The sequence below is a fragment of the Marmota monax genome, unplaced genomic scaffold (genome assembly GCF_021218885.2).
Source record: "Marmota monax isolate L192 unplaced genomic scaffold, Marmota_monax_Labrador192_F-V1.1 WCK01_AAM20220418_F8-fsc00322, whole genome shotgun sequence".
Taxonomy (NCBI): Eukaryota; Metazoa; Chordata; class Mammalia; order Rodentia; family Sciuridae; genus Marmota; species Marmota monax.
The window spans coordinates 814,589-1,102,946 of record NW_026692168.1 but is presented as its reverse complement, the minus strand read 5'-3'; the positions used below and the strand labels follow the sequence as shown (position 1 = coordinate 1,102,946).

Here is a 288,358-nt window from a genome sequence, read left to right as displayed (position 1 = left end):
GGAGAAGCCCATCCTGAGAAGCAGGTGAACTGAGAGATGGGAACCTCCGCGGGCAGCGGCCAGGTGCCATCTCGGCCGGGTTCCCAACAGGCTGCTTTCCAGCCAGGCCAGTTCACTCCCGCTGTGGGAGCCCAGACTCAGGCTTCGGGGAGTCTTGTTCCTGGTGCTTGAGGCAGCCAGAGATTCTGGGAGGCGTAAAAGGAAGGCGAGAGGGAGTGAAGGGAAGGAAAGGGAGGAGAGCAAAGGGCAGGGAGTCTGGGCAGTGAGGAGCCAATGTGTCCGGGAGGGACAAGGTGTCAGCTACCGCAGGAAGCCTGCTGCAGCTGGATGCTGCAGGGGAGGGAAAAGGGGATGGGGGAGAGTACGGAGAACGAGATCCACAGGCTCATTTCCGCACTTGTCCTCCCATTCATTCATTTGTCCAATAAAACGAAGGAAGCCAATACTGAGAGATGATTGCTAATTGAGGTACATGGAACAGGTTAGGAAAATAAAAAAAGAGAGAGCAAATAACTATTTGATGGGTGGTAGGAACAGAGATGTAGCGAGAGTGGGCAAATTTCACTGGAGGTGTTTAAACCAAGATCTGAAGGAAACAGAGAAACAGCCAACCCACTCTTCCTCCTCAGCTCCGTGGTCCATCTCTTCCCAGATCTCCAAATCTCAATCCAGCTGTTGCCATCATTGAGTTGAATCCAAGCCATATACTTGCTGTGTAACCTTAGGGAAGTGATTTAACCTCTCTGAGCCCCAGTTTTCTCATCTGTTAAGTAGGAACAATGCCAGCTTGAGCGTTGTCATGGGATCAGACACAGTCATGCACAGGAGAGGGTCCCTGGCACCTTACTGTGGCCAGTCAGTGGCAGCAGTAGCACCACAACTTCATGTCCTGAACTGTGGGCCTCTGTGGGCTGGAGAAGAGAGCTAAGGCCATTCCCAGCGGTCCCCACCCCTGCCCCCCACCCCGCCCTTGGGGAAACATGAGAAGCAGAGCTTGAGGATCTCATGTGTGCCCCCCACACCCCTTAATCCTTCCTGAACTTGGGGGTGGGGGGGCAGCCCTGCTGCCACACCTGCATGGCTCTGACATCTCCTGCCTCTGGGCAGAGAAAGCAATTTCAGAAATGACATGTTGCCAACAAGCAGAAATCAGCTTGTGAATTAAAATGTGTCGGCGTCAGGTGACCCCAGGCGCGGAGGGCTGGCTGCATGCAGACAGCTGAGATTAGAGGCTGTCAGCCGGGGGAGGCTGTGTGGGAAGGGGTGGTGCAACCCGGGGCTTCGGTTGCTCTCCAGGCTCTTGGCCGCCCTGGACTTGTTCAGACAGGGGGGCAGGAATTCGGACACCAGGTCAGGTCTGCCATGGCTCTGACCAGTCTCCATTTCTCAACTGGCCACTCTCCGTAGTGGGGGGGGAAGCCTGGTGGGGGGTCGGCTTGGCTCCCCTGAGATGGCTTCAGCGTAAACACACTAATGGGCTCGAGAGTCAGGGAGGAATGTGGGCCCCACAGCCCCTGGGGACTCCAGAGGATGGGAGCAGGGATAAGACACCCAAGAGGCATGCAGGGGGGAGAGAGAGAGAGAGAGAGAGAGAGAGAGAGAGAGAGCGCAGGAGAAGGAAGAAAGAAGGAGAAGGACCAAGCCAGAGGGGAGGAAGATGCCACCAGTCACACGGATCCTTGCCACTCCCTGGTGTCCCCTTCTTGTGGCCCCAGGCGTTTGCCCAGCTGGGCCCTGCACTCCTAGGAACCAGGCTGTTCAATTTCCAGCCCCGCTATCTGTTGTGGGGCCTTGGGTACAGCAGGGGACTGCTCTGAGTTCAGTTTCTGTGAACTGGGATTGTGGCTGTATGGATCCCCAGGGGTTTTGCAGCCATTAAAACAGGAAACAAGGAAAGGGCCCAGCCCAGGAGTACCCAAATATCTAGTGTTTCGAGAACAGCAGCACTGCTTTGGCTTTTCCAGATCATCATAAAGAAGCTCCATATTGTTTGAAAGCTTCCTAAGACTCCTTGATAGCTTTGCTGTGTGAAAGGTAGCTCTCTCAGAGTGCCGAGACCCTGATTCTGGGGGTCTCTTTCCTTGTCTGTGACCTCCCTGAAGGCCAACCTAGGTCTCATTGCCGCAGCACCCCGGCACTCTGCCTAGCACACCAATTGGTTGCATGAGCGGTTAATGAAGGAACAGAATGTGAGAGGGTGTGGAGCAAAGAATGAGAAATAAAGGGGAAGGGTGGGCATAGGCACAGGACCCCACCCGCTTTCTCCTTCCTAATGTCCCCCGCTCCCAGGTCATGGCTCTGGAACCAGGCCTGGGCAGGCAATGCTTGGTGTTGAGCCAGAGGCCACATTTCCCCACCTAGAGGTTGGGCATGTGGGAGGATTGTTCTGTGTGTCTTCAGGAGCCTGGGGAGCAGAGAAATTGACCTTGGGGGCCATCTCCGTAGCTCCAGGGGTTGGAACCACCACAGTCATACTCCATAGAGCCTAGAACATGGCAAGGGCCATGTTCTGGAGCAGGGTCCACAGGGATGGGAGTCCTGGGGGGGGGGCACAGAGGGGAGGGAGACAGAGGTGCTGTGTCTCTCAGGTGGGAGGTGAGCTGGGTGGGGGATGGGCGAGCCTAGAGAGGAAATTTCCTCCCTTGCTCCCACGAGTTGCTCCAAATGCCTTCCCCTTCCCTACAGGACCCACAGAGAAAGGACATGCTCCTCATCCCCTGCCCAGAGGGAAGTCATCAGAGAAGCCATCTGAGAATTCAAGGGGATTCCAGAGGGCAGGGGTGAAAAACTGACCTAGGCATTTGAGAAGTTTCCTAGAAGGCAGTGGGCAAGAGCTCTCAGGTATGAGAAAGGCCTGCATTTGAATCCTGGCTCTGTCGCTCAGCAAGTGCTTTAAACTCCCTGAACCTCAATTTCCCCATCTGTAAAATGGATGAGATAATTCGCATCCATCAGTAGAATTGCAAAAGTTAAAAGGAATACCACGGGAGTAGAAGAGAAAAAAAATAGGTCTTTTTTGATAGAAGAATATTGACTGATAAACAGAAGGGATGATGGAATCAGAAAATCAGTACCTTGCAATCAGTCTGGGCAGGGACTACCAAGGGTTGCTGAGGCTATTAAAGTGTTGTTGGGCCACAGGATATTCCCACAGTCTCAAAGCACCACCCTGCAGATGAGTCATGAGCAAAGGGACAAGGGTGACTTTGCTTTGAGGAGATCTGGCAGAAACCACCTTAACCAAGTAATGAAATTCAGCATTACTAGTCATGGGACAAAGCAACATCCTGTGGCTCCTGACCAGACACACAGGGAAGGACACACATCACCCAAACAGCCTCTCGCCAAAACATTTAGCCTGAATCCAATTAAAAAAAAAAAAATCAGACAGATCTCAGTTGAGAGATGTTCTACAAGTCACTTGACCAGAACTCTCTCAAACTCTCAGTGTCATGGAAGTCACTGAGGCAGGGAATCTAGATTACAGGGGGTTGCAGAGATGCGGCAACAGAAGGCAATGCTTGATTTTCAAATTGGATCCTGGGTCAGGGATAGAGTGTCATAAAGGGTCGGTTCAGGGCCAGATGGAGATGTCTGAATATGGACCATGTCTTCGAGAACATCGTGTCAATGTTAAAGCCCTGGGAGGTGAGGATGGCCTTGTTGTCCTGTCAGAGAATGTTCTGATCTTAGGAGATCCATGATAAAGTATTGGAGAGTCTTGACGCCTGCCAAGTTCTCACAAAAGCCTCAAGAAAATAAATATGGAGAGAGAGAGAGAGAGAGAGAGAGAGAGAGAGAGAGAGAGAGAGAGAGAGGAGAACAGAATGGGCAAATGTGGCCAAATGTTTTTGAAGGGGGGAAGCCATGGGTAGGAACCCACCTAGTGTTTGTCTCAACAAGCCCTGATCCCTAGGAAGAGTGGCAGCTTGGAGCAGCGGAAGGTGGAGCGGCCCCAGGGCCTGTTCAGGAACCGGTTTATGGGCAGGAAGGTTCAGATGGGATGGGGGAGGCTGAAGGCAAATGGGGTGGAAAGACCCAGGGCTCATGCTCGAGATGCGGCCCTCGGTGTAGCCCTGAACCATGCTGTGCCCCGGATCCCCAATCTGTAAAGGGAAGGGGCGCCTGCCATGTGAAGAGCAGGTGAGAAATCTCTTGATAACCTGGAGCCTGATGTTTCTGTGTCTGTTGCTGCTCAGAACCAGCTGGAGTCCGGACCTCAGAACATTGGGCAGCAGAAACATGTTAGGACGGGATGCTCAGTGCCTCAGGGCTGCCTCTCTTGCCAAAGACCCCCGCTGAGGCAGTGAGGTCCCCACCCAGCAGGGCTGAAGAGCTGGGGCAGGGCAGGTCTGGGCTGGGAGTTAAGCATTCTTTGCTGCCCTTGCTCAGAAAAGGGCCCCCTTGCACCAGACCCCCAAGAGCAGCCGCTTCCCAAGCATGCTGGGAAGGTAGTGTGGCTGACAGAGGGACTCTGGGGTTGAATATACAGATGGTCCAAATCATTGCCTGGCCCTGGCTCTCGTTTCTTGCATTGAACCATGAGCCCCAGAAGGCTCCTGCTTCACCTTATCCTACCCCCATCCCTCATGCTGCTGGCCACAGGGTGCCGGGTCTGGAAATACTTATCAACTGCAAGGCAGACCCAAGCTCTGGCCTGGTCTAACTTGTGTATAAACTGGGATGTATCACATCTTTCCTCTAGGCCTCAATTTACCCCCAAACTGTAAAAAAGAGTGATCTGTCCCTGCTTTACCTGCTCCCGAGGAATCACAGTAATGTTGAGGAGAAGGATGTGGTGTTCAGGAGGCCAGCAGATCTGGGTTCAAATCTTGGCACTGCTGCTTGCTAGTGGTAATAGGAGCCTTCCCATCCCAAGCCTGCATCTTATCCATTGCGGGTGTTAGCAGCCAATGGACAGAATTATCACAGTAAATTGAGACGAAATAAGTACAAGCAACTGGCATGTAGTTTATTGGTTTATTGTCTTTCTTCCCCACCAGGATGTCAGCCTCACAACGCTAGGATTTGGTCTTATACGCTGCTGCACCCTAGCACCTAGGGTGGAACCTGGTATTCTGTAGGAGCTCCCTAAATAATTGTTGCTTGAATGAATGAATCCATCAGGCACTCAATAAATGCTAATTCCCATTGTAATTCTAAAAATGTGCTGAGATAAAAAGCTTTGGAAGTTCATGGTTGTTGGGAAAGGAAACTTTAGAGGGCAAGAAATAATCTCCAGGGTTGGCATGGGTCTGTGCGTCCTCGTCCTTCGTCTGACAGTGGATGCCAGGGTTGCTGAACTCATCTAGACTAGGAACAGACTCTACTCAGGAGAGCCAGGCAGGAGCACGCATGATGAGGAGGGCTGGGGCAGGAAGTGTCACAAGTTGGGGACCCCCCCCGCCGTGCATCCTGTCTAATAGGGCTCCCTCATGCTGGCTGACTGTGGCCAGGTGGGAAAGCAGGCCTAGTTTCCCAGTGTAACTGATTCTTCAAGAAAAATCCAGAAAGCAATTCCTTTTTAAAGGAAAAACACAAATGAGAGCAAACAAAACACATCTGTGGGCTAGGAGGGGCCCAGTGGTGTAGCCCAAACTTCCAGGGCAAGAAGGTTCCCCTGGAATGACCTCAGTGGGGTCCTGGTCTCTCAAGGCCTCTCAGGCAGTCCCAGTCTCTGAGACTTGGGACTCAGCTTGGAAGAAATGCTGACATGACATCCAGATCCAAGAGGTCAGGAAAGAAGCCACTTCCTGGGTCCTTGGGCTCAGGAGGGATCTAGGCTTTGGCTCCCAGGCTCAGGATAGGTCGGCTCCCACAGCGCCTGGTCCAGTAGACATTCACTAACTATTCACTGAACAAGTCTTTTCTGGAAAATAAGATGTGCCTCATCTGGAAAATGGGCACAGTAATGTGGCCCCCAACGACCTCACAGGGATAATGAGGAAATCAAGGGGGATTAAAGAGATAGAAGTATTTCTGAAAATTGAAATTGCTTCACAAAAGCCAGGTGTCATCATTCTTGTCATTATTATGAACAGAACACCTTTGCTCGAGCAGAAGAAGGGGTTTGGGACTCAGAGGGGCAGAGAATCTGCAAAGACATCACAAGGAGCATCTGGATCAAGTCCAGCAGGACTCATCACAGAGGGGACACATGCTCACCAGCTCCGAGACGGACCATCATGGTCATAGGATACAGGAGCTTATGTGACTTCCTGGCCACCTGGTGTCCAGTTGAGTGGGGGGGGGGACCCAGTCAGGTCAAGCCATATCTCCCAAGACACAGGATTTCAGGGGAAGCACAAACCCCATATACGCTGCTCATGAAATAGAGAAACTATATAAATAACATAAATACTTTCCCATATATCTTAGCTATATAAATTATTCTTGTTTGCTCTAAAAACTATATATGTGAGGTAGACAATAATACCCTGTGAGCTTTTTTCCCTTAAAGCTAGTGAAGGAAGGGACAGTGGCTGCTCTGGTCCCTTGGGGGTCCCAATTGGGCTGAGGTGGGTCTCTCAGGGTAAGTGAAAGAGAAAGGGCTGAGATCAAGGAACGAGAAGGGAAGGAGAGGGCTGCACTGAGAGGACCCTATAAACTGAGGCACCCTCAGAACCTGCACCCAGACCCACGGCCTGAGGTGCCAGGGTCAGTGGCCAGCCTTAGCTGAGGTCCTCTGAGTCTACCCTTTATCCTCCTGCAACCCCAACCCTTCCAGCCATAGAGTTGGGGTGCAGATGGTGGGGGTGGTAGGTCAGGGAGCCCTGGGCCTCAGGTTGTTTCCAAGTCCCTCTTCCAATCTGTGCAGCCTCTGCTGCCTTATGCCCAAGCCTGAGCCAGGGGAGGCAGAGCTGGGGTCACAGAGGAGCAAGACAGATGGGCGGGCAGAGAACAAGTCTCAAATCAGCAGGGAAGTAGAAAAAAACTAGAAAGTGGGCCCTTGATGGTTTTTTCCTCCTCCTGCCAAGATGTGGGCCAGCTGCTTGGGTCAGCAAAGTCAATCTAGTGAGTAGTCTCAGGTCAGTTCAGCTTCTTATTGGAGCCTCTGCCATCCAAGATCCTTCTAGCATCCCCAGGCTGCCCTGAGCCACTGGAGACAGGGTGGCTCATGCAGGCCCCTGGAGGTCTCGGGGAGGCTGCTGGGCCCAGCCATGGGGCTTTCTTCCTGGAACTGGCATCAATGAGGGTTCTGAGCACTTGGCTGATTCTGAAGTTTCCTGTTTCAGCAGAGGGTCAGGAACCCTGGGTTCAGGAGGAAAGGAAGCTTACAGGAGGGGTGCGGTGGGGCTGGCCAAGTGTCCCAGAGCTTCCCGAAGGAGGTCACTTCCTTCTGGCTGGCCTCAGGCCCTACTGTGGTGAAGCACATAACCTCCAGCAGAATGACCCCTGTGAGGTCTTCATCCTGCAGCAGAGGAGATGTGAGCCGCTCCACGGGACTCCCTGCCTGGTTCCAGTGTCAGATGCGTGTGGGTTGCCTGTGCGCGTGAGCCAGTTTCTCTCCTTCCACACAGAGCCTTCGTAGGTGGCCCTGGAAATGTCCACAGCACCCAAGGAAGTTAGCAAAGTCACTTCTATTCCTCAGGTAGAAGCCCAAGTGAGGGGCCAGGCTTAGCAAAGTCTCTGCCAGAGCAAAAGCCTGAATTGGATAAGCAGCCACGAGAGTAGAAATGGAACCCAAATCCCAGTTCACGAGCCAACAGCTCTTCTGCATCACCAACGTCAGCAGGTGTGGGGGCCTCCCAGCCCAGGGCACCCCAGCTGTGGGGAGGTGGCCAGAATGAGTGCTATATCAGGCTGGAACACTGCGCTTCTACTGGGTACCAGAAAGCTGTCACCCTCCTCTGGGCTGCAACTAAAGGTCCCTTTGACCATCAGGGAAAATGAGGAGGGGCCACTGTCTCCCATCCTATCTGCCTTGCTGGTCTAATTGAGCAGGGTGAGCGGCTGTGGGTAACTCAGCTGTAGAGACAAGCATGAAGCCTCAATTCAGGCCTGTTTGAAGAACCTGGGGCATGTACCCAACTTGGGTCCACTCAAGCAGAAAGCTTTTCTTGCTCTAAGCAAGTAGCTCCCACCACCATCTCCAGCACAGCAAAGCCCCTGGTGCGGTACAAACATAGGGCACCCAGGGCTCGCTGCAATCTGAGTAGGGCCAGGGGACTGGACTGGCCCATCCCAGACAAAAGCCTAAATGTGCTTCCAGCTGGCACTGCCTCCCCTGTGTTCCCCCAATGGCTTGCTGGCTCCAGGCCACACATCCGGGGAATTGAGATGGCCAGATAACCTCTCCCCGCTGCACAACCTATTCATGCCCTCCTCTTGCTCTCCCTTGTTTTCCTCCCTGTCCCTTCCCAGTCTGCCCTCCTGCTTCAAGTCCTCAACAAGGTCAGGGACCCTTGGGTTCAGGGGCAAGGCCCTGTTTCTCTTTGCTGAGTGTTGAGGGAGGCAGAGGTAGGCCGAGGGTCTGTGGAGGGAGGAGCGCTGAGCCGCACACGGTGTGCACTGGTGCGTGTATCGGTGTGTGCAGGCAGTTGTGCAAGCGGGCCGTGGAGGTCCTGGCAGTGCAGGCGGGCTCTGGGGCAGCCGCCTAGCGCTTACAGGTGTACACGAGCTCCTGCTGCGCACACTGCTGGCACTCCACATAGCAGCACCACTGTACCTGGCAGTGGCAGGAGAAAGCCACCAGGCGGCTCTGGGTGTCATAGCCGCGCCCGCAGCACAGGCTGCCACAGCTGGCCTCCCGGGAGCACACCCTTCCCGCTGTGCCCGGCGAGTACTTGCTGGGCCTGCAGAAGCTGGGGGAGTCCTCCATGTACACCAGGTCCCCGGGCCGGGGTGCCAGGCCCTTGGTGGGGCTGCCTGGCTTGGCAGGTGCCCACAGCTCCAGACGGCCCAAGGCCTCATTGGTAGCGCTGGACACCTTGACGGCCGAGTCGTAGCGCAGCTTCAGCACCTGGCCCGTCTCACGAAATGGTGAGAGCTGCTTCCAGCAGGTGCGCACGGCACAGGAGCCCGACACGCCGTGGCACTTACAGGTGGTCCTGAGGCCACTCTTCACGGCCTGCAAGGAGAGGCAGAGTAGAGGCCTAGTCAGAGACCTGGGCCCAGCAGCCCATACCAGCCCCCAAGTGCCAACCCAGACAGAGGAGTGTCAGGAGGATGAGAAGGGGACAGGAAGGCTCATGTGAGGTCGACAAATGGCAAGAGGCTCCCATTCCTCTAGGAGGGGCACACCTTGATGAGAGCAGTGTGGGCCAGATCTCAGCCCCAGCTCCTCCCTTGGCCTTGGCCTGAAGCTTTTGTGGCATATACAATCTGCACAACTGAACACAGAGGCCTCAATGATAAGGACACAGAATACAGAATTCAGTTTCCTCAAGAATTGGAGCACTGGTCTCTGCCCACCTTCTCCCTCCACTAGAGCTAGATACTTATTACCCTCTGTTCTCCCACTACTATTGTGACTTTGGCTAAGTCCCTCCCCTCTCTGGGCCTCCTGCATCTTCCTATCCATGAAATGGAGGAGAAGCAGGGGTTACACAAGATCAAAACTAAGGAATGATGTTGGCTTTGACCTTGAAATGAAGGCCCTTCTCCAAACACATTCCTGCTTCACCAAAGCCTGGTCCCAGGCCTGGCTCCTACCACTGCCCAGGCATCCATTGCTGCTCAGGACCCTCCCAACTTCTACTGTGGTCCCGGTGTGTGGTCATGGACCAGAGTGGATGCTCAGAGAATGTCAGTAGAGGTCATGAAGTCCGTGCTGGGACGGCTGTGGGGTGGGGTGCTAGCCTCCTATAGACCTTGCTCTCTGACTCTGCTCCCTGCCTGTGGGTGGTACTTTGGGCAGCTGGGGAGTGTGCTCACCTTGATGCCCACGTGGGTGTTGTGGGCATCAGCCCGTGCCCTCAGGTCCTTGCTTCCTCTCTTGGGCCCCAGGAAGTTACTCAGAAACTTGGTGCTGTACTTGAGATTGTCACCACACACACCCCACTGCCAGGCCTGCCGGCTCTCCAGGCCAGGGGAGTCATCACAGGTGCAGCGCTCCATGCGCCCAGCACTGCACGCTCGGGCCAGTGCATGGGTGAGGGCGGCCGAGGACACCGCGTACAGGAAGGCCGTCTCCTTGAAACCTGTGCCAGGCACCCAGGGGGCATCAGCAGGAAGGAAGAGAGAAGCTCAGAGGTTGTCCATGCTCTCTGAGGGCTGGCAGGATATGCCCTGTGGGTTCCTTGTGCTCCCTGACTCTTTTCAATCAGAGTGACCTTGGGTCTCTTGCCTGACTTTCCCCAACTGAGCATCCCCCTCACTTCCAGGACCACTGCTATGCTTATACTGTTGGGGAGTGGCCCCAACTTGGCTTCCTGGGGGGCTCATTGTCTCCTGCTCTCCAATGTATCGGGGTTGTGTGACACATGGAGAGGCGGGAAGCAGGCTACTACCTCTGCCCCAGACCCTTCCCTACCATCAAGAGCAGCTGGCCTAGAAGGAGGGGGGGGATGCCTGCCCCATCACCATCATGGAGTGTTGTAAAAGTCCCCGCTGGAGCCCTTTGCACTTGGCAATGGAGTCACCCAATGACCTGTATCTCCCTTCTAGACCCCATGCTTTCATTGGGCAGATGGGACACATTTGGCTCTGTCCCTCCAGCATCCAGCACAGTTCCTGGGTCGCTGTGGGCCTCCATGCTTAGGGGGCGATGGGTGGGTGGAGGCACAGAGGGATGGATGCAGAAAGAAGGGAGGGAGGCAGAGTGGGAGGAGTGTCAGGGGTTCGTCCAGGGATGCAACGAACAGAGCCAGATGAATAGTGAGTTGGTGAATCAGCGGCTTCGTGTACTCCACCAGTGACTAATGCCTCTGATCCTATACGCTCCTGTGCCTGCCTCACACGCGTGTGGAGAAGGCCCCGGGAGGTGGCTGGGGCTCTCTGTCTCATCTGTGGGCTCCTCCAGCAAAGGACTTGTGTCTCCCTTCTTTTATGTCTTCCTTGATCCTCTTTTATCTCCAAACCCGTAGTTAGGCCACAACTGGCCTTTAGTAGACCCTCACTAACTCCCCAAGGCCCTTCTCATTTGAGGCTGTTCCAGGAAACCCAGGACGGTGTGACCTGCTGGGTCCCCCAAGGCCTCCTCCTCCCTTGTGATCCTCCCCACCCTCCTCCCCACCTCTCTTGAGCAGGCCGGTCCTCCCCTCCAGGCTGCAGTTCCAGCGCTCATGCCGGAACTGGAACTGACATTCCAGCAGGCCAAGGTGGGCCGCGTCCCGCAGGGTCTCAGCCAGGCCCGGCTCCCTCCGGCAGAGCTGCTTCTGTCTTCGGGACAGCTTCAGCAGGTCGCACTGCTTCAAGTGGATGCCGCTCTGTGCTGGGGCTGCCTCAGTGCCCAGGCCTGGGAAGGGCGTCAGGACCTCCCGCCCAGTCAGGCTGCACAGGACGAGAGAAGGGAGACAGGTGAGCCGTGGGGTCTCGACAGGGCAAGGCGAGGGATGACCATCCCTGTGGACGTGGGACAGGTGACAAAAAGGGGCTCTGTTGGAAGGGTCCTTCTTGGGAGCTTCATTTATTGCCCTTGGGGGCAGCAGGCCACACCACAGTGGGTATGGCCCCATAGGAGACCAAGGTGCTTGTGACAGGATTAGTGCAGAACCTCCAATTCAAGTTTTCCAGAGTCCAGTTTCTGCTCTTACCTGTCCTATTTCCCAAATTTGCCCAATCAGAGAAATCACCTGGGTACTTTTTTAAAATACAGATTCCCAGGACCCACACTTAGCAATTCTCATTCTATGGGTCTGGAGTGGGGCCCAAGAATCTGTAGATTTGTCACATTTCCCAGGCAGCTGATAAGATTGGGGAAGTTTGGGGAGCATTGCACATAGCATTGCTGACCTCCTAAAGGAGGACATCTTCCTAAGAGGAGCAAGCATAAGAGAAAAAAATCCCTAGGCACAGTCCCCCATGTGCCCCTCTCTTGCATTATATCACTGCCCAGTAAAACCTGGGTTGTTTAATCCCAGGTACATTGTCAATCATCTAGCCATTCCAAGCCTCGTATATACTTGGGGGAAGGAGGAAAGGAAGGAAGGAAAGAAGGAGGAAGGCTGACAGATGGTTGGATGAAGGCAAATCCCAAGACTTCTTATTCTATATCCAAAGTCCATTGAATCTGGAGTTAGGTGCCAGATTCTAAGACTGACTCTGCCACTTCCTACCTGTGCAACTGTGAAGCCTGGGTTTTCTCTTCTGCAAAGTATAAAGAGTGATCTTCCCTTCTTTCCCAGGGTTGCTGCGTGGATTACATGAAAAGCACGAGCCTCAGCCCTGGGGACACATACAACTTGCCTTCCTGCTGGCTGGGTCCCAAGCTTCTCCCTTCTGCAGAATGTCTTCCTCTCTAACTGGGCAGAGTCTCCCTTTGTCCAGAGGAGGAGACAGAGGTTCTATGAGGAGATGGTGAGGGCTCAGGTATACAACTGCTCAGCAGCAAAGAGGGATCTAGAAGTAGGGCTCAACCTCCCTCCTTCCAGAAGCTTTCTGTGACATGGTGCTACTAGTTCAAGATGCTTGCTGTCCCCTGGTGGCCTGCCCCCTACCCCGTGTGGGTGGATTATACCCCATTCCAGGACCCAGCAGGAGGAAGCACCCCTTCCTGGAACATGCCAGCCTCATAGCCACAGTCAAAAGGCAAAGGCGTAACCAGACTATGGCTCCTAAAGCTCCTGCTTGAAAGGGGCACTTGCCACCTTTGCTCATGTGTCATTGGCCAGGTAAGCCCTGTGGCCAAGCTCCAAGGGGCAGGAGAGGCCATCATCCCACTGAGCCAAGGGCACAGGCTCTCCTGTTTGGAGTCACCTGCCTTCCCCAGGACATTTGGCTGGATGCCACACCCTCCCTGTCTGCTTGGGGAGCAAGCAGCCTCACTAGAGGGTGTGGATCCTGGCCAGGCCCCAGGTGCTCTGTAGATCCCAGATCCATCAGGTGCAGCCAACCAGTGTGGAGCGTATCTCTGAAACCTCCGAGCAGAGACAGATGCTATCAGGCTCCTCCAGGCCCAGCCTGGCCCTGGGCTCCCCTCCCAGACAGGGTGAGGGCAGGGGCCCGTTAATCATTAATCTGGGGGCAAATGGGTAAATTTCCAGTCCACCAGGCCTACACCTGAACCCCTCCCTGCAACCCTGCAGGAAACCTCAGAGCTTGACCCTTGGCAGGCCTGGAGCAGAACCTGAGGTCAGCTCTGGCTGGGGAGGACGCACCTTGACTGACTTCCAGCAGAGTGGGAGGCTTGGGGGCTGCTGGGAGCAAAGGAAACAGCTGCAAAGACCCCAAGTATCCTCCTCCCCACGACGGGGGCTGGTGGGAGGGGAAACTTTAGCTCACACAATTCCTGTTTCAAAAGTTGGGACCTTTCTTGTAGAAGCTGATTGACAGATCAGAGAACACGCAGGGAGTGATGGGAATCTTGATCAATGGGACTGCATATCCTTCAAGGCCTGTCTCAAATGCCATTTTAAGAATCATAGCTGCTGGGCGTGGTGGCACAAGCCTGTAATCCCAGTGGCTTGGGAGGCTGAGGCAGGAGGATAATGAGTCCAAAGCCATCCTCAGTCAAAAGTGAGGTGCTAAGCAACTGAGTGAGACCCTGTCTCTAAATAAAATACAAAATAGGGCTGGGGATGTGGCTCAGTGGTTGAGACCCCCTGAGTTCAACCTCCAGTACCCCCCCCCAAAAAAAGAATAATATCTATTATTATTCTACCATTATATCTATATATGTCATATTATAAAAAATATATTATATATTTATTATATTAAATGTTATACTATATGTATGCTAGTATACCTACCATTTTTTAGTGCCTATTACTGAGTCATTAAAAAACTATTGTGGACATCTAATTGGGTCAGCTGCCCACACATTCCTTCTATCTACATGGCTACCATGGGGTCCCTATTGGCCATTTCATATTGCATGACCTTGCTGCTCTGATCTGTTGATTGGGTCAGTGATGATCACATGACCCACGCAGGGCCAATCAGTCCTTTCTCTGAGAATTTGGAGTTTGAATAAGAGCACATACAGTTGCTTTCTCTCCCTTTCTCTCATTGGGTGACTGAGCGTGTAACATGAAAGAGGAAGCTGACCCAAAGAGGGAGAAAAAGAATGAACCAAATGAACTGGAAGAACCAGAGATGAGACGAGGAAGAACATTTCAGGCTCTGGTCCCAAGGTCTTCCTGAGGCTTTTCTTTTCTCTTGCCTAAGACACGCCTTCCTGCAGAGTAAAGGCTGAGAGTTGGTTTGTCTAGCTAAGGACTTTAAGCTAAGGTTTGTCTAGCTAAGGCTTTGTTTGAGCTGCTTTCTGCAGCTTCTCAAACCGCGTCAGAGTGGTCCTAAGACCAGAAGCCTCCATCCTACACACACAAAAGGTTACACTTTTGACAGCTGTAGAGCACCAGAATTGCCTCAGCTGCACTGTGAGCAGGACTCAGTGAGACCCTTCCACTAATTGACAGTCACTGATTTTATAGTTTTCATGTAATGGGTCCTGAGATTGATGGTTCCCAGGTCCAATATCAAGTCGGTTAATTTTATTAGTGGTAATGATACTTAGTAGCGTTTAATGGTCAGGAAAGGCAGCCAACCGCACAGAGGCCTCAGGCCACACTGGGCTCTGGTCTGCCCAGGGCTGCTCTCCATAAAGGTTCTCTGGTACTGCTTTTGGGGTCCCTGCAGCCTAAGGGTATTTCCAGAAATGAGTTTTCCTTTTATTTGTAGATTGCGGTTGTACTTCCTTTTAAGTAAGAGTACCATAATATCAAATTTAGAGAAATGACTCGACATGTTTCCTTAAGCATGGCTAGTGACCTCCCCTCTGCCTGCTCATCCTGTGGCATCTGCCAGGGAAGGGTTCTTCCTGGACCCCAAAAGAACTCTGGGCATGACAGGCTCCAGCCTATTCGGTGGTCAACAGCTGTATTTCCCTCCCCTGGAAGTACCCCAGGCCTGAGAACCCTCCCATGGGACCCTTCGAGGAAGTCTCAATTACCCACATGTTAGCTGAGCCTCATGGGGGTAAGACAGACAACTGGAAAAGTTCAAGTGAGCTTCGTGGGTCTTATGAATCCAGACAAACTGCAGGTTTTGAGGAAGACACTGCCCTGTGGTCAGTCCTTCACTATCAACCACCAAAGGAGCTAGCATTTGGAACCAGAGAAGAGAAGCCAGAATTTGTGATCTTGCTAATTGATCTTGGGGGGGGGGGGAGGACAGCAATTCCTGAGGACCTCTGCTTGAATTGAGTGCTCCTGTGCGGTAGGTGCCCATCACTCCATCAGGCTGCACCTGGCTCAGCTCATCTGCGCCCTTCCTTTCCTTATTGGCCTCCCCCAGGTGACTCCCAGCCTCTTTTCCCAGTAAGAAAGCAACAACCTCGTGACCTTCTTTCTCCTTCCTTGCTTACCCCCAAGCTGAGCCCCTCTGCTTTCTGCAGCTTCTCAATCCACGTCAGGTGGTCCTAAGACCAGAAGCCTCCACCCTACACACACAATGAGATGTCCTCTGGCTCTGACCCCAGGGCATCCACAACCACATCTACCCCTGGAAAGAGAAAAGCCAAAGGTTCCCTCAGGACTTATCTCACAGACACCCACTCCCAGATCCCCTCTGTCCACTCCTGGCCCTTCCCGACTCCTCCTTCCACACTCTCACACTCCTAGCTGCAGATTTGGTTCCTGCTGCCCCATCAGGGTAGCCTTGGGAGAAGCAGCAGAAGGTTCCCAAGGCCCTGGGAAAAGCCTCCTAAGAGATCACTCTGCCTGATGTCAGCAGGACCCCAAGGGCCATTCAAGCCCCAGACTGGGGCTGGAGTTCAACCTTCAACCCTGCCCGCTGGAGGATGGGGACCCAAGGACCTCATCCCCAAGGCTGTTGTGCCTGGGTAGTCTGGTTCCAGGTGTTCCTATTACTCAGGAGTGACATTCATCTAACAAACACGAATTGGCTTGTGAGAGAGCCTGATGGAGCCAGACTTCCCGGGTTCAAATCCTACCTGGACTTCTCGCTGGCTGGGTTGCCTTAGGCAGGGTGCTTTACCTCCTGGGGATAACAACAGAACCTGTCTTGCAGGGTTGATGACAGAATTAAATAAGTTAACTTTTATAAAGCTCTTATAACAGTGCTGGAAACACAGTAAGTTACAGGTGTCATTATTGAGCACCCACTGCCTGCCAGGCACTGTGTTGGGCAAGGACACAGTTCTACCCTCAACAAATTCAATAGTGTTGGGAGGGACTTGATTGGATTCAGGAGCCCCCCCCCCCCAAGTTCTTCCAAAGCCCCAAGAAGCTGGAGAAAGAACAGTCTTGAACTGGCCTGGCTTCATGAGGAACAACCAGTAGGTGATCTCCGGGCACCATCTAGGTGACAACCTGACCTTGGCCAATCCCATCCTGCCATCCTGCCTGGGGGTTGCAGGGAAGCAGGAGGAGGCTCTTGGGGAGCACTCCAGGCTGTCTGGGGAAGACTGGGCCAGTGTGGAGCTTTTCTCATCCCTGGGGGAGCCCCAGGCTGTTCTTCCAGGCTAACCCCCACCCTGTTTCTGCTCCACTGAGTCTGATGGTTCAGCAGAGGATGTCCCCAGGTTGTGGGTGGACAAGTGTGGCAAGACAAGGTGGGCTGTTTCCAGGGAACCAGGCAATGCCAGCATGTCTGGACCTCTAGCCAGGGGGGCCAGGACCTGTGCCCGGCACCAGGGCCCAAGCCAACTGCAGGCAGCTTCCTGGGAACCAGGAAAGCCTGTGCTGCCTGGGGCCTCAGCCTGGTCAGCAAACCCCATCAGATGCTCCTGATAGCAGGCTTCCGCTGCAGAGCCATTTGCATGGTCACTGCTCCTTTGTACTTTCATCTTCAGCATCTCAGCCCACCTCTCCCGGCCCACGGAGCCCCCCACCCCCCACCCATCCCGCACTCTCCACTCCCAACCTCTCCCCTGCAGGGCAGCTTGGTGTCGGCAGCACCTGCCCAGCCAGAAAAGGCACCATAGCACTGGCCCGTTGTTCTTCAGAGAGGGGAGCTATTGACACGCACCTCCCCAGGGGACCTCTCCCCTCCCCTCATCACAGAGGGGCCCCAGGTTTGTCTAGCTAGGGCAGGGCATCCCTTTTTCATCTCTGGACCCCTTTCTCCTCTCCAGGATTCCCAGTCACCTTGCAACTCCCTTCCTGGGCAGCCTGGCAAGGTCAGCGCTGCTGTTTCTTACCTTTACTCCAACGCTCCCGACCCCTCCTTAACTCTCCTGCTCCTCATTTATACCTGTATGCACTGACCACCGGCCTCGTGCCAGGTCCACTCACAAACACCAACCACTCTCTATGTCCCAGCCTGGCTCAGTGTCCCCCTTCCTGGATCAGGCCTTTCCGCCCTCCCCAGCTCTTAGCCCCAGGGCCCCATGATCCCCCTCCAGGGACTGAATCTGGCCACCACCTTCCCCACTCCAGACTCTCATCCTCCACCCAGTCCCTGCTCCAAGAGAAAAGAGCCTGGCCCAGCTGTGGGCTTTGTCTGTCCAGGAACAGCTCCACTTCCTGTTTCGCCCAGGCTGCCTGCTAAGGATGGCACCAGGGAGACACTGCTCCAAGCTGAGTGGCAGCCACAGCCCGGCGCCAGCACGCTTTGCATCCCAACAATCTCCAGATTTACAGGGTGGCTGGATCGACATCTGTGGAGGAAGTGCTTCTCCTCCCTCCCTCCCTTCTCCCTTTTTGCTCAGGCTCAGACTGAAGCTGGGAAAAGGAGACTTTGTCCCTGGCATGCATAGTTCTGGTGGCAGTGACCATAGAGAGTCTCCAAAGTCAGTCCTGTGCAGAGGGGTCCCTCACCTCTCTGAGTCTGGGGTTACAGCATCTCCCCAGGCCCTGGGCTGGGGCAGAGGTTCACCACGCACATCATTACATTTGAGAGCTGGCCAGGCCTGCAGGATTGCCCGGCAGAGGTTTTGCCCTGGTGGCTCCTGGGAGACAACTTAGAAGCTGCTGGGGGGAAGCAGAGGACACGAGCCTTGCCAAGTGGGCCGGTCTCTGTTTGGACCCATCTGGTCCCCTGGGAGTTCACGTAGGATTTATGGCCCAAGGTGAATTAATGGCAGGGCTGAGACATGCCCCAGCCTTCCTGGTTGCTTCTACCAAGCCTGGCAATTTCTGCTTTCAGTCTCAACATAACCATTCAGGGAAGCAAAATCAGCTGCCGTCAAGGCAAATGTCTAAGGTGATGGGAATACAAGGCAGGTTTTAAGGGAGGGAAGCCTGGTCTGGACTTCTCTGAGCCCCCTGGCAGCCTGAGAGATAGAAGCTCAAGAAGGGAGAGGAGGGTCTTCTGTTTATTTATTTGTTTTGATACTGGGATTTGAACCCAGCTGGGCTTTAGCACGGAACCACAGCCCCAGCTCTATTTATGTATTTATAGATAGGGTTTCCCTAAGTTGCTGAGGCTGGCTTTGAACTTGCTATCCTCCTGCCTTCACCCTCCCCAGTCACTGGGATGACAGGTGTGTGCCACTGTGCCTGGCCCTTCTGTTTAAAGGCTGCTTTTCCCTGGTCTGACACTCAACATCTTTTTGGCCAAAAGTCAAAAATCAGAAGTTAGGCTTACAGATGTGGCCTTCATTTTCAAACTAAAGCGTGAAGGTCTGATTCAGTACAAGGTCTGAGAACGACTTTGCCAGATAGAGGGAAGATCAATGGTGAGGATGGTGAAGAGAGAGGAAGGAGAGCCCAGTGTAGTGAGGGGGAGAAGAGGAGCAAAGGGGGCTGGGAAGCCTTAAAGGCAGCCTCCCCAACTTCTTGGGTTCGCAGAGCCAGCCCTAACTCAGGGTAGAAGCAGCCCCAGGGGCAAAGGGCAGGGGGGAAAGAAGCATCCAGGGGGAAGCAAGGGCCAACAACGGAGCCCCAGGACCTCTGCTAAAGCACATGAAAGTCAGGTGCAGAGGTGCACACCTGTAATCCCATGAGGCAGGAGGATCTCAAGTTCAAGGCCAGCCTGAACAACTTAATGAGACCTGTCTCAAAATCAAACTTTAAAAAAAAGGCTGGGATATAGCTCAGTGGTACAGCATTTGTCTAGAATGCATGAGGGCCCAGGGTTCAAATCCTAGCACTGCCACAAAATTTTTAAAAAGTAATGAATCTGGGCTGGAGCTGGGGCTCAGTGGTAGAGTGCTCACCTAGCACATGTGGGTCACTGGGTTCAATCCTCAACACCACATAAAAATGAAATAAAGGTATTGTGTCCACCTACAACTAAAAAAATAAATATAAAAAAGTAATGAATCGGGCTGGGTCTGGGGCTCAGTGGTAGAATGTTCACCAGGCATGCGTGAGGCACTGGGTTCGATCCTCAGCACCACATAATAAAATAAAATAAAATAAAGGTTTTGTGTCTACCTAAAAAAAAAAGTAATGAACCAAGAGTTGAGGACACATAGTTTCAGAATTGCCCCACACATGCTAGTGAAGTGCAGGGGCGACGGAGTAGGCGGGGAGAGGGATTGAAGGAAGAGACAAGCCTCAAGCTGGCATTCAACAGGCAGTATAAGGCAGGGGTAAAGGGGTTGGTTCTGGATTCCGATAAGCTAAGATTCAAATCTTGGCACTGCTAGCCACTAGCTGAGTGACTTCAGGCAAGGCACTTGGTCTCTCTGAGCTTTTTTCCCGCTCATATATAAGAGAGGCTAATCATGTCAGCACCTATCTCCTGGGCTGTCACAATGGTAAAATTAGATGATGCATAGAAAGTGTTGAGCATGGGAAAGATTCAATTTGTTTTGAATTGTACACAGTTGGGACAAAAATGCAGAGAGAAAGGAACAGATTTTAGCAAAAATATTCCTTAATTTGGAATGCGCTGAGGCAGATCACTAGATTTCTTGGACTCTTATGTAAAAATAGCATTTTTGCATACATATATAATATATAATAAGCATTATATATTACATATTTTATTTACTTACTTTAAAAATGTTTAGAGATCAAATCCAGGACCTTGCACATACTAAGCAAGCTCTCTTCCACTGAGCTATATTTCTAGCCCTATATACATTTATCTAACCTGCAAAACAAGCCTGAGAGATAAAGATTATCCCATTTTCCTGATGGGAAAACTGAGGTCAGAATGGTTGACTAACTCACCCAGAGTCAGTTAGTAAGTGATAAATGGAGGATACGAATTCCTCCATTGCCCCTTATGCCAGAGCGAGGCCTGGGCCACCTTCCATCCTGCTCAGATTGACCCCAGGTGAGGATCACCCTTATAGATGACCTGGCCCACCCCTCTGGAGTTCAGCTTCTACCTGGACACACAATCCCAGAGGCACTGGGATCTCCTTTAGGCAGTTTCAGCCGGGAGGACACCTGCTCTGTTTCCTTCCCTCCTCTTTCTCCTCCCGAGTCACAGAAACTCCACCACCATCCACTGAGGGGGCTGGTTTGACCCTGAGCCCAACTCTGGAGCCCACGTCCTCAGGGGTTACAGCTCAGCCAGGGACAAGCTGGCCTAAATTCCTTCCCAAAACACAATGATTCTTATCAGGAAGGTTTTGGCTTTTAATCCACCACCCCAAAGCAGTCAAGTTTCTTTCACCCTTTCTTTCCTCTTCTGCTGATTCACTCAGGACCCAGTACAATCTCTAAAAATTTTTAAGTAAAAATAATGATATCAAAATACATCAAATGCTTAGAAATATTTTTTTTTAATATTTGCAAGATTGGCACCCTGAAAACTACAAAGCTAAGGGAAATTTTAGAAGTCCTAAATGGATAGAATAAACCTGTTCATGAACCAGAATATTCAGTGTTAGAATGTCATCTCCAGTCGATTGGTTTATTGCAATTCCAATCAAAATCCCAGAAGGCTTTCATAGGCATGTTGACAACTTGATGCTAAAGTTTATATGGAAGCACGAAGGACCTGAGTGGCCAAAAATATTTTGAGAAAGAAGTACAAAGTTAGAGAACTCAGAGCACTTGTTTTATAGACTTACTACAAAGCAACATTAATCAATACTGTGTAATATTGGCACAAAAAGACAGGCACATAGATTAGGGGAACAATACATTGAAAGTTCAGAAATGGACACACACATATTAGATCAATTAATTTATAGAAATGATGCAATGAAGAAAGGATCATCTTTTCAACAAATGGCACTAGAACAAGCCCCATGTGGGGAGCAATATTCTTCAATCCTTACCTCACACCATATATACTCAAAGTGCAGCTTCAGCTTTTACTTCAGTGTAAAAGCTAAAATTGTGAAGCTCCTGGAAGAAACACGGGAGGAAATATCTACAACTTTGGGGTAGGGCTGCCAAAAAAAAATCTCTGCCCACCCAAAATTTGCAGATATTTCTTAGGTAGGACACTCAAAAACAATCCATAAAAGAAAAAGTTGACGGGTACCCTGAGCTCCATAAGACACCAATGAGAAAATGAAAAGGGAAGCCACAACCAGGGATAAAATAATGCCAAGATTTTCTGACAAAGGATTGATTCCAAAATATATAAAGAACTCTTAAAATTCATTACCAAGAAGACATATAAGGGCTGGGGCTGAAGCTCAGTGGTGGAGCACTTGCCTGGCATGTGTGAGGTGCTGGCTTCGATTCTCAGCACCATCTATAAATAAATAAATTAAATTAAGGCCTATCAACAACTAAAAAAATATATTTAAAAAAGACATAGAAGCCAATGGAAAAGTTCAAATGACCAAAATACTCGTGAAAAAATATCCAACGCACCCTTCACCAATGGAGCAATGAGATAGCGAGGCACACCCACTAAAATGCCACAACAAAGATGGAGGATAGTCAGCAAGAATATGGAGCAACTGGAACTGTATAAGATGGTACTGTCACTCTGGAAAACCGTTTGGCCATTTCCTGTCAGTCAAACATATTCCTACATCTGATCCAGCCACCCAGCCCTAGACAATTCTGTCAGAGAAATTAAAACATCTGTCCATGAAAGAGGTACACATGGGTGTGCATACCAGCTTTATTGAGAGCAGCCTAAAACTGGAGATAACCCACATAGGAAGTGAAGACACAAATTGTGGTACATCCATCTAACTGAATAGGAATAAAGAGGAAAGAGGTCTTGAAATGTGCAACATGGACAAACCTCAAAAATGTCATGTTGAGCCAAAGACTCCATGCACAAAAAGCTTTGATTCCATTTACATGAAATCTACAACAGCAAAACTAATCTCTAGTGACAGAAAGCAGGGAATTGACAGAAAGCTGGGGCTGGTGGAGATGGGAAAGGTTGGTTGATCACAAAGAGGACCAGGGATCCTTCGAGGTGGTGAAAATGTTCCATAGAATAATTGTGGTCAGCACAAATGAGTTGCACAGGTGTGTTCATTTGTTAAAACTCGGTGTACTTAAAAGTCATGCATTTTAGGATGTGCAATAAGAATTTGGAAAAATTAAAGTTGATGCTTTCTTTCTGCGGTGGAACCCTAATGGAGGCACTGGCACAACCCGCCTGGGAGTCAGGATGCACTGAGACCGCCAGGCTGTGAGGTGAGCTCTCAGAGGACGCCACAATGATGGGGGACCAGGGCTCAATGGCCAAGTCTGTTCCAGCTCTCTGTACTGTCCTTAGTCAAGTCATCTGTCTCCAGTGTCTTCAGTTCCCTCAGGCCCTTCCATTTCCCAGCCTGACAGGCCTGGTCCTGGCACTGAGGTCTAGGATTTCCCAAGAGTATGTGCTTTGGCCCGGAGAACTCAGGGATTCTGCAAATATTAACTTCTGAGCCGTTTTATAAGCAAGTGCCCTGCTTAGGTGATAAGCCAGGCACATGCCAGGTCCTGTCACTCAGCCCAGTTTTTAGCCTTACCAGTGGCTTTGTAACTGGAAATCATTCCTGTAAAAGCAGATTTTCAAATCATAATCATCTCTGGTGATGCTCTCTAAATGCATGGCCTCTGCACTGGGTGCATTTCTTTCCTTTCTAGGGACACTAGAAGAAGATTATGAAAACATAGGCCTTTGGATCCTGGGTTTAAATCCAGGCTTTGCCTGTGGCTAGCTGTGTGACTTTGGGCAGATGTTTTAACCTTGCTGAACTTTGAGTGATGACAATACCTGTTTTATAAGAAGGTGTGAGGCTTTATTGAGACAGAGATTAGCTGTCCTCTGGGGCATCACACAGTAGTAGCTCAGGAAGCCATTTTCTGTAAGGCATGGAACATAGGCTCAAGGAAGGACCCAGTTTCTATCTTGCCCCCACTGATTTGCTGTATGACATCAGGTGAGTCACTGGACCTTTCTGACCCTCAGTTTCCTTTGGAAATCATACTTCAGGAATGGCTTTGAGGATCTGAAGAGAAAAGAGACTGCATGAGGAACTGGTTTGTAAATTTCTCTGCAATTTATGTTACCATTACCATCAACAGAATGGGATCTAGGCTGGCACAAAAGAACCTAAGGCCACTGCTGGCTCACTGTGCTAGGGGTTTGTTCTGAACAATGGGGATGGGGGTCACTTCCAAATCTGAAGCCCGTTTGCAAAAACCCCCAAGAAGATTGGCCTCACCAAAATCAGCCTCACCTGCACTCCTGGTAGCTGAAATTTCTTTTACTAGGAAATAAATGAAAGTACTCCAAGTTATAGTCAGAAGTGAGATTTAGCATACAAACGGCCTGGGGAAGAGAGAGGCATACTGCCTCACATTCTCACTAGAGTGTGAAGACTGGTATCAGATTCCTTCCAAAGAACAGATTCATATAGGAAGCCAAAAACCTGGTATCACTGAGTCCAAGAGGGTTTCCTCAGTGAGAGTCCCGGCTGAATCTTGTCCATTCTCTGGGACCATATACTTAAGAGATGATGCCCTAATTTTAGCTTACTGTCCAAGCATATGCCCTGCTCCCCACTGGGATGGTGGTGGTTGAGGTATACTTTGCCAGCCCTGCCTGCTGGGGCTCCTGAGTATTGAGGTGGGTTTCAATACTCAAACCTCTTGGCCTGGACTCAGCCCTAGCTGACCAACTTCGTCCTCCTTTCCAAAGATGCCCTTGTTCACAGCCCTCAGATTCTAACCCTGTGCTGTTGAGAACTATTTTCCTTTCCAATACACTAGCCAGAGTGGTCCATACCTCCTGGAACCTCTCTCTTCCTATCCCACCTGACCTCTGCTCTATCTCCAACCATAAAGCCCAAATAAACAAAAGAATCGGGAAAATGAGGTGATGTCCAAGGGGATGTCCTTCTCTTCTCCATTCCAGGTCAGAAACCTCTCAGATTTCCTCTGGGACATCAAGATACTGTACCTGGTTTCCTTACTACTACTACCATCACTATTAATAATAATCGTTAACATTAGTTAAGCATTTACTATGTGCTAGACATCATTCTAAGTGCTTTACATGTACTAACTCACTCCTCTTATGAAATAGGCACTGTTGTTCTCATTTTACAGATCAGAGACTGGTGGACAAAGCCAGTCCACCAGTAACTTGAACAAGAGCATAGAGCTAGCAAGTGGAAGGGTCAAACCTGAGTTTGTGTCCACCTATATGTCTTTGCTGTTGGGGACCCTCAAGCTTGAAATCCTGGGAAAACAAATATCACATACATACACTGGTCTTGGGGTTGGTTATATCAAATTCAACTCCTTCATTGTACAAAGGAAAAAGACTGAGGCCCTGAGACCAAGTGATCATCAGAAAGTTGGGCCCAGCACTAAGATCTTGGCTGACAATCTTTTCCATATATTTCAGGGGAGGTCACTGCCTACAGCCCAGACATGTAATTTCCAGGGGTCATGACCTGGAAATTAGCCTGCAGCCCTTATTCCAGTCTGCAAGGGACTCCTCAGACCCTTGCACACCCCTCCCTGGTGGATTCCTAAGAGCAGCCTCTGGCAGGTCACTTGCTGGGTGTTTTCTTGCCTTTGCTGTGGTCTGACAGTAAGCTTTGTCCTTGTGGGGGTGAAGCTCACAAAAAAAAAAAAAAAAGGTGGGGTAAAGGAAAGGTTTAAAGTCACCGATGTAGGTGATTGGAGTCAGCTTTGGGTGAAGGTCAGGAAGATGCCTTCTCATCCTTGCATGATGTCTGCCTCCACCCCAACCCCTCCAAATCCCTGCAATTCAGGGTCAGAGAAGAAGAGACTTGGAAATAATTGCCCTATAACTTTTGCTCCAAAAAGTCCCCTCGTGGTTACCGCCCACTCGGCAGGTGTCACTCCAACTGCGATCCTCCTTTTCCAACCATCCTCTGAAATGGGGTTCTCTCCCTTTCCTTGTCATTCTCCTGAGCATTCACTCGATGCCAGGTAGCGGACAGTTCCCTTCCAGTCTCCAGCTGACACCCCACCACCCACGTTCCCCATCCCTCTTGGATCAGCAAGATCCTTCAGCCTCCGCAACGATCCACTCCCACCCATGCACCCAGCCCTCCAGATCTCTCCTCCGCAGGGCGAAGGCCGAGAGCACGGAAGGAATTCGAGGCAAGGACTGTGACTGGCCAGAGCCCAGGATGGGGCACACAGGGAACCCGAGTGAGAATCTAGAAAGGGCATCAGAGCGCGGGACAGACGCCTGGACAGACAGGGACAGGGGGTGCTGGGGCGGACAGGGCCAGGATCCGAAGCGAATGCAGAGCTCCGGAGTTTGGGCTGGAGTCTGACACCCATCGGGGTGAGAAAAACGGAGGCGCAAAGAGACCAAAGACTTGGATTCTAGAAAGGGTGATTTGAGTCTGAACCCGGGAAGCCGGAGACCAGCTCAGCGAACGAATTCCAGCCTCGAGGTGGTCTGGGTCCCATCAGGGAGAGGCTCTGAGTTCGAGGCCTCCCAGGGGTCAGGGACAGTGGGCAAGGGTGCGGGGAGCTGGCCCTGCCGTGGCGGGAGGGGGCGGGTCGGGACGCGGCGGGCACTGACCCGAAGTAGGCGGCGGCAGCGGCGACGGCGGGCAGCGCCAGGAGGCAGAGCGCGGCCAGGGCCAGCGTGGGCGGGGGGCGCATGGTGCCGGCGACGCGGCGCCCTCTAGCATCTCCCAGCGCCGCTCAGCACTCGCAGCGCCGCCACCTGCCGTCCGCGGGGCTTTAAACCCGGGTGGGGCGGAGCGGGAGCGGCGAGGGGAGGGAGCGGCGCGGGCGGAGCGGCCCCCAGGCGGCGAGCCCCCCGCCCCATTGGCCCCGCCGTCCTCGCCCCGCCCCGCCGCGGGTGGGGCCGCCGGCCCAGGACCGCCCCTAGCTCCTTCTCCCACCGCCCCAGGTGAGAGCTCACCTGGCGCCGCGCCCGTCCCTGGACCCGGCAGCGGAACTTGAAGCCCCTCGGACCTGGAGAGGCGGGATGGGGGTACCCAGCCGAGTAGATTCTGCCTCTCCAGGGCGGGGCGGAGGGACGCGCGATCTCTCCAAGCTCCTGGGGCGTGCGGAAAATCCGTGTTAGTTTGTCATCTTCCTGCCCAGAGGGTGCAGGTCCCCCTCCGCAGCCCGGGCACTCGCTGAAGGCAGGGCGCGGTCCTGACGCTGAGCTTCTCTCCTGTAGCGGGACAAATTCGTACCCAGTGACTGGGGAGATCCTCTTGCTGAGCAATAGGAGTCCTTGGTCAGAGGGGAGGGTGAAAGGGTGCCCTGGGTGTTTTGTTTATTTGGTTGTTTTTTTGAACGGGGAGGCAGCTTGTCACTGGCAAGGTGCATAGCGTGGGCCTCAGTGGGCATTTCACAGAATGCTGTTGATGTTTGCCAGGACAGAAATTATGATTCTGGGCAGTGTGGCAGGCAGAGCCATAGAGGGAAGAGGGACCTGCTCTCTAAGGTGTGTAGATGCCAGTAGTTCTATGCGATGGGTACCCCCAAAGCTCTGTCTTGCTTATTCTTTTTAAAAGTTTAACTCTGAGCTGGGTGCGGTGGGGCAGGCCTGTAATCCCAGCGACTTGGAAGGCTAAGACAGGAGGATCACAAGTTCAGAGCCAACCTCGGCAACTTAGTGAGACCCTGTCTCAAAATAAAAAAAGGAAAAGACTAAGGATATATCTCAGTGGTAGTGTACCCTGGGTTCAGTCTCCAATAAAAAAAAAAAAGTTTAACTCCAATTCCTGTAGTGAAGTGTGCTGATCAAAGCAGAGAGTGGCACCTCTAGGAAGGAGACATACAACTAATCACCCAAGCGAGATTTAAAATGTTTTGGGAATTGAACACTAGATCAAATCAAGAAAAACAAGGCTTTACTGTGGGCATCAGCATAATTGGGGGGCTGGGAGAGGTGTTGGGAAGATAACAGTTAGGACGATAAGTAGTATTAACAGAGGAGACCCCTGCCACAGTGAGCCTCTTTGAGCTGTTTGTATTTCAAATGAGTGGAGTGACTAGAGGACTTGTTGATCTTCAACAGCTCTGCCAGCCTTATCAAATCAGAGGCTGTGTGGCCCAGTAGCATGTGCAGAGAACTGGCTTCCGATTATGTAAATTATGAGCCCCAGATATGAAACCAGAATGATGACAAATAGCTCACAGGATTTTTGTCCAGATGAGATGTCATATGCCTAGCAGGTGCTAACACTCAATACCAATGGCTGTTAATGCCTGCAGGCAGGAGCCACAGTACGGTGGAATTTACTATGAGCTTGGGAGCTGGGGGAACAGGTGTCTGATTTGTATCATTTGTTTATTTTTGTGCCATAAATGTAAATGTCCCCACTATGACCGATTTCAAGCTACCAGTGTGGTTCTTTTTTTAAAATATGTTTTTAGTTGTCAATGAACTTTATTTATTTATATGTGGTGCTGAGAATCAAATCCAGGGCCTCACACATGCTAGGCAAGCGCTCTACCACAGAGCCACAATCCCAGCCCCCAATGTGGTTCTTACTTACCAGAGTTAGGAAAAGATGTGCACAGTAGGCTCTGCAAGCCAGCTGGACCTGGCTCCAGCACACCGCTGGTTAGACCTTGAATCAAGATCAAGGAGGCTCAGAGGAGGAGGGGTCTGAGCAGCACTAGTGAGTCAGAGAGGAGGATGAGCCATGGACTGGAGTGGTGGGGGGACACCACCAAGCCCCAGCCATGTCCATGGGCACCCAAGTGTGGGTAGGTGAGAAGGGAGTGGGTCCATCATGGGCTGCCCCAGCTGCCCCTCCTGTCCTCAAGTCCATGAGCACACACCACAGGAACAGCACAGTAAGGCAGGCATGTGCAGTGTGTGGGGAGGAGGGATTTCCCCCGAGGTGACATATCTTGAAAATTTCATGAAAATTACATGTTGATGTCTGATGGGAGGCTGTGCTGCAGAGACAGTAGAGGAAACAGCAAAGATTTGATGCTTGGAGAGTGAAAAACACATAGAAAATGTTCAGATAAATGCCCTGAGTTCCCCCAGCCAATGGCATAGACCCCACTCTTGGGCTCCTTCCTTCTGAAGTTAGAATCGTACCTGAAATCTGCTGCCTGGGGTCATCCCAAACTTGCCCACAGAGCCCTCAGAGTTCTGTTCCTGCCTTCTTAGTCAACGGGCTTTACAGATGGCCCAGGTGGCAGCTCCTCATTGTTGAGAATGGGAATTCCTACAGCAGTTCCAGGGTGTGGAGCTCCAATGTGCACAAAACCCTGCTCAGTCCATGGTCTCAGTGAGGCCTCAAGTGCCCTAGGAGGCTGGGGTGATCCTTATCCCCATTGCATAGATGAGAAAACTGAGGCTGGGAGAGCTGAAATAGCTGGTGCAGGTGGCCCAGCGGTAGTCGTGGAGATAGGAGTTGAGCCCAGTCCCAGGAAAGTTGCCATGGCTCACAACTGACCATGGCTGGCTCAGGGATGCAGAGGCACAGCCTGACTTATGGCAGTCTACGCATGATACATCCTCTCAGAGCATGGTGTACCTCCTAAGTGTCAGCCCTCAAGGGGCTCATAATATGGAGGGGGAGACGGTGGAGCAGCAGATCATCCCACGGTGGTGGTATTATGGGTTCCCTAAGGAAGGACGTAAGGAGTGGTCCTTGGTATGGCTGGTGTGCTCCCACCCTGCCCTGCCTTGCAAAGTCCTCAAGGGGCAGGCCTGAGTTTTACTTCTCTCTGTCTCCAGAGCCTGGCCTAGGGTCCAGCAGATAGTAGGTGCTTAGGGAACAGCTTATAACCTTGATCTGTGGACTTTTTATGCAGCTGCAGAGTTATGGAGTGTCATACAAACATGACACATGCTCACAGAAGCACTCCCTCCTATGCTGACACACACTCCATTGAGCACAGGTGCTTGCGCTCACACATACAAACACACACACACACACACACACCAGCACTACAGCACAAGTCCAGATATTCAGTGACTCACAGACCCCCCCCACATCTCCCCCAAGGATGTCTAAATTCCTAGGTAGACCCACAGCTGCTCTGTACCCACACGTCCACACAGGTCCGCGGGAGGGACATTCTTAGACATACACATGCAGCTACCTGTCTCCATGAAGCAGCCCAAGGCAGCCGCTGCTCAGGGATGCGTCTCCCCTCCTCTGTGGGTACGCACCTGCTCCCAAGTGTGCTCGTATGCATGTGCACACTCACATACACGACGCATCCCTTGGAGGTCACAAGCATGGAGCGAAAGGTCTTGTAACAGTTGAATCAAATTCAGCTCCAAAGGGTCTCCAGAATCCCTTTCTTCCTCCACCTGCTGCCAAACCCCAAGAACCAGCCTTCTTGGCCCCAGGTTCCTCACACCTCCAATTTCCAGCCAGAGAGCACTCAGAAAACCCCCTAAGTTCCCCATGAGGCCATTAGTGAGTAGAAATGTGGCATTCAGGTGACTGTCTCCCTCTAGTCTCCCTCTCAGCTGCACCAGCGGAAATGGACTCTGGACCCAATTGGAAGCAGGGCAAGCAATGCCCCAACAGTTCTGAGGGAGAGCACCAGAGCCCGTGAGGTTGGTCCTGGGGAGGCCTAGATAGGATTGGTGCTGTCTGTTCGCTTGTCCCTCTCCTTGTCCTTCCCCACCCTCCCTGTGACCTGGCCTTCTCTGCCAGTCATTATGACTAGTTCTCTTCTGACCACTCCATCAGTCCTGACCCCACACATTTGTGTGGTACTGGCAATACCCAGTGACCTTCATTTGTGTTCTTAGACTTTGGAGCACTGTGGGCTAGGGCATCAGTCATCATTGTCCTCATTTTACAGACAAGAACACTAAAATCCAGAAAGGTCACAGAACTCACTGGCACTTGGTGGTGGGGAAACTGATGTTTCTAGAACATGGAACTGGAATTAGACAGAAGCTATGTGAGAAAGAGGGCTTCAGAATCCCTACACAGGAGACTCACAGCTGAGCCCAAAAATGACAAGGAGGGCAGAAAAAGAACAAAATGTTACAAGTGGGTGGGTGCCGTGGAGGATGAGGGTGTGGGAAAACTGTTTTTACCCTCTGTGTATTTTCCAAGTTTTCTTTTACAAGCATTTTTGATGTTTATAGTGGGGGGGGGGCTAAAAGCAGGAGGAGACACATACTTAGGAGTAAATCCACGAGACACATACTTAGGAGTAAATCCGCGATGTTAGAACTTCAAACCTTAGCAGGAAAGATACTTGGGAAGGGAGTAGGGAAGTATTCTTGGAAGATGTCACCCATGGTATCCATTCATCAGTCCTTCTGTAGAAAGGGTCCCCGTCTTCTCTTGGGGAGCTCTGTCTGGAGTTGACAGAGTTCACCCCTACCGTGGCAAATCCAATGGAAGCCCTGTCACCTCTATTTCTCCCACTCCATATTAACCCTCTAGCTTGTGTTGTGTGGGGTGTTGAATGACCATCCCTCTCTTGCCTGCTTGAGGCCTTCCGTCAGCCCTTGGTATATCCAGATTTTTGCACTTAACGAAGGACACATGCCCTTTGGCATCCCCCACCTGTCGCCAAGGCCAGCAAGCTTCCTCCTGGAGGCCTGCCTTGGCCTGCAACTTCTGCCTCTCTCTGCTCACTCATCACCTTGGTGCTAGAAACTTCACTGGCACAACTTTATTTTGTACCAGTGACTATGTTAATGCACACCATCCTTGAGTTAGGCACCTTGGCTAAACCGAGACGGTGTTCCCTGGTTTTTTGTTCTTGTTTTTGTTTTTTTAAACTTGTAGTGCTAGGGATTGAACCCAGATCCTCTCCCATGCTGGGCAAGTGCTCAACCACTGAGCTCCACACCCAGCCCTTCCCCTGTTTCTTTTATATCCCATACATCTTCCCACAGATAGAGCTTTAGAAATGAATAAATAACACCAGACCCTGGACAATCAGACAAGATTTACTGATGTCTAGAAATCCTGCCCTTGATTTTATAATGTTCATGAGAGACAAGGTGATTGCCCTCTCTACTAGCATAGTGGAGCTAGGGGGAGTGTTCTGAGCAGTCCGTCCTGTGTAGTAATTGCAGATACATAGGCAGGTACATAGGTAGGTAGGTAAATTGATAGTAACCTAGAGGGAAACAACCTGCTCCGTGGTTCTCCTATGTCCACTCACAAAAGGCAGGCAACATACATTTCTTGCTCTGCCTGCAAACCGGACTCATGAATAACTCCCCACCCCACCCCCAGCTAGCATTTCCAGAGGCCTTGGAACACAGTGAGATGACTGGGCAGGCAGCTCGGAGCAGCAGGTGTCTTTCTTGGACTACTGTGAGAGCACCAAGGGATGTCTTACAACAGAAAGGTGAGCCTTGCAGGGCCAGCACGGGATTCTGCTCACAAGAAAGGAAAATGAAGGAAGAAAAAGACGGAGGAAGGCAAGAGCAACTTTCTTAGGAAACAGAAATAAAGAACAATTTCAGAGCCGACCACACATAATACCCTGAAGATCCACCGTGCACACAGGCATCTGCAGCATCTTTGAGTTTATTTTCATTGGAATCACTTCTTACTTTTGGTGAAGGAAGGTGAGAAGAAAGGGATTCCATCTTGAAATTCAGAAGTTCCCTGGTGAAGCGCAGTCTCCTGGCAGTTTTAGAAGGTGGCCACCATGCCAATTCCTCCAGGACACATTTCACAACTATAGATACAAATAAATTTACAGGAAGTGTGGGCTAACTGAGCCCTGACTGGTAGACAGTTGGACACAGCATGTTTTTTTGAACCCAGTGAGGGACTCCAGGGACCTAGCCAGTCTCTTTAAACTGGGGAGAGACTCAAATCTGGGCCTATGTGGCACATGCCCAGCTACTCAGGAGGCTGAGGCAGGATCATGGCAAGTTGGAGGCCATCCTGGGGAACTTAGTGAGACCCTGTCTCAAAATCAAAATGTGGTTCAGTGGTATAGCACTTGCCTAGCATGTATGAGGCCCTGGGTATCACAGAAAAGAAAAGAAGAAGAAGGAGGAGGAGAAGGAGGAAAGTAAAATGACATAATATTTGCATATAGCCTATGCACATTCTCCTATGTACTTTAGATCATATCTTGATTGCCTAAAACACCTGGTACAATGTAAATGCTGTGTAAGTAGTTGTTATACTATATTGTTTAGGAAATAATGAAAAGTCTGTACATGTTCAGTGCAGACAAAAACTTGTTTTAAAAAATATTTTTCAGTGGTTGGTTGAACCGTGGATGTGGAACCCACAAATACCGAGGTGCCTCTTACACCTGGAATAAGAAATGATTTGGTTCCTGTCGTTGAACGACACACAATTTGTTGAGAAAGACATATAGATAAATATTTAATGTATCTGATATTTCTAAATAAGTGGAAGCTAATTACTGAGTGCTTACTATGCTACTATATTAATCCTCACCACATTTTACAGATGAGGAAACTGAGACCCAGAGCCAGTTGCAGAACAAGGATTAGAACCCAGTAAACTTGCATCAGAGGCTATGTGTTTAATACATGTACAGCAATAAAGAGGAGAAAGTACCAAATAAGATGGGAACACAGGTGGAAGGACAATCGGCTCCTTGCCCCTGGGAGGGCATAGTCAGGACAACATTAAGATGCAGTAATATTTGAGCTGGATCTCTCAAAGTGATTGTTTTTTCAGTCCTTCTTTCCATGCTTTACCAAATGTCACATTCCATCCTAATTTGCCACATGAGTGTTTAGAAAGACACCATGTTTTCCCACTGGTTGCCATTCCCATTGTAAAAGGTGAGCTCACAAAGCATGCTTTTGCTATATTGAGTTCAACTTTGGAGTAGAAGGAGATTGAAAGGGTGTTGGGGAATTTAGAATATGAAATGTCTTTTGAAACTTGCTAAACCTTTCCAGTCTGTGTTGTGGACTCTAGAATCTCATTTTCAGGCCCTGTCCCCAGCTTCAAAGTTAAGGGTCACCCCAGTTTCTCCTCTGGGCTTAGCAGCCCAGTGCCTGCCTACCTCAAGACCCGGCTGTCAGTGTCTACTAGGACCTGGCTGTACTACTACATGTCTCCAGTAGGGGTCACTGACTCCAATAGGTGGTCCTATGCAGAAAACCCTAGGTCCTAACAAATTGTCCTTGACTTGCTCTGTGAAGTCGTCCATAAAATGGGTATAACACTCCCTGTCTGACTTCCTCCCAGAACAGAGGTGAGAAATGTAAGGATAAACGTAGACACCTTCCAGCGTGATTCAGAAGCAGTACACTGACTTTCTCCCACCTCCTGTCCAAAGGATTTAAAAAATAAAAAATGAAAAAAGCCATTCCATAACGACATCTTGAGTATCAGTCACAGTGCCAGGTGCCATGAACGATTCAGAAATTATTTCTGCTTTTGCACAAAAGGATTTCGAACAAAAGTTTAAAGCAAACTGTAACCCTGACTATGGGTGGGGGGCTCTGCCTCTCCTTGGTGAGCGGTAGACGCAGCAGCCCCTGCCCCGAGAAAGATGAGGGGCTTTGAAAAGGAAGCATGTTTACTTTCCCTGTGACTGGACATCTCTCCCAATGACTCATCTGTCCCTCCCTTACACAACCCGGTGTGCTAGGGGGAAACTGAGGCACAGAGAGGCCAATTGACCTGCCCAAGGAGCCGGACTCCAGGAACTTCCCACCCAACTAACCCCACAACGTGGAGCGGGGAAGGGGAGTGCGAGAAGACTGGTGGCCAGAGCGGGCTGGGAGCGTCCGAGAAGGGAGCACCTCCCTGCCCCTGACTCCCTGGCAAGTGGCGTGAGAGGAGGGCGGCCGGGCGGCCAGCCTTCTGCAGGAGCGCCCCCTGCTGGTCAGCAGTACCTAGGCTCTGGGATGGAGGCATGCTCGGTGCTGGAGGGGTGGTTCCTTTGGAACCCAGAAACTCTCCCAGAGTAGTGTAGGAGGGGCTCTTTCACTTTGCACACGGTGAATGCAAATCTCCAGGAGAAGTGACCTGCTCAAGGCCTCTCAATGAGCCCGCGGGTTGCGGATCTCGCAGCCCACCTGTCGCTCCATCTACCCTGCCCTCCTCCCCACAGTCCCTCGCTCTCCTTGCACCCTGCCTGCGCCAACCTGCCTCTCCAGCCTACCTACCCAAGGAATCCTCTCGCACTGCGACCCCAGAGCGCTCCCCTCTCCAAAGCCCTATTGCTTCCAGGGACCTTAAGGTAAAAAGGGCTCTCGGTTCTAAGCATGGCTTTGCCTGCTTGTTGGCATAATCTTGGGGACCAGGGATGGCGGAGGAAGGGAGAGGGAGAGGGAGTAGGGTTCTTTCTTGTGGATTCTCCACCTACCTCCCAGCCTCTCCCGACCCAGAGATGCCTGGTTATAGGCTGAACTCCCTAGGTGATAAATATTGATGCAAAGCAACCCAGCCTAGTCCCTTGTCCTGGAAAACACAGATACAGAGGCTGACTTTTCAGCTTTCCTTCTTAGCTGGGTGACCTGGGCAAGTCACTTAAAATCTCTCAGAGCCTTGAGTATCAGTCACAGGACAAAATAGGAATAAAACTACCTTCCCTGAGGACAAAAATAGGAATAAAACTACTCTTTGGGCTGGTTGTGAGGATTAAACAAGATCCCTACATATAGTAACACATACTTGCTTAGTAAATGGTAAATTTGATTAGTCAGATTTCCAAGGAGGCTTGTGCTGATCTCTCTGCCTGGTCCCTCTCCTTTTTGGCAACCTCTTTTCTAGGTGTAAGTCTTCCAACCCTAACCTTCCCACCCTTGCCTCCTGTTGAAGGCAGCACCCTAGAAGTGGTCACTCAGTGAACATATATGGGCCATAGGGAAGGACAGCTCTGAGTGCTGGTTTCCTCACCGTGTGCTCTTTCCAAACGTATCTTTCTTCTTCCGCTGCTATTCACTCTCAGTTCTTGGGACTTATAGCTGGCATGAGACCCATCGTGGTTGCTCTGACACCCTCACTGTGGCTTGGTCATTCAGCACTGGGGCTCAGTGGCATCTACCATAAATTCCAACACAAGTGTCTGAGAGAAAGGGGAAACCCACACTGGTGCTGTCGGCACCTGTCAGAGGCTGTTGGTCAGCCCTGGGGAGGAAGCCTGAACACCAGGAATCCAAATCATGTCCATTCAGTTGGTTGTGGTCACGGGGACAGGGTATGTGCCGTGAAGCACGGTGGCAAACATATTTGCATACCTAATAGAATAAGCATTTAACTGCCATGGTAAGTAATATTTGAAAGTCATGAAAATTTGTTTAAAATTGTGTAGAAAAGGAAATTGCCCCCTTGTGAACTGTTTTGAGTCTTGAAGAATCTCCTCTGTCTGCCCAGGCCTCCCTGCCAAGTTGCCCTGCTTGTAAATCCACATCTGTATGGACAGCTGTTATGATTTAGGTGTGGTGTCCTCCAAAAGCTCACGTGTGAGACAATGCAAGAAGGTTTAGAGGAAAAATGATTGGGTTGTATAGTCTTAGACTTATCAGTGAATTAATCCCTGATGGATTAACTGACGTGGTAGGGTATGGCTGGAGGAGATGGAATTGGGGCTTGGCTTTGGAGTATATATTTGTATCTGTTGAGTGGAGATTCCCCCTCTGCCTCCTGGTCACTATGATGTGAGCTGCTTTCCTCTGCCACACTGTCCCGCCATGTTGTTCAGCCTGTCCTCGAGTCCTGAGGAATGGATCCGGCCTTCTATGGACTAAGACCTCCGAAACCATGAGCCCCCAATAAACCCTTCCTCCTCTATAGTTGTTCTGGTCAGATCCTTTAGTCATAACAGTGACAAAGCTGACTAAAACAACAGCATCTGCTAGGCACTTTGTATATTTACACATTTGTTGCAACAAACATGGCCCCAGGTCCAGTGTCTGCAAACCTCCATTGATGGTATTGGGAGAAGCACATTCCCCTTCCCCAAATGATCTATAGGGGGAAAATGTTTTCTGTTCTTCTTTTTTAAGATAGGCTGCTCCATCTCTTCCCTTCCGCTCACTCACTGGGCTCTTCCTCATCCTCCCTCTTCCCTCTCCACCTCACCCTCAATCCTGAGATCCTGCTCCAGCAGGGACAGGCAGAGCCTGACTCTTCAGCCAGATATCTCTGAGAGGAACAGCAAGACCTGTGACAGTGCTGGCTTTCTCCTGTTGTCTCTCTGGTGACTTCTGGAAGGAGACACCAGGAGAGGGCAGAAAATGAGAAAGGTTCCTCCACCCCCACAACACAGGGGATTGGAACTATGGCCTGGAGTTTCCCGATGCCTGCTCATTCTCTTGGGTGGAGGAAGATGGGATGTACACAAGAAGCCAGCAGGCGCTGCCCTCTGGCCCAGCCCCTCTGAGTGACTTAGAAACAGGTCCCTCCTTCATACATTATTTCCAGCCATCAGAAAATGACTACTACAAATATCCCCGTGATGTGACTGGTATCCTCTGATGCCCAGTTCCCTTTTGCAGTACACAACATGCACAGCTATGCATGTGGGCCCTAAAGGCATACACCAAGTCTGTCCTCTACCAGCTGAGCAGAAAATGGAGCCTCACTGACTGCTAGCTGTCCCTGCAAGCCTCCCATTCATGTCTCCGGTAGGAGTGTGACCACCTAATTGCACTTGGCCTTGGCCCTTTGATGTTATCCCTGACCACTGGCTTTGAAATGAGATGGACCTGAGCTCACATCTCAGTTCCAGCACTTGCTAGGACTGTGACCTCAACACACAGTCATCCTGGACCACATATCCCTTATTGGTGAGGGGCAGGTGTCACTGGCTCTAGAATTGACTGTAGTGAGGATTATGAGGAAATAAAGGTAGTAAACCAAGGCAGGCCTGAGTCCCCCGCATCAGACCCACCCCAAATGTTCTCTCATTTACATTTCAAACCCTGCTCAGGGACATCAGCTTTGCAGGTTCTCGATAGGCAGCATTAAGCCCTGTCCTTGGAGGTGGAGATGGATTCCACAAGCAGAGGGAAAAGGCAGTAAAACAAGTGCTACATGAAATATGTATGTCGGGTGTGGTGGCGCACACCTTTGATCCCAGCAACTCAGGAGGCTGAGGCAGGAGGATTGCAAGTTCAGAGACAGCATCAGCAACTTAGTGAGACCCTGTCTCAAAATAAAAAAATAAAAAGGGCTGGGAATGAAGCTCAGTGGATAAGAAATTCTGGGTACAATCCCAGTACCAAAAGAAGAAAAAGAGGAGGAGGAGGAGGAGGAGGAAGAGGAGAAGTAAGTACGAAATATTTGCAAGAGTCCTCTACTGAGATCTTCCCAAAGAGTTCTTTTACAAACCCAAATCCTGAGTTCTGAATTTCTTCATTCATACATTTGATTTTAAATTATTCCAGAGAATACTGAGCAGCACATCTCTGGGTTAGAAGAATAGAAGTTAGCAGGTGGCTTCCAACCAGGACATCACCCATGACCCTGGGCATCTGCTCACCTCCATCCTGGCTCACCAGGAAAGCCAATTATTCTCTTCACTGGTCATTTCTTTCCTCCTCCTCCTCCTCCTCCTCCTCCTCCTCCTCCTCCTCCTCCTCCTGTTCCTCCTCCTCCTCCTGCTCCTCCTCCTCCTCCTCCTCCTCCTCCTTCTCCTCCTCTTCTTCCTCCTTCTCCTCCTGTTTAATTTGGTGGTACTGGGGATTGAACCTAGGGGCTTTCTACAACTGAGCTACATCCCCAGCCCTTTTTATTTTGTATTTTGAAGTAGTGTCTCACTAAGTTGTTGAAACTGGCCTTAGACTTGCCATCCTCCTGCCTCAGCCTCCCAAGTCACTTGGATTACAGGCGTGCACCATCACACCCAGCTTGGGCATTTCATTTTATCAATAAATTGTCCTTAACATATTGAGTCTTTATCAGATAGCAAGCACTGAGCTAGTTCATTTCATTATCTTATCTATCTCTCCCATTTCTTCAGCAGTTGACATGCAATGACCACCTCAACCCATTTTTTTTAATTTTTAATTTTTTAGCTGTAGATGGGCACAATACTTTTAATTATTTATTTTTATGTGGTGCTGAGGGTCAGACCCAGTGCCTCATGCATGCTAGGCAAGCACTCCACCACTGAGTTTCAACCCCAACCCTCCAACCATTTTTAATCATTGACATTTCAAATGTGACATACTGTACTTTGCTTCCTTCTATCAAAGCAATAAAACAGAAACATACAAAGTGTGTATTTGTTCTTTGATCTTGAAACCCCATTTCACATAGAAAGGCAAAGAACAATCTCATACTTTCTTCTGAAAAAGAGAAACCATCCCTAGAAACCATACTTTATGGGCGAAGTTCAAAACATAGCTTCCGTTCCAAGGAATGTAGCTCATGTCCGCAGGGCCCTGGTTTGCCCTGGAAACCCCAGTTAGAATCCCTATACCCCCATGTCCCCTGTACCTTTTGGTGCTTCTCACCTGGAGCGGGGGGTGGGGGCGGATGAGGGTTCAATATCTGAGGTGCATTTCAAGATCTGTGGTGTATTATTAATTTTCGTTTCCCACACTCATGGTGGGTGTTTTCCAGTTACTATTCTTTAAAAAATATTTATTTTTTTAGCTGTAGTTGGACACGATACTTTATTTTATATATTTTATGTAGGGCTGAGGATGGAACCCAGGGCCCCACAGGTGCTAGGCCAGCGCTCTACCACTGAGCCACAACCCCAGCGCCCACCCCCGTTGCTATTCTTAAAAGTCCCAGCAGATGGCACTGTGACCCTGACCATCCTCCCAGCCTCCTCTCCCAGTCTCTGGGTACAAAACCTTTGAGTCCTGGGGCCTCTCAGTGGTCCCAAAGGAGAAATCCCCTAGGGAGGGTCCTGTCTGAAAGAGAAGCACCTTGCCTCACTCCCCCGCTCCATCATTTTAGGGAAGGACCATGATTCAGCAAAAAATGGTTCAACCTCATGGTCGAGGTGCTGTGCACAGGTAGAGAAGGTGGGGGGAGTTAAGGGGCCAGCTAGGGCCTAGACCCTCCCTTCCCTCTAATCCAGCTGGGTCTCTCCATCCTGCATTAGCGGGGACACTCCTGTTACAACTAACCCCACTCACCTGACCATCAGCCCTGAGCACTGGGGACAAATTTTGGTAACTAACAAGGGCCACTTTGGGTCGGCAGTCACTCTATTAAAAGAATCCGGAAGGCACAAAGGGAGTTGTGAGCCGGGAGGCTTCCTGGAGGAGGAGAGCGTGAACCCCAGAGGTTGGTTCATGGTCCTGCCTCACACGTAGAACAAGGGAGGGGGCTGGGGTGCAGCTCAGTGGTAGAGGACTGCCTAGCTGAGGCCCTGGGCTCCATCCCAACACCCACAGGAGGAGGATGAGGCAGATTAGAGCAAATTATATTCCATGCTTTTACTAGTATGTCAAGATGGATCCTAATGTTATGTATAACTAAAAAGAACCAATTTTAAAAAATAATAAGGGAGTATGGGCGCCTAGTTGGGGCATTTGGCCCAGTCTAGGGGAGGAAGAGAAAAGACAGGTGAGTTTGTCTATGCCTATTTAGCTGCTTCTGAGGCAGAGTGGGCTTCTGGGACTCTCCCCTTACAAGCCAGAGAAGTGGGGCGGGGGGATCCTGGGGGAGCTGTCTGGGGGCCGTCACGGAACAGCAGAAGGTAGAGCCTGAGGAGGAAGGGGTCCTTCCAGGCTAACACTGGCTCCTCTGGATGGGGGAGGGTGTGACAGGGGAGGGGAGGCAAAGAGGCAGCTGGGGAGGACTAAACTTCTGTCCGGCCTCAAGGCCAAGGCAGCTCCTGCCCAGAGCCCGCCAGGTAGGTGCATTTGCTCTCCTGAGCCCTTGGCTCTTCCTGGGATGGAAAGCGAGTGACCTGCCAGGAAGATGGGCTTTTCCGCTATGGGGACTCTCGGCCTCTTGTGCAGAGCTCAACCCAGCTCTGCTGGCCCTGCCCAACTTGCCGGGTGTCCCCAGTGCACTCCCTGGTGACCCACCTCTCCACCTCTCCCTTCCTGGCAGCCTGCCCCTCCCCAGAGGCTCTCTGTAATGGGAACCAGTCACCACCTGCCTCCCTCCCAACAGCCACTGCCTCTCACCCAACTCCCCGCCCCTGACAGTGGGCAAATCTGCCCTTTGGGTAACTACTGCCTAGTGACTAGGCCCTTCTAGAAGCAAGCTTTGATATGTGGGGCGGGGCTCGACCCAGGGATGGAGACAGGAAAGACTCCGGAACTAGTACATCGTCTCCCCTCAGCAGGAGAAAGGTGTAAGGAAGACTGGAGGAAAAGCAGGTCTCCCATCAGGACCCCCAAAGCGTCTAGAGGCCCACGACCCTGCTGCTTCCTCAGGGAGTTCCAGGAGCCTCCTCCCGTGGGAACCGCCTGGGTGCTCAGGTGTGCACAGAGTGAGCTCTCTCGGAAGACCCAGCAACGTCTGATTTTGTCAGGTGCTGGGCTCTTTCGCATGGTGGGGCAGTCCTGCAGGACAACCAGGGAAATGGGGCTGTCCAGGACACCAGCAGAGGTGCACACAGGGGTGCGAGCTCAGTCAGCCTCCAGCAGTTCCCCAGATGGTCAAAGAGAAGTCAGATGCCCAGATGGAGAATGGGGTGGGCTGCTGGTCCTGACACTGATTCTTACAGGGCTGGTAGTTCCCAGGGTGAGAACTGGGACCTCAGTGGCTTAGCAGAGGATCGGAGGGAACAGCTCCTCCTCTATCGTGACGGAGGAGCCCTCAGCCCAGGGTGGTCATGCCCCTTGCCAGGCGAGCCTCCATGGGCTCCCGCCCAGCTTCCACGCATGGCACGTGGTGCTGCTTCCGGCTCATTGACAGCCCCTGGGCCAGAGCACTGTTGTCACTCACTCAGTTGCCATGTCTCTCAGTTGACAGCCAGGGCCGGGGACACTCCAGTCCTTGTTTTGTCAACAATCCTCCCTATTTACTCTCCTGGCAGTGCGGTAGCTCCGCTTGGACTCAGACGCACACTTGCTGACTGAAGCAGCCACAGCCCCCAAGTGCCAAGGTGCAGCGTAGAGTGGCCTGTTCCCTCCATAGGATCTGTGACAAGGACCAGGGGGCCAGAGTGTAAGTTCAAGGACTTAGCTCCTGAGCCCAACTCTTCTGAGTTCCCTGTTGAGGCTCCTTAGGACTCTAGACACCCCAGGCCCCAGGGGCCCACCCAGGGCCAGCAGAAACACTCTCCCATAGACATGTCACATTGGAGTCCCCTGAGCTCCTGCCCCTGCCTCTGTTAGCTTCCAAGGGGCCCTGGCTGGTGAGTGTCACCCCAGAGGTGGCTGTGACATTTCAGCGGCCAGGGCCACTGGTTTGCTGAGAGCTTTTCCGCAGCCCAGTCTCCCTCATCCATAACCCCCAGGAATGGGGGCAGCGCTGGGGGCACAAGGGGCTCTCTCGGGGCATTGGTGGGGGTGGGGCGGGGCCTCCCCTAACTGCAGAGGCTAGCCTTACACACCCAGCAACACATGTCCCCCTTTATGGCCCAGGCTTTCTCTCCCTGCTTAAAGGCAACTGTGAAAAGAGCAGGGCTGATTCTGGCTGCCTGGCGGTCTCCTGGCAACAGGCCTGGCAGGAGGCCTTTCTTTCTCCCCCCAGCCTCCCCTCTCTCCTCCACCACCCCCTCTCTCCTCCCCCTGCGTCTTGTGCTGTGTATCGTTAAAACTTCCCTCCCAGCCACTTCGCAGCCAGCAGCCAGGCCCTGCTGGGGCCAGTTCCCTGGGGGTAGCTGAGCTGCCCCTAGGGGTGCAGGATCCAAGGGGTCAAGCCCCCAGAGAGGAGGCTTTGTGTTCTGGAACTAAGGCTTAAACTCAAGTTGGCAACCTTCACGAGGGGCAGCCACGAGTGCAAGCCCACTTACATGTGTGTGTGCACGCGCGTGCGCACACATGCACACACACACACACACACACACTCTGTCTCTTCTCTCCTTTCCTCCCTCACTGTCAGGACCTGTCTCTCCTGTGAGTGTGTGGAGCTGGCCAAGAGTGACACTAGGCACTGGCCTGCCCCTCCAGCACCTTTCAGGGCTGGACACTACCACCCTCACCTAGAAGGATAGGCCCCCACTGAAGACTGGGCCAGCCCAGCCAGAGGCCTGAAGCCAGTCCAGCCTAGTGTCCTGGTCTACCCTGAAAGGGGACAGACAACACAAAGGGTGATGGCCACAGGGATCCCCCAGGGAGGCAGACAATCCCACCACTGATGGTCAGAACCAGAAGTTGGTTGGCCACTTCAGTTGACCACTTCAATCTAGAGGGACCCAGAGACCCAGAGAGGGTAGATGCCTTACCCAGGGCCACACAGCAAGTGAAGGGAGAGCTGGGGCTGGAACCCTGGTTTCTCATCTCCTTCCTTTGGGTCCTTTGCACTCTTACTGAAGGGAAACAGCTAAAGGCCAAAGCCCCTTCTGGGCCCTGATCTGCCCACCTAGGGGTAGGTGTCTGACCTTGACCCAGCCACTCTATGACCCTCTCCCTCTCCTTCCCCATCCCCTCCTACAGAAAGCCTCTGACAGGCCTTGACCAGAGGGGTGGCCCAGGACCTGGCCCGACTCTCTGGACATATGGGAGAAGTCAACTTTCCTGTCTCATCACAAGTGTTTGGGTCACAGAGGCCCAGGTGCTGAGCCACTGTGTTACCCAGCACAGTCCTAAGGCTGGAGAGGTGTTCCCTAATCTCCTGATGCCCCAGGACAGGGAGAATGCTGGGGGGATCTTGGCTCAGGATGATCCCAGATGCTACCTTGGGGATCCCCAGTGGTGCCAGCTCAAGCCTCACTCACCTCAGTGTCTCCAGCAACCAGCAGGTGCAGGCCACCAAGAAGATGCCCTGATTGCACCGGCAGGCACTTGTGGGGCGTCCTGACTGCAGGTACTCAGTCCCGCTCTCCCTCAAGCCAGTGCTTCCCAGACTCCAGGCACTTCCTTGCCACCCTGGCCCACAGCTGCCCGCAACCTGTTCTGCTATTTGCTATTTTTTTAAATTAATTTGCACTGCACTTAATAACTTTGATTGAAAAGGAAGCTTTCGATGACCACGATGCGTTTTCATCCACATGTGATTTCGTTCTAATCAGGTACCACTGCCTCCCAGAGGCTCTGAATGTGTGGCCGTCTGCCTCTCAGGAAGGGATTTTAGTGACACTGGAAGAGTCGTTAAGGTCCTAATTGCACCAAGCAGACCCTCTCCGTGACAACTCCCAGAAAGAGGGAAGGACAAGGGGAAAGGGAACGGCGTAAAGGAGCGTTCTCAGTTCAAAGTCACCGAGGACACCACGCTTCATCTCTCAGGGCACCAGGGTCCTCTCTAGCTGCTGCAGAGCAATACCGTTAGCCAGAGACATGTTCCTGAAGTTTCAACCTTTGACCAAACTAGATTTCAGATTCCCTCACATTTTGGAGAAAGAATCATGTAAAAGAGCCATTTTGATTGTGCTGCGGCGTATGGATTTGGGATTCAGAAAATATGATTTCGCCTCATGACACCAGCAACCGTGCAGCTGGGGGAGGGGATGAGGCTGAGAAGGAAGGCTTTGGGCTGAGCAGAGTAGGAGAGCTGGGGACATTGTCACTGTCACCATCATGGTTGATCTGCAATCACTAGGACAGTCTGGGCAGAACGTCACCATTTTGGGGGGGAAGGGGAGTCGCACACTAATGGTAAGTCTTAGGGAATCAGCTGCCTACTGTGTGCCCTGAACTCTTTAGGTAAATCATGCCACTTAATCCTGCGAGCTGCTGGAATCCGTGTCCCCATTTGCCAGATCAGGGGATGGGCCCTCAGGGATGTCAGTAACAAGCCAAGCCAGGGCTTAGCAGTGCAGGAGCCAGGACTGGAGACGGCCGGTTCTGATCACAGGCCCATGCTCCTGCTGCCACCCCAGCCTGAGGCTCTTTGGCCCCGGAGGAATAGACCTGAGGGATACAGTACCCTGGAGCCACAGGGTGAGGCTGCAGCAGAGGACTGAGAGTGGGTGAGTGGAAGTTAGAACAAAGCCCCTGTCCCAAACAGGACTGCCACCAGTGTCCCCCACAGCAGCAGGCCACCTTACGAAGTGCTTGTAATGGGGCTTCACTCATACTAGGGGAGCCCCAGGAATGGAAGACTGGAGGAGAGGGTGGAAGGAAGAAGTTGAGCTTTTCTTCATCTTTTTTAATTGATACAATTCATACATATCTCACTCTTTTTTTTTTTTTTTTGGTACCAGGAGTTAAACCCAGTGGCGCTTAACCACTGAGCCACATCCCCAGCCCTTTTAGTATTTTATTTAAAGATAGGGTCTCACCAAGTTGCTTAGGGCCTCACTAAATGGCTGAGGCTGGTTTTGAACTTGTGATCCTGAGCCACTGGGATTACAGGTGTGTACAATTCAGTAGTGTCTGATATATTTAAAAAGATCTACATCCCTCACCAATCTGTAATTGTGAAGCATCTTCATCTCCCCAAAAGATCTGCTATAGCCATTAGAAGTCGAGGTGCTACTTCTTAAGGAAAATGAAAGGCAGCAACTGGCAGAATATGTTCTGGATAAGCCCCCACTCAGCCCTGCAACCTCTTTTTGTTGTTTCCTTCTCCTGTAACTTGGCTCTGAATGAGTTGCCCAGCTCCAACCTCACCCCACCCAGATAAACCCCCACTAAGAAAAAGAAGCCCTAGCCCTCTCCAGCCCTTAAATTAAAACAAGTCAGTTTATAAATCAATTAGCAGCATTTAATCCAACTGCTCGGAACCAGACACCATGGATGAAGAGGCTGGAGATGCAGTCAGAGGTCTTGGCTGCCAGGAACAGCCTCCAGTGGCCCAGACAATAAGGGAGATGTATTTTTTTCACATCACAAGAAGTTTCAAGGCAGGACTCTTCTGAGGGCATTGATTTCTCAGCAATGGAGTTAGAGACCCAGTTTCTTTCTTTTTAAAAAAAAAATTTTTTGTTTATTCTAATTTGTTATACATGACAGCAGAATGCATTTCAATGCACAGAACACACATAGAACAAATTTTTCATGTCTCCAGTTGTACACAAAGTAGAGTCACACCATTTGTGTCTTCATACATGCACTTGGGGTAATGATGTCCATCTCATTCCACTGTCTATCCTACCGCCATGCTCCCTCCTTTCCCTCCTTCCCGTTTTCCCTATCCAAAGTTCCTCCATTCTTCCCATGCCCCACCCCCCATTATGGACCAGCATCTATGTATCAGAGAAAACATTCAGCCTTGGTGTTTTGGGATTGGTTTACTTCGCTTAGCAAGTAAGTATTCTCCAGCTCCATCCATTTACCTGCAAATGCCATGATTCTATTCTCTTTTAATGCTGAGTAATATTCCATTGTGTATATATACCACAGTTTCTTTATCCATTCATCCCTGAAGGGCATTTAAATTGGTTCCACAATTTATCTATTGTGAATTATGCTGCTATAAACATTGATGTGGCTGTGTCACTATAGTATGCTGTTTTTAAGTCCTTTGGATATAAACCAAGGAGTAGAATAGCTGGGTCAAGTGGTGGTTCCAAGAGACCCAGTTTCTTTCCCACTCTTTGCTCTGTCTTCCACTGCTTCATCCTCAGACAGCTCTCTTCATAGTCATAGGATGGCTGCTGCAGCTCCAGACCTCCTACCCAGACATAACAATGTCCAAAAGCAAGGAAGAAGGGTCTCTTTTATAACATCTTATTTTAAAGTCCCAAAAAACTCTTCCCAGAACTTCTCTTATATGCTCCAGCTGACCTCTCCTCATGTTTCACTGAGACTACTTGGGATTTAATGTCTAAGCCAGGTGGAAGAGGGATAGATAAAGAACAAACTGGGGGCCTCTGCCAGTCTGAAGAAACTAACCCTAAATAAAGTCTTTGCCCTCTTGAGGCTCAGAGAGGAATAGCCGATAGTCATAATGGCATGGAATGGAGGATTCCCTATCAGCTCATCCCAGGAGTCATTTCAGACAAGGCAGTCTGAAGTAGGCAACGTGTGTTATCATACCCATTTTGCAGTTGAGGAAATAGGTTCAGAGAGGTTACGTAGTGTGTCCAGTGCCACACAGTAAGAGGCAAAACTGGAATTTACTAGAGTTGTGGTGCGATTTGTGGGATCTGAGGCAACCACTCAGAGGGGGTCTCTCCAGCCAGATCTGTGAAGCTCCATTTGGGTCTCACCTGGACACTGAGGCAGAGGCGCAGAGGAGGTGGCCCTGCTGGGATGTGAGCATCCCCAGGCAGGTGACCCTGCTTTGCCCAAGGACCTGCCCACACCTGTGTCGGCCGCAGGCCTGTGGGTCTCTGCGGGTGAGTCAGCTCTGACCTCATTGCCAGCCCACTGGGCTCCCATCCACGAGTCCAGGCTCCAGGACCCAGGGCCAAAGCTGGCTTACACAGGGGCTTCAGCCAGGGCTGCCCCTGCCATCCTGGTCTGTGGGGAAGGGAATTCGTTAGCAGAGCTCTGACAAGTGCAAACCAGGGCACGAATGGAAAATTTCTGCGCCATTTCCCAAGATAGCATCAGGCCAGTTGTATCCCACCGAAGTCTCCCCACTAAGAAAGAACCTTCAACTCTTACCTCAATTTTTAGAAACATTTATTCGATTGTCCGATGAGTGACTGTCCCCAGCAGATGGCAAGCTCGATGCAGGCCAAACCTGGGCTTGCATTTGCTCATGAGGGCTTACCTGGTCAGGGGCTGCCTGGGCACAGAGCCTCCGTGAATGAGCCGTCCTCCCGAATAACATGCTAACTGCGTGCACCAGTGACTGATGAAGGTGTAGACAGACTCCTGCAGGAGGGACCCATTCATTCCTCCCTGGAGCTTCACCTGCAGCAGGCACACTGTCAATGTTTGCAGGTGACAGGAAAAACGGAGACATCTTGCCCACAGAGGCCAGGCAAAGGTGTGAGGGCTAAGCTTGGCTGAGGCTGCAGACAAAGGAATCAAAGATGTCCCCTAGCCCTTCTTGGGTTGCCCCTGGGGCTCCCTTCCTTCCCACTCCTGCTGATGTCTCACTCACAGGGCGGCACTGAAGGAAAACCCAAGGAGCTTGTGTCCTGTCCAAGAGACACCACAGCAGCCACACACAAACAGACAGAGGTCTGGACTTCCTTAGCCAGGATCACACCTAAGCCAAGAATGGGGCTTGGGTCAGAGCCCCAAAGGCCTCAGACAGGTCAGCCATCTGTGGGGATCAAGGTTCTGAGATAAGGGCAGGAGAGGGGGTGTGGAAGAAGACTGAACAAGAGCAGAGAGAGGGAATGCAGCATGGTTGGGGGGGCACTAAGCCGCAGGTGCCCGTATGATAATGACTTTTTTAAAAAATATATATATATTTTTTAGTTTTAAGTGGACACAGTATCTTTATTTTACACTTAGGTGGTGCTGAGGATCGAACTCGGTGCCTCAAGCATGCTAGGTGAGCACTCTACCACTGAGCCACAACCCCAGCCCCCCACCCCCATAATGACTTTTTGACAGACTGCCAATCCCTGATCTCATCCCGCTGAAGCATGCAGGCCTCATCCTACCCTCACCCTACTGAGGGTAGCTGGGGTGGGCAGGAGTTCTAGGGGCCAAGATCTACTCCAAGGAGGGCAATGAGGACTTGGAGGACCATAAGGAGCACCGACCTGTGATCCTCCTGCCTGAGACCTCAGTCCTGCTTCCTGGCTAGGCCAGTCATCAACAGTGTGTACAGGGGACCACTGTGTGTGGACTCTACTCTAGGTGTGGGGGTTCTGCAGCCTACTAGGGTTTAGATTTCAGAATAGGAAATGGGCACCGTATGGCAGGTACGTCTGGAACATCATACATGTGATATCGTGTCAGTGTAAGGGGCTATGACGGGAAATAGAGCTGGACAAGCCACCCAGAGTGACAGGGAGGGAGCACTGCCAGGAGTATGTTGGACTTCCCTAAGGAGATGTTGAGGTCAGTCTCAGGCAGGGATGTCAGAGATTTTCCTGGATAAATCCTTCGGGAGAAGGCTTTGGTCGCCTGAGGAGGGACCACTTAGCTGCATGGAGGGAGAGATCGGAGCTCAGTCCTCAGGTGGAAAGAAGAAAGAAACCCAATATTTCTTACTCACCCTCTGTGGTCTGGCATTCTGTTCTCATTTAACGCTGACGACTCCCTGTAAGATGGAAAGTCTTACCTCCATTTCCTGATGGAGGGGAACAGGCTCCCAGAGGATGGGCAGCCACAACGGTACCCCATTTTTTTTTCTGTTGCTCACCCCCTTCCAAGGACTCAAATTGCTTTCCAAAATTCTCTGGTGACCTGGGACTGACTGAGACAGACAGGAAGAACTGCTGTAACCTGTGGTCCTAGGGTCAGGGTGGGCCCAGGCCATGAAAGACTGGTGACCGGACAGCTGTTCTCAGGTTCCAGCATCTTGGTGGAAAGTCAAGGTCGTCAGTGCTGGGCAGAGGCATCCTGCCGTCCCTGCTTGCTGGTGCCAAGGCCAACTTGGGTCACCTGGGCCTAGGTCCTGCCCTCTGGGGGTCTTCTGGGCCCTCCCAAGGGAACCACCTGGGCAAGGAGGGGAGGGGAGCCAGAAGCCACACACACCTTATCCTCAGCTAAACTTCGGATTGTTGTGGAGATTTAAGTCACTCACTCAAGAGGATGCCCACTTAACCAGGATCCCCAAAGATTTTGACAGCTCAGTACCAAAGGCACCCACTACCCGCTGCATAGAGCAGGCAGGATGGGACTACCTCGCTCGCCTGCTGACTTCCCGCCTCACTATCAACTCCACCGCCAGGGGGCGCGCCAGGGTGGCGCAGGAGAGGCAGGGAGCCCTGGAGAAGACACCTGTTTGCCTTTGTGTGTTCGATTTGTCGCTCACCTACGTTGTGCTTACCTGGTGCAGGTCATGGGTTTCCTGCATGTCCAGGACTCTACATTTATGCCAGAGAAGGGAGCTGGACATAAGAGAAATCTTGTCCAATTCATTTCTGTGCCCACCACTCACTGTGGTCCTCCTGCTTCCAAAGTGCCCACTATTGTCCAACCTTGCAGTGACCTCCAAGGAGCTCGTTTAAAATGTTCTGGAGTTCTTATACCGCTTAGCAGAAATTTCAAAGCCCCTCTCTCCGGGTGAGCGGTCTTGGAGACCCCTATGCGCCCCCCTCGTGGTGTTCCGGTGAGTTCCTGTTGTAGGCCTTTGGACCTTGGCACTTGCCGTTTCCCTTGCCTGCAGTGTCTTTTCCCTCTCCCTTCATCCTCCCTAGGCTGGTAGGCTCCAGGCTCCAGCCCCTCCAACGCTTCCCCCCATATGCCGCCCCTCGCAGCCCCTGGGGATATTCCAAGCAAAAATGAATGGCACTGTCAGTGCCTGGATTGGCGACTTCCTTCTCCCTCCCAGCGACAGACGGGTAGCCCTTTGAGGGCGAGCGGGCCTGGCCGCCGTATTCTTTGTCTAGGAGGTGCCGCGGCAGGGGGGTCCGGTGGAGCGGCGCTGAATACGCTGCTAGCGGCAGACTGCGCGCCCCGGGGAGCGCACATCAAAAGGAACCACAGGCCAGACACAGAGGTGGGGGTGGGATGGGGTCCCCATCCCAGGTCTAAGTTCCACGCCATTCACACACACTACATGAAGTGCTTCCTACGTGCCACCTTTTTGCCCCCAGGTCCCCGGCCCTTGTTGCCTTCTCCGCCCCCATTCAAGAGACCATCCTCCCATTCCGGGCGGAGGCCTCCGGGTCCACCGCGCTGACTCCTCCACCCCGCCCACCCTTGCTGGCTTTGGAGTGGATTTAACTCTTTCTCCACCAAGTGCAACCTACCCTGAGGTTCGGGGCGCCTATTAGATGTTTCTATTTGTGACTCGTAGCTCAGCGGCGCCCTCCCTGCCCGGGGAAGGGACCATACTTCGGTTCCCACCAGCAGCGCTGGGCGGGCAGGAGGAAGGAAATTAAGCTTGTGTTGAAGGAAGGACACCTGGCAAGGGAGAGGAAGGGGCTTAGGAATCCCCTCCTCTGGGGAACTTTCAAGTTGGGGGAAATCCCCACACAGGCCTCCATTCTCCCAGCCTCCTGCCGTCATGCCTTCATCTGACAGGTTCTAGTCCTCTCTGCCTCTATTCCCCAGGCTTCTGGGCCAGCAGGCTCCTGGATTCACCCTCTTATCCATTTGTTCCTTGACCACTGAACACCAGCTGGGTGTTCACAGTATTCCAGGCAGCCCAGAGGAGGCATCTGAATACACACAGCCCTTCATGAAATGACCAGTTTTGCCAAGGCCAACCAGGGTGGCTTGCTGGGCATATCACAATCAAACCACACACCACCTAAAGCCACTGGGATCTTATGCTCTTGCTTCCTAGGGCTGGCAGTTGTGGAATATCTTGAGGCCCTAAATCACTTCAAGAGCCCATCTAGTTCAACCCCTGCCTTCCCATTACATTGTATCCACGGTGGTTGGTGTCTTGGTGGTCAGGGAAGGCAGTCTCCCCAGCTCTCAGAAAGTTGGTTATGGGGCTCTGAAACTCCCCAGGTGTTTTTTGATTGTTTGTTTTGGGCAGAATTTGCACTCCAGCAGGCAGCTCTTTTCAGAAAACCACCTGGAAGCCCATGGGAAAGACAGCACTCCTCCAGGTAGGTTCTAACAGGCTTTGATCCATGAGGGGTGTGTAGAGGGCTCTCTTCCTGCAGCCCTGGTTGTGGGGTTCTGCATTCTGCAACAACGGCAAGCCCACTACCACCTCCTTTGCAGGTGAATCCAAAACAGGGAGCCTCAGAATCAGCCCAGCCCTTAGGGCAACTGTGGAGATGCCCGTCTCTGCAGCTTCCACCATGCCCCCTGCTCTTTAGTAGGTTCAGGAATTTTCTTTCCTTGCTGCTCCTAGGCCCTCTCTGCCTTTCCCCTTCTCTTTTCTTCCCTTTCTTCCTTCTGTTGGTAGCTCCTCACCCCCGCCCCAGCTCTTCTCTATTTTTGTCTCTGGGGCGTCTATCTCTCCACTTGGTCTCTCCCTTTTCTCCCCTTCCCTCCTCTCTTTCATCTCTCCCCCCACCCCACCCCCTCCAGTCAAGTACTGGGTTAGGAACGCAGCAGAATCCGTGACAAGCCCAGGCGGCTCTCCCGACCCTTGGTGCCCCCAGGGGCCAGTTCCTTGCTCTCCCCGCACCAGCAGCGGCCCTGTGCGGAGATTGGGCCAGCAGCAGCGGGTTCGAGCTGTGGATACCAGCAGCCCAGATCAAAGACCAGGAATGTCTTGTCCTCCTCCTTCAGCCTTGCCCCCAACCTCCCAGTCCCAAGGAGAGCCCACCATTCCCAGCCTGGGCAGGATTCAGGTGGGCTTCTTCCCTGCCCTTTCTGCCAGAGTTCCCCAAACTTCCCTGCCTCTCATCGGCCATATTTCCTTCACCCCCAAGTCAGGGCTGCACTAGAACCCTGAATCCTCCCACAGCCCCAGGGAAGGGGTTAGGTGGAATCACCCAGGTGATGGGATGTGTCCCCCAAATCTCACTGCGGCCTGAGACCTAATTCCTCTGCTCTGGAGAGGAAAAAGAAAGAGGACCCTCCGGCCCTGCAGGGGAACTGGAAGGATCCCCCCCCCCCATTGGGAGGGATGGGGTATTCGGATCAATGTGCTGTCAGCTCAGGATAAGAGCTTAATCATCAAACCCCAGGATACACCTCCCCATCAGCAGAAGGGCCCAGGGATCAGGACCGGAGAGTTGGACTGAGGGGGGGGGGGTCCTGGAGGCTCCCAGTAGCTCCTGGGCAGGGCGGCCACGTTTCATTGACTCCAAATGGTTCGACCCCAAGATCCAAAAGAGGCTGCGGGTCGGGCTTCTGAGGTCGGGCCTGAACGCCTTGAGGAGGAGAAAGTGACCCGACTCCGCGAGCAGGAAATGCAACTGGCCGCTGGTGTCAGTTGCAGGAAATGCAAAGGCAGCAGGAGGTCCCGATACCAATCTGATCCCTGACAAAAGACTCAAATGACACTCGGCTCTGTCCCCCGGCGCCGCCCGCAGCCAGACCTTCGAGCTTCCGCGGACTCTCCCGCGTGCCTCTCGGACACCCGGGAAGCGACCTCCTGCGGCCGGGTGGCGGGGCCGGCTGGCTGGCCCGCGGGCTGGGAAGGCTGGAGACTGGGAGGGGTTGCATTTCCCAATCTCCGGTCCTGACGGCCCGAGCTGGGGTTCTGGAAACATCCCTGTGCTTTCTACTGTCGATTCCTCGCGGGCCTAAGTCCCAAGGGATCAGGGTCTCCCCACTGAAAATGTGCCACTCAGTAATGCCCACACCAACCCGTCACCACGTGAACGCGGGGTCAAAACTCGAGCTCCCTAAACCTGACTTGCGGGGGATTGCGGCCGTCCTAGGCCAAGAGAAAGTCCGGTGTGCCGTGTCCCCTCAAGGCCCCACTGTGTCCGGGGCGCGGGCTTTGCCCAAGTTTGCTGGGCGATGCCCTTCCCGGAGCCGGAGTTGTGGGCCGGGCGGGAGGGGCGCGTGATTGACAGACTGAACTACAGACTCATCTCTTACCTTAGGCCGCGGGCGCTGATTGGCTGCTCGCTGACATCCTCAAACCCGGCTGCTCCGCGCTGGGCTCGGGAGGGGGGCGGCTGCGGGTGGAGGTGCGCTTCTGACAAGCCCGAAAGTCATTTCCAACCTCAAGTGGACTTTGTTCCAACTATTGGGGGCGTCGCTCCCCCTCTTCATGGTCGCGGGCAAACTTCCTCCTCGGCGCCGCTTCTAATGGAGCCCCACCTGCTCGGGCTGCTCCTCGGCCTCCTGCTCGGTGGCACCAGGGTCCTCGCCGGCTACCCAATTTGGTGGTAAGACTCGCCTCTTGTCTGCCCGCGGCCCGATCTCTCCGCCGCGCCCGGGGGAGGTGGGGGGCGCTGGTTCGGGGGTGGGCGGCGGCAGGGCTGGGGCTCCTTTCTCCTTGCCTCTCTCCAGTCCCCCAGCTGCCCACCCCTCCTGGATTTCTGCTGGTGTCGCCTTCAGAATCCAACTCCTGGTTTCTCCGATAATCACCATTTTCCCTGCTACCCGCCGCAGAGGCTGGAGGACTTTCTCCGTCTCTGAAGGTCTCTCATTTATGATTCCGACCCTCCACCCATCCCAATCTGAGGGTGGCTGAAGACCCTCCATTTGCTTGCAGTTGGGTTTCTGGAAATCCAGCGCTGTCCCTGGGGCCCAGCCACTCCTCTTCTCCATTTTGGGGTCTTCATGGGCAAAATCATCCTGTTTCTTCATTGCCACCCTACCTCCGCAGCTCCTTGGTCAAGAGATTTCCCCACAATAACCCCGTTTGCTTTCCTATTTCAGACCCCAAAAGCTGCCCAAGGGGGTCCCTGGGGCAGAGGAGTGGGGGGATTTCATCAGATCCTCCCCACTCTGCACCAGATTAATTTTGAGCTTCTGAAGTGAATATGGTATTTGCTGATCCGAGATGCCATTGAATTCGGTTGTATTCATTTCTTGCCTGACCATCCTAGCAAAAGGGGGGCTCCTTGAAAATGTAGTTGTCTGGGAGGGGTAGGCTTGTTGTTCTTTGACCAAAAACCAAATTCTCCATGTCACATTTGTTCCTTTTGGAAAACCGAGGACCGAGGAGAAAGGGAGAGGGAAAGGAGAAATCTGTCCCTGAGAAATGCGGATACAAAAGGCATTTTAGTAAATAAGACTAGGGAACCAGGCGCAGGCAGGGCTTGGGGGCTGTGTGTGTGTGCAAAGGGACTGACTAGGGAATAAACAGCCTTTTGGGAGCCCCAGCTCTAGGGAGTCCCCTTGTTTTACAAGCCGCCCCATCTCCACTCCCCCCTTCCGCAGGTCCCAGGGGCCAGCGGGGAAGACACTGAAACCAGTTCTCTAAATTACACCCCGCCTCTCCCCAGTCTCCAGCCCCCTGCATTCCGGAAAACTTTAATTAAAGAATCTTCCCCTCCTGGACTAGGAGAGACTCGGCCTGGGGGTGGGAGGTGAGGAGGAGGAATTTGGGATCTGTGAGGAAGAAGGGGGCTGTGGCCCCTGAGGTGAAAGTCAGAGGGACGTGCCGCCAGGGTACAGTGCTGCCCGCATGCCCCACTCTCCCTACCTGCCACCCTGAGCCAGGAGCAGAGCCAGGGAGATTTGGGGGCCACACCCTGAGTCTTTTCCCAGTTGTTTGGGGGTGGCAGCATTTGTGTCTGGGTGTTTGGGGCCCCCAGGAAGAAAGGAGGGACAGAAGCAGGAAAAGGGTATAGCCAAGGGACTCTATTTAGAGGGTCCCAGAAGTTGCCCAGCCTGTCCTTCCCTGTGGCCTTGGGCTGGCCTGAGGCCTCTTGTACAAAAAGAAGCCCACAGGGTGGCCAGGGCAGCCAGGGATTCCAGGGCGGGGGAGGCTGCTTCACTGGCCATTCCTGACCCTCTTTCCATGCCTGGGCCAAGGCCATGCTGTTCTTGGCCTTCTCAGAAGACCCTGGCAGGGGAAGGGAGGGAAGAGGCTTGGTGCCCCAGAGGTGGCAGGGACTGCAGGAGAGAGAGCAGGCTCCCTGCCCTGTGCACTGGAGGAAGGCACTTTCCGGGGCAGTGCTGAGGGGAGGTGGTGGTGGTGGGTGTCCTTGTGTGATGGTGTCTAGGGGGCATCTGGATAGGGCCCACCCAACAGACAGAAGCTGTGGGAAAACATGGAAGGCCAAGACATGGGCCATAAGGTAATGCTAGACACAGGGGCAGACACGCTGCTTTGTCTGAGCCAAGGAGAGATTTTGTGTGTGTGTGTGTGTGTGTGTGTGTGTGTGTGTGTGTGTGAGAGAGAGAGACAGAGAGAGAGAGAGAGAGAGAGAGGGTGGGCAAGTTCAAGTGGACCCATGTGCTTGTCAGTGCCTGCGGCACCTGTGTGTGTGTGTGTGCACGCACGTGTGTGTGCATGTGTTATGGATCTAGGACCCTATGAAGTGTGTGGTCACTAGTGTGTTTGTGTGTGTAGGAGTTTTTGTGCCAGAGACTGGAAGACTGTGCATGTGGAATCGCGCAGGGTGTGCCTGGGGGATCCGTGGCCCGGGACAGGTTATGCTTGTGTCTCTGCATACAAGTGTCAGCAAGGGGCCGATTCTGGGATCCATGTGTATATGTGTGTGACACACAGAGAGAAAAGTCTAGAAGTATCTTTGCCCATGTAAAGGTCAGTGCCTGTTTGTGCTTGTGACGCTGTGCATGACTGTGTTGGTGACTGGGTATGTGAGTATGGTTCTCGTGTGTGCACGCGCACATGCTTTCACAGCAGTGTAAAGGGGAAGCCCCACAAACGTCTTTGTGTGTGATATCAGTGCTCATGGCCATGACCTGATTGTGTTTGTAAGTAGGAGAGTGAGACCTGTGTCCGTAGCTGTGTGAGTGCTGTGGCTAGGTCAGCTTGTGATCCTGTCCCCAAGTGACAGTGATGTGGCTGGACTCGTGGACTGTGTGTCCGTGGATGAGTTTGCAGATGTCTGGCCTGTGGGTATGAGCGACACCTGAGCTGGTGTGCATGTTGGAGATCAGTTCTTCTAGAGGGAAGGTCCAGCAGGAAGCCAAGGTCTCAGAAGGTGGCTGTAGGGCACAGCTGACCTGGGATCCCATGCTGGGGTGGGGGGACAATGTTCTTTGACATCAGCTTCTCCTATCTGCTTGTGGACTGCTGTCACTGGCCCTGTTCTCTGGGGTAGTTTGATCTTGGGGTTGGGGTAAAGGATGAGTCCCCTTCTTAGGGCTGGGACTGGAGAGTGGATGAGCCTCAGATTCCTGATCCCACTCTGCCCCCAGGCAGTCAGATTCCAGACCTTTGAGGATGGAGGCCCCTTGTGGCCTGCCCTCTTTGGCTCACCTAGCACAACATTCCCCAAGAGGGATTTACAGGGAAGTCACTTAGCTGGGATTTCTGTCCTTGCAATCCTGGGGAGAGAACCCCATTCTCAGGAGCCTGCCTTATTCAGGCCCCAGCCTTGAGAGAGGGTAGACAGAAGGGCCCCGACAAATGCTTCTGAAAGGAAGTGGTATGCTCCAGGCCCTCCCAGCCAGGTAGTTGGGGGCACTGGGACAGGAGGCAGTGACAGCAGCTCTGATTTCTAGAATTCTCCTTGTCAGTTCCAGTTAGTGCCTAGTGGAGAAACTTGTCTTTCTTCTCCTTATTGGGGGAAAAGGAACCTACCTTCCCAGGGCCCAGCCCAGTCCCTGCTACGTTCCAGAGCAGACACCCTGATGGAAGAGGCCTGGGCTGGGTGGGGTCAGCGGCTCACGGAGCTGTCACCGTCACTCAGGGCCACGACCCCTCACCCCACCTGGCTTGGAACTGTCTTCTCTTCTTTCACCCAGGACCACCAGCACACCCTGCCTGGAAGCTTGAGGGAGGGTGTTTTGCTCAGGACACGGAGTGAGCTGGATAATAGGCCACCCGGGTTTCATTCCACCACCCTGACACATGCCCCCACTCAAGCGCCTGCCCCATGCCCTGCCTCAGTTTCCCCATGTTTCAGATGTCCTGCTGCCTTCCCCATCCATTCCCACCCCCACCTGTCTCTCAGAGGCTTGTGAACATGTTCAGTCAAACCCCGTGGGGGTCAGTGGGCTGGGCCCAGGGAGGCACCTGGAGACTGCGGGGGAGGAAGGCCCCAGGCCAGGTGTTAACACTTGTAACAGGCAGGAATTACAGCTGGCTGGGGCTGGGGCTGGTGAGGAGGAGTGAGGCTGGCTGGAGGCTGTTGATCCCACAGACAGACAGACAGACAGACAGATGGGCAGATACGAGATCGGATGACCAGGGTTGAGCAGGGTGGTCTCTCTTCCAGGACAGACTTTGCCCTGGAGGGATGTGACAGGTAGGTAGAAATGAATGAAGGTCTCCTGGAAGTGAATTCATGGCCCTCCTGCCCACCCTACCCCCTGTGGTGGGAGGGGCTTTGGGGTCCAAAGGGAACAAAACTGTGGTTAATCTGTTGATATTCTTCCCATGGGATCACATTTTGCTTAGGAAAGAAAAAAAGGAGGGGGGAAGGAAGGAAAGAAGGAAGGAAGGAAACAGGTCAAACAGTAAGAATTCTGGGAATAACAGCCTTGGGAAAACTTCTTCAATATATGGGGGCAAGGATGGATGAAGGGGCAGTTGTCAGGGCAGATTCTCTTTAGAGGCCAGAGGTGAGCACTGGGTAGAGCCTGAGCCCTCTGTTCTTAGCATTACCCCATTTGCAAGTCGGGGATCCTGAGGGTCTGGGTCTGAAACTTCTGCCCTGCAATTAATCCTGCCTGTGGGAAGACCTTGGGGGGCCAGAAGAGGCAGGAGCTGGACCTGGGTGCCAATCCTTCAGCAGGTACTTGCCACAGCAGCAAACCCAGGCAGACCTTCCTATACCCACACTCTCTGGCATCTAGGTATCTGCTCAGCCACTGAGAAGTTGGAGACTCTGAGGCAGACAGCGCCAGGTGGAAATCCCCAGAGAATAGACTCCACCAGGCTCACGTGGCCCAGCCCACTTGCTGCAAGCTTCACACTAATAGATACTCATGGAACTTTGGGCAGATGTAGAACTAAGAAGGTGGCATGGCAATGGGGCGGCAGGGGGAGGAGCTGTGACACTGGGGTTTTCTCTAGACCTAGAAGATCACTCTTTGGTCTGGGTAGAGGACAAGGAGCCTGGGGACGAGGCAGGAAAGGTGGTTTTTCTTAGAGGTTGCATCTAGCAAGCCCTTCCAGGGAAAGGGTGAATTTTTTGGCCTTGGAATGGAATGAGGTGAGCCAGGCACTGAGAAGGACCTTTTCCCACCACCCTACAGGAGCCTGGCTCCTTCCAAAGCCACGGAGGAGAGAAAGACACTGTCACCTCTCACTGGGTAGAAAGAGGAGGTTGCCTAACACCCTTCTCAGACTGGGCCATCCGGACGTCACATCACTCATGGCATCTGAATGACAGAAATGGTTGTTGCTAGGAGTAGAGAGACCCCTGAGTTTACCACCCACTGACTGTGTGACGTAGGATGAGTCCCTGTCCTTCATCCACTTTAAGCCCTGTCTCCCTTTGGGCTTCTTTTCCTTTGACCACAAGGAAAGAAAGAGGGGTCCCTGCAGCTTCTTAGCATTACAGGGCTATGATACGGACTAGACTCATTGCCGGGAAGCATGGGCTTCCACCACAGATGCCACGCACCTTCTATCTCTGCAGCTCCCTCTGATCTACACCCCAAAGCCTGCTCCCCTGCTGCTATGCTAACCTGCCTGCACTACCAGACCTGCCCCAGACATGATTCTCTGCAGCCAGGCTGTTCCGTTCCCATCCAGCTTCTTCTTGTACTACCTGGATAACCTAGGGCGAGATAACCTCTCTGTACCTCGGTTTCCCAGTCTGTCAAATGATTCTAGTGATTGCCGCTACCTCACAGGGTTGTGAAAATCAAATGCAGGAAACCCATGTGAAGCTCTTAGAATGATGTCCACTGTACAGGAAGTACTATGTACGTGATAGCTATTTTCACCCCTGGGGTCCGCAAAATATCGGCTAATTTAATTCCTGGATCTAAACTTGCCTCTCCCAATCAGCCCTCCCAGATTGGCCCTACTTTGGTTATTTTCTGCTTAACTTCAGAGCCAGCTTGGCCACAATGCTTGGTACAGGTGACCACAAGCCTGTAGCTTTATTCTTAAGTTGAAGGAGCGTGGTCAGGCTGACTTAATCTCAGCTCTTTGACTGCCTAGGAAGGGTAGGGCAGGGTGGAGAGGGCACTGGATCCTCCCTGATCCTCCCCTGACCCCACAGTCTGCCACACTCTTGTGGCCACTGCTACTCCAGCTGAGACCTGGAGCCTCCTCGGGCTGGTCCTGGACGGGTGGGAGGCAGGCTCCCTGGGGAGTGGCACCCAGCTGCTGGAGCAGCCTGAATTGAAGTTGCTGCTCCAGGAGCTGAGGATGATTCAGAATGTGATTTATAGACGGAAGGCAGAAAGCTTGGCTCCTGGCAGAGGTCTGCTGCTTAATTACATTCTTGGGGGGGCAGGGGTGGAGGTATGCGTGGGGCTGTAGTAGGGGAAAGACTTCCACCTCCTCCCTGCCACCTCGTCCCTGTGCTGTCCCAGCTCCAAGCAGGGTCCTTTTTTATCCTGCTGCCAGAGAGGGAATTCCCCGTTCTCAATGAGAGGCCAGACAGAGCACAGGGAAGGTGGGAAAGAGGGGGTCACAGAGGCTCCTCTGGGACTCCCCTTAGCAGTCTGCATGGAGCTGGGCTGGAGAACAGGATGCTGGAAGAATCACTGGGTCTTCACCATGCTTCCGGGCAGGTGAATAGTTGACCACCTGGGCAAAGGGTTTCTAGAATCTTCCAAGTATGGCAACTCTCCATTTTCTGTTGCTACCTCTGAGGGCCTTCCTTCAAGTTTATACCTTTTCTGCTTCTTAATTCTCAGTGGACCAAGGGGGCTGGACATTAAATCCCCTGTGCGGGGGCTGAATCCCGAGTGTTGGTGGTAGGTGACTTGTCATATGTGAGCATAGTGGCTGACTTAGATTCACAGAGGTCCTCCAGGAAGGCTCAGCCTTGTACCAGAGGGGAGGAACTTTCCTGACCCATGTTAAACTATTATCTCAGGGAGCCATGACAATTCAACTGGCTCAGTCTACATCACCAGTGGGCACTGCTGACAGGCAGGCCCCACTCTGTGGAGTTACTTGCTGTTACCACTGACCCGGGTGGGGACACTCTAGTGGTTCTTCAATCCCATGCTCCTGTGCTACGCTTTGGAACCCAAATGCTTCACTTCTAGTTCCTGAGGCTGGAAAGGTGTGGGGTGGGCAGGAAAGGGGTTGCTGAGGCCCATAGCATCTATTTATCTGTTTGCAGTTGGGTTAGTACAGCTGGGAGGGGTTGGCAGGGGTCAGGATGGGGACACTAGACAGCTCTCCGGTTCCCCCTGAGGCAGACCTGCTCAAAATGGCCTCATTATGTGTGTGGAATAAATTCCAGAAATGTCAGGCACACCCATACGTCTAAGGGAAGGATGGAGACCCAGAAGTGTGCTCAAGACAAGGGCAGGCAGCCTTGAGGGGTGGAGGTTTCCGGGAAGGGAGTCAGGGGACCTGAAACCCAGCTCTGCCACCAGAGCAGATATGATGTCAGGTAACTCCCAGCTTCCCTGGGCCTCAGTATATAGGGGAGCTAGACAAACTGCTGGCCACGAACTTGTACCTCAAAGCTATGTTTTGTTGTCCAGTCATTTAGATTATCTCCTGGTGTGGGGGGGAGGCAGTCATTGAGGGCCCATGTCAGGGCAAGGTGGAGGGTGCGTGGATGAGTGAGTACAAACCACTAAAGCTTCCCTGGGCCTTAGTTTTCTCTTCTGTGAAGTAGACCGTAGCAACACATCCTCCCTGTCTGCAGGGTTGGTAAGAGTGTCAGATGGAATCATCTTCATACTTTGAGAAGGGTCAGTTCTTTCCAGAGAAGTCATCTGTCATTGATACTCCTAAAAACAGGAGTAAGATGGAGCCCCTACCTGGTGAGGGTGCTAAGAATAGACACAGCAGGACCCTTTGAGCTTCTGGGCTTGAGGAGCTGGTTTTTCCAGACGAGGAGCAAGAAATGGGTCAAACTGGGGAGTTCTCTGCTCCTTCTTGTAGGGTTGTAGGGCTAAATGGGGAGCGCCCAGGAGAGGGAGCAGAGGCCTCAGATTGGAGGCCAAGAGGTCTTGGGGCATGACTGGGTGTCCATCGGGGCATGGGGCTTGGTGAACCTCCTGGCCTGATGCAGAACCCACAGGCCTGTCCCCAGCTGAGCCAGATATGGAGTGGGATTTTCAACCAGGGATGAGAGTGAAGGGCTGGTAGCTGAAAGGGCTCTTCTGAGACCCGTGGTCATCGGGAAATCCAAAGGAGAGGATAAGGCCAGCCAACCCAGAGAGGGACCCAGGTCATTGCCTCAAGTTGGGCTGGAGAAATTGGGAGGTCTGAATGCACGTCTGTGTGTGGGGAGGGGGATGGGAGCAACAGGACCCAGTGCCCAGGTCTGAAGGAGGGCCTTTCTGCAAAACCTGCCCCTGGGCGCAGAGTCCCACTTATCTGCCAGAGCCAGCTGGGCCAGCGAGGAAAACCAATCTCACGGGGCCTGTTAGGAATGCAAATAGGGGCTTGTGTCAGTGCAAGTGAACAAGCATCCCGCCTCCCGTCCAGCTCCTCATCACTTATCTTCATCACGGATTTCTGAGGGTGTCACTCCCCTGCTCTAAAATCTCCCATGGCTCCCCACTTCCTGTCTGGCACGGAGGCTCCCTGTGCTTTGGCCTATACCTACCTATGCAGTTGTGCTCTGCATTACCCCTCTGAAGTCTCCCAACATCTCACTTCAGTAGGAAATAACTGTCCTCGTGCTTATTCACTGAACTTCTTCCTCCTCTTGTCTCTGACTTTGAAAGGCTGTTGAACTTGGTCCCCAGGTTGACCAGGGATCCGGCTGCCCTGCTGAGCTCAGGCCCAGTTTGGCTCAGGTCATGTAGCTGCCAGCCCTGAACTATGGAGGGCACCTAATAGAGTCACCCATGTCAAGGGGACCGTTGACCTGGGCAAGTTGCTGTCCCGGAAGCTGAGATATCTCTAAGATCTCAATTCCCCTGGGTTTCTTTCTTCCATTTGCAGATATTTTCTATTGGTGTATTATTATTATTTTACTGGCTCACACTGTGCTTAAATGTCCAAGCCCTCAGTTTGAAGATTCCAGTTGGCAAGACTTGTTTCTCCTCCCAGGAATAGTCTGTTTTTCGACCATGTGCTATGTGCGGTTCCATCAAGCTCTGGAACCTAAGTCCCTCCACTTAGAGACGAGGAGTCACATCCCGTAGCCTGTACATGGTAAAGGAAAGTTCTGAGTCCTTGTCCTTTTGGCCCAGATCCTTTTCCTTCCACCACCATTCAGGTTGAGATGGACTTCTTACTTGGGGTAGGAATTTGCTTATTCATCTAGTACCCTGTTCCCCAAGGGATAGTTTTGAGGCAAGATTCTACTTGACCTTCAACTTCAAGGCTTCTACTTCAGGTTTATGGATACTGTTTATGAACCTCTGGCAGCTATCTTATTTGGGGCTATGCACTAGCCACAGGCAAACTTTCTGCATGTCATACGCTGTCCTCTAAGTGGGATTGTGAACTATGGCAGTAGCAGCCATGTGAGTATTTCATTGCCCTTGGAATGAAGATGGGGTGCCCTTGGTTAAATCACTGCTTCCTGGGCCTCTGTCTTCTTATCTGTGAAACAGGAGGGAGATAGAGCAAGGGACCTCCATGGGTAGCTCCAGCTAGAAGCTTCATTATTCGTCTTGGTTCTTTTGGCTTCTTGGCATCTGGTCTCTATCAAGATGAGATGCACATGCCAAGATGCACCTCGACAGAATCATCTTTCTCTCCCAAGTCCTATTCTCATCTTAGCATCTCTGATAAAGCTGATCTTCTCTTGACTTTTGCAATTTGAAATCTAGCTTGCTTTCTTCCCGAGGAACTCCTAGAAAGGAGATGAAGCATGTTTACATCCTGGCTGTTGGAAAGCCGCAGCCAAGTACACTGTTGGCTTCTCTGTGCCTGGTGTGTACATGGACATGGTGGATACTCCAAAAATATTTGCTGTCTATGAACTGAATGTTTCCTGCCAGTTGTGTCCAGTCTTTTCTGGAAAGAGGCAAGACACATGAGAATTTAAAAACAAAATAATGTTTTTTTTCCCTCTATCAAGGAATTGGCTCTGAAGGGATGGTTGGGGTTGGAGAATTCCAGTCAGTTATTGTCCATCATCTTTCCCCCAAATCACAGAAACCTCGACCTCAGGGGAATCACCATCTTTTCTTTCCTCCATGATCTGCTTCATTCTAACCCTAATCTTCCTCCCAGGGATCTCGTTTCTGGCCATGCTATGGTCTTCCTGTCCCCTGACTTCCACCACACCTGGCTCTTTCTACCTTCCTTTGCCTTGAAAGCTCTTGCTGGCATTTTGCAGGTGAGCCAGGAGTGCCCAGGTAGCATTCATGTCTCTCCAGGGGGACTGCTCTTGCTCCCAGCAGCCGTGGTGACAGTTGCTATCCTGTAAGGCTGAGGAGTGGGGAAGGAGGAGGAGGAGAGCAGAGGAGCTGAGCCCAAGATCACTGCCCCTGGTTACCTGGGCCTCTCTACCAGCCCAGACTCTTCCCATTAGCAAAGCCCTAGGTGGGGCCCGGGTTAGGTCTGGGAGTTCCATCGGCGGTTGGAGCCTCAACAAGGAGCAGAGGAGAGCATCCATAACCAGGGGACCAGGCCAGCTTCTGCCATCCACCCAGGAGAACATCTCACCTCCTCCGTTTCTCTCCTTGGGTAGCTCCCTGAAGACCACCCCACCAGGCCCCTTGACTTCAGCAAAGAGAATGTCTAATCTCAAAATGGGTGGTTCTCTATCTTAACTGAAGCTTCTGCAAGAGAGAGATTCTGGAGTTTTCCAAGGATGGAATCCATGACATCAACACCATCTTTGAAATAACTTTTTTAAAAAAAATATGTATATACTGGGGATTGAACCCAGGGCCTCACATGCACTAGGCAAGTGCTCTCCCACTGGACTACACCTCCAGTCCTTTTCTTGTAATTTTATTTTGAGGCACAGTCTCATTAAGTGGCACAGCCTGGCCTCAAACTTGTAATCCTCCTGCTTCTGCCTTCTGAGTAGCTGGGATTCCAGGCGTGAGCCATCACGCCTGGCTGAAATCAGCATTTTCCCTTCCAATGTACTTATGAGAGCACTGAGCTTGGAGGCTTGTCCAGGGTGGGATCGAGCAGGGGATGAACAAACTGTAGGATCTCCCATGTTACCATTTTCTAACATGCACTCCACAGAGAACCTTCTAGGTGACAAGGTATTTCACCAAGACAGGAGGACAGAATGTTTTTTTAACTTTTTCTCCAAATACACATACATACAGGAAAGCACACAACTCATAAGGGTCCAGGTCAGTGAGTTTGACAGAATTTATTACATTTGTTAACCTGATATGAAACTTAAATATTGGAGACTTAGTGAATAAGTCTTGGTTTAATAGCCCCACCCCAGGTCCTACACATGTTCCCAGGCCAGTCAGATGGGAAAGCAGGTTTGGCCAGCATCCGCCTAGCCCAGAATCCTAAAGGAGTCCTGCTCCCCCCATTGCTGGGGTGTGATCTGACGTCCCTGCCTTGGCAGGTGCCTCTCCTGCCCATCAGCAACTCGGCCAGCTCCCTCTCAGCTTGTGGTCACTCTTACCTTCAGATCCCCTTCTTGTTAAACTTGAATCTTGTCTTATTCATTCTTAGCTGTAAAGGATCTTCCTCTTGTTTGGTCAGTTTTGTCATTTTTAAATGATCTAATCAGAAATGCATTCAGGTAGCAGATATGACCACGTCGTCCCTTGCTCCTCAGGCTGGACTCCAGGCCCTGCACCATCCTGCCCCTGCGTGACTCTCCGTCGAACTCTCCCCAGCCCCCAAGCCTGCCCTCCAATTCACTTTCATTTGCATGGGTAACAGGGTGGGCTCTGGGGACCGCAATCTTGAGTTCTGCTTCTGTTTTTATAGCTGGGTGACCTTAGCCTGTGTGAGGCTCAGTTTTTCTGTCTATAAATTGGGGATCACAAGGGCTACTGTGAGGATTAAAGGATACAACACACATGAGACAGACAGGGTCTGGCGTCTACATCGTGAGTAATCCGCCCATGTGCCATCATTAATCTGGTTGTACGGTTGGTACGACTCTTATTCTAGAGCTCAGCTCCAGGCCTTTGCCCCTTCCCCTCTCTGGAAAGCCTCTCTGGACTCATGTCCATTCTTCAGAGCACAGTTAGGTACCACTTCCTCTCTGCAGCCTTCCTTCAGCACCCAGCCCCAGCTCAGCCTCTCTCAGAAGTCTCTGCTCCAATGACTGGACTTGAGTCACGTGCAGGCAGGACCAAGTTCTCAATCATCTCTGTATCCACACCATGAAGCAGAGCATGTGGCTCATGGCAGATGCTCAAGGACAGGTCCCAGGATGAAAGAACACTGCCGAGAGTCACCTGATGGGCCGAGGCGCTGTCTTTCTGCCTTGGCTGGATTTCCATTGCCTTTTTGAGGACTTGCTCCCCTGCAAGAGGGACTGGCCCTGGGCATGTTTTTTTCTTGTGTCCCTAGTTACCTCCTCAAGGGCATCTCTCTTGACTTCGCAAGGAGAGGGTCAGCCCCTGGGGGCAGGGATTCCGCTTGTGTCTGTGTATTCCTGGGGAGCCTTGCAACGTCAACCCAAGTGTTGCAGGAACAGAGTCACCCAGTCTGTAGGTAGGTTGGCCCATGAGTCAGGCTCCTTCCCAGGAAAGTTCTGGGGCAGGCTCAGCTGGTTCTCACTGCCTGAACAGCATCTTCTCCCTCCACCATCTCCCAGTGGGTCCAGCCCTGAGCGCCCAGCCTGTGTGCTTGGGAGATGGCATAGCCTTTCAGAGAGAGGGGTGCTCTGGGCCCCAGAGACTGGAACTTTGGGTGGTTACTTAAAAATATCTGAGGGAACAATTCTTCCTCTGCAAAATGGGGTTGAAAATTACACTCTCGGGGCAGTTGTGAGGATGACCGGAAGTCACTCACAGGGACTGAGTGGAACATGAGTAGTCAAGGGTAATCTGAAGATCATTCCAGTGTAGCGAGGATTGTGCCAAGTCTCTCCCAGGCCAGGTTTCTGTAGAGCAGGAAGATCTGAATTCCTTCAAAGCCATATGATTGATGTTGGTTTGTCTCAATAATTAACCTATCTGAAGACCAAAGTAGGGGAGGGGTGTGGGGCAGGAGTCTGGTGATTCAGTGGGAGCCACTGGCCTGACCTTGTGTCCTGTTGTCCTGTTTAGCCAAAATCCTCACAGGGGCCTCTGGTTCTTGGGAAGGGAAGGGTAAATCAGATGTGGTGGCTTCAGGGATTTTACTGGGGTTCTGAGGACTGGTCTGTGCAGGTTTAATATGGCTCTAGTTAATGGCTGAGACACTGGCCATTTCAGCCCTGCTGAGCAGAGTGAGTAAGACTGGCAGGGGTTTCTGGGAGGCCCAGGTCACTGTGTGCATCCATCTTTCAGGTGAGAGAGGCCTGCTGACCTTCAAGGAGGAATTTCATGGGAAGGGCCAAGGGCATGCAGGTGGATGGCTGATATGCACCTTCTGCAGACACCAGCTGCTCTCCTCCAAGATGGCTAAAAATATTTTTTTATTATATAATACTTGACACTCACAAGCGAGTAAACACACCATATATAGGATATAAAAACAAGATGAAAACTTGGACCTTCCCAGTCCTGAAGAACCAGAATACCTGTATGTGTCCATGGGCTCCTCCCTATCCCAGCCTCCACCTCCTCCCAGATGTGAGCACATCCTGAATTTTGCACATTTGCTCCTTTGCTTAATAGTCTGGAATAAATGTCCAAAAACTAATAATAGTTTTCCCAGATAAAAGAATGCCTAAGTGTATTTTTTTATTTTGCTTACTTTTAGCATTGAAGAAATGGCGTTTTCCTGTATGTGGTGTTCTGTGATTAGCTTTTCTCTCTCTGCGTTAGAGTTCTAAAGTTTCGCACTGTTATTGCATCTTTCTATAGTTCCTTCGTTTTCTACGAATATATAATAGTCCATTACCAGAATATTCCACCATCTGTCTGGTCCATGTCCTGTTCATGGACATGTGTCTCTCAGGGCACTTGAGGGAGAGCTGCTCCTGCCTAGAGCAGACCCGTGGGTCATGGGGTGTGTAAATGGTGGGTGCCCCTCTTCACAAGTGGATGCCACACTGTTTTCTAAGTAGTGATTCCATCATTCCTCCACCTGACCATGACCTTCCCAGGATTTTTCCAAAATCCAGCTCAGAGCTGCCATCATCCTGGGTCTGTTCCCAGTCTTTCTTCTGCTCTCCTGGCTCTTTTGCATACCTTTTGGGTCAGAGTGTGACCTCACAAAGTGTGTGACTTGCAACATCGGTCTCATGTAATCCTGCTGAGAAAAAAAAAAGATCTGGGGTCAAATAAATTTAGAAATTGCCACCTGCTCCTGGGAGCTTCTTGCTGCTTACTGTGCTCATTGGAATCTTAGTGGCACAGAGGGGATTGTTGGGGTGACTGACCCCTGTTTTCATTTGGTTAACCTATTTTCCAAAAGTAGTGAACCCCAGAGTCTTTTCTTCCCCTTAGGTATGAATTCTCACCCATTTGGAAAATGTGGTCTAGAAGACGCTTCTGTGTCTTTCATATTCTACTCTGTCCTTGGGGTCTTATTTTTCTCAGCAGCCAGGCTGTGATCATTTCAACTTTTTTTTTCTTAATTCCTCCTATGTGAACTAGCTCAGTCCAGAGCCCCCATCCTAGAGGGACTTGAGCTGAATTAACGAACTTAGGCCTGATGCTGTTGGCCAGTCTATCAGTTCTCTAGCTGAACCCCCTCTACCAGGAGGCAGTCAGAAACTGGGGACTGTTCAGGCCCCACTGAGTTTTGCACCCTGGTGACACCTGAGGCTGCCTGATCAGCATCAGACCCTCTGCACAGCATTTCTGCTCAGGAGGTGAGGTCAGTAGGCAAGATTCCCCAACAGGTAAAGATGCTCATGAGCCGAAAGAGCCAGAGAATCTAGGGGAAGGAGGCTGGTAAAGGGAAGGAGTTCCCAGGAATCTGTAGCCTGATTGGTCTTTCAAAAGTCTGACTATGTGAGAACCTGTTAAGGTATTGAAGTCTTTATTTGTATGGTCTCCACAGTGGTGTAGATTCTGCTCACAAAGGAAAGTCTGAATTCCACAGAGATTTGGAAGAACTCTATATCACAGTTGGCGCCTCAGCCCCATAGGATGGCCTTAGTTTTGTGCCTTGAACAATACGTAAGCTGGGCCAGATGACCCTGAGGATGCCTTCCAGTCTGACAATCTCCTGTCTTGGGGACTTCCTTCAGGCCCACAGATGGTCCCCACTTCACTCCCTTGTCAGGGGACTCCTTCCTTCCGTGTCCCTTGTGTTTTGCATTGTGTCAATTCTCCAAAGTGCTTTTTTCTTTTTCTCTGAGGGCATGAAAATCTAGAACACATCTTTTGAAGGCTACCCATTCTCCATCCTGATCTGTGTCCTCCTTCTCTTGGTCTCCCCTGCTCAACCAGCATGGTTGTAAGCTGTCTGGCCCCTTGCTAACCTCCTGCTGCCTAGTAGAGTACACCCTCCTCTAGGTTGAGGTCCATGAAAATGTCTTCGTTATCCCCATCATGCCCAGTTCAGTGCGGAGCACACAGTGGGTGCTAAATAAATGCATTCTGCTGGAATGAACTGGCTATTACCAAAGCATGGGATCTAGACCAAAAAGCAAAAGAGCAATGGTACAAAATATGAGCTCAAACTCTGCCTCCACTTCCTGACTTGAGTTCTCTTCTGAGCCTCAGTTTCCTCATTTATGAAGGGGAAACAGTATTTACCGTCTGGGCTTTTGAGAAGACAAAACAAGGTGCTGTGTGGGGAAAATCTGCAAAATGGAAGGTACCAGAACAGGACGTCAATCCCACTGACCTCTCTTAGGAGCTCAATGTGCACACTGATCAACATCTGCTGGGTTTGGCATCTTGGGAGAGGTCTTAAGAATCCCTGTCCCCTGGAATTCTCTGTGGTCACCTGAATTTACATACCCTAACTCAAACACAAATTCCTCCACCTATAGGAGAGGAGTCTCTTCTTCCTCTGAGGATGCTTTGGGTGTAGGTCTGGCTCTGTCTGAGACACAGAGAAATAAACACAAAGTGGGAAGAACTGTGCCCACATTGGAAAGTAGAAAGATCAATGGGCAGGGGTCCTGGGGTTGGGATTTACAGGGCTGTTAGCCCAGTGGGCAACTTGAGCATCTCAGCCCTCACCAACAGGCCCCAGGCAGATCTCTTACCCACAGAAATCACCTCAGCACCACCATCTCCCAGCTGCATGGCCCCAGACACATTTCCTGTTCTCTCTAACCCATGTCATCTGTCAAATAGGGATAATAACATCACTGGGTTCTTTGGCTAATTAAAGGATATATTCTATGTAGAGGGCTTTACGTGGTACCTGGCACGTAGTCAGGCCTCTATAAATGTTAGTCATTATCAGGAATAATAACAGCCGTCCTGAATGCCCTGGAAAATAGGTTCCCTCACTCCTTATTTACAGCAGAGCTCAATAAATAATTTCTTCATGACCTTATTAACTACTGTGTACCCAAACAAACACACCCCATATTTTCTTATTCACCATTGAGTGTGTACCTGTAAAAGTATTCCCCTGGATTTCTGAGTGTCTCCATAAAGGTGCCCCCATTACCTCATCTCCCTCGGTTTTGTGGGCACCTCCTTCTGCCTGTGGTGACTCTGGCCTTCCCTGAAGCCAGAGAGAGTAATTGGCTAGTCTGTGCTGATATTCTGACCCTCATGTTGAAAGTAAGCCCATTTGTACAAAAATGGGAAATCAAAAACTTTGATTTTAAGTGTGTGTGTGTGTGTGTTTGTGTATGTGTGTGTGAGAGAGAGAGAAAGAGAGAGGTGTTGATTTGTCTTTCCTACCCAAAGTGTGTTTACCCCAGAAGAAAGGCCCCCCTACTTTTGTAATGAATATGAATAAAGATGAGATTGAAAACAGAAACTCTCTGGGGCACCAGCCCTCTGCTGGGATATGCTGGCTGTTTGGGATGACAGTGGGCAGAGGTGAGGGAGTAGGAGGTGAGAGAACCCACTGGGAGGAGGTGAGTGGACAGGAAGGGCTCAGCAAGAACAAGGGACCATTTTATGGTCAGCCAGAGGGAAGGAAAGGTCTTGTGGGGTTGGGGGAGTGGCTATGGGCAAGAGACTGAGAGAGATGTGGAACCTCAGTGGGAGGAAGCCCTGAGACCTTGAACCCTGAGAGCATCTGGTCATCTTGCAGATCTGCTCAGAGTTTCTTAGACTCACAAGCATATAGGTCCCATTGCAAGGCTAAGAAAAGGGGGTTGGAAAAATCAGGGAGAAGGGAAAAGAAGCCCAGAGAACCAGGAGGAAGGGAAGATTAAAGGCCTGAGCAGGGGGTCACCAGACAATGCCTTGGACTGGTGGAGGAAAGGATTTCTTTTGAAATGTATTTCTTATCTTGTCTTTCCAATGGATGGTAGTGTGCATTTTGTAATGCACATAAAATATGAGTACAGAGGCCTGTGTGTGATTTATACCTACGTGTATGTAAATGAGGGGCATGCCCAAACACTTTTTGCTCATGTGCTGCTGATCAAAAACATTTTGCTGCTGTGGCTGTAAAGATGGAGATGGAGAAGCCAGGAGAAAGAGAACTAGAAAACACCAGGGGTTGGAAAAGGAGGGAAGGGCTGACCTGGCTATTTAGAAAGGATGCAGTGGTGCTGGGAGCAGAGGAGGCAGCCAGGAGAGGCCAGGCTGAGGACCCAGGTGTGGGTGGGCAGGGCTCCAGCCTTGTCTGTGACCGCGGGTGCTGCTTCTCAACCTCGCCTGATCCTTAAAATGGAGGGGCTACATATACCACCGGGCGCCTAGACCATTTAAATCCGTTTTCAGGGTGGGCATTACTTTTGAGCTCAGCCAAGACAGTTCCCATGCAGCCTGGGCTGAGAACCGGTGACTGGTCCCTCCGAGGGGGCTGGAATAATGAAGTCTTGCTTGGGTCTGCAGAGGCCGAATACGGGTCCTAAGAGCCTCTGAGTGGCTGCTTTCACAACCCAAGCACCGGTGACAGGGAGTCCCCTTGAGAAGAAAGGACAGAGGGTGTGAATGTAGGGACATTGCAGAGGAAACACTGCAGAGGAACTGGCGACAGGGCCTGGGGACTAATGAATTGGGGGTGAGGGTGGGGCGGGGGTGCGAAGGAAGATGTTGAGGCTCGCTCGGGAACGGGCTGGGAGGGAGGGCAGCCAGCGCTTTGAACTTGCGTGGAGCCTCCCTAAGGAGGGCGGGGGAAGTCCAGGTGCCGAGCAGGGCTGCCTTCACCTGCGTCCCAGCGCCGTGGGGGGACGAGGCGCAAGGAAGACCTCCTGGGAATGTGGTGGAAATACCCACCTTGAAAGGCAGGGAGCGGAACGTTGCCCTGAGCGCCGGGTGTGGCTCGGACCCCCACCGCCGCCGCCGCCAACTCCTGTCGTTCGCACCTGCCGCTGTGGGTGCTGGGGCCTCCCCGGGTCCCAGTGGTGGCCAGCAAGTCGGCCACCGCCGGAGGCCATGGGTTCGAGCCTGTGCGGGTGCCATTAGAAGTCCCTACAAGTTAGAGGTTTTGTGGATGTCCTCCAAAGTTTTATTCTGAAAAGCGTTAATCAAGGCTGGGATGTGGCTCAGTGGTAGAGCCTTTGCCCCACATGCCTGGAGGTCACATGTTCAGAGCCACAGCACTGTAATATTAACGACAACTAGAAAAAAATGGTACAGGAGGTATCAGACATTTCCTGGTGCAGTTTTGCAAACATTTTGGCAGAGATTTTTTTTTTTTTAATATTGCTGTAATCTCTTTCCTCTGAATACTTACATGTATTCAGTTTGTTTTGCCGAACAATTTGAAAGTAAATGATAGTGGTGATCCCCGAATTTCCAAAATGTAAGGATGATCCCTGACCACCTGTGATCACCAGGAAATTATTAACGATTCTTAATAATTCAGCTTTCCAGGATGGGGTTGTGGCTCAGAGGTAGAGCGCTCACCCAGCATGCACCAGGCACTGGGTTCGATCCTCAGAACCACAAAAATGTAAAATAAAGATATCGCGTCCACCTAAAACTAAGAAATAAAATAAATATTAAAGAAGAAATTCAGATTTCCCCAGTTCCAATTATTTGATTGTTATGTCTCAATTTCATTTTACTCCAAAACAGTTCTCCCTGTATCCCTACGCTTTAAAAATGATGCTGGTGGGGGCTGGGGATGTGGCTCAAGCGGTAGCGCGCTCACCTGGCATGCGTGCGGCCTGGGTTCGATCCTCAGCACCACATACAAACAAAGATGTTGTATCTGCCGAAAACTAAGAAATAAATATTAAAAAAAAAAAATGATGCTGGTGGTTTGAAGAGTTCCCGCCTGTAGTCTTTCAGAACGTCCGCCTTTCTGAAATGAGCCAACTGCTTCCCCACAGTGTATTTGATTTGTCCCTCTATTCTGTTACTTGTCCTGATAACTGAAGGTGACCTCTCCAAGTGGGTTGGAGTCAGACTAAACATCTTTGGCTAGTGAGCTTTATAGGGGCGTTGGGTACCTCATATTGCGTCACCTCCTATCCCCTTGTCACTCCTGGGGGAGGTTTTTAATGAGCCAGTTTCCTGGACTCCTCCCCAGATGGTCTGGTCCAGCAGGTCTGGCGTTGGAGCCCAGGTGTCTGGATTTTTCAAAACCACCCTGAGTGGTCTGGCTGCTGAAGCTCACCACCTGCCTCCCTGACCCTGGTCAATGAGAGTCCTTTATCCCTCAGAAGGCATAGTGTAAGGGAATGGGTGGGACAGTAGGGGTAGGTGAGGTCCTAGGGGCTCCAGCCCTGGTGGTCACTGCTATCTGAGTGTGAGGTAGGGCAGGCAGCATCTAGGTCTCCCTAGGGGAGGAGGATGGGCCACCTCAGAGAAGCTCGTAGGCTTCTCTTGAATCTGGGAGCTCCTGTGAGACCAGGAGTGTCCCCATACACAATTCTGGCTCCCAGCATCCAGCGCAGGGCCTGGCCCAGTGTAAAGGAAGATACGCAGAAGTCTGGTGGCCTTCTGGGGAGTCTTGGGGAGCCAAGCAGCAGGGTTCTCTGTGCGCCCTACTGGGCTTCTCAGAAACAAAGGATTTCCAGATGGAAGAGCAGCTGTGTAAAAAGACCCAAAGAACCAGCAGGGACATTGCCTGCCCTCAGCTTGTTAGGGTGGCAGCCCACAGGTCTGGAAGATGAAGACAGGCCAGGGTGATTAGGTGGAGCCAGTTGGTACTGCAAAAGGAGGCAGGGAGGCCCTCACAGGGTCCTGCACCCATTGGTGAACCAGGCACCCAGCTCAGTGTCTACACATGACTGAAGGAATTTCTCCTCTCAAAAGATTCATCCTTAGTGGAGAAAGAGTCAATGGACAATTCAATTGAGCATGTAAGTTTATCCTAGAGGTAGGCATAAAAGCTGGAGATGGGGCTTGGGGCTATAGCTCAGTGGTAAAGTGCTTGCCTCGCCTGTGTGAGGTACTGGGTTTGACCTGGGAACCTGTAGACTTGGGAACCATTAGACTTGGCTTCTTAGAACAAGCAACCTGACTCTGTAAGGCTCTCGTTTCCTCGTCTGTAAAATGGGAGACTAACTCCTGCCATATATAACTCAAGAACTGGAGGGCCAGGAAGTGGTATAAAGTTAAAATGAGCTAAATATGATGCAAATATGGGTTTAGGAAAATTTTAAATTAGACTTCAGTTGGTAGAGTGGGAAGCAAAGGAACAAAGATGTCTAAGGAGAAAAAAAAAAAAGTCTAAGCTGAACTTGACTTCAAAGCCCAGATCAAATGTCAGTTCTCTGAAATCACTTCTCCCAGCTCTTCTCCCCTCAGCACATAACATGCAAGTACTAAATGAAGCCCCAGTCCTCAGATGGCAGGTCTGGGAGGGCTCCAGAAGGATCTGTCCATGTGAAGGAGATAGAGCTCTGGCTGGGAGTCAGACACCTGAGCTGTTCCCGTGCATTACCTCTAACCTGATGAAAACCACCTGGGTCTCAGTTCCCCACAAGAAACTGGACTAGATGGTGCCCAAGGTCCATCCATCTTTGCCATTTCAAAGCTGTGATGGAATAACTGGCATGTGTGGCCTTTACAAAAGCCTTCTGGTTCCTTTCCAGGCCACTTCTATGTCCTACCTAACCTCCTTCAGCTAGCCAGAGGCCAGCAAGAAAACCTGCTCAGGCAGAGACTTCTATTTAACAGGTCTTTTTTTGCCTACTTACTTGTACCCAATGAGACATGTAGTCCTACCAGGGTTTCTGGAATGCTCAGCATCTCTCTTAGAAAGACTGGACTCGATTGGAGGAAACTAGGAGAGAGTCATCAAAACTGGTGGGCAGGAATGTTGTGACCCTGAACATGTCCTTGGTCCTCAGTGCCTCCTCTGTAAAGAGGCCTGACTGCTCACCTGTGGACTGCTTGGCAAAGTGGAGAAACCCACCAGCTCTTGGCCTGCACCCTTGGGAGCTGTGTCCCCAGTACATACTTGAACAGCTGTGGTCTTGGCATCTCCCAGGGAGACCCTCTGCCCGTCCAGGGTATGAGGCGTCTCCTGGCCCTGCCATTTCAATTCTCCAGACAGCCTGGGCTCGCCCTTTTCTCTGCTCCCAGTTGAGTCTGGGTGAATCCTCTGGAAGCTCTCTCTAGCTTGTGGTATAGGGGATCTTCAGGGGGTCCCTGTGGGGGACCAGGCAGAGCCCCTTCCTCCTCCTTTCCCTAGTCTTTCTCCTTCACTACTACTGCTCTGGGCCCATTCCCCATTCTTCCCCCCAGGTCCCACCCTCCTTCCCTCCTCCCCAGAGCCCACCATCCTGCTCTTACCCCCACCCTCCAGTTTGGCCAAAGGGGACAGTCCCTCTCTCCCTCCCTGCTCCACTCTGATTAACTCCACTTTCCTGTGAGATGGGAGGGGGGCTTCATGCTCACAACACCACAAAAAACAGGTTTCAACATTTCACAGGTTTCAACATTTTTCAGACCGCCTTGTCTCATCTTATCAGTTCAGGAGCTGCAGGCCAGGCCGGGAGCTGTTATGGAGATGTGGAGAGCAGAAGCCCAAGCATTCCAGCCTGGCTGCCGCCCCCCACTCCACCCTCCCTTCCTTTTGCTTCCCAAAGAAAGGCCTACAGGACTCCCCGGGATAGAGGCAGGGCTGCGACCAGACCAGCGCCTCCTGCTGTGGGCGGGGGTTGGGGGGTTTCTGCCCATGCCCTTCTCTTCCTGCCAGGGGTTGAGACTCTTCTGGAACTGAGGGGTCCATGGCTTCCTCTAATGGCCCCATTGGCCCTGAAAAGGACTCTCTACAAGTTGAGGGACACAGGGAGTTAGCAAAGTCACTCATAGGACGTAGAAGTGTCCCTGGGCCAGCAGGGCCAGTGAGGTCCATGGGAAAGCCCAGGGAGGGCGGGAGGGCAAGCTGTCCCCTAACAGGCTCCCGTGGCCTGTCCTCACAGGCTGCTCCCCTACAGGAAGGAGTGGCTTTTTGTTTTGATTTTCTTCATGCTTGTGACTGCTGGTCTGGAATATTCTTCTTTCCCTCCATTTTTCCCTGAAGCCCCTGCCTTCCTGTTCCTGTCATGTTTATGGTGATCTTGGTGACACAGTGCAGGGTGAAACACCCGGGAATGGCTGGACAAAGCCCAAAGGCCCAGAGTTCAACCAAGTCAACCTAAGAGTCAGACCACAGCCTGGTCCCCAGGCCAGAGGGCACTGGGGCAGCTCATGGTCGGGGAGAAGTCAGGGCTGTAGTCAGAGAGGTGTCCCCACAGGAGGACTGGCTGAGGACTAACAGTTTAGGACATGCCCGAGCTCTCGCCCAGTGAGGATATAAAGTGGCAGAGGGACACAGCAGAGGAAGGGAAGGGCAGGGTGACTGCACACTGACTGTGTGTCCCCTGGGAACCTGTCAGGAATACCAGGAAACCAGGGCTGGGTTACACTAACTGCGCCTCCTGTGGAGTTTCAAGGGCGCTCTCTCCACCTCTTAGCCCAAGGTTCTGGTCCATGGTGTGAGGTTCAGGCCCCTGAGGCTGGGCCAGCCTGCCAGGGCCTCCCTGCCTTGGCATGTGGTATCTGCTGCCCCACCGACTTCCAGTTGGCACAGCGTCCCCGGGGACCCAAAGGGAGATCAGGCCTAGTATCATTCGGCTCTAGCTCCTGGCCAAAAATCCCCCAGTCTGAATGTCCAGCCTCTGACTTCCTCTTGGCTGTAGCTCTGCACCTCCCCACTGTCTGGACACAGGTGCCTGCAGGTGTCTCTGCAGGTGACTCTGCAAACTTCCTTTCATCTTTGTTCTCAAACTGCTTTGTGGGCTGGGCTATAACTCAGTTGGTAGAGCTCTTGCCTTGCATGCTCAAGGCCCTGGGTTCAATCCCCAGCTCCAAAATAACCAAAAAACAAACAAACAACAACAACAAAAAACAAAACTGCTTTGCTTCTTATGTTCCCAGCCTTGGTTGACACCCCCGTCCTCCTGGCTCAATGCCTTCATTACACTTTCTTTTCCCTCTTGTGTCCCTGATCCTAATTGATGGCTTTCTCTCTGTTCCCAAAGCCACTGTTCTGAGAACCTAGTCCGCCCAGCTGCACAATTGGCTTACCCCAGACCAGTGACATCTGGGCCCCTGTGTGCTTGCAATGTGCTGCCAGGACCAGGACTCCCAGCTTTGCCAGCCTTTGGTCTCCAGTGCCAACCCTTTGTCCTTTTTCACAGGTGACTATCAGATCAATAGTCCAAAGTCCATCTCGGGAAGCTTCAAGGGCTGCCAGAAGGCCTGGTGTACCCCGCCCTGTGTAGCCATTTGTTCCCCCTCCTCTGCTTCTCTGTATGGCTGGAGCCGGTAGCTGGGGCAGTGGGGTGGGGGGCGGAGACCAACTGCTGCTCCCTTTTCTGCTTCCTGGCCTGAGGTTGTTCCCCTGTTGGGGGTGCCAGCTCTACAGCTGCTCCTGATCATGGCAATAGGGGCCCCCTCCAGGAGATGGTGCCCTCTTATTGTGGCGGTTACTCAGCTTGTAAGTGACAAGAGCCTTGAGATTCTTTCTCACTCACTGATGGCACCCACAGTGCCTGGACCTACTAGGTGCTCCCCCAAAGTCGGTTGGTCTGTTCCTGACAGATGCCTCCAGATCTGGGCCTCCTGGGGCATGGCTTCACTCATCCCCATGTTCCTGGTACCTGGAGCTCTGCCAGATTCAGGGTCATCACTCAATAAGTGCCAGTCAAGTGAACAGACGGTGAGTGAATGTGTTCATCAAGAAAGACTAACCTGCTCTGTAAGGCCAGGCCCTTCCATTTATGGCACATGTCTGTGTCCTTGCTGGGCCCCAGTCTGATGGCTAGGACTCAATCAAGCTGGGACCCCAGCAGGAGACCTGGGGCCCTGTGGCTCATCAGGCCTTCATGTTGCTCCTGCCTTAGCTCAGCTCTCTTTCCTTCTTCCCTCCTGCCTCCTGCCAGAGACAGGGACAACCCGAGGGCCCCTCCGTGACTGTGGAATGAATAAACCAACAACGCACATAAGAGAGGTCCTGAGCTACCTCTACTTCTCTGATGACACCCTCTGTGGGCCACCAGACCAGAGAACCACATGAGCCCCTTTGGCTCAGAAGCGACTCCCTCCCTTAAGATTGTTTTCAGATCCCTCCATCCTACTGAGACATCAGGAAGGGTGTAGACCTGTGCTTGACACACACAGGGCCCACCTGTGCTCCAGACAGGACCAGTGGAAGGCAGCCTGGGAGACTTGAGTGAGTTCCCTCTTCTCACTTTCTCACGAGTGAGTTGCCCAAGTACCAGGCCCGGGGCCTCTGGTGTCAGGGGCAGCTAGCCATGCTGCATTTCAGCTCCTTGGACGTCCAGAAGCTGGAGGCTGCAGGGTCCACCAGGCCCATCACCCTCCCTGCTCCACTGACATGGGTCTACCTGAATTTGTTGAGCTCGTCCATCTCTAAATGGCCTCTTGACCAAAGTGGAAAGGTAGTGTGGCCTTAGTTCCAAGGCTAACCCTTGGCTCTTTAGTTCCTGCTGATTCCTCAAGACTTTTCTTCCGTTTTTGGAAGTATCCATCTTGTCCCAGGTCAGGATGGAGTCCCTTTGGACCCAGGAGCAGGTTGGGCCTCTTCTCAGGATTGCCTAGGATCCAGTGGGTGGAGCACAGCACACTGGGTGGGCCACCGTGAGCCTAGGGAAACAGCATGGTTACTGCAGGAGAGACAAGTGACCGCAAAGGAGTGGTTTCCAGTTCCCTCCCCTTTAGCACCTAAGAAGTGATTTTAAGAGATACTAGGTCTTTGGATCAGAATCTATGGTGCCCTCTCTTTGGCGCTGGCAGAGATGTTAGGTCTCCCTATGGGAAAAGGAGAGGGCATGGTGCCCATGATTCCATGAAAAGCATCATGGGTGGCTGCTTGGCCATGGAGCTCACCCCAAGACTGGGGAAAGGAGAAGGGGAGCCCTGGAACCTTTCTGGGCTGCAGCCCTGGGGTCCACTTTCTAAACCCCTATCCATACGGGGACCACAGGTGGTACCTCCGTCTACTCTGTGCCAATCCTAGAGAAGCTTCTGAGAAGCATTTATCATCCCTTATGTTAGGGGCCTGGTGGGTCATAGAAGGGTGTCATCTGCCCCAAGGGAAGGAGAATGTTGTAGGAAGAAGAGCCCGGATATCAATTGAGAATCCTGACTTCTATTGTTGCTCTCTGCATAGCCAGGAAAATGACATGCCCTCTCTGGGCCTCAGGTTTTCCAGAGGAAACTAGAAAGGGATTAGACTAGCTCCTTGGCTTTCAAATTGTATCCTGCAGAGGGGCCCTAGGTTGGGGCCAAGAGGGAAATTGAGGGATCCAGGTAGACACCCCTCCTCTTTTTTTTTCCTTTTTAACTGTTTTTTGGGTATACACATCAGTGACATCAAGTACTTCCCCAGGTTATGTAACCATCACTCTATTTCCAGAATTTTGTCATCCTCCCAAACTGAAACTCTATTCTCCCTGCCTTCCCCCAGTCCCTGGGACCCTCTAATCTCCTCCTGTCTTATGAATTTGCCTGTTCTAAACATTTCATACAAATGGAGTCATGCAATCTTTGTCCTTTTGTGACTGGCTTACTTCACTCAACATTTTCAAGGTTCATCTGTGCTGTAACGTATTTTGGAACGTCATTCCTTTTTATGACTGAATACAATTCTGTCACCTGTATATATGGCAGTTCCATTCATCTGTTGATGGACACGGGTTATCTTCACCTTTTGGCTACAGTGAATAGCTTGAGTACTAGTGTGCAAGTATTTGTCAGGGCCTCCATCTTCAGGTCTTTGAAAAAAAATATGTAGCTATAGATATAGATATAGATATGGAATTGCTGGACTCTATGTTTGTGTGGGTATGTGGGATTGGGGATTGATCCCAGGGGCATTCTATCACTGAGCTATATCCCCAGCACCCCCCCCCCCTTTTTTAAGTTTTTTGTTTTATTGAGACAGGGTCTTGCTAAGTTGCCTAGGCTGGCCTCAAATTTGTGATCCTCCTGCCTCAGCCTCCTGTTACTGGGATTAACGAATGCACAGCACCACACCTGGTGCTATGATGATTTCTTCTTCTTCCTCTTTTTCCATGCAGGGCTGGGAGTTGAATCTGGGTCTTGGCTCTCTCCCACTGAGCCACTCCCCCAGCCCTATGATAATTCTGTTCAACTTTTTGAGAAAAGGGCTCCTCTTCGTATCTGTTTTCCATACAGGGGCGAGGAGGGTGGTTGGGTATGAGCCCATTTGGAAACAAATGGCCAACAAACAAGAGAGAACCTGAACTAGATGACCCCCGGGGTCCCTCCAATCTCTAAAATTCTATACTGGAAGGTTCTAAGGTAAAACAAGCAAATAAAAAGTATTTTTTAAAAAACCGCCAACTTTGGGTGCAGGGGAGGCTGCCCAGGTGGGCAAAGGACTCCAGACCTTAACGGGTCATGGAGCGGAGTGTGGTGACAGCAGCACAGTGCATGGCCCATGCAACGCATGGCCAGCATGCCCTCACTGCTCGAGGAGGCAGAATCTGTGTCAGCAACGCCAGCATCAGGCCAGGCAGCGTGGACACCATAGGGTTCTGCTCAGTGTCTCACTCGATGTTGTAAGTGCAAGTCAATCCCACGCCTGCGCCCACCTGACTTGTTTGGTTAAACGTTTTGTCTCTGCCTTGTGCTCACTGGGCAGACCTACCCTCCACCCTCTGGTCACAGAAGGTGTCCTCCATGTAGTGACAAAGAACTGGGGTGACAGGAGTCTGATAAGGCCAGGGGACATATTTTAAGTCTGGCCTATTTGACGGGGGCCATTTCACCGTGGAGGTCAGCATCGAGGTCTCCAGCAGCAGCCGATGGCTTGCTGGCACCTGCTGCCCATCTGCCTGGCTGCCTGTGTCCATCCTGGGTCCAGCTGGGCGGTGGGTGGTTGGGGTGGAGGATGAGCTGCCCCAAGGGAAAGGCCACAGGGCCCTTGGGCAGGGCAGGGCAGGGGCTGGGTATAAATAGCTCGTGGCCCAGCTGGGAAGGCCTGGCAGGGCCCTCTGCCTCCCCCTCACCAGCTGCTAGTGCCAGGCAGGTCCTCAGCTCCCCTTGGGAGCCTGGCCATCATCTTAGATCCTAGCTTGGGACTTCCTTAACGGCACTGGGGAGTCTCGTCCTGTGTGTAGGTGGCACCTCCGGATGCCTGGAGCCTGGGGAGTGGGGGGCACGTTCCTCTCCTTCTGGAGTATCAGCAAGTGGGTATCACGTGCACAGCCCCGTGGAAGGCCAAGTGTGCTGGTGTGTGTGTGTGTGTGTGTGGCTTGGCCGAGGAGACACACCCCTCCCTATCCTTAGGGCAGTTCCACTAGCCCAGGCAGATGAAATTGGAAAGAAATCAGTGGAGCACTTTGTGATAAGGTTTGAACATGGAACAGAAAACCTACAGAACAAGGACAGGTTACTTCTGGCTGGGAGCCTGGCAGAGTCTTTAGAATGGAGGTGACCCAGGAATCTGGTTTTGAAGAATGGGGAAGATGTTTGCCCAAAGGGCGCAAAGGTTGAGGTGGTGAAGCCCTGGAGGTGGGAAGCAGCAGGTGAATCTGATCATAGCCCCTCACGCATGGGTAGGAAGCTTTGAGGGAAAAGAGTCTCATTGTGTTTCCTCTCCCAGGGGCACATGTGCTTCAGTAATGGCAACCAGAGGTGGCCGAGGTAGAATGTCACACACAGCAGTGTGTGGGCAGGAGCTCAGGTCAGGGGTGGCGCGTGATCCTGCAGAAATCAGTCCCATGGGCCACAGCTAAATCTTCATCCCCAGAGGCCCTTGCTAATTACCGGCAGGATGTCCAGATCCGAGTTAGAACTTTTGAGTGGAGCATCCTGGAAATGTCCTCATGCCCTTGCCCTTGGGTTACCTTTAACACCCAGCCAGATCATGAAGGTCTTTGTCCAGCCAGCCCTGTCAGGACGGCGCTGCTGGGGCTGGGCCTTTGCTTTGATCCAGGGCGTCCTTCCCAGGGTAGATGGGAAGGGGATTTGGAAATTCTGATGTCAGAGATTCATTGATGGGAAGAATGTGGTTGGTGACAAGGCAGGGACACACGGTAACTGACCACCATTTCTGGAGGGCTTCCTATGTGCCAGGCACTGGATTATACCATTCACTCTTCCCCCATTAGGTCTATTTTGTAGATGAAGAAACTGAGGCATGGAGAGGGAATCGCTTGAGATGAGCAGGCTGGAAGTGGCAGGCTGGATGTGACTTGTGGCAGACTGTTTCTGGGCGCACAGTTGGTTGGAGCTGGGCAGTAGGAAGGAAGCAGGGTTTGGAGGGAAGAAGGAAAACAACTCGGGATGGTGAGTTATGGAACCGTGCTGTGCCAAGCCCACTACCCCGAGCCCTCATTCGGTTTTCTTTTCTAGTGATGGCCAGTTGCCCCTGCAGGGCAGGCTGGACACTGGACACGCTGGTCAGGAGCACCAGGATGGATTTGATCTGAAGCACTGGAGGGAGGCTCAGTTCTGGTGCTTTACAGTCCTGCAGACCCAGGCAGATTACTTAGCTCCCTGGCTTCCGTTTCCTCATCTATGAAATGGGATGATGGTGATGATGCTGACATTCCCACCTCACCAACTTGTGAGGATTAAATAAGGCAACAAACACAAGCACCCAAAACTGTCTGGCCCAAAGTGGGCACCCGACAAACAACAGATATTTGATTGCTCTGGTTATTAATATAAATGGGGCGGGGGAGGATGATCTGCAGCACCCTGTCAAGCGCTGCATGGGCCACATGCCCATCAGGGACCTGGGCTCCCCTACTCAGGTGTGGGCTCAGGGCTGAGGCCCATGGTGCAGACAGGTAGGCCCAAGGCCATCCTCAGCCCTCAGGACCCAAGAGGCAGGGTGGTAAGCGGTTTGCCCTCAGGACTTTGGAATCAGGCAGCTGGGTTCCAATGGGTGACTCTTTCCCCCCCCCCCGACATTTTTTATTGGTGCTTTAGTAGTATGTAAAGGTGGACTTTGATGTTCTTATGTGCACACAGTGTAATATAATTTGGTCAATATCATTCCCCAAGATTTCCCCTTTCCCTCCTCTCCTCCCTCCCCCTGGTCCCTTTCCTCAATTCTACTGATCTCTCTTCAATTTTTTTTTAGTTGTATATGGAAACAATACCTTTATTTATTTATTTATTTGTTTGTTTGTTTGTTTATTTATTTATGTGGTGCTGAGGATTGAACCTAGTGCCCCACGCATGCACGCATGCACGCATGCGAGGCAACTGAGCCACAACCCCAGCCTTCCCTTCCCTTTTAATAAGATCCCCCCACCTGTCTTTTCTTTCCTCCTCTTTAGCTTTCACATATGAGAAAAAAAAAAATCTGACCCTTGACTTTCTGAGTTTGGCTTATTTCACTTTACATAATGTTCTCAGGTTCCATGACTCTCTAGTTGTTCTGTGGTCTGGGCTAAGCCGTCGGTGAAAACAGGGCTGCTTGTAATGACCCTACTCTGTCTTAGGTTGTTATAAGGATTAAATGAGGTTTACCCAAGGAAAGGGCTCAGCCTGGCACAGAGGAAGTCGGTAATTAGCCATTATCAATGACAAGCCACAACTTCTGGCTCCTCCTTCCTTCTCTTTGAAAGGGCTCAGTGGTTGAGATCACATCAGTGCCACCATCTGAACTCCCAGACTTCATTCCCTGGTTTCCTCCTCCAAGTTAAATCAGTGGAATAATTGAGGGCCCGCTTCTCCCAGAGGCAGCCCAGGGCGGATAGGCGCACACCTCTGGGGTCCTGGAGAGCCCCTTCCCTTAGAATCTCTGTCAACTGACTGAAACCAGGAGCTAGCCCAAGGTTAAGGGAAGGATTGGGGAAGGTGGCAAACAGCATAATCTGAGCTGCCACAGACTTGGCACCAAAATGCCTTGGGGGAGCTCGTTCCTCTGCGAAGCCCCGTTTCTGCACCTGGGAGAGGAAATGCTCCTCTCACTCAAGAACTGACCGCGTCTGTTGCATCCCGACTGCCAGGCACATAGCAAGAGTCCATAGATGGCAGATGTTGGGTTCTTCCTGGTGCCACGCCCAGAAAGCTTTTGTGTGCTTTATCCTGACCCACCCCTGGGGTCTTCTCCTGGACCCCCTTTCTCAAGGCTTGGTAGGTGATGCACTCAAAAGAAGAGATGACCCCTGGCTGCTCCTTCTTCCTACTCACTCTGCCCCCATCACAAATGACTGATCACAATTGACCTTGAAACACACTGAGACCTACTGATCATTTTCTTTGCTTCTCCCTCAAAATGTTGTTTCTACTGTTCCTGTGCTGAGGGAGGGAATGGTGGAGATTCCCACAGTTCCTTGGCTTTCTAATATATTCTATTTGCCTATCCACCCCTTCCCTACAAGACTCTGAAATTCGAGAGATTGACAGGATACTGATTGAAAAATGAGGGGCAAAGACTGAGGTGGCTTGATTCATGTCATATAGTATGGGGGGAGAGCTGAGGTCTAAATAGCCCAGGTGAGAGGAGAGGTGGCACACTAACTTCCAGGGAACTGGAAAGATGGTCATGTATTCCCTGGGGAGTCACAGGCAGGAGTAAGACTGAGCATGCAGCCTCTAGGGAAGAGGCTGACTTGAGCACTGCAGCGGGGTGTGTGTGTGTGTGTGTGTATGTGTGTGTATATATGTATACTGACTCCCTGCTGGGACTGATGCTTCTTTGATTTTTCAGAGATAAATTGGGGTCAAATGAGCCTCTGTGGTTTCCTCTCTTTAGTTTTGGCTTCTTTTCCAGGAATCTCTGGAAGTTTCCATGTGGCCCTCAAATTCTGAATTCCCAGAAGAGCGCAGAGTCAGACCCCTTCAACACCTGTCAGGGAAAATGGGTCCAGATCTGGGTCCCAAATTCCATCTTTCCACTCCAGGGTCCTTTTTGTGGCTATGATATGTCTATGCTAGGAGCTGACATTGCTTGGATCAGAGCTCTGCCCTTTGAGGGGCAGTTTTGCTCCCAGGAAGCCAAAGGTGGCACACGCAGATGCCAGGTTTCTTAGGGCCTTAAGTTGAGGCCCACAGGCCCTCCATTCCTCCACCTACCCCAGAGGGTCATGAAGTGAAGCCCATGCTGGGCCATGTGCTTTGTGTCTACTGTGCTACCTCCCTCTGTCTGCCCACAGGTCGCTGGCCCTGGGCCAGCAGTACACATCTCTGGGCTCACAGCCTCTGCTCTGCGGCTCCATCCCAGGCCTGGTCCCCAAGCAACTGCGTTTCTGCCGCAATTACATCGAGATCATGCCCAGTGTGGCCGAAGGTGTGAAGCTGGGCATCCAGGAGTGCCAGCATCAGTTCCGGGGCCGCCGCTGGAACTGCACCACCATAGATGACAGCCTGGCCATCTTCGGGCCCGTCCTGGACAAAGGTACTGTCTCCAGGCCAGGTGGGAGGTGGGTGAGGCTCCGGGGAGGGGTGTGGAAAGCATCAGGACCCTCCTACCTCAGGGTGCTTCAGGTTTGAGTGCAGTGGAAGGCAATAAAACTGGTGATGATCAGTGGCCTCCATGGAAAGTGGGAGTGGGTTGGGTCCTCCTCTGGGCTGTCTCCAAGTCCCGCCACAACTTTCTCTAGTGTTGCTGGGGGCTGGGCAGCCCTCGGATGCTGCAGGATCCAGGAGATTTGAGGGCAGGCACTAGGAAACCCTGCAGCCTTCCTTCCTGTCTTGCACAGCAGGTACTCCAGGCTTTGATGTGGACATTTGGGACATTTCCTTAAGGCTGTGCTAAGTGCTATGCAAATGCCCCTTTGGGGAGGGGGTGGGGCTTTGCCACCCCACAGGGAAGTCCTCAGGAGCTGAGGAAGCTGCCTGGTGCTGAGAACATTTTATTGCCCCCAGGTATCCCCTAAGAGTTTCTGTTAGTCCCATGCCCTGCAAACTAGATGCGCCCACAAACCACGATGGGCACACTGGCTTTTAGGTAACTTTCCAGCAGTCTTGTAACCTGGGGTTCTAATTGGCTGTGCTTCAGGTGGTTAAGAGTAAGGTGATTTGAGATTGAACTTGGGGGTCCCAATTCAATGGAGGGAGGGCTGCATGGGACAACTACTCCCAATAAGGGGCCTTTGGGTCTCTCAGGCTCTGGGCAAAAGATGGGCAATTCTTGGAGGAATTGCAGAGTCCAGGAAATTAATAACTAGCTGAGCCTTGCCCTTCAACTGGAGTTTTTCCACCCAAACTGTTCCTCTCCTTTTAGAAGAAGGCATTGAAAGCTGCATTTACACCAGAAAGAAAAGGTATCCCAGTGCCAGTCCTCAGGGTGCCCAGTGGCTGGATGGGGGTGGGGAGACTGACTACTCCCATTTTTTGAGTGTAATACCCCTTTACCTGTGCCTCAGGTGCACAGGGTCTATCAGACCTACAGGCAAAATGTTGGCTAATATCACAGGATAGGAGGGCAATTAGCAAATCAATGGATGATGATTCTGTTTACGCTTCTATGACCAAAGCTAATTATTCCTTGTTTAGATAAAAGGTTTGGTCTCTAATTGGGGCCAAGTGGCTGCTGCTTGCATTTCAATCCCGATCTCGCTGGCGTGTGGGTCTCACTGGCTTCCGCTGCCCCACCTTGGGCCAGGTAGCGCTTAATCAAACAGCCTGGCGTCGCGACGCGCTCCCCAACCTTCTGATTGCTCTTCCCGCTGCGGACATTAGCCGGTGAGAAGCGGGTCTTTGAGCTTTTGGCCCGCTCACATTGTTTGACGTTCTAAATCACCTTTGTGGGTCTGGCACATGCCTTCGTCCCTAAACTGCAAGAGGGCGGGTTTGTGTTGCGGGGGCAAAGAGTGTAGGTCAGAGATGCTGGGACTTTGATGAAAGCGGTGGGGTGAGTCTCCGGGAAGCGCCCACGCGCCCCAGAGCCTGGCGCGCGGGCGGTGAACCCGGGCTCCAACCTGCCTCCACCCCACGTTTGAACACCGCCCCCCCACCACAAAAAAGTTTGCACCCGTTGGCAAGCCCGCGGCCTCCGGCTATGTGGGCAGCCAAGGTTTAATCTCTGCCCACCGCCTTGAGATCCAGACGACCTAGAGTCCGGCTGCTCAGGGCGCGCGTCGTAGGTGCCAGCCGAGTGCAACCCCAGGGTCTGGGCCGGCCCGGAGGGGAGCCCTGGGGCTCAGGCTGAAGGCAGAGAGGAGCGGCCTGGAGGGTCTGGAGGGGTCGGCGGCGGGAAGGGACGAGGCCGCCATGGTCGGGTGCCGGTGGCAGCGCGGGAGCCCGAGGCCTCTATCCCTGCGCAGCTCCCAAAGGGCGTGAGCGCCGCCCCCCGCCGCGCCCCGGCCGGGCCCGCCGCGGCCGCCGCGCCATTCACACGCCCTCTGGCCACTCGGCGCGGAGCGGGGGCGGGGGCCACCAGCTCAATGGGGATCGCGCGGCCGGCGCCGGGGCCGGGGGCGCGGCCCGGCCGCGGGAGCCGCCCGTTGCTACGCGGTGGCGGCCGGCCCGGCGGCCCGGGCCCGGCGGCCGCATTATGCGGGTAATGCGGTGTGACACCGCGCGAACAAAGGCGGATTGAGCGGCCCAGCGGGCCCCGCCGGACGGGGACCGGCACAGCGGGGCTGTCAGCGCCGCTCCCAGGCTAATCCCCGCCCCGCCCCCGCCGCCCCCGCGTTCCCGGGGCTGGGAACCGAGCGCAGCCCCGGGCCGGGCGCCGCCGCCGCCGTGAGAGGCCGAGGGTCGCCGGAAGCCAGGGGCACCCGCCCGCGAGCTCGTCCTCGGCCCCCTCCCAGCGGGCGCCCAGGCCCGGAGGGTCTGGGATGGGGCGGCGGGGAGCCCGAGACCGGGATGGACGCCGGGGCCCACAGTCCCATGCCGCGGCCGTCGGGTTCGCGGTCGCTGCGCGGGTTCAATGTGTGGACTCGGGCTCGCACTCCCCGCTAGTTGTTGGTGCCAGTGGGACTGTTCTGCAGGTGGCCCTGGAGGGTGTCGGGCCCCAGGGAGGCAGCAATGGCTTCAAGGGCTACTTTCTCATCTGTGGAGCTCCATCGCTCCCAGCACTCTGGACCGTAGCCGCGGCCTAGGAAAGGAGGCAGGAGTTCTGGCTCCGAGGCCGGCCTCCTGTGCAAGGTTGCCCGTCCCCTTTCCCCTCTAGGGTCCTCATTTACAAGGAGAGAGATGTTAGACTGCAAGTCTAGCAGCCCTTTGCCTCCCTAACCATCAGCGTCCGAATCTATAAAGTAGCGTTAAGAACATTAAAATGGAAAACAAACACGAAGCGCAGCATTTGTGCATACCCAACATTTGAAAGGGCTAGCCTTGTAATAAGGTTCGCCCCTGAGAAATACCCGTGGGGCAGAGCCAGAGTAACTGACCTGTGCCTAGTTATGGGAGGATCTTGACCTTCTCAGTTTAAAACCTCGGTTTTGGGGTGGGGGTAGGGAAGGGAGAGGGGAAGACGGAGGCACCAGCCCCTGCTGTCCTGGTGAGAAGGCAGGGAGAAGCTGTACCTATTTTACAAAGAGTGTAACGGAGGCTCAGCCAAAGTTTAAAACGTCTGCCAAGCACATGCAGGTGGGAAATGGGTGGCTTGGGTATGTTTAGGCTCAAACTGTCCTGGAGTGGAGGGCTCAGGACTGTGCTGGCTTGTCTGGAGTTTGGGAGGGTGAAAGGCAGGTGGCCAGGGGCAAGATAGCATGGCTACCTTACCCCCTCAGCGCCCGCCAGGAGCTCGGTTTGTACAGTCTGCTCTGCCTGGTAGCAGCATTTGGGACCCTGGGATTCAGGTTGCTCATTGGAAAGTTGGGGCTACCCACAGGGTCTGGACCAGACAAAGAGGAGGTTAGGAAGGGCACCGCGGTTCCTCATTCTTCCATAGCGGCTGGTGAGCTCTTAAACGCTCCACCTCCCCAGCCTCTTCCTCCTCTTGGCTGGGGAGGTGGAGGCAGGGCTGGTGCATCCCAGGCTCGGACCTGAGCGCTGCTTCCCTACGTCCTCCCCGCAGCCACCCGCGAGTCGGCTTTCGTGCATGCCATCGCCTCAGCCGGCGTGGCCTTCGCTGTCACGCGCTCCTGCGCCGAGGGCACCTCCACCATCTGCGGCTGCGATTCTCATCATAAGGGGCCACCTGGCGAAGGCTGGAAGTGGGGCGGCTGCAGCGAAGACGCCGATTTCGGGGTGCTAGTGTCCCGGGAGTTCGCAGACGCTCGTGAGAACAGGCCAGATGCGCGCTCGGCAATGAATAAACACAACAACGAGGCAGGCCGCACGGTGAGCCGCGGCTGCCCTCGCCCCAACCCTGCTGGGATCGCACCTGGGACCCCAGTCTTGCCCTTGGCCTGGCTTTGACCCGTTTAGAGGCCCTGTGCATCTGGCTCCCCTTTCCCTTTGGCCAGGCTTGGCTCCCAGCCACACCCCACAGCCACCCATTCTGTCCACCCTCCTTCCTCCTTGGGCTGTTCTTGATCTCTAGGGGATGAGTCGGCTGGGAGGTGTGGTCACCCTATAGGAGCAAGAACCCCAGCTTGGGTGTGTAGTTGTGGAGCTGTCTTGGAATTCTGCCTCCATCCTTTCCTGTGGGTGTATGACCCCAGGCTAGTAACCAAAGCTCCCAGCCTCAGTGTCCCCCTCTGTTAAATGGGGATAACAATGTCTATTTCCTGCCACTTTGAGAAATGAACTGTCATGTCTGCTTGGGGTGTGATGAGGAAAAGTAGAACCTTTGGATCCATACCTCAGTCCCCATCCAGTCTCTTCCTGGCACAGAGTAGTAAAGGAGGCTGGGAGAATGTGGGTGGGTGGGGCAGAGTGGGAAGGTGCTCCTGGATGGGGTCAGTTTGGGAGCCAACTGCTACTCCTCTTCCCCAGACCATCCTGGACCACATGCACCTCAAGTGCAAGTGCCATGGGCTGTCGGGCAGCTGCGAGGTGAAGACCTGCTGGTGGGCCCAGCCTGACTTCCGTGCCATCGGGGATTTCCTCAAGGACAAGTATGACAGTGCCTCAGAGATGGTGGTGGAGAAGCACCGGGAGTCCCGAGGCTGGGTGGAGACTCTCCGGGCCAAGTACGCGCTCTTCAAGCCACCTACCGAGAGGGACCTGGTCTACTATGAGAACTCCCCCAACTTTTGTGAACCCAACCCAGAGACGGGCTCCTTTGGCACCAGGGACCGGACTTGCAATGTCACCTCCCATGGCATTGATGGTTGTGATCTGCTTTGCTGTGGCCGAGGCCATAACACGAGGACCGAGAAGCGGAAGGAGAAGTGCCACTGCATTTTCCACTGGTGCTGCTACGTCAGCTGCCAGGAGTGCATCCGCATCTACGATGTGCACACCTGCAAGTAGAGAGCCAGGTAGGGCTCAGAGGCGGGAAGGGGACACTTGAGCTGCCCTGTCTTTTTTTTTTTGCTCCATCCCTAACCCTTTTTATTTTTTTGAGACAGGGTCTCTCTAAGTTGCTGAGGCTGACCTAGAACTTGCCATCCTCTTGCCTCAGCCTCCCGAGTCACTGGGATTTCAGGCATAGGCCGCCTCGCCCAGCAGCCCATCCTGTTTATGAGCTACCCAAGTCACAAAAGTTCCCACAGCCAAAATTAGGAGCCAGGACTTCCCAAGTTTCAGTAGAAATGGTTCTTGGGCAGCAACTTGGTGGATTATATAAAGCACAGATAACCAAGTAGGCCACAAGCAATTGATTAAAACTCTTATACAAATTAGTAAATTATGAGCCAGATGAGATTTTTGCTTGGCCACTGGCCATCGTTACTGAGCCCCTGTGGAGCTAGAAGAGAGGCACTATGGGCTTGGGAGCTGGGAGACCTGATGTCTGGCCCAACTTTGTTTCTAACTTCTGTTCTTTTACTTCTTGGGCCTCATTTTTCTTGCTATCAAATGAGGAGGTTAAAATACCTGAAATAGTGGGCCGAAATCTCTTCTAACTGGGGTAGAATCATTTTGTACCTACCTTGAACTTAGAGGGCAAGTTTTTGCACAAACATAAACCCTTCCAATGTCAGGGAGGTGGGTGGGGAGTGTCGGATAAGCCCGTATCCTGACAGATCTGAAGCTTGGGTGGAGCGGGGAGCACGCTGCTCATGGAGTTTATGGATGATGATGATGGGGAGGAGGAGGGATTCAAGTTCAGAGAGACTACGATGAGTAATCTAGGGATCAAAGGCTGGTGGACTGTGTTCCCAAGCTTCCCAGAGGTGGTCTGCGTGGGAGGCCTCATGCCCTGGCCCTCGGACCCATAGGACACCAGGATAGGTCACCACGAATGCAGAGTGGTCCTGGAGCCTTGGCCTGGCAGGTTTCTTAGGCCCGCGAGGCCTTTCTTCCTCTTCTCTCCTGAGAAGGGCTCTGGTACATAGAAGCGTGAGCATAGGCTTTGGAATTAGGCCCAGCCCTGGACAAGTCAACCATGTGACCCAGACAAGATCTTCCTCATTGACCTGTTTCCTTATCTGTCATCCTCCCCAGAGGTGCCATGAGCAGCAGGTAGAAGAACACCAGGGACAGTGCTGGGTCAATTGAGAAGCACTTGCCTGCTTGGTAATGGCTTCCAGGGCAGGTTTGGGGGAGAGTAGCCCACTCGGTGCCAGGTGCCTTGGAGCTGGTGTGCTTGTCTGTGCTGTGTGGGGCTTGGAGGGGGATGGGAGGTACCTGACAGCATGGGGAATAGCTCGGTTGAGGGGTGACCCTCTTCTCAGGAAGTCCCTCTGGGAAGGTCAAGTTATGCCCTGACAGGGACAGAGCCCAGGAAGGCAGCCAAAGGCATGACCTTACTTGGCATCAGGATAAAAGCAGTGTGGGGAGGGGAAGAGGACAAAGGTGTGCTCTGGTGCCACCACTTGCCAGCTGTCCAACCGCAGATCCCCAGCTTCCTCATTCGTATGGTGCTGGTGATACTGGGGCCTAACCCAATTTATTGGAGGCTCAAATTAGCTAACAGATGGGAATGCTTCTCTGAACACAACACTAATGAAGGGTGGTAAACACTCTCAGAGCCTTGACACAGGGCAGGCATTGTGCAAAGGAATGGCAGCATTACTTTGGCAGCCTCATTTACTGCTTTGCAAAACGATAGAAGAAGAGTCAACGAGGAGGAGGACTCACCAGCCAGCTGTAGCCTGTCGAGGTGGAAGGAATGTTTGAAAACCACAGTGACCAGCTTCTGGTGCTCACCAGGACCAGAGGCAGCATGTGTCCCATCTATTAAGTGAGACATAGCTCTGGTGATCCTGAGAAGAGGCTGTGGGGACAACAGGGTTTCAGAACACTAGTACTGGATGGGGCCCGAGAGGGCCCTTGGTCAGCCTGCCTGTTTCCCCAATGGACACAGCGAGTTATGGCTGCAGCGAGGCCACAGCAGCAGTGCCCAGTCCCATTGGTGGCTCCAGGGGGCAGGGCGCAGCTCTGTTCCTGCCCTTTGTGGCAGCCAAGATCTGCCAGGCGAGGAAGGAGGTGTTGGGTTGGCCCTCAGTGTCCAGAACATCCCCCAATTCCACGCTCTCTACTAATACTGACCCTAAGAAGAAAAGAGTGTGGCTTGGTGAGGACACTTTCCTGGCATTCAGAGGCCCTGAGTTCATCCTCTGCACCGCCCCCCCACACACACACACAGAAAAAAACAACAAATAAAGTAAGATAAAATCTGTGCTCTTCATCAGGCCTCTTTTCTCCGCACATTCTTAGGCCCCCCCTACATGGGGACAAGTACATAACATTTCCCACTGTGGTGGCTTTTTCATAAACACTCAGCTTGTCAGGTGATCCAGGCAAGCTCTTTTGCTCTCTCAGTCCTGCTCTCCTCATTTGTGAACTGAGCCACGTCTCGCTGGACCGTCCCTTGCACTCAACCATGTACATGAAGAGTTTGGCCCATGGTCCTGTGTTCCTGAAGAGGCAGCTGAGATTCCCAGGCCAAGCAGGGTGACCAAGAGTGGCTTTTTGCTGCTTGGTTTGGAGCCACAGGCCAAAGATGAGCTGAGTCCTGGTTACTTCTTCCCATCCTTTCATCCATGTGGACGCTGCTGTGTGCCCAGGAGATAAACTGACAGGGACTGCAGGGGACAGAGCCTCCAGATTTCTCTTGGCTACCCTGTGAGTGTCGGCAGTGCAGGTAGAAAAGGTAATCATAGAGCCACACACCCTCTTCACACTTGGGGGAGAGCCCCAGTCACATTGGCTTGGTCCAGGAAGGGAAAAGTCCTGCCTGGGTCCTTCCTGTGAGGTGAACACCTTTCCTATCACTCCTAGTTATGTCCAGTGCCTCCAGTTAATCACTGGTTGGTACCTTAACACTGGTACCACAAGTACCAGATTTATTCCTTATAATTCCCATGTTGGGACCACAGAGAACTAGAAAGACTCTGGACATGTCAAGTGGCCTGACTGACCCTAGGCCCTGCTGTGGGACCTTGGGCGTATCTTTGTAATCCTGCTGAGCCTGTTTGACCTCTGTAGAGTCTGGTCCTGGCCCTGTCAGCTCCCGGAGGAGCTGAGGGTTGGCTGGGAATGCCTGTGAAGCGGCATTGTGCCTCCATGCTTTGTGAGATAGAACTCCACAGGTGAGTGAAGTGCACGTACCCCTTGGTGCACGCACGGGAAGGAAGTATGCATAGTTAGACTTTCTGCCATTTGGACAGCTCATCATCAGGCTACCCAGTGCCACACAGCACTTTGTGTGTGGCACTTGCACAGCCTGGGAGTGGACTCGAGGTTGGGGACCAGCACTCAGATGGGCGAGGTTTCTCCATCTCTGCACAAGGCGAGTTCCTGCACTAGGGTGGTCACCTGGCCTCCTGGTGCCCAAGGCCCTCAGCTGGCAGTGGGGACATAGGATTTCTGTGACCTCCCTCCCTCTGGCAGGCTGGAGGTCCGAGCATGGGGAAGCCAGGGCCCCTCCTCTCTAAGCATAAAAGAAGTGTCGAGATCTCCTGTCATTGCCTCTGATCTTTGCACCCCTAGGGGTGGTCCCTCTGGGAGAGGAATGAGGTTTCTGACTCTTCCCATTTGTTTTCCCAAAGGACACTGGCAAGGGGTAAAGTGTGCGGCTGGGCGGATTCACCGAAGTCCCACGGGAAGCAGGACCTAGAGCCGGCCAACCCTTGGCATCGGCCAGCAAGGAGCGTGGACTGTTGCCAACTGCACGTGGGAAGTGACCTGGACCCCGCCAGTTTGCCGATGGGAGGCGCTCCCCCCTCTCCCATCTTCACATTTCTCACCCTGCTCTGGACGGTGTGTGGTTTTTACAGAGGGGCTTTCTTTTTAGTTCTCCAGGGTCTGGTAGGAACAGACCCGAGGCTTACCTTTGCACATGTTAAAGAAAATAAAAATGAAAAAAAAAAAAATCTACTCCAACAGAACAGGCTGGGCTAATGTGAGCTCTCGGCCTGGTGGGAAGGACATGAGCGTGGGCAAGAATCTGTCTCCAAGCTGCTTCTGATGGTGACATTCCAAGATGCCTGTGAGGTGGGAGTTACAAAGTAGGACAAACCCCTGCAGTCTCCTTTTCTGTCGACTCCCATTCAAATCTGATACACTTTCACATTCTGATAAAAGCCATAGGTTTAGCTAGGATGGAGTGGTGGGGAGGTCCCGGCGATCGTTAGAGGAGGATTTTGAGTTTTGAAGAACTAGTTCTGGTGCCCTGGTAAGCTGTTTGAAGAGCAGCCGAGTTCTTCTCAGTCTCACTTTCTCTATAACCCTGTTCTGCATGAGAGGCCGTCAGATCTCAAAATCTTTTTCTACCATTCTGCACTTTCCATCGTTAATGCAGTAGATTTTTTTTTTTTTTTGGGTAGTGGGCATTGTAAATAGGTCATGTAGGGGGGCAAGTCTTCTCCAGCTCAAATGGCTTCCTACAGCAACAAGCAGTGTCTTTGGAGGGGACTTTTCAATCCTAGTCCTGCTTACCTGCAGATTCTCCATAAAAAACAATTCCAGGTAGAGCAGTAGGACTTCAGGTCATCAGAGAGAGAGAGAGAGAGAGATATCAGGGTTTCCTCTCTAATCAGACCAGGTTCTCCTGCCACCTTCTCTCTATGGTCTCTGTGAGTAAACAGAAATGCAGAGTTCTTTAACACGCTCTTCCCTGTTGCCTGCATGTGAGATAGTACCAACGCTTATGGTTTCAAGGATCTAGATTAGGTGTTCAAAGTGGGCAAGCAGTCACTTGCTCCCGGGGGGAGATCCCCCAGCAGAGTGCTCCTTGATGCACACCAGTCCTGGTGAGTGTCCTGGAGGCGGCGAACCAAATGGAGGCAGATGGCTTTGACAGTCCTGATCAATCTGGCGACTCTCTTAAGGAGAATCACAACAGGGAAACAGCAAAATAAAGATTTGTCTTTCCTTTCTCCCTCTCTCTTGGGTCTATCTAACCCTCACCTAAGGTACCTGGTCAGTGATTCCCAGTTTGTGCAGGCAGGCTTGCCAAACTGTCATCTTAAAGCCTGCCTGGCCTTTTGCACCTGCCGGCCATGAGGCCTGCTAAAGAACCACATCCCACCCCTCTAGAGTCCCAGACGCTCCTCCCCATCTCATCTTAGACTGAAAAGTTTTAAATCACATCAACCGGTTAATGCTTGCTTTATGTGCGAATATTTCAGCAGAATGGATACAAATTTTTAAAACAGTCTTTTCATATCTATGTATTCTATATTAAAAGTGATAAAGTCATGTTTTGGGGACGTATTCAAGTAGCTGACAAGTAATTATTTAATAATAGTTCATGAGTGCATTGTAATTATTCTCGCTGTAGTCAGGTCATAGTATCCAACGGAAATTTCCTACCAACCTGCTGTATCCAAAGTTTTGTAAAAAGTTGTAGAAGTTGTTGATCTTTTTGATTTTATATTCAAAAAGTCTCTTTTTATAAATATTATTTATTATACAATGTATATACCTTTGAGTTAACTAAGATTATATATTATATAAATATATATATATTTGGAGAAAATATATTTCATCATGCAGTTTTTTTCTGTTAAGCCATTAAAGAGAAGGTAAACAAACTTAAAATGGATACATTGTACCATGTGTGGAGTTTCCAGATTCATGCTCAGGTCAAGAATATGACATTCTGAATGTGGTAGCCTAAGCTAATTAAGTGACCAAATTAAGATCTTTTCCTCTATTCTCTAAGTAAGATCTTCTGCGATGTCATGGATAGTAGGTCTGATGTACTTCAGGACTCTCTTAAGGGCTTATTTTGTTGTAAGTCAACTTCTATCAAGGAATTTGGGCTGAAATTCATTTCACTGATTCAAATATTTAAAAAAAATTTTTTTGGTTGTAGATAATACTTTATTTTGTTTACATATATATTTTTTTTATGTGATGCTGAGGATGGAACCCAGTGTCTCACTCATGCTAGGCAAGCAATGTACCACTGAGCCACAACCCCAGCCCAGATTCAAGCATTTTTGATGTAGACATTAATGTCCCAGATACTCCTAAAAGAAGTGGCCCAAGGCCAGCAGATCAGGGGGCTGGATACTGCCTTAATTCTTTCCTCACCATATTTTCAACTCCATTTGTTGGAGTTTGCGCAATTGAAAATGTAACTTGACTGGAGATGGCCCCATCCTGCTAGTTCTCCTGCAGAAGCCAAGCTGTAGAAGTAGGTTGGCCAGCGAGAAGAAATGGTGTGCCCTGGGCTCTGGGTGGTCGGGAACAAGTGTCATTTGAAGTTGTAGGCTAGTTTGGGCAGAAGGACGAACAGGTGGGTATGCTCCAGGGAAATGGTTTTCTCTCCTTGGACTGGGGCTTCCAAAGGACTCACTCGAAGCTCCCAAGTTCTGAGTTTTCGATGGCAGAATGCTTTCACTCAATTTTACAACAATACACAGTCCTTTAGTTTCAGACCTGCCCATAAAATGCCACCTCTTCAGTTTGTTAGGCACATTGTTTGAGAATAGCTGAATTGTTTTTTCTCTCTCTTCATCTACCTCTATTAGGAACAAATGTTACCTCACTTCATAAAAACATAATACCAGGAAACCACTGTCTACTTTGGGCAGTGGAAATGGGTTGTCTGTGCCCCCCGCCTCCACACCTATTATTGCTATTTGTTGTTGTTATTATTTTGGAAGCCTGAGGATTGAGTTCAATGTGCACTCTACCACTGAGCCACATCCCCAGCTCGTTTTTAAATATTTTTGAGACAAGGTCTCACTAAATTGCTGAGGCTGGCCTCAAACTTGAGATCCTCCTGCCTCAGCTTACTGAGTCACTAGGATTACCGGTGTGCATCACTGTGCCAGGCCAAATCTCTTAACTTTAGGAACGGCCACTCAAAGTTCATGAACTTCATACACACACACACACACACACACACACTTAGTTGTAGATGGACATAATTTTCATTTACCTATTTTTATGTGGTACTGCAGATCGAACCCAGTGCCTCATGTTTACTAGACAAGTGCTCTACCGCTGAGCTATATCCCCAGCCCTCAAGCAATATTATTTTATGAAGAAAGAAGGGAAGAGTGCATGAGTTTAAGGAGGAGGTAGAAACATAGGCAAAAGGAGAGAAGGTAAGGAAGTAGAAAAAGCCGAGAAAAGCAAGGGGAACCCTGATTGTGGGATTATTCTAGATGCATCTCCTTCAGTCTCCATGTGGCCCTGGGTATGTGGACTTGTGCTGATGTGGCAGCTGCTTTATACACAAGGGAGGTCAGTTCAGCTAAGTATGGCTGCTCTGCTGTCCTCAATTCCAGCTTAATGGAGAACTTTCTAAGACCACTAATCACTCTCACAAAAGAGCGAGGCAGAGTCAGTTATGTGGAGACTGTGTGCTGGGAAAATCTCAAACCTGAGTCCTCCTTGCAAATTCCATCCTCGCCTACTTGGGATTCGAGCCGATCACAGGTGCTATCTCTGCATCTCAACACCATGGTGTCCGTGTGGCACATGCCCTTTGTGGGCTCATCCCTGGGACCCAGTCTCGGCACAGCCTGCCAGCTGATGAGAAACTTTAGATCGTTTTGCAATAACTTCTGAAATTTACATTCTTTTTTGAACTCTCAAACACACCTAGCCTAGTCACTTCTTTGAAGAGGCTGCAGACCACGTTGCCAGGCAAGGAAAACGAAAGCCTGCCTCTGCCGCTGCCCCGTTCAGGCTGGGCGGGTGATCAGAATGGACTCAGTGCTTCGGCAAGGCTTCTGACCGGGATCTGATTATTATACACACTTGAATTTATTCCACGATTTTGTGATACGTGGCCAAAACTTAGAGGGCTGGCTATTGAATAATTTTTAAGCTATAGAAAGACAGCCTTAAAGCAAAACTTACATTGGATATTAACTACAATTAGTGTTCTTATTAAATTTTTTTTAAAAAGTATCACCGTGAAGATGTCAAAATCTAATAAGGATAAAATACCCCTTTCCCCCTTTTAGTGACATCTTTTGGCAGCCCAGTGGCTGCTTAAGCCACCCACAGGCAATGGCCTCCAAGGCAGTGGCCGGGTGGAGTCTGCCTGTGCTCACCAGCCACGCTGCATACCCACGCACTTCCAGAACCCACCTTCTGAAGGCAAGGTGGGGACCAGCCGGCCTCAGGGTCCTCCCCTCTGAGGTCCTGGGGAGCCAACCCTGCTGCTGAAGTTCCTGCTGATTTTCTGAGCTACCCCTTGCCCTAATCTGGGCCAGTGTCAAGCATCAGGGATCAGCCTGGAACATAATAGCTCAGAAAAAAAATGTAAAAACCATGAAGGACACCAAAATGACCCACGGAAGAAATCTCACTGAGGGTGCTGGGGTGCACATCTCACAGGAAGGAGTGGTTCTAACAGAAACAGCCTTCTCTGCTCTGGTTTCTTGCTAAAATTTGTTTACGGCTCTGTTTTCCAAGATAAAATAAGCATAAAGCACAAGTATATAGGTTCTTGCTGTTTTTCAGCATTTTGGTATGCTAGTGATCTGTTTTTCTTTTCAAATAACTGTACTAAATAAGAGATTTTTAAAACAAAAATCCTCCACCTCCTTTGGCTAGCTGTAAGAAAACAGAGAGGTTTCTTTTTGGACCTCCTTCCTCTTCATAAGCGTCTGTCGGTGATTGTTTTACATGAAATACTGCCTACGAACATTTTCAAGTATATTTACTCTTTATTGCATTCCTTCATTTGCATTAAACAATATAATATTTATCTTTTTCAATATAGTTTTGGACAGAACACAAAGACATTATCCTCATTTAACAAGAGACATAAGTTAATACAATGTGTGCTGCTTCTCGGGAGGAGGGAAGAGGCAAGATGGCAAACAGGTTGGGGATTCAGGACATGGGCCACCAGGGATCACAAAATTCCACAATAAATTCACTGTCATAAAAGCCACAAAATGAGCCAGGGATGAAGACTCAAAACAAAAGTATACAGAGAACAAGATTTGGAGATGATTGGCCTTCTACTTGCCACACCCAAGTGCCACTGTGGCAACAAACTGGTCAGAAGTGGTGGCTTCTGACCACCTGTCCTCGTGTTTTAAGCAGCAGTGGGGAGAGTCGTGCTCCATATGTCTCATCACCATATGTGATAACCTAATTAAATTCCTTCCAACTCAGTGATAAGACAAGTCACCCTCAAAAGGACTCAATGAGTTCTCCTTCCCTTTGGAAGAAGCATGTAGAGGATGAGGGAAAGGATCAGACGGGTGTTCAAGGGCTGAAGGGAGAGGGTGAGGACGTGGCTTATTTCTCTGGATAATAGTGTTTTATTTGCATGCTAGATAGTACAGATAATTTAAAATAAAGGAAGGACAAATTCTAAGTAAGTCATTAGGCTAAGGAAAAGAGAAAAGTGGTGATACTAATAAGCCTTTTATATTATCCTAAGGAATTGACCCACTTAGAGTTGGACACTAATTAGTGCTGAGAGGTTTGTAAATTACTTTATTTTAATAATTCCTTTCTGTTTAGGGGTGTACATTTTCCCATACATATCTTTCATAAGTTTTTAACAACATCTTCTGAGTGGTAATAATTAGCATATATCTTACCACAGAGCAAATTAATTATATCAAGGGGATGTCACAGCCACCACAGTGACAACTGGACTTTCTAATAAGAAAGATCTCCTGATTGCAACTTGAAAATATCTCTGAAAATGATTAAGAACAGCATCTTAGATATTCAAAGCCCTGTTTCTTCAGGCAGTAATAACCAGTTCCATGGGAATACCTTTAACCAAATACCAATTACCGTTAGTGTAAGCGTAGGGGAGTTGTACAGAGTCCCAGAGAACCCACGCCTCTGCTCACTGCTCTTGTTTTGCATGCAGAAAGTCGACCTTCTAACAAGGTCAAGTGTTGTCCTGCAACATTTGTTACCTTTACTAATAGTTTTCAGGTGGTGCGGAGCTTCAAATGTGTAGTGTGCACAAATACAGTACGGCTCCCACACAGACTCTGAGTAAGAAGGAACCACCTCAGCTCAGGGGAAGGTAAGCACAGCATCTTAAGCAGATTTACACTTTCCACAAAAACACCAGAATATCTCAATAAGCATGAAGAGGGGAGTGTTTTTGCACTAATCATGCAGTGAGCGCAGGTTGAAGGTAGAGAATGTTTCACTTAGTCCAGTATCTCCAGCAAGATGAGTGAAGATCCCAGGCCATCTTCACCTTGGTCATGTCCCTTGGTCACCGTGTGTTGCAAAGAGTCCATTTTCAATCAAAGTCAAGGGGGCTACTGCAAAAGAAACACCAAACACATACACATAAAAACAGATGAGCACCTGCAAAAAGCCATTCATAATGGAATCACTAACAGCTTCTTAATGTTTTTGCTACATTTTCCACTATGCATTTGCTATAGAAGGACAACTGACAAAAGAAAATGGTCACAACTCCATGCATTTAAAAACAGGTTCCAATAAATATGTACCATCAAGTTTTTCCCTGCATTGTGACAAGGTAGTTTTGCGAAGCAGGACAGGGAGAGCAAACCAACAGAACAACCAACCTCCTTGCTTGGTCTCTCATACCTACAACACAGTGAAGAATTCTAATAAATGAAAACAAAGTTATGTTGGAAAGAAACTGTCAAATTCATATGTACTGTATGCAACTCTTAAATAGTTACTGGGATTTGACAGAGTGAAGTTTAGTCTGTAGTCTTAAGTGCTGTGTGTACTTACGCTCCTTCTTCTCTTAAGAGGGCCAAGAATTTTCTCACGCGGTATTCAGGATCCATCTAAATACATCAGAAGAAATAAAGAAGACAAGTTAATGGTGCCTTCTAACAACTATGCACTTACTTCATGCCAAGGAAATGCTTGGTTTCATACTTCCAGTAGCACTCTGCTGACTCACAGGAATGTGTCAACTGCTCCTTGACCACTGTTCTGATGCACAACAAAGCAGATTATATCATTTAGGAGAGTGGGATTTCCCAACATGGAGAATGGCTGATTGCTGGGTTCAAATGACCTGACCCAGGGTCATTCATGGTCACCTCAGCCAAGTGCTCTCTCAGCTGGCGCAGCATGGGGAGGCACAGCACACTTGTGAGGCATCATTGTGAACCAGACGGTGGTCAGTCCAGGCAGTTCAAATGACATCCAATTCCCAGGACTTCTCTAAGGCATAAAAGTCTCATTAGATAACCCAAATATGGCTTATTACCTCTATGTCAATCAACCATTGAGCTTTTCTTAGCCTCAGTGCCCTTGCACAGTTTCTTCTTTGCAATTAATGGAACAGTTGCACTACAACTAAAACAAGAATACCGCTGACTCTGATGCGCTCTCTGGGTAAGCTGTCTCTCAGGGACCTGGAATATGTCATGGGTCTAAGGAAAGATGGCGGGATTCTGATTCAGGTGTTGGTTCAGGTTGTTGCTATTAATTATCTCTCCTGGTTTATTCATATGTATAGTAATTTGTTAAAATATATTTTATTCTTATTGGTCTATCAGAGATGTGAAGTTATCTTGATAACGATCATTAAAAACATCCTTTAATTCTTTAAGATGAATTTTTTATTGTAAGAAACACACCTCACTTTTAAAACATGTTCTAGGACAGAAGTCTATTCCCAGAAGGGAACTCCCTACCCTCCAGGAACGGTTTTCAAATGCTCAGTGCAGCTGTGGGCAAGTGTGCAATTGGATTCCCCCCTCCAAACACTTAAAAAAAATTCTCTTCTATCCCAGAAAAACATTGAACAGAAGTTTCAAATGTATCAAAGTTAAGAGGTCAGACTACAAAGGACTAAGAAAAAGTGTGAATAGCTAACAAAATAAACATTTTTCCTCTTTGGGAATAGAATTACATATGAATCAATTGTCAAGTTCTTAAAAAAAATGGAACTAGCTGGAGCTCAGTTGTAGTCAGTACTTGCAGGTCTTTGCCCATTAAATATATTTAATATGTGTGAGCAACGACTTACTGACTTGCCTGTAGCTATGGAATTAAAAGTCAAGAGAAAGGGAGGAAAAAAGTAATCTAGATAAATGACTTTATTCCCTCAGGTGACATCCAGTCAGAGCAGATCCTCAGCACTGTGCAAGTTTTAACAGAATCATGCTCGGGGAACAGAGAGGGAACATGACTTACATTCTGCTAAACTACATGCCTCTTCACTGGGGCTCAGTCTCTCTAGGCAGATCTAAAGAGAAGTCACTCAGCTGCATAGAATCCATTTGACATGAAGGGGCTCAAACTTGGAGGCCTATGAAGTGTCAGTCGCTGAAGATTAGGCCTGAGCGCCCCACTCTCACTTTCTACCCCACGTACATAAGAAGCATTAACTTGATCACTGACCTCAGGCATCAAAGGAAGAGGAAGGGAAGGGGGCTGGGGCGAAAAACCCACAGAGTTTCTTCTGTGCAATTATTGAAAAAAAAAATTGAGTTGAAACTAGAAGAAGAAGAGGAGGAAGAAGAAGAGCAGAGCTGGCTTTCCGACAGGTTTGTCTTTTTTCAAGGAAAGCGCCAGTACACCTGTATGGGAACCTTTACCAGGAATAAGCCTCAGCAAAGTGCTTGGTCTGTGACTCTAATTTATTGCTCATAATGGAAAATAAATTAAAGTTTCAGTAGGCTGAACTTTAGGTTTCTAAAAACCACAAAAATATTATTTTAAACTAAGCTTATCACAAAAGATTAAAAAGTACTCACTTCATGTTTCTGATTTGTTATTGCTCCAACGGCCCCCTCTGGATATAACTGAGAAGCTGAACTCCCGCTCTGCCACCCACTCTCACACTGGTGGATGGGTAAGACCCCTCAGCAATGCGCCATGCCTACAGCATTCCACCCAGGACCAGAGATGGAATCATTCATTCATTAAAAGTTCACTGAGCACCATACTCTGTGTTTAGCTCTGTTCTAGGGCTTTAGATAGTGCATCTGAACTCACTGAGCTTGGTAGGGAGAAACTGATCTAGTATGTCAGATGAGGGCCAGGAGACAGGATGGGCATGAAGCATGGAGTTCCAGAAAGAGTAAAGGTAAGTTGCCAATAGTTGTGAGAAAGTTCCAAAGAAGTTTCATCTGTTTCTGCCCAGGAAGCAGAATAGGGCTCAGTTTTCCATGAGATCCTAGATGCTTTAACCCTATAGTAGTTTGCATAAAATTTCTAGGAGTCCAGTCAGGGAAAATTATACACAGCCCAAGTCCACTCTATGCAATGTAACCCACCTATTCTTTACAGAAGTCTCCCAGGCCTCCTCTCATATACATGTAGTAACTTACTGATATCTGATGTCAATACATTCTTCCTCCATCACTAATTAGCTATGTGATTTTGACTAATTTGCTGACAACCTGAGTGATACACAGCTTTCTTAAAACAAGGGGGCAGCAGAGCAATTGCTATTTTTTTGGTGGTTCTGGGGCTTGAACACAGGGCTTCATGCATGCCATGAAAATACTCTACCACTGATCCATATCCCCTGCCTAAAAATCACTCTTTGAAGTCCTTTCTAGTTCCAAGATCTAGTAATTCCTTAAATTAACAGCTTGAGTTCAGAAATAATATAAGAGAATTAGAACAAATGAATTAAAACCTTAGTGAAGGAAATATTAAAACCTCTTGGATCTGGTGCATGGTAATGCACGCCTGTAATCCCAGTGACTTGGGAAGTTGAGGAAGGAGGATCACAAGTTCGAAGTCAGCCTTGACAACCTAATGGTGCCCTAAGCAACTTAAGAGACCCTGTCTCAAAATAATAAATAAAAAGGGCTAGGGATTTATTTTAAAAATAAAAAATAAAAAGTGGCTCAGAGGTAAAGCTGCCCCAGGTTCAATCACAATCTCAGAAACAACAAACAAAAAACTCTAGGTGTATGGTGAACTTGTTTCTCTGGATCATGTGGAGGAAGCTCCTTACCTGCAAGGACATCTCGATCAACATCAGTAGCTTCTTGATTCCTATCCAGACTTTCTTCCCTTTGACTTGTTGTGCAATTGTGGTGCGTTCCTTATCCTTAAAATTGCCCAAAAGCTACAAAACAATAAACAACAATGAAGTCCCTCTAACATCAACAACATTAATTAATTCTCACATTCATCCTGAAAAGAACAGTGGTAGGAAACATCTGACTGAGTTAAGCTGATAGGATTCCCTCCTATTTTAAATCCAGTCTGACCTTCCTGAACCCATTAGGTACAAGCACAAAAGCAAAAGCTGGTATCTTAAACCCTGTTTGTCTTTGGATCTCCATTGTTACTCAGAGATATGTTTGCTGGGAAAAAATAGCTCCAATCCATAATAAATACAAGTTAAAATTTTTAGCATTCCTTTCTGGGAATAATCTGTATGTTGTCAAAGCAGACTAGATTTAATTCTCTTGCCCAGCCCTGCCACAAAAACTGCTCAAACAGACAACCTGTAAACATTTGTCGTAAGGATGATTTTGTTGGGAGCACTCACGCACCATGGATGGGGAAGGCTGTGAGAGCTTATGGCCTCCACCACTGCTCAGCAACTTGCTAAATCACCTTTTCCAACAGATCTCGTCAAGTCATCTGTGCACATTAATATTAACCAAAGGTTTACTGCAGCATGTATTTTTTTTTTAAAAACTAAAGACTTTATCATCCTCAAAAAATTTCAGAAGATTTCCATATTATAAACTCATGAGGAAACTTCTTTTTATTTCTGTAGCTTTTTTGAAGTTTTGAAGGCTTTAATTACTGTTCCAATCTACTAAATGCAAGGAAATGTGCTGATGGCCACTCTAAATAACCAGGTTTTATCTGCAATGATTACCTTACTCCCCACCTTACAGCTTCACCCATCCAAGTCCCTGGTCATGGACTCTGTATGCATTCTATGCCTGTGGGGCGCAGACTAACTCATTCCTGCAGTGAGTGCTCTGCCTACCCTGAGGAATGGGGAATTAATGCCCTGATACTTGTGTTCCTCTTCTTCCTCTAATTTCTGAGAACAACTGAAGGTATTATCTCAGGGTTCCATGTTCTAGGTTAAGTTAGAAACCAGACACCAGGTATTCTAGCTGTGCACCCCTCAGCATGATCTCCAGCCTCAACTCCTTTCTTATAAACAGAGTGCAACCCATTGACTCATTTTCACCTCCAAAGCTTCCAGCAGCTGCTCTCCAGTAGCAATGTTGGGCACGTGGATGGTGGTGCTGAAGGCATTAAGCATTTCCATTTCCTGAAGGACATCTTTGCGGCTAGTGGTCCCAATGATAAGAAGCTTTCGGCCCTGAACACAGGAAGAAAATGTGTTGGAATGCACAGGTTAAGACTATTTAGGAAACTAGAGTACTAAAGACTGAACAAAATGTGCAAAATCTATTTATTTAGTTGTGCAAGTGTGAGTGCTTTGGCAGGAAAAGAAAAGATCAGGAGTTCCCTCATGAAAATCTGAAAAAAAGATGTCTACAACATGATTCAAAAACAGCATCTAAACATCTTCTCATTCACAACAGTAAAACAATGGATCGTTAAATCAGAGAGACATGCAAACTGAACAGAAAGACACTGAAGTGGGTGTCTGAAATTCCTTCCTCAGAGACAAGATGGCACTATATGGTGGGAACTGGGGGAGAAAATGAATGAATAGAAAGTCGGTATCTGCAGTTTAACAAGGCTCTATTAGGTTTTCTAGAAGAAGCAGGATATGACAGTTTACATGTGAGCAACACTTAACTGTGAAACGCAGAGACTAAGAGTTCTACATAACTGTCTCATTTAACATTTTTAAATCTCATTTTTATTTTACCAAGATTATGTGAAAAAAGTTTAAAAACCATGCCAGGCTTGTGCCACATTTCTGACTCCCCTTTCCAAGTCAATCATTTCCGGCTCCCCTAGCCTTTTTCTTGCATTTGCTCTCTTCTCTTTTGATAGCAAGGTCACAGTACTATTTTTAGATTTTTGTGAAATACCATTTCTTGATGTCTTACTATGGGAGACGGGGCTTTTCCGGTTACTTGTGCACACTCCTCCCACTGCTTAAAAATATCGGGTAATTTGAAATTTGGGGTTTTTTTTCCCCTCCTGGTGTCCACTGTCTTCATGGTTCAATCTGAAATGCTCACTCTGTACATGTGCTGTACATATGTAGTTCTAGAACTTTCCTCCTTCCTCTGTGAGATCTCTTGTGTCCTAGACTTCCTTCTCTTCATTTATTTCCCTTTTTCTGAGGTGCAGATACCCAGAAAATTCCAGAGGAAAGTTGCATAAAAGGTAAAAGCGTAGACATTGCATTTCTGGAAGTTCTTTATTCTGCCCTTTTCTTTTCTTTTTCTGTTTCTACTTGAAAATCATATACCTTGAAATGGGTCTTTCTTCACTCATTTTGCTGGCAACTAGATGAGCCCTTTCTCAAGTGGAAATTCTAATCATTCGGTTCGAGGAAATATCTTGGATGGTTTATTTTCTCTGTGACTCACCCTTCCCACTCTCCATTGGGAACCTCCACGAGTTGGATACTGACCCTCTAAGAAAATCTTCTAATTTTTTTTCTTTTTGTTTGTTTTTTACCTCTGGTTTTCATTTCTCTAATATTTTTGGGGTTAACATTATCTTCTAATCTTTAAAATTCTTTCTTGTTTCCTGAAAGCTTTCCTTTTTAACTATACCCTATTATATTTCCTTCTTCTCTTTATTATTATTATTGTTTTGCAGTGCTGGGGATCTAAGCCAGGCCATCCTGCATACCAGACATGCGCTCTACCGCTGAGACACACCCCCAGCTATTCATCCTATCCTATTTCCCAGGTACAGTATCTTATTTTAGGTCTCTATGAATATTGTAGATTTTTTTTTTAAGTCTTCTTCTGTTCCCTGCTTTGTCTGTTTCCTCTGAGTTCCTGCTCCCCTACGTGTTTCCTGGAGGCTTTCCTCAAGCATCTGGTGATATCGGGCAACTGTTCAGTTAGGCTAATAACTGGAAGCTCTGTGTTTGAGGGCCTCACTCCAGGAAGGTCAGGAAGACTTGGTTGATTATTGTGGTTCTCTCAATGATCAGTATGTATACATTTTTCCCAGAGAAGAGTATTCCAGTCTCCTTCCTGAGGGCCACCAAGCCTAGATACCAGCATGCTGGAAGTCGATGGGGCCAGGGGTTTGAGAACCTCGCCATTTAATATGGAGACTGCCACTTAATCCTATTTGCTGTATACTGTCTCTTCAGATCCATTCTCATTTAGTCTTCCTGTAATCACACAAATTAAGTACCAGGACAATTCCCGTTTCACTGATGAAGCTATTAGTCTCGAAGATATAAGTGATTTGTTCAAGGTCATATAATTAATAAATGAAGGAGCCATAAATAGATACCAGATCAAATTGTATGCTTATGCTCTTTATGAAGAAAAACACATTTTAAAAGGTTTGCTTAGAAAATGGAAGATAAGTATTAAACTTATATGAATTATACTGTTCTTTCTTCTTCTTTTTCTTCTTCTTCTTCTTTGAGTAGGGACTTGAACCCAGGGCCCCCTTCATGTGCGGCAAATGTTCTGCCATGGAGCTGTACATCCTATTTATTTCATGAGTACAATATCTCATTTTAGATTTCTGTTATTATTTTTCTTAAAAAAAATATAATATATGTGGATTTATGGTACATACTTAGTCCATATATTAAACCTATTTGTGGATCTTAGAAACTCAGGACGTTAATATTAATGTGCTAGTAGGGAAAGACCTTAAGAAACCAAAGAGCAGATGCCAAATAACTTGTTTGGGTTTGTTAACATTACCTCATTAGCTGTCAATAAGGCATGCTACCCTTTCTCAATGTATTTGCTTATCTGTGCAAGGACAGAACAGGGTACCACCACGAACAAACCTATAAGAAACCCAGTCAGGGTTCTCTGGTACAATCAGCCACTGGTATAATAGATGACTGCAAAGATTCTGAGATGGAAGTGGTCTGTGAAATATACAGATTAAAGGCTAAGCATTAACAATATTCAACCAGCCAAAAATCAAATGCTTAAAAACAAACATTTACCAAGTTCCTAGATGAGAATGGAATGACTATACAGAGGGAGATAGATACAAAAGGAAACCACAATGCAGTACAGAAAGGCACAGTGTCATGCGCAGTGATGTCAGGCAGAGGGAAGAAACGTGTGGCAGAGAAAGCGGCTTTCTCTGGAGGAGCTAGGACCTGGATTAAAATGATGAGTGGGCTGATTAGGAAGAGGAAGGGGAAGGACATTCCAAGCCCAAAGTAGCAGAAATATAGACACTGGGGTGATTACAAACATGTAAAGACATGTACATTTCTACTGTAGCAACATAAAAACGGTGGCTATTTTTTTACTCAAAAGTTTTTTTTATTTTTTATTTTTTGTTTTGTTTTGTTATCAGGAATTGAATTCAAGGGCATTTGATCACTGAGCCACATCCCCACTCCTTTTTTGTATTTTATTTAGAGACAGGGTCTCACTGAGTTGCTTAGTGCCTGGCTTTGAAATCGCAATCCTCTTGCCGTAGCCTTCTGAGCCACTGGGATTATAGGTGTGCACCACCCTATCGAGCAAAAGTTTTTGTTTTTTTTTTAAATACTAAACTGTAATGGCAAGCTTGGGAACACATCCCTGAAGGCTAACAGGTAATAAATGTACCATGTGCTGGTATATTCTCATTTCAAAAGTAGTAATAATAATAATTATTATTATTATTTGAGGTAAAGGGGATTGAACCCAGGGCTTTGCACATGCTAGGCAAGTGCCCTACCCGAGTTACATTCCCAGCCCTTTTTATTTTATTTGGTATTGAAGACTGAACCCAGGATACTTACTACTAGCTACATCCCCAGTACTTTTTCTTTCTTTCTTTTCTTTTTTGTTTTTTTGAGACAGGGCCTCCCTAAATTGCTGAGGCTGGCCTCAAACTTGCAATTCTCCTGCCTCAGCCTCCAGATTGCAGGCATGTACCACTGTGCCTGGCTTATTATTATTTTTTGAGATGGGGTCTCTCTGTGTTGCTGGGCTGTTCTCAAACTTCAGGGCTCAAGTGATCTTCTCACCTCAGCCTCATTACAATTAAAAATAGATGATACTTCTCTTTTCCCTTAGGCTTTTAACACCCCACAGTTCTAATTCAAACTCCCTCATCTTGTTCTCTCTGGCAGAGGACAATGTATGGCCCTGAGGAAGAATCTTCTTGCTCATTACAAAAGCTGAAACTTTCTCTCACAGTAGTAACAGTGACTACACTCTTTATAGTGTTGAAAGATTGGGAAATGCACAGCAACTTATAATGGAGACGCTAATTTATGTTTTGCTTTTCTTCTTGTTTAACAAGACTGCAAACACTGCAAAGAGGTCACGACCCAGGCAAGTTCAGGCCTTGATTTACAAACATCATCTTTAAGAAAACACCGAAAAACATTACTGAATAATTAAGTTGTGCTGGGTCATTTTGTATATTAATTAGTGGTAACGCTCAGATGGAAGCTTTCTCATGAAGAAGCTGCTCTGAATGCACTCACGCTAACAAATGCCACTGGATAATGTGACGGGAAAAGCCAGCAGTAGCACGCAATGGGGGTGCAGCTCTAAACGGGGCTCGACCTAAGATGGGAGATTCATCTTGTTCATGTGTGGCTACTGGTCTTAAGTCCACAGTGCCCAAACATGCCCCTGATGGAAAGAAGAACAGCAGTGATAACCCATTTTGGGGGGGGGAAAAAAAAAAAGTCTCACCCAACATACTCATTATTGAGATTAGCTAGTCCTGATGCTGTAAAGAAAGGACCTCAGTAAAATGACTATCTGCCAATCGGATTATGATAAACATTGTTCCAAGGTTAAATAAGTATTAGTTAACTAATTCTCAGTTCCATATGAATTAACTCAGGTGAAAACATTACCATGAAAAAGGCAGGGCTCAGTTAGGTGTTGATCCTTCAAAAAAAAACCCACTTCTTTACAGGATGAAGAATGAGCAACATCTAAGCCTTTTGCCACACAAAGGACTAACCAGATAATCCACACCCTTTCAGAGGTCTTGCCCATTGATTGGCCCCAATAAACTGATTTGTAACAAAAGTTCATGTGGAAGAAAGCTCCCCCCTCCAAATAAAAATACCACCAATATAATACCGCAGTGAAATGGAAGGGCTGATTTCAACCTATGAACAAAAGTAAAGTCAGTTATGCAGAAAAGAAAGGCCATTCTTTCCATATCATTCAATGCTGAGCAAATGTAATACACCCTTGGTAAGAAGAATTAGCTGAACAATTGGAAACCCTGAAGTGGATTAAGAATCGAGTTTAAAAGTGCAACTCAAAACTGCTGTATGCCGTGGGCCTTAAACTTTGTGTTCTGATTATTAGAATCTGATGCTTTTGAAAACGAGAGTGAAAAATGACAGACTGCTAAGAATTTTTAAATGAGAGTGAAAAATGACAGAATGCTAAGAATTTGTAAATGAGAGTGAAAAATGACAGAATGCTAAGAATTTGTAAACTTAGTAAAAGATAGAACTGACATTAGTTGATCGAACCATTAGCAAAAGTTTCCTCTTTTTTAGGTACTTATGGAATTAAAAGATTTGGTGGGTACCTTCAAAGTGTTTATCATTTAGCTGGGAAAATGTGTAAGTATTCAGTAGCCACTACCAAGGAACATATCAGCAAAATGCAAAACCATAATGGCTGTGGGGACACAGCCACTGGGAGTTTCTTGGAGTAGGGTTATCTAGGAAGAGTCCTGTAGTGGTGCAGAGCCGCTGGCAAGGGGAGGAGCTGGCAAGGCCCTCTAGGAGAAGGCCAAGTCCCTAAAGCTACTAAATCCCAGGTGGGTGGTGCAAACAGCTGAGCTAGAGCACCAGGGGCGGAAAGCCAAGTCTTTTTGGAAAAATAAGAAGGGGGCAGCCAACAAAAGGAAGACCCAGAACACTTAACTAAGGAAGGAGATTTAATATAAAAACCAACAGGAAATCAAAGAAAGTCCTTGAGGAGGAAGAACTGTGATGGAGAGAGAAGCCTGGCAGCTGCCTGCAGGAGGGCCCCCTTTCTCCTGGCCTGGGAGGAAGCTACTGCCTGATGCCGCACCAGTTCTGAGTGAGCATCCCCAGGAAGGATGCTGCACCTTTAAAGCAACATCTTACACAAATGAAGTCCTTTTAATGCAAGCCTAGGGAGGAGAGAAAGCAATGGGGGAAAGACAAGTCCCCTGATAAACAGGGGGCTTGGTGCAGTGGAAGAAGTGCAGGCCCCATCATTCACAGTGTGTGATTGGGGTTAAGTTAACTTCTTATCCTCTGTTCTCTCCTCAGCCCCAAAAATGGAGTTTAACAACTCCTACTCGTGAGCTAGAGCACGAGGTGAAGGATGTTGGGGAGGGGGCTCTTTGCCATAACTGTCAGAATAGGCAAGAATGAAAAGAAAGTTGACAGGGATGGTCTTGAAAGAATCCTGAAAAATCACCTTCTGTCTAGGGTATTAAGATCCAAAATGTGAGGTCAGGTGAGTGAGCAACAGGAGCCCTGAGAATTCTCTTCCCGAGAATGGAGCAAGTGATATGCAAAGCACTTCTGCCAGAGGGCAAAGGTTTGCCCTGTGCTGGAAGACAGACCTCCAACCTTCAGCCCATTAAGGGCGATGGTGAGACTCAGGAGAGACCTGCAGCCTCCGGTTAAATGCTGGGTAGGAAGGAGTCATGGCAGTGGGGGTCTGGGGGGCCTACCTAAGAGGCAGCAACTTCTTGGGAGAAATGAGTTCAGAGCAACAGCCAGGAGGAAGATCTTCTGGCAAAAGGTACTTCCACCCCACCATTTATTCTGGCTTTAGCCTTGCAATGGGAATTTCTTATATGCATTTTTTTTAGTTTGTATCATTCACTATGGAGACTTTTAGAAATACTCTGGCTGACCATAGTGCTTCACTGCATTTATTTACATGCCTGAATCTAGTTTCTAGTCTGTCTCCTTCCTGAGGGTGGGAGTCTCACCTCATTCCGTGGTGTCCTTGCTGTACTCAGCTCAGTGCGCCTGATGCAGAAGGTACGGCATGGTTCGTGTGCCTGGAATGCTCTTCGCATCCGTGTCCACATGGGCACTTCCCCCAGTCAAGGACCTGCTTAAGGTCAGCTTTTCTGAAGACCTACTCAACATTGTCCCCATTCAAAGCTGCAGCCCCTACCCTTCCTCTCCCTTTGTCCTGTTCTTTCCCCCAAGTTAAGAATCACCTTTTTGTATATTATGTACTTGACTCACTCCCTGTGTTATTGTAATTTCCTGCAGGTCTTCCTTCAGGAGGCCGGGGCTTAGGTCTGGTTTTACTGATATGTTCAGGGCGTGCACTGGGCCTTGTACAAAGTGCAAAGTTAATAAGTATGTGTTGAGTGAGTGATGATCCCAGTGTAGGTTTCGAGGTAGGAGATCACTCCTTCATTGTTACATTCTTTCTTCTGGCCCTAGAAAAATGTATATTATACTAAGTGTTCAAAAGGAAAACATTTACCATTTCAGAGAGCCTATATCTCTGAACTCCAAGCGTCGAATGTTATGATAGCAATAAGTTTTAAAGAAACTACTCTAGAATGAATGGCATGTGTGCTTCATTTACCATATAAATTGATGCCGAAGGCTGTTATATCCCTTTCTTTTGACTAGCTATTGATTGCATAATACAGTCTTCTCTAACAGAGGGAAGGGAAGATTCATGGGAAACTATTAATTTAAGCTAATGAAATAAGTATTATTAAGTGTCTTCTACAATTCTCGTTTTCCCTAAACCAAGGGAAAAGATTGACTAATGTTAAGAACAACACAGAGGGGAGTGAGGTATAGCTCAGTGGTAGAGCACTAGCCTAGTGTGCATGAGGCCTTGGGTTGTTATTCCCAGCATCACAAAAAACCAGCCATGGGAACTATGAGGGAGAAATGAGGCTTCTCTGCATGTCTTGCCTGCATTTTTCATTTCTTGCTCAAATGTCTGTAGCTGCTGCTGCTGTTTCTTCTTTTTATGGAGTTAAATGTTTCAGTTGAATACCAAAGGAAGGATGTTTCAAATAAATCATGCTACAACTAGGCAGACAACTACACTTAAACTCTCCATTAGATTTTACCCTGAAGCAAATTCTTAGTCTAACTCTTTGCAACCATCCTCCTGGTGCTGCAAGGAGAGCAGAGGAGAAAAAGAAGGGGAATTTGTGGTGCAGATGGGATATGAAATGAGAAACTTAACCTCAAATAATCTTAAACAATTACTATAGGCAGAGTGGATTACTCTGTGATATTAAAGAACATTGAGTACCAATTTATGAAAAAGACTGAACCATCAGACTTTACACTTGGGACAGTTCTTAATGATTGCCTTATTTTTCCCTTTGTCCCTTTCCTCTCTCCCTCATCCTCTCATTTTGTAGTTGAGGAACCAGGGGTGAGAAGTGAAGGGATCTGAGGCTCTTACATCAGGTGAGGAGATGAAACTAGAGTTCAGGCCTTGCTAGTATTTTCACTGTTTCTGTGTCCATTGTTTTCATCTGCATAGCATAAGTTAGTTAATTTTTGCACTGCTGGGAATCAAATCTAGGGCCTCAAGCAAGCTAGGCAAGTGCTCTATCATGTGTAATTTTAGACTCATATAAGCAATGGCTGGTCTGTCTGCCCCTCTCTCTCTCTCTCTTTTTTTTTTTTTTTCTGGTTCCAGAGATTGAACCTAGGTGCACTTAACCACTGAGCCTCATCCCCAACCCTTTTTTTATATTTTATTTTGAGTAGGTCTTGCTGAGTTGCTTAGGGCCTTTCTAAATTGCTGAGGCTGGCTTTGAACTTGCCATCCACCTGTCTCAGCCTCTCGAGCCACTGGGATTAAGGGCGTGTGCCACTGTGCCTGGCCTGATCTCTTAATTATGAGTTTGGGAGATGTATCACTGAAAATGATGACTTTTGAGCTCTAAGGAGAAAAGGCTAAATAGGTTAAAAAATTAAAATTGTATGACCACACCATAGTCTTCTTAATGCGGAAAGGACCAGTTTGGTTAAGTGCTTTTTCTCACTAGAAACTTAATTAAGATGACCACAGATTAGTCAGCCAGCCCAAACTCTCTAATCCACAGACTGTTCCTACCTATCTCAGCTTTTAGCTTGGTATTCCCTGAATTAGCCCTGATGCTCTAATCAGGTCACTATTCTTTCTAATTTATTATTTCTATCTCTGTGATTTTTATCCACAGCATTTCTCTTTATTACAAAATCTTCCAAGAGTTTTCTACCAATGTGCAATTATTTCATCAAAACGTGCCTTCTTTCCACACTCTGTCCTCATTTAACCCTACACAACCCACCGTACTCCTTTGGTCCCAACCTTTCAGAACATGGATTCAATGTGCCAGTGATAATACTGTTATCAGGGGATCAGCTTACTAAACAGTTTCAACTATCCAGAACACAGACAAAAAAACAAGAAAAAGTAAAGCCCTCTTAAGGCTGAAAGATCTAATGTGAGGTTCAGGTAGCTTTACTCAGTGACTTGTCCATTAGGCACAGTGTCTAGGCCCATAAGACTTCACAGGGCCCACAAAACACTTTAATTTCTCTTAAAATCAGAAGCGCAGAAAAAATCCAAAATCTTTAGGTTGAAGATGTTTTACTATAGTAATACATTAATATTCATATCAATAGAAAATGTCATTTAAAATATTTTTCATGGGGGCTGGGGATGTGGCTCAAGCGGTAACGCGCTTGCCTGGCATGCGGCACTGGGTTCGATCCTCAGCACCACATAAAATAAAAATAAAGATGTTGGGTCCACAGAAAACTGAAAAATAAATATTAAAAAATTCTGTCTCTGGGGCTGGGAATGTGGCTCAAGCGGTAGCGCGCTCGCCTGGCATGCGTGCGGCCCGGGTTCGATCCTCAGCACCACATACAAACAAAGATGTTGTGTCCGCCGAAAACTAAAAAATAAGTATTAAAATTCTCTCTCAAAAAAAAATATATATAAAAAAATTCTGTCTCTCTCTCTCTCTCTTAAAAAAATAAATATCCTTTTCTTTGGAAAAAAAATATTTTTCATGGACAAAGGGGCCCACGAAAATCACAATGTAGCCTGTTCATACAGCAGCCCTTGGTTCTCATCACTGTAGAAATGGCACATGTGTTCTGGTGGCTGCCCTTCTTAGTTCATGCACATGGAAGCAGCAAATTAGAAGAGGGAATTGTCATGGGCAGGCAGACTGACACACTCACATGGATTCTGTAGTAAGAGCTGATAGCAAGATCATTAAAAAAGAACAACGGGGGCTTGTGACTCAGTGGTAGAGCACTTGCCTAGCACATGTGAGGCACTGGGTTCAATCCTCAGCACCACATAAAAATAAATCAATAAATAACATACAAAAAAACTGAAACACAGTGTCTCCCTAACAACTGCCATGGCACAGTCTATCCATTCCAAGTCCTTACTGGGTGCCACTGACTAAAGGGACCCAAGGTTGGTAATGATGATCTTCATTCATTAACAAACTGTTTATTATACTTTGTTTTTGGCACCAAAAATGTATGCAGCAATTCTTTCCTTTTTAAAAGGACTGAATTTTAACAACATTTGATATTTAAGGTTATACTTTAGTTATTAGGAAAAAAAATGAAGCCTCTAATATCTTATAAATTCCTGTTTTTCCCTCAAATAAAACTGAGCATGTCATATGAAGACTAAGGTAGTAACTGTACATAAAAAGCATCCTCCAGCTCCCAAGTATCACTCTGAATGAAAAGAACAGAAATGTGCTAATCTGAGTACTGCCACATGTCCAGTATCCAGGGCTGCAGAGCCAATATCTCAGCAGGGCACAGCTGCCCTGACAACATTTCCCTTTTATTAGGCTTTCAAGATCTGGATCAAGAACTACTTTTTGTGAAACATTCTCAGGTAATGTTCCACTGGAACTGTTTAACGTATGAAGCCTAACTACATCCATCATATTTTTACATCTTTTCTCCACGCTGGTGGTCACAGGGACACCAGTTACCCTCTGCATGAATCAGAAAACAAAACTCAACAAACCCCTAGGTGGATAAATTAGAGAACAGAAATCTAGGTGAATTCAGCCACCCTTGCCTCTGGTCCCCCAAATCTCAGCACCTTTGTAGGAGCAAAAAGGTACTTCCTTACCTCTTTCTCGGGACTAGGGTTGCCAGATAAATCCCTATGTATTAATATCTTTCAAATATTGCATGGGATATGCTGACACTAAAAAAATTTTGACATTTTTCTGAAATTCAAATTCTACTGGGCATTCTCTATTCTCATCCTGTAAATCTTGGTAACCCTGCTGGTGGCAGATCCAGTCCTGCACCAGGATGAACTGTTGGTATGAGCGAGATGTGGGCTGGATGTTGATCTCTACCTGCCACTTGACCTGTGTACATCTCGTGTACAAACTGCACCAAGTGAACAGGTGGCCTGGATTGTGAGGCCTGGTCCATCTTTTCATCTTTGTATTTCTATAGTGTAGAGTAAAGGCTTACTAAACATACGTTCTAAAAAGGCAGATGTTCCTTAAAGTAATAATTTAAAAGAAATATTCTGGATAAAAAAACTCCCCATTCTCCCTTCCCGGAAACTTATAATTGTCACCATTTATCCGGGTCAACATTTGTCACACTGGCACTCAACCACAATAGGTTGAGACCAGAAGCATGGTACCCAGCTGAATTCCAGGTGGGTTTCCAAGGGCAGGTGTGATAGTCATGAGGCACTCTTGCCACCTTTACTTTCCGGATCACAGAGTGTCTTACAGGCATTACATTAAATTAGTTTTAGAAGAAAAACCAACTGTTAGAAATATATGTTACACATGGACGAAGTTTAGATACAAAGTGGACTCTAACTCCAGGGGGCAAACTAAAATTTAGTAGCAAAGCAATGGGATTAAAGAATTTTGACATGGGCTGGGGATGTGGCTCAAGCGGTAGCGCGCTCGCCTGGCATGCGTGCGGCCCGGGTTCGATCCTCAGCACCACATACCAACAAAGATGTTGTGTCCGCCAATAACTAAAAAATAAATATTAAAAAAAAAAATTAAAAAAAAAAAGAATTTTGACAGTTGTGCTGTTGAGTTAAAAATAAACATAACTGGATACATATTAAGTTTTCATATTATTAAGGTAACATATGCTTATAGTAGAAAATTTGTAAAACATGGAAACAAAGCAGAAAAAAAATCACCTATAATGCTACCATCTAAAATAGAGCAGTTGTCTTCAAGATGAAGAAACAGAACTTCATTTTACTTTCAATACCATTCTTTATAGCATTTATTTTTTGTATAAGTTTAAAAATGAACATCACATGTACACAATGTATGTGCAAAAATATTGTGATTGGCTCATTTTTTTTAACTTGTTGGGGGTATGTAATCAGGAAGTTTGGAGGCCAGTTGATAAAAAGGCAGTTACAGGGCTGGGGTTGTAGCTTAGTGGTAGAGCGCTTGCCTTGCACATGTGAGGCCTGGGTTCGATCCTCAGCACACATTAAATAAATAAATAAACAAACAAATAAATAAATAAAGCTATTGGGTTCATCTACAATTAAAAAAAATTTAAAAATAAAAAGGCAATTACAATAAACCATCCTGGCATATATCCTCTAGTCCTTTAACTGAAATCACACTGTCAGAATAACTGGAAACTGAAGTGATAGGCGATTGGATAGTATACGTGCAGTTTCTGACACAGGTTCAGTTTATACAGACACAGGACTGTGAGCTGGGTGGCCACAGAGCTTCCCATAGCACCCCTGTCACTTAGCACTGCTCCTTCTCTTGCCTTTCCGCCATTACTGTTCTCATTCCAGGGTCTGGCTCCCTGCTCCAGGGCTGGCTAAGGGAGGGTCTGCAGGAGCTGGGGCAAAGGAAGTGGCTGTGCTCTTCCCTGTGACTTCTGGGGGCTGGCTTCATCAGCAGCACATCTCTTTTGATGGGCTGCTTACTTTGTTGCCTTTTTTTTTGTACAAGGAGTCAGTTTTCTAAAATTAATAATAAACTAATCACTGAGTTGTGCTTTGCAGTATATGTAAAGAACCACAATGAACATTTACTTAATTCTCACAACTAAAATAAACAATTTGGAAGATTGTTCCTACTTTACAAATGAGAAAATTGAGACTCAGAAGTTCAATGATTGGATTCAAATTCAAGTCTTCTGATTTTAACTCTCTCCTCTTATTTACATGCCAATGACAGTTCTATGTGCATGCAGTAGAGATCTACCATCTTCAAAACAGACGTTAACTAATATCATCTACATTGCTTAAATAGGTTAAAAATAGGTGGGGGTGAACTAGGAAGATTTTTTTTTCTGCTTTATTGTTTCCAGTGTTTTACACTTGTTAGAGGGCACTCTTTCTACTCCTTAGTGTAAGAAGTAGGGCTACCACAGTGATGTGGTTACAGACCAAGTTGTGACTTTAAAACATTAAGTTCTAGTTCCACCTACATGCCAATACACACAGAAATAGTGAAGGATTGTTCTGGGCCTTTTATAAGTTTTCTCTCTTACCCCATTGCTATTATGCACATATTACATAGCATAAATCCTAGGGAATCTCCAAAGATCTGTGTTCTTACTTCAGGTATAGGAAGATGGAAAAGAAACTATAAAGTGACCATTTAGTTGCACTTGGAGTCAGGAGAAAAGAGCTGTGGTTATACTCTATAAGTCGTTGCAAGGGAAAGGAAGGAGGTGGGCCAGTCTCAAGGCTGAGGACAAGTGTGACTAGGGAGCATCCTCAGGGATCTCACAATGACCATCTGTCTATGCTATTGAGCTCTGAAATTCCTGGGTCTCCCCTTTATTCTTCCCTGTATAACAGAAATCCCCAATCCCGGTATCAGAGTATTTGTCTTAGGAAGCTTGTAAGTCTCACTGAATGTAAGATGAGGAGGCAGGGAGTCCCATGTTTCTTTCCCTGGTATTACACATAAAGGAAGTGGTATCTGGGCACTGGAAATTGAAAGTCTGAGTTCACTTTCTATGGAAACTTGCTTTGAATAGCAGTTATATTCTTCAGTCATCCTATTTTACAAACTGAAAAGGTCCTATAGACCATCTACAGGCATCTCTTTTCTTTAATACCTTATACATGTGAAGTCCACAAGTTTACAAAGGCCTTCACTATATCATAGTTGACCCTCAATGGTAGGTAAGGCAAAGAAATTATTGACACTTTGTAGATGAAGAAACAGATGCAAATAAATTAAGGGACTAGTTCAAGGCAATAAAGCCAGGAGATAGGTGAGCTAAGACTTAAACTCAGGTTTCTTGACCCCCAGTATAAAGAGTGGGATCTGCCACTTCATAACACCATAGAGTACTAGGAGAGTGTAACCAAAGCTTTCTAAAGCTGATATCATATCATGGTAATTACCTAGGGCAACAGAGGCAGAACATGACATTCTGGCTGTGAGAAAATATTTTGTCTTGACACTATCAACACTTCTCTGAGATTCAGATATTTTGAATTATCTGAAAATAGCATTTATATGCCATGTATATGTATCTTATAACTTATTTTGATATGCATTAGTGCCTATTGTAAATGTGCTCTTTCAAAACCAAAACAAGCCAAACCAAATTCTTTTTTTGAAATATTTGCTGATTTTACTTAGCAGATGTGCAGATGTTTGTAGCAATGTTTTATAAAAGGATTCTTTTTTTTTTTTTTTGATGTATTAAAATTGGTCTAGGGCTCGGGATGTGGCTCAAGTGGTAGCACGCTGGCCTGGCATGCATGAGGCACTGGGTTCGATCCTCAGCCCCACATAAAAATAATAAAAAAATAAGGATATTGTGTCCACCTAAAAAAAAAAAAACAACTAAAAAATAAACGTTTAAAAAAATTGGTCTACATAAGTGTATTATAAAAATATGCATATATCCATATATATAGAACTTTCCAAGAAAATATGCTATACTAACCAAAGTAAACCTAAAGAAATTTTATAAAATATAGTAGCCATCTAACTTCATTGACTTAATAAGTGGGAAAACTGGGCCACTGTCAATCATCACATATTTTTTTTTAAATAAAAAATGAAGTTCAATGCAGAAGTCACCACATCAGTGATTACAATTAATGTGTCTGGCAAAATGACTAACCCTCTTTCCTAAAGTGGTTATATATCTTATTGAGTCATATTGTAGTCATTAGCCAGAGTTAATTTTAAACAGATAGATGCAGAGATACTCATGTTTAGGCCTGCACAATTTGGAGTCTCTTCATTATCTGCTTATTTCACTAAAGCAACCCAAAGCCTGAAGAGTTGCTTAATATTACCAAGTCTTCCTAATAACATATATGAAGTAAGACTGTACAAAGATGTATCACACAGAAAGCAGCCTGTCTATACAGTGGTGATGTTGAAATAAAACTCATGGAGAAACAAATATGTCTGCCTAGTTGAGCCCCGCCCCCCCCCCCCCCAGTACTCTACAGTTTCCTACTGGCTCACACATTATACCTTCCCCAGCTCTAAACCTGTTTCTTTCTTACTTATTAGGCAATATTATTAGTAGGTGCCAGAGTAGTGAGGAAGTTTTTTTCAACAATTTTATAATTAAAACAACAAACAACTGTAAGTTCTGAGCTCTTCTTCAGTAATACTGCCAGGGATTTCAAGTAATATTCTTCTTTTATAGAAGTGTAAGTGTGTAAGTTTCCAGAGTATTCCACTGGTATGCTGCCAATGAGGGATATGTGGATTAAAATAGCCACTCCTACCAGCTGAGGGGAAAGCAGGAGGTCCTGGGGTGGCTGGGCCAGTTTTGGGTGTTCTTGTCCACTTACCCAAGTATATCATCAGATGTTATCTTTTTCTATGTATAAAGAAGTTGGAAAGCACTGAAAAAGGGTTGGTTCTCCATAAATTACCAGATTATTCTGTTATATTCAGATGAGGTCTTCCAATTTGATTTCTACCACTACCAAGAATACCCAGAATTAAATAGTCAGGTTAAAGGGTTTTGACTATTCTTACACTTGTAGAAGAAACTGGGAAGTCACATAATTTTAAGTCTGAGGTGCCCCTTTTTGGGCAATTTATTTTGCCTCAAAAAAAAAAAAAAAGTGGCAGAAGAGACCCATGAGGGAAATAATAAAGCCCTGGTGCTGCTGGCTGCAGGATCTACCTGGCCTTCCCTTCTTTACTGCTGCTTCTTCCTTGACATTAAGACCAGAGGTTTCATCCTCCTGATCTGGAAAAGCACATCCCCCTCAACTTCCATAAATCTGCAAAACTTGAAAAGAGCCCCAGTGTCATCAAGTAAAAGAGAAGGCTTTAGGAATCTCATGGAAGGAGGGGTGTCTTCAAGCCTCTCACTCTAAGCCGGACATTTCCTAACACTGGACAAATTGTACGTCCAGCTCAGGGAGGGTGAACTGCAGTGGTCTTTTACCCTCCAAGCCAATTGTTAGCTTTTCACAGGAATCAGCAGGGAAGCACATGTGAAACCTCTGTGTGCCGGTGAGCGCCCCCATGCCTTGTGTGACTCTGCATGTAGATGAAGCAGGCCGGGAGCTTTCTGAGCTGCTGCTGCTGAGTTCTCAGAGAAGCCTTTTCTCCGGCTGGGCTCCCTGCTGGGACAGCCCTTTTCAATTTTTCTATCCCCCCTCGATCTCTTCTCCTGCAGAACACAGGGAAACTTGATTGAAATAAAGACCTAGGGAACATGTTTTATTTTCTCCTGTTCAATCCATTTTAGAAAAGCTTTTAATTGGTTTTAAAAAGATGCTAAACAAAATGTGATGATGTTTTTCAGTCTTCATGAACTATGGATACCACTTTTTATACTTTCAAAGGGCTAATAAATCAATCATGAAATTAACTCTCCAGCTAAATTTAAAGCAAATCCACTGAATACCAGGTTCATTAAAAATCTATGCATTTACTTAGAAAAATTTAAAATTCAAAGAAAATTATCCTAGTAACTGAAATCTGACTTGAATTTTTAGTTCTACACTGAAAATCCAAGAGCAAGGCAATCACAAAGGGAAAAAAGGAGGGCTTGTGAACCAGTTTTAATAAGCCAATTTACAAGAAGGGAGGGGTGGGGGAGGGGTGGAAGTGGAAAAAGAGAATATCTTGATACATAACAACATAGTGCCCCTGGAGGGATTCTTTTATTTGAGCATGTGCACACATGCACACACAATTTTTCTGTGTGAAAGCTGGATTTACAACAAATGCAACATTAAGGATTCTGTGACTGATATGATTGCTGTATTGTAATCCATGTACAGTTCTCTTTTTAAAGAAAAATGCCCACATCTTTTGTTTTCTTGCCAGTGGTAAATAATAGTTTTCTACCTTTATGCACCTTACAACATTCAGATGCATATATATATTTTTTAAACTGAAAACATCTGAAAAACCTACGTGATAATGGACTGGTGAAGTGAATCCGCCCACTTTAGAGTTACAAACATTCTTGATATTAGATCAGCCTGAACATTTTTCCTTTATATTCTTGAGATAATAGAAACTAATTTTACAAAACAACGTGGTACGGAAAAGGCATTCTTCATTTTCTTAAATATGTGCCAATTAAAAATATTACAAATATTAATTTCTCCTGCTGCTTATACCACAGGTCATCTTAGGCAGACCAGGTCAGAGTGAACGCATTCTGGATTAATTCCTTTAAAAGAGAATCCCTGCCATTTCCCATCACTAAGGCAACCAGATCTCTTACTCCTATGTTTCTTATATCCTTTCTCTTCAGTCCTTAGAGAAGTTTGTTCCACATCCCTTTTTAATGATCTAATTGCTGTTTCTAACCAAGCTGAGCCATGTACCTTGGATGCTCACCCTTCACTTCTAACTCTCCATATAATTCTCCTTTCATCATTGAAGTATCATCTGAAACCACATTTTAAAAACTGTGACCAATTTATTGAGATGTAATTCACATAGTACACAACAAACAGTTTTTAGTATATTCACAGATAAGTGCAACTGTCACCACAATCAATTTTAGGATATTTTCATCAGTCCAAAAAAGAAACTCCATACCCATTAGCAGTCACCTCCTAGTCTCCCCATCCACCCCTCTCAGCCCCAGGCAACCACTAATCTACTTTCTGTCTCTATACATTTGCCAATTCTGAGCATTTTGTATAAATGGAATTGTATAGTGTGGCCTTTGGGACTGGTTTCTTTATGTGTTTTCAAGGTTTGTCCATGTTATGTTGTAGCACATTCAGTACTGCATTTTTCATTGGTAGATAGTATTCCACTGTAGGGATACATTAGATTTTATTTTATTTGATGAACATTTGTATTGTTTCTACTTCTTTTATGAATAATATTACCATGAACATCCATATACAATAATTTATATAGGCAAATATTTTCTTTTTGGGTACCTACCTGGGAGTGAATTGATGAGCCATCTGCTAACTTGATGATTAACCTTTTAAGGAATTACCAGATTATTTTCCAAAGACCGCACAATTTTTACATTCTCACCAGTAGTGTTAGATGGGTCAATTTTTTCACTGTATTATTATCTGACCTTTAGACTAGATCCAACCTAGTAGGTATGAAATGGTCCCTCACTGAATTGGTTTTGATTTGCATTACCCTGATGATGAATGATGTTAACTCTTTTTGTGTACTTATTGACCATTTGAACTTTACTTATTTAATATTTCTACTTTAATCATACTCTGTCTAAATATAAACTCAAACAATACTAAAACACTTAAGCCCACCAAAATGAGAAGATATAAAAATTTATATTTAATAAGATATATTTTTGTTGAATAACTTACTCATGAAGCATATATGTGTAAGCCTCTATGCTAGATGTAAGATTTAAAAGCATTAGATAATGTTCCTTAAGAATCTTACAATTATTCTAATAAATATAAAGTTCTTAAGTTTTTAATCAAAATTTAAACATTTTCTGTTTATTTCTATATTAGAATCTATTTTGGATTACAAAAAACTTTTGGCCAGAAGATGTATCTTATTTAAATCAATGTATGTAGTATTTAACCATGTAAAGAACAAGTTGTTCAAAATAGCAATGAAAATTATTCTTCCTTCTCCCAAGTGACTCTTAGCATATTTTTTAAATAAAAAACCTGAATATTACAAGAAATAAGTTTAAATGCCCAGAAGACATTTTTTATTCTAATAATTTTAAATATGCTAACTTCATTAAAAAAGGGATTTTTGTGGTTGTGATACCTACATAGGTATTGGGTAGAAATTATAAATAAAAAATTTTAAAATTTATTCTAATTAGTTATACATGACAGCAGAATACATTTTAGAGATTATTTTTGTTTCAACAACCTTAGACATATTTACATATTTATAAGAATATTGAAGGAACCAGAAAAGGGAAAAATAGAGTCACTTCTCCAACTTAAGCCTTAGTATAAGCTCAAATTCCAGTCCTGGGAATAATGATTTATGGAACGAGGGTTTAAGAATCCTCCCACAGTGCATATATGTAGCAAATTTTCAAGGGTATTGTAGGTTAGATTTCTTTCACTACTCTAGAAATTTTTAAAAATTCCCTCAATCTAGAAAATCAGGATAGTCCTTTATCCTTAAATGTAAAATATACATACACATTATTTTAACTGTTAAATTAAAAATTAGATTCATCAACTTAACATTAAATATTTTCCCTATAGATATATATATTCATGTATAAAATTCCCATATAGACACTAAGATGTTTTCCAAATTAATGCTTAAGCCCTTTGAATATGACTTGATTGGCATTTTGTCAAGGTTATAACACAGAGAATCAATCAAGAGAATTTATCTTGAGACATAACCAAACATGCTCTGGCAGCCTCTATATAATTACAATATTTAACCAACCTATAAAGGTTGGTTTAAATTTGTTAAGTTAAGAAAATCACCAGTCTCTAGTAGCCACATCAGTAGAAATGCAATCACAGGAATCAAGAGCCTATCACTGTGTACCCCATAAACGTGTAGAGTCATTTGGAAATAAATAATAAAGAGAAAAAAAAAAAGAATCAAGAGCCTGACTATAATATCATTCCTTAAAAGTACCATGTGACTACAGAAGTCATCATCTTACAATGATGACTCAAATCTGTAAAAGTTAAAAAACAAAACAAAACAAACAAAAAGCCTTGCCTATAGTAAATAAACTTAAAAGCCCTCAAATAAAAACTCTTAAATGCAACAAACAGGAACACATTTTGAATCCCTTCTACATTAATATCATCATCTCTCTTGGGAGGTAGAGTGGGGAAAGATGTAGAATATGTTGGAGAATTTATAAAGCAAGATACAATACTAACTGAAATTGTCAGATTTTGATATTTTAAGAATTGGAAAAGAAAAAAAATCAGTTAATAGTATAATTTACCTTTAGACAGAATGCCTCTGGTATTCAGAGTAGGTTTTTTTTTTTTTTTGTCCCCTCCTTCAAGGGGAAAGGTATCCAGATGTTTTTAACAAACATTTCTAAGAAATTGCTGCAAACCATGGCAATACAGATGACCTTTCAAAATCCTTTCAACAACAGAATTTTATGTTTACGACAACCTGGCTTATTCAGAAACAGTACACCACTAAATGGAATTTACTGAAAGAGTCTGTGAAAATATTCCTTATTATTATTATTATTATTATTATTATTTCTTTTACCTGAGGAGGTGCCTTTTTCAGTAACACAAGAAGAGCCTGTAATACCAGATTAGAAAATCGGGGGCCAATGGGGACATAATCTGGAAGAGAATCATGGTTATGATTAGGCTTCTTATATACATTTACACACTTCAAAATGTTCTGATTTTTCTACATCAAGAGTAAACATCATCCTAAGTAACAGGCAACTATTTATAATAAGAAAAAAAAATCTCTAGTAACCTAAATGCTTAAATGTCACATAAGAACACTTTTCTGTACATTTTTTCAAAACAAGCAAACCAAAAACTTCTAAATATCCATTCTGAGTTCATGTAGACATTTTAGCTGGTTTTCAGAATTTTTTTTTTTAAAGGGGAAAGCATCCAAGTGTATTTATTGAGCATTTCTAAGAAATTGATGCAAACCATGGCAACAGAATAACTGAAATGATGGTGATGAAGACTGGCCTCAGATGGTAACGAGTGGATGACTAAAGAACTTTCAGTTAGAAACTAGTACTTCAATGGGCTGGGGTTTTAGCTCAGTGGTAGAGTGCTTGCCTCACATGCATGAGGCCCTGGGTTCAATCCTCAGCACCACATTTTAAAAAATAAATAAATAAATAAAAATAAAGATATTGTGTCCATCTACAACTAATTAAAAAAAATTTTTTTTTAAAAGAAAACTAGTACATCAAGATCTGCATAGTGGCTGAGGTAGGAGGATCCCTCAGCAACTTACTGAGACCATCTCAAAGGAAAATAACAGGGCTGTGGTTGTAGCTCAGTGGTAGAGCACTTGTCTAGCATGTATGAGGCACTGTCTTCGATCCTTGGCACCACATACAAAAAATTAAAAGAAAATAAAGGTATTGTGTTCATCTACAACTAAAACAAATATTTTTTAAAAAGGTAAAATAACAAAAAGGGCTGGGGATGTGGCTCAGTGGTTAAGCCCTGCTGGGTGCTATCCCCAGCACCCCCCCCCCCGCCCCCCCAAAAAAAGACTCAGTATAAATGGTACTTCTTTAGCTGTCTCTGAGTATTATATATTCAACCTAGACCTGGGCTTAGAGCTCCCAGTAGGCATCAGCCTCCTGATGTCAAAAGGGATCCCTTTGTTTTTAAAATATCCAGAACACATGAGCATTCCCTTTTGCATTAGTTTTTACCAATATATGTTATAACAGACAGGCAGAATCTTATTTATTTTTCTGAGACCCTAGTAATTCTAGCACAGTAGTAAGGGCTCAGCAAATGCTTGTTGAATAAATGAACAAACATGAACAGAAAATAACTATTCATACAAGTGAAAATATACTCAGAGGGCACACATTCCTGACATAGTGGTGTTGCTATGACCACACATCTCAATTGTGTTTAGATAAAGGAATTTACACAGAGCTATGAGTATGTGCCTAAAAGCTTTTAAAGAAATAATCCTATAAACTGGGCTGAGATGTATCAAACATTGCACACCAAAACCCAGGTCATCAGACAAAACTATCAATTTAAGGAGATTTCACGAATACCTGTTTTTGCTTTATGACAAACACTGCCAAAACTTAAAAAGGAAAAAACAGAATTTAATGACAAGTCTGAAAATTGTGGAGAAAACACAGTAAGAACGTGAATCTGAAATCATGACTATAAAATTATGGAAAGCTCATAGAAGGTTAATCAGATGTTGGGTAGTATTTTCAGATGTTTATTAAGTCACCAGGTGGGTTTTTTTTCCAATGGATTTTATTATTCTATCCTGATCCACTGTTATGATTTATGCTAGATTGATTTAATTTTACAATGAATAAAATGTAACAGTACAAGAATTTTCTGGCAATTACTATGTTGAGTGCAGAGACTCAGTCTTACTCATCTTTGTGTCCCATAGGACTGCACTTCAACATAAAAGATGTTTAATAAATATTTTTAAAAATTACTATAGAGCACTTGAAACTTTCAGAACGTTTTCAACCTTCATTTTCCCATTTTTGTTTTCACAGTTACTCTGTGGTATTAGCATAGAAAGGATTATAAATTGTATTGTAAGAACAGAAACGAATGTACAGAGAGCTTACAACTTCTGCCCAAGTATTCCAGCAAATTTGTGGGTTTCACTACAATCCTAAACTCTTCTTTCTTTCATTGTGTCAAAGTTTACAAGTGGACTTCTGAGCTATAGGCAGCTCAGAGATACTGAATAGCAAATATATCACCCTCCAAAATACTAATAATTTATTATGAAGGGCACACTGTACAAGATAGAAAATAACATGAAACGTGGGTCCTTAAAAGAAAGCAGTTTATAATAGAGTCAAGGTCACAGGCATTTTACCATGAATGAATATTACGATTGACAGTAGACACAAGAAGTAGAGTTATATTTCCTTGTATGATGAAGAACAATATTTCTCTTGCCCTAAAGTATATAAATATCCATTATTTGACTCTTAATTTTTTGAGACATCAGCTATAAAGTGGCAAAGAGAGTACATGGCCAAAGTTATGACTCACCTAGCAATCTCTCAATATCATCCACAACCACACAACTGAGTTGGGATTTGTATGCATCATCAAAGATCTGGAAGAAAACAGAACCATTTATTATCTCACTGCCTTCCATAATTATGTCAATTTCCAACAACATTAAATATAGTCAATTCCTGAGCAAACCTAAACAAAGCACAGTAAAACACCAATACTTCAGACCACAATAAATTAGAATTTAGTAGATTATAGGATTTTAGAACTGGAAAAAGACTGAGGTCCAAAGCAATTAAATGACTTGTCTGAGATAACACAATTGGATCATGGCTACATAGAGATCAGGTTAAGGCTGTTTTCAGCACTCAGAGCTGCAAGTGTCACACCTGGGCATGCCAAAGGACAGCTGATCATTAATCAACTAACAGATCCCATCATGTTTATCAGTTGGTCTCTCATATCTGCCAGGAGCATGGCTTCAGTGTTGTAACTCAAGTGCTATATGGAGCTACAATGTGGCCCTGTTAGGCAGAAGTAACGTTGAAAGACCAGAATCACATCAACTCATGTCAGATCATAATGGTAAAAAAGTTTACAAGAGAATTAAAACTTGGTTATGAGTCAGGCACAATGGGGCATGTCTGTGGTGCCAACTTAGGGAGGATGAGGTGGGAGGATCAACTGAGTCCAGGAGCTCAAGACCAGCCTGGGCAACAATGAGATCCACCCCCCCACCCATCCCCCACCAAAAAAAAGTTGGGTACGAAGGATTACATAGATATACCTATAAAACTAGACAAAAGACAAGAAGAGTACATTAAGACAGCCAAAGAAATGCAAATTAAAACAATTGTGAAGGAATTATATTCTGGCAAAGACACAGCAATTTCAAAGCAGTAAGATAAATTAGTTTTTGTATCAGTTGAATATATAAGTGCCCATGGCCGCAAGAACAGCCCTTTTGGTGGCTCCTAGTTCAGAAACTGTAAGTGGGACTTAGTGCATCCCGCTAGAGTCACGAGTTAGAATCAACTTTTGCATCCAGTCCAATCGTCCGGGGAGTGTTCCGGACTCAAACTGCCACTGGGCATAGGGAGCAAGAGCCTGTGAGACTGTGCCTCCGGGTCAGGTTTGGATTTGGGCTTGTGGCAGATGGTGGCCTGTAACAGGAGCCCTGGGACACTCGGGGGTAAGTGACGAAAAAAAGCTGCCCGTCCCTAGATAGGACGGGAGCAAATCTGCTCGTCCCTAGATAGGGTGAGAGGAAAAATGGCCATTTCGAGAAAATGGAAAGGATTGATACAGCATGTTTGTGTCTTGTTTTGTCTTGGTGTATTGTATTGTCTTTGTGACGAAAATATGGAAGGGGTGAGAAGTAAATTACTAAGGGAAGGAGGCACCCCAGTGGAACCAAGAATAGTTAGGGCATGTGTTGATAAGAGCCCAGGAACTCTAGTCAGAAAGAAAAAGAAAGTTCAGAAGAAGAAGGATTATCCGGAAAAAAGTTGCAGCAAAAGGCTATTACTAAATACTTTTCGTTACCGGAGGGTGCGTGAATTGAATCGGTGCGGCGGCTGCCACGTGTGTGAGCCGATCATGGTGCAGCAAGGACTTTCCAAGCAGCGGCAGCTGGCTCTTCCCTGCCCCCTGCCCAGGGAGCAGGACACCACTGCCGCAAGCCCAAATCCAAACCTGACCTGGAGGCACAGTCTCGAAGGCTCTTGCTCCCTGTGCCCAGTAGTAGTTTGAGTCCGGAACACTCCCCAGACTCTCTCCGGGGCCATCTGAGGCTGCCCGGGATGCTGCAGGCGGAAGACGGTCCTGTGTCCCTGAAGTTTGGTCATTTCCAATGTCAATAACTACAATGGTTCTCCCACACCTGGAAGCTAATGAGTAATGAGCACTATTAAGGCTTATTTCAAATGTAAAAAACCTTGAGATAATGTACTAAATTGTTCAGAAGGTTGTTTTCTTAGTGGAATGCTACGGGATTTTCTTTACCCAGCATTGTCAGAGTTCCTGCCTTCGTCCCAGTGCCAGTGAGGACGAGGGTGGAAGAATTTCCAGTGTTGCTGAGAACCGGACGAGACTTCGGATCAAGCTAGCTGCCTGCAGAACTTACCTGGTCTGTGATTTAAGCTAGCTGCCTGCAGAACTTACCTGTGCTGTGATTTACCTGGACTGTGAGTTAATCTATTGAGACACTGCTTTACCTGGACTGAGACAACAAACTGTAATCTACAACAAATTGTAACTTGGTATCTTTGCAAACGGTGTCATTGCTGGTATAATTTTTCCAAGGGCTTCTTGCATGGAGCCATCAATTGGCTTGATATTGTGGCATTTTGTATCCTCCCCTTCTGCTTGTAGCAGATTATTTATGGTGTTTGTGTAAAAACCACTATGGTCGTTATTTAAATTAAACAAAAGGGGGAAATGTTAGGGTCTGTAAACAAGTCAAGATGGCGCCTGGCATTTTGCCAGAGGGAGTGGTTTGTGAAGTAATGCCAGCGAGCCATTAAGTGTGGAGATTCCTTATTGGTTGACTGCTGTATCTAGTTTATGTTAATTAAGATAAGCTTTGTGTAATGTATATATACCCCTCTGGTCCTACAATAATTGGCTCCCACTTCTGCTGTATCAATGTACACAAGTTGCTCGTCACCCCCCGGTTATTTCGCTGCAGCCAGACTGCGGCACTCTCTGGCTGAAAACCTTTGTGCACAAGATGGCAAAGCCTGCTCTGGTTCCCACCTGCATCTTGCTTGAGGTATCATAATATTCCTTTATCCTTAGAAGATTTAGTTAGGTAGAGAAATAAAGTAAATTAAACACATAATACTAATATTTTTTATATAAAGTTGAAAAACAACCTGTGTTTATTTGGTCTTTAAAGTATTTGTGACAATTAAGAAAAGTCATCATAGTTGAGTCTTACTGTTGCCATCTGAACAAGTGCCTCATTACATCTTTCCTGGCATAAATACCAACAATAATTTCTGCTTCCAGATATTTAATCAAGTGGAACCCTCTGGTGGAAATGTTTTCCTTTGCTCCCTCCCCATTACATCTCAATCACTGTCCTGCTCTTCATCAAAACCTCATCTATGCTGTTTCCTTAGCTACCTGTCTCCCTACTGGATTGTGAGGTAGATAAAAACTTCACTTTGCTCATGATATCTCTAGTACCCAGCCCAGAACGCTTTTCAGTAATGATGTTGGCTCAACAGATTGGATAGTTGAACCAACACAAGTTCTAATTCCATCCTGCCCAAAGTCATTTGTCTCTCTTCTCTTTAGAATCAGTGTTTCGTACACTGTGAATGTATTACAGACTCACTGTATTATTCCTGTATAATACTGAATTGTTAGCACTCAGAAGGTTAAGTACTATTAATTATTTCTGTATCCTCATATCACTTATCATGATCCTTACCAGAAAATAATCTACAAGTATTTACTAAATGAATAAATTCAAACTTATGCATTATAAATTCAAGTAGAAATATCAAGTAAATAGTTGGAGATGTCTGATTGAAGTCAGGGTATGGAGATCACTCTCTGGGAAGTGATTGCTGAAATCAAGGCAAGGAATAAGATCTTCAAGGAGAAATAGTAGAGGAAAGAATACAGGACCAAGAACTTACAAAACAAGAAGTTCTGCCATATTCATTCATTCATTCAACAAATATATTTGAATTCCTATTATGTGTCAAATATTAACTAAGGCACCAGAGAGAATAGTAATTAAGACATGTAATCCTACCTTCACAAAAATTAGAGTGGGGGAAGCTGGTCACTCATAATTGTATGAGTGGAAATATATCACTTTCTAAAAGAAATTAAGAGTCACTGAGTGATTCACCATCTTTCTTTTCCTATCTTGGCTCTCATGGAATCACAGGTGAGAAAGAACCTCTATTAGCTTGAGTCTCTAAGAAACGACAATGAGAAAAGCTCACCTTCTAAGCCATGACAGACATGTAGCATGAGTAAGAAATAGTCACTTCATTGTGTTAAACCACTGAGTTTTAGGGCTTGATCATTATGGTAGCATAACTCAGTCATCCTGACTCATAAAGAAACTCAGGGAGTCAAGGATGGTATCTTCAATTTAGAAAGTGACACATAAACTGAGATCTGAAGGATGAATATGAGTTAACTTGTAGGAAAGGGGGGAGAAATTACTCTAAAACAGGTGAACTTGGCAAATGAATGAGCATAATGAGGAGGGAAAAACAGAGGTCAAGGATCCTTCCTGGTTTGGCAAATGAAGTGAAAAATAATATGGAGAAGTTGATTTGGGAATGGATCATGAGCACATATGAAGAACAAGAAGAGAAAAGCCTTTAATCTTCTCCCCCCAAAAGGGAAGAACGGATGAGAATAGGATATTTCAGTCTCTTGATCAAAATGATGGCTCCTTTTGACTTTGAGCTGGGGAATTCAAGATACTGGGAGAGTCTGGCAGTAGCTCCATTGTAGTTACTTGCTAATTTTTGAAGATTAGGCCAATATGGCATCCAATGTGGTAACTTACAAACTCAGGGGATTTCAGGGAATCCCTTAAAATGATGCTTTGCTTTTCAAAACATTTTTCATAATTCTAGTATAAGTTCTGAGGCAAGCATATAGTTCTGTCATCAGACTGTGAGATTATGGATTAGAGCCACAGGGGCCTGAGAGACCAGGGTCTGGCTTGTTGCAGTAATCCTACGTTTTTTCTTGAATCAGCTTTTTTTTTCTCAAAACAATGTATAGCTTATATGGCTACAGAGACCTTATTCAGGACATTTCTGGGATCTATATTGATGATAAATTGCTATGTGGTATATAGTCTTACCAACTTATCTCAGATATTATAATTCACAAAGCTTTACAAATCACTTCATAGTTGATTGCCTGGGCTACCTAAAACATTTTAGAAGAAAAACTCCTATGGGTGTCATTTAATGTAAAGTAGTGGGGGTTCTGTTGTTGTTGTTTTATAGACAGCAGTCAGTGCACTAATTACTACCCCAGAGAAAGGAGCACTCACAGCTAAGTCTTTTAATGTGCTAAGCATGACAAAGGCAGTGCAATTCTAGTTGTAACTTGACCAATCTCAATGACTGGAACTCTTCTGGGAAGTGACTCTGCTCTAATTTAAATATACATACCCACACCCCTTCCACGTATATTCTCTTCCTTATCTAGTCCCTAGTGGAATATGAGGTCATCACTCTTCCCTTGGGTCCATGATTTCTGTCTAGTCTCCTCAGAAACTCATGGATTCCTGGCCTGAGGCCCCAGCAGAATGATCACTGAGACTCAGATTTGATGGGCAAGCACAAGAAATTAGATGCCAGACTAAAGTCTAGTGATAATATATGCATATTGAGCTGAGAGACTTTACCACCACTTTAGGTAGTAAACCACCAAAGGAGGAGGTACTGGAAAAAAAATGCAGAAAAAATAATATTGTGGACTGGCCCAGTCAGAATACCATGACTTACCACTGGTAATAACACAGAACAGACAGACATGTGGTGCCTGCACCAGATCAAAAGATGCTACCTAGAGTGCCAAGGAGGGCTAAGCTGGAGCTGGGCGCTGTATGTTACAGACGCTTTGAAAAATTCATCTATGTATGATCATATAAAATTAATCTATGTATGTTCATATAAAATTAATCTGTGTATGATCATATGTATGACCATCTTAGTTTTATCAGGGAGTTTCCTATAGAGCTAGTAAATTTAACACTATATATATGGTCTTAGAGTCAAGTACGAAATCTGAAAGAAAAGATTAAAAAAAGAAAATGGGAAGAGTTGAAGAAGGAATAGTGGGAAAAAGTGGCATCTGTCGGCATGGAAATGATGAGGTCTACTCAAAAGGATGAAGACAATCTTGAGAAAACAGAATCTCACGGTCTATTTCTCGCTGTGCGTGTGATGAGATTGCCACTGTTAAAAACCCTCTGGTACTACTTCTCTTGCTTGCAAAGGCAGATAACACAAAACAGACTCCAGGGTCATAAGAGACAACCCAGAACATGGGGAGCATGAGCTCAAGGCAGGAGTGTGTTGGATGTGCTCTGTAAGCACTGTAGCAGAAGTGGGCTCCTGCCATGGAGGAATTGGGGACAGGTCTATAAATGGTGCAGGACACTCTTAAGACAGAGTCCACTCCAGGAATCTTCAAATGCACTACAGCCACCTGTGAGTAGGGGAGAAACGGCAGCTGCAGGCTCTGGAGTCTACATGAATGCACACCTGCATTCGTTCCATGTTAATCCCAGACTTTCAGAATCACAAGCCACAGAGCAAAGTGTGTACCAAGTAGATTCCAAAATCCGTTTTCTCTAACTTCTTTGTGCTCTTAGGTAAGTGAGGCCGAGTTCTCTGGTTCTTTTGGGGGCTGAAAGAGTTCATCTCAACTTTGGAGCAGTTGGCACAAAGTTAGCCAAACCTAGTTAGTAGCAATCTGATGATAGTAGGAATCTAATGGCTTAGAAAATCCCTAATGTAGTAAATCTGTCAGCAATTAGTTGAAAGCTTACTCTAATCATATTTGGTAGCATATAAAAACGTAAATGAGCAAATTTAAATGGGTGCCATCAGTGATAATCTCTAGTTTCTAAAAATAACTTGGGAGTAAACCAAGCAAACATCAGCTGTCTTCTAATGAAACTGCCTCAGGAAGTGGACCTAAACTTTTGGCAAAGCACTAAAGCTTCTTGGATGACCTTAAAATCCCTTATTTGTTCTCCCTGCTTTTCAGGAAAAAAAATCTTACATTTTCATATAACATGAACCTCAGAGTGAGTATGCTTAATAAAATAAAAAGTTACAACAAAGTCTGAAAGTTTGGCACCATCCTCCTTTATATGCTAAACAGATACAAGTAAAAGAAGACACAGTTCATTAAACAAAAGGAACACCCCCCCCCCCCCAACCCAGCCATACAAGGACCTGTAGTCACTTCCGGAGTATCCACTTCTCTCGGCTAAGACATGCAAAAACTTCAACAAATCAGCTACATGATATATTAGGATGTTAACCAAAAACATCCAAATTCTGTTGCTTAGTAACTGCTGTCAAAAGATCCAATTTCCAGCTCTGCTCTTTGTATAGACTAAACCATGAAAAGAGGAGGATTAGGCACCATGATTCTGTTCTGTGCAGACTACAATTTGCAGTGGGATTTACAGAAGGATATTCAAAGAAGATTATTTCTTTCTTGCAAAGCTAGTGGAAAGGAAAATTTCTTCCATTAATTTTCAATCCTTTGAAAATAAGACTATACCATGTTATTAATGGATGTAGTTTTATAAATCACTAATATTTTAACTTAATTTTGTTCAATTTAGTTGTATACAATTATTCTATTTCATCTTTGTACTCATTGCTTACTTAGAAAGCATCAAGATTAGATAACTGTTAAAATCAAATTCTGTTGCTTTGTTATTTTTTTCATTTAATGTTACTACTAGAACTGGCAAAAAAGATGTTTTCAGATATTATGCAAAAGTGGATAAGAGAGTTAAAATTTAAAAGCAGAATGAAGTTTAGGAAGCAAACATAAAATGGGAGAGAAAAGCAGTATCTGTGAGTTCTTCAAATCTCTTAATGGAACATATGGTATTTCCCCTCCCCCCACAAATATAAGGCTAATATCTCATATGTACTTTGTCAGTGATGAGGAGTTTATCTGTGGAGAAAGGATTTATTAAGCAAATTGAGAGAAACACATGGTCAATTCTAAACTAATTGAGAATAAACTACTTTCATGTATTTTTACACCATTTGTGAAAAAGAAGCAGTAGCATAATTACAATAGAATCTCACATTCTCATTAAAGCAAGCCTAATGGCCTTCTCCACTATCCCACACTCACCTCTTGGTTTGAGTAATAAATGCTCATAAAGATACTCTATGTCTTAACTAATTCAGACCACCCCTCTTCAACAAAAATTAACATGTTACATTATTTTTGAGTTGCACAAACTATTGTCATTATAAAACATTTGAAAAATCTTTAAAATTGAACAGTTAATCATTAAAATGTAGCTGAAGAAATACTTCAGGGCCAACTTTTTGTCTAACAAACTAGCAAAAAAATTTTAATACTATCAAGTGGGGGTACAAATCCTAAGAACTCATTCTCAAATGACACAGCTGCAAGTGCAAATTAGTACAACTTTCTGAAGAAGTGGACTTTATTATAAATCATTAGTATATTTACATAAGAATTGTAATAACAATATGCATAAAAATCCTTTATATATTAATATTTTTGCCTTAGCAGTCCCAATTCTGAGAATTTACACTAAGAAAATAATCAGAAAGTATGTATAATAAGTAAAAACAGTTGCTGTACTTTATTGAGTACATATTATACGTTACAGGTACTCAGTGTTACTTTACATAAATTACCATATCATTTAATTCTCATAATAACCCTAAGAAGCAGCTATGAATATTACCTTCACTCATAGCTGAGAAAAACAAGCTTATAAGGTAAGGAACTTGTCCAAGATCATAGAGTAAAACTCAGATCTATGTGAATCCTAAGTCCAAATTCTCACTTATAACATGCTAATATACCGAAGAAAAATCTAATAAGAAATAGTGGTTTCTCTAGGTTGGAAATTCTATAGAATATTATTTATAATTGTAAAAAACCAACCTGGGTCAACCTGGATACAACTTAAATGTGCAACAAAGTGGGACTATTTAAAGGGGTACTATACAGCTATTAATTTAACATAACATCGAGATACATATTAGTGATATTTTTAAAAGTTCTTAATATCTTGAGTGAAAAAAAATCAGGTTTAAAGCAGTATGTTTCCCCAGGTGTGGAGGTAATCCTAGCTATTCAGGAGGCTGAGGCAGGAGGATTACAAGTTTGAGGCCAGCCTCAGCAACTTAGTAAGACCCTGTCTCAAAATAAAAAATAAATCAATAGTAAGTGCCCTTGGGTTCAATCCTCAGTATGTATGTATGTATGTATGAACGTAATATGTATGTGTGTGTGTGTGTGTGTGTGTATATGAATGAACAAACGAACGAATAATAGTATGTCACTGGATGTGGTGGCACAAATCTGTTAAATCCCTGCTACTTGGGAGGCTGAGGCAGGAGGATCATAAGTTTGAGCCAGCCTGAGGCAACTCAGGGAGACTCTATCTCAAAAGAAAATAAAAAGGAATAGGGATATAGTTCAGAGATAGAGCACTTGCCTATCATGTGCAAGCCCACGGGTTCAATACTGCAAAAAAATTAAAACCAACAAAAAATACTATGTTCAATGTGATCCCCAATACAGTGTGTGTGTAGAAAAAAGAATTGAAGAAGATAGGTATTTATGCTTTTCTGTATTTTCTAAATTATTTTTGTAATTAGGAAAAGCTATATTTTGGGGGGTAGCACTTAGAAGGAAAGAAATGTTTTCTCCAGGATGATAAAACATTATAAATCATTTGTGCTCTGAAAAAAAGTTAAAAACATTTTCTTCCCACTGAAAATGTAGAGAGGAGAACAGTGGTGGGAGGTAGACTACAATAACTAAAGAATGGCATTTATATTTCATTTTCAAAAACAACTTGGAAGACTGAGCATCTTTAGACTGGTCTGAGCCCTCGGGCTTTTGTCAACCTATCATTAGGTAACAATGTGAAAGCTATTTGCAGGGAAAGATTTTGTAATATTTCTAATATATTTCTAAGACACCTATGCTTCATTCTTTTCTCTGTTCTGAACTTTAGTTACAGGGAATCATATTTTTCCCCCTGAGGAAAACCAAAAAGTCTAATGTGAATTTATTATACTGCTGAAGCAGAAATAATTTTTGTAACTTTAAGAGTACATGGATGATCCAGACAGTGAATCATGAATTGAAATGATTTTGAATAAGCTTGTATAGACACTTATTTTTATATTCTTTAGCCTTCTACTCATCTAAAACTCTACCTTGAAAGGCTTCAACAATTTAAAGATTAAATCATAAGTTATTAAGCCATTAATTTAACCATTTAAGCCTCTAAAATCAGCATATATTACCTCCCCCCCTCAAGTCAATTTGCAAGAGATTAAATTAGTAAAAATGATAATATCTCACACTCACAAAGAAGCTTTGATCTGCAGAAGCCTAAAGTACTTTTTAAAAACTTTATAGAAAAACTAGGCCTATCCACCCACATCCCACAGTACATCTGAGGTAGAAGCTGGCAGCTGGTGAAAAGCAATGGAGCGTCTGCAGGGAAGACTACCACTTTTGAACAAGCACAGGAACAGACAGTGTAGGGAAATGCAACAGAATTAGCTTCTCAATTAAATAGGGAAATTCAAAAGGCTATTATTTAAATTTTCACCAGGAGTGGCTTAAGGGAAAATAAAAACCAGAAAATAAGGACTGGAAAATACCTCAGTGGTAGACAGCTTGCCCACCATGCTTCAAGTCCAGGGTTTGATCCCCATCACTGAAAAATAACAAAGACAGACAGACCCCACCTACTCTCGGGAGTTACTAGTCTTGTTTATTCTCTGCAGATATTCCTGAGAAGGATAGATACTACTCAGAAATAGAGTGAACTATGATAGTCTGAGGTCTTTCCATGGCTGGCAACTTTCCTCTCTCATTCACACCCAATTTGAAAGATCTTTAAATAGAATATTAACTATTTTGGGGGGGAGCATTCTGGGGATTGAACCAAGGACCTCACACATGCTAGGCAAGCACTCTACCACTCAGTTATACCACCAGCCCTAGAGTATAAATCTTGCCATTTCAGGGCTCATGGCTCAGAATCTGCTTCTTCCATCTACTGCAAGCACCCATCACCAACAATTTTCTGCAACCTACAAAAACAAGAGACTAACTTCTTAAACTTTGATTTGGGGGAGTCTGGGATTTTGGAATGGGTTTTTCCTTTTTAGTCCCTTTCCTAACGAAAAACTAAAGCACTTCTACCATCTGGGGTGGGTTAGAAGTGAGGGCCTATGAGTAAGACCAAAGAACACCCAGAATCATGTTTAGTAGGCAGCACTCAATTTTCAGGATTTTCTTCCCCAGTTATGACTTTCCCACGTCTTTTACTTTTATCAATTCATACGAGTAAAAGATCAAGCATAAAAAAAGGTTTAAATCAAAGAAATACTTTAGTTGGATATAAAATATAATTTCCTCACTATCTGTCTGGTAGGATGTCAAATTAGCCTACCAATGACAACATTGACTACCAAGTGAGACAAATAGGTAGAGTCTTCATAGTGAGACTTTCGAAAAGGTTTTTTTTTTTTTTTTTTTTTTTTTGAGCAGTCATCTATCTTAGATAACCTACTTGTCACTTTCTTGAATATAAGAGAGATGGACCAGATGATCTTAATGTCCTTTCAGCTCTAGGATCCTATTCTATGTTGTTTTAGCTTCACTGATGGTTCAAAGTAGCCATATTAAGAAAGTGTTAAATGGGGAAAAGAAGATTGAGGACTGAGTTAAGTTGTCAAGCAGACTCTATTACCTAACATACAATCATCCTTTTGTAGGGATTCTTGGGAATATTGATCACCTCTTTTCTTTCCCAAACTATCCAATCAACTTAATTGGCCTTCAACAGTTCAACTTTATACATAAATAAAAGAACTTAAAAGAAATCCTATATAAGTTTGCTCTACTCCACCTGAATACTCTTAACAATTCTTCTTTTAATCAAGTTGATATAAAGTTAAGAAATGAAAATTAATCTTAAAATGTACTAAACAAAAAAGATAATTTAAAAGGTAAAGATACCCTTAATAAAAATGTATTACAGGGGCTAGGGTTGTGGCTCAGTGGTAGAGCACATGTCTCACACGTATGAGGCACTGGGTTCAATCCTCAGCACCACATAAAAATAAATAAATAAAGATATCATGTCCATCTACAACTGAAAAAAAATTTTTAAAAATGCATTACAAAGTTAAAAAAACAAAAACAAAAACAGTTAATGCCCCTCCCTTACAAGGTATGCTGATAATTTAGTTTCATTTGAGAAGAACAGTTACTACAGGGTTTATGTACATGTGTACAAAGGCAGATATATGCATGTATATACATGTATGTACAAGCTCGCACGTGTGTGTGCACACACACATCTAAGGGACAGGAAATTAAAATAAAATTACAAATCTTGATACCTTCTTCATGGCCTGACACTTGGCTGTCTCAGAAAAGCCAATCATCTTATCAGGAGAACAGATCTTGATGAAGGGGAAGTTGGATTCCTCTGCGATCTTTGCAGCTAATGCAGTCTTCCCACTATGAGGAGGGCCTGCATAAAGATATGAACAAGTCAGGGGAAAAAAGCCAACCTAAGCAAAGGAGAATCAAACAAGTTTAAACTTTGATCCACAATGTACTGAGGTCTCAACTAGTTGCTCATTAACATTTCCTGACACAGTTTCATGGCAGACATGTTTCCTTTTATTTATTAGCAACTAAACTTAATGATCTGATTAGCATTTTTTAAAAGTATGGTGAAATAACATGCCTTCTTGCTGTTTCACATTGCCTTAATCTTTCAAAATTCTCACTGTGTTTATAAAGTGCCAGGGTTTTGTTTCTTAAAAGAGAGAAAGGGGGGAGGGAGAGAATGTAATGCCTATCAGCACTTGTGATATTAGTTCTATCAAACTGTTTAACAAAAAATACTATCGTGTTAGGAGATGATATTGTGACTAGGGAAAAACTGCCTCATTAGAAGTAAATGTTCTATAAAAAGACAGAATTCTAAAGACACAGGCCTTATCTAAAGGCAACCAAATCTACAAATTTACCTGCATTTAGACAACCCTTCCCTCCCCTCATGTGTATTGGAAGATACGTCCCTCTTCCAACCATAAACCAATAAATTTTTCCCTACCATCTTCTCAGGAACCTGACATTAGCGACCCTTCCTCGTTCTAATATGTTCAGCTGCTTCCTCTTCCCTGAAGCTTTTTCAATAGTGTTAAACATGATCTGATCTGACAGTTTAAAAAAAAAAAAAAAACACCTTTTCTGGACTTCATTCCACTCAACAATACCCTTCAAAATGGAACTTCCCTAAACAATCATCTCCATTTGTAGCTTCACTCTTCATCTCCCCTTCATCTGTCCATCGCCACCAACCATACAGCTTCCACTGCATGACATGATTAGGCTCCCATCAATGATCTCCGTGCTACCAATCAAGAGAGATACTTCATCTTTGTTGACCTCTTAGAAAATTTGATACAACTTGTAACTTCCCTCTTTCTTGAAACACCTTTCCATTTCTGGCTTCTGAGACAGCATGCTCTCCCTTGGCCCCTTACTCCTCAACAAGACTCTTGCTCAGTCTCCTTTGTCAGCACTTCCCACTTTTTTTAGTCCTAAATTGTTAATGCACCTCAGAGATAAGTTCTAGGTCCTCTCTTCATCTCAACCCTCACTTCTTCTGTAAGTGACTTCATCCATTCCCATGGTTTCAAAGTCAGTCTCCAAACTGACAAATCATGAATCTATTGCCAGCCGGGCTACTCTTCTGAGTGCCAGGCCTACCTATGCAATAGGCTATTTGCCATTTCTAATTTAATTCTCCTACAGGAGCCTAGAATTTATTCAAAACCGAACTCATGATCTGTCTTCCTCAAACTGCTTCTTCACTAGTATTCCTAATCTTAGTAAACAGCACCATTTACCAGGCTCTATAATGCCAGAAATCTGGGAGTCATGTGTGATAACTGATATATGTATGATAACTAAACAATCAAACCAATATTTCCAAGCTTCAGCCCCCACAATTACAAGACAGGGATAACAAGAGCATCTATTCCCACAGAACTGACATTAGGCTTAAATGAGATAACTCATATAAAGTACTAACAGAGTGATTGGCAAATGGGAAGGGCTTGAAGAATATTAACCCAATTATAGTTGAGAATTAATAATAATGATTTTTGTCACACTTTGTTCTACCTCCTAGATATTTCTCAGATTAGCCTACTGGGCTCCAGCTCCACTCAACCAGAACTCATTAAGACAAGATGCAACTGCTTCTTTTTGATTTTCCATCCATTCTCCATGATGAGGCAATTATGATGATGTTCTGAAAACACACATCTGCTCACATGACTTATTGCTTAAAACCCTACAAATGGCTTCCCATTGCCCCTAAGATGCAGTCTTTATTTTTTTAGCTGTAGATGGACACAATACCTTTATTTTGTTTATTTAGGTTTTTTTATTTTATTTTTTTAAATGTGGTGCTGGGGATCAAACCCAGGGCCTCATGCATGCTATGCAAGTGCTCTACCAACTGAACCACAACTCCAGTCCCAAGATGCAGTCTTTAACATCGCCAGTGAGGCTTTGTAAGAAATGGCTCCTATCTACACTTCTTCAGTTTATGTGTAGTGAATTTTTCTGTTTCCAGATCTTCTCTGCTCAGGGCTTTTTCACATGCTAGTCACTCTGCCTAGAACACCAATTACATAGCCCAGCCAGCTTCTCTGCATCCTTTGGGTCTGGGCTTAACATGCTTCTCTCAAGGAGCCCTTGCCCACTGACTTTTGAGGGAGTTAGGTTCCTGTCATCTGGCCTCACTGAATTTTTCTGTCCTCATACTAATCATAATTGTACATTAATTATTTGTGAATGGAATGTCCTTCCCCTGTTGTCTACTTGATAAAATCCTAACTAATCCTTCAAGGCCTAAATGAACCATCACTTCTGGTTTACTCTGACCACCCTTGGGCAAAATTTCTTGCATTAGCACACATCCTTACACACAAATGCTGTAGTTAGGAATTTCTTTACAAGTCTTTTTCATGACTAGACTGAACGCTTGAGTGGAGATGCTTGAATGTCTCTATCTCCAGCAACTAAGTAGCCTAAAACACAGCAAGTATTCAGTAAATATTCTTGTAACTGAATGAGGTCTATTTAATATCAGAGAAATTTAGATATAATCCTACAAGAAAACTAATTGCTATCAGTAACTCTCAATCCCAAGGAAATTTTAATTTGTGTATAATATTGGTACACAGACTGGGTAACTATTTTCAGATTATGAATAAGGTTTAGAACTGAAAATCAATTCTGGAATGTGCTAAATGGCTTTTTAAAAGTGCTGCTGTTCTTAAACGTTTAAGGCCATCTCATCATTCTTTCTCACCTTCTAAAAGGACGCTAACCAGTGGTGTGCGGTCACTGTTTTTAGTCTGCTGGACCAGCAGCTCCCCATCATCCAGAACGCGAGTAACTGGGTCACCCCATTTGATGATTCCATTCATAATGTAACTTGCATAATCCTCTTGATTTGTGCCAAATGCCTAATGAGGGAAAGGATAATTTAAAGCATTTTGAACATTAGTATTAAAAAGTAAAATATTTAATTTCTCCACCATTGTGTTATTTGTGCTTGGTTCTATTCCTCACCATATCTTCTCACAAGACTTTCAAGACAAGCAATACCTGACCAAGAAACAAAAGCAAAATTGTTCCATTCCCCAGGGGCTTGAATGAAAACTGGTAATTAAATGATGTGTAACTCTTTTTTGGGGGGAGAGGATACTGGGGAATTGAACTCAGGGTCACTCGACCATTGAGCCACATCCCCAGCCCTATATTGTATTTTATTTAGAGACAGGGTCTCATTTGAATTCACAATCCTCCTGCCTCAGCCTCTCAAACTGCTGGGATTACAGGCGTGTGCTACCACACCCAGAAAATCTTGTATAATTCTTAAGAGGACATATTAGAGAAGAACCAAACTGGGTCTACATAAAGAATTGTACGTGAGGGGCTGGGGTTGTGGTTCAGCGGTAAAGCACTCGCCTAGCATGTGCAAGACCCTGGGTTCGATCCTCAGCACTATAATAAAGGTATTGTGTCCAACTACAACTAAAAAAATATCAAAAAAAGAATTGCACATGAAATGATATACATATTTATACTGTGTCAAGGTCACTATCATCTTGCTGTAGTAAGCTGAAAATGTCACCATTGTCTGGACAGTTAGACATGTTTTATTTTATTTTATTTTACTTTTAGAGAGAGAGAGAGAGAGAGAGAGAGAGAGAGAGAGAGAGAGAGAGAGAGAATTTTTTAATATTTATTTTTTAGTTTTCAGCGGACACAACATCTTTGTTTGTATGTGGTGCTAAGGATTGAACCCGGGCCGCAGGCATGCCAGGCGAGCGCGCCACCGCTTGAGCCACATCCCCAGCTCAGTTGGACATGTTTTATGGGTCCGATTTTTCTTTTTGTTTCTGTTTTGCACTAGGAGGTTGATTCAGTAATAAACGTAAAACCTTCTGAAAAAAATAAAGTAAAATACTGAAAGGCATAAAAGATGAGTAAAAATTCCTACACACCAAGACTATTAAACACTATCTTGTATTAACATTAAGTCTGAAAAGCCAAAACAATTAGGGGCATGAGTTGTAGCTCAATGGTAGAGCACTTGCCTGGCATGCGTGAGGCCCTGGGTTCAATCCTCAGCACTGCATATAAATAAATAAAGTGAAAGATCCATTTACAACTAAAACTAAAAATATTAAAAAAAAAAAACAAAGAATAAAGCCATCTTATAATTTCTCATTTAATGTTTTTACCCAATCAAAACAACAGCAAAAAAGCTACTTTAGATACCTTAATGGAATAAAAACAATAGATTCTAGGCTCAGATTCTACCAGAACCCAAATCCTCATAATCCCTGAGCAAATGAGTACATTCCAACATGCTTGTATCTATAGAGTATATAGGTTGTGGTCATTCTGTCAAAAAAATAAATAAAGAGAGAAAGTAATTAAGGTCTTAGAAATTAGAAACAGCTCAGCAGATAGAAATATTATCTTAACACTGATTATGTTAGGTGCTGTTGATTAAAATGGGAATATGAAATAGAAATTATGTGTCCACATCAACTTTGTGATAGGGGAGATAAGTAAAATGGCACCAAGGTAAGGATATATATGTAAATATAAGGTTTAGAATGAGATAGAAATGAGAAGCTGTGGCTGGGGATATAGCTCAGTGGTAGAGTGCTTGCCTAGCACAAACAAGGCTCTGGGTTTAATCTCTAGCATCACACACACACACATACACACACACACACACACATACACACAAAGGAAAAAATAAAAGACATGAGAAAGTATAGTGAAAAATTTAAAGGTTAGAAAAAGGAAATAACAGCAATAATTCTTTTTTTTTTAAGTTCATCACATATTGAAGCTTAAATCACATCCCTCTTCATTTTCAACTCCTAATTACAAAGATTATAATTCCCATCAAAATAGCTGCCCAAAGTTGTCAATAACTTTAGTACAAATAATTGAATTGGATTTTCATGATTAACAGGAGAATAAATGTGTTGAAAAAAACAAGCCCATGTTCATGTATAGGTCATATATTTTGAGAATTTCAACATTTCCTGCCCCTCCCCTCAACAGTACTGGGGATAGAATCCAGAGCCTTGCACACTGAGCTGTATCTCTCACCCTTTTTAAGAAAAATTTTTTGGAGAAAGGGTCTTGCTAAGTTGCCCAGACTGGCCTTGAACTTTGGATCCTCTTGCCTCAACCTCATGAGTAGCTGGAATTACAGGTGTGCTCTACCATGCCTGGCGGAGAATTTCAACTTTTTAAAGATTATCATATCCCTGAAAAAGTCATTTTGATTACCTGATGTATGTGTTAATTTTAACAGTTCTTATAACTTCCATCTCGCAGAAAGTCATTTTGTAATATTGTCTCAAAAACAGTGCCAGTTCTCCTGTTTCCATTACTTTACTACAAAATAATTTTTCAGATCACTCTCAGTACTGCCATTACCTACTCTGTACTTTCATTCCTGAGTACAGAGGAAAGTTCTCATTTTTTAGTCTGGATATGGAAATTCAGTGGTCCTGTAAAAAGTTATAAAGAAGAGCCTAATAAAGACCAGTTAAGGGGCTGGGGATGTGGCTCAAGTGGTAGCGCGCTCGCCTAGCATGCGTGCGGCCCGGGTTCGATCCTCAGCACCACATACAAACAAAGATGTTGTGTCCACCGAAAAATAAATAAATAAATATTTTTTTTAAAAAAAAAAAGACCAGTTAAATGGCTTTTTGAGGATATATGTAGTAGGTTGGATAGCTTTTGTCTTTAATTGTTCGAAGTATATTTTCCAAGACTTTTAGAAGCTGCTTTAAAATGCCTAAATCATAAAAGAGTGTAGCCTCTAATCCCAGAGGCTCAGGAGGCTGAGGCAGGAGGATCAAAACCAGTCTCAGTGAGAAGATGCTAAGCAACTCAGTGAGACCCTGTCTCTAAATAAAATACAAAATACGGCTGGGGATGCAGCTCAGTGTTCGAGTGACTCTGAGTTCAATCCCTGGTACCTCCCCGGCCCTCCCAAAAAATTAAAAAGTGATTGTCTGAGGCTACATAGTAGTTATATCTTCATTATGCAGTCTATCATTTCATTTTTTTCTTTTATCCTCCAGACCCTTGGAATAAATAAAAGTAAATGTTTTGGTCTTATTTCCTCATAGCCAATTTATTCGTTATTAAACAAATCTTGCAATAGATCAGTTGGCCAGGCTCTAACATTTTTGGTAACTATTACAAATGATAATGACAAAAGATTAAACCATTTCCATTGTTCATTAACTTCTGAAAATAATTGTTTTGTTTTAAAAGTCATAAAAAGTACACAGGGCTAAAACAAATTGACTTACCTTTAAAGAAGGTACTTATAACAAATAATTATTTTTAAAGACTATATAACAAATGGCCAATAAACATATAAAAAGATGTTTAATATCACTAGTCATTAAGGAAATGCAAATCAAAACTATAATAAGACCTCACACATATCCACTGAAATGGATACTACTACCAAAAAAAAAAAAAGGAAAGAAAGAAAAAAGAAAATAATAAGTGTTAGCAAAGATATAGAGAAAATGGAAACTTTGTACATTATTAGTGGGAATGTAAAATGGTATAAATGGAAAACAGTATGGTGATACCCCCCCCCCCCCCGCCAAAAAAAAAACCCAGAATTACCATATGATCTAGCAATTCTGCTTGTGGGCAAATATCCCAAAGGACCAAAAAGTGGGTCTTGAAGAGATATTTATATGTTCACAGCAGCATTATTCTTAATAGCTAAGATGTGCAAGCAGCCCAAGTGTCTACTGGTGAATGAATGGATAAGCAAAATGTGGTAAACACATACAATGGAATACTCCTCAGCCTTAAAAAAAGAAAACTCTGATATATGTTGCAACATGGATGAACCTTGGGAATCTCAATCACCAAAAGACAAATACTGTATGCTTTCACCTATGTGAGGTACTGAGAGCAGTCAAAATTATGGAGACAGTAGAAAGATGTTTGCCAGGCTCTGGGAAGAGAGGGAAAAGGAAGTTATTGTTTAACAGATGTAGCGTTTCAGTTTCACATATGAAATAATTCTGAGATGGATGGTAATGATGGCTGCACAACATTATGAATTTAATACTATCAAATTGATGACCTCAAAAAATAATTAAGACAGTAAATTTTATGTTATGTGTATTTAGCACAATCAAAAAAGTGATGGGCTGAAGTTGTGGCTCAGAGGAGGAGCGCTCTTCTAGCAAGTGTGGGGCACTGGGTTCGATCCTCAGCACCACATAAAGTAAAATAAAGACATTGTGTCCACCTATAACTAAAAAATAAATATTTTTTTTAAAAGTGAGAAAAGAATACTATGGAAAGAACTGGTGCAGATCAAACAAAAATAAACAATACAACAGAAAGATAGGCAAAAGACATGAAAGGCATTTCACAGAAGACAGGCATGAAGTCAATAAGCATGAGAAATGCTTAACTTTGTAAGTAATGCGTGAAATGGAAAACAAGACCAAAATGAGCCCCCTTAGAATTTACGTTTAACTGGATGGCAAGACTCAAGTTTGAGAATACCAAGTGTTGGAGAGGATGTAGAGGAAGCGTCTTTCCTACATTATTGGAGACAGTGCTAATTGGTTCAACCTCTTGGAAAATGATTTGAAATTATATTTTAAAGTTGGAAATTCTTATAACCAAAACCCCAGAAACTTTATTTATTGACAGGAAATGGATACATTGTGGTATTCAATACTACAGAATGCTATTTAGTAATGAAAATGAATGGTGTATAGTTATAGGAAATCATATGAATGATCTTGGTAATTGAAATATTTAATAAAATAGCAAGTCCCAGAAAGTAACAAACAAATAACACATTTTATTTTACATACACTATGTATATGGACAAATGACAAAAGTGTGTCATGAATTAAAAGAATAAGATTAATCTACTTCTGTGTAGATTTTCCATTTAAGAAAGAAAACAAATCTTTAAGAACTGGGCCTTTCTACAGTTTGTTTTTGTACTAACACACGGGCTCTAAACAATGGCTACTTGAAGTCGTTAGTGGTTGTTTTGTAGAAAAATCAGCTAATGACCTTATCCTATATTCTAAAGCTCCAACTCTGTTTTGAGTACATTTTCAGAAAACTCTATAGAGTACTTAGGATTGTTAAGAGTCTTAGAAGCTACAGTGGTCAGAGAACTAGAGGAATTGAAAAAAAAAAAAGAAGAAACCCTTAGAGGAGGTGAGGAAAAGTAGAAAGGAAGAGGGGGGAGGGTATAAGAGCTAATAACTCACATATGAAGGATGAACTGAATTCAGGTTTCTATATCTTGAGATTATATGAAAACCAATAAGAAAACTAATTCTAGTTCAATATAAAATAAGAACTAATAAAGTCTCAAAATTGAATGGGCTGCCATATAAGGTGGTAAGCTTCTTATCATGAAAATATTTAGATAATGGTTAATCATCCAGCCACCAAGAGACATTGTACAGATGTTTACTTTTTTTTATGGTGCTGGTGATGGAACTCAGAGTGTCCAGTGAACTGGGTCAGCAGCCTCAGATATTTCATATATTGGACACTTCTAGTACTAAGATTTTTTTCATTTTATAAAACTATATATGATATCATCTTCTGTAATACTGGGAAAATGGCACTTATTTTTCCTGAATTATCATCACTATTATTATGGCTTATATATAACTCAATTATCTATACTCACTGGTTTGATATCATTCTCCAAAGAAGCAAAGAAGTCTCCTCTTGTCACCTGCAGGCTCTCTGCTTTCTCCATGTCCACTTCCACTTTAGTACTTGCCTAAGTCAAAATGGGAAAAAAAATACAGGAACTTTCAAGATTTAGAAATATTTTCAGCCTAAGAAAATAATATCTGAAGATTAAAAAGCATATTTTTACAGATAAAAGCTCAAATTTTTGCAAATCATATGTATTTAACAGGATTAATATGCAGAATTTATAAGAAAAACTATTAAAATTCAACCACAAAAAAATCTAGAATTTAAATAGACATTTTTCCAAAGAAGATGTACAAATGATTGAAAACACATGAAAAGGTGTTCAACATTATTAACCATTTAGGGAAATACAAATGAAAACTACAATGACATTTCACCTGATATACATTAGGATGGTTACTAACAAAACAAACAAACAAACAAAACAGAAAATAATATGTGCTGGCAAGGATGTTGAGAAAATAAACTCTTGTGCACTACTGGGGGAACATGAAATGGTGCAGACATTGTAGAAAACAGTACAGTGGTTCCTCAAAAAATGAAAAATAGAATTAATGTATAATCTAGCAATTCCACTTCTGGGTGTCTACCCCAAAGGGTGGAAACGGGGTCTTGAAGAGATATTTGCCTACCCATGTTCATAGTAGCATTATTCATGATAGCTAAGATGTGGAAACAATCCAAGCATCCACTAATGAATGAATGGATAAGCAAAATGTGGTAACTACATACACTGGAATACTACTCAGTCTTAAAAAGGAAGGGGAGCTGGGGTTGTGGCTCAGTGGTACAGTGCTTGCTTAGCATATGTAAGGCACTGGGTTTGATTCTCAGCACCACACATAAATAAATAAAATAAAAGGTTCATTAAAATCTAAAAAAATTTTTTTTAAAAAGGAGGGAATTCTGACACGTACTATAACACAAATGAATCTTGAGACTATTATGTTAAATGAAATATATCCATTACAAAAATACAAATATTCTCTGATTCTTCCTATGTAAGCTATTTAGAGTAGTCAAAATCAGTCAGTCAGATGTTAAAACAGTGGTTGTCAGGCTAGGGAGAGGGTAGAATTAAGAGTTAGTGTTTAATGGATATAGAATTTCAGTTTTACAAGATGAAGAGTTCTAGAGATGGACAGTGGTGACAGTTCCACAAATGAACTATACATTTAAACTTACACTCACCTGTACACTTAAAAGTGGTTAAGTTGGTAAGTTTTATGATACTCATGTTTTAATACAGCCAAAAACTTAGAACAACAAATTTTTAAAAATCTCTTCAATTTATAAATATGTACATCCTTCGAACAATTCCACATCTAGGAATTTATTCCATAAATACATTCACAAATGTGTACAAAACTAAATGTACAAGGATATCTACTAGAGTGATTTGTAATAATAAAAGACTGGAAGCATACTGAATGTCCACCAACAGGGGTCAATGAAGAAAATGACAACATATCTATACCAAAGAACACTTTATAGTCCTTAAACAAAACAAAAACAACAGTAACAACAACAACGACAACAAAAAAAAAAAAACGAGGCATAGCTGGGTGTGGTGGTACATGCTTGTAGGCCCAGGTACTTGGGAGGCTAAGGTAGAAAGATCGCTTGGGCCCAGCAGTTTGAGGCCAGAATGGCCAACACAATGAGACTTCAAAGACATAGATGCCCAGCCCACCCACCTCAGGATTTTGGTTTAACAGGTCCCATGGGGGGTCTACACCTTTATACGTTTATGAAGTGCCATGGAATGATTCTGATACTGAACCAGGTTTAAGAATCATTTGTTTGGAGACCAAGGACTTGAAACTGATTTATAATCATAGTGTGTGCTTGAGAACCTAAGTGCCAGCTCCAAATATTCTGCTTACTGCACCTGGAGCTAACACTTAGACATCTGGAGAAGCATCAAGGTCTTTATCAGCACTTGGAGCTGCCTGGACCTGATGAGTGATTAAGATACCAACACATTTTTTAATGTGACTGGGCTCACTACCAATAGCACAAAGCAAGAGTCAGTCTAATTTTTAAATTGGTATCATGTTTTTTTTTTTAAAAGGCATCTTCAAAAAAAGCTGACTATAAAACAAAAGTATGTTAAGCAAATATCAACCTTCCATCAATATATAAAATATGAGTCATATTCCTTTAGGAACCGACTCCTGAGACAAATAAAACGACAGACATTAAAAAAGGGGGGAGCAGCCTTAAGGGATAAAAAGAACTATGTCAAGAAACTGGATCAAGATGGCAAAGAGAACACATGTATTTGTTTCTTTTTCTGCCCCAAATTTTAAGAAATGAGAAAGATTAAAAAGCATGGAAGATATATGCAGAAATCTTAACACTGACCTAACAGGAGTCTGAGCAGCAGAGAACAGAAAGACTAATAAAGAAGAAACAAAAGACAGAAGACAAAAAAATTCCACAGCTACAGAAAGGCGTGTCTTTGTAGTTTAAAGGGTTCAATGAGTGCTGATCAGTGTAAGTGAAAAGCAACCACATCTGTCTAGACACACTGTTGTAAACTTTCTGAGCACCAAAGATGGAAAAGTCTAAGAACCTTTCTATGAGACAAAAATGGGTGGCCTGTAAAAAATTGGAATAAGATTGGGATGACACCTTTGCTGGCACTCCTAGAAACTAGCAGACAATGAACCTATGTCTTCAAAAATATGTCTGGATATCTGACCTGGAAATGACTCCCATACGAACACAAGGAGGCACAAGAGAGCATTATCATATCAGTATTGTTTTTAATAGACACAACCAGAAATATCCTAGATGTTAAACCATTCATTCATTCTTTCATTCATATTTACTGAGTGTCCTAGGAACTAGAGACAACACTAAATAAAATAGACAAGTCTCGCCCTCACAGATCTTATATTTAAAATCATGTGGTAATATTCTAGAATACTGTGCCTTTGTCCAAAATAATAAAGGGAACTTATATGTACCAACATGGTAGGTTATCCAAGACATACTAGCAAGTAAAAAATGTAAACTATAGTCAAATTCCATTAATGTTCATTTTTTTGAAAGCACATATGTATATGAATGTAAATATGAAGAAAGCAAATTACAAAGGTATATCCCAAATGTTGGCTACCTCTGAAGAGGAGAAGGAAGGGATGTTGGACATGGTCTTTCTCATTTTTCCCTATATACTTTGGCAACCTTGAATCTTCTAAAAATAGAGTATATTCATTTATGACTTCTATGATAGTCTATTTCGTGTTAACTATAACTTAACACCTGAGGCAGGTTAACATTAAAAAAAAAAAAAGAGGTTTATTTAGCTTACAGCTTTGGATGCTGAAAACCTAAACACCATGGTGCACACTCTGGCAAAGACCCCATGGCAGATGAGTAGAGTGTGTGCAGGATAAAGAATTCATCTCTCTAAATGGGAAGCCAGAGGGAGACTGGGTAGAGGGGGGCTTAGACTTATGGGAATACTCTCTCTAGAACTAATCAGGGTCTGAGAAGAAAGAAATACTTCAACTCCTTGGGAGGGTAGGGCTCAATGTCCTAAGGACCTCCCACTAGGCTCCACCTCTTAAAGGTTTCATAGCCCCTCTCAATACTGTCACTGGGGCAACAAACTCACAACACCTGAACCTTTGGGGAGACAACATCACTGAAACTATATCAGGTTCCATATTTTTAAAAAGAAAGAAAGTGATAAGTAACATTTAAATAGATGAATATTCCACTTAAATAGAATAGTTGGCATTTAGATTATTAATAAGGATTTCATTGGTACATATTAGGCATTCAATAAGTATTAATCATATTTATTTAGCATTTCTAAGTTTAAAAATAGGGAAATGTATTATAGGAAATGGGCATCTCCATGAAAAAAGTATGTTAGCTCAGGCTAGGGATGTAGCTCAGTGGCAGAGTGCTAGGCCCTGCATTCAATACCCAATACCACCATCATCAAAAAAGAAAAAAAAAGAATTCTGATAACTCATAAAATATAAATCTCTACAGCCAACTTTGTGTGTGTGTGCGTGTGTGTGTGTGTGTGTGTGTGTACGTGCATGCGCGCATGTGCTGGGGACTAAACCCAGGGTCTTGCATGTGCTAAACACACACCCTTAACACTGAATTACACCTCCAGCTCTAGAGTTCTTCATCAAGTATGTTCATATACATTATCTCATTTCATCAAATCACATTATCTCATTTGATATAAACCTGGAGGCTTTCATAAGTCAATAAGGGCAGACATAGGATTTCCTTCCTGAGCAGCTTTACACAAAAGCTTTAACTGATTAAAACTTTTGACACATCTAAAAGGATTCTACAAAATGCAAACTATCACATGAAGGTGAAGAAGCAAGCTCCGACAGAATCATATTAAAATCCCAGTGAAGCTACCAGCCTCTTTTAAATGGCCCCTCCTTGTGTAGTCTTAAATTTTTACTATGATATTTGATATTTTGATTTGCTCTTATAGTAAAACTGAATTCAAATGACAGAAACACACAGTAATGTGAAAGAAAAATCTTGTCCATCTTTCAGTGCTTGCAAAAAAAAAAAAATCAAAATTCCAGGAATGAAGGTGGTTCAAAACATCTTTTGACTAATTATTATTATTACTGTGAATATTATTTGGTACTGGAGATTGAACCCAGGAGTGCATTACTATTGAGCAACATCCCCAGCCCTTTTTGTTTTTATTTTAAGACAGGGTCTTGCTGAGTTGCCCAGGCTGGTCTTGAACTTGCAATCCTCCTGTTTCAGTCTCCTGAGTTGCTGGGATTATAGGTGAGCATCACTGTGCAGAGCTTTTTACTTATTATTAAGAAAGAATTCACTTCAATGAATTAAAAGTGAAATAAAACAGATACAGAAAAACAAATACCACATGTTTTCATTTATATGTGGAAGCTAAAAAAAGTTATCTCATAGAAGTAAAGATTAGATATAGCAGTTATGGGAGGCCAGGAAGGGCAGGGAGGGAACAGAGAGAAGATGGTTAATGGCACAAGGGTGCAGTTAGAAGAAATAACCTCAAATGTTACAAATCATGGAAGGGAACTATGGTTGACAACAATAATTGCATATTTCAAAACAGCCAATAGAGAGGATTTTGAATATTTCAAATATGAAGAAATGATAAATGTTTGAGGTAACAGATACGCCAATCATTCTGATCATCACATACTATACACATGTATCAAAATATCATATCTTACCTCATAAATATGTACAATTATTATGTGTCAATTAAAAATTAAATTTTAAGTGGATTAAGATGGTGGGAAGAAGAGTTATTTTAGAACAAGCTGTTTTCAATCATACCAGAAATTTTAAAAGTTACCTAATTGTAAATAATAAATATTCCAATTGTAAATTATTTCTATTTGTTTATTAAGTAAAATTTTTAAGGATTTCTCTTTTTTAAAGAGTTTCTTTTTTTAAAATATGTTTATTTTTATTTATTTATATGTGGTGCTGAGGATCGGACCCTGGGCCACACATGTGCTAGGTGAATGCTCTACCGCTGAGCCACAACCCCAGCCCTTAAGGATTTCTCTTAATCAACTTTTACTATTTTATAAAAATAGCAAAGTCTTATTTTAAAAGTCAATAATTCTGAATTTTTACTCATTCAGAAAATCTTTTCTCATTTGCTTGAGTTAGTAAGATATTTTCTGCAGTTTATTTATAACACCTAATCAATATAGAAGAGGCAGCATCTTTCAACTTATACCTGCAGAAACTCATTAGCTTGTATTTCAACACTAGCAAATATCAAGTGGTCACCATTAAATTTCATAACCTTTTAAATCTGACCTTTCAAAGTTCTTATCATTCTTCTCTTAAATTAAGGGTAGAATAACCATAATCAATCAAAAAGTCTACATAAAAGAATTAATTTTATTGAAATTCAGTAAATATAATTCAGAGCTTTGATTTAATTATAAAGTGTTTGTGTCCTCGATTTATTCCTTACAGCATATTAGAGAAGAAATTTGGATTATGAATCTTTTCTACCTGAAGCAGAAATTCCTTTCAAGACAAAAACAACCAAATGTCACATGAATTTTAGTTGACCGAAAACATGGGTTCAAGTATAAATGACATGAACCTCAGTGTTTACGGCTGGATTTTTCCACTTGTTTCAGAAAACCTGAAAAAATAGTTTAACAGCGAAGACTTGTTTACTTAGTTGGCTAAATCTTTCTTTAGGTCTAATCTTTTGAAAGGGAAGCAAAATATCACTTAAAGTGCATTTTTTAAAGTTGTTTTTTATTTTATTAAAGTGCATTTTTTTATACTATGAAGAAAGAATGTCATAATAGTTGAATGTTGTGGATGTTTTAAAGTTCTACCCAACTTTAAATCCTAAGCTTCAAATTAAAAACTTATTTATCAAACATTACAAATAAAGCTATGAACATCTACAGCAGTGGAAAAACTGAAACTATGTCTTTTGTTCTGCTGAGGAGTCATCCAGTTGGGAAAACAGTGTTTAGAGACTCTTTAACAATGCAGACTGTTAGAAATAGAAATAAAGAAACACATGTTAGTAGTATGCCTTTTGGGGGGTGAGATTAGTGATGTAATCTTTCTCTTTCCTAAGAGCCCACATAGTGCTGCGCATTAGCTATTTTATTGATATTGGGAAAAATTAAAACCTATTTGATACAAAAAGCATTGATCACAAATTAATATGTATCCATGAAGCTTTTAAGAATATTCAACCACATGAAAAAAGTGAGGGAAATAACAGTCAACTGTTCACACTACTGACTTGCAAATCTGAAGAATAACATATTCTATACAGTGTAACAAACATTTTAGCTCTATAATTAGAAAAATTATAAATGCAATATTGAATAAGTATTGAGTGAAAATAATGAGTAAAAATCAGAGGGCTGAGGTTGTAGCTCAGTGGTAGAACACTTGCCTAGCTGTGTGAGGTACTAGATTATATTTTCAGTACCATATTAAATAAATAAAATAATGGTCCACTGACAACAATACATACACACACACACACACACACACACACGAAACTCAGATATTGAAAAGGATGTATATGACATCCTCTAAAATCAGCCAATAATACAAAAAATGTATGTAACTAGCATTTATATAGTTTATAGTACTTCCCCTTGACAGGTCAGAAACAAACAGCAAAAGAACTGTGTAATATATGACCACACTTCTTGACTAAGAAATCTGTGACCTTCCTACCAATATTCTTGCCTCCAATATAGATAAACCCAACATGATTTGAAGAACACTTCTTTGTATGACAATGGTTTAGAGTAACATTTTGGGAAAAGATTATTGTGGTAAAAATGAAAAATGACTAAATAAGGGGAAAAAAATCTGTGGCCAATGCACATGAAAGTCCAATAACTAGCACATTAACTATGGTGGACTATACTAAGACACCCTCCTGTGGCCCAAGATGAAGGATCATTAAGGAGCAGTTTTCATATCACTTACATAATTTTTTTTAACTCACCACCACTTTTTACTAAGGCTTATCTACGGCCAGGAAGAAGAATGGATTTATTTCTGCAGGTATAAGCTGCATTAATGAACCTAATACTGTATTCCCACAATGATCAAACTTTTGGAAAAAATGAGCTAAAACAAAGTCACTTCTATTATTTACAGAAACTATGACTCATGTATAGAGTTTCAGACTACATGTTTAGTTTACTCATTGAAAAAATATTTTCTGAATATTATCATATGCTCAGTATTTAGATCTATATGGGATACTGCAGAAGATTCAGAGATGAATTAAAAAGTGGACTTGGGGCTAGAGTTGTGGCTCAGCAGTAGAGCGCTCACTTAGCACACGTGAGGCCCTGGGTTTGATCCTTAGCACCACATAAAAATAAATAAATAAAGATATTTAATTTAAAAAAAAAAAAGAAATGGACTTAACATCTAAAGGGGTCAGCAAACTTTTTTTCTATAAAAAAACAGATAGTAAATATTTTAGGCTTTGTAGGCCATGCAGTCTCTGTTGCAAACACTTAACTCTGCCATTATAGCATAAGAGCAACCATGGACATGAATAAGTGTGTGTAGTTGTATTTCAAAAAAAGTTTAATCATAAACTCTGGTGGCTGACCAGATTGGGCCCACAGACCACGGTTTGCTGACTTCTGGTCTAGAATCATTGACAGGATGTACCCCAGTAGTTTCAACAGACTTGACCTCTCTCTTCAGGCTTTTATTATTTCCTGCCTGTTATAAAAGTTCCCTTCTCTTGTCTTATGTCATTGACTCTACTCCCCTAAATACTCCACTTGACACAGCTGCCAGACTGATACGGTTTTAACAATATTTCACTGCTATTCTTAAAACTCTTCAATGGCTTAGCACTACTGGCAGAAAAATAAAGTCCATATTTTTAGTAGAGTATATAAAAGACTCTTTGTGCTCCATCCCTTGCTTTAGTCATCTGACTTATACAACAATGTTTCTCTCCTAGTACCCCTTCCCTGACTTCTGTGCTGAAGCAGTACCAAATTACTCAACACATCATGCTGTTTTATGTCCCTGATCCTTGGCATATGATTTTCCTTCTACCCACTAAGAGACGTTCATATCCACATAGATAATTGCTCTGTGGTTTCTCTCACCCTATGTTGACCACACCTGATACTTTTTAACTTCCTTACCTTGCATATACTTTCAATGACTGGATAGGGAGGATCAGACTGGGAGCTACTCAATGGCAGGCAATTTACTTCTCTGCAATTATAGCATTAACTCCTAGCACAGTGCACAGTATACTGTAGACACTGAATAAATCTATTTGGACCAAAGTCAACTGGAGGCATTCTAATAATACATTACTATTTCAGGAAGAAAGAGAGCACATCATTCTTGAAAGGGAGAATCAGAAAAAGTTGGAGGACAGAGTAGCATATGAGACAGGTAAATATAGAGGGTAAAGATCCTCAAATAAGGGGAAAAAAAAAAGAGCAGAGAAGTTGAAAAATAAATTAATGTCTGATAACTAGTAACCATCAAGTATTTTGGTTGGCTGAAGTATATGGAGAATAATCAGGAAAACATCTGGAAGAGCTAATTATAGGCAGACCTAGAGAACTTTAAAGACCAGGCTAAGAAATATTTATTTTGCTCTGAAAATAACAGAGTCATGAAGGGTAGAATGATCATGATCTGAGATGGGAAAGTTAGTCAAAGAGAAGATGGGTGGTGGCAGTTGTTGAGAGCCATAGCCGAGTCGGGATGGTGCAGTGAAAACTGAAGGATACTGAATAATACCTGCAAATGACATGATATGGGACACAGAAGTAGCAGCAATTAAAGATAATCCTGAATTTTTAAGTCTGAGAATAAACAGTGAAATAGAAGCAGGAAGAAAAGTAAAAAATGGTATTTGGTTTTGGAAAATTAAATATGAGACATGAGAAAACATGGGTGGGAGCATTTAAAATGAATCTGAAAGAAGGAAATAGATATGTTCAAGAAATGAGATATAAATCTGGGAGTCATCTGTCTATAGTTGATAACTAAAAACTGAAGAAAGGAGCTAGGATCAAGAACACTTTATTTATCAAACCTATCAAAAGAAAAGCATAGAGGTATGTATTTCTGCCATAGTGTCTATAACATTATTGTAATAATTTGCAAACATGTTTGCTTCCCTGACTTTGAACCCTTTGAGAGAAGAGGTCATGATTTATTATCTTGCATCTCCAGCCTATTATTTCAAAATTGCAAGTATCTGGCATATTTGCTAAATGTAGCAATCTCTATAGTTCTAATATCCAACTTATGATATATTAAGGTACAAATGAATATGGTGCAAAGATTTTTTTATTTTTTATTTTATTTTTTTGGTACTGGGGATTGAATCCAGGGGCTCTTAACCACTGAGCCACATTCCCTGCACTGCCCCACCACCTTTTATTAAATTAGAGACAGGGTCTCAATGAGTTGCTTAGTGCCTTGCTAACTTGCTGAGGCTGGCTTTGAACTTGAGATCCTCCTGCTCAGCCTCCCGAGCCACGGAATTATAGGCATGTGACACTGCACCCAGTCCAGTGCAAAGATTTCTAAAAACTTCAAAATCTTTAATTCAAGGGCTAGGAGTGTGGCTTAGTGGCAGAATGCTTTCCTAGTGCACATGAGGCCCTGGGTTTAATCCCCAATAACACATACACAAAAAAATAAGTAAATGAAACCTTTGCTGTATGCATCTGTGTACGATGAAGGCAAAATAAGGTAGTGGTTACTACTGGTAGCATTGTCTTTCTTTCTGGTATTCTAAAGATTGAGCAGTGGACACTTAATTCTTACTTCTTTATCATCTCTTTTCTCTATCAGAAGTCAGTCTACCTGCCTTGGCATGCTTGATAGGAAAAAGAATGTGAGCATGGTACTAAGAGAACTGCAAACACCTAGTTGAGTTGGTTTTCCTGACCTTTATGTGTCTGTTCATAGCAGTGGATTGTGCTGCTCGCACCAGACCCTCCAATTCAGCACCACTGAAATTCTTGGTCTCCACAGCTAATTCTTTAATGTCTACATCAGCAGAGAGTAACTGATGTCCTCTCATTCTTGCTGTGTGGATGTGAAGGATCTGTAGTCGACCTTTCTCATCTGGCAAGCCTGAAAAAAATGAAAGAGACATACATTTGCTTACTCTCAAGAGCCCATAAGACTGGGGATGTGGGCTGGGGATGTGGCTCAAGCGGTAGCGCGCTCGCCTGGCATGCGTGCAGCCCGGGTTTGATCCTCAGCACCACATACAAACAAAGATGTTGTGTCTGCCGAAAACTAAAAAATAAATATTAAAATTCTCTCTCTCTCTCTCTCTCTGAAAAAAAAAAAAGAAAGAAATTGTCTTTAAAAAAAAAAGACATAATTATAATCCTAATGCTTTTCTTCTAGGTACTCAAGCATGCAAACACCTTCTTCTCGTGATATAGAATTTTTTTTCTCTTCTATAGAAATAAAATTTTCTAACAAAATTTAAATTAGGTGATATTGCTCCTCTTAATGAACTCTGAATGCTATAAGCATTTACATGTGCACACAGAACACATGTGTGCATGCACACAGCACAGCCATCAGTGACAGATCTACTTACCTATCTCCATTTTAACTTCCAGTCTTCCAGGTCGAAGGAGAGCCTCATCTATCAGATCTGGTCTATTGGTCATTCCTGAAAGCAGATGTGAAAACAAAGTGACAAACAAATGATCAGAGTTTGAAAATAATATAAAATGTCCCTTCAGTATATGTAATAGTAATTTCTCTAACAAGCTAAGAAGACATTTTATAAAAGTCAAATAGTAAACCAATTTATTCTCAAATAAAAACCAACATTCAGTCTTGATCTATTCTAATGAAAATATCAGGAGATTTCGCTTTAGTATTTCACCACTTTACAAGCAAACAGAATACAAAAGTAATGAAAACTTTCAATAATTAAAAAGAAAATTTCAGGTTCAGAGAAGGTAAATGACCTGTTAAGGTGATGGGGGCAATGTGAACATAAACTCTCTGATTTCAAAGTCCTTCCCATTTTTTAGGCCAGTCCTAAACCTTCATAAAACAGCTCTGCACACCCCATCCAAAATCATCAGGAAGTAGCCCAGGACATAAAACAGTTAAAAAAAATAGTGACAATAGTGATGTAGAATCTGAGGGCCTTGGGGGCCTGCTGTAATGCAGGTTGAAAACCACTGCATCACACAGCACTGCCTTTTTCATTAAACCTACAATTCACTAAAACCCAACTTTTATTTATCCTATTAAAACTCAAAATGCAAATAGTCTTCAACATCACTTGATTCTAAGTTGGAGACAATGACACAATTACAACCTACACAGATCTCATGTTTTTGGAAGACTAGAACTTTCCTAAATGAAAATATACATACCAATGACAAGGATATTGTTCAGCTGTTCTACCCCATCAATTTTGGACAGCAACTGGTTGACGACAGTGTCATGAACTCCAGTGCTACCAGCCATGCTCCCTCTCTGCTTGCAGATGGCATCAATTTCATCAAAGATGATGATGTGCAAACCACTGTTAGCACCAAGCTATTAAGGGAAGAAATTATGTTAAAGGTCACAATTTAAATGTATTATTAAACAAATTAATCAAAAAAGCAAAACAAAGCTTTCAACAGTTTGATTTCACTCTAGTATGACTAATAAATGTAGCAAATATAATTTAATCACAGTTGATGCCCTCTCAAAGGTATTAGAACTCTATTTTCAGAATTCTACAAACTGAAAAGACATTCCTGAACCTCACATTTAACAGTCATAAAACAAAAATATACTGTTATATAGTATTTATATACATATATATAAAGTAAACAGTCCATCAAATAACTAAATATGAATTTATATGTATGTCTTATCTTACTACTTGAAAGAAGAATTCTTACACCTCTCAGATGCATTTGTTAAGTCAGTGAGGAGCAACTTCCTCCCATTTTCCCTGGGTTTGGGTGAGAGGACTGTCCCAAAAGCAGTAAGTTTAATGTTTATTTTGCCATATTATATAGCTAACGATTAACTCCACCCAGGAGGTGGCTGGGAATTGGGCAAATGATGAAGAAACTGAACATGATTCAAATTTACTTACATCACATGAAAACAGATTATTTTTCTCTAAGAGTAAAGTAGGAACAGAGAAATGGTTTATAAGAACATGGTAAAGGGGTCCTATTTCTTCTGCATAGTGATTTCTGCTTTGGTACTATAAACAGCCATCATTAAAAGACATTAATTTATGTTTATCAATTTCTGACCTTTAATAGATACAAATACTTTTTTGGGGTGTGGTGCTGGGGATTGAACGCAGGTCCTTGTGCATTCAAGGCAAGCACTCTACCAACTGAGCTGTATTCCTAGCATGAAACAAATACTTTTGAATGTTAATTTATTAGACTAAATTAACACACACCTTCTAACAATTTATATTCAATTAAGCCACCTATTAGGGACCAAAGGAAGAAGAACACGCTAGAAATGTTTTCTTTTTCTTAAAAATTTTAATTGACACGTAATAACTGCACATGTTTATGGGGTACAGTGTGATACTGCAATATATACATATTGCACTCTAATGTAGAGTGATCATACCAGGGTAACTGGCAAATCTAACACTTCAAACACTTATCATTTCTTTGTGTTGGAAATATTCAAAATCCTCTCTACCAGCTATTTTGAAATATACAGCTAATTCTTGTCAGCCATAGTTCTTTTTCTTTCTTTTTTATTTTTAACACAAAAAAGAACCTTAGGAGCTGGGCACAGTGGCACATACCTGTAATCCAGCCACTCTGGGAGGCTGAGACAGAGAATTGCAAGTTTGAGGTTGGTCTTACCAACTTAGTGAGATCCTGTCTCAAAATAAAATAAAAAGGGGTGGGGATACAGCTCAATGATACAGTGGTAGAGCACCCCTGGGTTCAATATCCCAACCCCCCCACATATTGGGGATTAAAATAAAGCAAAACAGAAAAAAATAAACATAACCTAAATATAACAGTACATGAATAATATAAATTAAATGATGAGCATAGTGAGATTGAGGATTATGAGGCTAAAATTGTTTTATTATAAAAGTAATAAGTGTATTAACTGAGAAAAAGTTGTAAAATACAAATAAAGTTTAAAAATAACTACATTGGATCACCTAAAGATAACTGCTATTAACATTCTACAGATTTAATTCTACATTTTAAATTTAATTTAAAAATTGAAAATTCACTGTACCTTGTATTCTCTTGAATGTTAACTATTCTTTAAGAACAATTCCAAATAGCTATTTTTATTTCTAATTGCAAAATATATGACTATAGAAAATTTAGAAAAATATAAAAAAAATCGAGATCACAATCACCTCAAAGTCAATCAGCCAAGATGCTGCTATATAATATTTTATATTCTGCTCTATTAAGTCCAGTCTTTATCTTAAATCCTTTTCCATAACTACCCAATGATTTTTAATAGCTTTATACTAGTTCATTATGACTATTTCCACGGTTTAACTCCCGTACTCTGCATTAATTCCTTATTATATATATATAATGATTCACAATATATATATGATTATTTTCTAAAGGCAATTGTTAGGTCAAAGGTTTGCTGAGTATTTTAAGGAACGTGAGAAGGGTGTCAAACACTTTTCCAGAAAGGTTTTCTCAATTTATAATCCCACCACGGACTATGACAGTGCCTGTTTTGGCAGAGATTCACAAATAATGAATATTAGAAACATTTAAAAAGTAATTCTCCAGCTGGTGTTGTGGCTCAGTGGTAGAGTACTTGTCTTGCATGTGTGAGGAACTGGGTTTGATCCTCAGCATCAAATAAAAATAAATAAGTAAAATAAATATATTGTGTCAATCTATAACTAAAAATATTTTTTTAAAAGTAATTCTCAATCTGACAGATAAACAGTGGCATCCTTTTGTGAGTTTTTTTTTTTAATTTTTATTTTTCAGTGTTAGGGATTGATCTTTCTATAAACCTTTAAATCACATTTGTCTAAATACAGGCTGAAGAGGCTAGAAGTTTTGCATCCCCCACCACCACCAAGCCAGGGCCTCACACCTGCTGGGCAAGTGCTCTATCACTCAGCTATACCCAGCCCTGTAAATTACATTTTTCATCATTGTGAGTTCTCTTATTTGATGTCTTCTGTACATTTTTCTACTAGAATTTAAAGTTTTTATTATTGCTTTATAAAAAGTGTTTTATGAAGGAAATTATTATATTTGTTGCAAATATTTTATCCCAGTTTGCCATTTGACTTGATAAGTGAAGGTTTGTTTGTTTGGTACCAGGGATTTAACCTAGGAGCACTTAACCTCTGAGCCATAACCCCAGCCCTTTTTTATATTTTATTAGAGACAGGGTCTTGCTGAGTTGCTTATTCCTCACTATTTGCTGAGGCTGACCTTGAATTTGTGATCCTCTAGCCTCAGCCTCCTGAGCCACTGAGATCACAGGTGTGCACCACTGTGCCTGGCAAGTGAAGATTTTCATACTATTTAAACAGTCAACATTATTAGTTTTTATTTTTTCTATGTTTTCTATTACATTAAGCCTTAAAATTCTTACCCATTACAGACACTAATGGTCATCTACCTTTACTGCTCTTTAAATTAATTATACTACATACAATCATACAATTCTTTTTTTTTGTTTTTGGCACCAGAGATTGAACCCAGGGATGTTTAACCACTGAGCCACATCCCCAGCCCTTTTTTGTATTTTATTTAGAGACAGGGTCTTGCTGAGCTGCTAAGTACCTCACTAAGTTTCTGAGGTCAGATTTGAACTCGTGATTCTCCTGCTTCAGCCTCCCGAGTTGCTGGGATTTCAGGCATGCACCACTGCACCCGGCCATTACATACAATTCTTTATCTGGGATATTTTATTTTTGAGCCACATCTCCAGCTTACCCCAAGTGAGGTAAGAATTCAAATAATTCTTCAAATAGTTAACTAACTGACCCAATACTATTGACTAAGTAACCTTTTCTTTCTCCACTGGTTGAGATGCCATCTTTACCAGGCTTTGGATTTTATGCATTCTAGATATTACCAGTTCATCTGTTCTGTCCTGGGATTCACAGATGTTAATATCTCTGTAACTATAGTAGTAGGTTAGGCAGGTTTTTCAAGACTTTTTCAAGACTATCTTGGCTCTTTCCAACCATATTACTCTATCAGATAAAAAACAGCCTCCACCAATTATAAACAAGAGAGTAAGAAAAAAAAAGAGGAATTCAAGCTTTGATTAGAATTAGACTAAATCCTGAAAATAGTTTAGGAAACACTAATATTATATTCTTATTTGGGTGGTAGGTCTATTAATCTACACACATGTTAAAATTCATAAAACCATACACCAGAAGAGAAAAAAAACAATTTTACTGTATTACAATAATACCAAAACAGGTAAATATCTTATTGTAACATTCATATTTGGAGTACTGTTCATTTTTTAATGCACTTCTATGTGAGATGATAGTCATACAATAATAAACATTTCCAAAATTTAACTAGGTTTTATTATTTTTTTCCCTGAACATTACTTATAAATTGTTCACCTTTCATAAATATTTTAAAAATTAAGTTCAAATCTGAAAAAAAATACAACTTAGTTTCTCAATATCATTATATTTATAGTGTAGATGTCTAGTGATAAATGAGAGCTTGCTTCCTTAAAAATTCAACACCAAAAATATTCATCTTTCCATCTGTAGAAAAGATTGGGAATGAAAAATCAGAACTATAAGCTTAGACTTGCCAAAGAAATTCTATGTAGAAGGGTATTAACTCTTGCCATCTTTAGTGTAAAAGAAGGATGTTCTTGTTTGTGACTGAAAATTGTGAGATTTTACTTAATTTTTTAAAAATATTTTTAGGTGCAGATGGACACAATACCTTTATTTTATTTATTTGTACGTGATGTTGAGGATTGAACCCAGTGCCTCACATGTGCTACTACTGAGCTACCAAACCCAGCCCTTCACTTGATTTTTAAAAGATATTTTTATTCATGTTTATCTGCTCAATATAGCAAGAAACAAAAAAGTGGTATAATGTATGAATTTTACTGTCAGTGTGCCTTGTGTTGCAGCTGGAATCACAACTTCCTTTTCAGTCCAACCCCCAAAATCACCTATGTGGACAGGGAAGCTAAAGACAATAAGAACACTGTGTGTGATTAAATGATCACAGGAGTAATCTGTCCTAAACATAATTCAGTACAATTCTGACCTTTTCAAAACCTTACTAATCTTTTGACCTGTCATCAGGTCCCTTCCCCAACCAGACTGCACAATAACATCAATTTTTACAGGTGTGTTACTTAAATAAAGGCAAATTCTTATTACAATAAATTAAAAATCAGGTAAGGAAGGATATCAAGATTAATGTTCACAGATTAATATAGCTGAATCATCAATAAAGCCTTTACCAAAGGATCTGAATTTCCACAATGCAATCTACTTTAGTTCATTGGCTTCTAGCTCTGTTTTTAACCAACTGCAGTCTTTCCCCATAGAAACAGAGCCGATGCTGTTGAGCCCCTGGCAACAGCCTTTGAAAGTGGCTGTTCTATATTTAACTAGTTTGACCTATATGCAAGTGTTCATCTTCATCAGCCTGGACTGTCCAGAATCACTGAGGGGATGCTTTTTATTATGTAACACACTTATCCTCTGTGGGATTACTTGGGTATAGCAAGCCTTTTCTGGACATAAAGATTTGAGAAAGATATCACTAAAAAGGCTGGCTCTGATTAAAATCTGTCTAGAAAGTCTTTGCCAATCTACTCCCCCCCCCACCCCAGTTATGGGGATCAAACCCAAGGGAGCTTTACCACTGAGCTTCATCCCCAGCTCATCACCCTTTTTAAAAAATTTTGTGACAGGGTCTCACTAAGTTGTTGAGGCTGGCCTTAAGCTTGTGATCCTATGCTTCAGCCTCCCAAGTTGCTGGGATTACAGGCATGGGCCAGTGCATCTGGCTGTCAAACTGCCTGCAAGTTTAAAAACAACACCCAAGTTACCTATGTAGCCATGTGGAAACTATCATAACTAAGGTATTACAAAATTCTTCTTTACATGGCATTTTAACTTACCTGTGCCTATAATCATCAGGGTCCATTAGACTCATTTCAGGTTTTTTTCTTTTTTGAACAGTTCAAACTATTTATAAAGACTGATATTTTGTATCTTTTCCTTTTTACAAAACTTCCAAAGAATAAAAAGGAAAATATATTTTTAAAAATAGAATAATGCTCATTCTATCTTTCAATAACCATTGAATCTTCTTATAAATCTAAAATACATTATGCTGTTGCATCATTCCTAAAAATTATGTCACTGTCATTAATTATTTTCAACTATACTAAAATAAAAAGAAAATGGTGCACTCCTATAATCCCAACAGCCCAGGAGGCTGAGGCAGGAGGATTGGAAGTTTGTAGCCAGCGTTAGACCCTTTCTCAAAAAAAAAAAAAAGTGCTGGGGATGTAACTTAGTGGTAAACCACAAAGTGCCTCTAGGTTCAATCCCCAGTATCTCCTCTCACCCATCAAAAAAAGGAAGAAGAAAGGAGAAAGAGAAGAAGAAATAGTGATGAAATTATTTAGAAAAATCTTCTAAATAATAAGTGACAGTGAAATATGTCACTATGACATCACCCTTGGCCAGAATGTGGTAAAGAAAAATCAACAAAGAAGCATCTTGACTGCTCCTCAGTAGGAAATGGAATATCATACAAATATTAAAATGACTTATATGAGGCTGGGGATGTAGTTCGGCTAATACAGTGCTTGCCTTGCATGCACAAGGCCCTGGGTTCAATTCCCAGTGCCAGGGAGGGGAAAAAGACTTATATTTACCAATACAAATAGAACCCAGAAACATAATATCTCATATTTTAAAAAAATCTAGTTATTTCCTCTCAGCCCCTTAAAAATGATATTCAATGGGTGTCTTGTTTCCATTATTTCTGTTGAGGAGACAGCTGTTAGCCTCACACTGATTGGATGGGGCCTGTCATCAGGAGGGCAATCTGCTTTACTCAGCCTACCGATTCAAAAGTTAATTTAATCCTGAAACACCCACACAGACATACCCAGAATAAGGTTTGACCAAATACCTGGTCACCCTGTGGCCTAGTCAAGTTGACACATAAAATCAAACATCACAGTTAGTAAACTCTGATCCGATTTTTTTTTTTTTTGTACTGGGAATCCAACCCAGAGATGCTTACACTGAGTTACATATCCAGCCTTTTTTATTTTTTAATTTGAGACAGGGTCTCACTAAGTTGCTTAGGGACTCACTAAGTTGCTGAGGCTATCTTTGTACTTGTGATCCTCCCCTCCCAAGTCTCTGGGATTTTAGGTGAGCACCATCACACCCAGCCTCTGGTCTGATTTTTAAGTTAATTTTATTTTTTTCTAAGACTCAAATCCTTTGAGCTCTGACAACGCAATCCTGCCATTCTACTACTCTACTACTGAGCTGACTGAGTGTAAGTAAGCTAGCTTTCTGATCACGGACCTTGTGTGTGTGAATAAAATTCTGTAAGTCTATACATGGATTTACCAACCACCATCACCACCACCACCACCACCACCACCACACCCCCATCCCCCTGCTTCAAAAAGATAAATGAGTTCAAGACTTTGAAAGTAATGCGGTATAAAAGTGTCACTTGAAAATATATTCATGATCTGTTTTTGCAAAACCTTTGGCTTATACAATCATCTCCCTTTACGTTATGAACAGGTGGATAATGACATCTGCTCACATCATGTAAATCCCACATAATCTCTGGGGTAGTGTAAAATATAAACTAAGTACTAAGTAAACTTAACCTATAAGCTGTTTGAAAATATAGAACACAATAACAAATTTGCCTCCATAACTCTGATTTTATTCATCATATAAGTGGGAACACATTTTTACTAAGTTATAGTTACATTACCCTCCTTTGCTCCTCTTCAGCATCAGCAAAAAGTTTGCGAATGTTAGCCTCTGATTCTCCCACATATTTGTTGAGGATTTCTGGCCCATTGACCACTTTGGGCTCTCTTGCATTCAACATCTTGCCAATCTGTCGAGCCAAGAGAGTCTTACCACAACCTGGGGGCCCGTATAACAGAATGCCTTTAACATGTTTACAACCTGAAAAAGAAAAGAAAACAGTCTTACACCATCTAAAATACAAGTAAGACATTTAAGGGAAGGTTTTCTTTCTTCTTCATACGTACTTAAAGTAAAACACAGTAGTGCTATTTACATATATTAACATCCAGGTGCCATGAACAGAACAAGAATGAACAGTGTCTCTTTCTCTCTTTAAAATAAAATTCAGAAACCATTCCTAATACCAGCATTAATGTTTGAGGGGAAAAAGCTGCCAGCTAAAGGTCTTTGGAAAAATATATTAGAACTAACACTTAGAACAAACACTCCTAACTTGGAAAATGCCTCTTTGATCTAGATATGTAATTATAAGATATTAATTATTTTCATTACCTTTTAAGGTTGGGGGTGGTTAACCCAAAACAAATCTGTCATGATGTAGGCTATGGAGAGTATAATGCATAGAATTTTGGGTCCACCTGTCAAGACAAGCAGTTGAACAAAGGGGCAAGCATGCTGAATTGGATGAACATTAGAGGAATTCAAGGATCCAGATGGATGTCACCAACTCTGTGAACAAAGCTGAATTTCTTTGTGTGACTAATGTCAAATGAGGAGCATGCTTCTTTAGAGCAACCCAGGTGAAAATACAGTTTCAGAAGCAGCATTCAATTATTTTCTAGGCAGGAATTGCTAAATGCCTTAAAGATTCCATTAACAATCCAAAACAGCACAACTGAGGATAGAGACTCCCCAGGTGTCTCTAGCCAGCTCATCTATTTCATTTCTTAAAATGAAGATCTATAACCTCTGCCTGTTCCTCTGGATACCCTCCCACTTCTAACAGCTGCACAGTTAAGGTGCATGGTCTCTTTCTGATGAGTTTTTTCTTTCTACTACATATACCCAAAAAAGCACTCTGAAATAATGTGACTTCGGTGTCACAGTTATAATTACGGGTGAAAAAAGTCCTCTGGAAATGCTATGTACATATGTGTGTTTCCACAGAAAATGGTTTGTCTTTATTTGAAATGTCAGTCTGAAAAAGTACATCTTTAAGAAAAGAGTACAACAATGTATTACTTATGCAAAATAAGTTACAACTTACAACCAACTCTATTAGCAACTTTAGATTCTGAGGAGGAAGACCTTTGGTTTGCCAGTATGGTCTTTACATCTATCCTTACTTCAAGGAAAGATTTTCTTTTAAATCCTCAAAAGAACTAAGATCTGTGCTTAGAGTTTAGCTTGTAGAGAGAAGGGGGCTTAGTGAAAACCCTTGAAGACTCAGAGATATAACCCTTCTCATCACAGATTAATCCCTGACCCAAGAACCATGGCCCAATATAATGTATTCATCCTTTGACCCACCCTTCAAGCAGGAGTGGTGGGGAAATGAGGGGACAAGCCTTGAGCTTCTCCTAGGGGCCAGCACCATCAAACACTGTCAGCATCCAAGTCACTGCGACCCATGGGCTGAGGACTTTAGAACCTAGCTCCTGATCTTCTCCTCTAAGCCAACTGCAAACTATTCATATGTCTGAACCACAGCAGAGGCAGATGGGGGGAGAGGAGGAATAGGTACAAAGAAAGGACAGTCAGAAAGCAGAAAGGGAAGATTTGCTGAGTACCTGCAAAGTCCCAGGCCTTATCCTCATGCCTAGTTTCTTGACGTTTTACTTTCTCCAAGTTTATTGCCTCTCTCTTCACCCTGCTTCCATATTAAGCCATACTTTCTTGGAAGGACTCTTAATTCCCTGGCCTTTTTATATTTTGTCACGCCCATCCTGTGAGCCCTGAATACAACATGGCTTTACTGCATCCACACACTGGCCACAGAGCACCGCCAGAGAAAATTACACCACCATGCTGACTGACATCCCTCGGTGTTATGCTAGCCAATTTCAGTTCCATACTCGCTGCTTTCTCAATTCTGCATGCCACTCTTTACTTGTCTTTGTTAGCTCCTCTCTAATTCTCCTTATTAAATCTTCCCTGTTCCTTTCTTCTCAAGAGCTACTCCATGCCATTAATTCTTAGAGATGACCTAGATTCCTGATTCCTACTTCACATATTAGAAGGAGGAGGAGGAGGAGAAGGAGGGTGGGGGGAATGGGAGGAGGAAGAAGAAAAAAGATCATCAAGCACAAACTCCCTTCATCTTTCTGCTTCTCTATCTACCAACTGGTCAGCAGATGTATCCATTTTCAACTTCAACTTCAGTTCTTAAAAGAGTTTCCTTTCTCTTCTCCAAGGCTCATATTGTAATTATTCGTTTATTCGCCTTCTTCTCTATTACCTGATGCTCTACTATTCAAGGGCAAGTACTATCTTGAATTGAAAATGTCCAACATAATGCCTAACACATAATGTATACCTAATAAAGGACTGAATAACTAAATGGTGGAAAACACTCAAAGAATATGATGGAAAGGTCATTTTTCAAAATTATCTGATGCTCCTTATTTATGGAGCAATGATGTCTTTCATTGCTGAACTAATTAAAATACTGAAAGAAAAAAGACATTTTTTAATAATTGAGACTTCATTAATTTAGCAAAACAAACTTTATAACGTATAAATAACAGAATCCTAACTTTGCAATTCTTTTTAAAAAAATTTTTTTAGTTGTTAATAGACCTTTATTTATATGAGTGCTAAGAATTGAACCCAGGCCTCACACATGCCAGGCAAATGTACTACCACTGAGCCACAGTCCCAGCCCCAGACCCTGCAATTCTTTTTGTACATGGAAAATGCTCAGTTTACTGCATTTCGAATTCAACCGAATCAGATCTTATAAAATAAGTAATTCACAAAGCATTACCCTGAAGGTAAAGAGAAAAACAGACAAGATGCATACATGTAGATCTTATTTTATATATATATATATATATATATATATATATATATGTGTGTGTGTGTGTGTGTGTGTGTGTATGTGTGTATAGATAGACAGATATGTATATAAGTGACAGAACATATTCAATATAACATCAATAGGGATGTCTTAGAAGTTCTAGTCTGCGTTAGTACTATAATTCTTTTAGGATCTCAAGTAAGCACTTCAAAAATATACAATGACATGTGAAGATTTTCAAAATCCACTTCCACAAAGGAACTGGTTACTTGAATAAGCAGTGGAAATGGGACTTTGTTATGACTATTATTATTATGGTCTATTCTGACTTATTAAATAAGCATTGGTCTCTAATTTTAAATGAGTCATAAAAACTAATTCCATTCAACAAAAGTGTATTAAGCTCCTGTTTAGACTAGGTACTAAGGTAGGTGTTAGGGATACAAACATGAAAAAGACAGTCCCTACCTGCAGGGCATTTATGGCTTAGCAGGAAAGACAGAAATAAAAATAAGTTATCTATAATTTAATATGACATATCAGAGATATGTATGAAATGGTTTTGGAATCTAGCCAGGAGAGACTGATTCTGCCAGGGTGATGGCAGAAAATTAGGATAGGACACAGGGGAAGAGGTAACATAAAATCTGGGCCTAAAAGGATGAGTAGGTTTGTGGCTGGACAGCAGAGAGGAAATGGCATCAAAAAGGGAAAGACTCACACGGTCAAAGGCATAGAACTATGGATATGGAAGCTGTTCTCTCAAAACAGCCAGTGGCAACTAGAGCTTTTGAGGGGAAGACAGTCCTAAGGAGACGGGGCTGTGGCAGGTCTTGACACCATGAGTTTTTAACTTGTTTTGTAGGCAATGAGATGTGATAAAAGCTAACTCTGCTGGCAGGATAGAGGAAGGACTGGGAAACAAAGGTGCAGAGGGTGGAAGGCTGGTTGGAGGAATGTTTTTAACCTTTTTCTAGAGACACTGACTCTCCATTATTTTTGCTAGTTGAGTTTTCATACCACTCCTAGTCCTCTGGAAGCACTTGAGCAAATGGGTCCAGAGGTCTCAGAAGGACACCTTCCACTGTTGCTGACACCCCAGCTTTCTCCTGAGCTTCTCCAGGACATCAAAGCCTGGTTCTGATTCTGGGCAGCCTCTGATCTTTAGCTGCTGGACTGTCTGACTGCTGAGCTGTGCTGACTGCTGCTCCCTTTTTTTTTTTTTTTTTTTTTTGCCTTTGCTTTATCTTAATATCATGCAAGTCCCTCATAACACAGAAATCAGTACCTGGGTTAGTGAATTAAATTTAAATAGCAAAGGGAGGGTATAAAAGTAAAAAATCAGTGGAACTGATTTAAACTGTCTCATTCTCTCATTCTATTTCTCACTTCCTTTCCCATGGAATAGTCTAATGGAGCCCTCCACCCTCTGAAAAATGCACATGTACAAAATTTGCATAAAATTTTGAGGGGATTCTTAAAGTCTTTGAGGTCAGTCTACGGAATTCAAATTAAAAACCATGAAAGTACTATAATCAAGACAAGAGAGAGACTAGGAGTAGAAAGTCAATAGTCATAAAAAAGAGTAGGAAAAGAAAGAAAAGGAAGACACGGAAGCTATTCATTACAGCACAGAGACAAAGGAGAAATCAGAGAAGGAGAAGTCAATGTTGGCCGTATGGTTTCTAGCCGGGGCACAAGGGTAAAATGATGACAACCTCAGAGACACCAAAAAGATGGCAAGAGGAGGAGCCAGTTTGAGGAAAGTATCACTTTGTTTTTGGCTATAAGGCATTTGAGATTTGGGCAGTAATGCCCATTAAAAATATAGGCTGAAAACTCAGAAAAGATATCAGAGCTACTGGTTCTGACATCTTAAGATATTTTTGGATGCTTGCTCTGGGCACATAAAAAGCCACAAAATGTTTTAGGCAGAGAAATGTGATGAAAGGGACACATGCTGCAGTGATAGGTGATGAGGCATGGGACAAAGCCACTGGATATAAAAATCCAGAAGTTAATACTGACTGAGGCCACAGGATCTTAGATCAGGTCAGAGCATTTTGGGTTGAGGTACCCTTCTTTTTACATAGAAGGAAGCTGAGGAGTCTAAGCAGGCATGGAGTTCACATTCTCAGGAACTCCAGCAACACAGAGGGATTCGGGGGGTGGGTGGGGGGACCAGCTTGCCAGGATGCCTCTCCTTCTGAGACTAGTTAAATTCAGGAAGAATAGGAAGCAAGCTGAGGTTCACTATATGAAGCAGGGGCCAGCTAGATCATCTACAAAATAAGGCATGAGAAGAGGATATTGGGTGATGTGGTAAAGAACACAGGGAATTAGGAAATACATGGGAAAATGTGCCTGAGCAGATGGATGCCATTATGTAAGTGAATTCAGCATATGAGATTCAGGTCATTGAGGGACTATCCTCTTGTAATTATATAAGCAAGTCAGTGTTAGGTAAGGTGTAGATTCTTATTCAACTCTATAAATGTAAGTTTCACGTAAGCATGCATAAAAATCTTGACTTTTTTGGTTTTAGCCCTCCCCCATACTTTTCCAAAACTAAGTCCTAAAGATTTGCTACAGGAGCTAGGTGCACTGGCACATGCCTGTAATCCCAGCAACTCAGGATGCTGAGACAGGATCATTCAGAGTTCGAAGCCATCCTCAGGAGCTTAGCAAGACCTTGTCTGAAAATAAAAAATAAAGAAAAAGGCCTGGGATGTGGCTCAGTGGTTATGTGTCCCTGAGCTCAATCCCTGGTACCCATCTCCCCGCCACCCCCCCCCCAAAATTAGCTCTATGAGGTAAATAACAGGATTAAATTAATTTGAACTTAACATATTTACAACTCAATTTTATGGCCTGATTTTCCCACCACAAGTATAAGGTAAGGTAAAAACTATTATATGCCTGTCCTAAACATTTTTATCTTTTCCACAAAATGAGGCTTTAATCTTCATTTCCAAGTTATTCCCATCTTTTCTCCTTCCTCTATAACTTATGTAAATAAGAACTATTGTGGACTATTAGTATAATCAAACAGCTCCAAAGAATCTCTTTTAATTTCCTGTGTCCAAGTACTTAACTGCTTATTTTACTAACTGTTCCTGTAACTTGGAGGAGGTGCAGACACATTGTCAATTCTTTTTTTCTTTTTTTTTTTTATTATTGGTTGTTCAAAACATTACAAAGCTCTTGACATATCATATTTCATACATTTGATTCAAGTGGGTTATAGGAACAGAAAGGCAGTTAGAAGCGAAAAGCACAATTTAAAATGGTCAAAAATAGATTTATATATGTGTTTTTGGAATTCGAGTTGCTAATTTTACACATATGTAGATAAGATAATAGGTAGTCACTATCTGCTGGTGAAATGGAAGATGGGAAAAGGCAGTGCTGGGGGTTTGAGAGAGTACAAGAGGAACTGGTCCTCTCAGAGAATAGGAGAGTAAATGGGTTGGAACAGGAAAGTACAGAAGGAATATCAGGAAATGCCTATACCAAGAAATACTGAGGGCTCACTTGACATATGGCTCATAAACTTAAAATAAGGTCAGACACCATAGTTTTGCATTTTTCTAAAACCACATTTTAAAGGCAGAGAGTACTGGCATAGAGTAGGCAGGCAGCTGAGAAACACTTGCAGCTCTGACCCACAGACAATGCAAAGCAAAGCCATAAGAGGAGAGATACGATAGACCCATAGACTGTGGAATCTAACCTGAGTAAAGAGGGAAGAGAGGACAAAAGATCTGGGAAGTAAGTGGTAAACAAACTGGAGTGAGTGAGAAGTAAGTGAGGAAAATGGGAGGAAGCTAGTGAGCAGGAAGCTCACATCTGAACTATCAAGAGCTGCACAGCTATTGGTACTGGCAAAGTGCTGGGTACAACAGAAGTGGGTGGCTGAGATGGACTGAAAGAAAAGTTCAATACACAAGAGGAGGTAAAAAATTGAGGATAGACTGTTGGACAAATCAACAGGATGCAAAAATCACCAATAATACTCCAAAGATAAAACACACAGTGTAGACTACACTTAAGAGGAATAAGTAAGGCCTACAGCTGTTGTCTGGCTCTGCCACTCATTCTTTTCTAGAAAGGTTACCTATCCTCACTCTTTCATTTTGTTCTCCAAATGTTCATGACAATGAAAAGCACTGATGTTGATTACTATATCATTAAGTAATAGTTATTATTGAAGGTATGAATAATATTAAATGCTATAAAAATAAAAGAGCAAAGGATGATACCACTATTTACTAAGGATCTAAGTTAATGAGACATTGGAAACTCACTGTAAGACTGTATTTTGTAAAGAATTTAGTACAAGATTAATAGGTTTTTTAAATCTCATTCTAGACCCCTTGTCATAAAGTATTTTAATAATTTCCTAGAATTTGAATCACAAAGCTGCATTTTAATTATATTTCACAACAGACTCCTGTCAAAAAAGGCTGAAAATATGATTTGTGGTCAGGTGCAGGATAGGTGAGGATTGACTGGATTAAATAGGAAATAAATCAGATGAAAATCTCCAGAGAACATTAAAAATTACTAGAAGCCTCAATTTCCTGACAAGTGATTCTCAGACCTGAATTTCACAAATTAGCAAAACCCCATTTTTTTTTTAAACAGGGAGAAGTGCTGTCATTGAGCTGCTTAGTTTTTATTTCATAAGGTAATTTTTAAAAAAAATCAAATCTGACACTATCAGTCATCACCATTTCATATAAGAAAATATAGTTTAATATAAAAAAGTAGAACAGTAATAATCTCAGAATAAAGGACAGTCTTTCGTATTAAATAAACACAGTTTTATGTGCATTGCTAAAAGTAGGGACTCTAGAGTCAAAGATAGTCTAAGATAGAGTCAACTTGCCTGGATTAAAACCCCCCTTTTTTTTTTCAGGAAATAACAACAGCAACTACTTTTGAAGGTTGTTACGAAGATTAAGTATAATGTCCACAAAACACTTAGCAAACTTCTTGGTATATAGTAAAAGCTCATAAATAGTGGATATTAATATTAGCCCTTTTGGGGGGGCGGGTACTAGGAACTGACTCCAGAGGTACCTTACCATTGAGCTACATCCTCCACCCTTTTTAAACTTTGAGTCAAAGGTCTCTCGAAATTGCCCAGGCTGGCCTTGAACTTGTGATTTCCTGCCCTAGCCTCCTAAGAAGCTGAGATTACAGGTTTGTGCCACTGTGCCTGACTAATATTAGTTTATTTTTATCATTTCCTGTAGATGAATGATGAAATCAAACCAGAATTCTAACTGATACATGAGAATTAGATCACTGTTAGGTGACCATAAATTTTTTAAAATATGACTATTTCGCTTTCCAAATTCCAAGATTGACTATTGTGACTATCTGGCCCCTTAAAACTTTATTTAACACTATTGTAACTGAACTTTGCAAATAACAGTACCCATTCTACTGACGAACATCAAGTTCCAAATTTAACACAGCAGTAAATGAGTTAGAATATAACATTTTCATAAATATTTTACTAGTATTTCAGTAAGTCAGAGTTCTTGGTAACTTTGGTTGTTCTTCCTCTGGACTACCATCAGAGTTGATCCTATCTGCTTCTTATGCATCACGCAGAGTCAATTCAACAGATTTCTCAAGCCTTCCACACTCTTGTAGAGTGAACAGGTAGCCCCTTCCTAAAAGCCAAGCTAGCACGACCATCAGTTCTATATGTACAGCATCCCTCTATCTTTTCTCCCCTCTGTTGTATCATGTTTATTCTCCAAAATTTCCCTCATTTCCCCAACTGCCTCAGTCTCATAGTCCCTAATTACTAGACATTAGAAAGCTGCCACTGTCCCTTTCTTAGGGAGCATCACACTGCTCTGTTGGCATTCATCATTGGTATATAGTAAAATTACCTAATTCTACTGGGAGCAACTGGGATTATTTCTGGGTACTTCACCTGAAAATGTATTTACAACACACTGGATCAACACAGCCTGTCCTTTGCCTCTCAGTTTGAGATAGATTAGCATTATATTCTTTATCAGCTTCCAGTTACCACTTTCTTAGTTGAATCACAGTTAACATTTAAACAACATATGTATTTTGGACACTGAGCCATGGGTGTTGCTGTCCAGTGATTATAATCATGCACACTTTGGTGGGGACAACTTCAAGAGGCTTCTGGGTATGTGCTATGGACAGCTTGAATGATTTATGTTCTAAGATTCTATAAAGAATAGGGTATATACATGACCACGAAAGGCATATCCAGCCCCACTGATGAAAATGAAATGTGAATTTATAAGATAGCCAATAAACTAATTATGATCTCTTTCTTTAAAATTTCCCCAGAATTACATAGCCCCACTTCTTCAACATTAGGAACAAATAGTAATGTTTACTGTTTGCAATCTTTTAAAATATTTGACAAAATGTGACAAATTTGTATTTGCTAAACTTTTTTATTTTATAAAGTAGTAAATTTTCTTGTTCTTCCTAGATGTCATCAGAGGCCAGCTGTATTAAAGAAAAATTGCCAGTCAATTTTTGGTATTCAAAAGGGGAAAAGACTATAGCAAACGCTAACTTTACATCAAGGTAAATGGAATGACAAAAAATTGTAAGTGATCTCTGCTAAATTAGCATCAGGACAGAAGTATTTAATCCATTTAATGGGAAACATGATATATAAGGACAGACTGGGAAGTGGGTTTTTAATAAGTAGTGAAGTTTAAAGGGGAATCCCAATTGATTTCCAATTCAAATGCAGGCAGATCCACCATTTGCCAAAATAAGAGGCTATCAAAAGACTAGTGACAAGTCAGGACAGTCATGAGCCTTGCAGGCTTCTCCATGCAGTTGTGCAAACCAGGTTTGAATGCTTAATTTTAAATAGTACATGCACTTGTAGAAAATACAATCATAATTAATATTTGATCTTTTGATTTAAATTTTTCATAATTTCAATTTCTCTTCTGGTTCTTTTAAAAATTGTTAATTAGAATTACAGTTATGGGTATTTTCTTAGTTCTCTTTGACTTACCATTTTAGCAGTACAGTATGAATATTAACTAAGAAACAGTTGTCTTTTCTAGTCAGGCAATGAAGACTTGGCACATAGTTTCCCTCCACTCATAATATAGGAAAGAGGGCCTTTCATTTATTTCAAAAATTGTCAGTCAGCATCTAAAATAGGTCATCATCTAGATTTACTTATCTGTGCACTCATCAAATCTTCAAAAAAATTTTCATTGGTGAATATTAATTATAGAGAAGAGTGGGTTTCATGGTGGCACATTCATGACACATATAACAAAACTCGGTCAGTTACACCCCAATAGTTCCTCTTCCCCTCCCCACCCCCCATGCCCCCCTTGACCCTAATAGTTGTCATGACATTCTTGGTTTTTTTCTTTTCTTTCTATCTTCCACATATGAGAGAAAACAACTACTAAATATTTAAGATTAAGACAATTACTCCTGACCCCATTTGGACAGAAAACGGATCATCCATTCTCTGGGTATCATTCTGGCTAGTACAGACTTGCTGCTGCCCTACCGCCTTGAAGATGCCAAAAGCACTGTGAGTTCTGCTATGATAAAGGCCTATGAATAAGGCCTATGCCCTAAGCACCAAGCAGCTGTGCAAGATGTCTACCCCTGACTAGTTCTATATCCAAATTAGTCAACTGAGGTTTAATAAAGATCTTCTCATTAGATAGCCCAGAACTATAGAAGGGTTGTGTGGAACAACTCTCCAAACTAATCTTTGCTGACACCCCCACCCTTTTACACTCCCTCTTAGGGTGTTGCCTGGTATTTCATGAATTCTTGATGACAAAGATCATGCTTCTTCTGTAGCAGGTCCTGCCTTGCTGACATCTGGCAGCATGTATCATATTGGTTTCAAAAGTTTACAGTTTTTTCTTTCTTTGTTCCCTCTATCCCTTGGTTTCAAATTTCTTTTGCTTACTGCTCTACCAGGACCACTGTTTGAGTTGAGCTTGTATCTTGTTTTCTCTAGCAACTTGTGCCTTCTTTTTCAAACCTGGAACTTCAGCTCAGTCTAATGGTTCACAGTCTTCTGTTCCTCAGAACATCACCTCGTTATTCAATACTACCTAAGCAGAATCAGATCTTTGGGTTTAATTCTTCAATACCTACAGTAGCAGTTGTCGAACTTTAGTGTGCAGCAATATCCAACAGAGCTTGTAAAAATGTATATTTCCAGGCATCACTCCTAGAAATTTGAATTCAAGTCTGGAATGAAGCTGACAATGCTGACTATTAATAAGCATTCCCTGGTGTTTCTAAATGCAGGTCAGAGGACACTCTGAGGGCAGTTACAACTGACTATCTTCAGTTGCCTTCTAAGAGTTCTGGTTTAGATTTTATTTAGTGTATATGCTTTATACCTCAATTAAATCATAAGTGGATATGGATAGATTTTCTAATTCCTTGACAAGTTGTAGCTGTAAAAAAGCAAAGAGCTTCTCTAACAAGATAAAACTTATCAAGAATAAATGTAATTTTCCTGTACTTGAGTGCAGCTGGGAGAGATAAGGTTTTGTGAGAGATGACATGAGTTTTACTCAATGGTAAATTCATTATGAGTCGAGATAGAATGAGGATGTCAAAAATGTTAATGCAATTACAGCCTGCACTAAAAGAAGACAGTGTTTTGAACAAACAATGGTTAGTCCTGGTCTTTTGTACAACAGGGAGCACACTTGCGGTATTCTACTAAGTCCCAGGTTTCACAACTTAAGGTGAATACAAACAAATATTAAGGTTCAGAAAAGTGAATAGGATGGTAAAGGACTAAAGAACAGGGACTCAAAAGGAATGGTTGGAGGAACCAACCAAGCTGAGAGATTTAACTTAGAGCAAAGATAAATCTGAGGAGAGCTGAGGTCTGGACAGAATAACCTTGTGCATACACTAGAGGGCTTTCACAAGGAAGGAGGATTGTTCTTGTTCTGTTAGTCTCCAGGGAAAGCTAGAACTGTAGTAGAAACTACAAGGACATACATCCTACCTAAGCAAAGGAAGACTCAACTTGAACCTACAGTTGTCCAAAAAGGAAATACAGCCTTAGGAGAATGAATTTCCTGTCATTGGAAGATTCAAGCTTAGCCTAAGGAATTTGGCAGAAATTACTAAGCAGAAATGTAGATAAGATTCAAACAAAAGACAGGTATATGACTAGATGACTCTTAAGATCCCTTCCAATGCTAAGATTCTACAATTTCTCTGGCATTGTCTGATAGAACCCGCTGGTTTTGCACAGAAAGATGTGAAATAAACATTCAAGGGTGGGAAGGAAGAAGGAGACTGAAGGCTAGGAAGATTATAATAAAGAGGCTACTGCTCTTTACTGAAGTGATGGAAAAGGAAAGAGAGGGGCTAGGGTGGGGCTTAGTGGTAGAGTACCTGCTGTGCACGAGTGAGGCACTGGGTTTGATCCTCAGCACCACATAAAAATAAATAAATAAATATAAAGGAAAAAGAAAAGATCCAAAACACAAATCAGAAAAAAAAAAAAGAAGTATTCAGTAATGGATCTGAAAATGCATGCAAACTAAAGAAAAAAGGGGAGAAAACACAATTCCAATAGAAAATACAGATAATTTGGAAGAGATACCTATATAGAAGATGGGGAAAATGTTTAATAAATGTAATAAAAGTTTTGAACATTAAGAATTCATTTCAGTAAGAATTCTTATGAGGTATGGTGAGAGCATCTAGAGATGTAAAGTAAAAGGTAAAATGATCAGTAATTGCTTAGATAAAAGGAATTAATAAATTCATATGAAACACTGTCTTTTGGAAATGGAATTATTATAATTATTTTGTGGTACTGGGGATTGAACTCAGGGGTGCTCTACCACTGAGCTACAATCCCAGCCCTTCTAATTTTAAGAGAGCCTCTCACTAAATTGTGGGGCCTGGCCTTGAACTTGCAATTCTCCTGCCTCAGCCTCCTGAGTTGCTGGAACTACAATCATGTGCCATGGTGTCCAACTTGGAAATGGAATCATTAAGCCTTCTCTTTTTAGTGGTACAGACCTGTGCTTGAGGACAGAGGGAAAAGAAAGAAGTGTAAGAAGGAAGAAAGTTTATGTCAGAGTGTTTGTAATAAGACAAAACTGTCTTGTTCAGAATGCTCTGGGCACTTTATTCTACTTTGCTGTGTTTATAGTGTACACAATAGACAAATGGGTCCTGATTTTATACCTTGTTGTCTAGATAATAAAGAGGTTGCTAGTATTTGTGAAAAAGAAGAGTCAGTAAACTAAAACATCTTATATAAGTATCTTGAGGCTTAAAAATTTCATGGGGAAGACTGTCTTCTGAAAACAACTTGTGATGCTGACATTTGCCCATAGTCTGAAAACGATTAGAAGGAAGTGGGAAGGGGAAAGGTTCCTCACCATAAGTTCGTTTTTACAAAATATTTTCATACGATTTATTCAATGCTATTGTTATGCAGTAGTCTTTTGAAACATTGAGTCTGTAAAATAACATATTTTAAATACTTTTATGTCAACTCACAGGACTATCTTCAGAATGACTATTAAAGTTTAGCTCTTTGTTTGGTACTGGGTGGCGAAGGAGGCAGGGAGAGAAAGGAAATGAACGTAAGAGTTGTTAATGAGATAAATTCAGATGATTTATTTACTCATTGCTGTATAAGTGCATTTACTTACTATTGCTGTCTATGTAAAGGGCAAACAAGGCTTTGGTACTGGGAAGTGCCCAAAATATGCTGAAAGTACAAATAGTAAAATGACCCCTTTATAAATGTCCTTTTGTTAGAGTTTCTAGGAAAAGAAAGCTTGTCTTTTGGGAGTGACCTTTATTAACCCACCTCATGGAGTTATGCACATTTCTGTACTTATTCACTGAGTGGACAGAAAAGGGAAAAGGCAAAGGGAAAGTTCTTTGCTAGTATTTTCATATCTAGAAATAATTTCAAATTGTATCCACAGTTCTATAGGAGCAATTTTTTTTTGGTAATGTGCCTGAGTTTATCAACCCTTATTTTATAATGCTAAGCTTCTAGATATTTTGAGAGGACAACATATGATAAAAGGAGAGCTAGTGAATTAAACAATTAGTAAATTCTTTTATTAAAATTAAAAGAAAAGAAGCACCTTAGAAATGGCATTGTTAAACTACCTCTGAGCAACTGGGTTGTTACAGAAGGGGTAGAAAAAGGGGTAAAGGAAGAGACAGATTCAGATATGCCCATATTTACAATCTGATTATAACCACTGATAGGGTACATTCTCTCTCCTATACTATATGAATGTATAGAGGTGGTTAACATATTGTTAAACAATTAAATAGAAACATCACTTATGCTAATTTTTAATAGCGTAGATCTGATACTAAACTGTCTAAAAAAAGCATTATATTTATTTTACTCTACTGCTTTGTGTTCATTTTAAATTGGGCATTAAGTGAATACAATATTTTTTTATTCATTTTTGTTGTTCTTATAGATGGACACAATATCTTTATTTATTTATTTTTTAAAATGTCGTGTTGAGGATAGAACCCAGTGCCTCAAGTGTGCCAGGCAAGCGCTCAACCACTGAGCTACAACCTCAACCCCATGAATACAGTATTTAATTACAAATTTGCCAATATATATCTCTAGAGGTCTGCTGCCATTTTGACTTTAAGATATTTTTGTTCCGATGAAAGATAAAGAAATATATCTTAAATCTCATTAGTATTATATGCTTGGTTTTCAAAATGCTCAGGGCTTTGGGACTTGAACACTGATAAATATGTAAAAAAAAAACATAATAGATACTATATGAGCTCAGCCATGTAAAAAAAAAAAAAGTGCATACTCGGGGTTGGGGATGTAGCTCAGTGGGTAAGTGCTTACCTGGTATATACTAGGCCCTGGGCTCAATCTCTGTTAACATCTCAAACAAACAAACAAACAGCACCCCCCCACATACAAACACAAATACTCTCAGTTATGTATATGTGTTTAAACATATAAGGACTATATTGTACATTAAAATGTATATTGCCTATAAATATAAATGATTTTTTTAGTGGTTTGCTTTTTATGTTTTTCAGTTTTCTGTGAACATATTAATCTCTAAGAGCTGAAAAATATAATGTTATTTTAAAAATGAATGCATTCAGGACTCAAGAAGTTACAGATCAAGGTCAGAACTGCAGATATGGGAAGGACTACACTAAGTCCTTTAATAGGTTCTCTTATGCAATCACTTAAAAAGCTCTGAGTCAGGTATTATTTTTACCTTCTTTTTTAGAAAAGAGGCACACAGGCTTACAGTGGCACAGTGACTTTCTCATGGAGATGTCGGGTAAGTGGCAGACTTGGAACTTGAATGCCAATCTGCTGACAAAGCTAAAACTCCAATAACAGTTCAGCTACTGTTGGTGCAGGGTCTCAGCTTTAGTCGATTCTCAGATTCAGTGTACTTGAGGCAGAGCCTAGAAATCTGTATTTCAAAGAGTCAAAAATTTCTTACACACAACTAAGACTAAGAGAACCACTATGTTACTGAACAGAAAAGGCATGAGATGGGAGAGACCTTGGGATAACTCCCAAACTGAAGAAACATGGTTAGTGCTATGGCTTGAATATACTGTGTCTCCTCTGAAACTCATGTGGAAATTTGGTCCCCAGTATAACAGAGTTGAGAGGTGGTAGAGTCTTCAGAGGTCAATAGGTTGTTAAAAGGGATTAATGCCTCTCTGGAGGAACTGGATTAATTCTCTGGTAGTGGTAAGCTCTCCCTCTTGCAGGACTGGTTTATTTACCACAAGCGTTCTTTTATGGCGGCCGCCCCTCATGTTTTGTCTCTTCTGCATGTGTCTGCTTGCCCTTCTGCTTTTGTTCCATTAGGATGGAGCATGAAGCCCTTGGTAGACGTGGCTGCCTCATCTTGGACTTTCAGCTTACACAATCATGAGCTAAATAAATGTCTTTCCTTTATAAATTACCCAGTCTCAGGTATTCTTGTTATAGCAAGATAAAATGGATTAAAACAGTGAGCTCCTTTTTAAAATTTATTCATTCTTTTTAGTGTACATGACAGCAGAATCCATTCTGATATAATCATACAAGCATGGAATATATTTATTCAAGTGAGGATCCTATTCTTATGGATGTACATGATGGTGGGATTCACTGTGTTGTTTTCATATATGTACAGGGGAAAATTATGTCAGATTCATTCCACTGTCTTTCCTTTTCCTATCCCCCTCCCTTCCCTCCATTCCCTGTTGTCTAATCTACTACACTTCTATTCTTCCCCCTCAACTCCTCCCTTTATTGTGGGTTAGCTTCCACTTATCAGAGAAAACGTTCAACCTTTGGCGATTTGGGACTGGCTTATTTCACTTAACATGACAGTGCCAGTAGCTCTTAAAGTGGGAAAAGACAATGCTCAATAGGAGAAAGTTGGCTGTCTACTTTTACACACTAGGGACATGTGGTCTCGATTTCCATAGATAATTACTGAGTCTCCATTTTATATCCAAGAACTATACTAAGCAAAGTTCTTTCAGGAGATGAATAAGATAGACTCTGATACAAGTAGTTTAATATTAAAAATCAAAGATAGCTGGGCGTGGTGGCACATGCCTATAATCCCAGGGTTTGGGAGGCTAAGGCAGGAGGATGGGGAGTTCAAAGCCAGCCTCAGCAACTTAGCAAGGCCCTGTCTCTAAAGAAATATAAAAAAAAAAAAAGCTGGGGGTGTGGCTCAGTGGTTAAGTGCCCCTGGGTTCAATCCCTGGTACCACTCCCCGCCAAAAAAAAAAATCAAAGGTAACTAGAGAGAAACAAAATTTAAAAGGGCTATGAGAAGCCAAAAAGGAAAGCAATTACTTCTATTGGGAGGATATACAATGTGATTAATCTTCCAAAGATAATCAAGTTGAAACTTGAAGGATGAGCACACACAGGGCATCTCCCCTGCCAGAGCCTCACACAGACCATCACATTTCACCAAAACAATGCATTCATATGAAGACTGCTTTGGAAAAGTTCCTATCTCTGGTCTATCTTCCCATTTTTACTAATGGGGAAACTGAGACCTCAAAGTCATAGTAAGTCAATGACAAATCTAAAACTAGACTCTAAGTCCCTGGACCCTGTATCAGTTTCCCATGAAACTATTATATTCCTGTTTCTCTTTCAGAGTTCCTCCTTAGAGGTTTCTTTTCTCTATTTTCTATGGGAAAATAAAAGTATTGTGTCTATAAATGCAGATTTCAATGAATTAAGATAGCTATATATCTGAAACAATTCTTAAAACATTTAACATCTTCACTTTCAGAAAAAGAAAGAAAATTTGGCAGTGCATAACAAAAATGTTTACTTGCTCTTTGATTCAGCAAGTCTACTTCTAGGAATTTATCTTAAAGAACTATGGATGTGCAGAAATATTTAGCTCCATGGATGTCCATCATACATAATGTTTAATAGTGAAAAGCTCAATGCAATTTACATGTTTTATAGGGAACTTATTAAAAAACCACAGCATAATCATTCTATGAAATAAGTCAGAAGAATATTTTAAAAAAAAACTGTTCAACTTACTAAGTGGGAAGAAAGGTTAAAAAACAGAAAATACTTTATTAGACATGTGTGTATACATACACATGTACACACAGCAAAAACTGGCAGATTGATATGCTCCAGAACATAAATGGTACTTTTTCATTTTTTTATGATGAATTATTATCTTCTTATTTTTAGACATTGGTATTTTTGAAATTTCTACAAGGAATATGTAGTACTATAATCAAAAGAACAAAAGTATTTTCAAAAACAGAGATTTGTGTTTTACCCCTAAAAGCTGGGACAACAATGACTAGGTAAAAATAAATGTTCTCAGACCCCCTGGACCCACAAGGGAGCCTGTAGTGATGCAAGGCAGTTGGAGATTTCTGAATTAGAGAAGTTTATTCTGGAAAGTGGGAAGCAAGGTTTCACATTCAAGTTGTAATTCTGGAATTAAAAAACAAACAAACAAACCAAGAGCTCAGTGTAGCTCAGTGGTAGAGTGTTTGCCTAGCATGTGTGAGGCACTAGGTTTGATTCTCAGCACCACATAAAAATAAATAAATAATAAAGGTATTATGTCCATCTACAACTAAAAAGTTTTTTTTTAAAAAAAACCAACAATAAATAAATCATTTTAAGTGGCTGAGTCACAAAGTCTAAAAGGCACCACCAGACTGTGAGTAAGGCAACACAGATTCTAGCTCACACTGTGACTATAGCCTAAATAGAGTTACTTACTTTTCTGGGACCTCAGTATCCTCATCTATAAAATAAAAATAACATAGATAAGATAAGCATTTCTCAAACTGATGTTCCTTGGAATATTAATAGGTATGTCATTCATTTTGTAGGTATGCTTGTTAAGTAAGTTTAAGTAAATTTGGGAAATGCTAGACTAGATCACTCCCACTCTAACATAATATGCAATTTTGATTCAAATATATAGCTACCTTAATGCATTGAAATCTGGTTATCTACAGATACACCGTCTACTCTTGATTTTCTCATGAGGGAGGAATATTAGATAAGCAAAATGGATGGCAATCTCTTGAGAAAACTCATATTTTTATAGCAGCAAGTGAAAGTAGAAGATAAAGGGTTTAATAGCAAGAAGGGTAAAAAAACAGTGTTTGAGAAAGATATGAAAGCATAATGGGGAACAATGTCTTTCATTATGTTCTGTCTATCCTTCCAATTGATCTTTCTCTTCAAGTTCTTTTATTTATGAGTTGCTAAAAATAAAATTATTCAAATACAAGCTCAGCCCATTCAATTTTTTAAAAAAGATATTCAATTTTAGATAATATGGGAAAAGGGGACAGTCTTTTGACCATGGCAGTAAACTATCATCTTTCTCTCCTCATGCTGAATAATATCCTAAAGCTATTATTACTTACAAGATATATCTACATCGTGAACAACTGAGTTCCATGTCACTTAGTGTTACCCACGATCAGCCTGCTGGCACATAAGGAAGACCAGACTGTAGAGAATTTATAACTCACGAATTTGAGTTTTCACTATCTATCTTTCTTTTGTTTCTTTCCTCTCTTTCCTCTTCTGAGTTTCGCTATATTGCCCAGGATGGTCTCAAACTCATGGACTTAAACAATCCTCAGCCTCCCAAGTAGATAGGACTAGGGCACATGCCACTATGTCTGGCTTCCTGTCTCCCTTTCTCTAAGTACATCACAGTCACCATTGGCTACCTAAATAAAGAAAGACAGAGGAAGCCAAAGTAATTTGGTAGAAAATCAAGTGCCAATGAAGACAAGTTTTACAGAAGAGAAGTCCAGTAACATCGAAGAATTGTCAAGCAAGAGTACTTATAGATCAAGAAGGAAATGTCCCTGGAATGCACTAGTAATTTGCAATGTGAATAATTCTCCTATGTATAGTTGAGAATTGACTGAATATATTTAGTGTGTGGATTAGCAGCATACTAATTATAGGTTTATCTTATAGTAACCATTCATTATCAAAAGGCTCTTAAGTCTTGCTAAGATCCCCATGACACAATTCTAGATAGACTTTAAAATCAAAGCACTTTTTAAAAAATCATATAACTGTGGACAAATTCAAGTAAATACATGTGTAAACAGTATAGAAGTTCAAGCTACAGATGTTTACATCTTTATATATCAGTTTTCAATTACTTTGGAATAGGAATAGGACTCAAAGTTGTACTCGCTCATTGGAAAAATACTATATTAAAGCCAGAAGCGTTGCTGCAGAACTCAGTCACAAATAAAACTTTAGAGTAGTTGGTACATTATCTACAACAACTTCCAATATCAAATTCTGCAGTATTAATAAAATGGTACATGGAGGGGATTTACTCCTGTCTACTCTAACTTAAAAAACCTGAAAGAACAATGTGTTAACTCTTTAGAAAGCAAAAAAACAAAACCCAAGATTTTATGGGTATTTTTCTAAAAGTATGAAGATATTAAATATGCTAAACATATTAAAAGTGAATCACTCTAAGTAACACATGGAACTCTAAGGAAAGTCTTATTTGAATCATGGTAGAAATTCTCTCCTAATCAGAGAGAATAATAATGTCTACGTTTCAGGCCACTTTTTGTGGGCATTACATTACTGATTTTTTCTTCCACTTCACTTCCCCCAACATTCATTCTGTTGTATCTACCAAGATGGTGGTTGTTTTTCCAAGTCAGTATATCACATATAAGAAACTGACAAGATTTATAGAAGCAGCAGAGCATTTATCAGCTCTTCTCTGATGGAATGTGATAAAAAGTAAATATAAATCAGCCAAAGCATGAGTTCACAAATAAAGAAAAAATATTCCTAAGTGTCCCCTTGACTACCTACCTATCAACAAACACTGCTCAAAACGGGTAATTACAAAACAGCTTAAGAAGATAATCTCAGGTGTTAACTTTTTTCAACAGCAAAATTAAATTAAAAGGAAACATATCTTAATATTTGATTAAAGAGGTCAGGTTATAGAATTTTACCTTTTACAGAGCTATAAAAGCACCTTTTGGCAATACAGCAATACCAGCTATCCTCTATGAAATGTTTTACAGTCATCCAGGTACTATTTTAGAAAATATTTTTCTTCACATTAGACTGTCAATAAAAAGATCTGCAGGTAAGGGTACCAATGCTCAGAGAGTATAGGGCTTAGTGATCTGCATTTCTAAGTGCAGGGAATGGAAGCAATGAGTAGTAAAGGGAGACTCTAAGCCAACTATGTTCTAATGTGTCCAAAAGCCTTCTTACCGCTGAGGAACAGATGCTAATTTACCACTATAGGGCTAAGGAAGACACAATTTTGCCAATATTATTAATTCCTAAAAATAATATGGTATCTACATTTTTTATACCTTTATTTTATTTTTTATATTTTTATTTTCATGTGATGCCAGGGATTGAACCCAGTGCCTCATGCATGCCAGGCAAGCGCTCTACTACTGAGCCACAACCCTGGCCACAGTATCTAATGTTTTATCATGGAAAAAAAGCTCAGGATACACTATTAGTGTTTAAAAAAAAACCAAAAACACAGAGCAGTGACTGATATGATCCTATATAATTAAAAAATAAATCTATACATGGGTAGTTACAACAAATATACATAAATGTATAAAATGCTTAGGAAAAGGTCTGAAAAGATTCATGCCAATATCATTACAGTGACCACATCTTAGAAAGACTGGAGTGGGTAAAATGAGGAAAGATATCACTTTTTACTCTGCATTATCTATAATATTTTAGGAAGATGCATTATTTTTACAGTTGTGAAATAGAAAATGCATGTGTTCATGCAGGCACGTGCCCACCACACACACACATGCATGTGTGCACACACACTAAGGTCCCAATGTCCTTGTATTTCAACACTGTCACAGCATCCTTACATAAGAATGGCAGTTCCCAGTGAAACGAGGGGTAGCTGACAAGTACAAAGTATTTTTGCCCTTATTTCTGGAGTCAAGTTCCATTTGGGACTAATCCAAGAGGTCTTTGCCAATACTATCTATCCTTTAGTAAAAGGATTTAAGTAGACTTAATAATGACCTATAACCATCATATCTGCTTTCATTTTTTTTTTTTTTTTTTTTTTTTGTGGTGCTGGGGATTGAACTCAGGGCCTTACATATGCTAGGCAAGCGCCTTACCACTGAACCACAACCCTGGCCCTATGCTTTGACTTTTAAATGACATGGCTCAGTGCTTACTCCTTTGATACCTCTGCTGTTTCCCTACATGGTCATGATGTATACTATGTATACTATGCTGTACATAATACTGCTCTCCGATGTACAAACAGTGTTACTGTTAATCACAAAGAGACTGTAAGCATCTTGAGGGCAGGGCTTAGGCCTAACTGTCCAAGTGTTCTACTTAATCAAGTTCTTGGTACTTATGCATTTCTATAAATTTTATACTTTTAGCCAGGCACCATGCCAGAAGTAGTAGTAGCAGTGACCAAAATGAAGAAGGACTCTTACTGAATTTACACTGTGTTCACAAAGGTAGAAATATGGGGGTATACGTTGAGAGTCTGGAACATATTCATGTAATAAGTAACTGTAATACAATGTAATAATGCATAAAAGAATTTATGGAATTGTTGGGATATATAGGAAGAGTATTAAAGTCCAAGCATTCTGGAAAAAGTAAGATCAAATCTAAGGCCTGAAGGATGAACAGAAATCGAGTAAAGACATGGTGAAAACATACCCTAGAAATCAGAGGTAAGAGACAGTAGCATGGCAAATTAGAGGAACTGAAAATAGCACAGGTTGGCTGGAACCCAGAATACAGGGGAGGGGCATAGGCTGAGATGAGGCGGGGAAGTTTGGCAGATGCCAGATCACACAGGGCTTGTAAAGTGTGGAAGGAGTTAAGGGCATCTGCTAAAGAGTTGAGCCAGTGGAGTGACAGGATCAGACTTGCCTTTTTTATAAAATCACTTCAGTTACAGTGTGGAGAATGGATTAGAGAAGGGCAAGGCTGAAGGCTTATGGAGCATTTCAGGCAAGAGATAATGGTGTCCTGAAGGAAGAGTGGCAGGGTGAGATGGAGAGAACTGGGTGGATTTGAGATACAGTGAGATTACAGAATTGACTATCTATTCTGTGACTTACTAAAAATGAGGACTGAGGGAAAGAGAGGAGAAGTTATAAAAGCCCAAATCTTTAGCTAGCATATTACCAGAGACCAAAACACAGAAGTGAAAGCATGCCTAGAGAGAAATAGGAGGCAACTGAATGAGATTAATTTTGAACTTACTGCATGCTCATGAGATAGACAACAAGTTATGCTGGTGAAAATCCAACCTCTACACTTGTGACAGAGTAAGAATATGCATATTTGGGAGTTAATGGCAAAAAGATATTATGGAAGTACATATGATCAATTTGGGGAAGAATAATTAGAGTGAGGAAAAAAGTAGGTGTAAGACTCTTGAGGAACCCCAAGATCTAAAGGGACATAAAAAAGACAGAAAAAAGGCAGCAGAGAGGTAAAGGGAAAACCAGAAAACGTTGAAGCAAAGGAAGTCAAGTAAAGAGGATATTCAGGCTGGGCGTGATGGCGCGCACCTGTAATCCCAACAACTGGGAAGGCTGAGGCAGGAGGATCATGAGTTCAAAGCCAGCCTCAGCAACTTAGCAAGGCCCTAAGCAACTCAGTGAGACCCATCTCAAAATAGAAAAAGGGCTAGGGATGTGGCTCAGTGGTTGAGACCCCTGGGTTCAATCCCTAATGTGTACATACACACACACACACACACACACACACACACACAGGCTATTTCAAGAAATAATGGTCAACTGTATGGTCAACTGTATGCTTCTTAAACATGTAGACTGATTGAAGCTAGCCTCCAGGAAATTGTCAACAATTGTTCCTTGCTATCTTCAAGTCAGCTTCTACTTCCTATGGGACTGAAAATATGTGTAGGGACATTCTTCAATCCTCCATAATTGGGTCCTTGTGATTTTCTTATTTCTAACATTTTCTCGCAAGACCTGAGTTTTGCCTCCAAATCGGTCACCCACAATAATTCACCACCAAATTTGGCCAATTTTGTTTTATAATATTTCTCATATCAGTTCTTCCCATTCCATTCTCAATACCATCACCCTAATCCAGGTTCTATGTCCACACTACCAGACTACTAAAGTCCACTGGTCTCCCAAACTATTCAGTTCTTTACCTCTTCCAGGGCAATCTTTGCCAGACAGAATAATCATCTCAATTACCCTACAATATTAATTTTAATTGCATTATTCCACTGCTGAAAATTCTCAAATAGCTTCCCATTAAAATCAATTGATCAAAAAATTCATTCTCTTTTTTAATCAGTGCTGGATATTGAACCCAAGACCTCACATGGGCTCTAGTTAAGTGCTCTACCACTGAGCCACCCTTAGACCCTAAATTTTCATTTTTAAATAAATATTTATATATGGCAGTATTTCTTGAACTAAGATCCAGACATTGTTTTTGTTTCCTTTAAAATTTTCAACAAATTATAACATTTTTTGTAAAATACCATTTTAAAACATTATAGTAATGTGAAATTGCTATGAAAGTTTATAACTGCTCATTCTTGATCTCCAATATTTACCTTATCATGTACTGGTAACAGTGGTTCTTAGTCCAACAACAACCTGTAGATCACAAACAACCCTGAAGTTGCAAAGAAGACATTATGATTGTACCTCCAAAGGCCTTTGAACAGTGTCTCTCAGTGCACGATGATTCTGCTACCCATAATTTTTTTTTTTTAATCGCTACATGGTATAGGATACTGGGGAACAACTCCTGGTACTGAGTGGATAGAAGACAGATATACTGTGAAACATCCTACAATGCACAAGGCAGGCCCCCACAACAGAATTATCCAGCTAGCCAGATAAAGTGGTGCACTTCTGTAATCCCAGCAGCTTGGGAGGAGGATGACAAGTTCAAGGCCAGTCTTAGCAACTTAATGAGGCCATAAGCAATTTAGTGAGAACCTGTCTCAAAATAAAAAAATAAGGGGGGTGGGGAGTTGGAGATGTAGCTCAGTGGTAATTGTCCCTGGGATAAATCCTCAGTACCCACAAAAAGGTTGGGAAACCTTGCCTTAGGAGTATAATGCAAATGAATAATTACAATACATTAAGAATTACAGAATGACTAGATTTTATGAATATAGATGTGCAGAAGAAGCACAGAGAAGCCTAGAGCCTGACTACAAGCTTTAACAGGGATAGTATTTAGGAAAAAATGTCATCTTCTGATTCATCAATTTCCACAACACAACTCCAACTTGACTTTCAGCCTTACTTTCTGTTTCTTTCCAACAATAGGGCTGTAAAACTGGTTTAAGTTGTAAAGTCTATACCTTGCTTAGTGTGTCCCTCTTCCCAGAATATAGAAAGCAGTCTCTTTCTTCCTCCTATTCAAAACTACTCAGCATTTAAGACCTCATTCAAGCTCTCTCTCCTCCAGGAAGTCTTCACTAATTCTCTTTAAACTCCTAAATAACTTATCATCTGTATCGCTTAGTTGGTATTTAATCATGTTCTGGCTTTTGATATCATTTGTTAGGTTATGTTGCTTAACTTTTAAATAATTATTTAATATTTATATTTCATCTTTAGATTGGAAGCTCACTTAAGACAGAACTTAGCTGGCGTACCTGTAGCAACCACTGCCTTTGTGTATTATGCGATAATAAGTACTTTAAAAAACATGAAAAAGGTGGTACTATGTGTTGGGCATTACCTACCATAGATTCTTGGTGTCTCTTGAGCTCTTAAGCTCATAACAATTTGAATATATCAGATTACTAGAAAAGTAGTTTATTTACAATGTATAGGCAGTCAACCTCTACAAATAACCATCTGACCCAACATGTCCATGGTGCCATGATTAAAAACCCTTGGCTGGATTGAAAACCTCACAGAGTGCCTCCAAGTTCCCCCAAAATGGGGTTAGTAAGACCCACTGTAATGGTTTCACATGATGGGCTTCACGAGAGTACAGTATAAGGGTTAAGGGCATGGACTGGAGTCCAGAGCACCTGGGTTCAAATCTGATACTACCACTTACTAAGTATAAACCTTGGACCAGTTACTCCACCTTTCTGAGATTCAGTTTCCTGCTCCACAAAATGGGAGCAATACAGCATCTACCTCATAAGGTTTTTGTGAGGATTAAATAAATTAATACACAAAATAATAACTAAAGCACTTAGAACAGTGTCTCCCACTAAACATCATCATTATCATCACTGACCTAAACATAAGACAGGAGAAAATACCATTTTACTGAGGAGTCACAGAGTGAAATTTGTCGATAGAATGATTTTTTTAAGATTGAAAAGAAATTTGTGAACAGTTCCCAATATGTCAAAATTTTTGCTTTCCCACAAGATACCTTCTCCCTTCTCCTCTCCACTGCTTCCTCAGCCACCTAAAGACCTGGATACAAAGGTTCCCTTGTTTGGAGGGAAGACAAACTACCACTATAACACAGACAGTACCGGGAGGAAGCTGTTTGTTATGAATGGAGAAACTGCTTTTCTCTTTTTAGTAAAGTAGGATAGGTGTCCTTTCTATCCTCTGTCATCAAAGTCCTTAGAATCCAGGTCCATAACCCTTGGCTCTTCTCTTCCACTGAAAGTTTTGTGAAGGTCACAGGACATACCTGTGCCCTGCCTGCTCTGTGCCAATGGCCGCTACAAAAGAGAAATAGCCTGTGACATTATCTTTTTGTTTGTTTGCTTTTTAAGTTATACACTAGAGATATAAGACCACAGTAAAACACAAAGAGGGGGATAATATAGTAAAAGAACAAAAGTCTCCCTTCATTCCTCTAACTTCCTTTCACAGAAGTAAACAACTTTTTCAATTTAACATGTCCTGAGTTTATGATGCATTTACTTTCAGTTTTATGTATTTATTAACACAATTATGTCTGTTTATTTGGAGCTATTTCATTTTAAGGTAGGTTCTGTTATATTCTATAATGTAGATATATCATAGTTTATTTAATCATTTCCCTACCAATGGACATTCAGGTTAAGACTTAGACTTCAACTTGGTAGTGACCCAACTGCTCATCTGTAAGTAACTAAACTGTAGTTGCCAGGAAATCTAATCCACTGGTGACTCTGTAAACAACTCTACCCCTCCAAAAGATTTATTTCTTAAAGTCTGTCTTTAAGTCTGTCTTTAACTAAAAAAAGGCCAAATGAATTTACATAGTTTGACTTTGAGATACAGGCATAACTACATATTTCTATTCAAGTATAAATTCAAAGTAAAATTTTCGATTTATAAAAGTTACCTATAATATTTTTAGGCTATATGCTTTGTCTCTAAACCCTGCTGGAGAGATTTTAGAAATCACATGGTCAGAAGCCATTTTCTTCTAATTAAAAAATTATATAAATTTCTTGATCTAAAGTAAGAATTAGTAAATTAGTACATTCTTCATATTCAGGTATCATCTATAAGCAGTTAATGAAAAATTAGAAGGGAAAAGTTTTGTATATCTTACTACTAAGCAACTGCTTTCTTTTTCTCTGCTAATAAATTGCAGGCAGACTTGAACAGATGTCAGGCTGGCATTCAAAACCTAAAATATAGCTGAAAAGCAAGTTATGACTAATACAAGGAAAAAAGATGAATGTCAGAAAGCTTCATTTTTTTTCTCTTTTTTTCAAATTTCAGATAAGCTCTTTAGCCTTAGGGTTCCTTTTACAGAGCCCTGGAGTTCGGCTAGATGTCTTAACCCCCATTTAAATTGCAATCTCTCCTCATGAGTGGGGGTGTGAAAATGCATTTTAAGAGTGTCAGTGTTTATGTTAATCTTAGCCAGAACTCCCTTTCTCCCAAATATGGCTCACACAAAACCTTGGTACCCTTTCTTCCACTACGTTTTATTTGCACTGTTCTTAGCATGTGAAAGATGTCTGGGTGTGATTGAAAGGCTCCTTATCTTCTCCACAGCTCTACTTCATAGAGGAACTAGTTTTACTTATGATATCAGAAAAAAGAGTTGCTTTCCTCTTGAATTTCAAAAGAAACCTTAAAAATACAGATTGAAAATGGGCTTAGAGAGGAAAGCACAGGGAAAAGACAACCAAAAAGAACACAGCTTCAGTTTCAAAGAATGGGGGCACAAGACCACAACAAGGGGCATTCTTCCCCGCTAGGTGGCCTGCATGTCCAGAGCCTGAAGATTCTAGAAAGACAGGGAGGCAGAGACCTACAGTCTCTATACCCTTTCTCTTCTAGCTCCTCTGCCAAAGCTCCTTTCTTTGGGTAGCTACAGACCTACTCCCCAGATTACATTTAGCAGTTATTCCAGTATTCATTGAAAAGGATTTAGTTTTTTGTTTTGACAGTTACTGTTCAGAGATTGTTGCCAGGGATGCTGAAAAATGAAGTTTCTCTGCAGAAATTCTCTTTGCCAACAAAAGAGCTACAATGAGAATTCAGTAATTAATCAGTCAGTTATTTATCATGAGCATTCTCTACAAATTGCACGTGGGGAACAAGTGTGGTAATATCTGAACAGAAGAATATATTCAATTGCATCTGAAAATGCTCAAGGGCAGCAATCCGCTTGCTGCTCTTATTTACCTGAACTTTCAGACGCCAACTTCTGATGCTCACACTTCTGCCCTAGGATTCATGGCGCTGAATGTTATCCCACAAAGTAATAATTTAAGGTCATTTCTAATTAAACATCTATTGTTGGGGGGTTGGAGGACATTTTAACTAAATACCTATTTGGTACTCACTAACATCAAGGTACAGGTCTTGTTTTCTTTGCTAATATTTCCACATACTTCCAAAGAACAGCTGTTACACTTGGGCTACAGACAAGAAAAAAGTAGCTATCCTGATTAAAACAACAGCAAATGCCTCAGGTGATAGTCCCCCAAAGTCATTCCTTTCCTATTCTTACAGATAGCCTCTATCCCTCTGTCTGTCTGGCTTTATGTGATTTCCTTTTTTCTTTAAGGACTTCCTTGGTTTTAATTCTTCAAAGATATAACAAAAGCAAGAAGGTGTACACTATGTATCTGAAAGTACTTCAAGAGATTGGAAATTCTATGACAGTTATTTTTACATGTGTCACATCATTTGATCCCTAATTTTCCCGCATAATTGTGTGCCTCTGGTTAAGTCATTTAGTCTTCTTTACCCCCACAGCAATATTCTGTGTGTATCTAACCTACATTTTTAATTTTGAAAAGGAAACATGAAGTTTTACAAGCAAAAGGAAAGAACTATACTACCCAGAAGCACTGTGATCAATCTCATAAACACAATGACAGAAGAAAATTCTAAATTTATCACTTTGTAAATTTGAAAAACTGATATATATAGGCAAAAAATCCATTTGGTTAAAATTCCCGTTTACAAAGTAGAAGTTCTCCAGATTCCATGTAAGATAATGATTTGTTCTTAGTCAAAAATAAAGTTATCTGCTTAAAGCAAAAAGCCTTATAACCTACATAAATTATTCCTTTCTAATATTTTTATTTTAATTGATTTAACCGACCATACCTAGTGTCTAATTGAATCCAAAACCATAGTTTTGCCTATTTAGTTAACAAAGAGTGAAGAAAAAACAATCAGCCAATTTTGTTCCTACTTGGCAGAGTGAAAGAATGCAGGGTACACATAAGAGACACTTGTATAATTTTATTTATATTCTATCCAAATGCAGCAATTTTCATTTTTACATATCTTTACCAACTTAATGAGAACTTTATGACCACAGTGTATCTGGAGTGCAAGGAAGAATTTTACTGTCTAATTCCCCCAGAATTCAAAGGAGGGGGGAAGAAGCTTCTATTGGATAATGAGGAATGACACATGCATAGCAAGAGAATTATTTCTCAGTCATTTAGCCATAAAACAGTAGCTTAATTTTTTTTAGATTTTTCAGAAACTTCATTTAGAATAAAGAAATAATGATTATTCTATTCAGCTAAAAAGCCAAGGTAGCTTTACATTAACTGACTTTTAAATCAAATTGATAATGCATGCTTCTTAAAAGCAAAAAGCCATAAAGAGAAAATATATGACTTTTGTTTAAAAACAACAAAACTTATATTTTGTATAACTGAATTAATGTAAACATCTTAGAAAAAACAAATCCAAAAGAAAGCTTCTGGACAGTAGCACTCAAAAATTCAAATCTACTGTCCTTAGTTAAAAAACACATGAATAATAAAAGGCATACAACCATAATTTAACTCATTTAGATACAAATACCAGAAACAGGTTAAATTCACTAATAAATTCTAAACCTATTTTTATTGAATTTCAAACTCTTGTACAGTCGACAAAGTCACAGACTGGTAGGAGTTTTACTTTTATGTATTAACTATGTATGTTACCCCAGACAGATCCTCAGGAGCAGGATCTGGATAACATACCAACAAGAAACTAACGTCTAATAACGAAATCCTCAAGAGCTTCCAAACAGAAAATATTTATAATCAAAGACACAGCTTACTACAGATGTAGTTATTTTTTTATTTGTTGGCTGGATAGTATAAATGTTCAGAGATTGAATCACTAGGTCTCAGTCCTGAAAACCAATAAAAATATTTCATATGAAAAGTTTAAAACATTTGGAATCATCTCTTCAACTCTGCTTTTACCCAAATACACTTAAACAATATTTCCATGTCTAGATCAAAAACTTTTCTGGATTTATTGTGCCTTAAAATACACTACCATGATAGTGAGTTATCCCACTTTTTACTATTTTCCAAATTAGAATTCTGTTTTTTATTGACTTGGCCTTTGTATCTTTCAGATAAAGAGTATGCTATTGTCATTTCAAGGTGTATAAAACTCAGGTGATGAGGGTCTCTGTCATTTTCTCTTAATCCAATTCCAAACTCGACCTTTACCCAGTGAACAGGTGTGTGCCGTGCCTGTAATTTCTTCGAGTGAGTGACCAGGCAGAAAAGCTATCAACAATAGGGGGCTAATACAATCCAAGTACTTAGTGCCTAAAAAGCAGTTCTTATCCCCACCATGATGAATATACTTTTATCTCCCAGTAGCAATTTAAAGAGAAAGAATGGTGAGAGAAGGGGAGTAACATATTTGTATTCCCTCTGTTTTTCGAGATCCTGTTTTTACACTAATAGACTGCCAGAAGCTATTATGTTATAAATTCCTTTCTCAGATATTCTGTTGCTCACATTCCAATCCAGCGGATGATATGGATATGAAAGCAGTCATGACAGCATTTCCACTGGGCAAATAAAGTCACTTCACACAGATAAATTAAATAAACCTTCAAGAGGAAAATGATAAATGCATAGAGCATTTCTTTATATGCAATATGGAAACCACTGTGTATATCCTGAATTTTTTTTGGATCAAGCTTATCTAATTTAAAAACATGCCATGTATCCATCTACCAGGTATGAAGATATACTAATGAGATAATGCTATAGTACAAAAAAAGAAGCAGCATAGATAATGATTAATAATAACAATAATAATCATATATAATGATTATTCAGCAGGGTAAACATGACCCACAATGAATCTTTAGAATCAGGTAAAATTTCTAAATATGCCCTATGAAAAAAAAATTCTAAACTAACTAAATAAGTTGAACAACCCAAATATTATTTCTATGATTTCACCATAAAATTAAAGATTTTGAAAAATTTTCAGAAAACTTATTTTTTTAAAAAAGTTAAAACTGAAAAAAAATATTTTGGCAGATTTGAATAATTTCAAAATCACTGAAAAGAGATTATCTCTTAATTTTTTTTAAATATAAACTTTTATGAAATTTTCCCTTTTGAACTCACCCATCTGCTCCACAATCTCTGGAGGAAATACGCGCGAAGCAAATGCTCGTCGAAAAATGTCTGAAAATTCTTTGTCCAGACCTCCTATTCCCATTTTCTCAAAGTTCCAGTCAGGATTGATGATAGATTGGCGATTTTCCTTGGTTTTAGCTTTGCCTGTGTCAAATAAATATAATCAAATGTGAAACAACAACTTCACCTCCAAGTGTAAAAACACAGATAGATACTCTCTGGTCATCTCAAGTGAACAGACAAGCTACCCTTATTCAAAGAAGAACATACCCTTGGAGGATTTTCTAATAAAAAGAGTGAGTTTGCTTTATCTACTTTGGTTCCCATTTATGGTCAGTAATAAATTTTCAAAACGACTAGCTAAACTTATGCTGTAGTCTACTTGTCATCAATTCATAGAACTTGTTTTCACTAGCCTTTAATCTAACCAAATTAATTAACTTGGTTGATTAGAAGAAACACCACATGCATATCAAATGAAGACAACACTAGTTGCCAGAAAGGCAACTGAAATCTAGCAATCTCTCAAAGCTCTTAAAAAGTTAAGTTATATTTAAAAATACATGTACTTGTCTAGATTAAGCTTATAATCAGTACGTAACCCCCCCTTAGCCTAGAAGATACACTAGTGAGTTTGATGTCTTATTTGCTTTTTTTCAAATGTCCACAAAAGTCTAAAATCACTCTAAAGACCATTGACTACAAAATTCACGTTTACAGATTCTCTTACAAGGGTAAAAAATATTTAATTTAAATGTCAGAGTGCCACCTAAAGTAACTTAACAGAATCACATTTACTATTTCACATACAAAGAACAAGTTACCTTAGTACCTCTACTATTAACAACAACAACAAAAGGTAAGAACATAGTTTTTATACAGTCAGGGAAGAAAATATCATATTTTTAAAAGTTTAAAATATCACATTAAAGAAATTTTATGGTTAGAGTTTTGAGATTTCTTTTAGGCTATCAAAAATATTTTGCTTACATTCTACTGCCCTCTTGTGGTCAAATTAACTGCAAGCCTATCACACCTTTGCTTGGATTACTTGGAAATAACTTGCATTGTGTGAAAGTTATGCAATGCCCTTAAGATAAAATATCTTAACAAAAGGTGTAAAAATAAATAAATAAATAAATAAATATGTGTGTTGGATCAAAAATATATTGGAACATACCCAGTATTTATAAAATGACATTATATAGTCATAAAAAATTATATGTAGAGGTATACTTAAGATGCTTGAAAAATGTTAAACCAAAAAAAAAAAAAAACTCAAAAAATTATAAAACACAGTATAAAAATAAAAATTTAGAATATGAGTTGTTTTCAAGGGAATGTCTATCTATATTTTATAATTAATATAAACAATAAGATAAAATAGTAATTGATGGACCAAGAAAATAGGCCACACATGCAGAGAAAGTTACATAAACTTGAAAATGATAGTGTGCAGTAGTATGCAATCAATGAAAACCCTCTACTTTCTAATGTAGTAGATATGAACATAGTTAAATTGATCAAAAGTAAGAATTATTATTCAGTTAATAGCACTGCTATTTTGATGAGCTACTGTTCTTCAATACTAAATTGCATTATTTTAATATAATAAAAGTAGGGCTGGGCTGGGATTGTGGCTCAGTGGCAGAGTGCTTGCCACACATGTATGAGGCACTAGGTTCAATCCTCAGCACGACATAAAAATAAATAAAGGTATTATGTCTAGCTACAACTAAAAAAATATTTTTAAAAAAGCAGGGCTAAAGAACAAGAATGGGACTGGATGGACTATGAACATAGTCCAAAGCATTCATCCTTTGATCACTAATAAAAGTGATGACAGTATCTCATTTACTACAACCACCAGATGACCAATTATAACTGACCAGTTTTCAAGGTCATGAAAGATAATGAAATTCTGAGAAACTACACTAAATGCAATATCAGATGATCCTGAATGAGATCCTGGACCAGAAAAAGAACGTAATGGGAAAAACTGGTGAAATCCAAATAAAGTCTATAGTTTAGTTAGTAGCATTGAAACTGCTATTTTAACGAGCTACTGTTCTTAATTTCTTAATTTTGTTAACTATACAGGGTTATTTAAGATGTTCACATCAGAGGAAGTTTGTGAAAGGTAGATAGTAGTTCTCTGAGCTATTTCTGCAAATCTCCTATAAGCCTAAAATTATCAGAAAATTTAAAGTTAAAAAATTAATTTCATTGTTTCTTTTTACTTATTTTTAGTATAGCTATTAGGAAATTTAAAATTGCATGTTTCATATTGTATTTGGATATTCTATTTGGATAACACTGATCCAGATGAAGATTTTAAACTTTTTCATCAGAATAACTGACAAATATGAAATATACCAAGAATTTGGGATAATCCATCTCACAGAAAGGACATTCCTCTCTTTTCCTTCCCTGCTTGAAAATCACTTTAGTTGAATCACATTTAATAATAGTTCCATTTCACTTGGAATTTTTTAAAACTGTACCTCTTACCAATAAGATTGAGTGATGAATTTTCTGCTTTTTCAAATGCGACTTGACTATTTCCAACAACCAGTCCTACTTCAATCTACACAGAAAGATAATAATTAATAGGCTAATATCAGACTTTTGGACTTCTCAATGCAAGGCAAAAAATGAAGAGAAAATGAACTCTCTGTGCAAAGCAAATCTCCCCCATTATTATTTGAGTCACTTTTACTTTTTTATATACATCCTATAATTGCTACATGCTTTATTTCAATAATGCTCTTCTTCTTTATTTATAATAAATATCTTTAATTAATATTATTTGTGTACATATATTATAATAAATATCTTTAATTAATATTATTTGTGTGCATATACAAATATGTAACAAATCTCACCATTGTGTACAGTTCTAATGCAACAATTAAAAAATGTGAAAACAAAAATAATATCTTCATTCAGCTAGGATTATGAATACTTATACAAACCTCAAATTACTATTAGGTCTGCAAATAAGTATATTTTAATTTGTATATTAGTAACAATGCTTTATGAAAGCATTTTTCTCCCTACCAAAAAGAAAATTCACCATATGAAAAAATGCAAAGCAAGTAAATAGTTAGGAAAATTATATTAATCTGCACAATTCATATCACAAAGGTTATTTAATAGATTAGAAACAAAGCACACCTTCTGTTTTTTACCAGTTGCAGGCTCTCCCTTCAAGATGCTAGGATCCATGGCTTCAATATCCTTCACCAGTAAACCAAAAAGCTTTTCATTGAAGCTAAACACAAGCTATGTAGAAAAGAGGAAAGGGGAGAAATTTTATTTCATGATATAATGGCCTGATCCTCACATTATCACCAATGTTTTCCAAATGCAGAAAACCAGTTTTTACCTCTCTCAAATATGCTCCACCAGCACACTACTCACATAGCCAATGAGAATAAAGGGGAACTACAATTTATTATCTGCTAGGGATCAAACACTTTAGGAGGTTACATAATGAATTCTGCCAAACATTCTCGGGAATAGAAATTCTAATCAATGGGGCTCAGAGTCACAGTAAACAATGCCTGGGTGTATGACTCTAAAATTCATGCTTTAGGGGCTGGGGATGTGGCTCAAGCGGTAGCGCCTCGCCTGGCATGCATGCGGCCCCGGTTCGATCCTCAGCACCACATACAAACAAAGATGTTGTGCCCGCCGAAAACTAAAAAATAAATATAAAAAAAAAAAAAATTCTCTCTTACTATCTCTCTCTGTCTCTCACTCTCTCTTTAAAAAAAATAAATAAATAAATAAATAAAATTCATGCTTTAGATTGTACAAAATGCCTGCCACACAATTGCAGAAACAGCTCTGAATGCTTAATCATTAATTCACCAAGTACTTGTTGAGTGCCTTCTACAATCTAGACCCTCTTCCATGAGTTGGAGTACAAAAGTACTACTACTAACCACTACAAATGAGAGTAAATACTAGGAATAGTGATTTGGGCTAAGATATTTACTTTTCTTTATTCTGGAGTGTTTTCTTTCATGTATTTATTGACACATACATGTTATTGAGTTTAAAATGAAAACAAACACCAAAGCATTTTCTATTAAACATTCTTCTAAGCATTTTTTTACTAAGATACTAAAGCTAAAGGCAAAGGTAAAAACAATAAAGTTTAGGTAGGTAATCTGCATACAATTATTAGCCAAAATATGCAGGAATCCGTAAGGGATAAAGCATAGCCCCCAAACCAATGGACAGGTAGTCAACAATTATCAGCTAAATGGCATCTGGGGGAGCCTTCCAGACCATTCAAAACAAAACTGCACCAGTGGAGCACTGGGTTCACTTACGTCAGAGTACTTCCCACATGGCATTTCTAAGCCATTAGGGATCAGAATGCTAGGGAGCAGCAAATCTCAAGCATTTTAATCTCAGAATGCCATTATATACTGCTAAAAATTTTGAGGACTCCAAAGAGCTTTTGTTTATGTGGATTAGACCCACTGACATTCATCATATTAGAGATTATTAGAACAAAAAACTTTATCATTAATTTAAAATTAATAATGATAAATCTATTATGTGTTAACATAAATAACATTTTTAATTTTTAAAAAAACCCTATTTTCTGAAACAAAAATAAGAGGAGCTTTGCATAGAACAGATATATCCAAGATATGTGATTAAAAAGTAAGGGAGTTATTCTTACTAAGCCTGCACAATTCTAGTCAGAAAAATTCTAAAGTAGCTTTCAGCTTAAGATGTCATATGTAGTTACAGTAAGAAGAGTGGTGCTGTCACATTTTTCTAAATTTCTTTGATGTCTGGTTTATGGCAAACACCTCACATCTGCTTCAACAGTCAGTGCACTGTGCTAGCACAAACCACGTAGTCAGCAACCCTCCACCACACACTTGTGGAATACAAGGAACATGACAAAAACATCTTGGCACTATTATGAAAGTAGTTTTGACTTTGTAGATCCCTGAAAAGGTCTCAGGGAACCCCAGGGTCTCTGGACTACACCTTAGAACTGCTGCTGTGGAGCTAAGGTATGAGGAAGGAGTCTGAAATGACTAAGAAAGTCACTAAGAAGGAGACAAATGTGATGGGAAGGTCAAAAGAAAATGCTCAAACAATAATATGAACTCACATTTAAGTAAAATTTTGAAAAAAAGAAGAATCTTTCTTAGGAGGTTAATTATATGATATTAACTGAAGTCCAAATAAAGGACAATACTGACAAATGTCTTCTTTTTTTTCTTTGTTTGGCAGTGCTTGGAATTGAACCCTGGGCTTCGCACAACTTGGTGAGGTATACCCACAGTCCTTGGCAAATGTTTTTTAATGAAGGTTTTGGCTTTAAATTTTCTACAAAAAAAAAAAAATTGAATATATACACAATTTTTTTTAGATTCTCAAATCCATAACCAAAAGATGTCATGAACTACTTTTTATACAGAAATACATTAGGAAAAGAGAAAGATATCCCAGAAATAAAACAAATGTCCTGCAATTAAAAAAAAAGAAAGAAACTCAGATTTATATCTGCAATGTTCCTAAATTTGCAGAGGGAAAAGCAACTGTAACTACATATGACATCTTAAGCTGAAAGCTACTTTAGAATTTTTCTGACTAGAACTGTGCAGGCTTAGTAAGTATAACTCCCTTACTTTTTAATCACATATCTTGGATATATCTGTTCTATGCACCTCTCAGTTGTTAAAAAGTAGAAGTAATTTTGGATAACAACAGGGATTAGAATACCTATTAAGTAAAAAGAAATAAAGAAAACTTAGACCTACCTGCTGCCCCACTGAGAAGGCCTGGTTGTTGAACTGTTGAATAAATTCTGCTGCCATCTTGTCGGTGTCATAAGGGTTGGAGTCGATGTTTTTTTTCTGCAGGAAATCAATCTCGATGGTCATTGTGCCAATACACTGTTTAGCTTTGTCAAATGTATACAAGGAGACTAAGGGGAAAAAAGAAGCATTTTTTTTTAAATTATAAGGACACAAAATTCTAAGTTTCTAGTAACTTAATTTTCAAATAAATGAATCATAACAGCACTTGATCAAAAGGGGCTTAATACAGCCTTCATTAGAGGGACACACAGGCACAGATTTAAAAAATAATAGCCACTAGAGATTTTCTTCCTCATATGAATTCATTAGAAAATACTGAACAGCCAGGTGCGGTGGCACACACCTTTTCCTCCTTCTCCTTTAAACAGAGGACAATGTGACAATATTAGAAGTCCCAGTAGAGTTGGCATAGCAAGTGCTTTTCAAAGAAGATTTTTATTTGACACAAGAAAGAACCACAGTTAGAGGTAGGTAGATTCTTTTGCCCAGGAAAGTAAGATGGAGGGGGTTAAAAAGAAGCCTTGGGAAACATGTTTAATAGGGAGATTCACTCTAAAGCAAGTTAGAATGTGATATGCTATGATAACATTTACTGAGCACCTAACTCTATCAAGGAAATATAGTAAGTTTTACATGTAAATTTAGAAAAGAAAAAAATACTAAATAAATAAATAAATAAATAAGATGTTCTAAAGCCTTAAAATAGAGGGAGTTGTGAGAATGTAGTTCTAAATACATATATCTTCTTTATTAGTAATTATATATTTGTCACATAAAAATAGTACTCTTGATATATTCAGTTTTGTGATTAAAATAAATTTCAACTATGTCTTTTTAAATTGTATTCATTAAAATAGTTAAAAACTAAAAAAATAAATAAATAAATTTAGAAAAGGACAAGAGCCATGTTTTTAAATCATTTTTATATTAACAGTGTCTAACAGTATTTTTCATGTGCTTAATACATTCATGAACTGCATAAATGAAACAACAGCAAAAATTCCCATGATCTCCATGCTAATAACAAAGGAAGCAAGACAAGCATATATAAAAATCTTTAGATAAGAAAATTCCTATTCAAGCCAAGTAAAAAGTTCTAAAATGGCTTTTAGGTTACACTGTCATCAATTTAAATATTAAAGCATACATGCAATTTTATATCATATAATAACTATTCAACAAAAATCTTTAATTACATAACACACAGTTCAAATAACATAGCTTTAGAAAAATAGGTAAAAAGAAATGTTCCTAAATGACATACAATTACAAAGAAGCATTTCTATAGGACAAAGTCTGATTCTTGTATTTTTGTTGTTGTTGTTATTGTTGTACTGGAGATTGAACCCAGGAGCGGTTAATCACTGAGTCACATCCCCAGCCCTTTTTTTATATTTTACTTAGAAAGAGGGTCTTGCTGAGTTACTTAGGGCTTTGCTAAATTGCTGTGGCTGGCTTTAAACTTGAAATCCTCCTGCCTCAAGCTTGGGAGCTGCTGGGATTACAGCCTTTGTCAAATGTATGTAAGGAGTATAGGGGGAAAAAAGGAGGTGGCATGTACCTCCCCCAGATTTTTAAGTCAGATTGAAAAGTGTATTTAAAAAAAAAAAAGTATCACATTATATCATAATGTATTGGGATCATTAAGAAAGAATAGAATACGCTACCAAGAAATCTTCAAGGGAATTTTTGCATTTTGAGTTTCCCCAAAAAGAAAATTTGTTTATGTCCAGTAAAATTTTTTTTTAAAGTTTATCACTGGGCTGGGGTTGTGGCTCAGCGGTAGAGCACTCGCCTTGCACGTGAAAGACCCTGGGTTCTATCCTCAGCACCACATAAAAATAAATGAATAAAATAAAGGTATTGTGTCCAACTACAACTAAAAAATAATTTTAAAAAAGTTTATCACTGCTTTTTGATAGGGCTTAATGCATATAAACTTTATATTCCTCCTGTGTTCCCTATAGATCACTGTCCTAAAATTTGCCAATGGTCTCTTTAGAATACAGTAGAAGTTCTTCTAAGCAACCTCCCTTGAGCTGACTCACAAAAATTTTTTACTCCTCCCATATATACCACTCTGCAGGTGGCTTGCCTAATGCTCAGTTTGCAAGTTCCTCATGTGCCACTGGAGTGCTACACAGCATGGATTAACTATGTTCATTTTCTAATCTGTTTATGCTAGTTTTCTTATTACAGGAACTATGCCATACAATTAAGTAGTATACTAACTTGACATCTGGGCATTCTAGAATTGGTATTATAAAACTAAGTGGAAAGTTTTAAAGAAAACCTTAAAAAAGTTTTTTTTTCCTAAAAAGCATCATTAATATGAACAAGAAAATCAGAAAATATTAGAGGAGAAATCCACAAAAATCCAAAAGGATTCTGCACTCCTAAATGATTCAAAAGGTCTAAGCTCTACTTCGATCTCAAAAAAATCTATATAGAAATTATAGTTGAAGTTTTTATGTACAAAAGACAACACAAAAGTTGTACTCCAATTGTGTATAATGAATCAAAATGCATTCTGCTGCCATATATACCAAATTAAGATAGATAAATACAATTTTTTAAAAACCACAGGCTTTACAAATATTTTAAAAACACAACAACAACAATAACAACAACAAAAACAAAAAGACAACACAGAACTCTGATCTATAGACCAAAACTACAGGAAAAGGCTTTTAACCAAGTTTACAATTAACTTCTAGTCCTAGACACATCTGATAAGTTTCTACAGTTCTCAAAAAAAAGATTGTATTTTTATATTTTCTTTGGACAAGAGGTATGGGACTTTTGTGAGTTAGCATGGTAAAACAGCAAGAAGCTAAACAGAAAAGTCACTGTAGTGTAGCTTTCAGTTGATCTATCATTATTACGAAACAAGTGTTGCAAAGATTCTAGTGGTTTGCAAACCTAAATATTCTCTTCAAAGGGGATTTTTGAGTCTCTGAGTTTCCATGGATCCAGCAGGAATCCATATAAATCATTTAAGCTCTCTGTGCCTTCATTCATCATATTTGTAAATCAAGAGGACTGAACTAGGTGAGTCTTCGTGGTCACTCATACTCCAAATTCTATTCTAAGCTTATTTCTTATATTCTAACCACTTGAGTTATGTATAAGAATTTCCTGTAAATTCTTTGAATTAAATTACTTGTGTAATTATATTTTTATATTTGGCTTACTATCTTAAAGGGGGCAAACACATTTAAATATTTCAAAAGCAAAGTAACAAAGCCTGATTAAAATGGAAAAAGTATCAAAGATCAAAGAATAAGTTTGAGTCATGTCTGAAAATTTCAGAATACTCTCCTGCTCCAATTCTGGAAGTTTTGTTTCTTCTTAATATTTCCTAGAAAGTTCAGGTTATTTGCTAAGTAACTTTTACAGGCCAGAGAGAGCGTTTCCTCTATATCATGAAAAAATACTTAAATATTAATGTAAAATATTAATGAGTTACTTAGGAATTCCATTTTCAGGTGTCTGTCCTAGAAATGCCCTTGACCTTTGCCTAAAAAGGGATCTACAGAAAGGCTCATTGCAATACTTTTGTCAAACACTGAAAAACATCAGTAGGGAAACAATGAATAAAATGCAGTAGATTCAGAATGTGGAACACTGAATAGCAATTTTTATTAAAATAAAAACTTTATATTTAATAAAGATGGATGGCCTATGACACAAATTATTGAGTGAAAAAACATATTTTAGAATTATTTGCATAGCAAGAATTAATTTCAAAAATCAATAAATGGGATGGATTCAAACTAAAAAGCTTCTCTCAGCAAAAGAAATAATCAGTGAGGTGAATAGTGAGCCTACTAATTGGGAACAAAGTCTTATCACACGCCCATCAGCTAGAGCACTAATGTCTAGAACATATAAAGAACTCAAAATCTTAACACCAAAAAAACAACCCAATCAATAAATGGGCCAAGGAACTGAACAGACACTTTTCAGAAGATGATATACATACATAAAAATACCACATAAAAATCAACAAATATATGAAAAAAATGTTCAACATCTCTAGCAATTAGAGAAATGCAAATCAAAACTACTCTAAGATTTCATCTGACTCCAGTCAGAATGGCAGCTATTAAGAATACAAACAACAATAAGTTTTGGTGAGGATGTAGGGAAAAAGGCACACTCATACATTGCAGGTGGGACTGCAAATTGGTGCAGCCAACATGGAAAACAGTATGAAGAATCCTTGGAAAATTGGGAATGGAATCACCATTTGACCCAGCTATCCCATTCCTCAGTCTATACCCAAAGGACTTAAAAACAGCATATTACAGGGACATAGCCACATCAATGTCTATAGTAGCACAATTCACAATACTAAACTGTGGAACCAACCTAGATGCCCTTTAGTAGATAAATGGATAAAGAAAATGTGGTATATATACACAACAGAATATTATTCAGCATTAAAAGAGAATAAAATCATGACATTTGAAGGTAAATGGATGAAGCTGTAGAATATAATGCTAAATGAAATTAACCAATCCCCCAAAAAATCAAATGCCAAATGATTTCTCTGATTTAAGGATGCTGATCCATAATATACTGTTGGTGGGTGGGATGGGAAGATTAAATGAACTCTAGATAGGGCAAAGGGGAAAAGGGGAGGGAGGAGGCATAGGGGTAGGGAAGATGGTGTAATGTGATGGTTATCATTACCCTAAATACATGTAAGAAGATACGAAGGATGTAAATCTATTTTGTGTACAACCAGAGATATGAAAATTTGTGTTCTATATGTGTAATATGAATTGTAATGCATTTTGTTGTCATATATAACAAATCAAAAATTTTTTAAAAATGGTTAAAAAATAAAAAGAAAGGGCTGGGGTTGTGGCTCAGTGGTAGAGCGCTCGCCTAGCATGGGCCAGGCCCTGGGTTCAATCCTCAGTACCACATAAAAGTAAATAAATGAAACAAAGGTATTGTGTCCAACTACAACTAAAAAATAAATATTTTCTTAATATTTATTTTTTAGTTCTCGGCGGACACAACATCTTTATTTTATTTTTATGTGGTGCTGAGGATCGAACCCAGCGCCCCACACATGCCAGGCAAGCGCACTACTACTTGAGCCACAAACCCAGCCCCTAAAAAATAAATATTAAAAAATAAATAAGTAAAAAAGAAATATCTGCATACTTATGCCACCATTTTGTACATTAAAGACTCCATAACAATGCCAAAATGTCATAATGCATATATATGTGTGTGTAAATACACATACGGGTACATGTATGTATGTCATCTTCATACTGAGAAATTTGAGTAAGTATACTAAAGTACCATCATCACTGACTCTAGTTTTCAAGTATATTTTACTTTAAGGTTGGTGTTCCTAAATAGAAAAAGAAAAAAAACCTAAGCTGCTAACAATTTCAAACGCTATCTATGGGCAGTACCATGGACAGTAACATAGGCAGCACCATGGTCAGCACCATGGTCGGTCCCAAAGAGACCACAATCCTGAAGGGATTTCATCCAGGACCAAAGGGGGACACGACGGAGAATGTTTTCTTATTTTATGACTAACAGCAATTTAATATCAAAGACTAGTTTAAAATGTTTTTATAAGCAAAAAATGTCATAGCAAATGCTTAGGATAAATATTACAATGACAGGTAGAGTAGAATGGCCAAAAAATGTGTGAACATCAGTCTACAATACTTAAGACAGACATACTAGATGATTCTTCCAGGAGATTCTCTCACATTAAAATCACTGACTCAGGGCTAGGGATGTGGCTCAAGTGGTGGTGTGCTGGCCTGGCATGCGCAGGGTGCTGGGTTCGATCCTCAGCACCACATAAAAATAAAAATGTTGTGTCCACCAGAAAAAAAAATATTAAAAAATTCTCTCTCAAAAAAAAAAAAAAATCACTGACTCAACTAAAAAGTCTCACTTTATAGCCAAAACTCACATTCCAGAATCCTTCAACAGTCCTCCTTCAACCACATCTCCTATCCTGTCTTTACTTAGGTTGAACCAGTTTTCTCCCTTTATGGCTACATCATCTATATCAGACCTCAAATCCTGCCTAACCTCAAGCCTACTCCATCTATCTTAGTCCGCACTCATAACTTGGTTTTACAATTTTACCCCTAAGTCTGTTGGTGTCACCTCTTTAAAGATCTGATGGATGGATGGAAGGAAGGAAGGAAGGAAGGAAGGAAGGATTTCTTATAGAAAGAGAACACCTATATAACATAATTTAAGCACAAAACACATTTCTCAACTCATCAAAATTTATAACCTTGAATTCTCACAGACCATAAAATATCTGAGTTAAAAGTTAAATTTAAGCACACTTTTACCCTTATATTTAGGCAAATAAATTTAAGGAAATTAGAAACCTAAGCTACATGCAACCCCATCTTCTCATCAGATTTTTAAATAAGTGTTCATTTTTACCAGCACCAATGTCCACACATTATGGAACCCTGATTTCATGCCCTGACCTACTTTTTTTTTTTGCTGCTAAACTTCTCTGCTTTATCAGCTTCTCACTATGCTTCAGGTGAGGAAGTGATAGTGAAGGGAATCACTTATGTCAGTGTTTCCCAAAATGTAGCTGATACGAACCACTCAAGGGTGACTGTTAAAAACACAGATATATGAATCAGATTCCCCAAGGAGCCTGTGAATCTGCTTTTAAAAAACAAACTCCCCAGATAATTCTTTCAGGCAGTGTGGAAAGCACTAATTATGCGACCTTCTCCATCAACAACCTATATCGAAGGTAATCTTTATTTTTACCTTCAATCAAAAATTTTCATACTGGGCTGCATTGTGGTAGAGTGCTTGCTTGCCAGGCATGTGTGAGGCACTGGGTTCAATTCTCAGTACCGCATATAAATAAATGATAAAATAAAGGCCCATTAATAACTAAAAAAATTTTTAAAAATTCATACTTATTCCTACTTCCACAAAGAAAATGAAGAGCCAACTAAAGATTACCTCAATGTTTAAGCTCCCTCTAACTCAGAAAAAAATAATAAATGTCATGTTCCTAAATGAGAAGTAAGATATTCTCTTCTCACTTTACCAACTTTTCTTAGGCATTTGTCTTCTTTTAACCAGTTCAAAGCTACAATACTTTTGAGTATCTTCAAAAGCAACAGGTCTAGAGGATAATGGTGTTCCATGAATTTGGATATCTCCTAAAACTCCATAGGTGTAACAAGGAGGATAAACAATACCACATATAACCTATAACTTTGGCACTACCACAAGACAAAGAATACTATGAAATTTAACTTACTTAAAAATAGAAAAATAAGCTCCAAAAAATACACAGAACTTCCATTGTGGGGGAGGAGAAGCTTGGTTATAAACAAAATATAGACAAAACCACCTCCAAAAAGAGAAATTCCAGCACCAAATGCTACAATGCTAAGCACTGATGTGGGACCTGGCTGTCTACAGCTCCAAGTGCTAGGAAATGTATAGAGGACTAGAGTTAGAATTATCAAAGAATCATTGTTAAGAATCAGACAAACAGAGAACCAATCGTGCTCTTAAAGATATAGCAATGAGGGGTCTGGGGTTATAGCTCAGTAGTAGCACACTTGCCTTGCATGCGTGAGGCACTGGGTTTGAGCCTCAGCACCATATAAAAATAAATAAATAAAATAAAGATATTGTGTCCATCTACAACTAAAAAACTTTTTTTAAAAAGATATGGAAATGAGGAAAAGAAGTCCATTAGAAAAAAAAATTAAGAATCATACAGAAACAAGAGAAATAAGCTATGTCAACCAAACTCTCTCTCTCTCCATCTACTTCATCAGTATTATTCATGAAAGAAATTGTACTTTCCTATACTGACAGAAAGTAATACTCTTCAACTAGTGATCTTGTCTACAAATTCATGAAAAGTACAAAAAGACCAGTTTCATCCAAGGTTATTTTTTTAAAAAATAACTTAAAACAAAATATTGCAGCACTTCAGCTGATGAAATGTCTTCCCACAAAAGATCAACATGAAATAAAGAAATCTATTATGTGATAATTTAAACTAAATTACCTATTTGCAAACAAGCACTTAGACATAACAAAACTATCATGAGAAGATGAAATACTAAAAACAGAAACAATAAAACAAATGCAATGAGAATTTATTGAATTCAGAAAAACACTGAAGAAAACAAAAAAAAATTTCAGGAGTAAAGAATAAATTATTAGATATCCAAGGGAGAATAAATTTCAATGAATTTAATAAGAGGAAAGCAAGAAAGAAAACAACCAACATTTTAAAAAATATTTTTTTAGAAAATATTTTTTTGTGGTAGATGAACACAATAGCTTTATTTTATTTTATTTTTATGTGGTGCTGAGGATTGAACCCAGTGCCTCCTGTGCTAGGCAAGTACTCTACCAACTGAGCCACAGGCCCAGCCCTTAGAAAAGATTTTTTAAAACTTAAGTATCACTGAGAAAGCAGTTAAAAATGGAAGATAGGCAAAGAAGGTCCAACATACATACATAATTAGGACCCCTGTAAAGCAAAACAACTAGACCAGAACTAATATCTTAAACCATAAAATAAGAAAAAGTATGAAAATAAGAATTTAAATGGACACATTGAAAGGACTCATCATATACATCTACATGAGAAAATGAACCCAGAATCACCAATTCCAAGATATAGTCTAATAAAGACATTAAACTTCAAAGACTGAAAAATCCTCAGGGCTTCCAAGCAGAAAATCAAATTCCTCCTAAAGGTAGGACAATTATACTAACATCAGACTTCCCAAAAGCACATAAAAGACAAGACAACTGTGATGCAGCATTTTTGATAAATTCAAGGAAAGAAAACAGGTCAAGAATTTTATATTTATTCAGCTTGTCCTTCAAATTTCACAGAAAATTAGTTGACTACATAAGAACCCAAGGAACAGTGTATTTGCATGTATGTCTTAGAGGAATGTACTAGAGGGCAGCTTTCATTCAACCAAGAGAAAATGGCAAAAGAACTGATTGTGGTTGTTTGAGAGACTTAACTGTAGAGTTAAGACAAGTATGGGGTCATGTAGAGAAGAATGACATGCGGATATCATATGTTCTGACAGAATGGGAAAAAAAGGGAGAGGTACAATATGATTACTGACTGTTGTGCTGATAACAGATGAGAGTTAAAGGTTTTCATTTAGAATTGACAAAGCACAGCACATTTTTAAGAAGATTAAGTAAGGGGTGGGAGTTGTGGCTCAGTGGTAGAGCACTTGCCTAGCACACCTGAAGCACTGGGTTCAATCTTCAGCACCACATAAAGATAAATAAATAAAATAAAGGTATTGTGTCCACTTACAACTAAAAATATATACATAAAAGATAAGTAAGGAAAAAAGGGGAGACAGGGCTTTCTGAGAGGTATAAATACAAAGTAATCACTGGCAAAAATATAAACATTCTTAAATCATTTTTTAAGAATAGCAGGCATTGGGCTGGGGTTGTGGCTCAGTGGTAGCGTGCTTGTCTGGCATGTGTGACGCACTGGGTTCGATTCTCAGCACCACATACAAATAAATAAAGGTCCATCAACGACTAAAAAATATTTTAAAAAAAGAATAGCAGGCACACCACATACAGAAACATAATTAAAACAAAATGATAGAATTGAGATCAAACATATCAGTCAAATCAATAACTATGAGTGACTTAACTACTTCATTAAAAGAAAAAGATTTTCAAATTAGCTCATAAAACCCAATTCTATGTGTAATATAACAGATGTATCTAAAAGTGATTCAAATGGCTAAAAATAAAGAAATGGGCAAAGTACGTTGAACAAATAAAAATAAAAAAAACAGAGACTGTAATTCTGATATCAAAGTACAATTTGAAACACTTTAAATAAAGGACACTTTATAATGCTAAAAGCCACAATGCACAACAAAGATATAATTACCTGTGCATCAAATAACAGCTATGAAGTAAAAACTACAGGACATACAAGGAAAAGTGGTCAGAAAGACATTACTAATAGGCAATTTTAATGTACCGCTGTGTGAAACAGGTCAAACGGACAATATTCAGTAAGAAGAGAGAAGACCTAAAACAATGTAATCAGTAAAGATCTTATGGGCACATAGCATAACAGAGAACAGACCTTGTTTTCAGTATACATGAATCATTTACAAAAGCTTCTCACACATTAGGTTCCAAAATTTCAGTTAGCTTCATAAAACAAACAACTTTTATCACAGTGCAATATATACTGGCATTAAAAAACGAAACTAAAAAAAAAAATGAAACTAAAATGGGCTGGGGTTGTGGATCAGAGGTAGAGTGCTTGCCTAGCATGAGTGAAGCACTGGGTTTGATCCTCAGCACCACATAAAAATAAAATAAAGGTATTGTGTCCACCTACAACTAAAAATAAATAAATAATTTTTTTAAAAAAATGAAACTAAAAGAAAGAAAGAAAGAAAGCGTCTTCCAACTAGAAAATTTTAAAAGTTCCTAAACAACACCTGGATGAAAGGAGGCACAAAGAGAAAACAAAAAATTTCTGAAAAATAAAGATAATGAAAATACTGTTATCAGAATCTATTACATTTAATGCAATGATCAGAGAAAAGATCAGAGTCTTAAATCAGAATCTTAAGACTTTTAAATAAAAGCCAAAATAAAATTTCCTTTATTTTGAGGCAAAGAACCTCAATGTACAGCAAAAATAGACAAAAAGGAGAAATTCTGAAATATAAATATTAATGAAGTAGAAAAAAAGACCAAATCAATAAATCAAATTCTAATTCTTTGAAAAAAACATCATTAGCTAATTTAATTTAAAAAAAGGAACAAAAGAAATGGCAAATAACACAAAGCAAAAAGATTTTTTTTTATCATAAAACATCAGTTTCTGTACTTCCATGCAAATAAATCTGAAAACCTGGATGAAACAGATAACCTCTTAGGAAAGCAGAGTACGTCCAAACTCACCCCAAAAGCAATATAAAATTAAAACACACCAATTTCCATATAAGACAGACTAATATCAAGGAACCAGCACAGGTGCAGACACACATAGTGTGCCTTGGTGATTTCACTAGATAATTGTACCAAATCTTTAGAGACCAGAGAGTCTCAAAGTTATATGAATTGTTTTATGATATAGAAAATCAAGGAAGACTTACAAATCCTTTTTATCAAGTATGATATCATTAATACCAAAACTTGATTAAAATAGTACATAAAAATAAAATCATTTAAATATTGTTGCAAAGATCCTAAGTAAAATATTAGCAGACAGACTCCAACACCACATTAATGATATGATATGCCAAGAGCAAGTAGGGTTCAAACTAGTAATGCAAGGATAATTCAATAATAGGAAACTAATTAATAAAATCTACCATGCTAATAGAACTAAGAAGAAAAATTATGATTATTTCCATATAACAAAAAAGACTTTGATAAAATTTAAACCCATTCCCAGCCCAATCCCATTTTGGTCTTGTAAAATCCTTGACCCCAAATTTTTACTCCAAAATCTCATTTCTATTAATTCACCTTGAAGATACACTTCTAACAATACTAAAATAAATATGCTTAAAAGTTATAAAGTAAATTATACTCTATAATTACAAAGTAGCCTAAATGAGCCAAAATAAGAGACCAGTTGAATAAACAAGGGTACAGGTATATAATGGTGTGCTATATAACTGTAAGAATGAGGACGATCTCTTTGAGTTATATGAATAGATGCCTAGAAAAGAGTATCTTTGGTACATTACCATTGAATAAGAAAGAAGGGAAATATAAAGTAACATAGAGATGGTAACTTATTAAAAAATAGCCCCCCAAAGGATCAAAAAGAAAATAATAGTTTACCCAAAATAGGTTGGTAGGAAAAAGATAAAGGGAAAGAGGAGGAAGTGACACTTCTGAGTACTGTTGTCCCTTGGTATCTATGAGGCACTGGTTCCAGGGCTCCCCACCTCAGCAGATACCAAAATCCAGGAAGGCCTCTATTCATATAACTCAAAGAGATCTTCCCTTCTGTGAAATAGCATAGAATTTGTATATGACCTACCCATACCCTCCTATACACTTTAAATCATCTTTAGATTATTTATAGTACCTAATACAATACAAATGTGTAATTGTTGCACCATATTTTTCAGAGAATGATAAGAGCAGAGTCTGTACAATTTCAGAAAACAATTTTTGTTTTCTGAAATATTTCAATCTGCAATTGGTTGAATCCACAGATTCAGAAGGCTGACTATATAGGTGCCTCTGAACAGTTTAGATGTTTGCATGTTAATGTTTTATATTAAATCAGAAAAGATAAGGATGGGGGACCTAAAACTGAATGCAAAATAGCCAAACAACTAAACCCAGCTATATATTAAATGAACATGACAACCACTCCAAAGCAAGGGTGAAAGGATAACTAATCCAAGTAACTTTTAAACACAGTACCCTAGCTGTATATCCAGGGTAAAAAAAGGGAACTACAAACCAATCTAGAAGTTTTTAGTAGATTTATTTTTATAGTCATGGCAATTCCAAAACTATTTAATGTATTGTAAGATAGAGGCAAAAATATTAATTTGTTGAGATTCAGGATTCTCCAGGGCAAAAAGGAAAATACAGATGTAGAATGGGGAAAGCAAAGAAGAACTCTATGGGGCTGGACTAAAACTGGAGGTATCAGTATAAATTCATGACAATATTTGTGTATGTACCTGTATCCTTTATCTAACATGTAGATGATATTCCAATTCTGCTAATTGTTCCAGCTATCTCCTCTACAGCATCTTTTCCCTTCAGTTTAGATCTGAGTCAGCATTATATAATTGCAGTTAACTGTCATTTCTGGAATAGGAACTCTTTGTTTATTACTGAAAAAGCCTAGAAATAATAATTCCCTAGTCGTGGCCTAACAGCTAGAACTTGGTTTCTAAATGCCATCTCCTATTAAAAGAAACTAGACTTCTTTGGGGAAATGGCTAACTTAAAGCCTGGGGCAGGAAAGGTACGTGATGAGCTAGGAACATCTTGTGACAGAAAGAAAGTGTTCAAAACAACAACAACAACAAAAAGAACATGAGGGCACCAAGCCAATAAGCCAAAGGAGCCAGGGCCCAGGTTGTGTACAGCGCTTGCTTAGCATGCGTGAGGCACTGGGTTCGATCCCTGGCACCACATAAAATAAATAAACAAATAAATAAAAATAAAGGTAGTGTCCAACTTAAAAAAAAAAAAAAAAGACAAAGGAGCCAGCTTGTAGGATCTTGTACTGACCAAGTATGGAAAAATTTGAACACCAAATTGAATATGTACAGTGATAAATTACAAACTCATGAATAAAACAGGAATCTATGAATCCTTACTGATAATAGATAGGTAGATAAATAAGTACATAAATGGGAAAAAAGGGCTTTTTTTCATAGTACACAGACTGATAAATGTGGAAGACACCTGCAGCTGCAAAAGAATTTTGTATTCATATTAAAAATGGGGTTGCAGGGCTGGGACTGTGGCTCAGTGGTAAAGCACTCGCCTAGCATGTGTGGGGCACTGGGTTCGATCCTCAGCACCACATAAATATAAAATAAAGATATTGTATCCACCTATAACTAAAAAATAAATATAAAAAACATATAAAAACAAATCATTAAAAAATGGGGTTGCAAAAATTCATCAATGAATGCTAAGACAGAAAGTTTGATCTGGAACCAGATAAGAATATGGTCTTAAACAGTTTCTCCAGAAATAGCTTATTAGTTGCAAGGGCAAAAATAACTATACAGTGGAGAAATCAAACATCTTGACCATACAACAAATTTAATAAAAAAAAAATGTAGGATACCTTAGGATGGGATAACCTGCAAAAGACATAACAATCACTTCTGTGGTATTCTGAATGGGGATGAATAACCTCTATTAATCATCAGAAAAATCATACTAACTTAAGTTGGAGAATAGTCTATAAATGTATTTTCCAAAAATGTTACCAACATGAAAGCGGAGGGGAAAAAAAACCTAAAGAACTATCCCCCAATAATAATTAAGTGCAATGTATAATCCTGAATCAGATCTAAACTGAAGGGAAAGGATGCCATACTGGAGACAGCCAGAACAATTAGCAGAATTGGACAATCTGCAAGATTAAATAAAATGTCTCAATTGAATTTAATTGTATAAATATTTAATTAACTAAATTTGATTACCATAAGAACATAACATTTTTATTCATAGGAAATACACACCAAAGTATTAAAGATAAAAAGGAAAGAGTTCTGCAACTAAAACTCAAATGGTTTAGAAAAGAAATGTGTGTGTGCCTGTGTGTGCTCATACATGTAAAAAAGGAGGAAGAAGGAAAGTCAATAATAAAAAAATGACAACTGGTGAATCTTTTTTTTTTTTTAAGAAGAAGGAATATTTTTTTTAACTTTATTTTATTTATTTATATGTGGTGCTGAGGATCGAACTCAGGGCCTTGCATGTGCAAGGCCAACGCTTACCGCTGAGCCATAACCCCAGCCCCAACTGGTGAATCTTAATAGAGGTAGTATGATAGGAATTTTCTGCATCATGTTTGCAACCTTTCTATTAATGTGATTTTTTTAACTTGTAAAAGCAAGCAGAAAAAAACTGTCTTAATTATACTTGCATTTCCTTTCCTTCCCCTACTGTATCCATGAAGTTGACACAAAATCATTTGACTACATATTCATACTCCTGAAAGACAAGGCCAGTTTTTGTTTATTAGCTCTTTGGCTTATTTTCCATAAGGAGCTTAATCTTTTTTTTCCCCCTGAAGTCACCAATTGCTTTCTTTGCCCTTCTCTTAATGAACTATGATGATCATATCATTGTCAATTTTCAATGATACACTTCACTGAGAAAAGAAGATAAGGACATAGTCCCATAACTATTTCCTTCCAGTTCTCAGAGTTTTAACCCATACTCTGAATAGAATGAATGTTTAAGGCCCAATAACAATAGAAAAGTATATAGATCTTGATAACCGATAAAACCATATAGAACATCCATCTCAGTGGCTAAAAAATCATATACTTACCTTCTATTTCTTGTCCAATAGAAAGTCCAGCCCATTTTCGCTAAAAAATAAATGAGAAAAAGCACTTGAAATAAAATCAATCAAAATTAAAGAAATAAGGAAAAGAAGAACACATTCTAAGACAAAAATATTGTATGCTGTCATGTATTGAATTCTGCATCCTCTCCAATATGGTGAAGTCTTAGTCCCTGGTACCTGTAAACATGACTGTATTTAGAAATAGGGTCATTGCAGATGTAATCATGTTAAGATGAGATCCTACTGAATTATAGTGGGCCCTAAGTCAATATAACTGGTGTTCTTTTAAGAAAAGAAGAGACACACAGACACAGAGAGAATGCCATGTGATGAAAGAACAGAGACTTCAGTGATGTATACAAGCCAAGGAGCATCAAGGATTGCCAGCAACACTGGAAGTTAGTATGGAACAGACTCTTCCTTAGAACCTTCAAAGAGAGCATGGTGCTGTCGACTTGATTTCAGACTTTTAGCTTCAAAAAGTATGAGAGTTTTTGTCTTCTGAACTTTCTTTTTTTTATTATTGATATTTTTTATGTTGTTTTAAGAAATACAATTTGTGGTTCTTTGTAACAAAGCTCTGGGAAATTAATACATAGATTAGAGATAACTTCTGAACATCTGCATAAAACACATGAAGCTGGCCTTTTTACAGTGAAGTTAGCCCACTGAGTAGGATGCTTCTCTATACAATACTATGCTCTTGAAGTCTTTACTATATCAGATATTTCAGTGTTCTGAATATACTGCTGCAGTTAGTTTTACTATTTGTACAGTATCATAAAAAGAAATTTAATGCATGAAAACTAAATTACAACTGGTCAGATAATCTATATGGAAACCCAAGAAGGGACTCAAATCATTACATAGTCATGACTATTCTTTGTGTATTGGATAAAGAATTTTCAGGTATTTACAGTCATACTTCAGCCTCTCCCTGATCCTGTCTAAAATGGCAAGACTGTATAAAGGGAAGACAGGAATTTGGGGCTGGCTTGTTATAAATTCAAAATTAGTAATTACTGATAATATGCCAAAGAACAGTGAGAAAAATAGTTTTTGGCTGGAAATCCATAGTTTGCCTATTCATATGAACACTGGATTTTACAGTGTGAAGCTTAGAAGATGGTGTATCATGTGTAACAATAAACACTCTCCTTCCAGCTTTCTCACCATAGGTCACATTCCCCCTCTCTGCTCTTCATCTCCCCTAAAAAAACCTCTTCTATAAAATCCCAACTCACATCTAGCCAATGTGAAATACAGGAGCATGCTGGTTAGAGTCACATTTAGGTTCTGTACTTTAATCCCAAAAACAGCATTAAGGGATGATACTGATAGTAACTCTTGTATGGGGTTGTTCCAAGAATTAAATGAGTTAACACATTCAAAAGTACTTGAATAGTGCCTGATCTAAAGTAAATCTTGGGGGAAAATTTTTACAAAGCAGAGACAAAGAGAAATGGCTACCTCAAGCTACTTCTAACTACTGGAATCCCAAAAAGTTCTCTAAAAGCTGGAAAACCATGGGATATCCCAAATTGTTAATCTGCAGAAACAAATGTGAAAAGTAGTCCTAATAATGGAGAGGCATCCAAACAGAAAAAAAGGAGAACAGTAAGTAAAGATTTCCCAAAATTTTTGAGTGTTTCAGGAGATCTTTAATAGTTCCCAAGTTAAGTGTTTGATCTCTTTCCCTAACTTTAAATAAATAAATAATGCTTAATTTCTTATAAAGAAATAAATCAATGTTTACTAACACACTAGAAAGAGGTAAGATAGCATTCACATTGCTTAGGAATGTGGGGTGACTAGCCTGAGTAAAATGACAAGTGGGAAATGATACATGCTTGTACCTGTGGTGCTCCATTATCATGTACTATGAGCACTGGGACCCAAATAGACTCCACAGAACCCACCCCCAGTCATAACTGGAATCACAACCCTTCCAGTTGTTGGGGGAGCCTAGCAAGTTAAATTATAGTTTGAGGTAACTACTTTTTTCGTGTTCTTTAGTCTGACACCATTATATTATAAAACTTCTACTATTAGATGTCAATTTTACAAATAAGATTATTTTTATATCATTTCTGTTACCCTGAGAGTTAGCATTAAAATCATTTGACACTATATCTGATGGCTGACTGGTATTACTGCTGAATTTTTAAAAATTAGAAAAAAAATCAAGGTAATAAAATGTAGCCATAGTAAAAAAATGATAAGAATATATCTTTAAATTACTTATATAATACCTATGTATTTTTCTTAAATATGAATAAATAACTTAGAGAGTGATGCTTGCTTAAAATGAATGGACTCTTGTATGACTTTCAAGAATAGGAAAGAATAAATGAACATCTGAATTACCTGAGGTAAGCTGAATGCAATGCTCCCTGGCACCACTGATGGATGGGTCCTCAGTGTAAATGTGTACCTGTGATTGGGAGAGGTCCTCACAATCACATGCCTAAAAGAAAACCAAAAACATAGTCAGTACTTCATATCAAAGAAAAAGAAAACATAATTTCTAAATATATTTTTTCCCAAACTGATGTCTAATGAGTACCAGATAGAAGTATCGCACCATATGACAGTCCTGAAGGAACAGAATCACAGATTTAGTTTCCAAAAACTATCAGCAATTCAAAATGTTTTCCGGACATAAAGAGCACTCTGGGCCGCCAGGCATGGTGGAGCACACCTGTAATCCCAACAGCTGGGGAAGCTAAGGCAGGAAAATCGCAAGTTTGATGCCAGGCTCAGCAATTTAGCGAAACCCTCAGCAATTTAGCAAGGCTCTGTTTCAAAATAAAAAGTCCGGGGAATATTTCAGCAGTAAAGTACCCTAGGGTTCAATCCCCAGTACATACATACATGTTTATACACACAGACAGACAGACAGACACACATAATAAAGACCACCTTGGGCCATGGACATATCAAATGGAATCCAGCCAAGTTCAATAGAGTACATCTAATCCAAAAAAATCAACTTCATCACTTTCCACTTTATATAAATCAGAAAACAGTGATTTAGAGTCCTTGATATTAAGTAAAAAATAGATTTCCTCTCCTGAGAATTATTTCACACATCCTAACAAAATAAAGGCAGGAGAACAAGAGATAAAAGAGCTAGAACATAGCAGTAAAAAACAAAGTTAGTGGGCTGGGGATGTGGCTCAAGCAGTAGTGCGCTCGCCTAGCATGCGTGCGGCCCGGGTTCGATCCTCAGCACCACATACAAAACAAAGATATTGTGTCCACCGATAACTAAAAAATAAATATTAAAATTCTCTCTCTCTCTCACTCTCTCTTTAAAAAAAAAACAAAGTTAGATTTTAGAAATATTCATTAAAAAAATTTAACAGTCTCTCAAAAGCTAAAACAATAACACTATAAAATAAAAATATGAAAAAATTTCCCCAAAGACATCAGCTTTCATGTACATATTAATATTTACAATTTCAAAGAATTTTGTGCTAATACCCTGCTCAAACACTACTCATAAATACATATATTTATTTTGTAATAATCTTCTACATTAAGAGACTAACAAGGACTGTTTATAAAATAGAAGTTCTAAATTCTGTTATCCAACAGCACCATATTTTCTTTTCCTTTGTGGTGCTGGGAATCGAACCCAGGGCCTCATGGATGCTGGGCAAGTACTTTACTACTGTGGTACACTGCTAGCTCAATTATCATTTTTAAAAATTATATTTTACAGCCAGGCTCATGGCGCACACCCTGTAATCCCAGCAACTTGGAAGGCTGAGGCATGAGAATCAAGTCCAGCCTCAGCAACTTAGTGAAAAAAGGAAAAAGGACTGGGGGTGTAGGTTGGTGGTAAAGTCCCTCTATGTTCAATCCTGAGTACCAAAAAAATAAAATAATGACAATAATATTAGATAATCTTTTATGATACTATAATTTTAATGCTAAAGGTTAGCATTTCTATACATATTGCTTTGCCACTAGTATACAAGTTATTTATAATTACTATATTTTAAGTAACCCAAAATTCAACATATATGAAAACATTTCATAAACAAATTCTCACATTGATTACCTATACTTCAGTTTATTTGTTGAAAGTCCTGTGTTCAATTTAGCATCAAATAATGTCTAGCACTGGAAATGATGTTAATATAATCAAGTATATAATCAATGTCTCTTAACTCTAAAGCTCAATTAAAATCCTGCTCCTTTGTTCTTTATGTCCCTAGACTGACTTTTGGTACAGCCCCTTCAACTCCTTATCTCTATCAATCTCAGAAGCGTGTGTATGGCACAGAACTTGGAAGCAGGGTCCTTGGAAGATTAGTGGGTGATGTGAATTAATTGAAACAAATTATGATGAAAATGCTTTCAAAGATTCCACATTTCTCATGCATCTACCAACTTTAGTATGTCAGATTATCATAGTAATAATGTTCTAAATAGCTAAACTTTATTGACAGCTTACTTATTTACATGCTAGGGACTATTCTAAGTGTTTTATCTGTGTAACTTAATCTTCACAACTACCCTGAGGAAGATATTAGCATCATGCCCATTTTAAAGATCAGGACACAGAGACACAGAGATGGTGAGCCTGGACCCCAACTCAGACAATCTGACTCCAGAGTCAAACACCTAATAACTATGCTAGCCATGAATCAGATAACCAGTATGTTTAACTCTGTGAAGAAAATTAATAAAAAATTAAGAGTGATATATAAAAGCTATATACGTCTTTTAAAAGTTTGATACAGTAATAATTAAAATGCCTAACACTCATTTCCTTCATTTTCCAATTCAGTGAGAACAATACAAAAATAATTCTGAAGTTTCCTAAAAATTACTCTTTGGAGTTTCTTAAATATAACTTGCAGGTTAAAAGAAAACAGATACTCACTGGCCAGACTGGAAATCCTTCTCATTCACAACTGCACAGTTGGTTAATGACAATTCATCTGTAGGACATCTTGCAGCTTGCATACTCTATAAAAATCAATGGTTAAGAAGATAAAATGAAGTTAGGATTTATTTCCTTAAAGATTATGTCTTCCTGAACTGTATTCTTCATCACTTGTAAAAAAGCTCTACTGTTTTTCACTCCTAGAATCCCTTCTGTGGTAGACGCAAACCCTTCCTTTGGGAAACAAATCCTCCCTCATTTCATGTGGGTTTATGGGACTGCCAATCACAGAACGCACACATATACACTTCTAACTCACCCACAGGATTTTATATGTACAGGCACTAAAAGAAAAGCACTCTTTTTGCTGCATTACCATACGGAGGAAGATTTTCTACTCAAAAAAGACAGTAAAATGGTCACAAAGAAAGCAGTCAGCAGAGACATAGACAAATAGCTATATGGAAACTCAGACTGGACAAAGTTTAAGTCCTTGAAACCAGTCCTAAACAGGTTATAAGACAATAAATAATTTTTTTGCTCAGCTTATTGGACTCCAATCCAATAAGGGGCTTTCCATTCCATCATTTCATTCACAGAAAAGAATGGGTTTTTTTTTTTTTTTTCCTTTTTGGTATTAAGAATTGAACCCAGGGGCACTTTACCACTGAGCTACATCTCCATTATTATTTTTCATTTTGAGAAAGGGTCTTGATAAGTTGCTCAGGACCTCAATAAATTACTGAGGCTGGCTTTGAACTCTCGATCCTCCTACATCAGCCTCTCAAGCCACTGGGATTATAGGCATGCACTACTGTGCCTGGCTAGAAAAGAATCTTGGCTGATGAAAGTGTTGTGAAGTTAATTCAACAAATTATAAAAAGCATCTTGTTATAAGAGATCCTAAGTGGCTATGAATCATGTCTCCTACAGATTAAGAAAACCTATCTTTTAAACCTCTTTCAACAAAAAATAATTACAAGGAATACTTTAAAAGAAAAACAATTAGTGGCCCTTTTGGTTAGCAGTTACTAGCAAAATGTTCAAATGATGTTTTTAACCAATAACCCCTCCATTGTTCTCTAAGTTTCCGGTGAGCTATGACACTAGGACACATTCCTTTTATAAGTGTTCATCCCTCAAATCTCAAACCACCAAAGCAGATTATTCTTAAATTTGTCTCCCAAACACAAATTTATAGAATAAGATGAATCATTTTTTGCTATGCTTTTAACTAAAAATTTCAAAATCATCATCCCAGTTGTTTTGGGCTAAAGTGGGACACGTTTACAAGACAATCCTTTGGGATATAACAAGAAAATACTAGTACTTTATTTATATTTATTTTATATCAATTTTCTCATTTATATATGACAGCGGAATGCATTGCATTTCTTATTACACATATAGAGCACAATTTTCCATATCTCTGGTTGTATATACAGTATATTCACACCAATTCGTGTCTTCATACCTGTACTTTGTTTGGATAATAATGATCATCACATTCCACCATCATTAATAATCCCATGCCCCTCTCTCTTCCCCTCCAACCCCTCTGCCCTATCTAGAGTTCCGTCTATTAAGTTCAAGAAAAAAAAAATTATTTCAAAAGTGCAGCCAAATTCCCCCATTTTGATCCAGATATTGACATGCAATTAAAATCAAGTATCAAGATAAACCGAATTTAGGGCTGGGGTTGTAACTCAGTGGTAGAGCTCTTGCCTCGCATGCGTGAGGTACTGGGTTTAGTCCTCAGCACCACATAAAAATAAGTAAATAAATATATTTTTTAAAAAGTTATCACTTGTTAAAAAAAGATAAACTGAATTTAGAAATAGCCCTCTGAATACATACAGCACAAAATATTAAACCAACGTCTTAAAGAATGATGTATCATTTTGCTGTATGTATTAATAAAATAAAAATCATGAGATTACTGTACATTTAGTTTTAGCACATCTTCTTTATATGTTAAGTATGGATATATACTGGGGGTACATAAGACATTTTTTAATTTGGGGATTCCTGATCAAATGTTTGGAAGTCACTAATTTAGCTTATGAAATGAACAGCCAAGATCACAAGTCTGCTTGCTGAATGAGATAGCATTTTGCCAAGGTCACACCTTGACCAGGTATCTAACACCCTCCCAGGGTCTCTTTAGCCTGTGAGTTTCTTCCTTTTGTATTCCTTCCCCAAACCTCTGCCCCTTGCCTGGGCAATTCCTACTCATTCTACCATTTTCAGCTTAAACATTACATTTTCTAAGAGGGCTTCCTAAACACCTGCCCTATCAACTAAAGAGATAAAATAAACTTCAGATGGAAGCACCTGACTATATTTTTGCTATCTGCCTACATGTTTGCACTGCATATAAGAAAATAAGTTTCTGAAAGACTGAGACTATATTTTGCTCATATCTATAGTTCCTGGGACTAATACCTGGTCTGACATACAGTCAGTACTCATTAAACACCCATTAAATATATAAATTTATTGGTCAATACCTATCTGTCTCAACTGAAGAATAAACAATCCAAGGAACATGTATGCAAAGTACTGATCATTTCATGGTTATTTAGGAAGTAATACAATTGTTCAAAGTTACATAGAACTGATTTTGCCAACTGTGGGCAGTGGCACACACTGGTAATCCCAGCTACTCAGGAGGCAGATGCAAGAGGATCCCAAGTTCAAGGGCAGCTTCAGCAACTTAGTGAGACCATGTGTCAATAAAGAGGGGTGGCTAAGGATGTAGCTCAGCAGGAGAGGGCCCCTGGGTTTAATCACCAGTACTGCAAAACAAGTAAAAAAAAAAAAAACCAACCAGATATTCCAAAGTAATAAAAAAAATTTACAAAATGCCAAGTTAACATTTTCATTTATAAACTTGTTTGCTTGTCAGTGTCCTTTAACAAAGAAAGAATAAAAATCTATAGAAGTCATCTGGCTAACCAACTAAAACAGATGCTGCGAGCAAAAGGCCTCCCTACTGGAATCTAGAAGCATCTGTGTTTTTATGGTAAGCCAAGCAGGATATCTCATTTTTTTCAACAAAGTGTAAATCCCTATAAATAGTAGCTGCCTACTTACCACAGTAATGCCAAGGGAAAATTCCACAATTTTTCTAACATTGACCCCGCCTCTAGGAAACAGTAATAAAAAACAACCACTGTAGCTGTACAAAATTGTTACTCAGTTTTATGTAAGTTTAGTTATCTGAGTTACTGCAATACTGAACTGCCTAAACAATGAAGAAATGTTTTCATTATAACAATCTGAATTATCAAAAATTATAAACTACTTGCTCTCTAAAGAATGAAAATTCCACCAGGCGCAATGGCCCATTTCTGTAATCCCAGCAACTTGGGATTCAGCAAGAGGATCACAAATTTAAGGCCAGATTCAGCAACTTAGCGAGGCCCTAAGCAACTTACTGAAAACCTGTCTCAAAATAAAAAGGGATGGGGATGTGACTCAGTGGTAAAGTGCCTCTGGGTTCAATCCTGAGTACCAAAAAAAAAAAAAAAGAATGAAAATTTCAGCAAGCCTTTAATAGAAACTTTAGTGAAAATAATTATATCATTATTTATTGAAAGCCTTGAAAATACAGAAAGGCAATTTGCTTCTGTTCATCAAACAAAAATTGAGGGAATTTAGCCAGGATTCCTTTGGGCAACATTACACTGCTTGAGCATTTAAATAACACACCCTTTACCTAAAGGACCACTTTAAAAATTGAATGATTTAATATTTAATGCTTTATTGTTTACCAAATAATGCAGGAGGACAAATTCAACAGAAAGAAAAACAGAATGTGGTTCCTGACTATATTACTAAAGGCTTATTTTGAGTTTGAAATCACTAAGTTAGCACAATTAGCTGCCCCTACCCCAACTGTAACCTTGGTGCATCTGCCAGTCCTTCCTCTGTGGTGTTTAAGATACTGGTTAAGAGACATCTCTTGAGAGACACACATCCCCACAGGAAAGAGAAGGACAAACTACATGAATTTGTCCCAGGGCCAGCTCAGCTGACAATCTCACATCTCCTCTAAAAGGATCTTTCCTAAAAAATAAATAAATAAATAACATTTTAGAACTGCACTTTCTGATAAAGGAACCACCAGACATATAAGACTGAAAATAAATTAAAATTAGAGCTGGGGGAGCAGGGGATCATAGTTCAGTGGGTAGAGTGCTTGCCTCACATGCACAAGGCTCTGGGTTCAATCCCCTGCACCACCAAAAAAAAAAAAAAAAAATTAGGGCTGGGGATGTAGCTCAGTGATAAGTGTACTTACAGGCATGTTGGAGGCTCTGGGTTTAGTTTCCAGTACCACAAGAAAAAAAATTAACAAATAATTCAGTTTTTAGTTAGATTAGCCATATTTCAAGTGCTGCTAGTGGCTATAAAGTTTCATGGGTAGTGCTGGTTTAGAACAAACAAAAAAGACCACATGTAATACCCACCTTCAGCCTATAGAGTCCCTCTGCTATACATTCTTATAATACTTTCTCTTAAAATTCTGAAGCCACGTAGGACTAGGAGTGAATGGCATACAAAAAGTTGAACCTGTGTGTCCTACAATTGTCTCTCCAAGAGTCTCTAGGGATACCCTTAACACACCCCATCTTAGACCGATAACTATTCATACAATGAATGAACCTTCTGATATCATTTAAGTCTTTTAAATTCCTTTAATTTATATTGAAAAAGGAAAAAAGGCTTTGAGTAGAAACATACAAAAAAAATGTAAAAGACTGACAACGTCAAATATTAGCAAAAATGTGATGAAGTTTCCTATAGTTAATGTCACCCAGCAAGTATACCCCTAAATTTTTCACCTAGGAAATGAAGACATGTCCACACAAAGACTTGTAGATAAATGTTCATAGCAGCTGTATTCATAATAGACTCAAAATGGAAATGACACAAATATCCTTCAAAAGATAAATGCATAAACAAATTGTGATACAGTCATAAAATGGAAGAGTACTCAGCAATTAAAAAGAAAATAGCAGCTGGGAGTAGAGGCACATGCCTATAATCCCAGTGGCTCTGCAGGCTGAGGCAGGAGGATTTCGAGTTTAAAGCCAGCCTCAGCAAAAGCAAGGTGCTGAGCAACTCAGTGAGACCTTGTCTCTAAATAAAATACAAAACAGGACTGGGGATGTGGCTCAGTGGTTGAGTGACCAAGTTCAATCCCCAGTACCAAAAAGAAGAAAATAGCTATTGATATATATAACATGAGTAAACCTCAAAAACATAATGCTGAGTCCAAGAAGCCATATGCAAAAATGCCTCATATAATAGAATTATGGGGTAAGAAAAAGAGCTGGGATAGGCAGATAGGAAACTTGAGCCCCGCCAAATTCATAATACATTTATGCATGGATGTTCATGAAATTAGTAAATCTCACTTCTGGGTGTATCTGTGAGTGTGTTTTCAGAGATGATTAGCATATGGGTCAGTAAACTGAGGGGAGAAAACGTGCCTTCTGTATGGGTGGCACTGTTTTCTGTGTAACAGTGCTAAGAGACCATAAACACAAGCCAGGTCTCAAGCTCAGGATGATTCCTGTATAAGCAAAAAAAACCCTGATATCTGTTGACTAATGCCCAAACCTCCTCCAAAAAAGGCATGGTAACCTGACTGGAAAAAAGGGCACCTGAAGAACTCGTGGACACAAGTGCCTTACCCAGGATTGGATCAGAGACTAACTTCCTTAACCCTGTAGATTCGTATAAACCCCTAGATAACAGCTACTCACTGGCAACTGTCTTCACCCTGCAGGAGCTCTGCTCTGCTCTCTATTACTTTAATAAATCCTGCTTCTTTGCTCTCACCCTTTGTGTCCATGGATCTCATTCCTTGAATTCATGAGACAGAACCCATTCAACCTCATGCTGTGTGCTAAAGTTAACAATATTTGTCCTTTTGTCTGGCCTATTCACTTAGCATAATGTTTTCTAGGTTCATCCAGATTGTATCATTTATATAAACTTCATTCTTTTCTATGGCTGAATAATGTTCCACTGTAAGGATATACCACATTTAATCATTTCCTCAGCTGATGGACACTTGAGTTGTTTCTACTTTGGGGCTATTATGAATAATGCTGCTATGAACATCCATGCATAAATGTATTATGAACATGTTTTCAATTCTCTTAGATATATACCTACAAGTAATATGATGGTTAATCTTCAATGTCAACTCAATCAGATTGAGAGACACCTAGGAAATTAGTAAATCTCACTTCTGGGTGTATCCGTGTGTTTTCAGAGATGATTAGCATATGGGTCAGAAAACTGAGGGGAGAAGACCTGCCTTCTGTATGGGTGGCACCAAGCAATAGACTAGGGGCTGTGGAACAAAAGCAGAAGCAACATATGAATGCTTATCAGATATATAATTTGCAAATATTTTCTCCCATTCTGTGAGTTGTCTTCACTTTCTTGATAGTGTCGACCCATCAAAGTTTTTAATTCTGATGAGATCCAATTTACATATTTTTCCTGATTGCTTATGCTTTTATATCACATCTTAAAAAAAAAAAAAACACGCTTAATCCAAGGTCATGCAGATTTTAATGTTCCCTTCTAAGAATTTTAAATCTATTCTGAATTAAGTCTCTTAATTTCATTTTTTAGATTGCTCGTTACTAGTTTATACAAATGTAACTGATTTTTTGGATATTGATCTTATATTCTACAACTTTGCTAAACTTGGTTATTACCTCAAACAAATTTTTGTTTTGGTAAAATTTCTTTGGGATTTTCTATATATATAAGATTATGCAATCCATAAATAGAGTTTTCTTTCTTTCTTTCTGTCATAGATGTCTTTTATTTCTATTTCTTACATAACTGCCCTACCTAGAACTTCCATATAGTATTGAATAGAAGTGGCAAGAGTAGACATCCTTGCTCTTAAGACACCTTTCCTGATCTTAAGGGGGTAAGATTTCAGTCTTTAGCATTAAGTATAATTAAAGTTAGCTGTGGGTTTTTCTGTCAGTTGAATTTTGTTTGTGAACTGAATTTTGAGAATGCCAACTCATATGGTTGCTCTGAGAATCTAACAAGAAAAGATCGGTGAAGGTGTTTTCAAAACTGTAAAATACCATTTAATTTTAAGATCTTATTCAGTAACTTAGTGTTTTTACTCTGAAAAGTTGGCCCCCAAAGTTGTAAAGAAATCAAAACAATACTGACTCCAGTTCAAAAACAAATTTAAAAAGTGATACACAGAGGGGCTGGGGTTGTGGCTCAGTGGTTGAGCGCTTGCCTAGCATGTGCAAGGCCCTGGGTTCTATCCTCAGCACCACGTAAAAATAAATAAAATAAAGGTATTGTGTCCAACTACAACTAAAAAATATTTTTTTTTAAAAAAAGTGATACACAGAGAATATCAGAAGGTCTAAGGTCTAACAAACTTCAAGGTCTTCAAAGCTGCATGATCTATTGACTTACACCCAAAAGTCTCCACTATAATTATCTAAATTGCCGATTTTGATCTGAATCCCTATTATTAAACATAACTAAAATTTCATGTTATAAAATTTCACACTAAAAATTGTAATACTGTAATATTGAGAAGTTTCTCATTTAATAAATGGAGCTTAATAAATATAAGTAAAATATAATATTATTATTTTCCTATTTTATTCTTTAGAAATAATTCAGTAGAAATAATTATTTACAAATAATTGAGTAAAAAATGGCTGACAGAAGGCAAAAAGGAACTACTAGCCTACTACTCTTTTTTGGAAAGAATATTTTAAAAATATCTAAAATGTACCAGGCACTGTGATAGGTGCAGCAGATACTTAAATTAAAAACAAAGTAGTGATTACTTTTTACATCATTTTTAATATTGAATAGGAATAGTTATAAAATACTAGTAAGATCTAAAACACCATCATACAAGTTTCATGTACCTATCATCCAGTTTAAGAAAAAGAACATTACCATTTCTTTTAAATCAAGTTTTTATTGAAGAAAACATGCATATAGAAAAGTACTTTGTGCTTGGTTCCTTTTATACAAAGTGAACATACCCAGGGACAAAACACCCAATTGGAGAAAGAGGACATTACCAGCATCCCTTACTGTTCCCACTGTCCCTCCTCCCCCAACCATAGATAGCCACAATCTTGATTTCCATCAGAGAGAGAAATCATAGCTTTACCTGTTTTTGAAAATGTCATATAAACAGAATCATACAGCATTTGTTCTTCTGTCTCTGACTTCTACCCTTCATTATGACTGTGATTCATCCATGTCATTGCATACAGCAATATTTTATTCATTTTCATTGCTTTTTATAGCATATACTTTCATATATATCCATTTGTTTCCAGCTTTGAATTACTATGATACTGTTGTTATAAACATGTTTGTATATGTCTTTTGAGTAATATTTGTATACATTTCTTTTGGATATAATCCTTTCCCCTCTCCCAATGAGCAGAGTGGCCAGATAATGGACATACTTGCATATGCTCAGTTTTAGCTAATTTTGCCAAAGAGTTTTCCAAAGACATTATGCTCATTCATTTTCATCCTTATCAACAGTGTATGAGAGTTCCAGTTGCTCCACATCATCACCAATACTTGGACTCTGTTCTTGATCTAACTTTTGGGTGAATGTGAAGTGATATCTCTTTCAGGCTTAAAATTTTTATTTCGCTGATGAGTAATGAGTTAATTAAGCACTTACCAAATGCTTCAGACATGGTCATTGTAAAATGCTTCTTTGAATCTTTTGTCCATTTTTATGCTGGCTTTCTGTCATTTTTTAATTACTGATTTGTAGTTCTTTATAAAGTCTAGGTACAAGTCCTGTCAAATATAAGTATTTCAAATTTCTTGTACTCTATGGCCTATCTTCTGTCTGTCTTTAAGTGGTATGTGCTATGGACCGAATTTTGCCTCCTACTCATGACACAACACATAGAAGATTCACATCTACCCATCCCATCCCTTGGACTATTCTGGAGATAGAGCCTTAAGGTGGTAATTAAGGTTAAATGAGAGCAAAAGGATTGGACCCTAATCTGACAGGACTCTGGCCTGATAAGAGGAGAGAAAAAAATATATATAAGGACTTGGAAAATATTATTTCTTGTCTTCTGGCTTTCATTATTATAGTCAAGAAATCACCAGATCACCTAGTTATCTGCTGAAGATATTATCTTTTCTTTCTCTGATGGCTTTTAAGACTTCTCTTTCTTTGACATTATGCAGCTTCTTTAAAAGATGTCTCAGGGTGAATTTGTTTTATTTTAACCCTACTCAAGATTCTTTAGGCTTTTCTGAACTTGTGGGCTGGTGTTCTACACCAGTTCCCTGTCATTCTCTCTTCACATACTGCCTTTGCCTCAGTATTTTCCAGGCTTTTCTCCCTAGAATTCTTCCTATTAGACTTGACCTTCTTATTCCCCCTTCTATGTTCTCTAAACTCTTACATTACTTTTCTTTTTTTTTTGTTTGTTTCTGTACTTCATTCTGAATGATTTTTTCAGATCTTCCAATTTCCTAACTCTATCTTTAGCTCTAATCTTTTATTAAACTTACACATTGTGTTCTCAATTTCAATTATAACTTTTTTTTTAAGCCACTGAGTTCTCAATCTCAATTACAGAATAATAGTTTTTCACTTTCAGCTATTTTGCTTGATCTTTTTTTTTTTTTTTTTGGGGGGGGGGGCGGGCGGTGCAGTGCTGGAATCCAACTGAGGGCCTAGCACAGGCTAGGCAAGTGCTGGAGCACCAAGATACACCCCAGCCATCATGTTTGATTCTTTTTCAAATCTACCTGGTCATTTTCAAATACTTGCTCTTCACTTCTATTTTAAATTCTCACTTTCATTCCTGTAAGCATATTAAATGTATGCATTTACGTATATTTGTATCTGCTAATTCCAATATTTGAAGTCTTTGCAATCTGACTGCCCTTCGGTCTTTCTGTTGGCTCTCATTCACTGTGTCTTGTTTCTTTGTGTGTTTTGTGACTCTGAGTTCATATTTCTTACAACTTTATGTTTAGGAATTCTTTAAGTCCCAGGAAGATGAGTTCTCTCATAAGCTTTGTGCTTGCAGCTGCTTAAACATTCTTGGCACTTTGAGACACTATCACTTTGTATCACTTTACACTTAATTAATTCCTTAAGACTTCATAACAAGGGGCATAAAGTTGGGATTCAAATCTACATGGAGGTCAACCTAGGGGTGAAAATTCTCAGGGTAATTTTTTTTTTTAACCCTACCTAGCAACATCAAAGTTGGAGATAGAAGATTTCCCTGAATGGTGACAGTAGAATGAATCAGACATAACTTTCCTATGTTCATATATGGATACATGACCAATGTAACTCCACATCATGTACTCCACATCAAGATTGGGATCCCAATTAGAATAAGTTATACTCCATATGTGTATAATATATAAAACTACATTCTACTGTCATGTATATCTAAAAAGGACAAATTTTTAAAATATTTTTTTAAAAAAAGAGAAAATTGTCCCTGGATGGGAAAAGTTTATTCTTTGTCCACATTTGTTACAAGAGATAGCCCCTTGAGATACCATCTTTACTGAGGGGTTTCTATCATAAAACTTACTAACTTTTATCTCTGTTCTCTTGAGTTTCTTGAGAAGGAAGCACAACCAAATTTATAAATATCTTCAAAGCAAAAATACTTGGCTTACATCTCTGAGTTTCCACTTTCACCTTGTTTTGATTATTCTTTACTTTCTGACCAGTAAGCTCTATGAACTCAATTTTTAATTTTTTTTAACCTAGCATTTTAAATTTTTCAGTCAGGGAACCTAATCTAGTATATTACAATAAATAACTAGGCTTTCTTAAATATTAGAAAATTAGTTATAGGTGAAAGTATTAAAAGGCAGAAAAAACAATAACATTGAAACCTAAAAATAAAAAGTTTGCACATATATTTGGAAGAAATTTGGAAAAAAAATCTACAACTAACTTGTAGAGCTTGATATACAAAGTCAATGGTTCTCAACTTCACCTTGTAGCAGAATCACCTGGAGAACTTGTTAAGAGACTGCTAGGCAGGGTGCAGTAAGGACATGCCTATTATCCCAGCTACTACTGTCTCAAAAATAAAACAAAAAGGGGGTCTGGGGTCGTGGCTCAGTGGTACAGTGCTTGACTGCACCACATTGCAGACATGGTAATAAAAAATCATTTATTGAGGTATTCAGAAATAAATGTCATGTTCATTCATTGAACAATCATTTACTGAATAATAACTCCATGCCAGGCTCCTTTCTAAACAAGGGGAACCAAATCTGTTATCATCTCACAAAATTTTGTCATTATTATTCTCTAAGAGGAAAGTAGCTAGGATAATTAATTTTTTTTAAATTCCCAACACAGAGGTTTTTTTTTTTTTTGAAGACCCACAGTTAGTGATAATTCCTATTTTCATTGCTTGTCAAATCAACCACAAAGTGTTATTTATCCATAAACACATAACATTAAAAATACTTTGCAATAAAAAAAATGAAGCCCCAAAATGCTCTTTTCTAGTGATTTTTAAAATAAAGGTTAGATTTCAAAAGTTACTAATTTATTTCTTACCTGAAATTAATAACTTTCCTATCCATCAGCACATTCACGCCTCATTCTGAATATAGGAAAGGACCAAAATACCCTGCATTACTCATAAACAGCTGATGTTAATTCATATGGTTTCAAATTTATAGCTCATAATTTTGAAAAATTTTTAGCACTTTTTGGCTAACAATAAATCAAAACATAAAGTTAAGGAAAAAAAAAAAGCTTCCTAAAGTTATTCAGCTGAATTTTATTGAAGTACTCTTTGTGTCAGCCCTTGTAAAATATGAGGAAAAAAGGTCAAAATCAAAAGCAATAAATAGTGTACATTTTCTTTAAAAGGAAAAGAGATTAGGTTGCTTCTAAAATTTACATGGAAAATGGCCAAAAAATACAAAATTAAGAAAAACGTGGGTTAGCAAGAAAAATTTTAAAGCTGTGGCCACTAAGACAGTGCTACCTATACATATTTTAACAAATAAAATAATGTAACAGGGTAAGTAGAGTCCAGAGTCAGACCCACACATATTGGAACTGGATTTAAAATAGAGATAGCATTACAAACCAGTGGGGGGAAAGAATGGACTCAATAAGTGATAGTGGGACAATTGATTATACATGTGGAAAAGATAAAATTAGCTTTATAATTCACACTGAACACAAAATCGAGTTCCAGTTGAATTAATCAACAAAATGTGGAAAATAAAATTTTAAACTTTTTTTAAAAATATTTTTATTAGTTATTGATGGGCCTTTATTTATTTATATGTGATGCTGAGACTTGAACCCAGTGCCCTGCACATGCTCAGCAAGCGCTCTGCCACTGAGCCACAACCCCAGCCCTAAAATTTTAAACTTTAAAAAAAAAAAACTTTTATAGTCTCAGGATGAGGTAAGATTTCCTGAAAAACACACAAAAGCATCAATCTTATGTTTTAAAAAAAAGTTAATTATAACTATAATAAAACTTATATCTAAAACTATGAACAATATGAATAAAATCACCTGGAAGAAGCTATTTGCAACTAACAAAGGACTAGAATCCAAAACATGCCCTACTCCAGCCACCAAGAAAAAGGAAAAACTACAAATCAGTAAACAAACAAACAAAACCCAACCAAAAAAATGGGCAAAAACTATACAATAATTTATAGAAAAGAAAACTGTCAATGACCAATAGAAAAAATGCTCAATCTCACTAATAATCAGGAAAAAATGCAAAATTTAAACAAGATAAATATTGAAAAAGTTAAAATGTCTGTAATATTAAATATTGAAGAGAGTATGAGTAACAGGCACTCATATACTGCTAACGAGAGTGTAAACTAGAATAACTAAGTAAAAATGAATATAACTTTTCCCCAGTAATTCTACCTCTAGACATATACTCAAAAGAAACTCTTGCTGTGCGTGGAGCAGTGGCTCATGCCTCTAATCCAAGCAACTCCAGCAGCTGAGGCAGGAGGATCATGAGTTCAAAGCCAGCCTCAGCAACTTATCAAGGCCTTAAAGCAATTCAGCGAGACCCTGTCTCTAAATTTTTTTTTTTTTTTTTAAGGGCTGGGGATGTGGCTCAGTGGTTAAGCGCCCCTAGGCTCAATCCCTGGTACCAAAAAAAAAAAAGAACTCCTACATGCATATGCAAGGAGACAGATACAAGATACAAGAATGTAGACTCCAGGAAACACAAAATTGGAAATCATCCAAGTTGTTCTCTAACAGAGGTATAGATAATTATGGTATACTCAACTACTACCCAGTAGTTAATCATAATCAACTAGTACACACTCTCTCAATATGTGTACACACACACACACGCATATCAACAGAGCCAAATCTCAAAGCCATTTTAGATGAACAATGCAGGTTGTAGAAGGAAACACAACATGACACACTATATATATTTTTAAGACACACAAACTATTATATTGTTTTACTAGAACAAACACATAAATATAGAAAGAATCTGTACCTATGTTAGACTAATGGTTAGTTCTGGGAAAGTTCAGTGGAATCAAAAGGGGATACAAAAAGGACACAAGTAGATCTGTAATATTTCTAAAAAGAAAAAAATCAGGTGTGTGTGGAAGGGGCGCAGGTATGTGTACACAGCTGTAATTCCAGCTACTTGGGAGACAGAGGCAAGATTGTAAATTCAAGGTCACCTGGGCAATTTAGCAAAACCCTGTCTCAAAAAATAAAAAGGGCTGGGGATGCAGCTCAGTGGTAGTGTCTCTGGGGTCAATCCCCAGTATCAAAAAAAAAAAAAAAACAAGAAGAAGAAAAGATCTAAAGCAAATATCACAGTTGATAATTCTTAAGTGTGAGTGATCACATGAATATGTTTTATTATTTGTTGTACTTTTCATCATGTTGGTATCTCTTAAACTGTATATGAATTATACTTGTTTAAAATGCTTAGAGCTTGTGAAAATAGTTAAAGCCACAGAAGGAATATTCAGCTCAGCTTTCATCATAAAAGCTAAGTTGGAAATTATGAGCTTAAACTACTAGGAAACTGAAGTCAGTGTAAGGTAGGTCTGGGAGTCCTATCAAGAATATAATACTAAAAGATGAAAAGGATCTAAGAGATTTTTACTTAAAATACCATACCATACATGCATTTAGGTTCAATAAAACAATTGCCCAGGGTAAGGATGTTCAACAACAGCACTATAGCAAGTGTTCAGTGTACTGTTCACTGGCCAATTTAAGAATTTTCAATAGTAAAATAATATACTTTCACCTTATACCTTTGCACCTTAACTTAAATACTTGAAAAAAAGATTAATTCTGTGGAGTGTGGTTGTGCATGCCTATAATCTCAGCAATTAGGGAGGCTGAGGTAGGAAGAATAAGTTTGAGGTCAGCATCAGCAACTTAGCAAAGCCTTTTTTTTTTTTTTTCAAAAATTAAAAGAGCAAGGGATGTGGCTCAGTAGTAAAGTGTTCCTGGGGTTGGTTCAATCCTTAGACTGCAAAAAATAATTTTTTAATTAAAAAAAAAAGAAGGAAGAAAAGGAAAAAGAATAAATCCACTCCATTCTAAGCATGAATTCCTCTGGGTTTCAGATAAAAGCTATCTAATGGTGTTTTAAAGAATTAATTTTTGTGTGTGTGAGTGTGCTAGGGATTGAACCCAGGGCATTTTACCACTGAGCTACATCCCCAGCCATTCTTTATAATGATGATGATGATGATGATGATGATAATATAATTTTTGCAATAGGGTCTCACTAAGTTGCTGAGTCTGGCCTCAAACTTGCAATTCTCCTGCCTTAGCCTTCTGAGCCACTGCACCCAGCAAGAATTCAACTTTATTTTCTAAAATTTATTGCATTTGAAGACTTTAAAAAAATTTTTTTTAGTTGCAGATGGACACAATACCTTTATTTTATTTATTTATTTTTATGTGGTGCTGAGGATCAAACCCAGTGCCTAACACATGCTAGGCAAGTGCTTTACCATGAGCTACAGCCCCAGCCTGCATCTGACTTTTTAAATCTCAATTAAATTAGTAAACAAAAACAATAACTAATGCATATAAACTGCATAAAGTTGATATGCTTTGGATAGCAAAACTTTTATTTAGGAAATAAGACTATCAAACATTTTATAGTATTTGTTTTGATTTGTGTCACTGCACATGAGTTATTACCAATTTACAGCTTAGAGTTCCAAAAATTCATCTGGAGATTGGTTAGTTGGTAATGATATAATTTACCCATAAAGTGTTATAAATGACTAAATTTTAAACAAATCTACAAAAGCTTCTTCAGTATCCCAATAATGAACACTGGCCCATCCTAGTCAAAGCATTGGATTAGGTAAAATTTTTCCTATAACAACTGTCAACTCCTAAGAGAGTTCACTCCCTTAGGTTCCTATGTAATATAATCTCTCTCACATTTCTTCTCAACAGATTATCTCAATGAGATTTAAGGACTTAGGAAGAGATCCACTGGTTTTATTTGCATTCATGTGTATATATTTTTACAAAGGCTTGTTGTTGTTGTTTATAAAAACATTTCTTCTTTTCTTCTCTATTTCAGTAGTAGGTAGGTGGTACTGTATAAAGTATGAGAAAGCAACTGTCAAGGAGAGCAGTTTTATTAGGGAACCTCCTCCTACCCAGAATCAGCTCTTTCCTAAACTATGACTGCTGCACTTTGGATTCCATCTTCCTCTACTTTTGATTCCACAGTTCCAGAGCAGCTGAAGCCTGAGACTTCTGAAAGAGGATGTATGTGGAGGCCTGGAGCAGTGGCAGCCATCTGTCTACGCTACTCTTTCATGAAAAAGAGTCAATATTTAAATGTAAGCAATGAAAAATATAAGTTTAGAATCTGCTTTATTACTAACAATTTTTTTAATTTAAATGGGTACGAAAACTTATCACCTAATTGAATCTTTTTGAGATGCCAAATCAATTGTTTTAGTATAAAATGTGAACAACTTACCATTTTATATTTTTATCATACAATAAATTCACAAATGACAAAATTCTTGTTTTTTAGGTTCTTTACTTCTCAGATTAGGGACTTTAATATATTTAGGAATTAATCAAATTCTGATGACACAGATGGTAATAATGCTGAATAATATAACACTTCATTCCTCAGCACTTTCTCAAATGAACTATGGTGTTATTGGCCAGAAAGTCAAGGACAAGATAAACAAGTTACTAATACTATCAATGGCAATAATCAGCAATAGAAAAAAAATCCTCAGTTATACAAAAAATATAAATACTATTTACAAGACAATGTCAGAATGCCAAAATTAACCAAATATAACTCAAAATATCTTTTCTCCCACAAAAGGGAAATACAGAAGCCATTTTAAGAGTATTGCAGATGAAAAGACAATATTTAAAAAGTATTGTAGCAAGATGAACTCTTAAGCACCAATAAGTAGTTTAGCCTAAAAAATTAAGGCTCTCAGAAGAATTGATAGACAGAGATAGGCCAAAATTATTCAAATTTTCCAAAAGATAGAAGGTAAATTCTACAAATTAAATTTTGATATCAAAATCCAAAAAGTTCTAGGTAAAGTAAATCTAGTCTTAATTATGTCCTTGAAACTAATTTGGTGAACAAGGAAACAGTGTCAAATTGACCTGAGTTCAAATCCTGATCCTGCTTCTTGAGAATTACATGAACTTGACAAATTACTTAGGGCACGCACCTGCCTCTCCCTCCTTCCTCCGCCTCAGTATAACAAAGATAATATTACCTACCTTACAGGATTGATTTCTCAGGCAAATGAGGAGAGATCACTAAGAGCAAGCTCAAGGTCAAACTCTGACCCTGTCTTATTCTACAGTTTATAAATTACTTGAATGTAGACACAGAAATTAAGATTATTAAACCTACAGATGAAACAAAACTGGAAGAGAAAATTATTTTGTTCCTAACATGAAGAAATTAAGACCTTCAACAAGTAGCAGACATGCCCTGACCTAAAAAGAATTAACTGTAAAGGGGTAGGTCATGCATTTAGGTTCAAAAAAACAATTGCCCAATACTCAGAATGGGGGTGGAAGAGCTTATTTTAAAAGTGAGAGCTGGGCACAGTGGCGCATGCCTGTAATCCCAGCAATTTAGTAAGACCCCTTTTCAAAATAGAAAATAAAAAGGGGTGGGGATATAGCTCAGTGGGTTCAATCCCCAGTACCCCCCCACACACACACACACATGCACACACACACAAGAATGTTAGAGTTTTGTTTGCAAACAACATATGAGCCAAGAGTGTGATTTATTGCAGGAAAAAAAGCTAAAACAATTTTAACCTATATTAATAATGGTAGTGTCCAGATCAAGGAAATAATAGTTCAAGTACATTCTTTTCTGATCATCATGTTCCACCACTGTAGACACCTTTTAGAAGAAAGGCTGACAAAAGTATTTCCAAAGGAAGATAACCTAAATGATTAAGGGTCTGAAATACTGGATGTGATGAATTGGGGATGTTTACTTGCATATTTGAAAATCTGAAGGGATTTGGAACCTGTCTTCAAATATTGGAGAAGCTATCATATAGGAAAGAAATTCGGGCTGGGGATGTGGCTCAAGCGGTAGCGCGCTCGCCTGGCATGCGTGCGGCCCGGGTTCGATCCCCAGCACCACATACAAAGATGTTGTGTCCACCGATAACTAAAAAATAATAAATCAAAAAAAAAAAAAAGAAATTCTATGCAGTTCTATGCAGCTTTAAACAGCAGAAATAATACCTATGTGTAAAAGTTACATGGAAACCTCCATGTAAAAAAGACCTTTTGTACACAGCTGTGTGACACTAAAATGGGCTAGCTGTAGGGTGACGCACCATTGCAATAATTTGGATGCTGAATGTCCCCCAAAGGTACACATGTTAAAAGGCTTGGTCCCCAGGATGGCTCTATTGGGAGATGTTGTGGACCTGGAGTAGGTGGGATCACATTAGGTCATTGGGGATGCGCCCTTAAAGGGAACTGTGGGAGCCAAATGACTTCCTCTCTCTTTGCTTCCTGGCTGGTGAAGTGAGCAGTTTTGCTCTGTCCAACATTCTTGCCATGATGTGCTGCCTCACCACAGGCCAAAACAGTGGGGTCAGTGGATCATGGACTGGAATTGCCGAAACTGTGAGCCAAAAATGAGTCTTTTCTCTTGTTAAGTTAATTATTTCAGGCATTTTTTATAGTGATGGAAAGCTGCCTAACACAACCCCCTATTACCTGAGCATTCAAATAGACAGTAGGCTCATGGTCAACAAAATGTGTTGAGCAGATGATCATGATGAAGTGTACCTACAGTCCCAGTCACTCATGAAGCTGAGCTGAGAGGGTGGCTTAAGCCCCGGAGTTCAAGACCAGCCTAGGCAACATAGTGAAAATCGATCTCTCTCTCTCTCTCTCTCTCTCTCTCTCATACCAGGAATTGAACAGGGCACTTAACAACTGAGCCACATATCCAGCCCTTTTAATTTTTTATTTTGAGACATGTTCTCAGTAGGGTGCTTACAACCTCGCTAAATTGCTGAGGCTGGCTTTGAACCTGCAATCCTTCTGCCTCAGCCTCCCAAATAGCTGGGATTACAAGTGTGTGCTACCACACCCAGTGTGAGAACTCATCTTTAAAAAAAAGCTTCCTGAGTGACAGGAGGTGTGCAAAGCACAGATGATGATGAGTAAATGACCAGCACAATCTCTTCTACTCTCATGGAAGGTAAAGTCTACTGCGCAAGGCAAATAATAACACTAATACATTTTCAGTGAGAAAGATAAATCCCTAAGGAAGGAACACAGTTTTTCAAGCGTATGTAACAAAAGATCCTAACTTACAGTGTGAGGTCAGGTTTCCCCTGCGTGATCTCTGAATGAGAGGCAAAGGGTTAAGGGCAGAACATTACAGTGAAAGGAAAAAGCACAAGCAAAGACCTGTGGAAAGAGAAACTACTGTAGGTTCAAGGAATTGAAAGGTTTATATAACCTGAGCACAGACAGTAAAGGAGTGAATGAAAAGAAGCAGGGGAAAACCACAAAGAGCCTTGAAGGCCTTGTTAAGTATTTGATCTTCTCCCAAAAGTAATGGGATGCTACTGAGGAGGAATTTAAGTACCAATTGGCACAGAAAGGAACCATCAATGTGGAGAATGAATTGGAAATGAGCCAGAATGTCAAAAGGAGACCACTCAGGAGCTTCCTGCAGTAGTCCATACCAGAAAGGAGAGGAGTTTGGAAAAAGAAGGTAGTAATTAAAATGTAGAAAGGTGCACTTATTGGAGAGAGTTTGGGGAAGTTAAATGATAGAAAATGGGTGACCAGGCCAGGGGATGATTTCAGTAGTTGGATATGGTTTAAAGCAAAAATGCTCCTGATTCTTTGGCCCTAATTAAATACCTTTTTTGTTGGGGAGGCATAATTAATTCAGTAATTATTTTACTGGGAATGCAGAGGAGGATATAGATAAGAGGTATAAAAGGTGGACCACACTCCCCACCCCCATTTTGCAGATTACATAACTGGATGGATGGCAGTACCATTCAATGAAGTAGGAAATAGGAAGATAAAAAGTTAGGTGGGCTAAGACCTTGGATTCAGATTTGAGCAAGCTGAATTTCAGTGGCCTTGGTTTTAAATAGGCAATCTAACATAATTAATTTAGAACTTAAAGGACAGGTCTAGACTAGGAATAAAATATTGAGAATCACTGACATGTAGATAGTTGTAGCTATGGGTCTAGAAGGGATTATCTAAGGAGAAAACAGAGTGAGGAGAGGGCCTTTGAGGAATAATAGCATTGAATAACTGGGTAGAGGAGGGTGAGTCTGCAAGAGAGAGTATGAGTCAAAACAGAAACAAAGCATCAGAGAAGCCATGGAAAGAGTGTCTTCCATTAAAGAGGCAATGGTCAACAATCCCAAGTACATATAGGAGGATTGAAAAGTATCAATTAAGTTTAGGGACACGTTTCAGTGGAATGACAGAGCCAGAAATCAGACTGCAGTGTTTTGAGAAGTGAGCTGGTAGTAAGTAAATGGGAGACAATAAATACAGAGTCTATCCAAATTTCTAGCTGTAAAATAGGAAGAAAAGGTGACTGGTGTGCAGGTGGAAGGAGAAGCCTGAGTAGGTTAAGAAGAAGTGATTATTCAGGAGAAAGGTTCGGGAGGAGGGAAAAAATGGAATCTGAAATACAGGTCCAGGGACCAGCCTTAGAAAAAACGAGAGGTAATGAAGAAAAAGAAGTGAAAGAGGCTGAATTAGATGACCTTTAAGATCTCTTCTGACTCTAGAATCTCATGACCTACAATTCCCTTTAGGCAGGACATTTGCATATATGCATAAATTTATGCAAACTTATTTAAATATTCTGGTATAAATGAATCAGTCAAGCACATCCTTAGCCCCTAATGACGCAGTTAATGTCCCCAGGTTTATGACCAGTGTAATCTCTGGGCAGGATCCATCCCTCAGAGAGCTTTTAGCTCTCTGCACACTGCAATACAGCACTGGACGGGGGCCCTATCTTTCCTAGCCAAACCCATCCTACACCGCGATTCTGGACGCTAAAGGAGGAAGTAAAATTTAAAACCCTCAAACTATAACATATCTTGCTGTGTTCGAACCGGCTGTCATTTATAAAAACAAAACGCGACACCCCAAATCCATCTCCTCTCCAAGCTAATGCCATTCCTGCCTGACTCCACAGTTGACAGGTCCCCCAGATGGCCGGGGGTTAACCCGAAAACTCATTCGCACCCCGTCGTTCGTACGATCTTTTATTCGTGAAGAACCAGAATGGGGTTCCTGAGGGATCCTTCCCACATCCCTGGCCCCACTGCAGCAGACGGACTCCCCGCAGTCATTCTGGCGGCGCCACCTAATAAGCCCTCCACAGGAGTGCGGAGGAACCCCCAGAGCCCGGAGTCGGAGGGGCTTGGGAGACAAGAGCCGGAGGCTACCTGGACGACCAGGGAACCGAGCCCCAGGGGACGAAGAGGGAAGATTAAGGAAGGCGCAGGAGACGAGGAAACGAGGGTCACCCTCCAGGAGATGGAGTTTCTGAGGAGGGCTAATCCCCTGCCACCGGCCCCCCTCTCGCCTCAAGCGCTGCTCCGTACCCACGATCCTCCAGCACCCCATGGCTCAGTTTCATCCCCCCTCCCCGGGCCGCCCGGACCTCGGAGTGCCCGCGAGCCCGGCGCCCCCGACTCGAGCCGGGGCTTCCCGGCCGGCACTCACCCGGCCCGCCATCTTCGCGGACACGTCCGGCTCCGCGGCTGCAGCTGGGTGCTCGACAGAACCCGCCCCCGCCGCGCGCGCGTCCCCGCCGCCCGCCCTCACGCAAGCGCGCAGCCGCCGTGAGCCCGCGCGCGCCCCCGGCCTAGTCCCCGACGCCCCTCCCCGCTGGGCGCGCGCCGGCTCGACGACGCCATCTTGAAAGCGAGCAGGCTCTGGGCTGCGCTGTCCCGGGTTGATTTTGCAAAGCTCCTCAGTGCTGGCTGTGTTTTCCTGAACTTGTCGCAAGGCCTTGATGCTGTTAACCGCTTACCTGTTTGCCAACTACAGTTCTCCTTTTAGTGACCTTTTCACTTTAGGCTTCCAGGCCCACTTAAATGTCAGTGTCCCGAGAGACCCCAGCGAGGTTACTGGTCTTCCGGGAGATCAGCAGTGAGAAGTTAGGTCTGAATTCTAATTCCGAAGAGTCCTGGTTTTTCTTTATAGACGCACTGGTCGTCCTAATTCCTGGAAATTGTCAACTTTGACATTTTTATTTAGCTTAGGAAAGCCTGGAAAACTCGTACTTTCTTCAAATTTGAAAGTAAATCGATATTATTTTTATGAATTTGTTAACTTTATGATTAAATCTTTTTATTTATAAAGGCATTTATTTCCCAGTGTTATTTTATTGTAGGCTACGTGATGAATAAAATATGCCCTAAATTCACTTTTTTCTTTTTTTTTTTTAACCTCAAGGTTGTCTTCCTATCATAATGTTTCTTCACTGGAATCTCAGAAGAGCACGCTACGAGAGGATGATACTGAGTGAATTCTCTGATGCCTGTACTGCACCAGCTAGCTTATATTTCTCTTCATATTTGCACAGGACAATAAGGAACAATAAGATTTATTTTTTATTTCTCACAGTTAATTAAGAGGGAAAGGGGGAAATTTGTTTTTCCCAAAACAAGGAAGGGAAGGAAAAAATTAAGAGAGCTAAGCACATTTAGTGATTTAAAATTGAGGCGCTGAAGATGGACTAGGGACTGAAGAATTCATTCCAGTTTCATAAACTTTCACACTGAATGGGAGAATCATGGTACTTTGTTGGACAGATCAGATATTAACTAAATAATGAGTGAATCAGAGGGGTTATCAGGAAGAATGGGAAACCAGTCCAATTCTCATCTATTAACTTACAAAACTATAAAAACAACTGGAGTGGGTTGGTGATGTGGCTCAATGGTGAAGTGTTTGCCTAGGATGCTTGAAGCCCTGGGTTCAATCCCCACATAACAACAACAAAAAGAACTAGAAGGCAATGGAAATAATCATGAGGCTTAGATCTTTGTCCTTTCTGGAACTCACCTACTATGTCCCTTCCCAATTCCAAGTCCTAGTTTCCCTATTTGTAAAGTGAGAGGAATAATTAGATAAGCTTGATGGTTGCATCTTAAATTTTTGGTACTTTGAATTTGAACCGTTAAGTCTAAGAGATTTTTGCCCAAAGAATTACCAGATCCAGAAAAGACACTGGCTCTCAGTTCAATTGGCTCTCAGGTCAGAGAATAATGCAAACATATTTACCTATACTACTGGTTTGTTTGTCTGACTTTAGTAGGTAAGTAGATTGCAAGCAGGAATGTCCTCAATCTCTCCAACAAGGAGGAATGTTTATCATCCTGTAAAGATAGGCCTGCTGAAGAGGTTCCAGTGTGACAGCTTATGCTCTTATCTATCCATGGTAAGAAGCCCTTTGTATCTTCCCCCAAATGGTAAAAATTAAATAGAATCACATTAACAGTCTTGCAGGATCTACCAAACAAATTGCAAGCAGGTATAGCACTTGTCCTTAAGGTGCTTAGCCTCCAGCAGGAGGCGAAGGACTCGGAGACCTTCTTCCAGATTGTCCATGTGTCTCTGCAGCCCATCTGTGCCTTACTCTGACATTCAAGGTCTTATTAGAAACAGAGTGGAGCTAATTCTGCATCACCTTCTGAACAGTCCTTGCAGTGATAGTTGATAGGTAACAAATATTTTTGTTCCCTCCTTTTCGGGTAACAACTCCCCCAATTCATTCACTCTTGTCAGACTAGAAACCCTTTTCTTCCCTGGCTAGGAGTGAGGACAGAACCAGGACTCATCAGTCAGATGCTCTCTCCCCGAAACTGTAGTCTCAACTCTCCTTGAGGAAGATAGAAATATCCAGAGCATATATACGCCACGGTGACACCCCAAAGAGATACCCTCTGGTTTTCTAGATCCCTGGAGCTCATTTCTTCTTCTGCAAAATCTGGTTGTTCCCCTTTGTTTTGATTTCTGTAAGTTACTCACTTTCCTTCCCTTCCCCAAAAAACAAAAACACAGGGTCAGGGGTGTGGCTCAGTGGCACATGAGGCACTGGGTTTGAAAAAACCACAAAGGTACTTTCCTTACAGTGAAAAGATAGGTAAGCCTCCTAACAGAATGATTTTCAATTTAACCTAAAGTATAAATGACTAACATTTTCTAGAGGCTGGAGGGCTTTTGGAGGGGACAAAAGATAGACTAGGGATAGGAAAGTACCTGAAAGATGGGAAGAGAAGATGATATAATAATGAAATATAAACAGGACCCAGGATAAAGAAGAGTGAAGTGTCAGGGCAGGAGCAGCCTTTTGTGACCCAGTATGATGGTAAAATTTATATGTCAACTTGGTTGGGCCCATGGTGTCCAAATACTTGATTAAATATTTTTCTGGCCACTTCCATAAGGGTGTTTTGAAATTAGGTTTATATTTAAATCTGTGGACTTTGAGTAAAGAAGATTGCTTTCCATATGTTGTTGAGCCTCATCTAATCAGCAGAAGGCCTGAATAGAACAAAAGGCTAATCTCATCCAGACCAAGAGAATTCTCTAGCAGATTACCCTTGGACTAGATCTGCAACTTTTCCCTCCGTCTTCAGCTTGCCAATCTCCTCTATCAGGTTTTGGACTCACCAAGCCTTCACAATCACAAATCAATTCCTTAAAACAAATCGCTTCCTATATATTTACACATCCTACTGGTTCTCTTCCTTTGGAGAACCCTGACAAATATTCTCAGTCTCCTGTCAGTGAGTGACATGGAGTGATTCCAGGCTTTTACACAGTGAAACTTAATATTCCCTTATTACTATTTGACAGATAACCAGCATTTAAAGATTTGATGACGGTGCATGGATAGAATTTTATGTTCAAATTATGTCCCAACACATTGCCTAATAAGTGCTCCATTGGACTACTGCTGAGTAACATTTTGGTTACATAGAAATTTTGGTTGTAACAACTGTGGTACAGAATTTAACTGAGAGGAAATAAATTTTGCCTGTGTAAATTGAGGAGTGAGGACAATATTAACATAAAAATGAGCTGATTCACTGTAATGCACTTTATTTAACAAAGCAGTGCTTTGTTTTTGGTGCTTTCCATATTAACTGAAAGAGAACTACCTGAGGTCTGTGAGAACTATAGGGTTAAATAAATGGTGTGGGGACAGATAGTTTTCAGTCACTGCAGGACATGCATTTCAAAGGTAGTTCAGCAGGATGGTATGCAGATGTTTCAGGGAACAGTCCTATTCACCACTGCATTGTAACTGTCAGAAGGCATCTGCAGTGTGTGTGTGTGTGTGTGTGTGTGTGTGTGTGTGTGAGGGGGGGGGAAGGGAGGGAGGAAAAGGGAGGAGGATCTGCACTGACTCTTTACAGAAGATGTCATTGTGAGACAAAAATGGTTTTCATGCTGGGCATGATGGTGCACGCCCTAATCCTAGCAGCTCAGGAGGCTGAGACAGGAGGATTGTGAGTTCAAAGCCAGTCTCAGCAAGGGCAAGGCAAAACAAATCTATGAGACCCTATCTCTAAATAAAATACAAAATAGGGCTGGGGATGTTGGCTCAGTGGTTAAGTGCTCCTGAGTTCAATCCCCAGTACAAAAAAAAAAAAAAAAAAAGGTCTTCATGTTTTCTTGTATTAGTAACTTAATGAAGTAGTCCTCCCAGGAGTAATTGCAATGTAAGAGAATATTACTGGGAAAACAACGGCTACCCTAAGGAATCAAAGCTATAATGGCAAAATTTCAGAGACTGATATTGCATAGGAAGCCATCTGTAGATAGTCTTATTCTCTTTTTTTTTTCCCCCTTGTATCAGGGATTGAACATTGAACCTAGGGACTTTCTACCAAGGAGCTTCATCCCCAGTCTTCTTATTTCTTATCTTGAGATATGGTTTCACTAAAATTGCCCAGGCTGGCCTCGAACTTGCGATCCTCCTGTCTCAGACTTCCCAGTCACTGGTGTTGTAGGTGCATGTCACCATGCCCAGCAAGAGCCTTATTCCACCTCCAAAGCTAGCCTTCAGGGTCAGCCACCATGCCAGGGCAGCATGCCTTATGATCTCTTAATTTTATAGCCTCACACAATCAGGTTTAGGATGATAGTGTTGCCATATGTTTGTTTTCTGTCAGAAAAACCTATTCCCCAAAATGATGGGTAAGTGTGCAGCCAATTTGGAAAGCAGTATGGAGATTTCTTGGAAAGCTGGGAATGGAGCCACCATTTGACCCAGCTATTCCCCTTCTCGGTCTATTCCCTAAAGACCTAAAAAGAGCATGCTACAGGGACACTGCTACATCGATGTTCATAGCAGCACAATTCACAATAGCTAGACTGTGGAACCAACCTAGATGCCCTTCAATGGATGAATGGATAAAAAAAATGTGGCATTTATACACAATGGAGTATTACTCTGCATTAAAAAATGACAAAATCATAGAATTTACAGGGAAATGGATGGCATTAGAGCAGATTATGCTAAGTGAAGCTAGCCAATCCCTAAAAAACAAATGCCAAATGTCTTCTTTGATATAAGGAGAGTAACTAAGAACAGAGTAGGGTCGAAGAGCATGAGAAGAAGATTAACATTAAACAGGGATGAGAGGTGGGAGGGAAAGGGAGAGAGAAGGGAAAATGCATGGAAATGGAAGGAGACCCTCAGAGTTATACAAAAGTACATACAAGAGGAAGTGAGGGGAAGGGGAAAAATAATATAAGGGGGACAAACGAATGTCAGTAGAGGGAGCAGAGAGAGAAGAGGGGAGGGGAGGGGAGGGGAGGGGAGGGGGGATAGTAGAGGATAGGAAAGGCAGCAGAATACAACAGACACTAGTATGGCAATATGTAAATCAATGGATGTGTAACTGATGTGATTCTGCAATCTGTATATGGGGTAAAAATGGGAGCTCATAACCCACTTGAATCAAATTGTGAAATATGATATATCAAGAACTATGTAATGTTTTGAACAGCCAACAATAAAAAATTAAAAAAAAAAAAATGATGGGTAAGTCAGAGAAGAGAACAAAATGGAGAAAGGATATGGAATTTTGAAAGAAGCAGGATCAGCTGATGCAGTGCAGCATCTAGCTGCAGTCGGGTTTTTGTTTGTTTTAAATGTAGGTGTTTTTATTTTTTCCCCCTTTGCAGGATCAAAGACAAACACCTATAGTCACGAAAATCAATTCATTCTGGAAAGCCTGAGTGGGAAGGAGAAATGATAGGATCCTCTGTGGAAGGGAAGGAATGTTGCTATGGAAACCAGATGATCCTTTAGTGCCAGCCCTAATGTAATGCATTTGCCAGGCTGACTAACCCCGCATGTTCACATCGTGGGGCCGGAAAGCTGCCAGCTGCCTGAATCCCTTTGGAAAGGGAGTTTTCCCATATTGGTCTGATGAGCTTTTCTGCATCTTGAGAAAATGAAGTCAGAGTCTCCTGGGAGGGCTGAGTTGCCTAGAACCTAAAGATGCTAGAAGCCTTCAAGTCATTGCTGATTGGGGTGATGACACTGACTGCTAGGTGTATCTTTCGGTTTCTCCTAAAGGTAGATGAGTTTCTTAGAGGGCTGTTTCTTAGGTAAAGGATATGTACAGAATGGCTTCCCAAAAGAGAGGGATGGCAGTCCCTGAGTGGAAGTTGACCAGACTAGAGGAATAAGCTTACTGATATCTGGAGGTAGGTAGTCTGGGTATAATCTTGTTTTCTGGTGCTGGGGGTTGAACCCAGGACCTCATGCATACTAGGCACATGCTGTACCACCAAACTACACCCCTACCTGACTTTTAAAGCCCCTAAACTTCAGTGTTTTATATGAGAATTGGTTATCACAGAGTACCTATACATTCTACAGCTGATCCAGCAGATACACAGTAAATACTTATTACCACACCATTGCTACTATTACTACAATTAATCCCAATAACACTATTAACCAATTTTAAAGCTTGACACAGGGCTAGGGCTGGGGCTGAGGCTCAACAGTAGAGTGCTCACCTAACACATGTGAGGCGCTGGGTTCGATCCACCACATAAAAACAAATAACTTAAAAAAAAAAAAAAGGTATTGTGTCCAACTACAACTAAAAAAAAAAAGTGACATAGAGTGGGGAGCTTCCTCCAAATAAAAGATTCTTAGCATGAAATTCTCCCCCTGCTTTTCCCAAGAGCACTTGGGTGATATGTTAAAGGCTTGGTCCCCATTGTGTGGTGCCATTGGGAGATGGTGGACTCTTTAAGAGGTGGGGCCTATGGGAACTTCAAGATCATTGTGGGTATGCTCTTCAAAGGGCTAGCAGGACCCCAGTTTCTTCCTTTCTTGCTCATTCTCTTTCTCTTTGCTCCTGGCCAAGAAGTGAACTGGCTTCTTTGGTCACATACTCCTGCCATGATATATTGTGCTGCCACAGGCCCAAAGCAGCAGGGCCAATCTGCCATTGACTGAAAGCTCCAAAACCATGAGCCAAAGTAAACCATTCCTCTTTTTAAGTTAATCATTGCAGATATTTTGTTATAGTAATGCAGAAGTGACCAACACAAATATACATGTATAAAAGTTATACATTATTGTGTGTATGTTCATCTGATTGTAATTATTCCACAACCAAATGTGACATAGTCAGGGACTTTGTTTTATTCAGGCTTACTGCAGACCTTGGGAAAATAATGAGTATTCTCAGGTTGTCAGAAGTGGAGGGATAAATTTCCATCATTATCCACTCCAAAATTCTTTCTGTAGATACAAACAATGGTAGGTAAAAATCTTCCCTTTGCTATTTCAGCTTTTTTTCAGGTTATGATGACCCCATTCAAACAAACAACCTTCAGAGTTGCTAACAAAACAATTTTACATCTTTGCCTTGGAAATCAATAGATTTTCAAGTTAGCAAAAAATAAATAAATAGATAGATTAATAAATAAACAAAACCTTTCCATTTATGTATAATATGTCAAAATACATTCTACTGTCATGTATCTCCAAAAAGAACAATGACAACAAAAGACCTAAGTCCGGTGATTGGACAAAAAACAAAACAAAATTCACGTGTGTGTGTGTGTGTGTGTGTGTGTTTTTTTCTGGGAATTGAACCCAGAGGTGCTCTACCTCTGAGCTAAATAAAGGCAATGGAATTTTATTGAGTTCTAAAAGAAAATGAGCTATCAAGCCATAAAGAGACAAGGAGGAAACTTAAATACAATTTACTAGGTGAAAGAAGCCAATCTGAAAAAGCTACATATTACATTGTTTCAACAATATGACATTCTGTAAAAGGCAGAACTATGCAGACAGTAAGTAAAAAGATTAGCAGTTTTCAGGGATTAATGGAGAGGGAAGAAGTATGAACAGGTGGAACACAGAGGATTTTTAGGGAAGTGAAACTATTTCTTTCAGTACTGGGGATTAAATCCAGGGACACTCTTCCCACTGAGCAATATCCTGAGCCCTTTTTACTTTTTTTAAATTGCTGAGGCTGCCTTGAATTTATGATCCTCTTGCCTCAACCTCCCAAATTGCTGGGAGTATAGGCAGTGAAATTATTTCTGCATGGTAAATAATAGTAATTATGTAATATGTATTCAGAACCTTAAACTTCATGTTTTGACTAAGTGATTGCAATTTTGGAATTCTTTTTTTTAATATTGATTTTTTAGTTGTAGATGGACACAATACCTTTATTTTATTTATTTATTTTTATGTGTTGCTGAGGATTGAACCCAGGGTCTCACATGTGCTTGGGCAAGTGCTCTACCACTAAACCACAACCCCAGCCCTTGGAATTCTTTTCTAAAAAACAGTAGTGAGGAATACAGGAAGAAAAAAATTATGTTTACTGCAACATTATTCATAATAGAAAAACTTAGAAACCAGCTAAATGTTGAACTGCATGAAAATTATTACATAATTAGGATACATTCATATGATGGAATATCATGCATCTATCAAAAATGATGTCCAAGGAAATGTTAAATAGTGTGGAAATGCTCAAATTAAAATAAATGGGAAAATACAAGAAAAATTTAAAAACACACAAAAAATACAAATTGTATATATCTGAACTATGTGAAACTTGCATAGAAAACGATGATAAAGAGATAAACCAAAATGATAGAATTGTTTTTGGAAGGTAGGATGATAGGTAATTATTTATTTCCTTCTTTCCCTCCTCCTTCTCTTCACAGTGCTCACCTCCGCCCCTCAGAGATGTCTTTTTCCCTATGTACTTTAACCAATGTTTGTCTCTTTTTATATACATAAATATATACACTTAAAATTTTAAGAAATCATGTAGAAAAACTCATATATATTTATATTTACCTTTATATATTTCATTGTAACAAGAAGAGAAAGAACTTGATTAAAAGATTGAAGTGGGCTGGGATTGTGGCTCCATCGTAAAAGCACGCTTGTCTGCACGTGTAACACACTGGGTTAAAACCTCAGCACCACATAAAAATAAAAATAAAAAATAAAATAAAGGTATTGTATTCATCTACAACTTTAAAATTTAAAAAAAAAAAAAAGATCTAAGTGCCAAACAGACCCAGGCTTGAATATCTTCCAGGCTACTTAACTTTCATCTTTGTAAAACGGCAGTGATTGTTTGTAACTCGTTGGAACGTTATGGTCAGGCAGGTAAAGTCCTTGACATAGTTCTTAGTGCATATTATACGTTTAATAGCTGTTATTTTGATTGTTTCAGTTATATACTATTTACAGGCGTTTACCTTTCTAGCTAAACAAGCTGACAGGAGACTGAGTTACTGAAAGCATTTCTCAAGGAAAGGTTGGGGACCTCTGGACGGCTATATTTCCTCACACCTGTTGAAAACCCGTTTGCAAGCAGAGCGGCAGTCAGCCTTCAGACTGAAGAGGAAATCTTCTTTAGGACTACTTTCGGTGCTGGTGTCTGAGTATTTCCTGTAAGGAACACCGCCCAACTAGTTTCTACTTTTAGCTCAACCCGGCAAATTTCCTTAAATATCACAATGAATCTGGCCCCGCCCACACACCTGCACCGGGTTGGTCTACACGTTCCCGGGGTTAGTTCAACCCTTGAGAGGTTTCCGAGTTCATTAGCGGGACAAATCGGAAATCCTTTGACTTTTCTGATTGGTCGCGCTTGCCACCGAGGTGGGGCACATGGGCGTGATTTGCCGGGACGCGGGGAGCTGTCATTGGACTATGAACCGGCATTTCTAGAGCTTCGTGCCGTCGCCTAGGTCGCGGGGGTCGGGCCTCCTCCCGCCCAAGCCCTTATTGTCCTTTGCATTGGTCAGACGTGTCGTCACTCACGGAACTTGGAGATCATTGGCGCAAGGGCTCCAAAAAGCGGTGGGTGATTGGTTGATTACTATTCCCGCCCCCAGCTAGTCGCCATTTTGCTGAGGGGAGCCGAAATCCTAAAGGTAAGGGGAGTCAGTAGGTGTTCCTGTATCGGTGCTGACTGAGGCGACCGGTGAGTCGTGGGATGGAGGGGGACAGCCACTCTCAATACCTGGCTAGGTTTCCGACCCACGGCGGCCGAGAAACTGGACAACAGCGGTGGCCTGCCTGAAGGGGTTGGGGTCTGCTGTTCCTTCCCCGCCCTCTGTAGGGCCAGGCAGCCGGAACCCAGAGACGCCGGGCAGGCTTCATCGCGTAGCCCTCTTGCTTTCCCGAGGGCCCATAGATTGAGAGGCAGCGGCCTGGCGGCCGGGGCAGGAAGGGCACTCGGCTGTCTTACCCAGCCCCACGCGCCCGGCCGCTGTTCATTCTCACCTTGGCCAAGGCTCTCGTTGATGCCCTTGAGGTCTTGCTGTCGTTTCTCCCCCCTGATCATTTGCTGCTCGTGGCGAGGGAGGGTGAGCATGCCTAAGAGGCTCTGTGGTTGACCATGTCTTATTTTAGAGGGTCTCCAGAGGAGCCTGGATGTCTGGGACCTCGCGCATAGGAGTAGCAAGGCTAGGGAAGAGAAGCAATGGGGGAAAACCGAGAGGATTGCAGTGTAGGGTTGGGCAGGGGTAATCTGACATTACCTGCTTCTAGGGACCTCTAACGGGAAGTACCTTACCTCCCACAGCATGTTCCTTACAGTTTTCCTGTCTGTGGGACTTGTCCTTATATCGGAAACAAGGGAAAGGGATCACTAGTTTTGTGAACCAACAGATTCTGAATGTTTCAGTCACTGGACTGTTTTATTTTAGATCTGTAATAAACCTTTTATAAACGATTAAAGCAGTCATTCTTTGGTCACTGTTCCTTATTTGTGTACAGGAGAAATGCTATGTTCGCTTTCTCCCCTAGAATGTAATGGTGTGTACTTGGACATAATCCATGATGTTAAGTTAGTATAGGAAACTTGAATTTCAGAGGTGGTGCGTCTGGAATTTAGTGACTTCCCCTCTGAGGTCGCTGGGGTCTGGATGAATAGGAGTGGCTGACCTGACCTTATTGCATCTTTTTCTCCCTCCCCCTAGTAAAGCTTTCCTTGGTTAGCAATTTAAAGGGAAAATCATACACTCTGGAACAAGGATGTATGTCGTTTTTCTTTTTCAACAGCCTTTATCGACTTCCAAGAGCTTAGTTAGAAGTGTAAAAAATGTACTATACTACTTTTTGTGGAGGTGGGATAGGTACTGGGGATTGGACCCAGGGGCGCTTAACCACTGAGCCACATCCACAGTCCCTTTTTATATATTATTTAGAGACAGCCTCACTGAGTTGCTTAGGCTGGCTTTGAACTTGGATCCTCTGTTCTGTGGAGCTGCTGGGATTGTAGACGTGTACAACTGCGCCCGGCTTTTTAAGTCTTTCATTGGAATATCAGGCTGTTGATTCAAATAGGTGATCTATTAAAGAATAAAGAGTGTAAATTTCTGCAAAGCTAGCCTGACTTTGCTATTGCTTTTACTTTATATATCCTGCCAGGTGCTTTGCTGAAAAATAAAATATTGAATATTTATGCTGTTAGAAGTCAATTTAGTAATTAACTTTTGGGGAGTAATGGAAGGGTAGAACACAAGGAGAATCTGTACTGGTAATCATCTTTTTTTGATTTGGTAACATAGGTGGGTTTGGTTCATGAAAATTCATTGAATTTACAGTAATTTGTAAGTAAATTATACTAAAATAAAAAGTTTTAAAAACTGGTGAGGGTTACCCCATAGAATATTGGATACTATCATTACTCCTCAACTCTGTCTAGTTAATTTTTCTCTTGGGAATTTAGTATCACAGTGATGGATTTCATCAACTCAGAAATTTCTTTTGGTTCTTTTCTGGGTACTGGTATTGTGTGTTAGCCAAAGGCAGCTGCAGTTTCCAAGAGATTGTTATTTACCTGCCTTAAGGACTTTGCTTTATATTGTGTAAAATAGCCAGGTATACCAATAATTCCAGGCTGAGGCAGAAGGATCACAATTCAAGGTCTGCCATGGCAATTTAACAAGACCTTGTGGCAACATAAAAATAAAAAGGACTGGGGATGTAGCTCAGTGGTAGAGCACCCCTGAGTTCCATCCCTAATACCACACACACACATATACACACACACAGTTCCATGTTATATAAAATAAACAGATTCTCTGCTTCCCAAATTCTCATTTCAAGAGAGTTTAGAACAAGGTATAGATGTGTATGATGTGACATTGCTTTCAAACTTAAGACAACTAAAGGTTATCACAATTGTATAGCATTGAGGCTGTGTTTCTTCATATCCCACTTGGAAGCTGCTGTGGAAAATAGAATTTTCTGGCAAGGCATCAAAAGGCTTAGTTGAGTTTCTCTTTGAAAATGAGATACACTATTCCTTATTGGCCAAACTGTATTTAACATTCTTTAAGTTTACTAGGAGCTGCCTCTAAATGCAACCTCGAGTTTATGTATTTTGCTTTTATATCTCAGCAAAGAATAATTATTTGACTTGTTTTTCTTTTCTTTCAGTTACAGAATTAAATTACAATGGGGAATGTTTTTGAAAAGCTGTTTAAAAGTCTATTTGGGAAAAAAGAGATGCGGATTCTTATGGTGGGTTTGGATGCAGCCGGAAAAACCACCATCTTGTATAAATTGAAGTTGGGAGAGATTGTGACTACCATCCCTACAATAGGTATGTGAACAAATGTGGGGAATTCCAATTTACAAGTTTACAATATCGTATATAATACTTTAACATGCTTCTTATATTATTGAATATTTTGTTTTGGAAATCTTTTCTGCTCCAAGAGCATAAACTTCTTCTTCTTTTTTTTGGTACTGAGAATTGAATCTGGGAGCACTCTACCACTGAGCTATATCCCCAGTCCTTTTTATTTTTATTTTTATTTTGAGACAAGATCTTGCTAAGTTGATGAGGCTGGCCTTGAACTTTCGATCCTCCTACCTTAGTGTACAGAGTTGCTGGGTTCTTGGGATTATAGGCATGGATCACTGCACCTAGCCAAGAGCATAAACTTTTTGAGGCCCCAAACCAGGTTATATATACTTTTCCCAGTCGCTCTTCAGAGTCTTTAGAACATTCCTAGGTTTATAGGAGAATCATATGAACATATTTAGGCTAAGCAAATCTAGCCCTATCTGCTTGGAAAGAAGAAAAGGATAGTAATAATTAAAACAGCGAGGAGAGTTCTGCCGTTTCTCTCAGTGTGGGTCCCAGCATAAACCTGAGGTGAGAGCTGGGCATCTGCTGCTGCCTCCTCAGTCAGCCTCCATTCCAGCTGGCCTCTCTCAGTCCAAGTGTCTCTTCCCACTAAGTGCCTCCTAGTGTTTAAATGGGGTGTGATTTCTTCTCTTCACTCTGGCTCAAGCCAACTACTTGAGATAGTGTCCAAGTAAGACAGTTGACAATCTGGTGCGTTGGTCTTACTGTGGATGAGCACTGTTTTTATGAGCTCTTTAAGGGATTTGCTAAGGCAGTTTTGACAGAACTTAAACTTTGTCTTGTGAACTGCCTGGAGAACCAGACTCCTGAGTAAGGATACACTCCACAGGACAACATGTGAATGTTAGCACTGGACTGGGCCAGGACCCAAATGATGCACTTTTCCATTGGGCAGTAGCTTCAGAGATTGCAACATTGGAAGAAGACAATTCTGATGAGAATGTTCATATACACAATTTGAAAAATACATTAATCTTAAATGAAAATAGCATGATTACTTAACTTTCTCTAATTATAAAAAAATAGTTTCATACGTACAAGAAATATAGACAGATTTTGAAAAATGTTCAATTAAGATTTTTGTAAAATCATATGCATGCTGTTTTCCCCACTTACTTTGCATTAGATAATACATTTGATCCACTTTTTGTTATTTCCTCCCTAAAGGACTTCTTTCTTCCCCTTTCCTCCCTTTACATGGTAAGCATCATTTACCACTGGTGAATGAGTTCAATACTGATTTGTGGTAAATTGTTAAACTAATGGCCCCAGTGAGTCATGACCCTCAGCATCTGAGCCCTTGAGCAGTCTCCTTCCTCAGTGATACTGAGCTTGGCCACATGACTTGCTTTAGTCAGTGAGACATTGGCAAATATAATTAAAGCAGAGACTTGACAAGTGCTTATGTAGTGGAACTTGCCTTCACTGAAAACTACCACCGTCATCAGTTGAAGAAAGCTGCTTGCTCTTTGAGGATGAACTGGGTGTGGTGGCGCACGCCTGTAATCCCAGCGGTTCCTGAGGCTGAGGTGGGAGGATTGTGAGTTCAAAGCCAGTCAGCAGTTTAACAAGGCCCTAAGCAATTTTTTGAGATCTTATCTCTAAATAAAATAGAAAAATGGTTTGGGGATATGACTCGGTGGTTAAGTGTCCCTGGATTCAATCCCTGGTATTAAAAAAAAAAAAAAAGACCACTGTGAAACAGACCCAGCACCCTTCTGGCTTATTAGCTAAATGTGGCTTGGAAAAAGGCTAAGTAACCCAGAGAAGTGTCTCTGATAAATAATGCTTACATTGAGACCAAAAGAATGAGCTGGTGTTCACTAGATAAAGCAAGCAGGGACTAAGGAAGATGTTGATACAGATCAATGTCAAGTTTTAATAACTGGTTAGTATTTCATTATATGGCTATATTTTTAACTAATTTCCATTGATGGCTAGTTGGGTTATTTGCCATTTTTTTTGTAAGGATGCCAAAGTAACATATTTCAAATTTTTGCAAAGGTGTTCTTTATTTCCATGCAGTGATTTCTGGAGGTGGATTTGCTAATATAACAATGTCTATTTTAAATGTGTACACAGATTGCCAGACTATTCTCTAAAAAAATTGCATGTCCTTTTTAGTGCTAATTTCTCCTGGAAATTTGCCAATTTCATAAAGGATAAAACCACTTATATTAGGATGTCTTTTTTGAGGGGGACGGTTTACTATGGATTGAACCCAAGGAGGCTTTACCACTGAGCTACATCCCCAGCTATTTTTATTTTTTGTTAAGACAGACAGGGTCTTGCTACATTGCTTAGGTCTGTGCTGAGTTGCTGAGGCTGGCCTCAAACTTGAGATTCCCCTTCCTCAGCCTCCTGAGCATCTGGGATTACAGGTTTGTGCCACCACACCTGGCTAGGATATCTTTTATGATAAGTGAATATATTCAAATATACATTGGTTTTCTGTAACTTGTTTTTGATACTGTTCAATTATTTTTCTGTTGGGATGTTTGTCTTTTAATGATTTGAAAAGACAAACTGACTCATGAATTCTTGTCATATGTTCATTTTCCAGTTAGTGATTTGTCTTTCAACTTTGATTTTTTTCTATATTTTGCTATAGGTAAATTTAAATTATTAGATAACCAAATTTACTAATTTTTCCTTATTCAGTTTTGATAATTTTCTTAATTTTTTTGGTTTTAGGCATTGAACCCAGGAGCATTTTATCACTGACCCAGCCCTTTATTTTATTTTGAGACAGGTCTCACTAAATTACTGGGGCTGCCCTTGAACTTTCTATCCTCCAGCCTCAGTCTTCTGAATGGCTGAAATAAGAGGTGTGTGCCACTGTGCTGGCTAGTTTTGATCATATTTTTAGAAAGGTCTTACCCACTTGGAGATCATAAAAGTATTCACCAATATTTTGTTCTGCATTTATGTTGTTATTATAAGTAAAGTGGGTATTTGATTATAATTTTCAAGTGGGTAGACTAGTGCTGCCCAGTTGCTCTTTCTGTAATGATAGAAATGTTCTGTGTGTGCTGTCCATTGTGGTGATTAGTAGCCACAAGTGGCTGTTGGGTACTTGAAATGTGGCTCATGCAATTGAGAAGCTGTGCTTTTAATTGTATTTAAATAAATGAATTAGCCACACATGACTGGTGGCTATGGATTAGACTTTGCAGAGGTAGACAGTTACCCAGTGCCATTTATTGAATAAGTTTTCCATGCTGATTTTAATGTCCTATCACATACTAAATTCTCACTGGTATGTGTGTCTTTTTCTCGACCACTTCCTGTTGTGGTCATTGAATTCTATTCAGGTATTACTAGGATTTGGTAATATCTTTAAGAATAATTCATTATTTTCAGAAATTTCCTGACCAGGTTCACTTGCTTATTTATTCAGGTTGCCAGGTAATTTTGGCAAGTTTTCTGCAAATTTACCTACTTGCCCTCTGTAGGATTGGAATGGCATTAAACATATATTTATTGGGGCTAGGGATGTGGCTCAAGCGGTAATGAGCTTGCCTGGCATGCGCGGGGTGCTGGGTTCAATCCTCAGCACTACATACAAATAAAATAAAGATGTGTGTCCACTGAAAGCTGAAAAATAAATATTAAAAAATTCTCTCTCTCTCTCTCCCCTCCCTCCCTCCCTCTTCCTCCTCCTCCTTCTCTCTCTCTCTCTCTCTCTCTAAAAACAAACAAACAAACATATTTATTCAGCAAGAATTTAGCTTGTTGCAGTGTAATGAGTGTATCTCACTAAAATAAGGCATGACCAAGATGAGACTGGAATGTGAGCAGGTCCATTGTGTCCACTGTCGCTGTGGGCCTTGGCAGTCAAGTTTGGGGTTCAGGATATGAGAAGCCAAGGAGAGATTATTATTGTTATTATTATTATTTTTTCTGGTACCAGTGATTGAATCCAGGCCTTCATACATGCTAGGCAAGTGCTATGCCACTGAGCTACATCCCCAGCCCTTTATTTTGAGACAGGGTCTCATTAAGTTGCCCAGCTAGGCTTGAACTTGTATTCCTCCTGTCATAGCCTCTCAAGTAGCTGGAATTATAGGTAGGTACCACTTTGCCTGCAGAGATATCCTTTCTTTCTTTTTTTTTAATTTAAAATATTTCAGTCAAACAAATGTGTAGAAAATAATGCACATTATGTCCACATTATGTGTTTTTCTTTCTCTTCCCTCTCCCCTTGGTACTGGGGATTGAACCCAGTGGTACTTTACCACTGAGTTAAGTCCCTATCCCTTTTTGACTTTTTATTTTAAGACAGGGACTTGATAAATTCCTGAGGCTGACTTCAAACTTGTGATCCTCCTACTGCAGCCTCCTGAGTCACTGGAATTACTGGTGTGCACCACCATGCCTGGCTCTACATTGTATTTTTTTTTTTAATTTTTACTTTTTAGAAGTGGATGGACCTTTATTTTATTTATTTATATGCCGTGCTGAGAATCGAACCCAGTGCCTCATACCTGTTAGGCAAGTGCTCTACCTCTGAGCTACAACCCCAGCCCCTACATTGTATGTTCTTAACAGGTTGCTCTGATTGGGAAAATGGTGAATGGCTGGAGAGAAGAGTGTCTACAGGGAGATTAGTTAGATTGTTTCAGCAATTGAGGCTAGAAATGATGATTTCTTGGGTTAAGGTAACTATCAGATATTTAGGAAGTTGAATGGTAAGGTTTGGTAGTGGGATTTTGAGGGTGAGAGAGGGTTGGAAGTGTATGGGATGCCTCCCAGGTTTTCAGCTTGTGGAGCACAGTCAATGAGGAAATAACTATAGAGAGGAGTAGGTTGAAGGAGTAGGGATCTTAAGTTCGTTTTTGACAGATTGCTTTATTTTGGGACCTTGCAGACATCTAATTGAAAATGCTGATTATGAGCTTAGGACAGAGGTCTGGGCTGGAGGACATACAGTTGAGAATTGTTAGTACAACTGTTAGATTGCCTAGGGAGGGGTGTGGAAAGAGGAGAATAGATGTGGCAGGATGGACTTATGGGAATCCATCATAAGAATCATTTGATGTGGATTTACTTACAAAAGAGGCTGAGAAGGTACAACTGTGGAAATAGAAAATGGGAAGCCACAGTAGAGTTTCAAGGAAAAGTAAACAGTAGGGTCAGATATAAAATCAAATTACCTAAGAACTGAAAAGCATGTGTTTGATTTATTGAAATTGAGATTGTTGCGGACCCCCAGTGAGACTCAACATGGTGGAGCAGGTGTTCTTGGGATAGAAGTGACAAAGTAGGCTCGATGAATATATTTAGCTGAACTTCAGGATGTAGCAAAGCATCCTGAATCATAGAGACACTTGACTTTAAAAGTGCAAAGAGAAGCTGGGAGCAAGCCTGTAATTCCAGCAACTTGGGAGGCTGAGGCAGAAGGATCATTAGTTCAAAGCCAGCCTCAGCAATTTAGTGAGGCCTTAAGCAGCTTAGTGAGACCCTATCTCAAAATAGGAGAATAAAAAGGGCTGGGGATATGGCTCAGTTGTTAAGTGTCTCTTGGTTCAATCCCCAGTACCAAAAAGAAAAAATAAAGTGCAAAGAGAAGATGATAACAGGTGAATATGTAGAATCAAGGAAGGGATTTTTAAATTTATTTATTTATTTATTTATTTATTTATTTATTGTGGTACACAGGATCTAAACATGGTGTGCTCGACCGCTGAGCTATGTCTATCCTGACCTTTTCCTTTTTTGAAACAGAGTCTCACTAAGTTGCCAAGGTTGTCCTCAAACTTGCAGTCCTGCCTCAGCCTCCTGAGTCACTGGGATTCTAGTTGTGGGACACCATGCCTATCAGATTTTTTTTTTTTTTTTCGGTGAGGGGAGATATAAAAGACTTAGGCATCCTGAGAACAAATAGGAGATATTTGGATAGGGGAAGAGAATAGCAATAGCAAAAGATCCTTGTCCGTTTGGGTGGATTGCATCTAGCACATAAGTAGAGGAATTTGCAATTAGATAGTTGCTTCTTTCCATTCTTCAAAGATGGAGGAAGAAAAGTGTTGCTGTAGGTGTAAGTTTTTACACTGTGTGGTGAGAAGTGGAAGTCAGTTCCACAGGTGACATCTCTTTGCTCTGAAATACACTGAAAAGTGTTCTGCTGGAGTTTGGAAAGTTAAGAAGGTTTGAGACACAGGCATGATGAATGGCAGAGTGAACCAGCACATTCTCTTTTGTAAGCTATGGTCTTCACAAAGCAAGCTGCTTTGTAAATTGAAAGTACTATCCAGGGCTGGAGTTGTGGCTCAGCGGTGAAGCGCTCGCCTAGCACATGCGAGGCACTATTTGACCCTCAGCACCACATAAAAATTAATAAGTAAAATAAAAGTATTGTGTCCATCTACAAATAAAATATATAAATGTATTTTTTAAAAAGTACTATCTAAATGTTAGTTGATATTTTGAATTGGTCAATTAGCAGAAAATCATAACAGTTTTTCTATCTTCCCAATTTAGGTTTCAATGTGGAGACGGTAGAATATAAAAATATCAGCTTCACAGTCTGGGATGTTGGTGGCCAGGACAAAATCAGACCTTTGTGGCGACATTATTTCCAGAACACTCAAGGTAAAGTTTGGTATTGTATATATTCAATGTATCTAAGATGCTGGAAAAGATACCTGGTGGTGCTCAGCTTTATTTGGACTCTTAACTCATTTCCTCTTTTCTGCTAGCAGTACTTTCTAGATTTTTTTTTTGAGATGTGGTCCCTGTGTTCCTAGAGAAAGAACTTGAGCTTTAACTCCTCTTAATTTGGAATGGCTAGAAAATAGTAATCCTGATGAATTTCATCTTTCAGTTCATTGAGAGTTATTTGTACCTTAAATGAATTTCCAGTCTCTGAACAGTTTAAATTCAATTAACTCTTTTAAATCTGTTGAGATTATCTGAAAATCATCCCTCTAGAGAAAACGAGATGAACAAGGATGACTGGAACCCAGAATCCTAAATCCTGGCCACAGTTCTTCCCTGCTGCCTTCCTGCTGTACACATACCTGAACAGGCATGAATATCCCAGATCGTCACCTTATTGGAGTCTTAAAAGTAGAGATCTTAATGTACTCATCCATCAATCTAAGTATACTACCTATATTTTGGATGAACAGTGACTTACTGCATATTGCTTATTAAGTCGTAACTGTTCACATCGTTTTTACACCCTGATTCTCATGTAGAGTCTTCACCATATGTCATCTGCAGATTACTCATTTTAGAATTTACTTGGAGTATATTACTTTTGAAGATTCTGCTGCTGATGGGGTTTTCATTGCATGTGTTTGATTGACTTGAACTTGCCAATCTTTCCAGTCCAAGCACCCAAGTTCACCTATCTCTTTATATTTTTCATCATTGTGTTAGAAGTTACCTTTGGACTTGCTCTATTTGCAGTTATCTTCTCAGCCTATAGATTTTAGAATGTCTTAGAGGATGATGTAATGGACCCCATATACCCATGACTCAGCCTCTGCAGTTACCAACACTTTGCCCATCCTTGATGCCTTTTACTCACATATTCTGCAAGATTCATTTCTAACTGATGAAGTCTTTTATTGTTTTGTTTTTAAACATAATCTGTATTCAATTATTACACTTCCAAAATTAATGATGCCTTTATCTCTAATACCAGTCTTTATTCAAATTTCCCTATTATCAAATGTAGCCTGTTTTATTTGTTTGCATTTCATTGTTCTGTCACTTCAGTATCTTATTCTACAACAATTCCCTCTCTCTTTCTTTTTCCTATGCCGGGAGTTTTGGTTTAATGCTTATTCCACATTGTGGATCTGTCTAATTTGTTGTGGTGCCATTTGGCTTGTTTTTCTCTCTGTAGATCTGGTATAAACTGGTAGCATGTTATAGAGGCTTGATCTAATGTCCAGTTCATTTTTTGGGGCAAGAATACTTAAGCATTTATCCTGTTATATCACACAGAATGTATATATTACAAGAAGTTTGATTATTGAACTTAAAAAAGTATTTTTTTTTTTTTCCATTTTAAAAAATGTTTTTGTAGCTAGGCACAGGGGCACACCTGTAAACCCAACTACTCAGGAGGTGAGGCAGGAGAGTCACAAGTAATACTGCTTTGATTCAGGTACAAGTATCTGTTTGATCCTTGTTTTCACTTCAATACCCCCCCCCCCCCGCCCCCGGTACTGAAGATTGAACCCAGGAGCACTTTACCACTGACTAATATCTCTAGTCCTTTATATTTTTATTTTGAGACAGGGTCTCTCTAAATTTCTGGGAGGCTGGCTTTAAACTTGCCATCCTTCTCCCTCAGCCTCCTAAGTAACTGGGATTATACCAGCTTGTTTCATTTCTTTTGGGTATATGCTTAGGAGTGAAATTGCCAGGTAACTGTTTTTGTTTTGTTTTTTGTTGTGGTGGTGATGGTAGTGGTAGTAAAACACATAAACTTTACCATCTTGATCACTTTTTTGGGAGGACTAGAGATTGAACCCAGAGGTGCTTTATCATGAGCTATATCCCCAGGGGGCCACATCCCCTTTAAAATTTTTTTTTTTTTTGGTAACAGTCTCAATAAGTGTCTGAGGCTGGCTTTGAACTCGCCATCCTCCTGCCTCAGTCTCCAGAGCCATTGGGATTACAGGTGTGTGCCACCATGCGTGGCTTAATCACTTTTAAGTGTATAGTTCTGTGGAATTAAATATACTTCATAATATTGTATAATCATGACAATCATCTATCTTTATTACTCTTTTCATCTTGTAAAACTGGAATTCTGTATCCATTAAACATAACTCCCTATCCTCCCTTCTACCTAGCCCCTGGGGACTACCAAGTTTTCACACTTTCAGAAATGCCAGATGGGTTCATATGACTTCAGCCTACTTCCCTCAAAATAAATTTCCCATCAACCTTTCGCCTCATGATTTTAGCTTAAATTGAAGGCTGTTGTGTAGATCTTTAATTCATTAGGAGTTACAAAATGGCAATTTCTCTAAATCCTATTATTCCTTCTTGCATTTATTAGCCCTAATCTTTCTAAACAAAGAATTCCCTCATTGAAGATTTGGTTTCCCTGAAAATAGTTTGTTCAAGGAAGGCAGGATAAATGCTTCATTCTTTTATTGATTCTTTTTTCTTTTTAGAGAAACCACTTGATAACCCCAGTGACTTCCCTGGTGAGGCTTAGATTTTTTATATTTTGTGTTTCAATCTGTTGTAGATTTTTTTTTGGATAACTCAAGAGTATCTGTTTATCTTGGACTGACACTTCCCAGTTTGGCTAAACCTTTGCAGTTTCTCATCTGAATTAAAACCAGAATACTTGGGTTTGAACCACAGACAGCTCTATGAACCTTGAGAAACTTAGCTGATCTCTTCTCTCTCCTTTTCCTCATCTTCAAATGGAGACACCTGCATCACTGGGCTGAAAGGAAATTAATTTTATAAAATGCTTAGTTCTGTGGCTGAGGTAGTAGGCACTCACATTGAAAGCCCAAATTGTTTGAGGCTTTACTTTGTCGTTCTCTGGCAAGATTCTTTTTTTTCCTATCCTGCTCAGGTTTTCACATTCAAACACCACATTGAAGTTCCTTTTTTTCTTCAGTCTTCTGTTTATAACAAGCCTAATTTTACTGAATTTCAGTCACTATTGCTTTGATGGCAGAGGGCTGGCTTTTTTCTAGGTTCTTGGGGTGGGTAATTTAGACTCTTCATGAAATAGCAAATGGAACCAGTTTGAAGAATGGCTTTGTTGTCTCTGGCTGGGCCACATGTCTCAACCATGAGCAGTTTTGGATGCTGCCCTTGTTCTTTCTGCCAACTTTCTAAAGGTCAGGCTGTCTTTTAAATTTTCTGTATCAGTGTGTCAAGTGTGACAGAATTCAATGCATGCTTTTAGCACTCTATTAAGACATTTTATTGTGTGTTTATTACCTGTATAGATTGGAATTTGAACTGTTTATGCAGTTTCTTAATGGATATGTTTTATTTTTGTTAGGAATGGCAAAGGGATAACATGTCAGCTTTTGCTCTGTCAATGTGGTATAGAATGCATAAAGTGGTCCATTCACGTGTGGAAGGTTTTTTTTTTTTAATCCTTGATTATAGGTCCAGTTATTTTAATTTGTTGAACAACAATATATTTATATGGTTTAAAATTCAAAAATAAGGAAAAGGGTATACAGAGAAAAATCACCATTTTATTCCTCAGTTTCTCTCCATATATAACCACTGTATATTTGTCTAGACATATTTAATGTTTTTACAAGTGTGTGTGTACACGCACGTATGTATGTATACACTCATGCTTTTAAAAACAGTATGCTATTCATGTACAAATGTATTTTTTCTAGATTCTCTTAGATCAGAAGGGTAGTCAGATAATGCTAGATGCTAGATTCTTAGGTAAGGGCCTATGTTAAAACAGTATAAAATAGGATCTAGTATTAGGAAGTTTTATTTTTGATAGGAATGGCAAAGGGATAACATGTCAGCTTCTGCTCTATCAGTTTTGCATTAAAGACTAAGAATCTTCTTGGCTTGTTATGATTAAGAGTCCAGAATTGCTGGTAGCATATCAAACATTTGGGGGAGTTTTGAATGTTTTGCTTTCTCATTGTTAGCCTGATGTGACGTAACTGGTGTGAATTTAACTCACATGCAGAGGTGTGGGCACTCGTACCTGCCTGCACTGGCTCCCCCAGGTGAGTCAGGCAGCTGTCGGGTGGGTGTGGGACGCACAGAGGCCGGGGTGGAGGGGCAGCCCTGGTTTCTCTCCTGACAATTGTGAAATCTCACTGACAGGGGGAACCAAGAAGTCAACTTGTCCCACTCCCCTTTAGCAGTGTCCCCAGGAGTTGGGCCTTAAGCTGGGTATAAATATCCCTGTGGCAGGAGAGCCTTCTGACACAGCCTGTGACATCTGCAGCGCTGCCGATCCTGTAATGCTAACTTGCTGTAGGTTTTACTACCGGTCTTCAGTTTCCTTATAGAGCAACATGAAATACCTTGAACCTTTTTATGCCACAGCCCTTCAGATGCTCAAAGACCACTCTCAACCCCTTATTGAGTCTTTTTCTCTAGTTGATATCTCCCCTGCTATCAGTTATTCTTTATATGACCTGGTATCTGAATGTCTTGACTGTCCTGGTCGTTCTTCGAGCTCCTCCAGCTTGCTGGTATCTTAGAATACAGGGTCCAACGCTGCCCTTGTAGTGTTCCCAGGACAGTCCGGCTAATGTACCTGAAAGTCTGCTCATTATCACCAGTGCCCCAGAACCTGAATTTGGGACAAGTTAGTGCTTTGAAATGGCTCATTTCAAATGGCTCACTGTCAGCCAAACACCAAGTTTTTGTTACTTTCACATGGACGACTGCCAAGTCTTTTCTCTTGTACCTGGATGGTGTGTCACATGCCTCCTGTGCACCTCCTCTGCAGATTCTTTTGGCCCTGCTTATTCCTGTCTCTGGTGTAGCAGAAACTGGGTTTGTGCAGGTTTCAGCCACCTTTATGCAGGTGTGATATGGTGGTACCTTCATTTAGCCTGCTCCAGGTATTTCACTTCCTGGGATTTCTCTTAATGTTATGGTATGAGCTGCAAAGACTTCTCACTATCCATCATCCAGAGTTGGGCCACATTTCTCATGTTAATGTCATAGTCTTACATAAGATTTCCTCACCAGCTATAGCAGGTTCAGGGTTCCCAAACCACCCTCACTTCTAACTAGATGGCTGCAAATTTTGCTGTTTCCTACCATCTCTACGGATTTGATCATTTGTTAGAATGACTTACAGAACTCCTGAAAACACTGTACTTAAATTGACTTGATTATGGCAAAGGGTACAGATGAACCAATTAAAAGGAGAGACACAGACCTGGGAGGGTACCAGACACAAAGCTGCCATTGTCCAGTCCCCATGGTTCAGGATATGTTACCTTTCAGCACATTGATGTGTGACAGTATATAGATGGCCAACCAGGGAAGGTTACCTGAGCTTTCATGTACAGTTTTTTGTTTTTTTTAATTAAAGCTTCATTGCAGAGGCAGGATTGATTGAATCATTGGCCAGGTGAGTCCAACCCTGTGCACCCTCCCCCAGGTGATCTTTTTTTTTAACTACCTCAGGCCTACCATGAATCACCTCATTAGCATAGCTCATCAGGTGTGGGCCCACCATGATGACAGATACTTCTCTCACTCTGAAAATTCTGGAGACAAAGATCAGCCAATTTTTTTTTTATACAGATGCCCATGGAAATCTCTTGACTTGGGAGCGTGACCCAGAAATATGAATGGCTTAACACCCTGTGGAGTTCCTCTTGACCACTGGGGGATGAGTAGAGAAGAAGGGTAAATGTTTTGTCCCTGGGTGGACAGTTCTGAGAGTCTTTTCATATGTCTTCTTACAATGTCCAACAGTATCAAGCACTGGTCACATAGAAGAAGCCAAAGGGATGACTCGTCCTTTATCTATCTATCTATCTATCTATCTATCTATCTATCTATCTATCTATTTATAGTTGTAGATGGACAAATACCTTTACTTTGTTTATTTATTTTTATGTGGTGCTGAGGATTGAACCCAGTGACTCACACACTCGAGACAGTACACTACCGCTGAGCCGCAACCTAGCCCTGTTACGGCGACTCCTCTGTATAGCGGCTGTTGCCCCTTCTCTGGTTTGCTTCCTGCATCCCCCACTCTTGCTCCCTGGGATCATGTCCCAGAGAAAACACCTGTACCTGGGCCCTGGCCTCAAGCTTTGCTTTTTGAGAATCAGCCGTAGAATACTATTTTATTAAACTTTAAATATTTTTCAAAATCCTTTTTTTCTCTGATATAGAAATTAAGTTACTAAGAAATAAGCCTAATCTTTTCTCTGTGTCGTCTTGTTATCGTTTGTCTGGTGAAGAGCTGTAATACTTCTGGAAAAGATACGTGAGGTGAGTGTGTGGCAGCTTCCTAACTCTGGAGATCACCTGTCCCTTCGTAGTGATTGCTTTTGGTGAAACTGCACACACAGGCAGAGAGAAGCTCTAAGGATATAAAAACAGCTTCTCTCTCAGGTTCATGTTACTAACATGCTTGTAATTTCTTTTCAGGTCTGATTTTTGTGGTTGACAGTAATGACAGAGAGAGGGTCAATGAGGCCCGGGAAGAACTAACCAGAATGTTAGCGGAAGATGAACTCAGAGATGCAGTTTTATTGGTGTTTGTAAATAAACAGGTATCTTGTTGGTTTTCTGAATACTGAATTCAGAAAATTTACTGTCATTTACTGAAATTTACTTTCAGAGGTCTCACCTAAATATCTAGATATTTAAATTAGAGATCCCTCTCTCCAGTCCTAACCATAACCTTTTCCACCATCCCTTTTTTTGTAATGCCTTGTATTCATTCATTCATTCTGTAAATAGCGGATTGAGCATCTACTAAGTTCCCCATTTTATTTTAGGTATTAGGTAAATATGTGGCAGTGAGCCACACAGACAAAAATTCTCTGTCATGGAGTTTACATTCTATGGGAAGAGATGCAGTCAGTAAATGATCTGTGATGCCTTGGGGGGAATTGTGGAAGCATTCTAAGCCAGGAGGAAGGGAGCCACGTGGTTCTAGGAGCAGATGAGTGGGGGAAACAGAACAGAGATTGGACCCTATAGGGCCTGAGCTTGAGGAGGAAAGCACTGGTACATAAATGTAAAGCAGTAAAAGAAGAGCACTGGGCTGAACCCAGCATGAAGGGCCAGTCCCATGGAACTGTGCCAGCCTGAGGTGACCACTGTTAAACAGGCGGTGTTGGTAATGTAATTGGGATCATGCTGTTCTGACGATGTTGTTGCCTATTTTGTCCCTTTTTTGGGGGATCCTGTGACGGCTCCTCTGACCTAAGGGTCTGCAGAAAGAGAGCGAGCATGTCCTGAACCATTTTATTGCAGAGAAACCATTCAAATGAGGCAAGGGGTCAGTTTCAGGGGGTTGAGTCTAGCTTCTTGATGTCTGCTGTCAGCAGGTTGACTGGCATCTAGGAAGGCCACACCCAAAGACAGAGCAAGAGAAGGGGACATGCAAAGGGTGTTTCCATGGAACATTCTATCCCAAACAGGGCAAAGGGGTAATATCACAAAGGAACAGGTGAGTGTAGCTCAATCCATGGGACGACACACATCCTCAAACTTCCAGGACCAGGGCAATGTCCAGATCACTACAAGATGTAGTGAGGGTCAAAACCTCACCGGGACGGAGAGTGGCCTCCCACATATACCTTTGAGGTCCTTCCATTGCCAGTTTGTGTAGATAATCTTTGTTCTTCAATGCTAATATAGTCAAATTTAATTTGAGCTTACTGTGTGTCAGGCATGGTTTTAGGCTCTTGGAATACACCAGGGAACAAGACAGAGTTTTCTGCCCTTGTAATACTTTAATTAGGGGAGACAGATAATGCATAGTAAACATATGAAATAAGTAACTTTTATAATATGGTCATGGAACGCACCAATTAGAGGTCACATGGTCTTGGGTCCCACAGGTCTTGGGGCCCATCCTAAGAACTCTGGCTCTTTCTTTGAGAGAGAGTTAGTAAGAGTTTTGATCGGATGATGCTATCTGGCTTTCACTAGCTAGGTTGAGAACAGGCTTTACAGAGCAAAAGCAGAAGCAGGGAGACCAGTTGGAAAGTCATTTCAATAGCCAGTGAGAAACTGGTGGGATCAGACTAGGAAGTAGTGAGAAGTAGTCAGATTCTGCAGATATTTGGTGTGGACTCAAGAGGGAAAAAAAGTTAAAGATGATTTTTAAGGTTTTTGGCCTGAGAAACTAAGATAGAGAAGACTGGTTTGGGGAACATTTCAGGAAGAAGAGCACATTTTGTTGTATGGATACAAAATAATAAACGGACTTTTGCATTTTCTTTTTCTAGGACCTTCCCAATGCTATGAATGCAGCAGAGATAACGGACAAGCTCGGCTTACATTCCCTCCGCCAGAGAAACTGGTACATTCAGGCTACTTGTGCTACCAGTGGAGATGGGCTTTATGAAGGCCTGGACTGGCTCTCCAACCAGCTCAAAAACCAGAAGTGACCCGAAGCAGTCCATCCCCTGTGCATTGTGGCAAAGCCAGCTGGTCTCCTCTGGGTGCATGTGCACTGTGAGGAGCCTTGGTGGCTGTGTGGCTGGGAGTGGGGGCAGCTTTCTCACACCGTGCCTTATACACGCTATAAGAAAATCAGTATTATGTTTTAAGAAAACCAGTGTTACGTTTTAAACGCTACTTTCCATTTCAATAGCTTCGATGACCATTTTTGCAGTTGATGGAGGAGTCCTGAGGGCTCCCTGGTGCACAATAGACAGAGTGATCTTGAGGGTGGAAAGGGGAGCTGGAGAGGAGTAGAGACAGGTCCAGTTACAGCCCTGGGTCTGGCATCTCTGCATCCCTGGAGTCCTGTTAGACTTGGGTGTCATTTTGTAAGAAGGAAGGAAGGAAATGCCATTTTTTCCCATTCCTGCCAAAATTTGAGTGCTTTAAAGCAAATGATCCTCAAAAAGAAAAGGTACTTACCATAGTGTGAAGAGGCTCTGATTGGAACATTGCTCCTAAGTTCTACTTTAGCCCAGACTTTCTGATTTTTAACATGCTTTAGTTAAAGAAATCAGTGGTTTCTTTGAGTGCCAAGATTCTGTAACTCTAGAAAATTCTCCAGTCCTTCCCTTAGGCTAGTCCTCCCATTACTTGCCAAATGGAGACCATTGGGGGTTAGCCCGGTGTGAGGCCAAGGCTCTTTCCTGGAGCCTCACCGTCCCTGGTGGAGCAAGGGCTCCGCAGGGGAGGGAGGGTGAGGGTCAGGTGGCATAAGTGAGGAGGTTGGTTTGTGTTCTGGTGTCACTGCCTCAGGTTGTAGGCCCCGAGGCTGCTGCTCCCACTTCTCTACTGTGTGCTGAATGTTCTACACAAAGCAGGGGGTTCACTCCTGTGTGGAGCCATCCATGTCCCACTGTCTTAGTCCACCTTTAGGATGTTGGTTAGTTCCTATTCCCAGAATCTCACACCTGTGAGTTGTGAGAAAGTCAAAAGGTTAATCTTGGGGAGGAAGTTCCCTCACTGCTGCCCCTGGTATTGCCCTGGAGCTGGTGCTAAGTCTTCTTTAAAAAACATCTCTTGTCTAGATGGCTCTCCCTGCTCTGACTCCTGCTCTGGATGGAGTAACATCTTAGGAACTGTTGGGAGGCAGCTTTATGCTTTATGTTGCCTCCAAATATCAATAAGAATGAGACAAGCTAGTTTCACTCAGTCTTGAGGTCTTTTGCCCAAATAACTAACTGTTGGCCAGATTTGTATATGAGCACTTCGACCATTTAAGGTTTTAAAATTCCTTTTTCAAAAAAATCTTGATTGACATTATAGAGATGGGAGCATAAAGTGAATCTTAACAAGAGTAAACCTTGTTTATTGATAACAATGAAGTTATAATAGGAAAAAATTCCTGCCATGGTAAATGTGGGGCATAATGGTTTTTCTTTAAAGAATGAATGCTCATTGCAATACTGGCAAGGCCAGATTTGATGTTTAATAGTAATTCCTGAGAAATATTTAGATTGTAGGCCTGAAATGGCAGGGACTGTATCTCATACTTTTGTATTTATGCTTAGTCCAGTGTACTTGGTATGGTGCTAGGCCTCATTGAATACCTGTGGATTGGTTGGACAATAAAGAACTTGCTTTGGAAGGAGGAGAGGATGGATACAGACTTCTTGAATATAAAATCTCTTCCCCTGCCAATTTGGACTCTTGAACATGAGTAGGCACATGTACCACGGATCCCTGTGGAAGTACTGCCCCCACCCCAGGACTTAGTGGTCATTGGGCCTCACACACTTTTCATTGCAGTCTCTCACCCCTGTGGCTTTGGAGCTGGGGAGTCAGGATAAAGGTAAGTGGAAGGGGGCATTTGAGTGTAGTGGTTTCACGCAAAGACCCAGGTCCCTGAAAGCCATGTTCCTATCCTGCAATGTTGCTCACGAGTGCTCTTAGCCTCCATATTTTTGAGCCTCAGTTTATTTAACTGTGAACTGGGGATACTAATCCCTACCACATGGGGTTGTGAGGACTGGCTGTTGCATGCCTTGGAATGCCTTGCTTTGCTCTTTTCCTGGAATATCTTGATGTTCAGTGCTGGTGCAAACTTATTTATACAAGTGGCAGGAGTCTTACTTCATCTCTTTCCTGCTTTATCCATCTGCTTGATGGCACTGAAAGTTCTGTCCATTCTAACCATGCTAATTGCTTAAAGATCAGTTGGGATGCTCATGTAAAAAGCACACAATTGGTTCCCACCCTGTTTTCTTCCCTTTTTTTAATACTAAAGATTAAACCCAGAAGCATTCTATTCCTAAGCTACATCCCCAGCCCAGTCCTTTGTATTTTGAGACAGGGTCTTACCAAGTTGTTGAGGCTGATCTTGAACTGGAGATCATCCTACCTCAGCCTCCTGAGTCACTGGGATTACAGGTGTGCCACCTTTTTTCCTTTTTGTATAATTCTGTGGGTTTGAGTATCTTCACAGAGTACACAGTCATCACCACTAACAGACTATTTCCATCACCACAGAAAGAATCCTTGTAACCACTGGTCTCAGCTCCCCCACCCTGAACTGCTAACTCCGAATCTGTTTCTCTAGATTTTATTTATCTGCACAGGTGGGGGGTCTGGGGAGCTGGTGGGTGCTATAAAAGTCCTGAAGTGCTATAAGCCTAATCACAGCATCAGTCCTATGGCTACAGAGTAGCTGGTGACGCAGAGCCCCAGAGAGGAGCCCAATAGTTCTGGCCATGGACTTGAGCCTGGAGAGGGGAAAGGGTACGTTACTAATTACAGAGTGAAGAGGGATGTGTGGTCACTATGAGAATGGAAGAGTTCTGAAACTGGAATCAGGCCCATAGAGCTCCCACCCTCCACCCTCCACCTGCTGGATTCAACTGACCATTCAACCTCTGACCCTCGATTCTTCACCCAGAAGCAGAAGTTACCTGGTTTCTGGGGGTACAGCTCTGAATACCCAGAAGATGAGATTGTGTCCAGTGAGGGCTCTGAGTCAATTCTATATGTCACAGAGCATGTAGTTTGATCTGTTGTAAATAATGCCATAAAAGTGCTACGGATATTTATACCTGGTATTGGGACAGAAAAGGTTTGTTGTCTAAGCTTTGAAGTTGGTTTCCTGTGTGACACTTTAAAGTGACCTAGGGTCTTTCACATGTCTCAGGTAGAAGTAACTGAGTGGTACATAGAAAATCTAATAATATGCTACATTGAAGGGTTTTTTTTTCCTTAGACATTTTTTTTCTTTCTTTCCTGGGGATTGAACCCAGGGCCTTGTGCATGTGAGGCAAGCACCAACTGAGCTATATCCCCAGCTCCAAATTTTTGATATTTAAAAACAAAACAACAACAACAAAAAACGGACGCTTGGTGGTACATGCCTATAATCCCAGATATTCAGGAGGCCGAGGCAAGAGGACTGAAAGTATGAGCCCAACCTAGGCAATTTATTGAGACCCTGTCTCAAATGATAAAAAGGGCTGAGTGTAGGGGCTGGTGTTGTGGCTCAGCGGTAGAGCACTTGCCTAGCACATGTGGGGTGCTGGGTTTGATCCTCAGTACTACGTAAAAATGAAGGTATTGTGTTCAACTACAACTAAAAATATTTTTTAAAAGTGGGGTGCTGGGGTTGTGGCTCAGTGGTAGAGCATTTGTCTAGTGTGTCCGAGGCCTGGCTTCAATTCCCAATACTGCAAGCAAAAAATTGGTAGCAGCTTTATTTTTTTTTTTTATTTTTTAAAAAAAAAATTTTTTTTTTAATATTTATTTTCTAGTTTTCGGCGGACACAACATCTTTGTTTGTATGTGGTGCTGAGGATCGAACCCGGGCCGCACGCATGCCAGGCAAGCGCGCTACTGCTTGAGCCACATCCCCAGCCCTGGTAGCAGCTTTATTGAGATGTAATTCCCGTACTTTACATCTCACAAGTTTAAAAGTATACTCTTCAGTAGTTTTCAGTATGCTTACAAGTGTGTGCACCCGGCACTGCAGTCAACTTGAGAATATTTTCTAAAGACAAGACACCTGTGCTCTTTAGTATTTGCCCTACATTTTCCCCATACCCAGCCCAACAACTGCTAACCACTGATCTACTTTCTGTAGGGGATCCTTTTTTTTCTTGGGGATATACTAGGAATTGAACCCAGGGGTACTCTACCACTGAACTACATCCCAGCCCCTCTTTTTAAAAAAATTACTTTTTATTTGAGTCAAGTTCCCCCTAAGTTGCCCAGGCTGACTTTGAACTTGTGATTCTTCTGCCTCAGCCTCCCAAAGTAGCTGGGATTACAGGTGTGCACCCCTGCAGTGACTGGGAATGTTTTTAAATTTTTTTTTTCACCACCCAAGAAGCATCATGTTGAGAACTTTTCTTTTTAATGCATGGCACAGAAGTCCTCTCTAGGAGGATGCTGTGGCCACACAAGCATTGGCTAGGTGACTTTCAAAGATGTCCAACTATTAGAACAGCTACTGTATTTGGCCAGGGCTTGCTTGCTGTGGCTTATTGCCACTAGGTGGTGCTGCTGCTCCACCCCAGTGGCCCCACACAGTCCTGGCTGGGGTGGGCTATGAGGTTTCCAAGTGTGGGGGATTCCATCTCCCTGCCTGTGGTAGGTGTCAGACACCTGGAGTAACCCAGAAAACGGATTCAGCCAGGGATGTGTCTGCAAGAGAGAAGTGAAATAGGCACCCAAAGCAGGGACATTTGAGTGCCAGTAACAACAGTAATAAGGCCGGGGTTGGCGGGGGCACAGCTGTAATCCCAGCAGCTCAAAAGGCTGAGGCAGGAGGATCTGGAGTTCAAGGCCAGCCTCAGAAAAAGTGAAGTGCTAAACAACTCATACCCTGTCTCTAAATAAAATACAAAATAGGGCTGGTGATGTGGTTGAGTGCCCCTAAATTCAATCCCTGGTACCTTCCCCCCCAAAAAAATAAGGTGGAGGTGGCAGCAGGAGCCCCAGCAGCCATGCTACCATCTTAGGCTCAGAGGATATCATATTAGACATTTTACACCCATCTTCTCCCAGGCATTTATTACGTTTATGTTACAAAAAAAAAAAGTAACCTTAACTTGCTGGAGGCCATGTGGGCATGATTTGAATACAAGCCTGGAGCACCTGCTTGAATACCCACCCTGCCACCATGCCAGGGAGCTTCCAAGCCAACTATTCCAGCTGACTCAAATCCTTAGAATGGCAAAATCGATCACTTATCCTCTGTGTCAGATGAACCTCTTTGCCATGGAACATGTCCTTGAGAGCTTGAGGATAGTCGCTGCATCTTATCAAGTCGTTTTTTCTCTTAGATAAATCCTCAGTGGTTTTCCTTCAACACGGTTTCGAGACTTCCATTGTCCACTCGATTTGAGTTGTCAGCATTCTTCAAATGCAGGGGCTTGAAAATCTGCAGGTGCCAGCCCGGTGCTTGTGGCTAACAGTTTAGACCCAGAGTAAAGATTTTTGGGTTTAAATCCTTGCTGCACCACAGGCCAGCAGTGTGACCATGTTAATCCCTATCTCTCTGAGCCCTTATGTCTTCTCCCGAGTCATGAGGATTGTGCGAACCCTCATTTTCTGCCATACAACCCTTTCAGGTGGGCTCAGCCTGGCTTGGTGACAGACAGGCAAGGGAGAACAAACAGCAAGCTGTCACAGTGCTAACAAGCTGGACAGATGACCAGAACCATTAGGAGAAGGGGTTCCTCTCCCAGGGACTTTGGGTCCTTGGTAGAGAGGGTCAGGCTATTGGGAGACATAAACACCCACTGAGATGCCTGACTCAGATGATCAGAAAGTAATTGGCTTATAACTTAGTCTTTCCTTTCTCTTTCTTCCCCCAAGCTTATTTTTTCTCTGCCCACCGCCCCCATACTGAGGGTTGAACTCAGGGGCCCTCTACCACTGAGCTGCATCACCAGCCTGGTGTTAAGTAACTGCAAGAACAACGCAGAGGAGGAAAAGTTTATTTTGACTCATGGTTTTAGAGGCCCAGTGTATAGTCAGCTGACTTGGGTCTGGACCCAATGTGAGGCAGAACCTCATGGCAGAAGGTTATGGCAGAGAGAGAGAGAGGGAGGAGAGAGGAGAGGGAGAGAGAGAGATTGGTTATGGCAGAGGAAAGCTGCTCAGTCATGGCAGCCGGGAAGCAGAGAAAGAGCAAGGAGCTGGGTGCAGTGAATTCTCAAACGCCTGGAATCTCAGCAGTTCTGGAGGCTGAGGCAGGAGGATCACAAGTTCAAGGCCAGCCTCAGCAATATAGTCAGCCCCTAAGCAACTTAGCAAGATCCTGTCTCAAAATTTAGAGAAAAAGCTGGGGATGAGGCTCAGTGGTAAAAGGCCCCTGAGTTCAATCCTCAGTACCAAACCCAATCAATCAAGCAATCAAAAAGAAAAGAAAGCCAAGGAGTCCAAGGACAGAATATAATCCCCAAGGGCTGCCTCCAGTGACCTTATTCCTCCAGCCATGCCCTTCCCGCCTACCCCAGTAATTCATTCAAATTATTAATCTATCAAATAGATTAATCCACTGATTGAGTTCTAACTCTCCTAATCTAATCATTTCACCTATGAGCATTGCTACATTGGATAACCCATGAGCTTTTCAGGGAATGCCTCATATCCAAACCACAACAAGCCCTTTTTATTTTTATTTTATTTTATATATATTTATATATTTTTATGTGGTGCTGAGAATCGAACCCAGTGCCTTACATGTGCTAGGCAAGTGCTCTACCCCTGAGACACAACCTCAGCCCCCCTTTTTATTTTTTGAAACAGGGTCTCACTAATTTGTTCAGGGCTAGCCTTGAACTGGTGATCCTCCTGCCTCAGCTTCCCAAATCCCTGGGATTATAGGCATGCACACAATACCCAGCTTTTCCAATACTTATATTAGAAAAATTTCCAACAGGGCTGGGGATGTGGCTCAAGCAGTAGCGCGCTCGCCTGGCATGCGCTGGGGCCCTGGGTTCGATCCTCAGCACCACATACAAATAAAATAAAGATATTTTGTCCACTGAAAACTAAAAAATAAAAATATTTTTAAAAATTCTCTCTCTCTAAAAAAAGAAAAAGAAAGAAAAAAGAAAAATTTCCAACATAAGTTAGGTAGTATTCAGAAAACCTAGACACAATTGTTCACGTTTACCACTTAAGCTCTGTAGATCTCCATTTACGTATATTTATTTTGCTACTTCATTTGATAATGACAGTCACCATAACCCTTCTTCTCTAAGGACCTCCTAAGCAAAAAAACATTCTCCAAAAGAAACAAGATTGAGCTCACATAAGGAAATCTGTCATATTTTCCTAATATCTAATTTCCTGTTCATACTCAAATGTCCTCAATCATCTCCTACTGTCCTCCCCAAAAGTAGGATCCGATCAAGTTTCAACCATTGCATGGGTTATTTATTTATTTGGGAGTGTCTACCAGGGGTTGAACTCAGGGGTACTCAACCACTGAGCCACACCCCCAGCCCTACTTTGTATTTTATTTAGAGACAGGGTCTCACTGAGTTGCTTGGTGCCTCACTTTTGCTGAGGCTGGCTTGGAATTCAAATCCTCCTGCCCCAGCCTCCTGAGCTGCTGGGATTACAGGTGGGTGCCATGGTGCCTGGCTTGGTTATGTTTTTGTTAATCTCTTTCCTTCCAGAACAGTTTCTTCTCAATGGTTTTTTTTTCCATTACATTTTTCCCAGAGAGTCTCAGCTTGATCCTCCCCTTTTGCCCCCCACCCCCAAAGCAGAGCCACGTATTGTTTCTTCAATTACTATTACCAAGGCTTCTCTCATAATGACCCATTCACTTGCAGAAGGGGCTCCTGACCTTGGTGGGGCTACTCAATTAGTTCTTAGCCCCGCCTATGGCTCCATTTGATTGCAATCTGACTTGATTTTTCTGCTCTCTCCCCCAGAAATTCCCAGGAATGGAAACACCCAGCAGCCCCTTCCACCAACATTGTTTGTCTCTTCTGATGTTGCCCTCAATGCTCTGACTCTGCACATTGTATTTCTGCTAACTTCATCTTACCTACAAAACAGACATTTCCCCCCTTCCACTGCAATAGATACCCCTTTCCATCGAAACTACACCAGAGGTGTAATGAGATCATTGATGTGAATGCAACACAGTACCAGCATACAGTAAGTGCTCAATAAGTACAAGCTATTATTGCCAGGGCAGTGCAAATTGGGGCTCTCCTCTCCTTCCTCCATCCTTCTGTGAGGCCTAAGTTCCTGGTTGCGCTTTGGCCACCCTTTCATGCTAATGAAGTGCTTTGAATTTGTCATTATTTCAAACCTGTAGATCTGTGTGTGACATGCTGTGAGGCTGGCCTTCCTCTTCTGCCTGTGCACGATTGCCTTTAGGGACCCCATGAAGGACTTGCATTTGTCCCTTCATTTCCTTTAGGCTTTGGCCCATAGTCCTAACCTTTTGACTTCATTTCAAGTCTTGGATTTCCTTATTGAACATATTGGTTCTCCCTCCGAATTTTGCTTTCTGCAAATGTGATACCGTGACTCATAAGTCATCATCTGAACCAGTGATAAGAAATATTGAAGGAGACTGGGGCATGCCATCAGAAACCTTCCCCCAGCTCAGTTTCTCAGTGGAAAAAATATTTATCGAGCACCTGTAATGTGCTCTTCCATTGCTTACACATACACGGATGGCCACCATGGATCAGCTAGTCATGTTTAAATCTAACCCTTATTCCTTCATCTTGCCCACCAAGAATCCTGAAAAATTCTGTCAGGTGCTTTGCTAAAATTAAGCCTATGGTATGTATAACAGTGCCTCCTGGTACCAATCTACCAACAATGGAAATGAGGCTGATTTGACAAATTATCCTTCCTGAGCCACACTGGCCATCAGTGATGCTGCCATCTTTTTAGAGGACTCAAAACCTCTCTGCCAACAGAGCTTCGTCAGACATCTGTGATTTCTAGAATCCTTCCTGCAGTCTTTCTCAAACCTGGGCAACATGGGCCTGCTCCAGTTTCCCCCCACCCCTCTCAGCTTCCTGATTTCTTGGTATTTACCGGTAGGGGTTCTGCACTCTTGACTGAATTTGTACAGTTCTTGATTGCATTTGGTTGGAATCAAGAGTTGAGCCCAGGCATAGCAGAAGGGCCCTCCCCGAGTGCTACATCAGCCATCTTAGGTCCTAATTTCTCTATGGTCTTTCTTACAATCCTTTCCAGGTTGCCGATTATTCTCTTTAGTAAAAGAAAACAGAAGGCTGGGTATGGTAGCACACACCTGTAATCAGTGGCTTGGGAGGCTGAGGCAGGGAGATTGCAAGTTCAAGGCCTGCCTCAGCAACAAAGAGAGAGCCTGTCACAAAATTAAATAAATAAATAAATAAATAAATAAATAAATAAATAAATAAATAAAAGGGCTGGAGATGCAGCTCAGTGGTGAGGCACCCCTGGGTTTGCTCTCCTGTACTGTAAAAATAAACAAAAAGAAAATGAAAGAACATTAGGAGAAAAGAGACTTTAGATTTTTTTTTCAGACTTTTATTACCATCACATCATCTGTTTTGAACAATGGGGTCTATCTCTTCCCTGTTATTCTTGCCTCTGGAGAAAAAAAAATCAGCTTTTAAAGGCTTCTTTTGTTACATTTGCATTTTATTACAGCTTCCATCATTCTGGCTTTCAATAATAATAGTATTAATACCACCTAACATTTACTGGGTACTTGCATTTTATGCACTGTGATAAATGTCTTACATATTCATCTCATTAGTAAACACTTCTGAAACTGTTCATTCTGATAATTTGTCCTTTAGTTTCTCTCATTCATGTCCTCTTAAAATCTGTGGCAGCCACTCGTGTTTCTTTAAAAACTGCTCTTCTACTTCCTTCTAGATAGTGGGTCCTACCTCTGAGGTCAAGACACTCACCTGGGCACCTGACAGTCCAGCCTTCCACCATCTGCAGGAGTGGGGTTCCCTGGGACTAGTTGAGGGTACAAAGTCCAGACTCAGGGTGACCGGTGGCTATGTGAGGGGAGGGAGATGCCAAAACGTCACCTTGGAGGTCTGCAGAGGGTGGATATTTGGGCTGAGCACTGGGTACACAGGAAGGAATCTGTCAATCAGCTTTTCATTACTGTGACCAAAATATCCGACAAGGAGGAAAAGTTTATTTTGGCTTTCAGAGGCTCAGTCCGTGGTCAGTTGACTCCATTTCTCTGGACCCAAGGTGCGGCAGAACATCATGGTGAAAGGGCATGATGGGGAAAACTGTTCAGTTCACGGCGACCAGTAAGCAGAGAGCCGGGAAGGGGAAGATGAATCCTTCCAGGGCACCCCCCCCGCAATGACCCACCTCCTCCAGCCCTCAGTCACCAGCTGCCTACAGTGAACCACCCATTTAGTCCTTTCAAATTATGAATCCGTCAAATGGATTAATCCACTGATGAGGTCACAGCCCTCATTATCTAATTATCTCACCTGGTCACACAGGAGCTTTTCCCTGGGAACACCTCATATTCAAACCTAACAGAACCCAAAGGTTGAAGTCTGGGGAGCCTGGGCAGGTCTGGAAGTGGAGAGGAGGAGGCTGTGGATGGGGCTGTGGGCGGGGCTGTGGGCTGTGTGAACCCCTCATTCCTTTTTTCATCAGTGAGGGTCAGAATTGGGTCCAGAGGAGTGGGCCCGTCCTCTGCCTCCTCAGCTGTCAAGAGGCTGAAAACAAGCAGGTAAGATGCTCCACCTTTAGCAAAATGAATCTTTGTGACAATTTCCCAAGAGCCAAACTTCCTTATCACTCCTGGATCTTGCTTCTGTTCTGCTCTGTGATTTGCATATTAAAAAAAAAAAAAAACAGACACAGCCTCCCCACCGTGCTGTCAAATCTTTGCACTAAGAGACTGTTTTTGCAAAAGCCTCTCCTGGGGCCAAACACAGGGGAGGTGTTCAACATATATTTAGTGAGTTAATTAATGGAATTGTAGGGGCAAAGGGAACCTTTGTCTTCTGATGTTTCAATGAAAGGAATCGACAGATTAATCCAGAGGAAAAAAATATACACATTTATTTAAGGTGCACAAGGGAAATCAGAGCAGAGTGATCACATTGTTACTAGGGACATTTAAATGTTTATATACTTTCTTCATTTGACAGAGGGAGGTAAGGGAACGTAGGTAATTTTGAGGGATAGTAAATAATTTTTAGAGGCAGCGAATGTGCCAAGAAGAAGAAAATAGTTTGTGGATTATTCTCTTTGGAAGAATGGATGGATCTAGGAGGAAAAGTCCATCCGGGTGTGGTGATGGCTCTGTTTCCCTTCCTACCACATGAATTTAGTTAAAACAAAACAAAACAAAACCTTAGAGACAGGACCCAAGGCAATTGTTTTCCTCTTTGGCAGGTCTTTAGGCAGGAAAAGGAATCTCAGATTAAAGCATTTTCCAGTGCCTCTGGTCTCCAAGGGCCTTTAATTTAAAATAATCAGCTTAGCGGAGTGTCACATTTTGGGGTAAAATTTCTTGAGCTCCTTCAAAATCAGAGTACTCTCCTTATGGTCCCCTGGTGGAGTGATGTAGAGAAGAGGCCCAGAGCAATAGAATTAGTGTTTCTTTCTTCTTTTAACTGACCCTAGAAATTCTTCACCAGGCATCTCTTCTCAAAAGCGTGTGCGTTTCCAGGCAGGTGTTTTGTGCACAAAGACTGTTCAATATCTATTACTGATCAGTTCACTGAAGGCCCCCATAGAGACCAGCACCCCAAAGGAGCACGTATTTCTATTTGCAAACCACAGTAAATATCTTAGGGATGTGTATGCAGTAGGCAGTTACTAAAAACTAATTAGGGAACACAAATATGTAAAGGTGGTAAATTGGCAAGAAAAAAACCACAGCAGAGATAATCAAATGACCAAATCATATGGTGGAATCCACTTCCCAGGGTCCTGCATACAGGAAGAGGTAAGATCTGTCTTCTAATCAGGTTTCAGTTTGGATAACCCTGGAATTAGCAGGAGGAATGGTAGCTGTTCGCTTCTATTTTTGGAACAAACTCCTCCGATACGTGAGTTGGGTGTTAGACGTTGTCCCAGGATCCATTTACCATGGGCCATGGCTGAGTGGATACTTCACAGGTGGCTAATTGAATGTCAGCTTGGCTGGGTTGTGACAGTTTGTGTCAACAACATTTAAAGCGCAGAAATTTGGATGGCCAAGTAACAGAACACAACTTAAGAAATTACAGGTTTCAAATTTCAGAAAAATTGGTGAATTCAGACAACTTGAGTATCTCCCTCCCGTCAGGGGAGACAGACTTGGGCCTCTAAGTTCTGGCCTCCAGGGGCTTGCTGCAGAGACAGGCTCTGAAGAGAATAAAAATAAAAAATAATAATGTCCTCAATTATCTTGCCAGCTAGAGAGACGTTTAAAAAATCCACCCTTCAAACCTCCACAATCTTCTTTAAGTAGCTCAATTTTCTGTGTTTTGGCGACAGAGTGGGGAGGCTCTTCTGTCTGGGGATGTTTGCTCTCCCAGGCTGCAGTGGGTGGCGCTCACAGGGAGAGGCTGTATGACAGACCCAAGCAACAAATTCTGGCTCTCAGCACCCTCTTTGCTTCATCTTCTGCCTTATACCTTTCTCCACACCAGGAACGACAGCTGTAGAGTGCAGAGATTTTGGGCAAAGGGCTTGTGCGGGAATTAGGGCCAGCACTTCGGCCAGCTAGTTGGGTGACTCTAGTTTTCTGGGGCTTAGTTTTCCATCTTATAAAATGGGTATGATAATACTTGCCCGAATCATTTCAGGCGGCTGTGGAAAGCAGACAATGCCTATCTGACTCAGCTGTAAAGGACTGTATCGGATGCTGGCTGTTGCCCACAACCATCACATAAAGCTGATGATCACCTTGGACCTGCCTCAGTAGCCCTCAAATTGGTGCGGGGCTGTCCTGCAGATGGCGCTGTGGCACGAATAATCGTGCTCTCCATAAAGCTGGGCAGCTGCCCTTAGATCCCAGGGTTTTGGCTATACAGGTAGGTCCACCCTGGATTTCTTCTACCTGTATGTCCTGCGTGTGTGGCCCTCACAAAATGTCCCCAATGGTCATTTGGTACCTGTGACCCTTTTTTAAAAATAGTTTTTAAAAAATTGTATATGGACACAATGCCTTTATTTATTTTTATGTGGTGCTGAGGAGAAAACCTAGTGCCTCACACAAGCTAGGCAAGTTCTCTACTAAAACTTGACCTAAAACTCCAGCCCTCAAGTGACCCTTTATTTTCTTTTTTTAGGCTCTCCAGTGCACGGAGCCCTGGGTCCTTCCTTCCCCTACCCATCTGCGGACAGGTTGGGCCCATCTCCCTAAACTAAGACGCTCCTTTGGCCCCTGGGGACTGCATAGCATTGGTCTGCTGCCCCTTTGACCTCTGGGGAGCATCCTCTCATTTGGATGACTCCCTTGCCTCCATCCACCTGAGACAAGGCTCCACTCTGGGAAACACCCGGGTTGTGACTTAGTTTTCCCAGCCATGCTGGGGAAAT

At 42.4% G+C, this 288,358-nt stretch overlaps 4 protein-coding genes across 6 annotated transcripts; 2 read left to right on the top strand and 2 right to left on the bottom strand.

Moving 5' to 3' along the window:
* Positions 1-4,984: 4,984 nt before the first annotated feature.
* Positions 4,985-26,048, bottom strand: Wnt9b (Wnt family member 9B). The gene is made up of 4 exons (XM_046421274.1): positions 25,945-26,048; positions 11,177-11,433; positions 9,877-10,142; positions 4,985-9,070 (listed from the first exon to the last, which is right to left on the bottom strand). Exons 1-4 carry the CDS (start codon positions 26,025-26,027, stop codon positions 8,597-8,599), a joined length of 1,080 nt encoding a protein of 359 aa, XP_046277230.1. The 5' UTR covers positions 26,028-26,048; the 3' UTR covers positions 4,985-8,596.
* Positions 26,049-52,851: 26,803 nt separating this feature from the next.
* Positions 52,852-95,426, top strand: Wnt3 (Wnt family member 3). The gene is made up of 5 exons (XM_046420893.2): positions 52,852-53,081; positions 84,621-84,862; positions 88,433-88,698; positions 89,296-89,783; positions 93,459-95,426. The coding sequence occupies exons 1-4, from the start codon at positions 53,002-53,004 to the stop codon at positions 89,773-89,775; spliced, it is 1,068 nt and encodes a 355-aa protein (XP_046276849.1). The 5' UTR covers positions 52,852-53,001; the 3' UTR covers positions 89,776-89,783; positions 93,459-95,426.
* A 3,100-nt stretch (positions 95,427-98,526) lies between these two features.
* On the bottom strand, positions 98,527-247,360 carry Nsf (N-ethylmaleimide sensitive factor, vesicle fusing ATPase). The gene is made up of 21 exons (XM_046421262.2): positions 247,269-247,360; positions 225,941-226,026; positions 223,411-223,510; positions 221,026-221,065; positions 205,884-206,050; positions 203,263-203,370; positions 202,597-202,672; positions 200,074-200,229; positions 168,647-168,846; positions 161,051-161,216; positions 160,255-160,329; positions 159,586-159,773; positions 149,092-149,187; positions 143,152-143,308; positions 140,153-140,286; positions 128,019-128,085; positions 125,524-125,603; positions 104,978-105,112; positions 103,772-103,885; positions 100,576-100,631; positions 98,527-100,127 (listed from the first exon to the last, which is right to left on the bottom strand). The coding sequence occupies exons 1-21, from the start codon at positions 247,278-247,280 to the stop codon at positions 100,106-100,108; spliced, it is 2,235 nt and encodes a 744-aa protein (XP_046277218.1). The 5' UTR covers positions 247,281-247,360; the 3' UTR covers positions 98,527-100,105.
* Positions 247,361-256,943: 9,583 nt separating this feature from the next.
* Positions 256,944-276,470, top strand: LOC124077034 (ADP-ribosylation factor 2). 3 transcript variants are annotated; one of them, XM_046421245.2, is made up of 5 exons: positions 256,944-257,009; positions 259,525-259,690; positions 266,225-266,335; positions 272,846-272,970; positions 274,660-276,470. In XM_046421245.2, the coding sequence occupies exons 2-5, from the start codon at positions 259,543-259,545 to the stop codon at positions 274,819-274,821; spliced, it is 546 nt and encodes a 181-aa protein (XP_046277201.1). In that variant the 5' UTR covers positions 256,944-257,009; positions 259,525-259,542; the 3' UTR covers positions 274,822-276,470. The 3 variants fall into 3 exon arrangements, 2 of the variants coding, with proteins under 2 accessions (XP_046277201.1, XP_046277193.1); XR_006846509.2 differs by lacking the exon at positions 274,660-276,470 and adding an exon at positions 271,988-272,092 and having other exon boundaries at positions 256,959-257,059; XM_046421237.2 differs by having other exon boundaries at positions 256,960-257,059.
* Positions 276,471-288,358: the final 11,888 nt, after the last annotated feature.

What these genes read in the sequence shown, in the direction of transcription:
- Nsf (XM_046421262.2), bottom strand. An exon ending in TATTGGACAAGAAATAGAAG is followed by an intron (nt 206,051 to 221,025) that starts GTAAGTATATGA and finishes TTTTCCCCTTAG; the next exon opens with TCTCCTTGTATACATTTGAC. An exon ending in CTATGAACAGACACATAAAG is followed by an intron (nt 149,188 to 159,585) that starts GTCAGGAAAACC and finishes ATTTTGACTTAG; the next exon opens with GCAAGTACTAAAGTGGAAGT.
- LOC124077034 (XM_046421245.2), top strand. Translation starts at nt 259,543, where the DNA reads ATGGGGAATGTTTTTGAAAAGCTGTTTAAAAGTCTATTTGGGAAAAAA. An exon ending in GACTACCATCCCTACAATAG is followed by an intron (nt 259,691 to 266,224) that starts GTATGTGAACAA and finishes TTCCCAATTTAG; the next exon opens with GTTTCAATGTGGAGACGGTA. An exon ending in TGGTGTTTGTAAATAAACAG is followed by an intron (nt 272,971 to 274,659) that starts GTATCTTGTTGG and finishes TTCTTTTTCTAG; the next exon opens with GACCTTCCCAATGCTATGAA.
- Wnt3 (XM_046420893.2), top strand. Translation starts at nt 53,002, where the DNA reads ATGGAGCCCCACCTGCTCGGGCTGCTCCTCGGCCTCCTGCTCGGTGGC. An exon ending in GCCGGCTACCCAATTTGGTG is followed by an intron (nt 53,082 to 84,620) that starts GTAAGACTCGCC and finishes GTCTGCCCACAG; the next exon opens with GTCGCTGGCCCTGGGCCAGC. An exon ending in ACAACGAGGCAGGCCGCACG is followed by an intron (nt 88,699 to 89,295) that starts GTGAGCCGCGGC and finishes CCTCTTCCCCAG; the next exon opens with ACCATCCTGGACCACATGCA.
- Wnt9b (XM_046421274.1), bottom strand. Translation starts at nt 26,027, where the DNA reads ATGCGCCCCCCGCCCACGCTGGCCCTGGCCGCGCTCTGCCTCCTGGCG. An exon ending in GACCGGCCTGCTCAAGAGAG is followed by an intron (nt 10,143 to 11,176) that starts GTGGGGAGGAGG and finishes TGCCTGGCACAG; the next exon opens with GTTTCAAGGAGACGGCCTTC. An exon ending in ACACCCACGTGGGCATCAAG is followed by an intron (nt 9,071 to 9,876) that starts GTGAGCACACTC and finishes CTCTCCTTGCAG; the next exon opens with GCCGTGAAGAGTGGCCTCAG.